Source organism: Arvicola amphibius, chromosome 12, assembly GCF_903992535.2.
Source record: "Arvicola amphibius chromosome 12, mArvAmp1.2, whole genome shotgun sequence".
NCBI classification, from domain to species: domain Eukaryota; kingdom Metazoa; phylum Chordata; class Mammalia; order Rodentia; family Cricetidae; genus Arvicola; species Arvicola amphibius.
In genome coordinates this window covers 20,803,915-21,092,272 of record NC_052058.2, presented here as the reverse complement: position 1 = coordinate 21,092,272, position 288,358 = coordinate 20,803,915, and the positions used below count along the sequence as shown (strand labels likewise).

Genomic DNA, 288,358 nt, shown 5'->3' with positions numbered 1-288,358 from the left:
TGAACCTCCAAATTGTCAGCAAGCCATCTCAATTGAATGTTTCCTTTATAAGAATTGCTGTGGTCGTGGTATCGCTTCATAGTAACAGAAACCCTAACTAAGAGAAGTAGGTAGCTTTAATACTTATTAACTATATGGTAGTTGAGTTAATCTTTCTAAAATGCAGTTATAACAGTGGAGGAAAATGATAGCTCCCTCCCTAGATAACTACCACTATCCCATTTTACCATTTTGGGAAGAGATTCCTGGAGAGGTTAGAACACCCAGAGAGTGGAGTAGGCACAAGGCATGATAATAACTGGCAGACTTAAAACCTTGTTCTCGGTCTCTAAGTAGTGCTGTCTCTCAAGGATTCACTGTCACAGGTGACATCACGATTATTCATCTGCTTTTTCTATTCTACTGCTACCTGAAAGGAGGGACGGTGCTGCTGTCCAGAACACTGAGAGCCTTGTCATATGGCAGCTCATACCTGGGAAAAAAGAAAGGAAAGAGAAAGATCATGCAGGAAAATACAAAATTCATGAAGCAGGAGAGTGGGAGCTCCTCAAATAAAAGCAAAACATGCCACAAAAGAACCTGGAAACTTCACAGGACTGGAGAGCAGCAGACACTCACTGCCAACTCTCCAAGCCATGGAGAAGCAGTTCAAATGTGCTCATTAAGTGTTTCAGTTTCAAAAGTAGCTCATTGAGATATGGTTGATACTAAGAACTGAGCTAGGCCCTGGAACAGAAGAGGTCCTCTTGCAGAAGGGTTGATTATGTCAAGGAGACCGACTAGGAAATGGGAGATCTGATATATTGCCAAGATAGAGATGAGCTTAGAATATGGGACCTCATGGGAGGCATACCAATGTTATTTCAGAAAAACCCTTTTACAGAAAGGATATCCAGGGAGAGACTAGAGCAACTCCAAGTTATGAGCTCTCAAAGCAGAGTATTAGGGTTAACGAGAAGATTAAGGATGGAGAGATGGCTGTGAGACAGTGAAAAGCACACACAGTTTGAAGTTAGCTGGTGGATCTTAGTGTCAGCTCTAGTCTTTACAATACCCAATTGTGTCTTGAAGCAAGTGAGTTAATTTTTCTATCAGTAACCACAAAAATGAGATAAAAACACATGTATTAGGTGCTGGGGTAAAGACTCCGTTGGTAAAGTGCTTGCTATTCAAGCATGAGGACTTCAATTCAGATGCCTCTCAGCACTCATTAAAAAGCCAGGTGTGGCAGTGTGTGCCTGTCCTCCTAGGACTGGGCAAGTAGAGACAGAAGGATGCTTAGCTGAAATAATGAGCTCCAGATTCACTGAGAGACAATGTCTCAAATAATAAGGTGGAGAGAGACTGATGAAGATAACTGATGGCCATATTATACCTACACAGAAGCTCACTCACATTTACCTGTATGCGCACACGCGTGTGTGTGCGCGCGCGTGCACACACACACACACACACACACACACACACACACTTGCAGTTGCCCCCTTACAGAAGCACACATCATAACGTGGCTTTAAGGTACAAATCTGAAGACTGTTGTGAAGTACCACATCTCTTGTAGGGTTTCCAGTGCTGTGATAAAACACAATAAGCGAAAGCAACTTGTAGAAGAAAGAGCTGATTTCAGTTTACCATTCCCAGGTCATACTATGTCACAGAGGGAAGTCAGGACAGGAACTCAAGCAGAGGCCATGGAGAAATGCTGATTACTGCCTTGCTCCTCACTGCCTGCTCAGCCTTCTTTCTTCTGTAACTCAGGACCACTTGCCCAGAGGTGGTTCTGCCTCCTGTGGGATGGACATTTCCATGCCAATCATCCATCAAAGAGATGCACCGCACACTTGGCTACCGGTCAATCTCATGGAAGCATTTTGTCATTTAAGATCCCTTCTTCCTAAATATGCCTAGATTGGTGTCAAACTGACAAAAACCAACCAGTGCACCCTCTAAAGTGTAAGCATTACATGAAGTAATGCCGACAGCTATCAAATAGTGCAGCACCATCCTCTTCAGTAAGTCCTTGAGGAACGATACCTGCCTTCTGCAGGCCACATTTCTATATTGTTTGGGATTCCTGTTCCCTTCAAAGATGGATTTCGAAAGGGCAAGATTCATCTGATATCTACCCCTTACTCATCTCTTCAAGTCATTCCTGCTTCCTGCTTTCAGCTTCAGAGATAGTTGCTTCACTCAACTCAGCTTTTATTTTACTGGTGTTTGTTATTTTTATATACATCCACTGTCTCCGTTGCAGGAGAAATGGGGGTTGAGGAATATCTGAGGCCCAGCTTTTACCCAAGTACAAATGAAAATCTAAAACTGCAAGCTTTTTCTAGCCTTTGAGTGGATTTACTTGTAATTTAGCCAAAAGGATAATTAAGAAATGCCCTGATTGTTAATTGAATGTGACACATCACTCAATTTTTTTTTAAAAAAAATATGTTTCTCGTTAAGTTTCAAAGACTATATTCAAGTAAAGGGAGGGGTTCCTTTCTGTATAACTCCATGCCCTTTTGTGGAATTCTCTACTGCTTGTAGTTCTGTGTTGCTAAGGGATTAATCAGTGCAAATGACTAAATCAACACTAGGGCCAAGAGAGGTCTTACAGTCTCTGAAAAGTTGGCTTGCAGGAAACCTGGGCAAAGCAGAAACAGAGACCCATGTGGGCTTGCCACTATGGATTTGCTTAATACTCTACGCTTGTCTTTCAGTGAGGGCCAGGCGCAAAGGGCATAGAACAAAACGCAGCAGGTACTGTGGTTTAGATGTTTGCCCCTCCAAAATTCATGCTGTAGCTTAAGCCCTCATGGGAATGTATTAAATGATGAATCCTTAAGGAGGTGATTAAGTCCTGCAGATTGAACCCTCATAAATGGGATTAGTAACCTCATAAAAGGCTGGAGACAACCAACTAGGACCCTGGTAACCTTTCCATCTCTTATACCACATGAGGACAACTTTTTGTCCTCTCGGGAATGTGGAGAGCAAAGCACTCTCCTGGATGTAAAAACTGAGTCCTTACCGAACACAGAAACTGCTTTGATTTTGGGGCTTCTCAGTGTCCAGCACTATGAGAAATACATATATGGTTTCCAATTACTCAGTCTCAGGTATTTTGTTTCAACAGCACCAATGGTTTAAGACAGTAAGTATGTCTAGCTTTAGAAAACATGCCAAGGAGTGCCCAAATGGAGTTTTGACCTGGGAAGTATACAACCACAAAGTGAGGGATTATCTAGCACCGTTTCTACACAGCACTGGTCCAGGCACAGAGCACAGTAATGGGGAAATCAGTTCCCGACTCCAGAGTTGACCCAATGATAGAATGAGTAACCAAAGCCCCAGGAGATGATAATGTTCTAAACTGGCATGCCTGTTAGTTTTAAATGTCTACTTAGCATAACCTAGAATCATCTGGGAAGGGAATTTTACTGAGGAATTACATAGGTTAGCTTGTGGGGGATTGTCTAGATTGTTAATTGGATCACTCAGAGTTTAAGCTGGATCCTTTCACAGTCTGGGCCCTTGAGAAATCTAGATGAAAGCAAGCAGGCAGGCTGCGGGGGTTACATCGATTTTTCTCTGCCCTTGAAAATGGATGCAGTGTGGGCCAGATGTCTCAATCTGCTGCCACGGTGACTTCTCTGCAACAGTGGACTGTAACCTGGAATTGCAAGCTCAGTAAACCCTTTCCTCCCTAAAGTGATTTTGGTCAGGGTGTTTTATCACAGCAACAGAAATGAAACGAGAGGTACGTTTTCTCACAAAAAAGGGACACAGAAAGATCAACTGCCTACGTGACTGGAGTAGGGTGAACAGTGGAAAATAGTATTTTCACTAGGAATACACAAAATAAATATGGAAGGGGACCAAGGAAATACCTTGTGGCCAATGAGGCCGAATCCACAACAGTCTATTCAGTAGCTGGTGGCGGTGAGTACAGATTAAGGACCTTACGCTGGGTCTTTCAACTCCAGGCACACTTTACCTTTGAACTTATAACACAGAAACTTAATTTGTAAAAGGCCAAAGCTATTGATGTTTGTTTTAAAAACCTGACCCACAGTGGACGAGCAACAGAGCTGGGTGTGGTTCTTTCCTTCAGCAATGAATTGACTCTCTTCTCCACCATCTCTTCTCCTCATGTCTGACATTGACTTCTGACACGGCTTGTACTTGGTGTACTTATTCTTGTGAGAATTTATGTAAAAAAAATGTGGGCAAGCTCCTTCTCTGTGATGCCTGGAATGATGGAAGAGTGGGTGGAGGAGGGTAGAAAGGGTTTCCATGGACAGTGGGAAATAGTTACTGCTACGAGAATTGGTCAGAAGATGTGTAATCACCACCTGCCTGCCCATCACTGCTCAGAAACAACCCTCTTTGCCCCATTTCTCCTTCTGCATACCTCTGTGGCCGGCCAGAGGCCATATAAATGGTTAGTAGCTGTGATAGTTAATTCACAGGGTCAGTTTGACTGCACAGAGGGATGCCTAAGAAATTGATACAGCATGCTTTTGAGTGTGACTGCAAGATTGTCATGCCAATGAGCTTTCAGTGGTGTGTGTGTATGGGGAGGCACATACAGATGTGAGCAGCACCACACAATAGGCTCAGAGCTGAGCTGTAAAGGAAAAGCAGAAGACAGAGGAAACATGCTTTATCTTTCTTTTTCTTTTGCTTTACCTTCCTTTGTATGTATTTTTCATTGCTGCCCAAGAGGTTCTTTGGCCGTTGGGCCCTGACCTGTCCTGTATCATTGTCCTTATTTCTCATCCGGAGGTTTTCAGTTTTCTTGATCAAACAGCTACAGATTTTCCTTTCCCTAGCCTACAGATGGCCATTATGGGACTGTTCAGCCTCAGGCTATGTGAACCAACCTAATAAATCTCTTGTTATAATTATATATACTCCATTTGTTCTATTTCTCTGAAAAATCCAACTAAAGCACTGGTCTATAAGGAACCCAGAAGGGTTATGAGCTCATAATACAAGAAGGCTTGATGGCAAGGGGAGGGGTCCTTTCATAGAAGAGACTCCCGTCCTGGGGGAAAGGAATGCCTTACCTTTTACCCTTAGATTGGGAGGTATGGATCTTGGTGGCATGACCCTGAATGGGCTTTCAAAGGCCTCACAATATGCCCAAGACTTTCAGGCCCAGCTCTGCCCTGCCCAAAGCTTTAGAGAGCTTTGATACAGAAAGCACGATGATACATGACAGAAATTAAGAGATGTCAGACCTTGAAGAAGCTTCCCAACCTAGACTCTCAGAAGTTCCTAATGATGTTCCTTGCTCTGGATTGAAGGGCGTGGTCGGCCAGTAGTCAGAATTAACCAGACCAGTTCAAAACAGGGAATATAATTTTAATAATTGAGAGCAAGAGTAATTCACATGACCGGAATCCAGCGAGAGTCACACATGCCGAATGAATACAAAAACAAAGGGGCGGACCCCTGGATGCCCAGGTCCTTCTTCCATCGCCCCAAGCGGCCACACCCTAGCCAAATGTGATTGGCTGAGCTTCCCCATCACTGGACTAAGTTCTTAGAACATTACCCCACACTCAGTCAAGAGAAAAGAAAGTACTCCCTTCAGTCAAATGGCATTAAGGAATGATCAGGGAAAATACACCTGACAACCAGTGTTTTGCCTTTTATTGTATACATTTACTCTACATTGTCATGGATTCCATAAAGACATTTTCATACAAGTGTACAAAGTACTTTTGGTGTACCTCTCTATTCCTTCTTTCCCTATTTCTCCTTTACCCTTTCTTCTCTTTTCCCCCTCCTTCCCTTTCCCCATATTGTTCCTGTTCTTTTCACTAGACAGTGTTCTATCTGCTTTCATGCAACACAGTCATATTGGGCTTCGTGTTACTGTACAAAATCTAGGATCCATGAATAAGGGAACAAATGTCTTTCTGAGGCTAACTTAATTTGTTTAATAAAATATTCTCCATTTGCACCCATTTTCTTACAAATGACAGTACAACGATAACTCCTTTATGGTCGAATAACATTCCATCCTGTCTATCTACCAATGGACTGTGTCTTCTCTATGCATTCTTCTGCTGACACACACCTAGGTTGGTTCCATGATGTATATACTGTGATAGTGCATCAGTATGCTCTGGATTTGTGGACATGGGTCTTTCCTGTAAATACCCAGGGAGTTATGGCGGGGTCTCATGGCAGATCTTCGTTCAGTTTTCTGAGAAACCTCCACACTGGCGTTCGTATTTGTTGGACTACTTCATGTTCTCACCAGAAGGGCTCCCTTTCTCCACATCCTCACTAGCACTAGCTTTTGGTTTTCCTAAAGACTGCTGTTCTGACTGGAATGAGGTAGAATCTCATTTTATAATTACAGTCAATGTAATTTCTATTTTCTCTGATAGTTTGTGAGTGGAACTTTTTGTCATATGGACATTAGAATTTCATTCATTGAGAACAGTGTGCTCATTCATTGGCCCATTTCTTTGATTTCTCATTATATAATTTTTGAGCTAATCCTAGAGCTGGAGAAAAATCCCGGTTCCTGAAATCAAGACTAAAAGAATGCACTAAGCTGCTAGACCCAGAGCATTCCAAAAAATGTGCCCTGTTTCCCAAATCAGAGTCAAAAAGGTAAAAAGAACTAAAGAAAGAAACACAGTCTGGCCCCAGAAATCAGAGCCATCTCGGCACCTGACACAAAACCAGCCAATCCCTGGGCAGGGAAAATGGACCAATCACTGAGCCAGCCCCTAGAGGCTTGGAATTCCCCTCTGGCGCTTTCTGACTGTTGGGAATTACTCTCCAGCCTGGAAATCATCATTTATCATAGAGGGCACCCGGCAGTCTGGAATACCCCTCACTCCACTAGGGGGCAGCCAATCACAAGCCCAGAGGCTTGGAATGCCTTAAGACTTTCCTTATATAAACCCCTTTTTTCATTGCTGGGGGGGCTCTCTCCTGCACTGTTGCTGCTATTGATGGTGCTGTTAGCCTTGCTGCCACTTCAAATGGACGGAGGGGCCCGAGTTAACTCACAATAAAGTCTCTTTGATTTTGCATTGGGTACAGTCTTGTGGTAATGTTTTGGGGATCCAGATGTCGGGCATAACACTGACAATCTTTTTTCTTGCTCTTCCACAATGATTGCTGGGTCCTGGGTGTAGGAGTTGTGTTGTAGATGTATCAGTTGGGACTGGACTCCATAACTCAGCATTTTGATCAGTTGTGGTTCCTAATGATGATCTCTGATGCAAAGAGAAGCTTCCTTGATGTGAGGCAAGAATTACACTCATTTGTTGGTTTAAGGACCAATATTTAGATTGTAGTTAGGGACTATGCTGGATTAGTAAACTGGTAATTGTAGGCTCTGCAAGATCCATGACTTTATTAGCCCTAGATTGGCTGGGTTTCCCATGTCAGACACGGTTTCTTTCTTGTTAAGAGTAGTTCTTAAGTCTGGAGAGCTGTTGGTTACTCCTAAGGTATGTGGGTCATTATTGCATTCTTAGGGTTATTGTGCCATGTTGGTCACTGTATTTCACAGGCATCATAACTGGGTAAGATTGTTGGTTGCTTCCATCATTTGGAGGCTTGCATGGCCCACTCTGGTACCATGAAAGCTAGTTCTTAGGGAGGAGACTTTGAGGTCAGATCCAGCTTTGGAATCTGGGTTTGCAAGTTCGAAACTTAATGCCTAATGCAATATTAGAAGATGAGACCAGATAATAAATAAAAGTTGTTGTGAGTAGGCTAATGCTCTTGGTAGGAATGATTGAGTTATCTAAAGTGGTTTATTATAAAATGGACTTTAGTTCCCTCTTGCTCTATTGTTCCCATACTCTCTCTCCCTCATTCTAATGTATGATGATGCAACGTGAAGGCCCTCAACATGGATAGCAAGCTTTTGGAATTATTCTACAGGACAGAACTATGAGTTCCTTTCTCTATAAACTACCCAGTCAGTGGTATTCTGTCATAGCAACACAAAACAGACCCATACAGATGATTTCTTCAAATGTGGACTCATATGGAAAGACATTTTTTTTCTTTTCAGTTATTTTGTGAACTAAATGATTTTCAAAAATCAGTGTTTATGAATGACTTTTGTTTTCTGTCCTATTTTTTTCTTGTTCTATTTTTTCCATTATGGCATTATCTATTAGGTGTCATGGTATGTGAAAATGAAGAATACTTTTATGATTCTCCTTCCAAACAGTACATAAATCTTTTTAACCAACTCATTTTCTCATCTTAGCAATTAGAGATGAGCTGGTTTCATGGATAGAGCTAGCTACCATAGAGAATTGGATCAGCACACTTAGATTAGAGGGGTAAGAATTATGCATGATCTATGACCATACTTAGCACAGTGAAGACCATATATAATAGAAGCAAAGACTTTAGTATAAATTGAATAATGAAGACTAATTTTTCAATTACTAAGCTAATATATTCTGACTTCTTAATGTACTTTAGTTTTTGAAAATGCATACCTATCACCTTTCCTTCAAGATTTTGGGACACTTTTCTTTTGGGGGAATTGTCCTCACTATGCTGCCTGTTTTAATTTCTATAAATTTTATTGTGAAAGTCATAATCACCATTTTTGTTGACAAAACATAAAATAATCACCTTTTAATCTCTTTGTCTGAATGTGTATGTACACATGTGCATATGTGTGTATGTGTGTCTTTGCTTGTTTGTATCATAGGGTGACTTTGCATGTTGGTGTTTACCTTTCATCTGTTTCAAAGAGTGGTCACTATTGTTCATTGGTATGGAAGCCAGGCTAGCTATTTGGTCATCTTCCAGAGATTCTCCTGTCTCCACCTCCCTTATGGCTGTATGAACACTGGGATTGTATATGCATGCTTGGCTACCATGTCTGACTTTAATTAGGTTCTGAGGATTCCGAACTCAGGTCTTCACTCTTCCTTGGTAAGTGCTTTACCAATGGGGCCATCTCCTGAGTTCCCAAACAAACAACCTTAAATGACTTTAAAAAGTTCCTTCCTTCTCCCAGTATTCCTCATCTATACTTTCATCTCACCTAGAATCTACTATCCCTTCTTCCTCAATGCCTTCTCCCCATCATTGACCAGTCACTCTTTTCCTTACTTCCATGTGTACTCTAGGCCAAATACACAAGATACAAAATTAGAAGCTAGAGCCCACATATGAGAGAGAACATGTGACATTTGTCTTTTGGGCTTCTGTGTCTTAAGTATATTTTCCAGTTCCATCCATTTACTTGCAAATTTTATGATTTCACATTTCTTTATAGTTGAGTAGTATTCCACCACTTATATGTATCACATTTTTTTTATTGTCAGTTCATCTGTTGGAAAACATCTAGTTGATTCTATTTCCTAGCTATTGTGAATAGATCAGAAATGAAAATGAATGTGCAAATATCTATGTAGAAAGATACAAAAGTCTTTGGGTATATGCTCAGGATTGGTATAGCTAGGTCATGTGGTAATTCTGTTTCCAGATTTTTGAGAAACCTCCAGACCTATTTCCAGTGTTGGTGCACTAGATTACACTCCCACCAACAGTGTATAAGACTTTCCCATTTACCACATCCAAGTCAATATTTGTCGTCATTTGTGCCCCTGATGATGGCCACTCTGACTGGGATGAGATGGAATTTTATAGTGGTTTTATTTCATGTTTCCATGATATCTAAGGATAATGGATTCTTTTTAAAGAGTCTACAGGTCATTTGTATTTCTTACTTTGAGAACTTTATATTCAGATCCATAGCTCATTTTTTATTTTTAAAACAATTTTATTTTACATATCAATCCCAGTTCCCTCTCCCTCCCCTATTCCCACTCCCTCCACCTTCCCCCTACCCCACCCATCCACCCCTCATAGAGGGTGAGGCCTCCCATGGGGAGCCAACAAGGTCTGTTATATCCCTTGAGGTAGGACAAAGGCCCTTCCCCATGTATACAGGCTGAGCAAGGAATCCCTTCATAGGGAATGGGCTACAAAAAGTCAGATCACGCAGTAGGGGTAATTACTGGTTTCTCTGCTAGTGACCCCACAAACTGCTCAAGCCACACAATTGTCACCCACATTCAGAGGGCCTAGTTTGTTCCTATGCATGTTCCCCCACTGTCAGTTCAGAGTTAGTGAGATCTCACTAGCAAAGGCCAGCTGTTTCTGTGGGTATCCCCATCATGATATTGGCCTCTTTTCTCATATTATTGCTCCTCCCTCTCTTCAATAGGACTCTGGGAGCTCAGCCCAGTGCTTGGCTGTAAATCTCTGTATCTTCTACCATCAGTTCCTAGATGAAAGTTCTATGATGACAATTAAGGTAGTCATCAATCTTATTAGAGGGGAAGGCCAGTTCAGGCACCCTCTCTACCACTGCTTAGGGTCTTAATAAGGTCATCCTTATGGATTCCTGGGATTTTTCCTAGTGCCAGGCTTCTTATTAGCTCCGTAATGGCTCCCTCAATCAAGATATCTCTTTCCTTGCTCTCGCTCTGTTTTTATTCATCTTGACCATCCTGTTTCTACATGTTCTCCTCTTTCTCCCCTCTGAACTCATACTCCCCTTCCACCCTCCTCTTCCCCCATGCTCCCAATTTACTCAGGAGATCTTGTCTATTTCCTACAGGGAACCATGTATGTTCCTCTTAAGGTTCTCGTTTTTTGGCTTCTCTGGGGTTGTCGACTCTAGGTTGCTTGTCCTTTGCTTTATGTCTAATAACCACTTAGGAGTGAGTACATGCTGTGTTTGTATTTCTGTGTCTGGGTTACCTCAGTCAGGATGATGTTTTTTGCATATAAATTTCAAAATGTCATTTTTTAAACCACTGAATAGTACTCCATTGTGTAAATGTACCACATTTTCTTTATCTATTCTTCAGTTGAGGGGCATCTAGGTTGTTTCCAGGTTATGGCTATTACAAATAATGTTGCTATGAACACAGTTGAGCAAATGTCCTTGTGGTATGAAGGTATATCTTTTGGGCATATGCCCAAGAGTGGTATTGCTGGGTCTTGAGATAAATTGATTCCCAATTCTCTGAGAAACTTCATTCTGATTTTCAAAGTGACTGTACAAATTTGCCCTCCTACCAGCAATGGAGAAGTGTTCCCCTTACTCAACATCCTCTTCAGCATAAGCTTTCATTAGTGTTTTTGATTTTAGCCATTCTGACAGCTCATTTTTAATTGAGTTGTTTTATTGATGTTTAGTTTTTATTTATTTATTTTTATTTTTTTGAGACAATGTTTCTCTGCCGCTTTAGAGCCTGTCCTGGAGCTAGCTCTTGTAGACCAGGCTGGTCTCGAACTCACAGAGATCCGCCTGCCACTGCCTCCTGAGTGCTGGGATTAAAGGCATGTGCCACCACCGCCCGGCTGATGTTTAGTTTTTAAATTTTATTTGTATATTCCAAACACTATCTTCTATCAGATGTACAGGTGATTAAACTTTTCTCCTGTTCTCTTGACTGCTTCTTTACTTGTTTGTCAATCTCCTTAGCTGAATAGCAGATTTTTAGCTTCACGAGTTCTCATTTGTTGATGGTCGGTTTTATCCTCTCTGCTGTCAGAGTCCTACTAAGGTCCTTATCTGTCTTACATGTGCTTGTAAGTTGAAGTGTTCTCTGGATGTTTTCCTCTAACAGTTTTAGGGTGTCATATTTTATGTTCAGGCTCATGATCCATTTGCAGTTGAGTTTTCTTTTTTTTTCAGGGTCAGAGGTCTAGTTTCAACCTTTGTGTATCAGAAAGCATGTTTCCCAGCACTAGTTTTTGAAGATGCTGTCTTGTCATTGTACATTTTTTGAGATCTTTGTTAAAGATTGTGTAGTTATAGTTGCATGATTTATATCTGGATCTTCTACTCTATTTGTGACGATAAAATGCCATTTTTCTATTACTATAGCTCTGATATGAAAGAGCTGGAGGGGAAATACTGGGAGCTAAAGGTTTAAGTGGGGATAGGGTAGGCAGTGGGAAAATGAAGAATAGGAATGAGTTAAAATAAGCTAAGAATGTGTGAAGACGCCTTATGAAAAATTGGTAAGCTATTTAAAGAATAGCCAAAAAACACATGACAAGGGAAGCCATAGGCCCCAGGGGGAAAACCTATTGATGTTATTTTTATAAATGGTCACGTTGTCAAATTCTCTTCTAAATATCTATTATTATATCCATAGATTTGTGCTGCTCTTAGCCTTGGTCAGAAAAGCTTCTTATTACAGTGGGTACTGCTTAATGCAGAGTCCCAATTTCAAAATGCTGAGGAAAAGCAAGCCTAAGTGCTCAGTCACAGAGGGAACTTTTACATCACCCACCTCCCAGGGCACAGGGTACTTTGTGGGAAGGAGGATGAAGAGAATGAAAGAACTGGGGAAGAGTGGAAAAAGGCTGCCTTTTGACATGACATGGCTGTTATATACACACACTCACAGCAGCTGTATTGCCCACACAAGACCTTCACAAGACCAAGAGAGTTAAAGAAGTCCAGCATGGAAGGCTCCCAATGCCTCACCTCTAGATGATGAGTTAATGACAGTTTTTATCTCCTTGTAACGGAAGAATTACTTTTCATTGATGGGGGTGTATGTGGTCATATGTGGTTGCCAATGTCCCTGTGGGTGACCCCATTTTCCACCCTTATGGGTAGCTCTCATGGACTTAGAAGGTTTTTTAAAAAGAATATTAAGATAGGAGGGAGATGTAAATATGTTGAGGAAAGGAGATTGGGGAAGCCTGGGTGGAGGGAGTGGGAGATAGTTATGCCCAAGGAACACTGTATATAAGTATGAAAATTTCAACAAATACATCCCTTACTCCATCTTCAAACTTTGAAAGTGCTTTTTTTTTCTCTAAAAATCATGCCCATTATCTCCAGTATATTACACATTCATTTGAAAATGGCTGGGAACAACTTTGAATTCTGTAGAAACAAAAGTAAGATTTTTTTTAAAACAGAAGATATTGAGGTAAGATGTGAACATCCCACTGCAGAAGGATTTCCCCACATCGGAATTATAAGGTTCTTTAATGCAATGAAGACACAAGAATCCTGTCTTTTCAGAATAGGTCCCCTGAGAAACCTGTCCACACTTCTAAATATGGCAGTTTGACTACTTTGTTCTTCGACATGTAAATAACACAGTTCAGGAGAGGAATGTTGAATGTGTGGTGACTTGGAGAGGGAGGTCTTGTTCTACAGAATTTTATGACTTGGGGTTGAGGTAGGCATTAGAGGCATAGCCATAACTGCCAATACTCAGAATAAATGGAGGGGTACCAGTGACAAAGGCCTTCATTCCGATATCAGCTGGACAGTCTTGGAGATAGTGGAAAGGAAGAGGACATAGGAGATGATGTTCTGATTCATAGGGATTACAGCATAAAAAAAACTAACAGCAAAATCATTTTCCTACCCACAGTAGTATCAACTCAGGAGAGTTTGATGACAGGGAAGATGTCACAGAAGAAATGATTAAGCACCTTATGATGAAATTTAAAGTAAATGTGGGTATCACCTGGACAGTTACCATGATCAGAATAATTGCAAACTCCATTTTTTAGTGGGACACACTCTTCTTCATGATGACTGTTTCTCATGGGCTTGTGGGTCACTGCATAGCAGTCGTTAACATCCCTGTGAACAAGAAGTAGTTGGTGGAGGCGAAAGTAACAAAGAAAAGTTCTTGTATAGTTGAACCTCTAAGGCTTTGGGTGACAAGGCTGGAGAGCAGCCATGGAAGAACCATCATTATGTACCCTGTATCTGACCTAGCTCGCATGCTCACAAGTACATGGAGATACGGGAGTGATCGTCAGGATCAAAGTTGTCACAATGATAGCAGAGTACTATTATTGGGGATCAATCGTACGAATGAGAAAACACACCAAGAGGACAAACTGGTATTCACGGAGTCAGAAAGTTCCAGCAAAACAACATAAAAACCTCTGTCACCTCCACCAGGTTGTGAGGTCTGTCCTTCGTCATTCTTTAACCACTGTGTCTGAAAGCAGTGCATGTAATCAAGACAAAGAAATTTTTATCCTGACATGGATTCTAGGATAGAGTTGGAAAAATGGGAAGAGAGGGAGGTGAGTGGGAAGAAGAGGAGGAAGTTCAAGACAAGGAGGACACAAGAGAACGGGAAGGAAAAGAGAAAAAGAGGAAGAAAGGGGATGGGTGCCTGTGGTTTTAATCAGGAGCCTCTTGGTTCAAATAATCATATATGCCATGCCCTCCCTACCATTGATCTTGTTTTCTCCTTAATCTTCCATTTAATCCCAGGTCCCCAAAGCACCACAGTGTGAGACTGTTGCATATTTATTCTGAGGGACATACTGTTATATACTGTTGTGCCATGCATGGGTGGATGGCCTTTTATTTTCCTGCATGAGAGTCTTGTTTCATATCACAACAGATTTGCCCTAATTCTGTCCTAGGGAAAAAATGAGCAGCCAAGACAACACCACCAGGCTGAGTTAGACTCATGGGTAGATAGCTTTGCTTAAGAGAAACTTGTAGTAATGCTGTACTGAGGAAAGAATTAATCTGAAGGAGAACTGACCTTCAGGAACACAGTAGGAGTGAAGATGTGGTATTTATTCTTCCAGCCAGAATGGTTAAGGTGAGACGAATCACAGCAAATATCACTCTATTGTAAAAGTGTCTGCAGGGACATGAGGGTTTGGGGCAGGTACCTAGAGGGAGGAGGAACGCTGCTGGGAAGAAATGGGTGGCCCCGCAACAGCAGCCGGCTAGGGGTGGTAGGCGCACTAATGTTTCTTTTGGGAGAAGGAAGTTGAAGAATAAAGAGATATAGTATGATTTTAGGTTACTAAATAATCTCCCCCCAGGGCCTGAAGCCTTCATTTAATGCTGGTGTGAGAATGGCCTTCGGTTTGAGCCATTTGGAAAGTGGAGAGAATTGGATGATGGTTTGGTATGAAAAAAAAAAAGCCTCACATGGTGGGGAGTGAAATCTAGGATAAGGTAGGAAAGAAGCCCAAAGCCTTCCGTTGTCCTGCCCTCTCTCTTGCGTCACACACAGTATTTTGTTGAAATTAGGTGAGGGACTCTGAGATCGCCATCATATATCAAGCAGTGGCTTCAGATCATTTTACTTACAAAAGCAAGAAAATATTAACTGTCACCGTATTTAGGCAACTGCCACTAGGAACTGAGGAAATGATCTAGATTTCTGGGAGTCTGTGAAATACGATCTGGAAATCCCTGTGCTTTAAAAAATACTCCATCTTTGAAAATAAGGAGACAGAAGTGAGTGTGACACAGATGAATTGGTTTACACTGAAAGATCACTGTGATGATAGCCTCCTCCTAAGCAGTTTACAGCCACGATACTCTCCCCAAGAAGGGATCCAGCACATGTTTTTCTTTATTTTGTTCTATATTCTGGATATTTTAGAGTCCTCCATACAGTAAGTGTCTCACTTTTAACCTGTTTCTTGTGAAGTGCTCAACTAAAAACAAACACGAAGGGACTCATAGCTCAGATGGGAAACACAGAGGACTTCCTACTGTCCTGGAAGCGAGTTGGGTGATGGTGAAGAGATGGGGAGCGCAGGGTGTGGGGCTAAACCACCCAGCTCTCTCTGGTCCTCTTAGAGGCCTATAAAGAAGAAACAAGGAAGCAAGGAGCGCCAGAGTTTGCCTTGGGAAAGGAGGTCAGGAAGGGCTCAGAGCTAATGACAGGTTAGCTCCATCCTGAAGGTAGGCTGAACTCAATCTCAGTGGTTGGAATGCCTGTCATTGAACATAATGACTATGTTCACAGGGGCCTTCCCACCCCCACTGACTGCTATTGGAGTCCACCCAGCCAGAAGTGAGTGCAGCTGAACACAGTAGCTACAGCCCTTCTACCACCCAAGACTGGGCCCTGTCTGTGGCTGAGCCTGGGGGTATTTCTGAGTAAGAAGCACACCAGCAGATAATCTCAAAAGCACAGTGTAGCACAGAAAGGAGCTTTCAAAATGATTTATACATTCCAGAAGGATAAAAACCCTGTGGGAGAGTAAGAACACTGAAATGTGCTCATGCATCAAAATCTTAGCCATGAAGCCAATGTTCCTTCCAGAGATGGAATGGAGCAAGAGAAAGCAGAGGGGGAAGCGTAAGGGAAGGCCAAAAGGAAATACCACTGGAAAAGGGAAGAAATTCTTACAGATGCTATAGACCTTCCAAAACATTGCAATCATTATAAACCAAATAGGTGCCTAGAAACAGAATCTGGTCTTTTAAAATTAAAATATTCAAGGTAGATTCTTTGTAATTGAGTTTTGTGTGTGAAAGAATAATAAAATTAAAATAAAGAGTAGCAATGTTCACCTGTTTTCCTCCTTTCTGTTTTCTTGCCCTCTTCTTTTTAAGTAAAATGGGTCTAAGGAGCCAAGATTGACTTCACAAGAAGGGGATGATGACATGAAGTATTGGGATGCATGAGGGAGGGGTGGCCTTGGCTTGGTATAGAAGCCTCCCTAGATCTGGAAGCCTCGGCTCAACTTGAGTATATGGAATATGTCTGTGCTCTTTTCTGGTTCTGGAGAATACCAAACAATTATGATTTATTTCTGAGATTGCTGCAATGCCAGGAAATCTGATTGTCATTTTTTTTTAAAGAAAATTAAAACAAGCCACAGCATTCTGGTACATTCTTGCCCAGCCTTATTAGACACCAGGCCAGCCTGATGAATTAGTAGACTACTTACATCACCATGCATTGTTGGTAAAGGCATATGTGAGCAGTTATAAACAGCCACAGTACCCAAAAGGTGACAATCACTAAGTCACCTGATTTTGCCTTTAGGAGAGTCCCCCTGTAACCTCTGTGATTAGGAAAAGCCTCCCATGAGGACCACCTCTTATATCTAGATCCTCTCTTCTGGGTTCATTTTCCAAGGTATTTAGCACACTTTGATCTGCAGAGTCAGAATGCAGGAAAGAGCCTGGGAGAGCCTCACAAGTCTATCACACAAGGAAACTGGGCTGACTCTGTTCTTACGGGGCCTGCTGCTTAAATGTTCTTCCTGTGAAAAGTAGCTCGGCTCATTTGAAGAAGTGAAATTCCTTGGGTGCAGTTCTTTCCGCTCTTGAGTGTTTGCTAGCATTCTGTCTTCTGGTGATTTTCAGTGGAAATACACTTTGGTAAAGTCCAATGTGGTGCTCCACTGTCTATGTCACAAGAGCTGACCTTATTTCTCATACTAGCAGGGGCAAGCATCAGTTTGCTTGGGAAAAGGTTAGGTTCGATGACTGAGACTAACAATGGGGTGCGAATAATTTCCCCTTCCCCCTTTTCTGTTCTATAGAACTACATACAAAGAAGTTAAAACAAGGGACTCTATGTTCCTGGGAGATATTCTCCTCCTCATCATCACAGAAACACTGGGCACACATGCCGTGCCACAGAATGTACCCAGGGAGGTCCTTCGTGCTTCTTCACACCTAGTCTCTGCTCGGTTTCTATGAGATATCTTTAGACAAGCCCTGCAGCTTCCAGAGAACTGATCATCTGACTTGGCTCACATTCTGATGAAGGTGTGACTGTGGCCTCGGTTTTGTTAATGTGAGGTTTATTTTTCTTTTGGATCCTGTGGCTGTGTACAACTGCCCACATAAACCTTGACCACTTCTGCGTGGAGCTGTGGCTCATGCTGGTCTTAGGAAAGAATGGCCATAGACAAAAACTAAAAAGAAACCCTGGGTCTGTCATTTTCTTCATCTATCGTCAGGTGGAGGTTCTATGGTGATATGCAAGAAATTCATCAGTATGGCTATAGGAACTGGCCTTTTCAGGCTCCCTCGACCTGGGGGGAGTTGGGAGGACATTGGTCTTAGCATAGAGTGGGGAACCCTGATGGCTCCTTGGCCTTGAGAAGGAGGGAGGGGAGGTATGTGTGGAGGGGAGGGGAGGGAAGGGGGAGAAGGAGGGGAGGGAAAGGGGAGGAGTAGGGGAGGGAGGGGGGAGGAGGAGGGAAGGAGATGGAAATTTTTGAATATAAAAAAAAAATAAACCATGGAAAAAACAAAACAAACAAAAAAAAAACCCTGGGATGCAAGCCCATTTGTTTTCTTATTCATTTATTTTTACTTTTAAATATTTCTATGGATAAGTGTGTGAGTATACATGTGTTTGTATGTATATGTGAGTGCATGCATGTGTGTGTATGCGCACGCATATGCATGGATATGGAGGCCAGAGACTGATTGATAGTGGATTTCGTCTTCAATTGCCCTCTATCCTACATTTTGAGATATGGAATCCGGAGCTCGGCGGTTAGCCCCAACTGTCTGGCAATAGAGCTCCGGGGATCTGTTTCTATCTCCCCAATGTTCGTTGGCATTACAATCACACACTTTCCTGCTTAGCTTATATGTGGGTGCTGGGATCCAAACTCAACTCCCAAAGTTTGAGCAGCAAGTACTTTACTGACTGAGTCATCTTCTTGGCCCCTGACACACAAATTTAGGTTACTGTATAAGTTTGTCATGCATTTAGTCATGTCCTGGTAAAGACTTAAGGTGGTTATCTATTAATTTTCCTGTATTCTTCTTTGAATGGTTTTATACGTGTATTCTTTCCAGACAACACAAAGTTTAACAAATACTTTTAAAACTCTTCTGCGTTCTCCAAATTTGACTACACTTGATTTTCTCTAACACTCACAAAATACCCCTTTCATCTCAGTTCCAACTAAGTCTGAGCTAAGGCATATTTCAAGTCAAAGAGATCTTATAGCTTTCACCTCAGACATTCCCATATCGTTTCCCTTTGACACCTCAGAGCACTAAATGCAATCTCTCTTCTCTGGAAATTCATTATGGACTACTCTGGTAAAAAGTCAGTTACAAGAGACTTAAAGGTTTTGCAGTTAAGACTCCTTTTCAGGGTTCAGTTAAAGATGCCACTGATAGCTAAGCGGGCAGGCGGGGGGGGGGGGCTGGAAATCTGAGGGTAAAGATTTGAGGGCTAAGAAATCTACTCACAACAGCAATTGTCTGTCCATGTTTCTTTATTCTTCTCTCTTCAATTCATCATTTCTCATTGTTCTATATTGTTCCTTAATTCTACATTGTTTCTCCTTGTTCTTAGTTCTACCCGTTATCAATGTTCCCAGTCATATATGCCCTTAAGTCATATATAAGCCAGTAATTCCCCAGACCAAGCAGGTTCCAGGGCTGGAATTCTTTTGCCCCATAGAAAATCAGATGAGAGTTTTCTCTCTCTCTCTCTCTCTCTCTCTCTCTCTCTCTCTCTCTCTCTCTCTCTCTCTCTCTCTCTCACACACACACACACACACACACACAGAGAGAGAGAGAGAGAGACAGAGACAGAGACAGAGAGACAGAGAGAGAGATCCAAGGGAGTGAATAGTACACATCCAGTGTACTCCTTAATGGAGAAAGTTAAGAAGAGGAATTAAATCATCAGGGAATTTTAGAGGGGACGGTTAGTGTGCTACACTTCATTTTTAAGTGGTTAGTAAAGAGTTAAGGAGTTAATTTCCAGTAAAGTTATGTTTAAATCAGCACACTACTTCTTTTCTCCCAGTATGCATAGAGGCTGCGAGGTAACTAGGCAACCTAGGGGAACCTGGCTCTTAATCAGATAGTACATACACTGGACACTGTAGTTAGACTTACTGCTCAAAACAAAGAAGAGATCCAGGCCTCTAAATTATCAGTTACAGACTATACTGTTATCAGTCATTCTTTTCGTGGGTCTTGTCGGGTAAAACCAGAGCAGCAGCTCGGGCAGGGAGTAATTCTATGTCCTTGGAGATCTGTGAATATCTTAAATGGGATGCTCTTTGCCTGGACCCTAAACTCTGACCAAATGTCTGCTGATAAAGATAATTGCAGGAAGGCAGGTCTCTGCGCTTACCTAGGAGAGAGGAACAAGTCCTGGCCAGTGGGAAACCGTTTTCAGTAACAGTTCTAAATTGTGGGAATTAGTCCCCAAATATGTAACAGAAGGGAGTTAGTTACAGTGAAAAATCTACAGCAAAGGACAGGCATTTTATTTACAAAACAATAACGTCAAAAAGTCTTGCCTTTTGCTTTAGCCTTTACAAGATCCCTTGGTTCTGGTAAGTTGCTCGTGAAAAGATGGCTGAGCAATTACTATATAAAGTTGTGGCTTGAAGCAAGTCAGTCCTGGACTAATCCTGGGTACGTGAGCTGGCTTTTTGGAGTTCATTCCCTATGGAGGGATACCTTGCTCAGCTTCGTTATGGGGGGAGGGGCTCAGTCCTGCATCCACCTGCACGCCAGACTTTGTTGACTCTCCATGGGAGGGCATATCCTCTCTGAGGAGTGGGATGGGGAAAGGTTGGGGGGAGCAAAAGCAGGGGAGGGAAAGGGAATTGAAGTTGATATGCAAAATGAATTAAAAAATAAAAAAGAAGGGGGGAAAAAGTCAGCCCTGAAACCTGGAAAGCACTTCTTTCTATGCTTCTGTAGCCACATAAATAAGAATCAGGTCTTTACTTGTACCACGAAGAGACTCAAAAGTTTTATCAAGATGATTACTAGGTCCCTCATTGCAAAACTATTATTTTGATTGAGGGAACCATTATGGGGCTATCAAGAAACCTGGCAGTAGAGAAATTCCCAGGAATCTACAAGGATGACACCATCTAGGACCCTAAGCAATAGAGGAGAGGGTGCCTGAACTGGCTTTGCCCTGTAGTCGGATTAATGAATATCTTATATGTCACCATAGAACCTTCTTCCAGCAACTGATGGAAACAGAGGCAGAGACCCACAGTGGAGCACTGGGATGAGCTCACAAAATCCAACTGAAGAGTGGGAGTAATGAGAACATGAGCAAAGAGGTCAAGACCATGATGGGGATACCCACACAAACAGCTAATCGGAGCTCACCAACTCAAGCAGGACAGGGAAGGAACCAGCAAAGGATCAAACTAGTCCCTCTGAATGTGGGTGACAGTTGCATGGCAGAGTCAGAAAACTGTGGAGCCACTGGCACTGGCACCAGAATTTATTCCTTCTGCTTGTATTGGACTTTTGGGAACCCATCCTCTTTGGATGGATATCTTGCTCAGCCTAGATATAGTAGGGAGTGCTTTGGACCTTCCCCAAAGCAATGTGCCTTATCCTCTCTGAGGAGTGGATGGGAGTGTGATGTGTGTGTGTGTGTGTGGGGGGGGGGAGATGGCGGGAATGGAAGGAAGAGAGAGAGTAGGAACTGGGATTGGTATGTAAAATGAAAAAAGGTTTTTTTTTTCTTTAAAAAAAGGCAAAAGCCACTACACTAAAAAACAAACTATGTATCTCTTGTGTCCTAAGTTGCACAGCTTTAATGACAAGCATGGATATGGGTAAATTATCATGGCAATTTTGGAATGAGTAGGCCATCACTTGCCTGGATTATTGTTATCCTCAAATATTTCTATATTCTTTATAGGTTCCAAATCACTCAAGCCATCTCCTCTGTGACTTTCTGCTGTTTCTACTATACTTGAGAAAAGTGCTCAAAATCAATTGTCAGGAATTCTATTCCTATATTAGATATAATTCTTAAATGCAACTGTCCTTTCTTTTGTTTTGAAAACACTTTTTGAGATTAATATCATGATAACATTTTGCTCTTCTCTTTCTTACCCCCAAAACCTTCCATATATTTCTTCTTGCTTTTTATTCAAATTTATGGTCTCTTTTTTATTAGTTGTTCTTACATACAACATACAAACATACTCCTAAATACATAACTTCAATATGCTCAATCTGTATGTTTGTTTTTAGTATTATTTGGTAATTGGATGACTTCCCTGCGGAAGACTTTATTCCACTCTCAGTATTAGTAGCCTATAGTTATTTTTTCTTTTATTATTGATTTTATTGAGTTATACATTTTTCTCTGCTCCCTTTCCTTCCCCTCCGCTCCCTGTCAACCCTCTCCCATGGTCCCCATGGGTTGAGACCACATGAACTGTTCTGCTTCTACACTGACATGCCTATTGAAGCCATTTTTGTTCAGGTCCTGTTTAGGCAGCCAGGTTGAGCCTTCCTGGTTGTTCTACTGACACTCCTAGGCAATACAATATCACAGCATATTTCCTGTTTCTCTGGTTCTTAGAATTGTTCTGTCTCCTTTTCTACCATGATTCCTGACCTTAGGTGTGGGTCTTGTAGATGTATCTCTTGGCACTGGGTCCACAACTCAGCATTTTGCCTGAATGTGGTTTTCTGTAATGGCCTCCATCTGTTGCAAAACAACAGAAGTTTTCTTATTTATTTATTTATTTATTCTCATTTTTTTATTAAATATTTCCATCTTCTCCCCTCCTCCTCCCCCTTCCCTCCGTCTTTTCTTGATGTGGTAGGAGAGCTGCAGTTATCTGTGGAGTATAAAGACAAACATTTAGACTGTAGTTAGGGATTGTGCTAGTTTGATAAAGTCCTTCTCCTTCATTAGCCCTAAGTAGTTTGTTAGATATCCTAGTGACAGGCCTTAGTTTCTTCTTGTTGAAAGTGGGTCTTAAGTTCAATCAGTGAGCTGTTAGTTACCTCCAAGTTATGCATGACATAATTGCACTCTTAGGTTTATTTTGCCATTCTGGTCAATATGATTCATATTTGGGTAGGACTGTTGGTAGCTTCCCACTCTTAGAAGCTTGCATGAAGTGTTCTGATACCATAAAAGCCAGTTCTCATAAAAGAGACAGTCAGGAGATCTCAGGAGCCTCTGGGTCCTCTTTCTGAAGTGTGTGGTGTCTTCAACATTAGAGACTCTAAGGGGATAACCAAAGGCAATAGCAGCAGCCTTGAAATGTTTTAATAGTTTCTTAGACAACCCTGACACACAATTAGAAAGAAGACTTCTTGTGCTTAGTGTTTGGGTTTTTGTTAGATCTTTTTGGCTCTTGGAGGTAGAAATTTTCTTTAGATTTAATTAATAATTAATATTATAGATCAAATAATAAAAGTATAATAATAACACATGCAATTTCACATATAAGCATTGACAAAGGAGATGACTGAGAATCTGTGATCTCTGTGTTCCTCAGCCAGAACAAGGCATGACAGAATATAGGGAGTGGAAAGAACTTGTTTGGAGAAAGGTGCTGTTTTGAGTTGTTGCTTGATGGAGTCATGGGTCATATACCTGTTTTCTTGAGAATATGGTTTCTGGCATTTCCAGCTTAGTGAGAGGGTTCCCATGGAAACACAAAACTGCAGCATGCTCCTTGCTATTCGAAGACTCACAGAACTTGAAAAAGCCAGGACCATTGTAGAAACAGGGAAACTATTGTGTGCATTAAGATCATTGTGGACTCCTAGAATTTATAGGACTAAAGGATCTTTTGGATGAAATATGGTCAACATAACAGAAAAAACTGATATATAGTCATCTTGGAGTCTACAACAAAAAGAGCCATTCTAAGAGGCAAGGGGTTTTTACGTTCAAGAAACTGTGTCCAAACTGGTTTCTAACAGACATAAACACAGATACAAAATGATGGATGAGAATAAATGATACCTCTAACTCAGATGGAGCTGAGAGGGGAATAGGACCACATCCATCTGAAGAGGAGCCTGAAGATATAAAGGATGGATTGTAGACAGGTTGATTATTGTTAGAAAGGACTCATACTTAGAAAACACAGGCATATTAGATTATAAACTCCCCCCAAAAGCTAATGCCATGATTACTTCTCCAGTATAACATTTTCAGTAGATGGCACCATGCCGGGGATGGAATAGTGACTCAATAAATATTGAAAAAAAATGGAGGCTACTATATGAGTGCACTGGATTCATTTCTGAAAGTTTGTTTTATGTTGCTTGCAGAGGGGATGCTAAGCAAAAATGGCCTATTATGGATATGCAATGTTAAGGCAAACAATGTGTTTGCATGCTCTTGGTAGAAATACCAATTGCTCAAGAATAGGGAGTTATTTTTAGTACATGTTTATGGGAAGACTTCTCTTTGTGTATCTATGTGTGTATAGAGTATACACTATAGAATGTGTACACTTGGGTGTGTGGGTGCATGCATCTGTGTACGCACATGAGGAGAAAAAAAGTGTCCTGCTCCATCATTCTCTTTGAGACAAGATTTCTAACTGAACCCAGAACTCAACATTTTTTTTAAAATATGAACTCTCTGACCAGTGGGTTCCAGTGATCATCTGTCTCCACCTCCCAGGTCCAGTACAGGGTTGGCAGGTCTATTTGGCAACATCTGGCTTTTGATGTGGGTGCTGTGGATCTAAACTCATGTCCTCACATTTGATCACGTAGTACTCTTATCTGTGGAACCACCGCTGAATACCTTGAAAGGTTTCTTAACATTAAGAAACCATAAAGTAAACCTGAACTTATAATATGAATGGTGAATGCAACCATCAGAGAAACTTCCTCTTGTGGTAGATAGGAAGTAAGACAGACACCCACACCTGGACAATGTACAGAGAGTGAGAGACCTTGGAATACTCAGTCATTAATGGGATGGTTTCTTCAAATCCCTCACCTCAGGGCTCAGGAACTTTTAGAGAAGAGGAGAGGGCTATAGAGATGGCTCAAAAATTGGAAAAGATGTTTAAAATGTCTAAAAATATAAATTAAAGAAAGAAGAGGAGGAGGAAACATAGAAGAACCAGTGGGGATGGAGGACACTGAGAAAACAAGGCCTTCTGGGTCAACCAGAACGGATGAACATATGAACTCACAGAGAATGTGATAGCATGCACAGGGGCCAGCACCGTGTCAAGCCAGATGTGGTCCAAGAATGAAAAGGGGGAAGCAGACATGAGTTTCCATCCCTAAGTAAGACACTATCGCTAACTAACAACGTCTCACAAAGGAAAAATCAATTTTCTCTACTAGGTGTATACACAAAACTTACAAAACCCCATGGCCAGCAGTAGAGACCAGTATAAAATGAACTCAATGGTGTAAGCAGAGACTGTTCGTTCATTTCCTAGCCACCAAAACCAAATAATAACACAGAAACTATATTAATTACAACACTGTTTGGCCAATAGTTTAGGCATATTTTTTAGCTAACTCTTACAACTTAAATTAACCCACAGTTTTTGTCTGTGTTAGCCACATGACTTGGTACCTTTTATCAGTGAGGCATTCTAATCTTGCTTCCTCTGGGTCTAGGTGATGACTGCAGACTGAACCATTACTCTTCCCAGAATTCTCCTGTTCTGGATGTCCTGCCTATACTTCCTGTCTAGCTATTGGCCAATCAGCATTTTATTAAGCCAATACAAGTGACAATTCTTTACATGGTACAAGACCATTGTCCCACAGTACTCCCCCACTTTTTTCTTTTCAAAAAAAAGAACACTGAATCTAATCTCCTTTTTTAGCTTTTTTTGACTACTATCCATAACAACTTGTAACCAACACTCTAAACAAAGACAAACATCCATAATCCATTTTTTGGGGGAATATGGGCATGTTTTTCTAGGCTACCTTCTGCTGATTGGGGGCTCCGATAATCTTATGGGGACCTAAAGAAAATTTAGGATTGTGGACAAGTCCTGACTAGAGTATTCTGCAAAGCTTGATCATCTCAGCCAGCAATCTTTGAACGTTCTAGATGTAGAACTCAGAGGAAACTCTAACAGAGGTCCTCTGAAATGTTGGATCATCTGGGCCATCTGCTCCTATTTGTTCAAGGGGTCTTCCTTGGTCAAACCTCATTTTTCTTAACCCAGAATGAATCCACAGCCTCTCATTTTCTTTGGAAGCAAAAGCAGCAAAACCTCCTCTCCAAAGTAACATATCTTTTGACTTTAATTTTAAAATCAAGGTATTTTCAAAATATATATGTTGGATTAATCCAGCAGCATTTATAATCAAATGTCTTTTAGCAGCTGCTGCTCCTTCCTCAGCCATCAAGCAATTCAAAGGCAATACAATAACACACAGTATCCAGATTCTATGTGTATTTTCCATCTTTATATGGTTTTATTTTAAACTCTATTTCTTTTACTTTTATTTTTAATTTTTGTTTTTTCCTATGTATCTGGCTGTCTTGGAACTCACTCCATAAACCAGGCTGTCTTTGAACTTACAGAAATCCACTTTCCTTTGCCTCCCAAGTGCTGGGATTAAAGGTGTATGCCATCATAATCAACTACTTTCTTTCTTTCTTTTTTTAAAAAGGACTTTATTCTTTTTTATTTTCTCTCTCAAGACTACACATATTTTTTTTTTTTTTTTTGGTTTTTCGAGACAGGGTTTCCCTGTAGTTTCTAGAGCCTGTCCTGGAACTAGCTCTTGTAGACCAGGCTGGCCTCGAACTCAGAGATCCGCCTGCCTCTGCCTCCCGAGTGCTGGGATTAAAGGCGTGCGCCACCACCGCCCGGCGACTTCACATATTTTTAAACATATTGTAAACCATTTAGAGGTGTTATTTTTGTCTGAATCTATCATCACTGTATATCTCTTTTTCTGATCACATGAGTCTTTAATTTGCTAAGTGATATGACTAGGATTAATGCCATGGCGTTGACTGCTGGATAATTCTCATTTCTTAGCTTTCTGAGAGTCTAGCTTCATGGCAGAGGTACTGGTGGGAGCCATATTTATTGTCACCACTCTATGAATTTCAAGGCCACTGCCACCACCAAGAAGCAGGCTGTCCGCTATTCATAAACACCATTTAAGTGTTTGGTGGTAGGGCCTCTTAAAAGAGCTGCAAGGTTTTTGCAAATAAAGCTGAGTCAGGAAGCCTCTCTTAAATGAGATGTGCTTGCCACCTGAGAAAATGCTGCTACCAAGCAACCGTGCTTAACTGTTATTTTGTGTCAAGAATTACTTCCCAAGCTCTTTCAGGTTTTATGTGGGTGTAGTTACCCACATTGGTGCCATTTGTTGACAGAAGTTTCTGTCCTGCCTGTTCCCACAGCCATTCAATCCAAAAGAAACACAGAGACCTACATTAATTATAAAGTGGTTGGCCTAGTAGCTAAGGCTTCTTATTAAGTAACTCTTACATTTTACATTAACCCATAATTCTTGTCTGTGTTAGTCATGTGGCTTGGTACCTTTTATCAGTGAGGCATTTTTATCTTGCTTCCTCTGGGTCTGGGTGACACCTGCAGACTGAGCCTTTCCTCTTCCCAGAATTCTCCTATTCTAGTCACCTTGCCTATATACTTCCTGCCTGCTTACTGGCCAATCAGCATTTTACTAAACCAATACAAATGACAAATCTTTACATGGTACAAGACCATTGTCTCACAGTACTCCCCCCTTTTTATTCTTTTGGTTTCATATTGCTTTGGTTGAGCACTTTTATCTTATTTATTTTGTTGTACAGTATGGTTTCCAGTTTTGTGGTTTTATAGATTTTGTGTGTGTGCTTCTGCTTTTTTTCCTTTTTACCTGTTTGTTTTTTAGAGAGAACAAAAGCAGGTATGGAGTTGATTGTGTGAGGAGGTAGGGAGGATCTGGGAAGAGGATCTGGGGGAGGGTAAGTTGTGATCAGAATATGAAAAAATTATTTAAAAAAAGATAGAAGTTAAAAGTGAATAATTTCCACATTGCTAAAATCTCTATCCTAAATAACTTAATATTCTGAATAGCAAATTTCCCTGGGTTCTACTTGTTCTTCTCATGTGAAGTCACTGCCTCATTATGAAATTCCCAGACTCTTTCCTACCTGTTTTGGCACCTGCTTCTTTGTCCATTCTGAGAAGTTGACCTCAGAAGCAATTGCTTTGATTATTGTTCTGGCTGCTATCTTTGTGACTTTTCTAGACTTCATGTTCCATTATCTTTGAGCTAGACCTACTTGTCTGTTCACATAAAGCCCAAGCTCTGTCTTCTTCGGGAAGGTTTTCATTCTCTTTAGAGAATGTGTGAGGTCTTATGTTTCATGCTCTTTGTAATCATCCCAATAAAGTATTATAGCTGGTGGCCTCTTGCTGTGCTGTGTTGTAACTGAAGTGTACATTGCGCAATGTGGAGACCGGGTTACAGAGGGCAAAGTCACTTGTTGAGATTTGGGATATATTTTGTGAGTCACAGGGATCATAGAAGGAATTTTAGCAATATTTATTACATGTTCAGAAAATATACAGTATGTCCTTGATGGCATCTGGTTGGTATTACAAAAGTCAGGTGCTCTACATTACTACTGGGATTTTTGAGATATCAATCATGCTTTTCTTTGTACAAAATGATCAGTTTCTTTACATTTTTAGTTTTCCTTCCTATTCTAGCTTTCCTGACTCATTATTTGTTGTCAAGTCCTCAACTGTTGCTTTCCTATCTCATTATAGTTGTGTCCCTTGAGCAATATCAGACTTTTTAATTGACTTGTACTTGGAAAAACAAATGGAAGGAGTTCTACTGCAATTTTACACATATTTTGAGTTATTATTAAGTTGATTATCAGTAGCTTGTAAGTGTTGCCATTTTCCTTGTTGTTAATTTTCCATCCCCCTTCTTTACAGTTTGATTTTTCTAGATATTGAAACACCAATTATCAAGGAGAGTAGATCGGAATGAAAGCATTTGAGATTATGTCAAACAGTCAACAAAGGCAGGCAAAATTGGATAATATTTTTATTAAACTGCTAAATAGGAGGTTCACAAAGAAGAAAAAGATATAGATACAGAATTGAGTGTCAAGTTGTGATGACTTGACTTCTTGGACACTGATCATTTCATTTTTCTGGGGTTTTATTGTAAGAACTTAATCATAGTCAAGCCACACACAGGGCTTGATGACTACATTGCCATTCATTTCATAGTTCAGATTTTTCCAATCCAGAATATTAGGAGCAAGGGTGGAACCATGGTACATAAGTTTAATGTTTTGTGGTGTTAGCACAGAGTCCCACATGTTCAAATCTCCAATTTCTCCTACAAAGGACTGGGATTTATCAAACCCTCCTCCATAGGTATCCTGCTCCTGTCCTAAGACAATAATGGGTTGGGCTTTTATAACATACCCCTTCTGCAGACCCTTTTTCACCCAAGGTTTCCCATTGACCCAAAATTCAGCAATGCCAGAAGAGGACTCCCAACTGGTACAGAAATGCACTGGGGAAGCGTGTTCTTCCAGACCACGGACTGTGACTTTTGAATGTCCAATAAACAGTTGGTATTCTCCAACTTCTGTCTTATAAACTAGCAGCTCATTGTCTCTGCCCTTGGTACTGTAGGAGAAAAGACTGTAATGGCGGGAAAGGTCACTATAGGCTCGAAAGCACAGTGTAAAATTCTCCAGAGGTTTCTCCAGACGTGGGAACAACTTTACATAATCGCTGTCAGACTCTCTGGGGAACACAAATACTTTTCCTGTGAGGTCTGTGAGATAAAATAAGACATATAATGGTTTTCAACAAATTCAGAGAAACAATAGCTCAGAATCAACTTCTCTCCCTGACTGTAGTGAACTTCTTACCTGTCTGAGCAAAGGCTTCTGTCAGAAGACTGGCGAGGACGGACACCCCAAGCAGCAGAATCAGTTTATCCATGTTCTCAGCCCAGAACTACGACAACAGCAGCAGTTACTTTAGTAGGAGATAGAAAAGTGGCTGCCCACTGCACTCTAAAGGCTCCAAACTTTCAGGTTTTGTGTGTACCTTTGATGACATTGAGGGGTGGAGAGCAGCAACACCGTGTGACAGGCTTCCCAGATTCCCCCTTCTTTCTGTCAGTAATCAGAGCTATTGTTTGAAAAGGAATTGCTGATTCCCCAGGGCTAGGAAATCAATGAATGTTATTCATTAGACACAGGTCTGTGCTAAAGTTCTAACCCCCGGGATCTAAATTTCATTTCTGGGAAGAGGGGAGTTGCAGAGCTACAAGGTCCTACTGATGGAATAAGGGGCCAGGTTGGCCACATGAGGAAGGCCTTGCTCCATTTTGCAGCTGGGTCTCTGTCTCATGACAATGTGCTTTGCTGGAAGGGGATATGGGAATAGGGCAATTGCATACCTATTCAAGTTATGGAAAATAGCCTTCTGTATAGGACATTATAGGGTTCTGTGTTCTGTTAACCTTCTGTGTAGTATGTTCTATTTTCTGGTAAACTCTAAAAAGTCTATTTGTCTCTTTGCATTTGATTAACTAAATATTGAGGAACGTACCCAGGCATTACTAAGAGGATAGAGATGGTTGTGAAACACAAACTCTCTGTTTGCCCTGAAGCTTAATAGTTTTCTACCTACTGCCACTCAACCTTTCCTTATTTTGTGACCCATGCTGCTTTTTTTTACCCTAGGTTTCCCGTTTCTCATCACAACTAAGTGTTCTTGGTCACACCCCGCCCCCCGCTGAAATGCCAGTGTCTTCCTGTTTTGCACCCTTTCCTTGGAGCCCCTAGACATTAAAGGTGTATTTTTGGTGACGACCTCATCAATACATCACACTTACATTTGTGCACTTATTCCCAGGCACAGCATTAGGTCTGTGGATTAAGTGGGGGCAGGTAACTCCTTTATGGTACCAATGACCTTCATCCCTATTTTCTCTGCTACTGTTTTAAAAGTGAGTCATTATTAGTCACCACTCAAACCTGCTCAGCTTCTAAGATATCAAGCTTAATTTTTTTCCTTTCTGCTCGCTTGATTTTCTTTCTCATCTCTAAAGACTACAGAATCTTTATTCTCAGTCTTTTTGTCTAGCTTCTGATTATTTACCCTTTTTCCTCTCAGCTCACCTCAGGTTAATTAGCCTTTTCAACGACACAATAACTACTGGGGATAATTCACTTTCCCCAATTCTTTTCTCATTATTCTTTAAATCCTCATCTGGGCAATAGCTATTATCCACTATTTTTTTTCCAATCTAAGTTTAATATCAAGTTGTGGAGTTTTATCCTACTTGTGCAGTATGGGTGAATACTAGAGTTAGTTGGAGTTACACATCCCATTATCTCCTGGGTTAAATTCTGATCTTTCCACTTGGAAGCCAACACTATCTCCAGCAAAGCCCTAACCTGCCTATGATCTCCTAATCAAACCCTATTCTCCAATCAAACACCTCTAATTGATGCTCTTAACTTATGACTAGCTTTTCTGATTTTGTTACTTCTATTCATTTTCTTAAAATTCTCCTTTGTCTTTTTTTATTTAAATCCTATATGTTATTTAAAATTCATCTCAAAAGTGATCTTCTGTATAAGTCTTCTCTTATTTTCACTTTTTTGATTCATCAAAAGTATCTTAGTTATTTTTCTATTACTGTGATAAGACATGACCATGACCAAGGCAATTAAGCTGTGGGACAATGGTCTTTTATCCTGTCACTTGTCTTATTTTTAATAAAACATTGATTGGCCAGTATCCAGGCAGGAAGTATAGGTGGAGAGACCAGGCAGGAAGTAGAGGCAGGGCAATGAGAATTCTGGAAAGAGGGAAGTTTTAGTCTGCAATTGTGGCCCAGACACAGAGCAAGCAAGATGTGACTGCCTTGTGGAAAAAGGTACCAAGCCACATGGCTAACACAGACAAAAATTATGGGCTAATATAAGTTATAAGAGTTAATAATAAGTTTAAGATACTAGGCTGATCAGTTTATAATTAATGTAGACCTCTGTGTGATTTCTTTGGGACTAAATGACTGTGGGAACTGGGCAGGACAGAAACCTCAGTCAACAGCAACTAATAAAAGACTTTAAGTAGGGTGTATAGTTACAGAGGGATAGAGTCCATGACCATCATGGTGGGGGACGGCATCATGTAGGCAGGCATGACTTGCCCTGCAACAGTAGCTGGCAACCGACATACTGAGGCAGAGCCGTAAGACAGACAGATAATGGGAGGCTGGGAACTGTATGAGTCTTTTGAGACCTCAAAGCCCACCACAAGGGACAAACCTCCTCTAGCAAGGCCATGCTTCCTAATCATTCTCAAACAGTTCTACCAACTGGGGACCAAGTATTCAGATACAAACCTATTGGAGCCATTCTTATTTGAGCCACCACAATAAGGTTAAGATCAAAGACTGTGTGTGCAGATATGTGGGTGTCAGAAATCATGATTGCATGGCTTTCTCTTTGGCCTCTACCTTATTTTTTGATACAAACTCACTCCATGGATTTAGAGCTTCTTAATTTGGCTTAGTTGGCTGAGCAGAAAACCTTTTTCATATCATACATCCATTCTATTATAAAAAAAGGGTTCAGATATCAGTGTAGCATGGAATCTTTTTTAACTTTGATGAATCTATGGAACCAGCCTGGGGAATATATAAGACATCCCAAAAGAGCTTGGTGTAATAGAGATTTATATTGCTGCTGGGGACTAGTGAAAAGGATATTGCTAATATGGAAATACTATAAGGAGGAAATCTTGGTTGAGAAGTAGGTTTGGTTCCTATTAGAATGAGCTGAAGGTTGAAAAAGTGGGTACTGGGTTTTTTTTTAAGTGCCCCTACAATGAATGTTTCTCAGGCTTTCTGATAGCCCATGGTTTAGCAAGCATGAAGATGGAAACCAAGAATTGTTTCTAACAGAGAAATGGAGACTTTTGATATCAAGGTGTAGGAAAATGAATCCTGAGTCTTCAGAACTGAGTGGAGTTCTCACAGAGAACCAACCTTTGGATGCCTTCTTGCCAGTGAACAGTCAGGTATAGGCTGTGGTTTCCATCTGGGTGCCTCCCATGAAGAAGTAAAGACAACAGTGTGTTTAGAAGAAACAGGATGAGGTGTGTGGCCACAGTAGAGGTGTCCTGCTTTAGTCAGCATAAAATAGAGGTTACCTTCACAAAAGACAAAGAAGACATTGCCAGAACCAAAAGAATGGACGCAACAAGGCAGATATGCAAGAAGTAATTAAAGGGTTACATGACTGAAACATTTCTAAGATTCTAAGGTCTTGGGTATTTGTGGTATATTACAGTCATGATAACTCTTAGGAAGAACCAGAGAGGGAGAGATTGAAGTGGACGAGGGGCAGTACTAAAATTTTTTAGTACTAAGAATTCTTTCCCACGGGTTCTGTTAATTTCAAGAATATTTAAAGAACATTTAGATAGAAAAAGGCAATGGATAATTAAAAATAAGTAATTACAACCCTGTCATGTTATTGTATAAAATCAAATATATATATATATATAATCATACTTACTGAAAAGGAATAATGGGGAAATATGAGACTAAAAGTCATGATATTAACTCAAACTATACTTTATTCTAACCTCTTTATTGCTTGCTATCATTTTCTGTAGCTATAGGGAATGCCATAGATTAGCTCATTTATAATGAGTAGAGGTTTATAACATAGTTATAGACTCTGGGCAGTCTCAGAACATGGTGCCAGCCTCTAAAGAGAGCCTTCTTGCTGCATTATGATATGGGAAGAGGTACCAGTGGTGGAACAGAGTGAGCATGCTAGAGAAGGCTTGCTTTAAATAATAAAGACACCAAAGATAAGCCAGGAATCTGTAGCTTACAAATTACTACTCATTACAAAAGGCCCCGTTGACATATGTTTTGGGAGAAATAAGTGGGAACTTTGGGGGATATATCCAAAGCGTAGCGCAAGTCATTTGGAACGATAAGATGCAACTGCTGTGGATCAGACTGTAGAGAGTCCACTGGGAGGAGATAGAGGCAATACATTGGGTCCAAAATGCTGGCCTTGAAATGATAGTGCGATCTAACAGACAAGGCAGTGGAGAATTTGAGATTTATGACTGGCTCTTAGGTTTGGGAATATACTTCAGAGGAATTGTTCTATGAGTGGCAATGAAGCAAGGGATTGTCTCCTTCAGTGGAAGAGAGAAGAGAGAAAAGGTCAGGGGACCAAGCAATGACTTGAGGGAACATTTACATTAGCGCATTTGAAGACAAGACAAGAGTTGCGGCCTGGGAGAGCAGGTGTGGGTGTGGTGTCGTGGAAACTAAGCTGGTGCTACTTTCCGGAATGCAGTGTCCAGTAGTATTAGCTGCAGCAGAGAGTTAAGTGGAAAGGATGCTGGATTTAGCAATAAAAATTTCGTCAGTGACCTTTGCAAGAGCAATTTTCATAAAGTGAGCATGGCAGAATTCGGCTTCAGTGGGATGATAGTTGAAAGAGAGGGAGAAATGTTTCCTACATTTCAGTAATTCTGACAAGGGACAAATGAAAAAAAGCCAGATTCTCCCTGGGGAGCCCTAGATACAGTGTGTATATTTCCTTCTTAGATTCGCGTTGTCTCCTCCTAACATAGTGATTTGCTTTATTTCTCATGATCTACTATTTCATACAGAGATTATGACTGACATTTCTAGCAAGCTGGTTCTTTGAGACTCTAAACACCAGGCTCCAGGCAGTTGGCTAACTTCTGCTTCTCCCCTGTTTCATCTTCCTTACAAACTAGCTTTTTACTTTCTAGGTCCTATTGGTACTCTAGCAGTGATAATTAGGTCATCAGACTTTATCCTTATTCAGAACACTATTGCAAGAGTGAGTTAGTCATAAAAGTGAGTTTGGTCTCTTCTTGTCCCCTCTTGTACACTTTTTTTCCCATGTGATGCCTTGCTTATGATGTAACAAGAAGACCATCATCACATATGACTCCTTGACTTGGGACTTTCCAGCCTCCATAACTGTGAGTCAAACTTCTGTTATTTATAGACTGGATTTTATAAATGCAGAGCTTAAGAGCAATGAGTTGGGGTACCTGAAAGAGTAAATATTTATATAGTTAAGCAACCAAGTTGCTGCCATGGCTTCTTTTGACTGTCTATAGCAAAATAATAGAAAGTGGTGATATTTAAGGATGGAATCTATGATTAAGAGGGAAGCACATAACTCTTTGATATTAATGTGGGAAAAGTCTAGGGATTACATAGCATGTGATTAGAATCCTGGTAGAGATACAGAAAGTGAATGATGTTTCGAAGAAGTTACAGATGGAACTGAATATCAAAGAATCTACTGACAATTGAAGGATGGTAGAGGAAGGAGAGTCTATTTCCTTTAGGGATATGGTCTTTATAGGCTAACCATACTTTAGTAGATGGTCCTACAACCATACATCTATGGGTAGCCCTAATTGGACTCAGTGTGCTATGGTAAACAGAGGACAAGAGGTTAGGAAGTGGTGGCTCGTGCCTCTAATCCCTGCTCTTAAGAGGCAGGGTCAGGTGGATGTCTGTGAGTTAGAGGACAGCCTGGTCTACAAAGAGAGTTCCATGGCAGCTAGGGCTGTTACACAGAGGAACCCTGTCTTGCAAAACAAACAAACAAAGAAGAATTAGGTGTATATACTGGAGATATTTAGTTGTTGATAAATGAAATATAAACTAAGCCTATGAACTTATGTAGTTATGGATAGATATTATTACTTCAAGGGTAATATAATACAGGAGAGCTTTATGATAAGAATTGGGGAGTGGGGGATGGTGAATGAGACTGGAAAATATGGTGTGAATGTATGAATTTCTCAAAGAATTGACAAAAGTATGTTTTTTTTTAAATGAGGAAAAACTATCCTTATTAGATAGTACTGAATAACCAATTGGGTTTTCTTCCCTAGGGATGATGATGTTCTTTCTCTCTGCACTCCTTAGTTGCCTAGAGTACTTGTGTATGGTTGAGGCTTCCTGGGCTTTCCCCTATCCAATTTAGCATACCTATTGTTGACCATGCTAACTCTTGTTTATGCCTGTTAAATGAGCATGATCCCTAGTTATGTTCTAAATATTCATCCTTAGGTCCACAAACAAGTATAGTCCTCACCTTTCATTACAAAAACTTACTTTCTGAGTGCTGATGGGAAAAGGACTGTGGATTTTTGAGTTGATGTTGCAACATGTTGAGGCTTTGGAGGCTAAATGGAATGAGGCAAACATATTTTGCATGTGAGAATGAGAGGGACTTTGGGAGGCAGGTGTAATACTATGATTTGAATGTGTCCCCCAGAGTTTATGTATTGAAAGTTGGGTTCTTAGTGTTGCAGTGTTAAGAGGTGATAATTTTAAGAGATGAGAAGGCAAGGAGGACTTTTCCCTGGTGGATTGGTATGATCGTTGGGTAAGTGGCCATATTGTAAAATCACATTTGGCCCTCTCTTACTCCTTTTAAAATTCTCTTTTATTATATGTTGTCTTCTGTCATATTATGACACAGAAAGCTGGCCATCACAGGTACTGTCCTTTATTCTTTGACTTTCAAACAATGAGTCAATGACTCTTCTCTTTATAAATTACCCAGTCTGTGGCTTTCTGTTAGACAGCACAGACTATAAAATAACACCGATTACGATCAACTCTTTACCAGAGTGGCTCCTTCAAACTAAATCTGGGCTGCAGGTACCGTGGTCATGCTGCAAACCCCCTTACCCAAACCTGGGGTCTTCACAAATTGGCCTGTCATTTTTTGGGTCCTATTGATACATGGCTGTCCCTTTCCATTAGCTTAGCTCTCTGATCCTAATATAGGGCTTCATTTATGAAAGAAAACCCCTGCTAAGTCAGTTATCTTCTACTCTAGGCTTCAGTGAGGCATTCAGATAATATTGTCTTACTAGGTTCCCACTTTTACATTCAGAATTCAACTGAAACTACTGTTTAGGATGTCACAGTGTCTGCTTTCTATTTCTTTTTGTACATACTTACATTTCTTTCTGAGAAGATCATTTTCCTAGTTTCTTAAGTTTAAAATTTAGTTGTTGAAAAGAAATTTTTGTCCATCATTTTTAATATAATTTTTTTATAAAATTGTCTTTTGATTGGAACTCGCTTGTCACAACAATCTCATTGCTACTCATGATCTCTCATGACACAACATCTGGGAGAAAGAAATTGCACAAAATAAAAATGTGATGACAAGGACTCTGTGTCACCCTACATATTGAATGTTGAAAAGAAAAAAATTCCCTTAACTATGCAGAGGAGTTATTTTTCAGCCTATAGTGACAGAGAATACAGGTGTTAAAGAAACAGGGCTAGGTTTCTCCTGTAAACAGTTGGAAGAAGATTTGGCTGGAGCTATCATGTGTCATGTTTGTTATTCTGTTTTCCCTCATGCCATCTTTGTTCCCATGGCTAAAAATTCACATCTGAAGACATTACCTACCCTACAGATCCATTTAACTGCCATTTTCAACTCATAAGATTACAGAGCAAGAGCCACACAGAAGTTTCACAATTCCCCTTACCTGCTATCCTTAGCACTTATATGTGTCATCTTCTATATCTTCACTAGAAAGTGACATCTATAGATTAACCCAATCACTGGGAATCAAGCATGGTGGTTAGTTCAGAGCCCATACACGGGTCAACATTCCTCATTGCTCTTGAGTTTCACAGATGAGAGACCTTCACAACTTTCTTGGTCTTTGTCCTCTTGAAACACATCAACTGATATGTGACTGCATAGTCATTCGTGAGATATAGACCTTGGAAACAAGACTAGTGAGTGATACCTTTCTTGATTGTTGATCGTAACAGCAGCCCACATGATATCTATGCTTTATTAATACTTCTGTGCTGTAGCAATCCATCTCTGTGTCATCCTATCATGAAGCTCTCCTGTATTATATTACCCTTGATGTAAATAATATCTGTCCATTCTATATAAGTTCATAGGCTTAGTGTATATTTCATATATCAATAACTATAACCATCATAATGTTGAGGATTGCATCATTTGTGTTTATCCCTCCATCTTTCCATAGTTCTTGTCTTGTACAGTTATAACATTATTGGCTAGTGTAAGCCCAAAGAGATGAATTAAATATAAAAGAAGCCTCCTATTTGAGGCCTACATGATCATCACTCAGCTGTAGATCCCTATTGTTTACTGACTCAGGTACACAGAGGCCAATGATACCACATACGGAGCTGTGGACAGAAGGATTTCTTAATAAATTGACTCATTTCATCAGGAGACCTTTAGTCTAGGGCAATGTTTTTCCTGCTCACAAACATGTTTTATCTCACAAGAGGACAAAATAGAGAGCTTTGTTGTAAATTGGCCGAAGCACTTAGGCTGTTATACTTGAGCTCCCCAAAGAGGGCAGAAGCTAAGATTTCTACTCTGCTGCTCATTACCACCATGCAGCAGCTCTTGAGAAGTGCTTTGATGACTTATCCTTAGGGGTGAGCATTGCGATTGAAAGTTCTCCTGACTCATTTCACCTGGCCTTTCAGCACTTGACTTTGGTCTTTGAGTGGTGCTGGCCTTGTGGTGATGATGGCAGGAATAACTTCAGTTAAGGAATCCCAGGAACAATCTGAGCCTCTCCGTTCCATTATTTGACCCTTAATGGGCATTTCAAAAAGTGTTCCTTACCATTTGATGGTTGAAAAATAAAGACTTTCAGCAAAGAAAGGCTCTTGTTTCCAGGAACTCATTCTAGCTGACTACTCAGATAGTGTGTACTTAGGTGGAGGACACTTTACTAATGTCAGAGGAAACCGATCTTTTAAAAACCACGTTTTTCTTGTAGTCTTGATGCTGTTACAACGAAGAGTGCTTCTATCAGGAAATGGCACCTGCGTCCGAGGTGTTCTTGTCTTTGCTATTGAAAGCTTTTGAGAGTGATTGCATTCCTTAGAGGAATCATGGTAAATGTTTGGGTCAGTAGTGACTAATTGTGTGCAAATAGCTTTGAGTGCTTTACTGTAAATGTCAACCATAATTTTCAGTGACTCAAATATCCTAAATGTCCTTTTGTTTTCTCTGGGTGGATAGCTTGGAATGGGGTGGGAAAGGGAGATTGAAAGTTTGTTTTCATCATGTATTCTTTTTCTGGACATTTTCTAAAGTGTCCCTATATGTCTTTATCTTATTTTTTCTCAAGTAGGTCATTGTGTATGTGATTAAGACAGCTTTTGGTTATGTCCAGTGTGAGACAGAAGATACATTGTGATAGTCACTTACATGGTTTGGGGATATATCAGTTCATGTCAACTGTTTTTTACTTTTTCCTTTCATGTTTTTACATTCACTAAAGAATACTGAGACACACTTTTTGGCCACATATGTTTTTATTTCCTGCCAATCAGCTATCAGAGGTTAAAGGTCATAGGAACAAGGCATCTCCTTCTGGATTCTCTTACTTGGCAGAATGGGCCATAGATTTTAGATGTCAATGTCTTGGTGAGGATCCATATCTAATGTACCTTTTTATAGATAACTCTGAACATTAGGCTCCTAGTGGATTTTGCAACCAATTTTTACCATTTGAGAATTTTCTGAAACCAAACACTAAATACTGCAATTTCAGGTACCATGTGAATATTTTCCAATTTCAGAATCAGGTTTTCAAAGAAATCTCAGATTTACCAAAGTCAAATATTTATTGCTCTCTAATAGGGTTTTGTAACATCATTTTGTCAAAAATCCACATTAAGAAATAAATTTCATATTTCAATGGTGTATGTACTCATACCCCTATAATCTTTCCAAATTTAAATGAAAATGATAATAAAACAATGCAAAAAATGTTTCTAGAATGGCTGAGAAATGATGATTAGTCCACGAGACTGAATAGGAGTGACTAGAGTAGAAAGTGATGGGAAACATGTTTGAAGTGGTTCAGCTCCAGAGGTGATGATAACGGTAGGACTCTCTTCCTTTCCTCCTCTTCCTTTTCCTTTTTTCTTCTCTTTTGTTTCCCATTACTCTTCTTTCTTTTCTTTCTTCTTCTTGTCTTTTTTATTTATCATTGCCATCACCGTAATTATCATTTTTATTATCAGCACCATTATCAACATTATCATCATCATCATCATTATCATCATCATCATCATCGTCATCACTAGTAGATTATCATCATCATCATCATCATCACTAGTAGATTCTGCAACAGCAGCAGCAGCGGCAGCGGCAGCAGCGGCAGCAGCAGCAGCGGCAGCAACAACATCAGTTACTTTCTCCCTGTCTATTCTCTACCTCACCCAGGCAACACTGGTCACTCCATCTTTTCTTCTATAGTACTTTGAGAGTATCTTTGATATTTCCTCCTTGTGGAATTAATTCCATTTCAAAGATAGGTGTCTTTCTTTAGTAGAAATATTTATTGTGTATTTACCCAAAATACAAGTTGCTGGCTATTTATGTCACTCATTATTAAATTATGATTTGGATTAAAAGGTATCATCCCAAATGCTTCATGTATTAAAGGTTTGGGGTTCTACTGATGACGCTATTGAAAGGGCATTGGATCATGAGAGGACTAATTTTTATCAATGGAACCCCTTGATGCAATCTTAGTGAAATAGACTATTAGGAGTTAGGGGTTATTAGGAGGCCAGACTGGCCATTGTTGTACCTTATATTTGTTCACGATGTGTAGGACTGATGATTACATTTCTTTTCATGTATCCTATAAAACAACTTTTAACACTCTGAAAACTAGCCAGTAGGGATGAAGCTTTGGTTTTTATCAGCCTGATTTCTCTATGTTCTGGCTCAAGTATGCGGTGTCTTTAGCCATGACGTCTTACCATCACGTTCTGCAGGGTAACCAAGAGCGACAACAATAGCTTAGTGTTTGGGAGTATATAGGATTCTGCTGACAAATAACTCAAAAAAGAGGCAACCTATTCCTGGTACTATACTCTCTATTTGATAACCTATGGTATACAGGTAAAACCTTCTTCCTCCCATCTCCCCCTTTTATGTGGTAATTCTAATGTGTATTTATTTTAGGAGTCTCCTACACTAGGAGGTTTTCACACAGTGCTTCCAGAGGTCTTTGGTGTTAGTTACTGCCATTTCATACTTCTCCTTCTACCTGCATCCCCATCCTTTATCTCACAGAATCTTTACCTGCATCCCCATCCTTTATCTCACAGAATCTTTCTCCTTCTGTTATTCTTCAGTCTCCCTTCAGACGACCTGCACTGTATCTTTCCACCCTCAAATCATGCCCCCATGATCTTTATTAATTTCCTGTATTCTATGGGCACTTCAACTAAATGAGCATCTTAAGGAGTCAAACCTAGCGTCTACACATGAGAAAAGAAAAACATGTGTTTGTCTTTCTGGGTCTGAGTTACCACAATCAAAATGATTTTTTCTAGCACCATCCATTTACATGAAAAGTTCCTTTTCTTAATGGCTGAATAATATTCCATACTGTACATGTACATTTCCATTATCCATTCATCAGTTGATGGGCATCTAAGTGGTTTCTATTTCTTGGTTATAATGTGTAGAGCAAGAATGAACGTGGATCAGCAAGTATCTCACTAATAGGACACCTAAATCAATTGAATCAAAGTCCAAAAATAGTATAGCTAGATTGTACAATAGATCTAGTTTTAACCTTTGAGGACCCTCCATAGTAATTTCCATAGAGGCTGTACCAGTTTGCACTTCCACTAGCTGTGACTAAGTGTTCCCTTTACCCCACATCCACCCCAGCATTTGCTGTCATTTTGTTTAATTTCAACCATTCAGACTAGGGTAATATGAAATCGCAAAGTAGTTTCAATTTGCATTTCTCTGATGGCTAATAATGTTGAACATTAAAAAAAAACCTCTCTGTCATTTGTGTTTCATCTGCTGAGAGCTCTGTTTATTTCCATGCCCCAATTTTAAATTGAGTTGTTTGTTTTCTTGATGTTTAGTTTTATTCCAATTCCTTATGTATCCTAGATACTAACCTTCTGTCAGATGTATAGCTGGTAAAATTTTTCCCATTATTAAGGCTGCCTCTCCACTCTAATGATGGCATTCTTTTCTGTACAAAAGCTTTCTAGTCAGAAGGACCCCATTTTTCATTTCTTGATCTTAATGCCTATGCTGATGGAGTCCTGTTTAGAAAGTCCCTTCATGTATTTATGAGTTGAAGTGTATTCCCTACTTTTCCTCTAACAGATTCAGGGAGTTGAGTCTTATGTTTAAATACTTGATCTATTTAAAGTTGAGTTTTATGTAGAATGATAAATAAGGATCTAGTTCTATTCCATGAATAGCTACCAAGTTTGATCAGTTGTTGAAGATTCTCTCTTTAATTGTTGACCTCTTTGTAAAAAAAATCAGATGGCTTCCAAAGCCACAGAGAAGCCCTGTCTCAAAAAAGAAAAAAATTCAAATGGCTGTATGAATGTGCTTGTACATGTGCATCCTCTATTCTTGACCAATAGATCTGTTTTTATGCCAATATCATGCTGTTTTTATTAGTTATCTCTGCAAATACTTGGAATTAGGGATGGTGTGATCTCTAGTAGTGTTCTTATTGTTCAGGATTATCTTAGCTATTCTGGGTCTTCTGGGTTTCCATATGAAATTGAAGATTTATTTTTCAATTTCTGTTAATAATTACCTCAGGAGTTTATGAAAGATTGCATTGAATTTGTGGATTGCTTTTGGAAGACTGACCATATTCATTATCTGAATCTTACCAATCCAGAACATGGGAGCTGTTTTCATCTCCTAGTATCTTACTAAACTTCTCCATTTAGTATCCTAACGTTGTTGTCGTACAGTTCTCTTCCTTGGTTAGACTTATTCCTATGCATTTCCATTTTTTGAGCTATTGCAAATGGGATTGTTTTTCTGATTTTTCCATTTTATGTATGTATATATAGGAAGACTATTAATTTTTTTGGCAATTCACCAATAGTCTTTATCGGTGAATTGTCAAAAATTCACCCTCACTTGCCTTGCTGCCCTAGCTAAGACTTCAAACACTAAACAGGAATGGAGACAGATAACAAGTTTGGCTTGTTCCTTATTTTGGTGGAAATGCCTTCTTTTTCTCCATTTAGCATCATACTTGCTATTATATATTTCCTTTATTATGTTGAGGTGAATATATCTGCTGTATCATTAGATTCTGTATGACTTTTATCATAAAGGGATGTTGGATTTTTTTGATGGCCTTTTCTACTTTTAATAAGATGATGGTGTGGCTGTTTTCTTCAACGTGTTTATGTGGTGGATCACATTTTTGATTTACATATATTAAACTATCCTTGTATTTCTGGTATGAAGCCAATTTGAACATGGCAAATGATACTTTGATGAGATCTTGAACTTGGTTTGCAGGTTTTCTGTTGAGAATTTTTCTATCTATGTTCATTAGTGAGACTTTAACTTTTTGGTGAGTTTTTATCTGACTATAGTATCAAAGTAATACTGCTTTTACAAAAAAAATTGTATGTTTTCCTTTCTTTTCTATTTTATTCACTGATTTGAAGGGTTAGTTTCTTTTTGAAGATCTGACATAATTCTGTGGTGAATCCACCTGTTCATGAGTTTTTTATGTTGGGAAATTTCTATTTCACTGGTTGCTATGGTTCTATTTAAATATTTTCTTTCTTTCTTTCTTTCTTTCTTTCTTTCTTTCTTTCTGTATTATTTTATTGAGCTCTACATTTTTTCTCTTAAATTATTTATTTCATCTGATTTAGCTTTGTTATATCAAATGGATTAGGATATTTGTCCATTTCCTTTAGACTTTTCCAGTAGTGGGCTATAGGTTTTTATAGTGTGTCCGGATTTTCTCAATTTCCTCTGTTACAATGTCTTGTTATTATCCTCTAATCTTATTAATTCAGGCTTACTTTTCTCTTTTTGTTAATGGAGGTAAATTTGTCAATTTTGTTAATCTTTTCAAAGAAACAACTGCACTTTTCAGTGATTTTTGTATGTTTGTTTTGCTGTCATTGTTAATTTTATCCCTGATTTTTCTTATGTATTTCTGTCTCCTTTTTTGTGTACTGTTTGTTCTTATTTTTCCAAGTCCTTCAGGTATATCATTAAGCTATTAATTTGCAATTTCTATTTTTCTTAAATCTAGGCACCTAGGGCTATAAACTTTCCTTGTAGAACTGCTTTCATTGTGTTCCACCAATTTCAGTTCCCCACCCCTCTTCATTTTCTTTACATTAGAGGAATTTTAGAATTTCCTTTTTGATTTCTTCCTTGAATTAATTATTATTCGACAGTATGTTATTTAGGTTCCATGAGTCTGTGGCTTTCTTTAGTTTTTTTTTTATTGACATCTACTTTTATTTTGCTGTACTCAGATAAAATGCAGGATATGATGTCAGTGTTTCTATATTTGTTGAGACTTGCTTTGTGTCCTAATACGTGGTCAGTTTTGAAGAAATTTCCATGGGATGCTGAAAAGAAAGTGTATTTTTCAATGTTTGGGTGGAGTGCTCTGTAGATAACTGTTAGGTCCATCTGGTTTATGATATTATTTAATTTCAATGATTTTCTGCTTAGTTTTTTTTGCCTTATTGGCCTGTCTGTTGGTGAGAGCAGCATATTAAGACACTCACCGTCACTGTGTTGGGATTAATTGGTGGTTTTAGATTTTAATGGTATTTGTTTTATGAAATTGAGTGCATCTATGTTTAATGATTATGTGTTTAAAATTCTAATATCCTCTTGGTAGGTTTTTCCTTTCATAATTATGAAGTGTCCCTTTTTAATTTTTCTTACTATGTTGGTTTGAATTTTATTTTGGCAAATTTTAGTATAGATATGACTTCTTAGTTCCATTTGCTTGGAATACCTTTTTCCATCTTTTTACTCTAAGGTGGTATCTATTGTTAATGGAGATGTAATTCTTGGAGGAAGCAAAAAAATAATATGGTTTTTGTCTTCTTATCCATCTAATCCACTTAGTCTCTGTCTCTTTAATAGGACATTGAGTCCATTAATATTGAGTTATCGGCAAAAGATGATAGTTTTGGCTTGGTTTAGCATGGTCTGGTATCTGTGGTCTTTCAGGACTTGTATAACATAGATCCAACTCCTTTTGGCTTTTACAGTCTTAACTGAAAGCCAGGTATTAATCTGATGGGGCTTGGGTCCCATCATATGACTTGGGTCAGTCTCTCTCATGCAGCTTTTAATATCCTTTCCTTGTTCTGTAATTTAGCATTTTGATTATTACATGATGCGAGGAGTTTATTTTCTGTTCCTGTCTATTTGGTGCTCTGTATGCTTCTTTCCCCTTGCTAAACACCTCTTTCCTTTGCTTCTGGAAATTTTTTTCTCCCTTTTTTAAAAATTGGAAATAGATTGCTCTCCCATGCAATACATCCTGACAACATTTTCCCTTCCCTCCACTTCTCCTAGCTGCCCCCACCTCCTCTCTCCCCTAGATCCATGCCTCTGTCTCCCTTCAGAAAAAAGCAGCCAAACCTGACAAAACAAGATATAGTAAGACAAGGCAAAAGCCCTCACACTGAGGCTGGGCATGGCAACCTGAAGGAGGAAAAGAGCTCCAAGAACAGACCAAAGAGTCAAAGACAAACCCACTCCCACAGTTAGGAGTCCCTCAAAGGCACAAAGCGAACAGCCACAATTACATGCAGAGGACCTTGTACAGACTCCTGCCAGCCCTGAGCATGCACTTCCATCTCTGTGAACCCAAATGCACCCTGCCTAGCTGATTCAGTGGACTGTGTTCTGGTGTTCTCCATCCCCTCTGACTCCTACAATCTTTCTGCCCCCTCTTCTGTAGGATTTCCTGAACTCCAAGGGGAGGAGCCCAGTAGAAACCTCCAATTTAGACTCTCTTTATGCATAATGTCTGGCTGTGGCTCTTTGCATCTATTCCCATTGCTGCCAAAGCTTCTCTGATGGCTATTGGATAAGGCACTGATCTATGAGTATAATATAATATCATTAATAATAATTTTACTAATTTTTTAAAAACCAGTCATGTTTGGTTCTATAGGTCACTGGCCTATCCACTCTCTAGTTTATGGCTATCCAAGCAATGTCAGCCATAGGCTCCCTCCAAGGAAGTGGGCCTCAAGTTAAATCAGATATTGGTTGGGCCACTCTCACAAGTTCTGTGCTATCATTGCCTTAGCACATTTTGAAGGCAGGCTAGATTGTAGGTCAAAGGTTTTGTGGGAGTGTCCACATTTCTGTTTCAGAAGCCAGCAGAGTACCCTCCCATACCAGAGTCTGGAACACAGGGCTCCAGGCAAGCACAAACTTGACCTTTCCATGGTCAATGAACTGTGTGGATGTTGTCCTTGGCAATAGGGCCCTTTTGTTAGTTTGTGGAGAACAACCCTCTGTCCTAGGATCAACTTATTTTGTTTGAGGATCTCCACGGGACCCTCTCAGCCAACAGCTCAACCAAATGCAACCCATTCTTACCACTGTGAGCCTTGCCTGGCTATAAAAGATAGCCAGTCCAGACTATGTATCCCCTATTACTAGGAGTAGCCACTAGGATCACACTACCTGATCCCAGGAAGTTTCTACAGTACTAGGTTTCCACATTACCCTCCCAAATGACTGTCCCCAAGTTCCAGGCAGCTCTCCCTGTGCTCTCTCCCTTCATCCCATCTTGTTCCTCATCTGATCCTTCCTGCTTCTGTCCTCACCTACCCCCGGGACTCCTGTAAACTCTATTCTATTTCCCCTTCCCAAGGAGATCCACAGATTCTCCTCTAGAGCCTTCCTTTTTACCTAACCTCTCTGAGTTTGTGAGCGGTAACTTGGTTATCATTCTTAACAGCTAATATCCACTTATGAGTGAATATAAACCATATTTGTCTTTCTGGGTCTGGATTACCTAGCTCAGGATGATTTTTTTCTAGTTCCATACATTTGGCTGAAAATTTTATTATGTATTTTTTTTTTCCACAGCTGAGTAATACTCCATTGTGCAAATGTACCACATTTTTAAAAATCTATACTTCTGTCGAGGGACATCTATGTCATTTTCAGTTTCTGGCTAATACGAATAAAGCCACTATGAACATTGTTGAGCAAGTATCTTTGTTGTAGGATGGAGTGTCCTTTGGGTGCATGCTGAAAATGGTATAGCTGGATCTTGAGGTAGATCGATTCCATATTGATTTCCATAGTGATTGTACAAGTTTTCACTCCCAACAGCAATGAATGAGCATTCCCCTTGCTCTACATCCTTGCTAACATGAGATGTCACTGTGTTATTGATCTTAGTTATTCTGATTGTAAGGTGTAAGATGAAATCTCAATGTAGTTTTGATTTTCATTTTCTTGTTGGCTTAGGATGTTGAGCATTTTTTAAGTGTGTTTCTTTAAAGATTCTCCTGATAATTCTCTGTTTAGATCTGTACCCCATTTTTAAATTGGATTATTTGCTTTTTGATACCTGATTTCTTGAGTTCTTACACATTTTGGATATTAGTCTTCTATTGGATGTAGAGTGTATATAAATATTCCCATTATATAGGCTGCTGTTTTGTCCTATGGAGGGTGTCCTTTGCCTCATAGAAGCTTTTCGGTTTCATGAGATCCCATTTATTAATCATTGATCTTAGTGCCTGAACTATTGGCCTTCTGTTCAGGAAGCTGTCTCCTGTGTCAATTCATCCAAGGCTATTCCCCACTCTGTCGTGCATCAGGTTCAGTGTATCTGATTTTATGTTGAGGTCTTTGATCTAGTCGGATTTGAGTTTTGTAAAGGGTGGTAAATACAGATCTATTTACATTCTTCTACATGCAGATCGCCAGTTTGAGCAGCACAATTTGTTTAAGATAATTTCTTTCTTCTAGTTTGTATTTCTAGCTTATTTATAAAAAAACTCAGGTGTCAATATGTACGTGGATTTATGTCTTGGTCTTTAATTTGATTCCATTGGCCAACATATATGTTTTTATGGCAGTACCCTGCTGTTTTTAATTACTATAGCTTTGTAGTATTACCTGAAATCAAGATGTTGATACCTCCAGCAGTTCTTTTATTTTTCACTATTGTTTTACTATCCTGGGATTTTTATTTTTTCATATAAAGTTGAGAATTATCCTTTCATGTTCTGTGAAAAATTGCTTTGTAATTTTGATGGAAATGGCATTAAATCTCAGATTGCTTTTTGTAGGATGGCCATTTTTACTATAATCCTTTCAGCCCATGATCATGGGAGATCTTTACATCTTCTGATAGCTTCTTTAATTTCTTTCTTCAAGGATTTGAAGTTTTTGTTACGCTTGCCTTTCACTTGCTTTGTCAGAGTTACCACAAGATATTTAATATTACTTGAGGTTATTATAAAAAGTGTTGTTTCCCTGAATTCTTTCTCAGTCCATTTGCCATTTGTATATATGAGAGTTACTGATTTTTTTGAGTTACTCTTGTATCCAGACACTTTATTGAAAGTGTTTATCAGCTGTAGCAGTTCCCTGGTGGAATTTCATGGTCACATATGTATATAATCATATCATCTGCAAATAACAATACTTTTATTTCTTCCTTTTAAATTTATATCTCCTTGATATCCTTCAGTTGTCTTATTTCTCTAGCTAAAATTTCACATACTATATTGAATGGATATGAAGAGAGAAGACAGCCTTGTCTTATTTTTTATTTTAGCGGAATTGCTTTGATTTTTTTATCCCTATTTAATTTCATGTTGGCTATAGGCTCTCTGAAAATTGCCTTTATTATGTTTAGACATGTCTCTTGTATCCCTCTCCAGAACTTATGACAAAGGCCTTTTCTGCATCTATTAAGATGATCATGTGTTTCTTTTTTCTTTCAGTTTGTTTATATGGTGAATTACATTTATTGATTTTATTATATTGAACCATCCCTACATCTCTGGGGTGAAAATTACTTGATCATGATGGATGATTTTTTTTATGTATTCTTGGATTTTGTTTGCAAGTATTTTGTTGAGTATTTTTGCATCAATGTTCATAAGGGAATTTGGTCTGTAATTCTCTTTCTTTGTTGAGTCTTTATGTGTTTTGGGTATCAGGGTAACTGTGGACTTATAAAATGAATTGGACAATGGTCCTTCTGTTCCTATTATATTGAATAATAATAATTGGCATTAACTCTTCTTTGAAAGTCTGGTATAATTCTTCAGTAATCCATTTGGCTATGAGATTTTTTTTTTTTGGTTGGGAAATTTTTTAATAACTATTTCTCTTTCCTTAGGAGTTATAGGCGTATCTAAACTGCTTATCTCCTCCTCATTTAATTTTGTTAATAATGCCTATTGAAAAAATTATCCACTTTTTCTTTTAGATTTTCCAGTTTGGAGTATTACAGGTTTTTAACACATGTCTTTCTGATTCTCTGGATTTCTCGTCTGTTGTTATGCCTCTCCTTTTGATTCTGATTTTGTTTATTTAGATAGTTTCTCTCAGTCTTAGTTAGTTTGTATTGGGGTTTGTCTATCTTGTTGATTGTTTAAAAAAAAAACCCAACTTTTTGTTTCATTGATTCTGTATATTATTCTTTTTGTTTCTATTTTATTGATTTCAGCTCTCAATTTAATTATTTTTTGTTATCTTGGATCTCTTGGATGCTCTTGCTTCTTTTTTATTCTAGAGATTTTATGTATGTTGTTAAGTCCATAGTATGATATCTCTCCAGATTTAATTCGTGCTGGTCTGATAAGATGCAGGGGTTATTTCAGTTTTCTTGTCTCTGTGGAGAATTGCTTTGTGACCAAGTATATATTCAGTTTTAGAGGAGGTTCCATGAGGTGCTGAGTAGAAGGTATTTTACTTTGTGTTTGGATGAAATGTTCTGTAAATATCTATTAGATTCACTTGATTTATAATTTCTGTTAACTCTAGTGTTTCTCTATTTAGGTTTTGTCTGGATGTACTGTCCTTTGGTGAGAGTGGGGTAGTGAAGTCTCCCACTGTCAGTGTGAGGGTCAATGTGTAATTTAAGTTATAATAGAGTTTCTTTTACAAAGTTGAGTTCACTTGTGTTTGGGGCATAGATAATCAGAATTGAAATTTCATCTTGAACTTTTTAATGATGAGTATGAAGTGTTCTTCCCTCTTTCTTGTTTATTTTTTTTTGAAGTCTGTTTTGTTAGATATTAAAATGGTCTTGCTTCTTAGATTCATTTGCTCAGAATATCTTTTATCTAACTTTTTATCCCAAGGTAATGTCTATCCTTGATGAGCAAGTGTGTTTCTTGGATGCAGCAGAAGGATGGATCCTGTATTTGTATCAATCGTGTTAGTCTATGTCTTTTTTTTCAGAGCTTTTATATTTGTGTTTATTCTTCATTTAACTTTTAAAACACTACTATAGTTGAATATTAAAACAAGAACAACAGTCAAGTAGTGAACATATTATGATTACAGTCCTTCCCACATTCACTACTGCATATAGAGTGACAAACAGTAACTGGCCCATTAAGAGGTCTGACACTGAACGCCACCTCTGGGGTGATGTTCATCGTCCTCATACGCTTCTCCATTATAATGACGCCGTCTTTCCTGATTTGGATCAAACTCCACCAGTTCTACCTGATCCATTTCATCAGTCTCTTCTACTTCCTTCCTTTCAGGAAGGAGTTTTTCCAGCAAAGAGAGTTTATCAGGAGAGAAAAAGCCATTCTCAGGAAAGTTTACCTTAAACTCAATGATTAGACGTCCTTTTTCATATGGCCGACGATATATTGGCATACCTTCGTTCAGCACACATTTTATATCTCCATGCTTGACAATCTGACCTGGATGAGAGGTGATGACTATGGTTCGGTTGTCAAGAGTGGATATTGGCTTTTGGAAGCCGCACAATGCTTCAACCAGCTGTATGTCCATACACATGAAAAGGTCTTCTCCTCGTCGTGTAAAAACAGCATGGTCCTTCTGGTCTAACACAATGATAATGTCTCCTGGCTCCAGTCCTGGCTCTTGGTCTCCTTCACCATGGAATGTTATCTTCTGACCATATTTCATACCTTTATCAATATGAACTTCTAAAATCTTCTTCTCTCGAACTATCTTTCTTCCATTGCAGCTTTTACATCTGTCTTTAGGACTGATGCGTTCTCCGTGACCCTGGCATTCCATGCACACTGACTGAATTTGCTGAACCATTCCTGGCCCAATCTGATGAATCCTTATTTGCATGCCAGTTCCACGACAGTTGGGACAGCACTCTACTGCTCCTTTCTTACCACCTTGGCCTTCACATTTGTCACAGATCACGTTCTTCTGTAGAGCCAGTTTTCTCGTTGCACCATTATACAAGTCTTCTAAGGTCACTGAGAGCTGGTGCACAACATTTTTACCTCTTCTTTCTCTCTGCATCCTTCCTCCTCCTCCAAAGAACATATCAAAGATATCCATGGGTGAGCCAAAACCACCACCTGCTCCACCCTCTTTAATCGCCTGCTCTCCTCCTTTATCATATAACTCCCTTTTTTTGGAATCAGCAAGAACTTCATAAGCTTGAGAAATCTGTTTAAACTTTTTGCCTTCATTTGGATTCTTATCAGGGTGGTACTTCAAGGCCAATTTTCTATAAGCCTTTTTCAATTCTTCCTGGGTGGTATTGGGTTTGACCCCCAAAACATCATAGTAAGTGGTTTCTTTCACCATTTTTTACAGCCGGTGAGCGGGCCGGTGCCGGAGAGCGGAAAGAGGAGCGTAGCACAGCGCTGTTCCGGGGGATGCCGCTCCTCCACCTACCACCGAGCGTTCTGGAAAGTTCCCAGTCTATGTCTTTTTATTGGGGGATTTAGAACATTGATATTGAGCAATATCAAGGACCAGTAATTGTTGATTCCTGTTATTTTGTTGTTGTTGTTGTGTGTGCACACACACATGCTATTCTTTCTTTCAGTTTTGCTGGTGTGAGATTATTTTCTGTATTTTCATGGGTGTTGTTACTTCCTCATGTTGGAGTTTTCAATCTAGTACTTTCTATAGGACTAGATTAGTAAATAAATATTGTTTGAATTTAACTTTATCATGGAATGTATTTTCTCCACCTATGGTGATTGAAAGTTTTGCTGGCATAGTAGTGTAGGCTTGTATCTGTGGTCTCTCATGTAGCATAACTGTCCTGGCCATTCTGGATTTTACAGTCTGCATTGAGAAGTCAGTTGTAATTCAAATAAATTCTAACTTAATAAGATGTAATTATTACATCTAATAAGATGTAATTCTAATAAGTTTTAATAAGTCACTTGGTTTTTTTTCCTTGTAGCTTTTAATATTATTTCTTTGTTCTTTATGTTTAGTGTTTTGTGATGAGAGAAATTTCTTTTATGATCTAATCTGTTTGCTGTCCTATATGCTTCTGGTACCTTTATCTTATCCTGTACCATTTTATTTAGACTAGAAAATTTTTCTTTAGGATCTTCTTGAAAATATTTATTTCCTGAGTCATCATATCTTCAATGTCTGATCTATCTCTTCCATCTCTTGTATTCTGTTGGTGAAGCTTACCTCTATAGTTCCTGTTCAAATTCCTAAGTGGTTTATTTCCAGGATTCACTCAGTTTGTGTTTTCTTTATTGTGTATATTTCCATTTGTCAGGTCTCGAATACTTTCATTTGCTTCCTTACACTTTATTTTGTTTTGTCTTGATTTTCTTTAAGGGATTTATTCATTTCCTCTTTAAGGACCTCTATCATCTTCATGTAGGTGGTTTTAACGTCTTTTTCTTGTGTTTCAGCTATGTTGGTATATTAAGGGCCTGTTGTGCTGGGATAGCTGGGCTCTAGTGGAGACATACTGTCCTGGCTGTTATTGACTATGCTCTTATGCTGGCATCTGGGCTGGGTTTGTGGTCATTATAGGTCTAGCTGCTGGCTTCTGGGTTTGTCTTTGTTAGGTGGGTGTTTTGTTCCTCGATTTCTGCTTCCTCTCTGGATTTTCAGAAAGGGTATTGATGGTGTTGCCTGTTTTATTGGCCGGCTCAGTTGTGTGTTCACAGGGCAGCCTACCTGGTCTTTAGACAGGTGTGGTTTGTGGTTGGGCAGGGTGGAAATTTTCTTCTGTGACTCTTCTTTTGGAAAGTATTTTCTGTTCTTCTAGAACAATGGTTCTTAGGAGTGATCTTTTTTATAGTGTCACAGAGTTTTTGCATGTTCCACTCATGCCTTTATTTCTTTTTTTAGACTGATCTTGATATTCTTCTTTTTTCTACTTGATATGCTATTTTGATGAGGCTTTCCATTGAGTGCTTTTTAATTTTATGTACTAAAATTTTCAAGTTTTTTAAATTTGACTCTTCAGAAATTCTACATCTTTATTGAATTCTACTTTTATATATTGATTTGTTTTATTTCATTCAATTGTGTGTTTTATTCCAGCATTTATTCATATCTACATTGAGTTACTTGAACATATTTATAATTATTGTTTTGAAGTCATTTCTTTTATGTCATTTAACCTTATTTTATTAGGGAACATTAGTATGGGAGTACTAATTTTTGGAGGAGACACATGGTCTTATTTATATTGTTTATGGTTTTGCATGCGCTTTTTCCAGACATCTGGAGTTGGGACACTGGTAGTTTTCTTTATATGGATAGCTATCCTACCTTTGTTGAGTAGATATAGGTGAGTAGATATGTTTTCAGTTACCACAACTTTTCAGGTTATAAACCAGCTGAATAGTGCTTGTGGTCTAGTCTCAGTACATTTGATAGATGATGTGTGAATAGCTATCAGAGGTAACTCTAGCTCATCCAGGATTAGGTAAACCTAGAAGAGTCTTGATATAGATCCTTAGAAGTTTTGGGGAAGCTCATAGGAATATATAGGTGGCTCCAAGGTTGAAGAAACTTGGGTCACAGTGAGAATGGGCAGTGTTACCTGGGGAAGGTGTGCAGGACTATGGTACTCTAGAAATTATTATGACATCAAAGCAGGTGTAGGGCCCTAACCTGGAGGGGAAGCTCCAGAAATATCATTCCCATCACCAAAGATAGAGGTCCCTATTTTTTAATCAGCTCAGAATATGTGGACCTCATGTGATGGGAGAGAAGACCATGCCTCGTAATTTTTTACTGAAATGTTTTAGATTTATATTGTAGAAACTCTAGATACTGATTCTGCTTGACAAGAGTTCATGTTTTTGCTTAGTGACTTATTTGGACTAATCTGAGAACGGCTACTAATCCAATGATATGAGTCCTTTACTAACCCCTGATCAGATTTTTTTTTTTTTTTTTGGTTTTTCGAGACAGGGTTTCTCTGTAGCTTTTTTAGAGCCTGTCCTGGAACTAGCTCTTGTAGACCAGGCTGGCCTCGAACTCACAGAGATCCGCCTGCCTCTGCCTCCCGAGTGCTGGGATTAAAGGCGTGCGCCACCACCGCCCGGCCCTGATCAGATTTTTAAAATAGCTTTTCCTTAGGCCCCTCTTCTTAGGGAATGTGCTGTGATCAGCATAACGTGCGTTTTATTAACCAGTTGTTAATTATTGACTTGCAAAATTTGTGCTTATATCCAGGCAGAACTGTAGTGGCATTTCAACTGTATTTTAATAAATAAGCTTGCCTGAAGATCTGAAAGTAAAACAGCTCCACTGGTCAGTCTTACAGACCAGGTTATGGTAACAACATGCACCTTTAATCCCAGTAGCCACACTAGTTTTTATAGAAACTGGGCAGTGCATGCTTTTGATGACAGTGGTGCACGCCTTTAATCCCAGCCCTAGAGAGGAATATAAAATGGGAGGAAACAGCTGTCAACACACAGTCTCCTTCTGAGATTCCTAGAGGCAGGATTGCCATTTCAGACTGAGATTGAGGTAAGAGCCAGTGGCTGGCTGTTTTGCTTTTCAGATCTTTAGGTTGAATCCCAATTATTTTATTAATCATGCATCACAGAACTGATTGTATGGAGTAGGAAGTGGTGGTAAGATGGATTCAGCTTGCTCTCTATTAACTTGCCTATGAGAAATTTCCTGCAGTGTAGGAGTTGAGTGGGGGACATGCATGACTTCTGCTCTACTTGAATAGGTCTTTTGCAGAACTGAACTGATGGAGAAGAAATCTCCTGTTTCCCCAGTTGTCATTCCCACCTGCAATTGCTCTTCTACAATATTGAGTAGGGTAGGAGAGAGGTGGTACAGGGGTTGGTCTGTACCTATGTAAAATCTCTCAGTTTTCCATTTCCCCCCAAATTTGTCCTTATTAAAGCTTTTAGAGAGCTTGATGAAAAAAATGATTGCAAATACTCTGGGAAATCTCCAGAAGCTTAAAATAATTGTCATTAATAATTTTCCCCTTGAAGAAATGTTTGTTGAAGAGATTTTTGCTGAGCTGCTTGCCTTACCATTTCCTGAGCTTTTGTGTTTCATCTTGTGATTTTGCTAAAGCCTTTGAAACATACTGACTTGTCTCAATAAAAATATCACATTTATTATTCCAGTGTCAGGTGCTGGGGCTAGCACTAGAAATGCAGAGATGAAGTCTCCAAGTACTTCTAGAGAGACAGTAATCCAATTATTTTCCCAAACAGGCCAGTATTATGCAGACAGTAATCACAGACTGTTGCAAATGCAGATAACAAAGGGTACTAACCATCACTATAGAGATGAGGAGTAGCTGGAGGTTGGTTTTGGACAAGAGGTAACATTTGACCTGGATTAGAAAATATGAATAAAACTTGTCTTTTGACAGAGGAAGAATAGGCACTTCAGATAACAGTAGAGAATCAGAAACTGATATGTATACCAAGAATATTTAATCAAGTGCAATATAACAGAGTACTTTAGCCCACATAAGGCATGTTGGACTCATACTTGTTGGTATGGGAGAATGTTTTTGAAGCAGTAAAAATACAAGAAAAGTGAGAAACCAGACATAAAACGACTAACGAGAGTCAGTATAAGAAAAGTCAAAGTCACTAAATAAGAGACTGTGTTATAACTTTGAAGTTTTTTTCCTTTTTCAGTTATTTAATGTACTCCTGGTTCAAGAACTCATTCCTAGCATGTGCTGTGGTATTTCTACCTTTGTGTTCTTCAGGATCATTTTATTTATCAAAATCTGTAGGTGAAGAGAAAAGAGGATGATTTCAAATTTTGCTGGGGAAACCAAATGGCAATGGTAAAGGCATTTCTGAGACAGAATAAATCAAGTTGATTTGTTTGTTAATAGAACTAATTGGGCTATTACAGACATTTTAATAAGCAAAATTTTCTTTAGGGAACAACCACCATGATTTTCCAAAGGCAACATCTTGTAGAAGCAGCAGTAAGAGATCAGATGTTGTGGTAGGAGGATAGGAAAAAAAGATCAGAGATTTTCAAAGTAGATACTATTATTTCGATTCTCTCATCTTTGTAAGTTTACCTCACACATTCCAGGTGGCCTTCTAGTTGAATGGACATTTAAAATAAAAAGTTTCTGAAGGTGGAGTATATTTTAGAACACTGAGAACTTTATATTTGCTCAGCACTCTATTCTAATTTGCTTTGTGTTGCTGTTATAAATGCCAAGGCCAAAACATAGGTGGATAAGAAAGGCTCTACTTAGCGTATATTTCCATGCCATCATTCAATATCCAGGGAAGTCAGGGCAGGAACACAAGCAGGAACCTGGAGGCAGGAACTGAGGCAGAAGCCATGGAAGAATGTGGTTTACTGACTTGCTCTAGCTTATTTCAGTTACCATTTTCTGTATATCTATCATCTATCTATCTATCTATCTATCTATCTATCTATCTATCTATCTATCATCCATCCATCTATCATCCATCCATCCACCCACCCATCCATCCATCCACCCACCCATCTATCTATCTATCTATCTATCTATCTATCTATCTATCTATCTATCTATCTATCTATCTATCTATCTATCACCAAGGGTCACCTGCCTACAGATGGAAACATTCACAGTGGCTGTGCACTAGCACATCGACTAACAATAAAGAAAATACAGACATGAACATTGGACAATCTGATGGAAGAGATTCTGTCTTTCCAGGCAATTAACTTGTTAAATTGACAAAAACTAACCAGTATACACACTTATATCAACCCTCTATCTTGTGTGGTAGATCTGTTTTAGGCACCTTTACTTTGCCAAGAGGCTATGAACAAACTCAAGACAAGTAGCACAAGTATTAACAGTTGTTAAAGTAATAATCTATAAAAAATCTCATAACTTAACATCATGAGAAATTATTTTTGGCTCCTTTAAAATACAATTGTATGTTTCTGGTTGTCAAGAGGCTCTCCTCCAAGTCACAGTTTGAGGATCTTACATCAGATGGCTCTGCTATTTCCAGAGCCTCACAATCTTGTAAGGAATGCTCTGCCTGCAGGTGAAGACAAGAAAAAGGCAATAATGAAAACCTCCCCCATGGTGGTCTGGAAGTGGCACCATGACATTTCTGCACACATCCTCTTGGCAGGAACAATTTCTGGGCTTACACTTAGAGGAAAAAGGTCTAGAAAATATAGTTCTGGGCTGGGACGTTACTGCTTAACAAATTTTGGCAGGACTAGCCACCTGTTTCTGACATAAAAATCTGAGTTCTCTATCCTACTAAATGGTGAGGTGTGTAATAATGATTTTATTCATGAAACAAATGGCAGAAAATTTTTATTTACTACATCTTGTATCCTGTGAAGTGAACATTACCCCTCACTTTTATCTATTGAAACTTTTACTTTTTCCTCTATAAGATGTTAAAAATAAGGATCTTGTTCTGGGATGTTCTGGGGCTGCAAGGAAAGTTATCTAGGTCAGGATGGGGTGATCTCTGTCTTAGAGAGGAGAGAAGAGAAGACACAGACAGACAGACAGACACACACACACACACACACACACACACACAGAGAGAGAGAGAGAGAGAGAGAGAGTGAGAGAGAGAGAGAAAGCTTTCTAAGTTGGAGAGGAATATCAAACCCACATGAAGTAGACAAATTTCTAGAAACTGAAAAGTCAAATCAAGGTGAGATAGGTGTTTTAAAAAGGGGGAAAAAAGGCTGAAGCAGATCTGTGGACAGCTGAGGATGGGAATATGAATGGAACATTGTACATGAACCAAAGGACTTGTGAGCACTCACAGTTAGGAATTCAACTGGCTCAGTGTGCTGTTTGAGTATACCCAGAGAACCATTTTCTCATTGTGGACATCCCTATGTGTAGGAGGACACAGTAGCAGGGATAAACAATCAAAAAATGTTGCTTCATATTTATGACTGCTATATTTAGTATCATATTTATGACTGCTGTATTTAGTGTCATATTTATGACTGCTATATTTAGTGTCTTGAGGACAATGGCTTTCATGAGTTTCAGTGAATGCAAACGACAGATGTATAAAAAGGAAATTCCAACTGGAAGACTTATCGTTCTTGGACGATTCCTGGAGTTCATGATGATAAAGGTAGAGAGTGCAAGGAAGTGGAAAAGTCACCATTCAGATTACAAGAGGAGTGTTGTCAGAGGTTCCTGCCTAGTCCTGCAGCTGTTCAGTCCCCAAGAAACACACAGAGGTCTACATTAATTATAATCTAGTTGGCCTATTAGCTCAGGCTTCTTATTAGCTAACTTTTTTCTTTGGTTTTTTGAGACAGGGTTTCTCTGTGGCTTTGGAGCCTGTCCTGGAACTAGCTCTTGTTGACCAGGCTGGCCTTGAACTCACAGAGATCCTCCTGCCTCTGCCTCCCAAGTGCTGGGATTAAAGGCATGTGCTGCCACCACCACCCAGCTTATTAACTCTTACATCTTACATTAACCCATAATTCTTGTCTGTGTTAACCACATGGTTTGGTACCTTTTATTAGTGAGGGATTCTCATCTCGTGTCCTCTGTGTCAGGATGACAACTGCAGACTGAGCCTTTCCTCTTCCCAGAATTCTCCTATTCTGATCACCCTGTCTATATTCCCTGCCTGGCTACTGGCCAACCAGCATTTTATTAAACCAATACAAGTGACAAATCTTTACAAGACTTGTAAAGACTTGTGGTACAAGACTATTGTCCCACAGTCCTTCCCCATCCTTTTTTCTTTTCAAAACAAGAACTCTGAATCTAATCTCCTTTGTTTAGCTTTTTCTCCTGACCATTATCCATAACAACTTGTAACCAACACTCTAAACAAAGACAAACATCCATAATCCATTTTGGGAAAGTGGGCTTAGTTTTCTACGCTACTTCATGCTGATTGGGGGTACTGATAATCATATGGGGACCTAAAGAAAATTTAGGATTATGGTCAAATAATCCTGACTCAAATATTCTGAACTGGCTGAAGCTTACTCACACTGATAATAATAGTGAGTAATAGAGTGAATACTTGTGGACTATTATTTATAGGCAATTGATATTAGTATAAATTCTTATATATTGATACACATTCAAATTATATTGAATATGCTCTTATTTTTGTTTATATTATTTGTATACCTAGGCAAGGTTATTTTGTCATATTGTGTGCATGCATGCTTCTACCTCTGCTTAAGACATTTTGTATATTGATACAATTTTAGGATATATTTATAATATTGTACTATACATTTCTACTTTTGATCAAGATACTTGTACATTGCTTACATTTTGAGGTCATTGTCCTCATTCACTGCACAGTTGTTTAAAGATTATTTAATATTCTAATAAGAAGTCTTAGTCTTTAAGCTATATATGTATTAAGTAAAATAGGTCTATAGTCATCCATGTTTGTATTACTTATAGTGAGACTAATCAGGTTCTTTAGATACATGGAGATTGTATTCCGCATACATAGGTAATCTTCAACCACTTCAAAGAACTGTAGAATATGTCATTTAAATAACTTAGAACTTTTCATGACAATGAGATACATCTGCTCTTGGTAGTACCAATCTACTTCAAGAGGAAGATGGGTATCAAAGAGGCTTCTTCCTTATGGAGTTGGTTAGCCATTTGCACAAGAAACTTCTCTTGTTATGGACTGCTTGATGTTATGCTGTATGAACTGGACATGCAGGACACACAGAAAAATGACTGCTGAACTTGCCTAAAGGTGAGACTCCTTTGGGGTTCCTGCTTCATGAAAGAGTCTGTCAGACATTCTGCAGGATTCAGAAGAAAGCAACTGATGAACTTTGCCATTATAAGGCAGAACAGATCTTCAAATTTTCTGCCTCTGAAAATGGTCTGTCAGTTACTCTAGGCTTTAGCCAAAGTTGTTTGCTTCAACATTGCAAATGAGATTTTGGGTGATTACCCAGGTAGCCAGTTGTTTCTGTCATCTACTGCACATTTTGGAAGCTGCTTGATTGCACTTCCTACCTACTCAAGTAATATAATCTCCATTCTCAGGCCTTTGATGGGGTTGAAGATTAGATAGTTGTAGTTTCTTTCCTCTTATGATTTATCCAAGATATTTCTAATACAAGACTTAGACTCCTTAGGATAGAATGATTATTGAAACATTTAGTATGTGTTTCTTGCTTGATATTGTTTATGCTGGTTGTTATTCTAATTTTTATACTTGATATTTGTTCTTATTGTATATAGTGTTGTGTTGGGCTTAGAACTCTTTTATTTAAATAAAAGGGGGAGGCTGCTGTGGGAACTCCTTCAGCCAGTAGCCTTTAAGATACCAGCTCACTTGGACCTGTGCTTGCTCTCTCTCCAGGCTTCTGGATTCCGTTCCTATTCCACATTTGTGCAGAGGACTGTGATCTGTGACTCTACCCCTAAATAAATAACCCTTTATTATACTTAATTCTGAGCTAGTGTGGGATTATTTTATAGCATCTATCATCGAAGGGGGCTTATCAAATAGTGGGTGCAATACTTCATTGCTTCTTCATATAAGGTATTTTATTACAAATTTCCAGTCTTGGCAGTGTATGGTAGAGATGAAGTCCATTGAATCCTATCCTAGATTGCAGACTTCCAGTCCTGTGCCTACCATTTTCCAGGTGATTCCCCTCAATAGATATATACATTCTCAGTATCTAAGTGTTTAATCTATTGTCTTGTGATAACTGTAGTATATATCTCATTGGATGCCTGTGACACTGAGAAGACAGTTTTTGTTTGTATATCTGTTGGTGGAAAACAAGACCTTGCTCAAGCTAGAAGGGTACTTTACCCCTGACCTACACACTCAGCTCTGCTTGTGAGTTTGTGTGAGTCAATTTTATAAATAGAATCCAGAATAATATTTGGAACATAGCAACATACAAAATGTTAGCCATCATCATCATTATTATATTGTTCTTTTTGCTTTTATATTTTCCTTTGTATCTGCCAATTCTAGTTAAAATGAAGCAACAACAAAAATAGCAACTTAAGAATACCATGAAAAAAGTACAAATGAATCAAAGAACTCTTCTTATAACCTAAGAGTTTTAAACTGTGAATAAATGTTAGATTTTAGTAAATGCCCTTAGAAATCTATTGGATGATCATATACTTTTGAGAGTTAGTAAAAGCTGTATTTGTGGAAAGGCTTTCATTTCACACATTGAGCAGATGGCAGAGATTCCCCTAACATTAACTCCTGCATTACTGTAGTGCATTATTACTAAGTGAAAGGCATTGCTGTATCAGGCTGCATTGTGCCATAACTTCTAAGGTTTTTAAACAAATATATGGTATCATTTTTTCTTCTATTACAGTATCAAACAATTCTTTGTAAGTACTTCTTTATCATGAATATACCCATTTGTGTATATATTTGATGAATTGTTCTTTCATTTTTCTTGCTTATAATATTTCTATATGAATTTGGTATTAAGGTAAGATTCAAAGAATGAAAGGGGAGTGTATCTACTATCTAGAACAGATTATAGACAATTGGTATGCTGATTTATGAAATATTTCTTTTTGTAAAATCATTGTAAAACAGTCAGGGCTTGGTACATTCTTTGGAAGACATTAATTATTTATTGAACTTTGTATGCTTTCTTTCAAAGTAAGGGGACTTTTTACAATACATAGAACTTTGTATCTCTTTCTGGCCTGGAACTCACTGTGCAGTGTAGGTTAGCTTTAAACTTAGCAGCAATCATCCTGCCTCTGCCTCTAGAGTGCTGGGATTACAGGTATAGGCTAACATATCTGGCTCAGTATTTTAAAAATAGTTATTAGATAGTTATATAGAGGGAAACATATTTGCTGTTGGGGAGGGAAGGGTAAATTACAAGTGTGGCTCAATGATGATCAGAAGTGTCCCCTTATGATCATAAGTCCTGTTTCCTTCCTGGAGTGCGGCTTGGACTTGATGAATCACTTTTAATGAGTAGGAGAAAATGAAAGTCTTATAGTGGATGCCAGAAACAAGTAATAGGAAGTACTGTAAGATTCCTGCTCACTTTCTCCCAGGCCCTGGAATTCCTCTTGCTGTGAGGCTACCAGGAACTGGTAAGGAGCTAACATTTTATGCCAAGATTTTGCAAACAACTAAGGTATCTGGTAATTTTGTGACTGACATCTTGGAAGATGATCTACCAATGCCAACCAAACTTTGGGGTGACTATACCATATTTGTATGGAAATGATAGGCCACAATCATGTAGCTAAGCTGCATATGGGTTCTTCATCCTCATAAATGTGTAAAATTAGAACTGTTTGTGTGTTAGACCATGTACTGGCTAATTTTGAACACCAACTTGCTTGGAGTATTAATGAAATACACCTTTGAGTATGTCTGTGAGGGTACTTCGAGAATGGATTAACTGAGGGGGAAGACCTACCCTAATGTGAATAACAGCACCCCATGATTTGGAAGCCAAGGCTGAAAAGGAAGAGAAGGGAAATAGCTCTCAAGGGCTGACATGTCTCATATTCCCTCCATGTTCCACTAATATGCGAGAAAACAGCTGTCAGACGCTCTCACTATCATGGAGTTCTTTCTCAACTTGTGTTCTCTCTGTCATGGTAGACTGTATTGTACCAAAGCCTGAGCTAGAGCAGAACCCATCCCCTTAAGTTGCTTCTGTTGGGTATTTTATCACAGGAAAATAACTAAGAAGGACTACTACATAATAAAGGTATTTAGAGAATATCTATAATGATTTAAGCATATTCCTTGGCAATCCATTTCTCCTAAAGTATCACACATGTATGCATGAGCACAAATATACACATACACCCACCCATTGACTTCTAAAGCACATCTAATTCAAGTCTACATTTTTAAATACTGTGATTTTGTCCATTTCATAATTTTAGACTATTTTAAGGATTGGCTATGGTTGTCAACTTCGATAATTGCCTTGGTGACTCACCTCTTAATCTGCTGAAGCTTCATGTAACATAATACAATGCTGTGTTAGAACTGGGGTTTAAGACTTTACCATTGAGGCAAGGCACAAATGTCGCACAGAAATGAATCCTAGCTAAGTCATAATGTTGCCTCCTTCAGTGCAGTTACACTTTTATCCAGAGGCAATTTAGAGAAAACCATGTGCATTTCTTCTTTTATTTTCTACATTATTTGTTTATCTATTCGGTGTGTGTGGCTGTACACCTGCCCTGGCCTGCATGTGAAGGGCAGAGGACACTGCAAGAATCAGTTCTCTCCTTCCACTCTGTTGTTTGTGCGAATCCAAATCAAGTCATTGGGCTTAGAGACAAGTGCCTTTCTCAAGCCCTTTCATCACTGAGCATGTATGTTCCTTCTTGCCCCCTTCTCTTCTTCCTTTTCCCTCCTTCCCCCTCTTTTTCTCTAGTAAACTCTAAAAGATGGTACCCAGGAGGCCACAGTGAAAAAGAACTTGGTGCAGTACCATCTGTATCCTTGGGAAGCAAAGCTACAGGGATCTGACTTGAACCTAAAAAAAAAAAAAAGTATTAGCCCACTTTCATAGCTGGTATCTTTACTTCCTTTCCTGTAAGAAACTGAAAGATTTCTGTAAGTTGGTGAATTGGTGAATGCAGAGTTTAACTCAGCAGTTCCACTAGTCAAACTGTCTAGAAAGAAGGGTAACATCCAGGTAGAGAGGAACGAAGAGAGCATCAGCTTCCGACTTGCCTTGATGGCTAAAGGACAGTGGCAGCTATGTGTGAGCGCTTGTTGATGTACAGTAATGAATTCAGAGATGTTTTGACAGCCATCTATCATGTCTCAGTTATGCGAGATTCTGGGCACACAGTGGCGGGTGCACACATCTCCTCACCTCAAAGATGAGATTCTGTTCTCTTTATTTGGGGCTCAAGTCCATGTGTCATGGCCCAAACATGGCTAACCCAAATCAAAACGCAGTCGCAGGAAAGCATCTGTATGTCTTTCTGCCTCTACCGATCAAAGGTAACTATGAGAGGGAAAACTTATAAATTCCAAGCACACTGTGTTTCTGTAGACAAAGAGCCCCCCAAAATGATTATAAATCCTGAAAACTGAATATCCTGAGATGTCTTCATGCATCCAAGTATGATTCCTGAAACCATTTTATTCAATGGAAAAAAAACCTAAAGGACACTGAAACCTTAAGATGTACAATAAGTGTTGTTTCTTCAGGAGAGCAATAATGTCAGAAGCGTGGCCACTGACAAAGGTTCAGGTCTGTGTGACTAAAGCTGTACATGGGAGGTAAATATGTGTTCGCTTATGCAGGCTCAGAGAAGCTGAAGAAATTAGTTCTTGTTAGTTTTTTTCTTGACAAGTCTGGGCAGAGGCTGAGGCCCCACAGAGCTTGCTTTCCACTTGACTACCTATGGCAAACCAGTAGCACCAACTAGAGCCCTGTTTCAGGAAGCAAAAACTGTGCTAGCTGTTGTAAACAAAAAGACATTTAAAAGATGTAATTAAGTGTTTGCAAAACCACTGAGGCCTGCAGGAGCAGGCTATAGACTGTGTCTTTAAGAATAACTCACAGAACAAGATTGTTGAATTGGCCCACCAGGGTGCTCTGTCTCTGTAAATGTTAAAGAAGAGAGGGATCTGGACCCCATTGGGGACCTGCAGCCTTCCCTGTAAAGAGATGCAGGGAAGCAGGAAGCAGAAGGCAGATGCCTTTCAGCAGTAACTCAGACAGTAGTCAAACCCAGGGCACAGCTCCCTCACTCTAACAGCTCCTGAAAGTCACGGAACTAGTCACCAAACACTGGGACGTGCTTCCGAGAAGCTCACCATTGCTAAATTTCACCATTGTGAAATTCGCAACACCTCAGTATCCTTATCATTTAAATGCCCACATGGCACAGCTTTGGCTAGCAAGGCACAATAGATTTCTTAGTAGAGGAAGGCGGGGTTTAGGCTTTGCTTTCCTGGAAGAAAAAAGCGATAGAAAATCTGGTGCTGCCTTCCCCTTTTTCCTTCACTGAGTGATGCTGAAACCATTTTGTACCCTAAGTATTTTAAACCAGCATGCTTTAGATGGAGACTTTTAAAGTGTACTAGCAATTTTCTACTTGGAACTTCATGTTATTGAACACAGAAAATAAAATCTTTTTATTCTATGCTAAAGGAATTAAATATTAGATGTTAAAAATCTACATTAAACTCACAGCAGCTCTGATTATCTACATAAAAAATTTGTGTAGGCTTGATGTTTTGTCATAGAGCCCCACCCTTCCATTAAATTCATATAGTTAATGGTTGGGATGTGTGAGAAAGAGACATTCTTTCTTTTTAAAAAGTTATGTTTATTATTATTTTGGGTGTGTAGGTGTTCTGCCTATATGTATATCTGTAGACCACTAGTGTGCTCGATGCCCCTAGAAGCCAGAAGAAAGTATCCGGTTCCCTGGAACTAAAGTTAAAGATGGTTGTGAGTTGCTTCATGGATGCTGGGAACCTAACCTCATCTTCTGGAAGAGCAGCCAGAGCTCTTAACCATGGGGCTTTGTCTCCAGCCTCATGAGAGACATTTCCTTTAGTGATGGTGATGTAGCCACAGGGAAAATGCTCATGTGCTTGTAAACAACCCTTCACCCACACGTTCATAAGCAACTCAAACGAAACTCATTAAGTTATTTTAAAAGGCAAAGGACTTCAAAAGAGGAAGAGAAACAAGAGAGAGTCATGGGGAAATGATAGAATTATATTATAGATGTGTGTGGAAGTGTCATGATGAAATCCATCACATGCAGCTCATGTAAATAATAAAAACATGGACAACACTATAAATTGTTACATCACTCTTCCTTTCCTTCTCCTTCTCCTCTTTCCTTCCTCTTATGCCTTTTCCTTTTCTTTTTTCTTCCGTGTCCCCCTTCCTTTGTCTTTTCTCTTTCCTCCAATCTATCTGTGGAGGGTGATATATCCAAAAGACCACACTGGAGGAAGACATCAGTGTAACATAGTCTTTTTCCATTGGAAAGGTTTATCTTCTTTTGCAATATATCCTCTGCACCATATCTGTCTACTCTGACTCCAACAGCTATAATTTTCTCTAGATATATTGCCATGCTCTGACTGTGAAATGGTTTCTCAGGATACCTACTAGATTGAACTATGTAGAATTGCTGATATTTGACCATTTTAACTACAGAAAAAAATGTACTAACTTTATGTGGTGCCACCTAGTTATGTAACTTTGGAAGTTCATAGAAAATTCTGAAACAGAAACAAGCCAATTTGTAATCCAACGAGACCCATCAAGTTAGTGAATTAAGTCATCCAGGTCTGTTTTTCCCTTAATAGTCCAATACTGTGACATCTCTTTGGACAATTCAAAACGTTCAATGTCATACTCCAAAATTAGCAGTTTCCTTTCCAACTCAATGTAGACTCTAGATTTAAGGAGGTATGTGGAATTTCTCTAAACTTGTGAGACTTAGTGGAATGTGGTAGAATATCACCACATGTCATTTTGTATTGGAAAAATTTTTAATTGGTTGCACAGAAGGATCTTCTTTCAGTAATCCCAAGTCAATTCCTTTATGAGTATTGTAAAGGGTAGGATGAAAGGCTTGGTGTTATGACCACTAGCAACAGTGAAGGAAATTCTAAATGCAGCACATCCTGCTTCCAACATAAGGTACTTATTTACAATTGTTCTGCTCAATGGACATTTGCCCTAGGTCTTGGATTATGTCTATCAAGACCCAGTTCTTCCTAGGCATCAGGATAATGAGATGATCTAGAAATTATCATGATCTCTGACTCTGATGTCTGTAGTCATGTTTCTGAAACCCTATGTTGTCAAGATCTTTAATTTTTTTCCACTAATAAATTTTCAATGAAATGATTGCTCTCTCTAGTTAAGAATTCTCTCCCTTTTGACACCACTGTTGATGCATCTGATAATTATAGGAAGTACCTGGGAAGGTTACCAGCACTCCTTTTCAATTAACACCACGGGTTTGCTGAGGAAACACTTGGTACGACATTGACTGACAGACAATTTCAATACTGGCTAACACTTCTGAAACAGAAGGTTTTCCTCTAGTCTATAAAGAGAGCTTGGGAGGGTGTAGGATTAACTAGAAGTTGGTGAGAAATAATAACCACCAAGACATTCTTTTAAATATTACTTAATGCTGATAGTTTTATTCATTTCAGTTGCAAACTCTTTTGGCCAGAACTCATCAGTTTTGCTCAGCCTTATGATTTCTGTGCCTAGTATGGAGCCAGGTAAACAGTCAAGTGAAATCCTAGTTGATTAGATAAATGAGTGAATAAAATGGTCATATAGTTTCAGCATTTTATGACACATTCCTAAGGAGCTATCTATATTTCATAAAACATAGAAATATAAAAAAACATTTAGTCCCAGCACTTTAAAGCCATCATTTCCTACATGTATTTTTATTGCTTAAAGCGGGGAGAATCTGTTACGGGACTGAGTATTATTCTAACTCTTTGGTCTTCTCCATGTACTGCTTCTCAATTGATAAAACTATCCAGATGTTTCTCCCCCATGATGAACTAATTTTTAAAGTCATCCTTTCTGAAGATCATCTTTGGAATAATTGACCATTGTCTCCTGTTTCCCCATATTCATGAATGTATTGATCCATCATTAATTCATAGCTTGTTTAAAGTGGAATGTACTTGGAGGAAGCAAGTCAACAGGGGTGTGCTTTTGAAGAATATTCATCTCTTCACAAGTAAAAAAGTTAAGAAAGAAAAGAAAGGAAGAGACAAAAATACATTGCACTGAGACAATAAGAAAGATGTCTTGAAGGTATTGTAGGAATTGCCAAGACCTTATCCACTACAGGCTTCTGTGTGAAAGTGTAAAGACTTTTTTCTTTTAGAAGAAAGGGCTGCCAAAACATCCTCCTTCTTGGGGTTTACTGGAATGTTGTTTCATCAGAATTCAGTTCACTGTACTCAGCCACTCAGTCACATGGAGGTCACCCCAACTGTGTTTCAAGTTCAAGCTGGAGGCAGAACTTACCATTGTCCATGCAGTGCTGATTCTGCAGGCATGTGGAGTGCTGTAGTTACAGGGTCATGGAGGTTTCCTCAGTGATTTAAAAGGAAATCCTGAAATTCAGCCAATATTTAGTAGTTTGGATTCTCTGTGGGTAGCTTCTAGTGAAGGTGATGTATGAAGCTGAGAGGGCAAAACGGACACAGGGACAAGACATTTCTGAGACTATGGAACATTTACAAAGAAAAACCATAGGCAGTGAGAGGAGCCAGTCTAAGGGAGAGCCCATAGAGTTTGTAGGTAGCAAGGATCTAGGAGATCACATTATATTACCAGGTTCTCCTGATTCCAGACATAGAGTAGTAACATTTAAAGTTTGTTTTCATGGGCTTTGGTCTTGTGCTTGTCTCATGTCTTTTCTTTGACTTATTCCTCATTTTTGGAATGATGATACTGTATGTAATTGTGTATGTTTATATTTGTTTTTACTTTATTTTATAGGAACTCACAGTTAATGCTGTGTTTACCTTGGGTCTCAGAGGAGGCTTTGAATTTGGAATTTTGAGAAATGCCAGAAGTGTTGAGATTAAATGTATTATCCATCCTGATACATTATGATTTTTGGAGATAAGGGGTGGACTGTTATGTGGTTTAGATTTGAAGTATCCTATAAAGGCTCAAATTAAAGACTTGAACCCCAGATGGTGGCTTGATGTGGGATTCCCCTCTGTATGCTGTGAATATGTTTTATTACCATTGGTCAATAAAGAAGCTGGTTTGGCCTATGGCAGGGCAGAATAGAGGTAGGCAGGAAAACTAAACTGAAAGCAGGGAGACAGACACCATGTAGCTGATGAAGGAGAAAGACACTGGAACTTTACCAGTAGGTCACAGCCTCATGGTGATACATAGATTAATAGAAATGGGTTAATTTAAGATGTAAGAGCTAGCTAGGAATATGCCTAAGCCATTAGACAAATAGTGTTGTAATTAATATAGTTTTTGTGTGATTATTTGGGTTTGGGTAGCCAGAAAATGCAAGTGTAGTCTCCATTTACAGTGGTTCTATTAAGAAGTGACTGAATCATAAAGGTACTTGAATCATTAGCAGGTTAGTACCTGGATGAAGTCCTCACTGAATGGGCCTTTTGGGAATTAGACCTCCTTGGAGGAAGTAGGTTCTTGGCAATACGGCTTTGAAGGATGTGCCTTATCTTGAAACCCTTTCTGTCTTTCTCTGCTTTTCAGGCAACTTGAGGCAATCACCTATCTTTTTCAGTATGTGCTTATTACCACTGTGTTCTATCTCATCTTAAACCTCAAAGTAATGGAGCCAGCCAACCATGTACTAATCTCTAAGGCTGGCTAAATAAAGCTTTTCTACCTTATGTTATATCACTAACCCTGCTTTGGGTGTTTTGTCATAGTGTCAAAAGTGACTATCATAAAAGTTTTTCTGCTGCTGTTGATGTCCTCCTAATTTTCTTACCTAGGGGCTCCTATAACAAACAGGCTTATTGACTTTCATTCTGCCTGCTATGTGAACTCTTAGGGTCTGTAAAACTTCTTGAAAGCAAACAATACATTATACTGAATTCTTAGGTCTCTGATACAGATCAAGTTCAAATTCACTTTGTTTAGACAGTTCTCAGGTTGATGGAGGTAAGGAATAGGACACACACTTCTGACTATACTCTTTCTTCACAAAGCACCTGCCTGATTATTGACTAACTTACCTGCTCTCTTGTCACTTGGTGGTAAAGCTGATAGGACCTGAAAGAAACACAGACTACATTTCTCCTTCAGCATTTAAGAAATCTTTGCAGGCTCAAAAGTCAAGGGGCTCAACCATCCATTTCTGGAATGCCTAGTTTCTCTGCATTGTATCATGACTGAAGGCCATGCCCTTTATATGCTCTTACTAGTGGTTTCTTTGGCTTCAACAATTTTGGTTAAAATATTCTATCTTAAAGGCAGGACTGCTGAAGAGATGCTCTGGACAATGAAAAGGAATGAGCAAACACTAGGAGACATTGTATTTTTACTATAAATCCAATAGTTCAATACATGGGAAATTAAAAGAAAACAGCAGGCCTGATCTACAGGGCTCAGAGTATCATTATCTTCAAAGTAAGTGTTACCTGTTAGTGATTTTTCTTCCCAGAAATTTTGTCATATTATAATACAACTTCAGCCCAACTTAAGGGTCATGATGACTAGATAATCCTGTCTCTCGTAGTTCAATATCAAATTCAGGTTATTTATTGGGTTTGAAGCAGACCCTGATAAACAGATATCTTTCTAGGGAAAACACTAAGTCCCACATGCACACATTCCCAATCTTTCTCATAAAGGACTGGCTATTATCAAACCTGTCTAAAGAACCTGTTCCCATACTAAAGTAATCTTTGGATAAGCTTCTATATAATATACCTGCTTCAGAACCTTTCCCTTAACCCAGGGTTTGGAAATCAATGTCCAAGGAGTTCTCCCAGTTGCACAGATGTGAGCTGGGTCAGGGAACTGCTAGTAGACTTTAAGAGAATCTTGTCATTCTCAGTGATGAGACTGTAATCTGTGATTTTCATCAGGGAGCTATGGGAGAATTCTGTGTAGAGATCAGTAAAAGCAGGAGGAACATGATAATGTCCTGCAAAAGTTTCTCCAACTATTTGATTAAGTTCATGTGGGCATTACAAGATTTGAGGGGGAAATGAAAACCTTATTATTCATGAAAGTATCTTCACTTAAACTGTGAGCAAGAAAAATCATATACAAAAGTCTCATAACGAATCAAATTACAGGAAAAAATGATGGCAGAGTGATGCAGGAGTCCCCTCGGTGTACTGTGATTACCATTAATAAATAAAGAAACTGCTTTGGACCTAAGCAAGGCAGAACTTAAGTAGTCAGGGAAAGCTAGGCTGAATGCTGGGAGAAAGAAGGGCAGAGTTAAAGAGAAGCCATGGAGCCACCAGAGATAGATGCTGGGAACTTTACCTGGTAAGCCACAGCCACATGGCAATATACAGATGAATAGAAATGGATTAAATTAATATAAGAGTTAACCAATAAGAAGCTAGAGCTAATGGGCCAAGCAGTGATTTAATTAATGCAGTTTCTGTGTGATTATTTAAGGTCTAAGCTAGCCAGGCAGCTGGGAACCAACAAGTAGCCTTCTTCAACAGCGGCCTCCTACTACAGCAGAGTGCTCAGCCTGAAGTGTAACATTTATATCATACCCCTTTCCTCTGAAAGCTTGGGAGACATCACAGAAAAGAAAGTAGAAAAGTTGTGAGAAGCATAGTTCGGGGAGGACTGTAGTAAGACAGTGTCTTCTAGACGTGATAGGGCTGATGCACTCATAAACTAGCAGCAACTATGGTTGCCTACATGAGACCTACACAAGATTCAGCCAGTCAAAATTCCAAATGTAGATGGCATAGAGGTTCACAAGGCCCTGCTCCTAGATAAGGAGTTATTTTATGGCTTGGAGCAGGGAAGAGAGAACTTCAGTTCTTTTGCATGAGTGTATTCTCAGGTAGGTTTTGTTAATACTGCAGTGAATGGCTTGTAAATCCATGTGCATATAGGTAGCACTATTTGGACTCATTAGGATATTAAAAATATAAAAAGAAGACATGAAATTGGGAGGGGTGTGGTGAGGGGTTTCTGAGATGAGTTGGAGGGAGTTAGTAGGAGGTAGACATGATCAAATATATATATATATGATTTCATGTATAAAATATATATTTATATAAGGAATAATCATAAATTAAGCTTATTTTCAGCAACCTCTTTCATTTTCATGTTATATCCCTTTCAATCCTACCTATACTACCACATATGGTCTTGTGCTCCACACTTCTATATTCATCTGAAGAAAGAATGGCAACACTGAAAACCTAAAGCACCTGTTTGACCATGTTCTTTGTCTGGAACTGTGAAAGCAACAATGATGTCCAAAGGGCAGCAGGCAGACATGGCTGTGTCTACTACACCTTGAACTTAGTTATGTAGTGATTCACATTCTTTTCTTTTCATGGTTTACTTTTTTATATTTAAAAATTTCCATCTCCTCCCCTCCTCCTTCCCCTTCCCTCCCCTCCTTCTCCCCCTTCCTTCCCCTCCCCTCCACCCATACCTCCTCTCCCTCCCTCTCAAGGCCAAGGAGCCATCAGGGTTCCCTTCTCTATGCTAAGACCAAGGTCCTCCCAATTCCCCCCAGGTCCAGGAAGGTGATCGACCAAGCTGAGACGGCTCCCACAGAGCCCGTCCATGCAGAAGAATCAGAGTCCAGCACCATTGTCCTTTGCTTCTCAGTCAGCCCCCACTGTTGGCCACATTCAGAGAGACGGGTTTGGTCGCATGATCCATCAGTCCCATTCCAACTGGAGTTGGTGATCTCCCATTAGTTCTGTCCCACCGTCTCCATGAGTGAATGCACCCCTCACGTTCCTGACTTTCTTTCTCATGTTCTCTCTCCTTCTGCTCCTCATCAGGACCTTGGGAGCTCAGTCCAGTGCTCCAATGTGGGGCTCAGTCATTTTCTTCATCTATCGCCAGGTGGAGGTTCCCTCACGGTCCTGACTTTTTTCCTATGTAGCATGCGCTATTTAAGTTTTACATTCTTACTCGGTAGGTTCCATGCATCGATTTCTATCTTCCTTATAAGTAAATTGTTGTAATTACAGTTAGAGCAAATCACTTGCCTTTCCCCCCAGATTTCCAAAAGAAATCCCCCAACTACAGATATTTAGTATTATATTATTACAATTAGTTTGTCTTGTTCATTTCTACATGATTACTCTCTCTTTGGCCATTCCTATTTTCTTTCTTTTTTGGGTCAGAACTTCATCCCTGTTCTTCATTCCACTTCCCAATCTGCTTGAATGGATTCCCTCACCCCACCCCAGATTTAGTAACTTCCATTCCTTTTTTAAATCATTAGAGCTGATCAGGCCCTAACTGATGTCATTCGGCTGAGCGTCTGAGGGAGGTGTGGACAGAGGTGGAGGTTATGGAGGAGTGTCTATGTGTTACTTTCATTGGTTAATAAAGAAACTGCCCTGGCTCCTTTAATAGAACAGAAAATTAGGTAGGCAGAGTAGACAGAACAGAATTCTGGGAGAAAGAAGGCAGCGGCGTCAGGCAGTTGCCATAGTCAGTCACAATGCTTCTCCTCTCCAAGACAGACGCAGGTTAAGATCTTTCCTGGTAAGCCACCCCTCTTGGTGCTATATAGAATACTAAATATGGGTTAAAGCAAGATGAGAGAATTAACCAATAAGAAGCTGAAACTAATGGGCCAGGCAGTGTTTAAAAGAATACAGTTTCCATGTAATTATTATTTTTTTTTTTTGGTTTTTCGAGACAGGGTTTCTCTGTAGCTTTGGAGCCTGTCCTGGAACTAGCTCTTGTTGACCAGACTGGTCTCGAACTCACAGAGATCTGCCTGCCTCTGCCTCCCAAGTGCTGGGATTAAAGGCGTGTGCCACTGCCGCCCGGCTCGTGTAATTATTTTGTAATTATTAATTTTTTGGGTAAAGCTAGCCGGGTGGTGGGACACAGCCCACCCTTCCATCTACGTGGAGGTCTGCTTAAAATAGACTTTGTCCCTTAAGTCAAATATAGACTCAGTAGCCTGAGATCTAGAACCATTCATATTTTCTACTCTCTTGCTATTTTTCCTCAATCTTTTGGTCTTTTTCCCTCTTGTGCATCCTCTTAACACACCTCAGGGCTTTCCTTTTACGTACTTTGACTCATTTTATTGCTAAAATAGTTTTCGGACGTATCTCGGATTTCAAAGCTTGAGTGGTTCCTAAAAGTCAATCTCACATGCCATCTGCTTCATGGAGTGTCTCCTGATCTAAGACAGGGTGTTTCCATCTTTTGAATGCCATGGTGATAAAGTGGAAATGTTCCAGAATCAGATAAGTCTGCATCCCAGTTTTGACCCTCTCATTTTCCCAATATGTAAGCTTCATAAAACATTCAACCTTCTGAACCTATTGTTCCTCACATGTGAAGCAGGGTTTGGGTGAACAGTTAAATGCATGCTAACTATTTTTACTCCAGTCTTCTGTGAATAGCAAATGCTTAAAATTGTTATTATGCTATTTTTTAGTAATTCCATTATTCAGTCTTATATGGAAAGTATTTGTATATAGACATCCTTTATTAGTGTATATTAAATGATATAATCTAAATACCCTTCCAAGTAAAAAGAGTCTTAAAGTAGTTTCTCTTTTATTTTATTTCATATGCTGCCTATCAATTTGATTCATAAATACTAGGGGTAAGTAAATAGTTTGGGTAATTAATTAATAAAATATATATTGACATTTTCTTTCAAAGAGAGAGATTGAAAGAGAGAGAGAGGGAAAAAAGAAAGAGAGAGAAAGAGAGAGAGAGAGAGAGAGAGAGAGAGAGTTGGAAAGTAAGGAGAGAGAGGAAACTATTCCCTCCTAGTTAATCAGCAGTTTGGTATGCTCATTCTCACAGATTAAGGATTCTCTGGTGTTTATTGTGGTTTACACACTTCACACACTTTTTAGGACCCAATAGGGCATTGTATTGTTTTTTAAGGCAGAATGCTGTTCATAGGTATTTAGAATACACTCATCATGTATAATCAGAAGTATATGCCAGTGGAGGGAGCATCAGTTTTTCTCCACTTCTTCCCATCTGCTCTATTGTACATACAGATAACGTTTTCTTTATTCATTTACCTGTTTAGAAACTTCTAGAACATTTTCATATCTTGGCTATTGTGAATAATGTCGTTATCGTCTTTCCAAGATCCTGACTTCAACTCCTCTGGAAGGCCCTTAAGAATAATTGTTGGATCACATAGCAGTTCTATTATAAACTGAAACACATGTTTTTTTTTTTTTTTAAATTAATACCCATTGTATCCAATTTGTGCTGTCCATAAACTTCTGGGTATGGGGTATATTTACCTCTTAACCCCCCCACTTAGTTGCCCCCCAGATCTTTCCCACCTCCTTATTCCCCCTACTTGTGTTTTCTTTTAGCATCCTATTGGATCTAATTTTGCCATGTGAATTCACTTCTGTGTGTAGGGCTAACCAGCAGGGTATGGTCGGTATGCCAGGCATCACATCCTAAAAGAAAACTGACTCTTCCTCCACTAGAAACCACCAACTGTTCATAACTCCTCAGAGGCAGGGCCTTATGACCCCCTTCCAACCCGTGATAAAATGCCACCTGACCTGATCTTGTGCAGTCCCTACACAGACAACCACAGCTGCTGGGAGTGCATGAGCGTGGCAGTCCTACCATGTGCAGAAGATGCTGTTCTAGTCCAGTCCTCCCAGCTTTCGCCAAGGCTATTAGCATTTTAAATTCCTTTGGAGCAATGTCTTGCTGCTTTGTTTTTCCTAAATGGTTCACTATTTTACCTTTTTATTAATAATGTACAAGGATTTCAATTTCTATACATTTATTTTAAAATTATTTTTGAAAGTAGCCGAACAGGTGATACTCTTACTGTGATTTTGATTTTACTTCTCATTTGATTATGGTGATGAAGACCCGTCAAAACTGAACTAAAGATAACTTAAAGGGCAGCACCTGGAGCAAATTTGGAATAATTTGAATGCTAGCATAGATAATAAAATAGTTATATATCACTGAATAAAATAACAAATTACAAATCTATAATAATGTGGCACATGAGTAATAAAAATAGTGATGAAGTACAAAATGGTTATCAAACTAAAATGACAAATGAGTGGCTAAAAAAACATAGAGTCTTGGGTTATACTCTTTCAATAAATTGATCGAATATCATCGGAAGTAGGTTAATTCAGAGGCTGGCAAATCGGCATGTGCATATCATTCCAACTAAGGGAAGGCCGAAGCAAGAGCATGGCACATTGGAAGCCAGACTGCCTCATATGTTAAGACTTTGTCTCAGAAAAGTGAGGCTGACTTTTTTAGATGCCTATTTTTATCCTAATGAAAGAAAGACAAAAAAAAAGAGTGTGGATTTGGATTGGTAAGGAAGTGGGGAGAATGTTTGAGGAGCTGGAGGAGAGAAAATGGGAAACCACAATCAGAATATATTATATTAAAAAATACTTTTTCAATTGTTTTTAAAAAAGAAAGAAAAAGCAAGACTGAGAGTATAGTTCAATGGTAGAACACTGGCCTAGCATGCTCAAGGACCTGAATTTCATTCCAAGTACAGAAAATAATAAACAAACAAAGAGAAAAATAATAATTGAACAATGAAATATCATTTCTGCCTTATCCGCAACCATAAACACAAACATAACCATGAGAAAACTCTAGAAAATCTAAAATTTAAGGTTATTAAGGCAATCACTGAATGCAATCTTTGGAAGTTTTCATGTGATGAAAAAAAAAGAAACAAACAAAACACACACAAAAGGAAGTTTTTTCCAGACAGAGAGATTGACAAGAGAAGAAAATTGTAAATGCAAAGCTTGATTCTGAATAATTCTGAATTTGAATCCTTTGTGATTAAGATTCAGATGATCACTCTCTGCAAAAGCTTGGTTGGGAAATGATGTTTGTATGTGTTCATTACAGGAATTACAGTGTGCATTCCTTGGTTTGGGAGAATACTTTGTGTTCACACAGAAGAATGTATTTGCTTGTATGGGAAAACTGAGATATTTGATAGTCCTGTATTGCAACTTACTCCTGCGTGGTTAGAAAAGGCCACTGTACTTTAGCTTTCCCGTAAGTCCAAGAAAACGGTACAAATATTGCCAGGGAAGATAGATGAGCTATGATCAAGAGAAAAGTAAGAGTGATTATTTGGGTCATGGAGAAAATTAGAGATAAACCTTGCAGGGTTTCTAAAGGGATGGATGTTCGTATTGGGCAATCGGTCACTCCCTGGAAGTTGGCTGCTTTAGAACAATGATCTTGATCAGGTGGGAGAATGGGAGATAATGAGTTAAGGAAAGGAAAGTCTCTTCTGACTCTGGTGTTCTTTCTTCTCTGAATAGACACAGTAACAAGGTCACCAGAAAAAGAAAAGAAGCAAGGTTCTCTTCAGAGTGGAAAGGGAAGCATTGGAGCTGTGACATGTGTGATAGGAAGGAGACCAGGAACAGAACAGGTTCTCAATACAAGCCTGTTACAAAAGGCTAAATTGTGGGACATCAGAATGGTAAGGTCAAGATAATTAGCTGCAACCTGTTGTCACAGACCCACCCTCATTTTCATGGTACTGACATATCTATCCATGAATACAGAATGCATACAGAATGGCTCATCCCAATGAGTGAAGACTTCTTCAGCATGAAGACTCCTGTAGCCTACGGTCATATGTCCCATTTGGTTTTCCTTATCGCTGTGCCTGCTTCACTCCTTATAGTGTACTAAATAAACTTGTCTTCCTTTTGGAATAAAGAGGTCTAAAGGGTCAGTTCTTCCACTGATTTATCAAAATCCTCTGCTATAAACATGGAACACTGAGCACAACATCCTATTCTGTTCTCTGGCAGTGTTTAAGATGAGACAATGGCCTTAACATATTTAAATTTTGATTATATTATGTAAGATAATTTCTTTTCCCTTAGGAAGCAGACACTGATATATTTAGGAATGAGGAACACAATGTCTTTTACTCTAATATGATTTAGATGTCAGCTGCTGAGGCAAATGGAGCAAAATGTAAACAACTTGAGGACCTGGGAAAAGGCTGTGCAGGGGTCTCTTGTGTTACACCTGCAACATTTCCATATGGTTGAAATTTTGTTTAAAGATGCAAGCAAATATTGAATAAAACCTCACAAAAATGTGGAGAAAGGAGATCCTTACACATTGTTGGGGGGGAGTAAACTGATGTATGTAATCATAAATCAGTGTGCAGTTTCTTCAAACAATAAAAATAAACCCATATGACTCAGTTTCATCATCTGGGTATATCCCGGAAAAAATATGTCAACATACTCCCGAAATAGTTGCAAATCTCCTGCTGCAGTTCTCACAATAACCAAAATACAGAACCAGTCTAGAACTACATCTACAGTAGAATAAAAAAGATACTTAATGCCATGGAATTTCACATAGGTATTAACAATGAGGTTATGACATTTGTATGAAAAATGGGTGGAGCTGGAGATTATTATGCTAACTGAAATAAAGCATATCCAGGAAGAGAAATAGAATGTTGTCTCTCATACATGAAATTAGTTTTAGTTTTAAAGTTGTGTGTGTGTCTCATACACGAAATCAGTTTTAAAGTTGTGTGTGTGTGTGTGTGTGTGTGTGTAGGCCATGAAAGTAGAAATAACACAATAAGAGGGGATGAGGTATCTAATATACACAGAGAGGATGAAGACAAAGAAGAAAGGGAGGCATATAGAAAAGGGAAGTGGAAGGGATCTGTAATACCCCCAAAGACAAATAGTGGATCTTTTTCTTTCTTACATGTGGTTGTTAGCTTTTAAGCTTTTGGTATGAGTGATACAATCTAAACAATTGCAAAACTTAGGTACCTAGTAAGAGACAGTTGGGAGGAAAGAATCTACTAAGGGATGGAGAATAGAATATAGTGTTACTAAGAGATAAGCGGGGAGGAACTAGAAAAGGAAGATTAAATTGGGAAGGGGACAGGAGAACAGGGTAAAGGAACGACTATTGGAAGGGACAACTAGCATTAAAGATGTTTGGAAAAAGCATATTGAAATCTACAACTATGGAAGTTCCCTAAAATATATACATATATTTAAGGAATTTAAATGGGGTCAGAAAACAACTGGGGAGACAGTGTCCCAACTAGACAGCTTATGCCACTAAGTAAAGCCTCCAATGCCAGTAATGGGCTATGTCTTACTGTGTCATTGAATCCCATGGACCCTCTAAACATCACAGACTTTTGCCAGGGCTAGTGGTTGCTGTCCATAGCCTGATGCCACCACCCTGTTGTGAAGACAACACTTATGTCATCAAACACAGAGAAGTCAAGCTGGTGCCCAACTAGAAGCTTCACCTCTATTGACTAGGGTTGTGGAAGAGGCTCTGCATATTGCCAGAGGAAAGAGTTAGGCATCAATATCATTTGCAACCTGCAACCCAAAGTAACACATACCTGCAAGATCTACTGTTGTAATGTGGCATAGATGTTATGGGAATAACCAAGCATGTTTTAAATTGAACTTAAGGCCCACTTCATTAGATGGAACCCATACCTGAAACTGCTAAAGGGACTAAGAAGCTGAGGCTAGATAGGTCATGGGTCCTAAGTCCTAGGATAAAACCTTCTAGTATTACCGTGCTAAAGTAACACAACAATAAAATGACTTTTAATAATATGCTGGTATACTCATAGATTGGTGCCTTGCTCAACCCTCATCAAAGAATCTTCTTTTTGCAGTAGATGGTATTAACACAGAAGCCTACAATTGGACAATATGCAGAGAATGAGAGATTTTGAAGCACTCAACTGAAACTTCATTCACCTCTACTGAATAAGGTTATGGAACATACTCTGCACGTTGTCAGGGAGATAGGTAATCATCAATATTTAACTCAGCTACAAAGCCTGCAACCTATAAAAGCACATACCTGCAAGACTTACTGGTGCAATGTAGCACAGATGAAATAGCCTAAATGGAATGTTTTTATCAAACCCCTTCTCTCATAGTTTAGGGATCCATGCAGAAGAGGAGGTGGAAAGATTGTAAGAGTCAGAGGTGATGGGTGACTCCAAGGAAACAATGTCTTCCAGACACAACAGGACTGATGCACACATGATCTCACAAATACTGTGGCAGCAGGCACAAGATATGCATAGATTAAAAAAATAGGGTCCTAGAATAGAGAGGGGGAAGTGGACACTGGTTCTTACCACTAAGAAGCTCTCTGCAACTGATATCGACTGACAAAAGGAAAATTATTTTTTCCAATGGAATATCACTTGTCACTGGGTATATCAACAACACTTTAAGGTAGGGCCCATGACCAGAGGTAGTTAGCCAACACAAAGCAAACTCCATGTTTTTGTGAGTTTTTGTTTCATTTTGATTTTTTTGTTGTTATCTTAAAATTTTTTGAGCAAGATATATAGAGATATAGATAGATAGATAGATAGATAGATAGATAGATAGACAGATGATAGATAGGCAGGTAGAGAAAGAATATGAAGTTGTTTGGGTGGAGGGATGGGAGGATTTAGGAAGAGTTGGCAAATGAGAAACGTTATCAAAATATAATGAACAATAAATTTCAATTGAAAAAGAACAATGCTAATGCTTTATGTATAAAAATGTCACCCATTCCCTATGGTAGGATGCCTTGCTCAGCCTTGATGCAGGGGGGAGGGGCTTGGTCCTGCCTCAACTTAATGTTCCAGGCTTTATTGACTCTCAATGGAAGGCCTTACCCTCTCAGGGGAGTGGATTGTTGCGGTTAGGTCTGGGAGATGTGGGAAGGGAAGAATGGGATGACGAGGAAGATGGAAAACTGGTTGGTATATTAAATGAAAAAGAAAATTTATAAAGTCACAATAAACCTTTGTATGCTGCCTAAGAATTAATTAAAAAAGAAAAATATGTTGGAGGAGCTCTATCTAATGCTGACATTGTCTCTCTCACATGCAAAAGCTGATAGAAACATGTAAAAGGAGAAAGACATAGATCTTGGACATAAATGAAAATCAACTTAAGAATTTATGTATTTGCTTCACATAACTTTTAAAGTATTAAGGGCTAAACAAAATGTCAAGGGCACTATGAACAGAAGATAAAATTGAATTGAGAGGTTATCGGATTGAAAACAAAATGTAAAACAGGATTTAGATAAAACTCAGAAATTCCTTATTTTGACTTCCATTGGGATGTTGTGGAGATTTAAGAACATTTAATTGTACTGATAGAAACAGATGCCATAGTTGAGGTGACTGTTTATTATGATCATTTCTCTCTCTGTGTGTATTAAATATGAGCCATTTTAGCATTATGAAAGTTATAAAGAATTAAATTTATATCAAGATAACTCTGAGATGGCTTAGTGGTTAAAAGTTTGCACTGCAGATCCAGAGGACCTGAGCATTTGGATGGAACTTTGCATACTAGGTCCTTCCCATGGGAGTTGCCTCAGCCCAGACTCCACCCCCAAGAAAGCCCACCAAACAATGACCCCCTCCTCAGAGATGCTCAAGATCTCTCCCACAGGTTGTTTAAACTGCCCCCCAGGGAACAAACACATGGTCTTTCTGGTCTTCCTTTTCTCTCTCCATGGTTTTCCAGTCTTCCTTTTCCTTCTCTGTGGTTTCCAGTCTTCCTTCCTGTCTCCATCTCTGGGGAACCTGGAAGGCCACCCGGGAGCACTGGCATCCATTAAACCTGGGCTTTTTCTAATTTGATTTGATTTGGTCTGATTCGGATTATTGCATTGGTGAAGAGGTTTGTTGGGCTGTAAAAACTTTTCATCTGGAGGTTCCACTGAGATGGGGCTGTTTTTTTCCAACTGGCTCAGAGCTATGTGTTGGAAAATGTCCTTCCCACCTGTGCCTGCTCTCTGCTAGGCTAAGACTGGCTTCATCTGGGTAAATTCCTCTTTTCTAAGTCATTGCTCCTAAGGCCCACGGGCTCATACATTTGTCAGGAAGTTACTAGGTGCCCTACCCTACTTGCCTACTTGCCCCTGTGGGGCTCCTTCAGGTAGGAGAAGTCCTTCCAAGAAATTCCCCATATCTCTCTGTTTTCAACTCAAAAGTCTATCGCAGTGGATGCATTGTGCTAGGCTTTGAGTCCTGAGTCTCGGCATAGACTTGTAAGATGGGCACCTGCAATTTGAAGCTGGATCCTCAAATACCTTTGGGCTGCTTTTTACAAAAAATCCTTTTAAATTGGGGTTAACCCTGTACATCCTTTAACGCCTAATATAAAACAAATAAGCCCCCATATGCCCATGGTTTCTGGATGCTATGCTCCCTTTCCCCCTCCCCAATACCCCTTCCCACTTCTTTCACTGTTTGTGCTATACAGTGGATCCATTTCCCCTGTCCTTCCACTCTAAAACTGTATGGGTGTTCTGTCCTTATGTTTCTGATCTCCCTTACAGTGTCTGCTAATCTGGTCCTTAATGGAACCACCTGTGTGCTTCCCTGGCTTCTGCCGCCTACACCAAGATTTTAAGTTGCTCAGCTGACACAGGTTCCTAAAAAGGTTTTGTCTGTCTGTTAAAATAATGTGGCAACACTGTGCTTGTTTTATGTGGGTATGTGTATATGTGTGTTTGTTTCCGTAGTATGTTTGGTTTTTTATGTTTGACATGTATGTGCACATGTTTTAAGATCTTTAAAACTTGTCACTCCAAATTACAACAGCTCTAAAACAAATACAAATACGTGAGTAGTCATCATTTTGACCTCAGCACCGTCTTTGGTAAGAGTACCCGTGAGTGGTGGACCCACCAAGGATACGTTCCACCCTACAATATTCTTTGACTTATTAAAATATTCCTTTTAATCTTCTTGCCTCTACTAGCATTGGTAAGCTGTACTGATTGGGTAAGGTATATCTCTAAATTTAACTTACGTATAATTTAAATATACCTAACAGGTAATTGTACCCTGATTCTCAAGTGCTTTTACAGATCTGAGAGTATGACATTTAACAAAAGAGTTTCTAACACAGAGACATTTCAGCTCCTGCAGCATCCTATAACTCCTCCAAAAGATACATGGTTACAGAAGACCTTCTACCTGGAGGCTTGCCTTTGGGTATGACAAAGCCACCCACTCAACAAAAAGTGACCTTCCACCTCATCAGCTTCCTGGACTTTACACTGGGGAATGGTTTTGTCCTGTCAAGACAGACTAAATCCTTCCCCCACAGGAACAAAAGCCTCCTGGACTCAGCAGCTAAGGGCAAGTACTGCTTCTTAGACTGGTGATTGCCAAAGACTACTATGGAGAGACTTGGGATTGCCTGTGTAGCAAAAAAGCTGTCTCATTTCTACTCATTTATCCCTCTAAGATCTGTCTAATGGCATTTATTGAATTAAGGTACTAGTAGCTCATTACTTCATTTGTTAGGTTTCCTGCTAAAAATACAGACAGGTGTGCCTCTTTCACAGGCTCCATAGTCCAGGATTAACACTTTTCAGGTCTTCAGAGATCCAGAGTTCCCAATTCCCTTTGATTGTCTTCTAAAATGTTCCTGTTCCAGGTGTCTTACAGATGCCTGCAGATTCCTGAAAAAGTTGTGCTGCTTTATCAAGAATCTTGTCTGGTAAAAACTAAGTCTCCAGAGCATATTTTAACCCCACCCATTTTCAAGCATATTTTACAGGTCACTCCTGCTATCTGGGCCAAGACCAACTTACAAAGGGCCCTCCAGTTAATGCCAGCACCTACACCAACTCCTGGGGCTTCACCATTGAGTACCATCTCTCCTCTACAATCAGGGAAGTTCTCTGTTCCATTCTTTCTGGCAGTTAAATGATTCTTCCCGTGGCTAGGGCCAGTAATAACAATATATTTTTCCTCCTAGCCACCTTCCTTCTCATCTCCCTCAAGGAACAGATGCCTGAGAACTCCTGGATGGCAGTAAACCAGATGCCTCTCCAGTCACACCTCCTGCTGAGCGTGAACCCACCAACTCTCCCATCTCCCACATTGCCCCATTCATGCAGGAAGTATAACCAGATTTAAGCCGGTGCCCCCTATATCCAAAGAGTCTGGGATGTTTGGTTGGACGTGTCACCCCAGCACCCTGGCACCCTTATAGCCAAAGAGTCTGGAATGTTTGGATGGAACGTTCCATCCCAGGTCCCTTCCCTGGAAGTTGCCTCAGTCCAGACTCCACCTCCGAGAAAGCCTGCCAAATGATGACCCCACCCCAGAGATGCTCAAGACCACTCCCACAGGCTGTTTAAACTGCCCCCAAAGAACAAACAGGTAGTCTTTCTTGTCTTTCTTTCCCCTCTCCGTGGTTTCCCGGTCTTCCTTCCTGTTTCCATCCCTGGGGGGGGGGGGAGGCCTGGAAGGTCACCTAGGAGTATTGGCATTTTCTAATTCAGTTTGATTTGGTCTGATATGGATTATTGCATCAGCAGAGAGGTTTGTTGGGCCATAAAAACTTTTCACTGAGTTCAGTTTCCAATACCCACAATGGGCAGCACACACTATCTGAAGGTCCAGTTCCAGAAGATCCTGTGCCTTTGACCTCTGCAGGCACACACACTCATAGCTAGACACAGACATTTATGCGATTAAAGAAAATATAAACCAAATTTTAAAAAACAATTATATATCAAATCTTTCTATCGCTTCTTGCGTGAAAGAACAATGAACATGGGTTGAAAGGAAACATTGAAACATCACTCTTGGAAAGATCTCATGGGATCTATTTTTGTACTAATTAGGGTTCTCTAGAATAACAGAAATTATAGAATGAATCTCTATCTATATACAGAAAGAGGATTTATTAGAATAACTTACAGGCTGCAGTCCAGCTAGTCCCAACAATGGCTGGCTGTGAACAGGAAGTCCAGGAATCCAGTAGTTACTCAGTACAGAAGGCAGGATTTCTCAGCTGACTTCAGTGTACACTGGAATCCAGAAGAAGTAGGCTCTAATTCCAATGAAGGAATGGACTTGCTAGCAAGGTGAGGGCAAGCAGACAAATCAAAAGCTTCCTTCTTCCATTTCCTTATATAGGTTTTCAGCAGAATGTGTGGTCCAAATTAGAGGCATATATCATCCCACCTCAAGATTGAGATGAAAGGCCTGTCTTCCTACCTCAAACATGTATGTTAGAACTGTATCTTCCTACTTCACATCAAACAAAGACCCCTCACAGGTCCGCCCTCCATTTATATATTTTATTTAATTCCAGATGAAGTTAAGTAGATAACCAAGAACAGCCATTACCATTACAATTGTGCAGAGGAACTTGCATCACCTAAAGAGAGTTGGCATTGTGAGAGCATGGAGAACTTTAGGTGCCAGGAATTTGTTTAACACATTGAAAGTCTCTTGGGAGACTAACAATTAGGACGTGGAATATTATTTTCTAAGAAAAATCAACCCAGCTGAGATTGAACTAATTCCATAAAGGTCTTCTTTGTTGGAAATGGTATGTCAATGCGTGCACTGTCGAGAAAATCCATGGACCATATACTTGAAATCTTCAGCCAAGTTCTGAATGAAGGAAAGAGAATGCACCTGGGAAGCAATGCACCTGGGATCCCAAAGCATCAACACCCAAGGCAACTAAAAATCCCCATTTTTAATAAAATCCCCTGGCATCTATTTGGAATCTCACTCTTCTGGTTCCCTGGAGATGTTCAGGGAAATGTGAAGAAAGGAGACCCAGGAGGGCAGGGCAGACAACAGGCTTCCTTCTGAGATTTCCCCCCGATCTCTGAACTCATAGACTCCCTTTCACTAGCATCACTTTCAGAGCCTGGGAACTATCCTCTCTTTCTTGAACCACTCTTCTCCCTTCCCAAAGATGTTCTCCATTTGCAGTGTCATTTGGTTCCATGCAGGAAGATGTGAAGGAGGATGGAGAAGGTAAAGTCTTTTCACTCCAGGATGCTGCATAAAGGCTTCTTTCATTTTAGGTCCCACTATTTTTATGGGTAGCCCCTCTGTCCCTTTGCCAAACAGTTAAATTACCTTGTACTGAGAATTCTTGATTGATTATTCATCCAGGGAGTACTTATTGAGTGCTTCCTTGAGTCTGATGTAGAAATCTTAGTATATATTTAGAGAGTTTACACTCTGACTTGGAGTAGGACTACCACAAAGGACACAACAGACAACATTGTCCAAAACAGCGGGAATTAAACTACAATAAGTGGTGAAGAGTAAATATTAACAACCAACTCTAAAGAAATAAACAAGTCTTGATTTTAATATTTGTTAGTTTCTGAGATAAAAATATTTCTCCATAGATTTAAATCTAGCAAACATGAATTTTTTTTTTAATATGGATCTGGGAAATGATGTGTGCACCTGCTTTGGTGAGGTGATACAAACAGGCTCCAGCACTCCAGTGGGTGCAGTCTTTATGAAAGGGATGGGGATGGGGCAATGAGTTGTTATGACAGGACTTCATGGATGTGGTGGGCAATGAGCCGAGTCCTAAAATGCTTTTATGAAACAGTTCTAAAAATTAAAAGTAGATGTATTCTAGCTTGATAGGTCTGGAATTCTCTAGTTTTAAATCCAAGAATGAAAATATAATTTTACTTATGATCTAGATGTGTACTGGGAAGCGTTGGAGTATTCTTCCAAGTACTAAGGACCTAGTAACTAAAAGGCCTCAAGAAATAAAGGACATCCCAGGTAAGATTTAAAGATATGGATATAGGCACAGATTTGGTAATGGATGTTGGACTGTTCCTATGCACTGGGGAAGATTATCTTTCTATAGCAGAGGAGATGGTATAAAGGCACACTGACTTTCAGAGAATGATGTGGTAACCCTTATCAATCCAGCAGAGAGGTCTTTCTCAGATCACAAGACAGCATATTACTGGTATATTAGAACTTAGACACTTTGTCTCCAACGCCAGCTCTTTGTCTGAAGTCACTGTAAACAAAACCAGAAGAGTTGCCCTAACCTTATGTTTTGATATCCACAAGTTTCCAAATCCAGATCCAGGATTTCCAAGTGCTATCTAATTCCAATGTTTCTTATACTTCAGTGTTCCTCTCCAGTCTTACTCACTGAGAATTAATCTTGCTAAGTCAAATGAGAATATTTTTAAGTACCAACTTTTGGGAAACATTACACTATTATATGATGCAAGGGGATGGGGGGTAGTTCAGTGGTAGAGTATTTGCTTAGCATCACAGAATCCTAAAGACAAACAACATGCCGTTTTACAATGTTGAATGACCCAACATGATGCTATCTATACAATGTAATGCAACAAAGTCTAACACAGAAGACAGTACATAGTTCATCGGTTTTTATATTTTGATAAGTTTTCGGATGTAGAGGTCCTAGGACTGAACTCAGGTCCTCTGCACAAGAAACAAGTGCTTTCATCTGCCAAGGCAATTCTCCAGACCCTATTTTCACTTTTAATTATATTGCTGAGAATATTTCTTTATATAGCTATATTATAATTTACACATTTGCATTGTTTGCAGCTTTAGACTTTTAGGAAAATGACTCTTAAAACATCTAAATATAAATAACTCTTTGTGGACACATTTTTTTTGTTTCTCTTGTGTAAATGCTCAGAAAAAATTACTGAGTCATGGATGTTGTATAGGTTTAACTTAAGAAAAGTAGCCACATTGTTCTCCAAATAGGTTATAGCACTTCACATTCCAACCATCAACATTTAAGATTTCCAGTTCTTTTACTTGGTTACCACATTGGGTGTTGTTAGGCATTTTAATTTAGCCACTTGAGTAGGTGTGTATCTCACTGTGGTTTTATTTTGCATCTCTCCAAAGGCTAATGTTGCTCAGAATCCTTTCATATAATTATTAGGACTCTTATGTAATCTTTTGTAAAATGTTTAAATATTTTGCCTATTTAAAATGTGTCTTATTATTGACTTGCAAAGTTCTTTATATATCTTGGATATAATTTCAGAGTTTTATATTGTAACTGCTTTCTACTAGGTTAGGGTTTATCTCTTTGTGTTTCTAACAATGGTGAAGCTTAAGCTGTAATTTGTTCTGTTTTAATTTAAGCCTTTTGTTACTTCACTAAGAACCTTTTCCTTATTTGAGGGTCACAAATTTTCATTTCTTATTTTTGCCTAGAATTTCTTAAAACTTTATCTTTTATACAGGCCTATGATTCATTTAGAATAACTTCTGCATATGTCATGGGATAAAATTTCAGGTTTGTTTCCCCCTCATGAGCATTTTCTTGTTCCAGGAGCAATGGAACAAGCAACTTGTTGAAAATGTATCATTGGGACACCTTAACCCTTTAGAAAAAAATAGTTAACTATATAAATGGTCCGTTTTTGAATTCTGCATTACACTGTTCTATGTTTTCATGGGGCAGTGGAGAAGCGTTAAATGAAGCAGGGAAGAATGAAAACGATGGAAAAAAGGAAAGGGCAGCAGCACCAGCGATGGAGATGTTTTCAGAGGCGTTTGAATGCACAGATTTATGAGGATAAACTTAGTCAATCCAACTTGCTAGGAATTCCAGAGTATGATAGAAGTCTGTGTCTTAGCAGTTTTGAAAATGAAAAGGGACCAACGAAGCAGTAGCCACAGAGAACCACAGATTTGGTAATTTATTGAGTCCTACTTGTCTGTATTTCTGTTTATCTCATACCATGTAGATCCATTTAGTAACTGATGTAGGTGGTTCCTGAAGTTTATAGCTCATTTTCAAAATTATTTGTCACTCCATAGACATATTATTTTCAGACTGAGAGTATGTTTTGTTTTCTTTGCTACAAGATCAGGTACCTTAACCATTGCCGTTTGCTGTCGCTTTGCAGCAGGATCTTTCAGAGCAGCTGAGGTTAGTTGCGAACGAGTAATCCTTCAGCCTCTGTTATAAAGTGCAGAGATTATAGACATGATGCATGATAGGTAGTTGAATGTCTTAACGTTAGGCAGATCGCTATGGATCTAGAAACTTGGGCAGAATGAGGTGTAGTGTAAGGAAAGTCCACTGAATTTTATGTATCGTAGGAGCAGCTTCACGATGCCAGCATTTGCATAGAATGTTGTCATGAGATCATTGAAGAAGATACAGAAGTGGAGAATGGATGATATAAAATTTGTTCAAAATTATATAAAGTTTGTTATGGTTTCATGACATACAAAAGTCAGGAAAGAAGTAAGAAAACTATTGTTGATAGAAATGCATATTTGAAAGAAATCAACATAGGAATATCAGAGAAAATTGAAACTGAAAGAACAGATAGAAAAAGCAAGGGCAAAGGTTGGGCCAGAAATATAGTCATGGTGTAGGCAGAATGAACAGATTCACGGACAGTAACTAAATAAGCCCTGAGATGACAGAAACATGGTATGGTGTCATGGAAACCAAGGCTACAGAGTGTTTTCATGAGGCAGGATCAGATGTGTCAAACCAAAGGACAAGGAAAGGAAGAAAAATAAAATCTGACTTCTTTAGCAATGGAACCTTCTCCAGTGACACCTGAAAGAATGGTTTCATAAGCATTGAACACGCGACACCAACAGGCAAAGAATTAGGGAATGTGAGGAAGGAAGTTTATTCAGCAACTCTGGAAATGGAAGAGGAATAATGAAATAGCCACTGTGTATGCTCTCCCTACAGGTTATATCTTCTCTCTCTTCTTCTGTCTGTCTATCTCTTTCTCTGTCTCTGTCTATCTGTTCCTGCCCCTCTCATTCCAGGGTGTTGGCCTTGAGCTCTCAGTATAGCTGAGGACGATCTTAAACATCCTACCCTTGGGCCTCTACCTCCATGTACGCCATCATGACTGCTCCACACAGTTTTGGAGAATGAACCTAAGTCCTCCTGCATGACAAGCAACCAAATCTCCATCCCACATATTCTCTCTTTTAAATGAGAGGTTAGTATTCTCTGAATCTCATAATTATATCAAATTGTCTGTTTGGTGATTTTCAAAATAGGCATCAGCTCAGCTCCAAATATTTAACCCACTCTTTCCCTCTCAACTATGGAGTTTATGTTCTTTTCTCTATACCTCACTTTGTCTTAAATATTCTTTTTGATTACAGTGGAAAGTAATTTCTTTTATCAACCACAGGTATTTTCTTGACTTTGTCCCAAAGACTACTACAATAAGCAAATAAAAATTTCTTTGGCTGAGCTTTGGGAGGTCAATTTTAATGGACTGAATGTGATAGAAGCCACTTTTTATTTGTTCCTCTTTGAGAGTATGATATAGCTGGCATATATTTTCTTGATGAAATCAAGCCTTTACACTCAGAATTCAACTGTAACATTGTGTGAAAAGGGGCTTGGTGGCTTTGCCACTAAACCTAGCAATCGTTTTCTTCAAAGTCTATCTTCCTCAAATGCCTCATACTACTGACTGATTTATGTCTATAAACATCCATCTGTATCATTTTCTTGGTATGTCCTTTATTGGTGTTAATTTTTTTTTTTTTTTGGTTTTTCGAGACAGGGTTTCTCTACAGCTTTTTTTTTTTTTTTTTTTTTTTTAGAGCCTGTCCTGGAACTAGCTCTTGTAGACCAGGCTGGCCTCGAACTCACAGAGATCCGCCTGCCTCTGCCTCCCGAGTGTTGGGATTAAAGGCGTGCGCCACCACCGCCCGGCAGTGTGTTAATTCTTTTTAAGAGTAAAGTGGGAAACAGAACATGACTGTCTCTGTCCTGCCCCCTTTCACTTCCTAACATCACTCTATTTTGTGAGGTGAGCGTGTACTCGCAAGTCTTCTTGATAATGTTTATACACATAAAAGCCAAAGAGGAACGCAAATGTTTCTTACTTCACGGACACATACTCTAGACGTGAACTTGATGGTCACAGAAGGGGCAAGTAGGTTGACTCTCTCAGGTCAGCTATCATTATTCCTTACTTCAAGTTCAATTGCTCATGAGAGTTTCTCTTTTATGACCCTTCGTATTGCTTTTAGACACCAATAGAGCAGAATGCAGAGAAAGAACTTCACTGAAGTGACAGAATTCATCTTCTTGGGATTCTCTAGCTTTGGAAGGCATCAAATAACCCTCTTTGTGGTTTTCCTAACCATCTATATTTTAACTCTGACTGGCAATGTCATCATCGTGACGATCACGCTCAAGGACCATCACCTCCACACTCCCATGTACTTTTTTCTCAGCATGTTGGCGAGTTCAGAGATGTGTACACACTAGTCATTGTCCCAAGAATGCTCTCCAGCCTGATTTTTCACGATCTTCCCATATCCTTGACAGGTTGTGCAACCCAAATGTTCTTTTTTGTTACCTTGGCCACGAACAACTGCTTTCTGCTCACAGCCATGGGTTATGATCGTTATGTGGCCATTTGTGATCCCCTGAGATACATGGTCGTCATGAGCAAAGGAATGTGTGCCTGGTTGGTTTGTGCATCTTTGGGCACAGGTCTGGTTATGGCAGTTCTCCATGTGCCAGCCATGTTCAGTTTGCCCTTCTGTGGCACAGTGGTGGAACACTTTTTCTGCGACATATATCCAGTAATGAAACTTTCTTGTGTTGATACCACTCTCAATGAGATCATCAATTACCGTGTTAAGTTCATTTGTGATTCTTGTGCCTATAGGCCTGATATTTATCTCCTATGTCCTCATCATCTCTTCCATCCTTAAAATTGCCTCAGCTGAAGGCCAGAAGAAAGCCTTTGCCACCTGTGCCTCTCATCTCACTGTGGTCATAGTTCATTATGGCTGTGCCTCTATTGCCTATCTCAAACCCAAGTCAGAAAGTTCAGTAGAAAAAGATCTTCTTCTCTCTGTGACATACACGATCATCACTCCCCTGCTGAACCCTGTTGTCTACAGCCTCAGGAACAAAGAGGTCAAGGACGCTCTATGCAGAGCTGTGGGCAGAAACACTTCTTAACAGAATTGAAATTTTTGTCAGGAAATCTTCAGCCCAATATGTCTATTCACCATGATCCATATGCTCATCAAATACAGTGTCTATAGATAACAATGTCAGAGAGTAGAAATGTCTTTATTTTATTGTCTCGGTGGCAGAAAACAAAATTTTGACTCCAATGTTTGAATCTCAGGTCCAAGAATCATCTTCTGTTGGATTAAGTTTACTTGTTTAAGTTCTGGATAGCTTTGGTTTGGAAACCTCTTTTGGCTTCCACTTTTCATGGACTCCCAAGTAGTCAAGACCTCTGTCTGGTGTGGATGTAGAGAAGAGACAAGTGTAGCATGGTAGAAAGGGGTCTAAGGATAGTAAATTGCAGGGCCAACAGCTTTCATTTCCTCTTTAATGCTCAAGAGAAAAGGCTTTCATTCAGATGAGTTACAATGTAGCCATTTTAGAAAGGGTTTGCTTGATTCTTATTGACTGAGAGAGAGGTAAAGGTCTTTTGCAAACGAGGGTCCATATTTCATTATTTAGCTATACTAACACCTTAAATATTACCAATTTCTATATCTATTTCTATTTTCCTATACGATAAAAGAAAAAAATGCCTTATTTTCATAGGCTATGCAGTAAAGAAAACATCTTAAAGAAGCTTCTCTGTAGCTATCTTTTTATTCTTATACTTTTCATCATGACTCTTTTCAACCTATTGAAATGTTTGTTTTTAGTTTTTACATACAGATGAAATGAAACAGATATTGCTTTCTTAGATATGGGTTGTTCTGATTCCAGAGTTCATGTTAAATGCTATTAAGTTTCATTCTTGAAGCACACTGTGCAAACTTCATATTTCTCCAAGTATTTACATTAAAATCACCAGGATCATAGTATATTATTTTTAATTCTCAATAGGGAGGATTTGGGGAATATTTTGTGTTGTAGATATTCCCACTTGAATTTGTTTATATCCACTCAGAAAAGACCTAGAAAAATTTCCAAGAGACAAAGATGTGAAAACAACTACATTTTTACCAACTTTGTGACACCCATGGTTACTATATACCCAAATCAATTCCTAGTCCTTATTTTCTATTCTGACCCACAGAAATTGAGCTGAGTATCTCATAGGTAGTCTGTGGCTTTCTTTGTTCTCTAGATTTGTTCTCTAGGTCCAGGTTGGATGTGGAGGGTTCTCTATATCATCTGTGTCAAGCTATGCCAATGGCATAATATCTGATGTCAGAGTTATTGATTAAAAACTCCTACCGGCCTCTTAAGAGTCTCAACCTGAGTTTCATAATTACTTTGGCATGCTTGGAGTATCAGAATGTTTTTGAGCTCTCGTAAACAATTCACTAAATTTTCTGTATAAATATGGATGTCTTTATCTGCTATATTAATCTAAAATGTTTTTTACTAATTCCCTGAGAATTTCATACAGTATAATTTGATCCCATTTACTCCAAATTTCTCCTAGTTACACCCCAACTCCCTATACCCCTCACTTTTCATTTATCTTTTGCTTTTATTTAATGACCCATCAATTATAATTTGTGCTGTCCATATACTTTTACACGGGGGCGGGCAATAGACAGAGTGTAGCTAATCTGCCAGGAGTCACATGGGGGCGGGCAATGGACAGAGTGTAGCTAATCTGCCAGGAGTCACGTCCTTTAAGAAAATTGATTATCTACCCAAAGCCACCAATGGTCCATAGATCCTCAGTTAGGAACGTCATCTCATGGACCCTTTCCCACTTCATGCAAGAATGTTGACTTGCTATATTTTCTTGCAGGACTCCATCGCTACTGTGAGTTCATGAGGACATTGTTTTGCTCCAATCCTCCCTAACCTCTGGTTCTTACAGTCTTCCCACCTGCTCTTCTGCGATGGTTCCTGAGCCTTGTACAGGATGTGTGATTAGATATCCTATTTGTTGCATGAACAATCCCCAGACACTCATTCTCTACACTTAGATCTGTTGGAAGTTTCTGCATTAATCATTATACACTGCACAAAGAAACTTCTCTGATGAGGTCCAAGGGCTACCAAAACAAGCTGTTGCCATTACTTTTGGCTGCCCATTAGACCTTGGTGGTAAGACCCTATTATGAAAGACTGCATACACATCGGTCACAGGACATGAAGCAATCAAATAGGTATTGACCAAGAAGCTTTCTGTCTGTTGGTTAGCTATCATACTAATGGAAGGTCCTGTACAATCTGCTGGAGGAAAAGTTATTGGCAGTCTTACCCAGTTGGGAGCTCCATTACATTTTGAAAGACATTGTAGAGATTTCCTTGGGCAAATAGGAAACACATTTGAATTTCCTCTTTTAGAGACCATTTGTTTCCACATCTCCTTTTGTTATTCTCTGGATGTATCCTTTGACTCATTTACTTTGCTCACATGGTTATCACATTGTTTTTTGGCTAAGATGGGAGACGTCTTAAGATCAGGGGTAAACACAATCTATATTGAGGGTTGACCAATTCTTATTCCCATTCCTTAAGTGTTTGGTACCACTCCTATCCTGTTCAACACTTACCAATAAGTGAACAACCCACCAGGGTAGTTGTTCTACATGCTTTACAGACTTTAGACTCAGTACAGGAGACAGCTGGAGTGCAGCAAATGAGTGGGCAAGCCCAAGCAGCCCCAGCACCTCCCAGTTGGATGAGTCATGAACAATGAGTCATTTGGTTCTGGCTCTATAATTTATCCACAATACCTGTATTGCTTGCTAATGTGGGGCTATTTTCACGTCTTCATTGCTTTTTTTTTCTAATAATCATCCCCCAATATCTTGGCATACTCATGTTCCTTTATCATATTTTTCTACCCTTGTGCATTACAAATATCTCTATTCACTTAGTACCATTTTTGTTCAATTCTTTTGTTCATCAGAAAATGCCTATAATGTTATTTATATACTCTATGTACATTTCTCAAGCACTATGTGCCAAGTAATTATCTGGTTCTGGGGCTACAATAATGAGTAATGCAGGAGCCATTTTTCATGTTATTCTTAGTTCAATGGGGGAAGTCAGGCAAAATGACAAGAAGTACAAAAACAACAACAAAACCCTGCAAAAGGCTCGTGTAAGGCATTATTGTTTGGGTCAAGGGTATTCTTAAAAATAGAAGAGCAAAGTGGACAAATTTATTTAGGAAGCCAGAAAAGAATTCACAAAGTAGAACTATTTCACTAACTTTGTGTGGCGTTGAGTCAACTGATGTGTAGAGGGATGATGAAGGCTGACCAAGAGATATGATGTATTTAAACAGTGGCACACCAACCTGAAAAATCTGAAGTATTAGGAAGTCAGGGGCTTTATTCTTGTCTGTTGATCCACCGTCATACTGAATATTAGCAGAGTAAAAGCAGGTGCTTAATACATCTTCAGGAAGTTAATGATGTGAACACATTTTAGTGTGAGGTTGTGTTCAAGGATTGCCATGCGGGTAGTTACGACCTGTCATCTTCCTGTCCATTGGTTAGATTTCTCTCCTATGAAGTTAGCTAGAAAAAAAAGAGCAGAGTAGAGGTAACAGCCAAGGAAACATACTTAGAATTGCTTTTCCCCGTTGTAGAATTGTTTATTGTATTTATCACGTGCTCACATATTTACAACATTGAATTCCTTAAAACCAGAAAAAGAATCATTATTTTGAGGGACCTGGGACTAACATTTGATCAATATGTTTGAACCCTAATCAGGAAAATAGCTTTGACAAACTTACAAGCAAGTACTCTTTAGCCTGTGATATAAAATCAAGGGTTGAGATATTACAAAAATGTATCTTTTAGGAAAAAGGTTATAAAAAGATTATCACGGATCTCAAATTTTCTTTGCTAAGATCTTCGCAGCATTGATTTCATAGCTTCTCCAGAGAAAAGTTTTGCCTGGTGTTTTTTTACATTCTCTGAAACATTAGAAGAGAAAATGACTTCAGCACACCTGACAATAAGAGGAACAAAACATTATATCGATGAGTACAGATTTCTTGATACAAGAGAGAGGAAAGAAGGGGGCAGGAAAGATAAAATTAGCAAAAGACATATAGTCAGTGGGCACGCACAGAGCTTTGCTTCGCAAAAGACATTTAAAATGTGTAAAAGTCATGTCAGCTTTGTTGCTGCTTCTGTATGAGAGAATGTGTGTGTTAGGTCATTTGCGTGAGAGTTTAGATATGAAGGGCATTGTTGGAAGGTGTGATTTATTTGCATTATCTCATTTAACACTGTTAGGATATGAAGTGTCCCTTCAAAAGTCTCATGTCCTGAAGCCTTGCTTTGCAGCTAATGCTGCCATTTGGGAAGATTACAGAAACTTTATGATGTTGGACCCAGCAGGAAGAACTGTGTCACTGAGGCACCCCCTTGGGGGCTGCATCTTGTCATGCATGCCCAGCCCCTTCTCACCGGCCACCATGAGATGACCAGCTTTGCTCTTCTGTGTCATCCCTGCCACCATGTGGTGCCTCTCCACATCCCACAAACGGGATAGCTAACTGATGACACACCAGAAAGTGGTGCCAAAGTATATTCTTCCTCCTTTAAACTGTCACTGTCAGGTGTTGGTCACAGCTATGAAGGTCTACCATGAATATCACCTCTACTATTTCTACAGCTCTCTGCAGTTCAAAAGGTCCCTTTATATCCATGAATTAATTTGATCCCCGTAGCACTCCTGTAAGGTAATATAAACATTCCTGCTATGCTTCAATTTTTGGTCTGCTAAATCCACACCTGTGGATAGTTGTTTAAAGTTTCCCAAGATAACGCATGCCATTAGAGGTAAGAGTAAGACTGAAACAGAAATGAGTCTTCATTACAGATCGGCCTATCACATACCCCATTCTGCATATTATTTTATTTATCTCTATATATGAGTGTACATATTCAATAATTCTAATCAGCAGTTAAACTATGATTGATATATAAACTTTAATTTTCACACGTCAAAGCTTCACTTCAATCAATATTGATTCTTTCTCTCTGAAATGTTTCTTTCTTGTCTTTGTAATAAAGTCTATTATGATCATGGTAGAATATTTATCAATAATGATAAATTAAATATTAATATTAATAATTAATATATTAATATATTAATATAATATAATTGATATATTATTTAATATAATTAATATTAAATAAAAATAAAATTATTTATTAATAATAATATTAATAAATATTGATATATTTAGTTGGAATTGAACTGAGTTTATATCAGAGTCCTTGCTTAAATAAGTGGCCCACATATTTTGCAGTATTTTATGAACTATGACTTACAATCAAATGGATTCTGACTTTTAATTATTTCAGTTGTTATTTTCATAAATATAACAATTATCCTTAGGTTGAGTGTCAGGCACTAGGGTAGGTACTAAGGATGCATAGATAAATAACATTAGTGCGCTGCTTTGAGTGGCTTGACATCTGCTTGCAACCCATTTTAATACAGGGTCATTAGCGCTGCACACAGAAAGTCTAGAACTAGAAGAGAGAATTATGTCATTGTTAGCAAATTTTGTTTCTGCATAGATTGGTGGGAGAAAGTTAAAGTGAATGATTTGCCTGATAGAAGCATTTGTTAAACCCAGAAGTCCTCAAATCGAACCTACTTATAACACAAATGCATTAGGGTAATAAATCTAGAAACACTACCATTTATAGGCAAATTTTAGTATTTAATTAGAAAATGCTCATTATGAGAACAAACAAAAAATTGTGGCCTACAGGAAAGAGGAAGCCATCTGTATGGAAGAACCTTTATATGATGTATGTTAGCATTCAACATTAAAACATCAAGCATATATAGATTTAAGAACTTATAGGAATATCTGCCTACAGTGAGTTATAGAATTTCAGTCACGAAATCTAGACTTGAAAATTAAATTATGTGAAATGAAAAATTTGCTAATCTACTTAATCACTTGAACATTGTAGACTACAGTCAAGAAACTTGAATATAAATAAATATATTGAATCTGAAGAACAGAAAAAAAGGAGCAGTTTTAGTGGTTTGGCCAACAAGAAAAAAATCTAACACCCATACACTCAGACTCTCAAGGAGAAAGGGTAGAATGTGCCATAAAAACATTCAAAGATATGTTGGTTTAAAACTTACTCAAGCTAGTTAAAAACATAAATTTTAAACTTCAGAATCTCAGTGAATCCTAAGCAAGAAAAATAAAAACAATATCAAATTAATGTTACACACACACATACACCCCAGCACTCACAATTAATAAATGAGAAAAATAATTTAAAACCAAAGATGAAGAACCTTAAGACTTGCAAAGACTTAAATGGTGCATTATATATCATGCAATGAGAGTAATTTAACTAATGATATATAATGAAACACAGAAAACAAATGAATGATAATTTGAGCTAGACTATATATACATTTGTATTTAGCAAATAATATCACCAACAAAGAAATCAAGGTAAATACACTTTCAGAGGAGGAAAAAGAGAGAAAGCATATGTTTTAGTAGAAACAGTAAAGAAAGATTCTCAGGCTAAAAAAAATGATTCCAGATTCAACCTTTAGATTTGCAGAGAGAAATGAAGATGGCTAAAAGTGATAACTACATGAGTAAATATGGAAAGATACATTTTAATTATACCAACTGTTTGAAAACACAACACTATAACACATTATAGCATGCTACCGCAAGCTTTATAATACAAGTAGATACGTTGTGAGAGGCTTTGTCTAGCAAGAAGCAATGAAATCTTAACACCAAACAGGACTGTTAGGAGCTGTGAAGACATATGTTAATCCATGAATAAGCAGCAAGAAGCAAGAAGCTGGCTTCTCTAGGGCAGAGATTCAGTAATCTTGGTAGATAGCTTTAGATCCTTTGTGGGAACTTAGGTGAAGATTTACAGTGTGTGCTTGAATCAGTGAGGTTGAATACTCCCTCAAGGACACTTGGCCTTCCTTTTGCTACAGAGGCTTAGAGTCTGTGAATTACTTTAAGTCTTGAAATCAACTGGGGAGCTGCAATACCCTGCTGAGTTGACTTACGTCAGATAATAAATAGGCATCACTTAAGGTATGATATATTCTTTGCTAACTGATTCAAGGACCCACTCTGTGGTTATTTTTCTAGTTCCTCCTCATACAATGAGGACATATATACCCAGTAGCTAGAAGGATAGTCAAGGTGAGTCCTGATCCCTAGGAGGTAGACCAACGACCAGAAGCATTGATGGAAAGTCTCAGTACATTATATGGTAGAAAAATGAAAATTTGTTACTCTAAAAGAACTTGGTGGAAACCTGTCCTTGACACTTTGCCAGAAAGCTATTTGGGATAAGGTATGCTCCAGAGGCAGTCTGCTACAGGAAGAGATGCTGAGAAAGGTGCTTATTTACTGCTATATTCTCTGGAGTGCTACTGAAGCTGCTAACACTGTAGGAACCTGCTGCCAAAGATGGCAGTCCACGCTAGAAAACCTGCAGATCACTCTGCAACTAAGATAGGAAGCCCCTTTCTCATGCAGTGTCTCTGAAATGTTCAGTGATGACACGCAGCACTGATGGAAAGCACAGCTCCATGTTTTCCCCCAGAAAAAGTGATGAAAAGAAATTTGAATCTGAAGCATAATCAAATGATAATTTCCAAAGAAAGGTGTAACGTCAAGAAAGTCAATTATGCATTATTGCTCTTGGTCAAGGAAGCAGTGCTATGACTTCCTCCTTTCAAAACGGATTTTTTAATGGGAAAATATATGAATCAACTCTTATCAGATTTTGGACAATAGGCAGTAAAAATTGTGCAAGCTATAAAGCAAAGTACGTGGCAGGGGTAAAGGAAGCTGCACAAAATAAGAGCTGAAAAAAAAAAAAACCAGAAGCATTTTCCTCCCTGGTTTTTCAGAGAATGCCGAAGCATGTATACAGCAGGGAAGATGATCCAAAGCTGTCAGAGAATAATTACAAGGAACTGTAAAGTCAGATAGAAATTTTCCAATGTGAATTTGGCTGAAGAATAGAGAAGGTGAACTGAACACCACAAACATCTAACTGAGATATCAGGAAGATCATACTTTGTGGGTGTGGTGACTTCAATCCTAAAATTAAGTCTTATGATACACCATATACAATTTAAGAAGAAAGTACAAGAGCCAGTGGGACCCACAATTACCCCACATTTATACTAGAACAAAGCTCAATTCTTTCCTTTTTAAGATGTATAAAAACCTAAGCCATTCACACGTGAAATAAAGCATCTCCAGTAGTCACTAAAATGAAAAGCAAAAAAAAAAAAATGTTAAGATTGAGCATGAGCGTCAAGAGAAACGAGAAACGTTATTCAAAATAGAAGAGCTAAGAGATGACAGAGTTAGCAGGCAAGAATGTTAAAATAATTACACTATTTTAAATATGTATACAGATTAGATGAAGACAGGGTTGGGATGAGAAGATAAAGGCAATATATGAAGGAACCAAATATAAAACAATTTAGACATTTTCTCTGGAAAATTTACTGGATAAGATTAACAGCAGGCTAGAAGATGCAGATGGAAAGGTCACCGAGCTTCAAGACATAATAGAAATTACCTCAAAAGGAGAAAATGGAAATAAACTATTGAAAATAATACATAGGAGCTGAGGATATAGCTCCGTTGGTAGAGTGATTGCTTAGCATACATGAAGGCCTGGGTTCAACTCCCAGTGCTGCATACATTGAGTATGGTGTGCACATGTGTAATCCAAGGAGTAGGGAGGAGGAAGCAAGACAATTAGGAGTTCAAAGTCATCCTTGGCTACATGTAAATTTCTGCCTGGAAAAATAAAACAAAAGAAAAAAACAAGCACCCAAATACCTAAGACAATAAACTGGACTACTAATGGAAAAAAAATCAAGCAACATGATCTCAACAATCTCAGTGAAAGAGAACAAGAGGGGTCAATTACAATCATAATATTTCAGTATTAGAAGTCATAATTTAAAATATAATATAAATTATATGCTTATTATATCAGTCTGTTTATTGTTATTGAAGCAAAAAGTACCTGAAACTAGGTAGGTTTTAAACAAAAGAGTTTCATTTAACTCAAAGTTCTAGAAGTCAAAGTGTATGGGGGCAATAGCTGTTTGGCTTTGGTGAAGACTTCATGGAAGATGACATCACAGCATGGTGCTTGGAATCATGGGAGAAAACGTGAGGAAGAGTGAAATTACATGTGAAACAAGTTTGTGGGAGACTGAGGAACTGTCTTCTTTATTTTTAATAAAACCTCATTCTTGTGGGAACTAATTCAGATGCATGAGAATTCCTCCTGAGGTTGGTACTCTGTCATCTAATTACCTTCTGCTAGGTCTCACTTCTTAAAAGCTGTCCCTTTAGCTGTCCTCCTCCACCATGGAGAACCAAATTTCCTGCATATGAACCCTCAAGGAGACCCTCCAGTGTTATCCCAACTGTAGCACCCTAAGATGAAGTTCAGTGAAACATAAGCAAGAGAACACAGTTTCACTCTTATATTTCTACACCCCAAACCGTACAAGCAAATATCAAAATGATATTGAAAAAGCCAACAACAAAAAGAAAAAAAAACGTCTTAAACGCTTCCAGAGGAAAAACATAAGTTGCTCATGTTCTGGTTAATTTTAACTGTCAATTGACAAACGTTATGCTTATCTAGGAACATCATCTCAACTGAGGAACTGCCTAGAGCAATTTTTTTGTGAGCACATCTGGAGGGTTTGTCATGGTTATTAACTGATATAGGAAGGACCAGTCCTCTATGGGCAGCACCAATCCCTAGGCAGGTGGTCCTATGAGCCAGCCAGCCAGCTCAATAGTTTCTCCTATACTTTTTTTTTTTTTTTTTTTTTTTTTTGCTCTGAGTTCTCTGTTTTGAGTTAACGTGCAGTGTAACAAGCAGGCCTGTTGTTACATGACAAACTTTTCTGGATGACACAACACATATCCCTACTCACTCCAGACAGGGATACCATGGCAGACCAAACTATGGATACCGCCAAAGTCCAACTTGACGAACCAATATGTTTTGTTGGGGTTACTTACAGAAATATGGACAATGGGTTACTTTTAGGAGCAGAAAAGACTCCAAGAGAGCTGTATTACCAAAGCCCACCAGAGCATGGGTGATAGATCCCAAAGATGCTAATCTATGGAACACTGCATAGCTGGCAGACATCTCAACAGATTGAGGAATGTCCTTAACAACGGACTCACCTACTCTAAACCTCTTCCACGTGCTTGGCTGGTTTCTCTTTTTTCCAGGCAGCTGATCTGGTTTCGAGTCTTCTTTGCAGCTTCATTCAGTTAGCCAGAGAGGGGCTCTGAGTTTTCATTGCTTACTCTCAGGGGAGGGCCCAGTAGATTTGGTCAGTTTCAGGGACTTCCTGAAGTAATTTTGAGTTGTTTACCTTCCTGCTTAATGAGCTTCCCTGCGAGATGGAATGCTGCAACTGTAGAGGAAAGTGTTACACAATACCTGCCTTCACATTCCTGCCTTAAGTTGCTGCCTTCACTTCTCTCACTGATGGGCTGTGACCTGGAATTGTAAGCCAAACAAACCCATTTTCTCCCAACGTTGCTTCTGGTCAAGGTATCTGTCACAGCAACAGAAACTAAACCCTAACAGTTTTCATAGATTTATAAAAACCAGCTAGACCTCCTGCTGAAGACAGTGACAAACAGAAGCAGTGACAGAGTAATTTTAAAGCACTAAGTGATAACGTCTGCACGCTTAGATTCTATATGCAAAAGACTATGACTTATTTATGATTTTTAAGCCCAGACTGAAAATTTATTACCTACATACCTCTACTGAAATAAATATTAAGAGCCCTTCAAATGAGAGAAAAGTAATACCACATTGAAATGAGGATATATACATTGGAGTGAAGAAAGTCAGAAATTATGAATATCTAAGTTAATCTCAAATACACTTTAAAATAATTTTAAGGGGCCACCAGGATGGCTCAGCAAGCAAAGGCACTTGCAATCCCAACAGTGCAAGCCCGAGGACATGGTTCCAATCTGGAGAGCTCATGCAAAGATGGAAGAAGTGGGGGCTGGAGAGATGGATCATTGGTTAAGAACACTGCTGCCCTTCTAGAGGACTTGGGTTTGCACCCATATGGCAGCTCACAGTGATTTGTAACTCCAGTCTCAAAGGATCTTATGGCTTCTTCTGACCTCTGTGGACACCTCACATACATAGTATATAGATACTAATGCATACAAAACACCCATACATATAAAACACAAACACATTAATCTTTAAAAACTGTGAAAAAAGTGAGCTGACTCCACAATGTTGTTATTTTATGTTCACACATGTGCTATAGAATATTTAGTCAACCACACAGATCTCTTTTTCTCTCTTGAACACAAAATATTAATAAATGAAAAATCATTTTAAATCATCTTTAGAAAATGTGTATTGGAGTTTAAGCCAGGCAGAATGAAGTGTAGGAGAAGAATGACGACATGAATAGGAATGGGGATTGGACCGCCATTGTTATAATCGGATGCTGCATATGAGGTGCTATAATGCCTTCTAAAGGTATGCTATGACACATTAAGAAAGAGTATTACAAATCCCCGAGCAACCACTTAAAAGTAGAACAAAGAAGTACAGCTAATAAGCCAATGTTGGCTGTGAGATAGAATCTTAAAACATAATTAATCCAAGTAAGACAGGAAAGGGGAAAAATGGAACAAAGAAAAGGTGGGTAATACAACTCAATAGCAAAGTGATAGATTAGGCACAACTGTACTAATAATTATGTTACATCTAGTTAAAGCAGTGATATTGTCAGAATGAAACAAGACTATTATACACCTTCTTATATGAAGCATACTTTAAATGTATGGAAAACATAGCTTAAATGTAAGACAGAATATTATATATTAAGCTAATACTACTTTCAAGAATACTATAGAGAATATACCAATACCGGATTTGTTATATTTAACTAAAGGAATATTTTCCTTTAGTTAAGTCAGACATGGGGGATATTTCACAGTGATGAAGGAGACACTCCATATCAGGAAGATAGCATTTTAAGAGAAATATATTAATGTTGACAATTGCAGTAGTTTTCTCCAATATATGTAAGAAGTAGAGAGAAAAAGTAAAGATAGGAAAGGCTTGAAGCACACTTTCTACAAACTTGCACAACTCCCACAGACAGAACACTTTTTCAAAAGAACATAAATTAATTTCAAGAACCTGTAACATTTGCCGAGACATGGTGTTACCTTACCACTGTGTAGATTATGTGTGTGTGGATTGGAATACCCACAGAAGGCAGGAAGCTGGTAAGGAGACCATGCAAGATTTTAAGAGAAAGGGGATAGGAAGTAGATGTTAGAAAGAAGGAAAGGGAGTAATGGAATAGGGAATGTTAAATGGGATGGAGGATGGAGTGCAGGGTAGAAAAAGAAGTAGGTGGAGCACTGACTAACACTAAAGAGCTTTGAAACAGTCACGTGGAAACTACTGTAGAAGCTTCCTAAAAGATATACATACACAAATGAATTGAAATGGAGTTTCCCTAAAACAGGAGGATTGTGCCTTTCCAAGACATCATAGGATACCAATAAAAAGCCCACTGGAGGAGTGGTCCCTTACTCCACATCCTCTCCAGCATAAGCTGTCATCAGTGTTTTTGATCTTAGCCAGACTGATAGGTGTAAGATGGTATCTCAGTTATTTTGATATGTATTTCCCTGACAGCTAAGGATGTTGAGCAATTCCTTAAATGTCCTTCGACCATTTAAGCTTCTTCTGTTGAGAATTCTCTGTTTAGATCTACAGATTTTTAAAGTTGGATTATTTGGTGTTTTGGTGTCTAGTTTTTTGGGATTTTGGGATATATATATATATATATATATATATATATATATATATATATATGCCCTCTGTCAGATGTGGGGTTGGTTTAGATATTTTCCTATTCTATAGGCTGCCATTTTGTCTCATTGACCATTGCTTTGCCTTACAGAAGCTTCTCAGTTTGAGGAAGCCCCATTTATTTATTGTTGCTATCAGGGTCTGTGCTACTGGAGTTATATTTAAAAAGTGGTTTTCTTTGCCAATGTGTTCAAGGCAGCTTCCCACTTTCTCTTCTTTTAGGTTCAATGAAACTGAATTTATGTTGAGGTCTTTGATCCAATTAGAATTGTGCTTTTTGCTTGGGGATAGATATGGATCTATTTGCATTCTCCTACATGTTGACATCCAGTTATGCCAGCACCATTAGTTAAGGATGCTTTCTTTTTACCATTGTACAATTTTGGTCTCTGTGTCAAAAATCAGGTGTTCATAGGTGTGTGTATGAGTATCAGGGTGTTCAATTTGATTCCATTAATCCATGTATCTGTTTTTATGTCAATACTAAGCTGTTTTAATTACTGTAGCTTTATAGTAGAGCTTGAAGTCAGTGATGGTGATACCTCTGGAAGTTACTTTATTGTACAGGATTATTTTGACTATCTTGGGCTTTTTTGTTTTTGTTTTCACATGAAGTTGAATATTGTCTTTTCGAGGTCTGTAAAGAATTGTGTTGGGATTTTGATGGGGATTGCATTGAATCTGCAGATTGCTTTTGGTAAGATTATGATTTTTACTGTTATTTTTGCCTATCCAAGAGTAAGAAGAACAGTCCTCCATTTGCCAGTGACAAACTTGTCCAGACAATTTGGAAATCAGTATGGCAGATTCTCAGAAAATTGGATATCAACCTACCTCAATACCCAGCACTACCACTCTTGGGCATATATTCAAAGGATGCACAATTATACCACAAAGATATTTGCTGAACTGTGTTCATAGCAACATTATTTGTAATCACCCAAACCTGGAAACAACCTAGATGCCATCAACCAAAGAATGGATAAAGAAAATGTGGTACATTTACACAATGAAGTATTACTCACTGGTAAAAACAGTGACACCATAAAATTTGCAGGCAAATGGAAGGAACTAGAAAAAAAATTATCCTGAATGATATAATCCAGACCCCGAAAGACAAATATGGTATGCATTTACTCATAAGTGGATAATAGTTATAAAGCAAAAGATAATTAAGCTATAATCCACAATCCCAGAGAAGCTAGGTAAAAAGGGGGCCCCTAAGAGGGACACACATGAAGGGCCCCAGGAAGGAAAACAGTTAAGATCTTCTGGATAATCTGGGAGGGAAATAGAAGAGAGGAGATGGAGGATGAGAACCTGAAAGATCAAGAAGACTGAGTTGGGGGAGGGATGGAGGTGGAGAGCAAGGGAAGAGATATCTTGATAGAGGGAGACATTATGGGGTTAAAGAGAAACCTGTTATTAGAGAAATTTTCAGAGATACACAAGAATGACCCCAGCTAAGACTCCTAGCAATAGTAATGAAGGTGTCTGAAAGGGCCTTCCATTTTAATCAGATTAGTGACTGCCCTAATTGTCATCAAAGAACCTACATCCAGTAACTGATGGAAGCAGATGCAGTGACCCGCAGCCAAGCACTGGGTTGAGCTCCTGGAATTCAGTTTAAGAGAGGGAGGAAGGATTATATGAACAAGAGGGGTCAAGAACATGATGGGGAAAACTGCAAAGACAGCTTACCTGAGCTAGTGGGAGTTCACAGACTATGGACTGACAGCTGGAGAACCTGTGTGGGACTGAACTAGACCCTCTGAATGTGGGTGACGGTTATGTGGTTTGATATGTTGGGAGCTTACTGGCAGTAACACAAGGACCTATCCCATGTCCATGAACTGGTTTTTTGGAGCCCATTCTGTATGGCGGGATACCTTGCTCAGCCTTAATTACAGGAGCAGGCTCTTGGTCCTGCCCCAAGTTGGTTTGGCAGACCTTGTTGACTTCCCACAGAAGGCCTTACCTACTCTGAGGAGTGAATGAGGGATGGGAAGGAGGGGAGGAAGGAGAAATTGGTATTTATATGTAAAATGAAAAGTATTTTTTAGTACAACAAATAAAAGGTCATTGGAAGGTAGAGGGATATTTAATTTCAAGTTTTTGGCCAATTGGGGTTCCATAGACAACACTCTAAATATTATAAGCTACTGCCATTGCTCTGGTTACAATCTAGACTTTGACAGTAAGAACCTATTGCTGAAGATGCCACACACTTGAGTCACAGAATATGGAGGAATCAAACTGATAACAACCTGGAAGCTTCATTCCTACTAGCTAGCTTTCAAACTGCTGGAAGGTTCTGTGTATGCTACCAGGGAGCAATCTCTTACCCAGCAGTAAACCCTGAGATAGCATCAATACTCTACTCAGCAGTAAATCCTGAGAGCTATTATGATTGACCTGCACTTTCTAATTGATTTTGAGCCTATTCTACAAGATAGAGCTCATATCTGTATATTTAACTGAAGAATCTGTTAAATGGACATAGTATTAAACTGACTCCTAATGACTTATCAGTATTCCCACAGGTTGGTGCATCTCTCAATCCTCATCACAGATGCTTCTTTTTGCAGTAGATGATTAATACAGAGACCTGGAATTGGTCAACATGCAGAAAGTAAGAGACTATGGAGTTCCAGCACTAAATACAACATCATATTCCTTTCCCCAAGACTCAGTGGTCATTTCAAAAAGAAGCAGAAAAATTGAATATAAGAAGCAAGAGAGCAGATTTCTATACAAAACATTATTTGCTGAGCACAACACCATGTTTTGAACTCATATAGGTTTTTACTGCATCCATAAGAACATCACCAGATTAAGCCACACAAAATTCCAGCATGGATAGGGGAAAAAACTCATGAAATTCCGCCCGTAGCTGAGGAGCTACTGGTAGCTGATGGCTGCTGTGGAAGGAAAAGTCAGCTCTTCAAGGGTGTGAGCCCTGAGAGGCTATGATCCATGCTTCAGAAGATGGTCCTATACCCATGCATGTATAGTGAGAATTAAGTGGATTAGAAAAGAGCAGATGAAGTTGGGAAGGAAGAGTAGTGAGGAAGATTGGGCTGTGTAGAAGGAGGATTTGTTTAAAACACCTTAATAAGCATGTTTGAAATTCTTGCCCAGGGAAGAATGCACCAATGGATTATTCAATACTAACTGTTCAATCCCAAAAGGATACATATAAGTGACACTATACACTGAACAGGTTGGACTTATAGAATGATGAATTCATGTACATATATGTATATAACAAGTAGTTAATGAAAAAAAGAGACCTTAAATTTGAAATAGAGCATGGAGATGTATGAGAGAGTTTGAAGGGAAAATTAATGAGAAAATGATGTAATTATAATCTCAAAAAGTAAAAGAAATAAATAGCTAATAGAAAATAACTTTAAAACAAATACACTTGAAAGTAGTTGTAGGCACAGTGTTTTCTAACATTGTATAGGATTAAATTAAAAATCAATAACAAATATACACAGAAATCCCACAATGTTTGCAAATTTAACAATACTCTTAAACAATTTATGGGTCAGTGACAAGACAAAAGAATGATTGGAATGCAGCCTGGCAAGGAGGTTAATCAGACAAAGTTACCTACTACAACATCTCAGTATCTGAGTTTGGCCCTTGGGACCCACATGGTGTAAGGAGAGAAGAGACTCCTATAAGTTTTCTTTGGACTCTACAGCTATGTGAGGGCATGTGCATGCCTACATACAACACATACATGCACACAAAATAAATATAAGGCAATAAAATGTTTGAAAAATAATATTTGGCCCCTATATTGAGGCAAATGGAAATGAAAACATAAAATATAAAAATTTCTGTGGTAGTTAATGTATTTTAGATATAATTTTAGTGCTTTAAATATTTACATTCTTAAAGAATGGCCAGTATTCAGTCTTTTGGGATTTCATTTCAATTAAATTAAAGCCAAATTAAATAGAAGAAAATAAACATTATATGTTTGAACTGAAGTCAGTGGATAGAAATCAAATAATGTCACTCTTCTGCTCCTGCTAGGATGTCATGTCCAACTTTGATATGCTAGTTTTTGTTTTATCTTATTGTATTTTCTATTGTCATGTTTGATTGTTATCACTTAGAAGAAGCATGTTCTATTCAAATGAGAGACAGAAAGGGAATGAATCTGGAGGCAAAAGAAGGTGAGAAGAATATAGGAGGAATAGAGAGAGGGGAAACTATAGTGGGGATATACTGTATGTTTCATGTATAAATTGAGAGTGACAGAGAAAGACACCTGTCATCCTTCTCTAGCCTCTGCATGCGTGTACATGTGCATGTACATACCCTCCTCCAACATACCACCACTGCTGCCACATACAAAACCAAACCATAGCAACAAAAGCACACAACACCGTATAAAACTGGTCATGTGCCGCAAACTAGAAAGGTTTCCCACATAAATGAATAGATAGATGGATATATAAATCAGTTAACAAATTCATCATGTAATAAATAATGAAGGAAAAAAAAAGTCAGATTATTATCTTGAAATTGATATAGAAAAACAAACAAAATTGAACCCTTCTCCATGAAAATCCCTTGGTCCCTAACTACAGCAGCCACCTTTTCTCAACTACCATTATAACTAAAGAGGAAGGCAATGGTTTCTTTCTCAGAACAAGAGTCAGACAAATGTGTCCTTTTTACCACTTATATTTAACAGCATTCTACTTTTAACCAGTGCCATAAGGCAAGAGATATAAATTCAAGGCATCAAAATTAAAACAGAATAAACAAATAGCATTCATATAAAATCAGTTGTGTACATCACAAAGCCAAAAATGTACTAGAATTAGTACACAAATTCAGGAAGTTTATAGAATACAAGACTAATAAATACAATCAACTGTATTTCTAAATATGAACAATGAATAGCCTGAAATTAAGACAACTTAACATATTATTAAATTTCATTGTAATTATAATGATAATTTTACAGATATTTGAAAATGTCTGAATATATTATAAAATGTTGCCAAGAAAAATGAATGGGAATATGAAGAAATGAATATATATGCTATGTGTATGGTTAGAAAACTTATTAAAATATTAGGCCTTAGGAGATAATGAAAGGGCTCTATTGGTAAAGACATGTGCTAATCCTGCTGCCCCAGTTCAACTCCTGGAGTCCATGTTGTGGGAGGGGAGAACCCACTTCTATAACTTTTTCTCCAACCTCAACATGTGCACTCACAGAAAACAAATAAATGTTGAAAATACTGTTATGAAAAAAATAAGTCTTTTCTCTAGGTTAGTATACAAAGTCAGTCTCAATTTAAATAGCCCAAACTTTTAAAAACAAAAATTGAAAATCCTATTTAAAATGTACATGGAAATACACGGTACAACTAAGACTTTGGAATAGAAAAATGTAGGATATCCAGACTTATTATAAATCTACACTGATCTGGACTATACGGCTGTGAAATATTAGCATATATATAAATCACTGCGATAGAATGGGGAACACAGAAGTAAATCCACGGAAACACAGTAAAGCATTTCCAAACAACAAGGGCAGGCATTTTAATGTGAAAACTGCACTTTCAAAATTTTGTATTGGGTATTTGCTTTTTTTTTTACCATAAAGTTGTCATAGTTCTTTCTGGATTTCAGGTACATTTGTGACACATAAATATTATTTTCCTGACAGATGAGTCTTTTCCCTTTTTCCGTAGTGACTTTTAAGGCATAAAAGTTCTATTTATTTCTTCATTAGTCTTAAGTGTCGTATCTAAGTAATGATTGGCCTCGCTGACGTCATGTGGACATTAAATCATTCCTATACTAAATGATAAACAGAATAATCTCCCCTCACTGAATCGTGCCAGCCCTTCTGACAACAGTTCAGAAAAGAAGGATTTTGTTTCCACTTTGCCAGTTCTGCCCCATTGGTCTACGCTTTACTCCTATAGTACAGCCTTTTAGTTTCTTTTACTTCCAACCTTGCTATTTATGTGTATATTGTATTGGTGTACATGAATTCCACATGATTGCAGGTGCGTGAAGAGGCTGGAATTGGGATTCTTTGGAGCATGTGTTGTAGAGGCCGTGGTGCCATCAGATATGGGTGCTGGGAACTGAACCCGGGTCTTCTGGAAGAGCATGGAATGTCGCTGGGATATCTCTTCAGCCCAATGTAGTTCAGCCCCGATGGCTGTAGTCTTTCTTTGACTTGAAGAAAACCTTTTAAACTGGGAGAAGTTAGTCCTCCGACTTTGTTCCTTTTCCCGTCTTAATTGCGTTAGTTTTCTTTAAACAAAATATCACTGTCTGTGAACTTAACAAAGAAAGAGGATAAGCCTCAATTCATTCAGAAAGCCCACACACAATGCTGGGCTTTCCAAACCAAAGCAGTAAACTAAAACAACTGAGAAGAGCGACAAACCTGCAAAGTGTGCTCTACTGGATGTTTCAGTGATTCTGCCTCAATAATCGAAAGAACAATAGGCATACATTGTTATAAATGTAGCAGAAAATGAAAATGAAATACTAAAAGAAGCTACAGGGATTTTTTTGCAAGCCATCTCATTTTAAATTGGCAGAATAAACGTTAAACATGCCTTCAAATGTTCACGGAGATAAGCTGAGATAGGATGTTTTCTAATATTTAAGAAAAACTTAAACTATTTTTATTATGATTAAAATGTCACAAAGTAAATTCTCTTATCACGGCAGAATTCAGTTACAAGTCAGTAAGAGAAAGATATGCAGGAAGCATCCTAGTGATTCAAAACCAAATACCATACGTCTAAGTAACTTTAGGGTCAAAAGAAAAAAAACCTCAAGGAAAATTTAGTTTGAACTGAATAAAAATGAAATAATCAAATCTTTTGTGTTACTGTAGCAGGGCTTAAACAAACAGAGTACACAGAGTTTTTATATGAGACGAGAGGGATGAGGCAAAACTAGGGCTCCCTATTTTTAATATTTAAAAGCTAGATAATGATAATAAAGCCAATGTAGGTAGACCTACTCAAATTGTTGTATGCATCAAAAGTTCATTCCTTTTTCTTGCCAAGTAATACTAGATGGAACAGGGCTATTTCATATTTTCTAATTGGATTGTTTTTCTTATGGTTATATTTTGAGATTATTAAAGATTTTCCCAAGAATCTAATACAGTAACTCTCTAAATTTTCACCCAAATTACAGATCCATGTGACAGTGGAAGGAGAAGGAAGAGGAAGAAGAGAAGAAGGAGGAGGAGTAGGAGGAGGAGGAGGAGGAGGAAGAGGAGGAGGAGAAGGAATAGGAGGAGAGGAGGAGGAGGAAGAGGAAGAAGAGGAGGAGGAGAAGGAATAGGAGGAGAGGAGGAGGAGGAGGAGGAGGAGGAGGAGGAGGAGGAAGAGGAGGAGGAGAAGGAATAGGAGAGGAGGAGGAGAGGAGGAGGAAGAGGAGGAGGAGGAGGAAGAGGAGGAGGAGGAAGAAGAGGAGGAGGAGGAAGAGGAGGAAGAGGAAGAGGAGGGGCAGGAAGTGGAGGAGGAGAGGAGGAGGAGGAGGAGGAGGAGGAAGAGGAGGAGGAGGAGGAGGAGGAGGAGGAGGAGGAGGAGGAAGAAGAGGAGAAGGAATAGGAGAGGAGGAGGAGAGGAGGAGGAGAAGGAATAGGAGGAGAGGAGGAGGAGGAGGAGGAGGAGAGGAGGAGAGGAGGAGGAAGAGGAATAGGAGGAGAGGAGGAGGAGGAGGAGGAGGAGGAGAAGGAATAGGAGGAGAGGAGGAGGAGGAGGAGGAGGAGAGGAGGAGAGGAGGAGGAAGAGGAATAGGAGGAGAGGAGGAGGAGGAGGAGGAGGAGGTAATTTCTCTGTAGCATCGCTGTAACTTCAGTCACACAGTTTTAAGAATGATGATATACTTTATTTTTAGATGTTGAAATCTTTATTCGAAAAGAAGCAGGGTGTGGCAGCATGTGGGAAATATCTATTTATTGAAGTTTTTGAGCATTTTCCACGTGCTCTGGTGCTGGTACTGATAGGACTTTATTGGTTTATTAATACTGAGATTTTTAACTTGTTGATTAAATTTGAACTATTAAAGTAAAGATTGTCGGGACCATTTCCAGAGGCAACAGTGAACGGAGTGCGTTTTCCTGGACATGATTCCAACCTCACGGCTTATTTTATGAAACAGCAGTTCCAGCTGCTTCACATTGCACCCTGTGAAGCAGAAATCATTTGCCCTGTTGTTTTTCCTCAGCTCCTGGTTTGGGGGCAGCAGTAGATGACACTTTCCCAGAGAAGACTGGACTGGGAAAGGAGGGGTGAGCTACGGTGCTTTGGGTCCGAGCTCTGAGGTCTCACAGATCTCTATGAAACTGGAAGGTCCTGAATAATTTTGGATTTGAACAAAGAGTCTCGGAAGCCCTGTGATGATACAGCGGCATGTATGTGCGAACAAGGAGCTGAAGTGTCAGGTCCATGTAGTGAAGAGAAGGCTGTTCAGGTCTCTTTTGGGATGAATGATGTTGGATAGAAAGATCAATTTCCATGTCTGCAGTCTGCATCCAATAAATATTTAACACGCAGAGAAGCAATAATGTGGAAGTGGATGGCACTATAGTGAGTACGAGGAAAGGGGGTTTTGGACAACGTGTTATGGCTCTTTGGAAAAGAAAGAGAGGTTCTTATATGGCTATAATGACTCTGATGAAAGTCATTGAAGGCCATGGAAGAACTGGTCGTTGACAGACAGTGCAGAGAAATAATAAGCTCCTGAAGTAGAGGTCAGGCTGTGCATTTCTTCATATCCACCTTCATGCCCAGCAGTCCTGAAACACCTACTGAGTAGTCAACAGGCACCGGGAAGAAAGAATGAGAGAGTGGGGGCCAGAGAGGAGGGGGAGAGGGTGAAGTACCTGTTGGGGAAACACTGCTCTAAGCGAGATGAAAGAGGTATGCACGCAGGCCCTCAGTATCCCTTCTTTTATCTGCCCAAGGCAAGAGCTCAGGGGTTCCCTCCTATGATTGAAGAGAACATGGCAGTGACAAGGGAGAAGTCAAGGCCTCCCTCAGGTAAGAAACAAAGACCTCCAAATCTGGGATGAAGTAAGTTTGTAGCTATATCCCTCTATATTCTGGCTGTTTTCTGATATGAATGCTTTCACATGATTCTGGATCTTCTCATTACTGGAATGTAGGCCCCTGAAGGTTGGCATGCAGGCAGTAATGGTTCCTTTTAATAATTAACTACCATTGATTTGTCAGCCAAAGGTCATCCCTTCCTACATTTGAGAACCTCAAACTCTTGGCACCTGAGAATAGAAGTGAAAAATCGTTCACAAATTATTGATACACTACAGGCCCCTGCATATCTCATCTTGTGTATGTAGACGCTGCAGTATCTGAGCTTAGTGCTAGATGTTCCCATTCACTGCTAAGACCCTTAGCAGCTCCTTTCCATGTTGCTATACCGTCTATGACTGTAGGGTGTCTTGGAGTTTGCAGAGGTAGTGGGCTACCCTGGAGAGTGTGCGATAAAAAGGGAAAAGAGACTGTTACAAAATGATTCTGTGTTTTTCTTCCTTGACATTTTGCTGGGTAAATATTTTTTTCTGCCTTTCTCTCTCTCTTTTTTTTTTTTTTTTTTTTTTTTTTTTTTTTTTTTGGTATTTCGAGACAGCTGCCTTTCTCTTTCTTAAACACAGTTAAGAAGAGGTTCTGTTCCCTAAGGGAATACACTGATGGCTAGATGAAGTTGGTTCTGCAGCTGGAGAAACCTCTGCAGAAATTTAAGTTGTCATTGAACTGTACCTGACTTCTTGCTCATCTGAGAGCTCCTTTTCTGGTCCTACTGCGAGGACATGGAATTAACCTCTTTAGGTCCAGAACTGCGGAAGCCTTTGAATAATGGGGTTGAAACACTGGTTCCCAAACCACTGAACTTTTACCTACCTAGGTGCTTGTTGGTGTTTCCTTTAGAAGCTTTCCATAGGACTTGCTTGACTCTAAGTTCATGGAGAAGCCTGGTAAGGAACCTGTACAGCAGGCATGGCTTGTGGTGGCCCATCTCAGCCTGTCCTGGGGAAGGAGTGGGGGCACCCATGGAAAAGAGTTCCATAATAATGCTTTTTTCCATTTTTAATTGAAAAAATTTCAGTTAGAGCACACAATAACAGGCTTTATTATAACAATGTCACACATGAGCCGGGCGGTGGTGGCGCACGCCTTTAATCCCAGCACTCGGGAGGCAGAGGCAGGCGGATCTCTGTGAGTTCGAGGCCAGCCTGGTCTACAAGAGCTAGTTCCAGGACAGGCTCTAAAAAAGCTGCAGAAAAACCCTGTCTCGAAAAACCAAAAAAAAAAAAAAAAACAATGTCACACATGTATTTTGTTGTCTTTGCTCATACCCACCCCTAAAATCTTTCTTTAACCCTCTCATGCTTCCCACCGGTCCTTTTCCTCCTCAAAATTTGTTTTTATTTTTATAAAGCCATCTATTTGTGGAAGTAATTAACTATCTGCTATTCTGGGTCTTGCATGTACCTAAGAAAAATCTCCAGCCTTGGTATTTTTAAATCAGTACAATAGAGTTTACCTCTGAACTCTAGAGTGAAGTATTTTAATGTCACCAAGCCTTGTCCAAGTACCGAGAAACAAATGTGACTGGCATTTGAATTGCATCATTATCAGGATCTTGTCCTTTTATTTCTGGAGCTTCTTTTGTGTTGCTTGGGTTTCAAGTTGCCTGTTACATTCAGTTAATTTTTAAATGCCTTGTTGAGCCTGTGAAATGACTGCCTCCCCACCCCACAGAGGGCTTTTGTGTACAGTTATTAAGCTCTCCATTAATCAGTTCTTTATTACCCTAAGGAGCAGAGAATTAGGGAATAAACTAAAATAAATTTTGTGCATGGAAAATGATACCACAAAAATAAATCTATGCTCTACAATGCATTGCGGTGTTCTCTTCTGGGGTTGGGATGATATGTGTTTCATCATTATGAATGGAGGCTGGATTTCTGTATCTGTTGAGATGATGAGACAGTTTTCCTTTCATTTCTGTAATTGTGGTGAATTAAGTTGATTGATTTTAAAGTGTTAACCCTGATTTTTTTTATTCTTGGAATAAATGCAACATAATTGTGATGCATCACCCAGTTTCCATATTGCTGCGGTCCTTGTCGGTAGCTGCTGGTGGGTGATGCTCTGAGCAAATAAACCCGGAGAATTTCCTTCGTCTTTATTCTCTGAAGAAGTTTTAAAGAGTGGTGTTTTAATGTTGATTATCTGGTCAGATGTTTCCTTTGTAGAAAGATTTTAACAGGTAATACTTTCCCTGTTACCTATATGATGTATGTTAAAGACTGGAGTGGGGGGGCATACTGAGACCATAGTAGTTCCCAAGTCTTTTCTTTATGTACTGCGCTGTTTAACTTATAAATTAGGTGCAGCAAGAGACTAACAAGAATAACTGCTTGTAATATAGTACAATTATCATATGCTATAATAATAGTCATGTGAATGTGGTCTTCCTATCAAAATGCTATATTGTATTACCATCTCAGTTACAAGAAAGTACCATCTGGATTCTTTGGGGGTACATCTGCATTCTCGGTGTCGTTAATCCTCTTGTTTGGGAACAATTATCAAGTATGATAAGAGGAACATGGACATAAGCACGGGAATACCCCAGCAGTTCATGGCTACTATGTGACTGCTAAGGGGATAACATACAAGTGTAGATATGCCTTAGAAAGGATGAGTAGGATTGGGTAGCGGAGTGTGGGATTCCAGCACTCTACTCAACAGAAAGGGGCTCATTCTGAAACACGTGAATTGTTTCTTACTGGCAATTCTCGGCCAATGGTTTTGATCACAGAAAGTGAAAGTCCGAGGTGTGGCGAGATCACTGAAAGCATTTTCTCTTGTTAGTATAAGATTATTCAGATTTTGGAGGTTTTGCTAGGTTTTGTGAGTTCTGTGTTTTAGATTTAAATTTTAAAGTATTGCTGCAAAGTTACCCGAGTACCTTATGATTTTTCATCTTTATAAGGTTCCAGTGCTGACAAGATAATACAGCAGGTCAAGGTGTTTGCTGTGCAAGTACGGAGTCCTGAGTTTGATCACTGAAGCTTATATAAGTTGGAAGGGAAGAACCAGCTTCACATAGTACTTCCTTTGACCTCCACATGTGTTTCCTGGCCCATGAACCTTCCCCCATACATGCATGCACAATCCTCCGTATTATGCATGCATAACCATCCCTATCTAATTCACGCACATACAAGCACTCCCTGTCATGCATGCGCATGTGAACACGTATACATTAAAAAATAAAGATTCAGAAGCAGGGCAGTGGTGGCACACGCCTTTAACCCCAGCATTTGGGAGGCAGAGGCAGGCGGATCTCTGTGAATTCGAGACCAACCTAGTCTATAAGAGTTTGTTCGAGGACAGGTTCCAAAGTTAAAAAAAAAATAAAGATTCAGATGTGTTTCTTGTGTTGCATATTTATTTTATTATTTCTTTAGGTTTCTATTGCTATTTTCTCTTTGTCGATTTATAGATAACTTATTGGATCCAATTTATTTTTTATTTTATTTTTTAAAAGAAAAAAAAACTATGTTTTTTTTTTATTTTACATACCAATCCCAGTCCCATTCCCTCTCGTCCTCCCACTCCCTCCATCAACCCCCCCCACTCCACCCCGCATCCACTCCTCAGAGAGGGTGAGGCACATTGCTTTGGGGAAGGTCCAACGCCCTTCCTACTATGTCTAGATTGAGCAAGGTATCCATACAAAGAGATTAGGTTCCAAAAACGCAAGTACAAGCAGTATGGCTAAATCCTAGTGCCACTGCCAGTGCTCCCCACCCCCGCAAGTGTACCCCAGCCATATAACTGTCACCCACATTCAGAGGGACTAGTTTGGACCTATGCTGGTTCCTTCCCTGTCCAACTGGAGTTGGCTAGCTCCCATAAGTTCAGGTAAACTGTTTCCGTGTGTGTACACATCATGGTATTGACGTCTTTGCTTATATTTTCACTCCTCCCACTCTTTATAAATCCACAGTAACTGATTTTAGTTTGCTTTCATAACATGTATCTAAGGCTTTAAATTTTCTTATAATGCCAGCTGAACTACATACGATGACTTTTATATGCCCTGTGTTTATAGTCATTCAAATAAGTAACTTTCCAGTTTCCATTGAGATAAATACATTTTTAGAGGCTTGAGAGGAGGCTCAGCAGTTATGAGTACTTACTCTCTTGCAGAAGACCTGACTTTGGTTCACAGAACTCACACTGGGTGGTTCCCAAACAACTGTATCTCCAACAGCAAGGCATCCGACACCTCTTCTTGTCTCCATAGGCATGGTACTCATAAGTGCATACCTATACACAGTCGCACACACACACACACACACACACACACACACACACACACAATTAACAATAAAGTAAAAAAAATCTAAAAATAAAGTTTGAGTTATTTAGACCAATAGCCAATGAAAATGTCTCCTTCAAGTCCAGAATGACCACATCAGCCTCTTTTCCCTCCTTATTTTCATTGGTAATCAAATGAACTCCTCTTGCTGCCCCCACGCCAGTAGTTGGAATAAAGAAAGGCACTCAGTTTCTATTAGTAGGAGAAAAAGACTATTACAAGGTCAATATGGTAAATTTAAAACATAATGCCAAATTCCTTTGAATGAAACATTAAAGGAGTATCTTCAAATTATCCCTTAGCAGCTTTATAGTATAATATGCATTTTAATGTACTAAATCAGTAATGAGAATAGTTTTCATTAAAATACATTTATTAGTTGTTACTGTTACAAGGAATAGTATGGAAGGTTTTGGAGAGAGGAAAGGGAAATGAGAAGTAATGTAATTACATAATAATTTCAAAAAATAAAAGAAATATTTTTAATGATAAATACATTTAATTGACAAAATAAAAAAATGTTGCATTGCCTAACTTTGTCATTTTTATTACAAAAGGCATGACCAGAAGCAACTAAAGAAGGGCCTGTTTATTTTGACTCACATTTCAAGGGTGTGGTCTATCATGGTAGTGGAGGACAGATGGCAGGAACGTGGGGCATGTGGTCACATGTTCTCAGTCAGGAAGCAGAGAAAGATGAACACTGGTGTCTGCTTGCTTTTTCCTTTGTGTTCAGCCTGGGACCCCATCCCATGGGATGGTGTTACCCACATTTAAGATAGGTCTTCCCATCTCAGTTAAGCCAGTCTAAAAACTCCTTCACACATATGCTCAGAAGTTTGTCTCCTATGTGATTCTAGATCCTTCCAAGCATACAACAAAGATCATGGCAAATGGGATTTTTTTCTACTAATTAAAAAAGAAGCTATATTTCACCACTCTAGGGATCCTCTTCCAGGGATGAGGAAGGCCTCCCTTCAAGAGTCTTGTAGGTAGTGGTTGATTTGGTCTTCTCTCTCTTCCTTCCTTCCTTCCTTCCTTCCTTCCTTCCTTCCTTCCTTCCTTCCTTCCTTCCTCCCTCCCTCCCTCTTTTCCTCCCTCCCTCCCTCTTTTCTTCCCTCCCTCTTTTCCTCCCTCCCTCCCTCTTTTCTTCCCTCCCCCTTTCCTTCCCTCCCTCTTTACTTCCCTCCCCCTTTCCTCCCTCCCTCCATCCCCTAAATTATCTTTCTTTCTTCTATCCCTCCCTTTATTTCTATTTTATCTTTTTTTCTGCTTTTTGGAGACAAAGTTTCATTCTGTAACGTAGAGCGTTCTGGAGTTCACTATGTATCCTCCTAGATCCAACTTGCTGCAAATCTCCTACCTCAGCTTTCCCAACTCTGGGACTGATGTATCATAACACCCAGCCATCTTCTAATCCTTATCCCAGTGGTTCTCAGAAGGAAGCATTGAGTACACTGTCCATGGAGAAAAGTCTTCCCTGGGAATAAGAAATATAAATAAGGAAAGACTGTATATCAGAACCCCAATCATTAAAAGGACTTGGAATGTCAGGGCAACACCATTCTGTCCGAGGAACCACTGATGTAAACAATGATTTCTTCTTCAATTCAGCCAATTCTAACTAGTTGGGAGGAAAAGTGTGTCTCATATTTGATTTTATTCTTATCCTTTTTTTAAATAGAACCAACTGTCAGTAAATTTTATTACTTTCAAGATAACTTGACAACAGAAAGAAGCTGGACCTCAGCTGTTCTCAGAGGATACTGAAACAGAATCAGGAACACACGTTCACATTTGTTTTTTTGTTTTTACCACTACAAGCTCCTCCGTTTAAGAACCAAAGTGACTGGACAGAGAGGCCAAGAAGCCAAGTGACCTAAATTTCTAAGCAATAAGGAGAACCAAAGCTGTGGCAGTGATGATGTCTTTGAGACACTGGATGAAATCATAGTTGAGAGGTGGTTGCGTGTGGAGGAGGACAAGAGGCTAGGGAACAGTGCAATAGTTTGGGTTTGCCTGGTCTACAAGAGCTAGTTCCAGGCCAGGCTCTAAAAAAGCTGCAGAGAAACCCTGTCTCGAAAAACCAAAAAAAGAAAAAAAAGAAAAAAAAAAAAAGAAAAAAAAAGAAAAAAACAAAACCAAACTCATTCAAGTATGTGCTGTACATGGATTTTCATTCCTACCCATTACCTTCACGTTCTTGCCCCCCACTTCTTATCAGTCTCCTTTGTTCCTGTAGACAGTTTGTTCTGCTTTCATGTCATATATACCTCATAATTTTATGTATCTATATAAAATAGGAATCACAAATGAGCAAAAACATGTTATCTATCTGTTTGAAACTCTTAATTCACTTAATGTGGTCATCTTCAATTGCATTAAAATTCTGCAAATGACAGCTTAATTGTTCTTTATGACTAAAAAACTTTCTCTCTCTCTTTCTCTCTTTCTCTCCATCTCTCCCCCCCTCTCTCACACACACACAAACACACACACACACACATACACACACACACACACACACACACAGAGAGAGAGAGAGAGAGAGAGAGAGAGAGAGAAACAGAATATTCTACTTATGCATTTTTTGTTTGTTGGATTCCTAGGTTGATTCCATAGCTTAGCTATTATAAATATGACTACAGTAAACATTGATGAGAAATTAGCTCTCTGATTTTGTAACAAGGAGACCCTCAAGCCAATATCCTTGAATGATATAGTAAGATCATATGATACATTTATGTTTAATTTTCTTCTTTACTTCTTTTGAGAGACCTTCATTCTGATTTCTATGGTATCTGGAATAGTTTACATTTTCAACTGCCATGTATAAAGATTCCACCTTGTTCACATCCCTGCCAATATTTTTAATGTTTATATTTTTCATCTTTTTAATGTTAATCATTTGTTAACTTTATTTATTCATATTATTATATTCCATCAGTCGTAAGTCCTTTCTGAGATTTGTCTGATCTGGAGGCAAAGACTATCATGCCTCATATTGCAGTTTACAGTATTTGCTTTGGTGAACGTTGATGGTAGACTGAACTGACAAGAGACAGATGAAGGTTTTATTTTTATTATGAAAAAGAACATTGAAGAAAGAGCGTCAGGGGTTTCAGCTTCTTACATAGACTGTAAATGACAGGTAGCCCTAGTTTTCTTCAGCACAGGGAGCTCTGGACAAAGCAGGTGCAGAGAAGTTTCCAGGACTGAAAGTTTGATGTTTTGCATGGCTAGAAAATCTCACCGCCCTGGATAAGGAAGATGAAGGACTTTATTTGTTTAATCTTTAGAACCCTGGGCAGTTGAAGCAAGCAGAAAACTCATGGTTCTCATGGAAAAGGATAGTGAAAAAATGTCTGCAAAGTTTCTGAGACGGGTGTGGCAGAATGAATGTAACTGACCCCCATAATCTCATAGAGAGTGGCACTATTAGGAAATATGGCCTTGTTGAAGAAGGTGTGGCCTCACTGTGGGGGCAGACTTTGAAGTTTCCTGTGCTCAGGATGCTGCCTCGTGTCTCAGTGGTCTTCCTGTTGCCTGCAAGATTCAGCCACTCCTCCAGCAGCAAGTCTTCCTGCATGCCACCATGCTCAGTGCCATGGTGATAATGGACTGAATTGCTGAAACTGTAAGTGAGCCTACTCAGTTGAATGTTTTTCTTATAAAAGTTGCTGTGCTGGAAGTGTGCCTGAGTGTGTGAGAGTCTGAATACACTTCCAAGATATGCCTGTGATGGAAAGGCACACGGACACCATGTGGATGAGCCAACTGGATTATATCCCCACCTCAAGTCTCAACACAGTTTATTCCTGTAAACTCCCACATGTGCACCTATGATAAATTCCTTTCTAAAACTTACATACTCCGTGATCCATGAAAATCATTTGTTAGATCTTTAAGATAGAAATCCATTGGGGATTGAGGTTTACATGAACTTTCTGTACCACAATTCCTGAGTTGAGGTTAGGTAGCCTCCAAAACACTAAAATAGTCTGTTCTTCCTGTTTCAGTAGAAACAAAAATAAGTTAATTAATTAAGGTAATTTGAAATGCATTGCAATATTATTGTAACAAAATAAGTATATTGGGAACACAAGGTAAGAAGCTTATAGCAGCTCTTTCCAAGCCGGCACTCCGTAAGGGTGAGCCATGTTCAGCTTGAGCGCCAAGATTGTCAAGCCCAATGGCGAGAAGCCAGACGAGTTCAAGTCCGGCATCTCTCAGGCGCTGCTCGAACTGGAGTGTAAAAAGGAAACAGCTAGGGAAGAACTACATTAAGAATAAGAGCCTCCAGTACTTCTAGGATTTCTTGTCTTTGACCATGACAAAACCAAGGGCATTTCTAATTTCTGGTCAAAATCAATAAGGAAAGTCTGTGTCTTTAAACGGCTTGTTCAGTTTCTCTCTTCTGTTTTTATCATTGTTAATGCAAAAACTTCATAAAAACATTGCCACATGGGAGCATGGTCCTTTGGTAACCTAAATGCATGACCTCTGGTCATTGTCAATGATACTTGGTTCCAGAACAAACTTTTACTCAGTTTGCAGTGAGAGACATATTTTTGACATTATCCATGTTATTTACTCTGCGACTCATTCTCCTCCTTGCTCTTTCTCTGTGTAATCCATATTCATCAGCTATTATAAGTTTGCTCTGATCTTTATTCAGATCCTCTATTCTTCACTATCCATCTATACAAGGTGTTTATTACAAGGTGATCTGGAGTGAAAATAGACACTGTCCACAGTGATTGCTGTATGGCATACATTGTAAGGTGATTGACAGGCCCATTTGGATTGATGCTTACCAGAGGGGACAATGGTATGCAAAACCTTCTGCTAGATGTAATCTTATGATATTCTGTGCTGTTCATAAAGCAATATCTTTATCCAGGGCCAATGTTATGATGTTGAGTCTATTCTTTAACCAACAATAATGTAATAAAATAAAAATAAGCCTAAACAAATTATAAAAAAAAAAAAAAAAAAAAAAGTTGCTGTGGTCATTGTAGTGTGAAGGCGGCGGGGCTGCGTCCGGCCACCCGGCCGCCGGCTAGCTTTACACCCGAAATAATTACACGGAAACTGTATTCTTTTAAATACTGCCTGGCCCATAGTTTCAGCCTCTTATTGGTTAATTCTCTCATCTTCCTTTAACCCATATTTAATAATCTGCGTAGCACCACGAAGTGTGGCTTACCAGGAGAGATCTTAACCTGCGTCCATCTTGGAGAGGAGAAGCATGGAGACTCACCATGCGACTCCCTGAAGCGTCTCCCCCACTCTACTTCCTTGTTCCCACAATTCTGTTCTGTCTACTCCACCTACCTAATTTTCTCTTAAAGGGCCAAGGCAGTTTTCTTTATTAATAATGAAAGTAACACATAAACACTCCTCCATCAGGTCATGGTGTCTTTTCACATAAACAGAGACCTTAACCTAGACAGAAGCTGGTACCAGAGACTGGGGTATTGCTGTGATAGGCCTGACCATGTTTTTGTTTGGAGGAATTTGGAATTTGATACTTTGGGTTAGGAAAGCAGTGGAATGCTTTAAGCACTGCTTAATGGGCCATACTAGTAGAAGCTTGGAAGGCAGTGGTGCTAAGAGTTATTTGAACTGCGGGGGACTCACTCAAGAGGCTTCAGAGGAGAAGAATTTTAGTATTTTGCCTGGAGATTGTTCTTGTGATATTTTGGTGAAGTAAGTGGCTGCCTTTTGCCCTTGCTCAAAGAGTTTGCCTGAGGCTAAACTGAAAAGTTTTGGGTTAATTCTTTTGGCAGAGGAAATTCTCAAAAACAGCCTGGTATAGACTCTGTTTTGTGCTTACTAGTGTTAACTCTAATGAAAATTTATAACGAAAAGGAGCAAGCTGAGCAGGATAAATTACAAAATGTAAATTTTGAGGAGCAAAAGGGCAACAGGAAGTAGTGGTAAGCGTTGCCATGGTTGTGATGATGTCTCTTCACAGCAATGGAAGCCCTAACTGAGATAGAGGGGAAGCTCTGAAAGTATCAAATTACACATAAACGTCTTTTGCTCCTGGAAAGGCTCTGGAGGATGCAGGGAGCAGCATTCCTGGTGACCCCTGGGAGAAAGATGCTGTATTCTGACTCTCTTCACAGAAAAGTGAGAATGTTCCAGAAGGGTTGCTGCAGATGTAGCTGACAGTGCAGCCAAGATCGGATCCTCAAAAAGTCTTCATGGGAAAGTGGGTTATGAATATTTACTTTAGAACCTAACCTTTTTATGTTTTAAAATTCTTTGAAAATTTCATATACATATATAATAAACTTTGACTTTTTTATCACTCATTACTCTTTCTTATCGCCATTCCCTGTCCTCCTTAAACCCATCTTCTTCCCAGCAAGGTTCCCCCTTGCTTTGATGTCCTTTTGTGTTTATGTGATGCACTGCGTTTAATTGTGGCTGCATGTATGAGCATGGGTGGGGGGATTGTTTACTAAAGCATAGGCAAGTTGGCATGTGACTACAGCACTAAAGAAAATGACTCTTCTTCCCCAGTAGCCATTAACTGCCCACAGTTTCCTGGAAGGTGGACCTTCATGACGTGGTCATTTATCTATGATGAAGTGTTGCAAGGTCCAATCTTGTGAATTTCTTCTGTAGCTACAACGAATGCATGAGTGTGGCAGGCCTGTCACATCCAGAAGGCACTCTTGAAGGATTTGCCTCCCATCTTCTGGATCTCACAAACTTTCTACACTCTCTTTTGTGATGTTTCCTGAGTCTTGGTGGATGACATGGGGTCAAGGAAGTGATGGAGAATGCTCTGTTTAGGATTGAGAACTTACCAGCAACTTATTCTCAGCTTTTTGATCATCTGTAAGTGCCACCATCTGTAACTGCCACTTATGGCAGAAAATCTTTTCTCATGAAGTTTGAGAGCTGAAACAGTAGGTCCAAGTATAAGACAGGTTCACAACATGTTACTTTGGCAAACTACAGTAGTAGGTTCCCATCTAAACGTATGACCTCCCTAGCTGTCTTAATTGGTGTTCTGTTGTGAGACGATACCATGACCATGGCAACTCTTATACAGGAAAACATTTAATTGGAGATTGCTTACAGTTTCTGAGGTTTAGTACGTTGTCATCATGGTGGGGGACTATGGTATCATGTAAGGATTCATGATGCTAGAGAATTAGCTGAAAGCTCTAAATCTGAATCCACAGTCAGCAGGAAGAAAGAGAGTCACTGGGTCTATCTTGAGCTTCTAAAACCTCAAAGCTCACCCCTAGTGACACACTTCCTCCAACTAAGCCACACCTATTTCAGCAAAACCACACCCCCTAATCCTTTTCAAATAGTGCCACTCCCTAGATACTAAGCATTCAAATATATGAACCTAAGGGGGCATTCCTATTTAAATCACCATTCTAGCCATGGACTTTTGACCATATTTATGGTACAAGCCATAAATTCCCCTTTGTGGAGTAGGCTTCAAATCCAATCAAAATGGTTGGTGTTGGTTGGTTATCCCCATAATAATTGTGTCATTGTTATACCAGTGGGCAAGTTTAGGACCACTGATAAGTTTTCCCTCCCAACAGCAAGTAATGAACTTTCTAGCACTATGAAAAGGTAGACATCAGGGAGAAAGTTTCAGCTCAGCTATAGTTTGATTTCTTGGTATTCTGCAACCACGCATATAATGTATTTAGCAATAGAGTCTTACCATCTAGCCCTGATAGGCAGCAAAGAGAAATGGCAATAACCTATATTATTTTGGGACCCTGAGGCCTCTCTGATCAAGCAAGTCATAGGAACGTATTTCATACTCATCACTGGGATTTTCATTTAATAGCCTATGGCTTCTAGGGGAATCATTTTGTTTTTTTTTTTTACCCATGCAGGGTGTCCCTCGATCCACAGTTTAAAAATTAAATTTTAATAGACTTATAAAGTAGTAGGTTTCACAGATCTTTTTCATACATTCTTAGTTTTGCTTAAACTTTCCTTCTCCTCCCTCCTGTTCTCTATTCCCTGACTCTCAGTCCCACTTAAACCTTTCCACCCACGTGTTCCCTCCTTGTACCTGTGCAATGTTTATGCCCTACCACACCCTCCCTTTTAGTAAGGCCTCTTCCCTCCCTTCTGATAGCGCTTTACTACATTCCTGGCTTCTTCAGATCCTACAAGTTAAACTCATCAGTTTTAGAATTCAAAATTGGGATCTGTATATTCTGAATTAGTGATGAATGTATGGGGTGGGGCTCAGCAATTGTGGCCAGCACCATCCATGTACAGGTAGTCCTGAGGTATATAAAAAAGGAGGCTGAGCAAGCCAGTAGACAGCATTCTTCCATGACTTCTGCTTCAGTTCCTGCCTTCAAGTTCCTGCACTGACTCCCTGGAGTAAGATTTGGGTCTGAAATAAACCCCCTTTCTCCTTGCTGCTCTTGTTCATGGTGTTTTAGAAGCAATAAAAATGTAAACAAGACTGCTACTATTTTATTGCCTTTTTAGTGTCACATAAACCAGTCACTCTCTACATAGACTATGTTGCTCATTATTACCTCATTAAAAATGCTTAGAACCTCATGACTTGAACATGTTCTGGACACTTCTGCCCTTTCATTACACAGTACTCTTGGAATAGCCCTTAACGCACTGACATTTCATCGAGCTCACATGAGACATGAACACTAGACTTTTAAAAAATATTCTCCTTTAATTGTAGTGAAGTGTCTTCTTTACATTTTTTTCTTTTCTTGTTTTTTTTTTTATGTGATGGGAAGCTACCAAATACAAAGGGGCCTCATGTAGTCTCTGAATACCAAACTCACTTTCTTCTTTCCTCCTTTTCTTTCTTCTCTGAACTTGTCAGATGGTGTGATAAGAACTGACTCTCTGGACGAGCTGTCATTTAACGGGCAGCAGCTTGGCATTTAAGTATGGGAGGAAGGTGATCAATGCTGTTTCCTGCCTCTCTGGTGAAAGGAAACTGGAGTTGGTGACACTTGGCATATCAGAACTTGGAGCTAGGGCAGTTCACAGCAGTAAGAAGCCTCACCTCTCTGAGCTGAGCATATTCTGCAGAAAATCCTGGTTAGGTATCCTATTCCAGGCTGAAGGAGGTCCCTGCCATTAGGTCATAGAAAGCTAATCTGTTAGGTCATTTTATGGAAGGGCTCTGTATGTCATTCATAGCACCCTTGAAACATAAAAGTTCTTTGTGTTTTTCTACCAATGACTTGGCATGGACTTTTTTTTTCTCATTTTTTTTATTAAAGATTTCCATCTCCTCCCCCTTCCCTCCTCTCCCTTCCACCCATACCCCCACTCCACCCCTCTCCAAGACAAAGAGCCATCAGGGTTCCCTTCACTATGTTAAGTCCAAGGTCCTCCCAGCTCCCCCTAAGTTCAGGAAGGTGAGCAACCAAACTGACAAGGCTCACAGTGAGCCCGTCCATACTGTAGAGTTCATGTTCATTGCCGTTGTCCTTGGTTTCTCAGTCCTCCTCCACCGTCAGCCACATCCAGAGAGTCCGGTTTGGTCCCTTGTTCCATCAGTCCCATTCCAACTGGACTTGGTGGTCTCCCGTTAGATCTGTCCCACCGTCTCAATGGGTAAACGCACTCCTCACGGTCCTGACTTCCTTGCTCATGATCTCCCTCCTTTTGCTCTTCATCGGGACCTTGGGATCTCAGTTGGGTGTTCCTATGTGGGGCTCTGTCATTTTCTCCATCCAATGCCAGGTGAAGGTTCTATGGTGATATGCAAGATATTCATGAGTATGGCAATAGGATCTGTACATTTCTGGCACCCTCTCCTCAGCTGCCCAAGGACCTAGCTGGGGGTGTCTTCCTGGACACCTGGGAACCCCTCTAGAGTCAAGTCTCTGCCAACCCTAGAATGGCTCCCTTAATTAAGATATATAATTCCTTGTTCCCATATCCACTTTTCCTATATCCCAACCATCCTATTCCCCCAAGCTCTTCCCATCCTCCACTTCACACTTTTCTCTCCCCCTCCCCCCTCCCCTCATACCACCCCCCCCATGTTCCCATTTTTTGTCCGGCAATCTTGTCTACTTCTAGTATCCAGGAGGATAACTATATGTTTTTCTTTGGGTTCACCTTCTTATATAGCTTCTCTAGGATTTTTTACGAATTATAGGCTCGATGTCCTTTTTTTTATGGCTAGAAACCAATTATGAGTGAGTACATCCCATGTTCTTCTTTTTGGGCCTGGGTTACCTCACTCAGGATGATGTTTTCTATTTGCATCCATTTGCATGCAAAATTCAAGATGTCATTGTTTTTTACCGCCGAGTAGTACTCTAATATGTATATATTCCACACTTTCTTCATCCATTCTTCCTCTGAAGGGCATCTAGGTTGTTTCCAGGTTCTGGCTATTACAAATAATGCTGCTATAAACATAGTTGAACAAATGCTTTTGTAATATGATTGGGCATCTCTTGGGTAAATTCCCAAGAGTGGGATTGCTGGGTCCTGGGGTAGGTTGATCCCAAATTTCCTGAGAAACCTCCACACTGCTTTCCAAATCGGTTGCACAAGTTTGCATTCCCACCAGCAATGGATGAGTGTACCCCTTACTCCACATCCTCTCCAGCAAAGGCTATCATTGGTGTTTTTTTTTTAGCCATTCTGATAGGTGTAAGATGGTATCTCAACATTGTTTTGATTTGCATTTCCCTGATTGCTAAGGAGGTTGAGCATGACCTTAAGTGTCTTTTGGCCATTCCTTTGACTTATCCACTAGAGTGGCATTGCTGAAACCATGCTAGGTGTGGTCAGCTCCATAGTGGTCACTCAGAGATGTTTGTCTTAGAATGCACAGGTGATTCTGAATTGAGACCATTTCAACTTGTTTGTATAGCAGAGAAGTGTCAGGAAGACAGTCCATAGTAAATGCATAGACAGTCAACAGCACTGACTCACGACAAAGATGCTACAGTCATGCCTAGGAGATAACACAGTAAAGCACTTGCCATGCCAGCATGGGGACCTGAGTTAGACTCCCCAAACCTATGGAAAAATATCCATGAGTAGTAGTGTATGCCTATAACCACAGTTCTAAGGAGGCAGAGACAGGCAGATACCTGAGGCTTTCTGGCCAGACAGCTTAGTTTACTTACTTAGCTTAGCCAGTGAGTATGCATGGAGCCAGGATTTTTTTTTAAATATCATCCCTGATATATCCCTGCCATTAAATGAGAACAGAGATGGGTGAGAATTACATGAGAAACTCAGCATTTTTCTATGAATTAGAGCCTGCTACCCAAATTAACTGTTCAAATTATTGGTGCATAGGCTGAACCCTAAGCCATGTAGTGCATTCATTCACCCTAAGCACTGAATAGGAAGTTTCTTTAATGTAGGCAGAACAATTGTGGGCAGAATAAAAGATTTGCATTTTTGTGCATATCAGAATTTATAGTGTGAGCATCCCTCTGTACAAGATAAATGAAGAGCTCTAACTTCTCTCTTTCTTTTTCCCTGAAAAAAAAAAAAGAAAGATCAGATTTTGACATTTGACAGCATGCAACATGGACGGGTCACTCATCTTGTTTCTGTCAAAGATTATCAGTCCAGGGTTCCACTGTGGCCATTGGGAGACATCTCCATCACATCCGTCTTTCCATTTCAGAAAGGCTCTCACTTACTCCCCGAAGCTGTGTGGAAGGTTTAGATATATTTCAAAAATACCCCAATGATCACAGAGGAGAGAAGGATAAATAGGTGGGACAGCAATGATGTTTGAGAGCAGTGAAATAATTCTGCATGATGCTGTGATAGATGCGGGTTATAGAATGGTCAAAACTTATAAACAACACAAAGCAGAATACTAGCGGACAGACTGGTAGATGCTGATATTCATGTGCCAGTGTTGGCTCACAGATTGTAAAAAGTGTGCCATATTGATGATGGTTGGTTACAAAGAGGGGGCTACGTGGTGGGGAGGAATGGACTAAGTGGCAACTTCAGACTTTCTCCTCAGCTTTGCTGTTAAACTAAAACTACTCTAAATAACAAGGTTAATTAATTCAACTAAAAATAGACAATTCAAAGCAAATCAAAAATTTGACACTGTTTTGTTGTCTCCTTCAGCAAATTTTGTGAAGAACAAAGAATAATCAATTTTCTAAAATATATGAAAAATGCTCAACATGGCTAATAGGGACATAAACACCAAAGCCGTATTGGAATGCTGTCTTCACAGACTCGGAAAGGTTAGAATTCTCCAACCACACTGAGAACACTGAGAACGTGGAGAAATGGGAACCCTTACTAGTATTCCTTTTTGTGTTGCATACCCTATAAGTTTTTGTAAATTTATATATCGTATTGTTCCCTGGTGGTAAAACTATGAAAAGTTATAGATATTTTCAATTTATACAAAATATAATTGTAAATTTAAAAAGTTACCCATTGCCTCATCTGTTGGTCTGTCTAATTATGTATCTGTCTATTTCTCTGTCTATCTCTCTATCTCTATCATCTATCTATCTATCTATCTATCTATCTATCTATCTATCTATCATCTATCTATCTATCTATCTATCTATCTATCTATCTATCTATCTATCATCTATCTATCACTTATCCATCCATCATCTGTTTTTCTATCATCTGTCACTTTCTAGCTTGTGTGGGAGATCAGAACCCCATGCATGATAAGCAAGTGATTTATTGTTAAGGAAATATTCCTCCTGACCGTGAGCTATGTGTGTGATCATAAATTCTGGAAATTGCAAGAGAATGGTTATTGTCTACCCACACTACAGAATATCACACAACTATATAAAGCAATGAATTTTATCTATTTTTATTAATCTAAAGTGACAATTGTAATATGTTTTAAGTGGAAAAGATACATATTGCAAAGTAATTCACATTAGATAGTCTGGGTTAAAAAACAAATGTGGCCAATTCATAGAGAAAAGGTAGCAGGGTGCAGAATAAACCGTTATCATTGATTACCTGGAGAATGAAGGAAAAGGGGACATTGCTGGCGGTTTTTTTTTTTTTTTTTTTTTTTGCTGGCAATGGTTTGTTTTTTATTGTTACAATAAGTAGGCTCTGATTTCGTAGCTTGAAAGGAAAATTCAATAAATTTTAGTAGAGATGAAACAAAACAACAGAAGGGAAGCTGGATGACATGGCCTCCGGGTCAAGCATCTACAGACAATCAGACCTTTTATGCTGCCAAGAGTGACTGCCTCTTAGCAAAGCTTTTGTGCATTACTACACCAAGAAATCTGTTTGTTTTTCCACGCTTTGGGGATTGTTATAAAAAATCAGCTTTCTGCTTCCTGAGCTTGGTACAAGGCTTGCTGCAGGATAAGATGTCTGTTAGTCAAGGCATAAGAAATGGGGGAAAGGGAAGATCTCTGATACTATTTCATCTCCATCGTGTTCCTACGTGGGTTTGTGCTCAACTGTAGAACAGTGTACAGGGTAATGGATCAAGCCCCATAAAAGGAGTTAAGGAGCTCATTATTTTTTTTCTGTTAAAAATGTGAATATGGACAAATAGCAAAACTTGAACATAATGTATTTATCATCTAGCTCTTACACTTCAAATTTAGAGGAACTTGTTCTCCTGGTGTGCTTTGTCCCTTCCGGAACGTACACTCTTTCTGCCTCCTATTCTATGGGGTTCCCTGACTTTGTGGGGAAGGATTTGATGGAGGCATCTCACTTAGAGCTGTGCTTTCCAAGAACTAACTCACTCTCTCTCTCTCTCTCTCTCTCTGGCTCTTCTGGCTCTAGGTTTCTGAATCTGTTCTCATCTGTTGTGGTAGAAAGCTTCTTCGCGATGGCTGATTAAAGTACTGATCTATTCATAGTATCATTAGTAGTCATTTTAGTGTGACTTCTTTGTGATTAATATTACTTTGTTTTACCTTAGGTCTCGGGAACATCTGGTCTCTGGTTCTTGGTAACCTAAGCAGTGATGGGTATGGGTTCCATTTCATGAAGTGGACCTTCAGTCAAATCAGATGTGAGTAAATTTGGGGGGTGATTCTGGCATATAATTTTTTCTTGAACAATTTAAAATTTTTAGTTAAAGGACAACAACATCACTTCCCCTTTCTATTTTCATTGTCTAACTTTCCCCATGTTTTCTCCCTCTAACCTCTACCATGTAACCCATCACTTCTTAAATGATAGCCTCTTTTTCTTTCATTCTTATTGTAACATATATAAATGCATAAATATATAAACACAGCCTGCTGAGTATGTCTGATTTCAAAGTTGACCATTTTTTAATGGGATAAGCAATTGAGGGTAGGGGTGTCTCCTTTTGGGGGATGACTGAAATTTCCCTTTTTAGCAGTGATCCCTAGAAAGATTGGCTGTAACTGGGGGGATATTCCTATGAAGTGGTCCATGTGCTTGGTAGTGAGTTTGAGCTGGCCATTGGAAAGAAACCTCTTACTGGGGCTGCTTAGTGTGCTCCTGACACGAAAGTGGGCTCTCTAAGAGGTAGAGGCATAAGAAAGAGCAAGCAGAATGACAAACACTTTTTATGAATAAAGTTTACTTATTACATGCTCTCACTTTTTATTTATTGATTTTTATTGGTTTCTTTTAAACTTTATTATAAATAACTTACAAATTAAAAAGTCACAGACCAAAATTAAATAGACTCACAGGCTACACAACACAATGAACTTCTATAAAATTAGAGTAGTCACATTCTAAAATATTTTTACTTTATTGTGTGTGTGCCCTCATGCCATAACATATTTGTGCCATGACATACATATGGAGGTCAGAGGACAACTTGCAAGAGTTCATTCTCCTTCTACCATGTGATTAAACTAATGACAATATTCTTGGCTAGAAGTGTCTTTACACACTGAACCATATCGTTGATCCATATGCCATCACTTTTATAGATGATATTCCATTAAAAACAAGTCACTAAATGCAGGTTACACTCAAGAGAAGGCAGTTAAATCTCAACTTTTGAAGTAGCATACAACAGAGAGCTTTGGTATAAAGTTACAATGGCCACATAGTATTTGCTGCAGCTCTGCTGCCTTCTGGCTGTCATGAACTTCTGGAAATTTCAAGTCTACTAATTTTTCCCCTGCTGATTTGCAGTCTTTTTTTTTTTTGCAGATTTTCTTTAACTTCTCAGGATTTTGGTGATCCAAGTTCTTCATTCTGTTTTCTAGGCTTTGTACTACTCTTTTGCCAGAATTTTACATGCACTTTTAAGGATTTAAGTTTTTTTTACCCTCTAAATTAAGCATGAGTATAGTTACCCCCAAGTCTGTTGAATCTAATTCCACCTGTACCGAAATCCCTAGATCAGTTACTATGAAATAGTTGTTACCTGGTATCAATGGCAGATTGATTCTACAACCCCCTATAAAAAGTAATATCTTTGGATTCTTACTTCGCTTCTATTTTTCATATAAACCATGGCATATTCCTATATATTTATTTCATCTCATGAGGATAATACTGAATAAAATGTAAATGATATATAAGTAATTCTTATTGTGTATTGATTTGGGAGCAATGACAAAAATATTTTTTCACATACACTACATACGCACAATCTAATGCTTTATAATACTGAACTTGCACAAGACTCAAGCAAACAGTGCTCAAAGAGTGTTAGAGAGAGGTTAAGTATCTGTAAAATAGCAAGAGTACACCAAGGCCTACTTATATACTGCATGCTTTAGTGCACAACAAGTTCAAAATTTGCGATTCTAAATTTTCTGGAACTGTGTTATCTTCTCTATGGGGCTGGTTGAATCTGTAAATGCAGAATTCCTGCATACAAAAGACTATTTTATTAACTGTACATGTCATCTGCAGCACTTACTTTTGTGTGTATGGCTTCAAAAGTTTCATATATCCTAACCTTAAGTTCTTATTACCAGATCAACCCTTTGGCTCAGACCTTCATTCACTTTGGAACTTGAAATCCAACCTCCCAACTACTATTAGGTTCTCTGTCTCTGATATTTTCATTCTCTTCATGGCAATTTATATTTTAACCTGTTATTAGTTTTCTATGAATGTTATAATCCATCACTACAAATGGATAATTTTGAGCAACAGAAGTGGATTTTTCCATTCCACTCCATCCTGGAGACCAGAATCCCAACATATAGTCAGCTTTCTGCTGCCGCCAAATCATTGTTGCAGGTTGGCATGTAGATCCATTGATCTTGTTTTCATGTGGACTCCCAGCATGTCTTTATCGTGTCCTCTTCTCATTAAAATTCTTGCCACTGTGTGTAAGACTCTTCCTAATCTAAGTTGATAAATTGAGGTCCCAATTGCATTTCAAAAACTCCTTTACAAAATAATAGGTCTGTGAGAATATACTGCTGAGTGTTTATCACTAAACCTGCTGGAATCATCTTGTCTATTTAACTTGAGAGCTGGGTTCTTTTTTCTGATTTCGATGCATACACCTTTGGGTCCTCACTGCCTGTATCTGATCAGACATTTCTGGGATTGCAATAATCCATCATAATATAAGTTAGGGGACTCGAGCTATGGTTTTAATTTTTCAGTTTTTACTATCAGAAAATGTGATCTTTGATAAATTTAATCACTTTGAGTCTTACTTTTCATGTTGGCTGCAAATATAGAAACCAATTAGGCTTAGCTCAAGGAAAAGGGGAAAAATCATTGTAACGTACAGTATCTTTCCATGAAGCTCAAGGACAAGAATATAGACCATTCCAGGAAGCAATTACATCTTAGAGTTGAGAAGTTTAAGACTCAAAATTTGTGTGTGTTTTTCTTCCAGGAAATCTATGTAATTTTTCCATGCCCCATCCAGATAGGTATTTTTTTTTCTGACAAAAGCTCTAAAATTAATTGTTTTGTCTGTGTGGATAGCATCTTTACATTTTCCTCTACCATTTCTGGCCACTTCTATCTCACCTCTTGCTCTCTATCCACCTACCTACATCTATCTATCTATCTATCTGTCTGTCTGTCTGTCTATCTATCATCTATCCACCTACATCTATATCTATCTATCTATCTATCTATCTATCTATCTATCTATCTATCTATCTATCTATCTATCTATCTGCTATCTATATCTGTCTTCCAAGAGCTTTATTTCTGTATTAGTCTCTGTATTTTTCAATGAGGGAACCAGAGTGATCCCACTGAGATCACATTTGTTTTCTGTAGTCAACCTGCTCTGAACAGAGATGCCATATTACACAAAGGGGCTTTGAGACACAAAGAAGGTAGATTGGAGTAAAGGGAATTGCAGTGAATACAAAGTTTGGAGTTTGTCAGAGTTGCAAAATATGTATCATAATTCTCTTATGGATAATGGAATGGTAGCTCCTCATTTACTTACTTCACAATGTATTTTTCTATTTTTTGATGATCATAGCAGACATCGTGCCTAAGAATATATATCGAATTGTGTCTTATTATGCACTTGAAAGCACTATTTTAAAGTTTACATTACAAAGTTTAAGTTTTGAACAAGTAGCAGACTTGATCTTGATGGGAGAAAGAGGATAATTCATCCAATTGTGAAGTGGATAATGATTTTTTACGGGAGCTCCTAAAGTTTTTTTTTTTTTTTTTAAATCATATCTGCAGTGACAGGAGATTTCTGAAATAGGCATGAAGTAGTGCATATAAGGAAGAAATCAGAGAAACAAGCCATGAGTCGGTCTTGTGTGGGGAGACAGCCCTTCGGTGTTTACACTGATAATATAAGAGCATTGGCAGATTTTTTTGGACATAGAAAACGCTAGATTTAAATGTGATTTCTCAATTATTTACCATATGTTGTTATTTATGAATTGGTCATAAAAACCAGGATAAATGTTTAGTAGTAGAAACTATCTGTTTAAAGACAGCTTACATCAGCTAATGGGAACTCACCGACTCTGACCTGGCAGTGGGGGAACCAGCATAGGACCAAACTAGGCCCTCTGAATGTGGTCACTGTGATATGGCTTGGACAGACTGTGGAACCACTGGCTGTGAGACCAGAATTTATCCCTATTGCTTGTACTGGCTTTTTGGAACCCATTCTCTTTGGAGAGATACCTTGCTCAGCCTAGATATAGTGGGGAGGGCCTCAAAGCAATGTGCTAGACTTTGGCGACTTCCCATGGGAAACCTTACCTTCTCTGAGGAGAGAATGGGGATGCAGCAGTGGGTGGGAAGGTGATTGGAAGTGCGAGGAGGGGAGAGAGTAAGAATTCAGATTGGTATGTAAAAAGAAAAAAATGTTTTTTGTTAAAAAATAAATTTAAAAGATAATAAAAGGATTTAGTCAATGAAGTTCTGATTTTCAGTCAGGAGAATAGAAGAAAAGAGAGAAGTGGGTACATCCTACATATTTTTTTTTGAGGGAAGCCATTAGAATTGTTGCTATTTTCTCTCATATTTCCAAGGTTATGGCAACACTAACAACACTCTCCCATTTTCAGAGCTCTCTCTACCAGAGAAGATTATCAAGATCAGGAAGGCTACCAATTAGAGGGAAAACTTCCATAGTGATCTCCTTGGATCTACACATTCTAGGCCTGAGGGAAATATAAATTCTGTGTTTATGATCATTTTTTGCTTTCTTCTTACTATTTCAAAAACCAAATACTCCATCTTGTCATACTCTCAGAGTAAACATGGTAAAATGCCAAAAGGGTTGACCTAAGTCTTTAATCTATTGGAATATGTGGAAGACATCTTAGGGAACACACGTGAGTCAGCCCTGGTCATTGAAGTAAAACGCTACTATATTTGGGAACAGATGTATACAGTTTCTCAGAGTGTCTTCTGTGTAGAAAATTCCTCATTAACAGCTGCCTGAATATTTGGGGCCCTAGCTGTCTTTCTGTTATTACTGCTAACATCAGACAAATAAGCAGGTGCTCACTAAATGATGGATTAAGGAACACTCTACTGATCATAGCCTTTGGCAATATGGCACCGAGATTCATCTGTCCTATTTTTATGAAGCATCAGCAATTTCTGATTCATACATTGAAAATGGCAGTGTTCCTTGGAGGCAGAAATGCATAATTTTCTCATGGCAGTTGAGAATACCACTACTCTTCTTGTCTTCAGTTACAAACGGACAGATTAGTGTTGGCCATGAGAACAGACTCCCCTTCCAAAGAGAGGGTGTCAGGCAATAAAACAAGGAAAGGGATTTGGGAAAAAATCTCTTCTGCCACATAATCTGATGTCTTGCTATTCCTCTTACGTAGGATACCAGGTCATTAGTCTTTTTAATTATTTCTTTTAATTTTGAGATTATAATACAATTACATCTTTCATCCTTTCCTCTTTATAAATCCTCCCACATACCCTTTCTTGCTCTCTTTAAAATCCATGGTATCTTTTTTCATTAATTGTCGTCATGTGCACATACATATGTTTACACATATGTTTTCTTAAATATAGCCTGCTCTGTGTGCACAATGTTACTCTTATGTATGTTTTCAGTACTGACTATTTGACATTGGATAACCACTTGATGTGCTCTTGATGTGGGATTCCCCTCTGTATGCTGTAAATATGTCTTATTACCATTGGTTAATAAAGAAGATGCTTTGGCCTATAGCAGGGCAGAATAAAGCCAGAATAAAATATTATATATATATATATATATATATATATATATATATATATATATATATATAGAGAGAGAGAGAGAGAGAGAGAGAGAGTAGGTGGAGTCAGATTGATGCCATGTAGCAGCCAAAGGTGAAGGGGAGAAGGATACCAAACCCTTACTGGTAGGTCACAGCCTTGTTGAGATACACAGATTAATAGGAATGGGTTATTTATTTATTTATTTTTGCTTTTTTGAGACAGGGTTTCACTGTAACTTTGGAGCCTGCCCTGGAACCAGATCTTGTAGACCAGGCTGGCCTTGAACTCACAGAGATCCGCCTGCCTCTGACTCCCAAGTGCTGGGATTAAGGGTGCGCGCCACCACTGCCCGGCAGAAATGTGTTAATTTAAGATGTAAGAGTTAGTTAATAAGAAGCCTGTGCTAATAGGACAAACAGTGTTGTAATTAATATAGTTTCTGTGTGATTATTTGGGTCTGGGTGGCCAGAAAATGAACAAGCAGTCTCTGGCTACACTCTTTCCTAGAGATGACTATTTCTCCCACTCCCAACATTCCTTGGTCACCTGTAGTTATCTGTGTGGTGTTAAATCTCATGGTTTTTCTCCTATCAACTTTGACATGTCTGTTTTTGCTGTCCCATTGTTAATAAACAGAATAAATGAAGCCAATGTTGGTGGTGTGGAACAGCTTCTGTCGTAATTGTGAGAGGAGATAAGAGTTATCTTCCTAAATTTCTTCAAATATTTGTTTGTGCATTTCATATATTGTTCTTTTGTCTGAGTATACTCATATTGCTACCCTCCTTAAGAAGGCTTATAAATCCAGTCCACCAAGAAAGACACATCTATCACTTATTATTCCCCTGTCCTGTGTTATTTCATTAAAAATAATGTTTTAATGTGTCTTTTTATGGTCTTTCACCATAAAATTCATGAAAAATAAATTACTTTTCACTTGTTTTACTTGTGTCCTTCAAGGAACAAAATCTAAGTTGGATCTAAGAGTCAAAGGAGTGCAAATATTATTTATTTCAACTATTAGTGGAAATGGGGAAAACGAAACTAAATGGATCACTGGGTCTCACACAGATTCCTCTATAATGTTATTGTCTTAGAAACCATCCTATGACTTCCTGCTAAGCAGTGTTAATCAGTCTGATCAACAGAATGGATCTTGTTCTCGCTTGCGAGCCCATGAGCATAAGTAGTCCAAAACATCCAAGTGACAGTCTAGGTTGTACTCAATCCCACCCTCAATGTGCCCTCTGCCTGGTGTACACCTTTTGGGGACCAGGATGTTCAATGATATCCAGAATAAGCAGAAAGTAACCACAAATCCCTCACAAAATTGCCTAGGGGCAATGAAAAAGATGGTGAGTGGGGTTACTACTGTATTTACACCCCAATTTTTCTTCCTTCTGTGAACAAAACACTGTACAGAAGTCCCCCATCCAGCCCCAACACTGCATTATGGTAGGGAAATATCTTGTTCTGAGAAAGGATTGATTTTGACCTTAGCCTCAGTATATTTATTTTAGAAGGCTATTTCAATACTCTATCTAGAAGGCTGCTTCTGAATTTTATAGTATTTGATCCCACCAGTGGAGCCCATTGTGATGGGCCCATTTCTGCACAACATTTTGCTGCAAAGAGGACATGGCTTCCTTTCCCAGAAATGCTAAAGATAGAGATGGTCAGCACTGAATACAAAGTCTTAAATAATTTTCTGTTCTTATGGGCAAGAATTGTTGGCCATTTCCATTTTATGGGAAAATGTCAGGATGTTACTTAGTTTCTTTGATGAAGAGTGCCATACTTTCTTGAGACCCATTGTTGAATAATCAAAGCTTGGTAAGTGGCAATAATTATCTTGGGGATCATGCATGGAATGTCAAGTCACTTTCTGTAACAAGCTGTTTGAGACAAAAATAACTTGAAAAAAGCAAAAAGAAATATTTTGGCTCCTGGTTTTGGTCTGAAGCTGGTAGACTCTATTGCGTTGGTCCTAGATAAGGTGGAATAGCATGGTGATAAGGCATTCATTTAGGACAGAAAGAAATGAGAGGGGACTCTGCACCAAAATAAGAATTGGAGGTATTAAAATTTTTTAAGAAGGAAGATGGAACATTTTTTTTCTGCTTACTTGATATATCAGTCAAAGGGGTACATCTGGACACTGAACCTCTGAAGCGTAAATGAGAAATTTCTGAGTGCTTAGATTTATGTCTGTTTTCTCTAATATGCGTATCTTACCATATTCTGTAGTATCCCGATGGTCTTATACTCACCTTGTCTTAACAGCATGAGATGATCCACAGGATGGATCAGAATGGTGTTTCATGGAATGGCTTATAGAATGGCAGAGGGAAAGAAATGGAATGTAGCAAGAACATTGAGGAACATGTCCTCCTGCAGAGGCAGAGCATCAAAGGAGCTCCTGCGCCTTTTGTAATGAAGATGCAGACTGATCTATGATGTATATCACTGCAATTGTCACCAAGAATCCAGAGTTCAAAAGCCTGTATATAGAAAGACACTCTCACTACTATCTTTGTCCCCATGTTCAAATCGCCTTTTTCTCTGGTCTGCAACACAGACACTAATTTAGTCAACGTTCTATTGCTGTGAAGAGACACTATGACCATGGCACCTTTTATAAGGGAAGGTTTAATAGGGGCTTGCTTACAGTTCAGAGGTTTAGTCCATTCTCATCACAGCAGCGGTCATGGTGGCCTGCAGGCAGACTAGTGCTTGAGAGTAGCTGACATTTCTATGCCTGGATACACAAGCAGTAAGGGAGAGACAGAGAGAGAGGAAAAGGGAAAGGGAGAGAGAGAGAGAGAGAGAGAGAGAGAGAGAGAGAGAGAGAGAGAGAGAGAGAGAGAGAGAGGAGGGAGGGACTAAGGAAGGGAGGGAGCAAGGGCGGGGTGCTCTGGTTTGAGTTTTTGAAACCACCAAGCCCACCCCCAGTGACACACTTCCTCCAACAAGGCCATCCTTCCTAATCCTTGTCAACTAGCTCTACTCCCTAATGCAAACATTCAAATATAGGGGCCTATGGGGGCCATTCCTATTTAAAGCACCACAGATGCCCATCCCCCTGCTTGTAACATGTTCAGGTGGAGATCAGGTGGTGGCAACTGTGTTTACTGCTGTTATTTACAGTCTGCCCCTGTGCTTGCCAAGTAGATATGACAAAATGGCAGAGACACAGCCTCGGTTTCACTTCCACTCTCAAGAGTCTCACGTGCATGTGTCTGATTGGCTGATCCTCGCTCACAAAGAGCTTTATTTTGAAGGGAATCCGGGAAATACAGATTTTCAGCTTTCCAGACTCTACCCTTCAGAAAGACAAACTGGACAGATGAAGTAGATATTGGGCACAGATCCATGTGTTCCATTTCAACAGTGATTCTTCATCCAATTAAAGACAGGTGTTTTAAAAATGAGTAAGTGCCTGATGATTATGGACATAAATTTCCGTAGCCATGTGTAGTTAATGCTCAACACCTCTTTGGTCTTCCTTCTTAAACTCTTCATAATCTAAGAGAACTACGTTTGCAAATGTAAACGTACAATTAAAATTTTAAGCAAGCGTTTGTAATCACCTTTCCAAGAGTCCAGTTGAAAACAACCTTTGCTTTTCTGTGAAATAACCGCGTAAAGGGTGGATCCCTTAAATACATACTTCCAAGTGTGATTGAGAACTTAAAATGTGGTCACTGTGAATTGAGTTGTGCTGGAAACATAACATAGATGTGGGGTTTTAAAGGGTGTTTTAAAAAATGTAAAATTCCACATGGGTAGTAATATTCCAATGCACAATGAAATGACGATACCTTAAAAATATTGGCCTAAATAAAGAACATTGTTAAAGTCAAATTTTACTTTCTTATATTCATGTATTGAAAATTCCATTGCCATGTGAATAGTTACATATGCGATTTTTATTATATTTCTTTTGAATAACAATATCTTTAATTTTAAAAGGCATAACATTCACCAATGACTAAGCGGTCTAGATTTTGGAGGGGGAATATTGTTGGGAAGGCTGCAGAACAATTCCCCAAATGCTGTCTTCTAAGTTTCTGTCTCCCCCTTGTGAGCACTTCTATTGCGTTGTGAATTTTCTTATCTCCCTGGTCTTAATTTTCCATATTATAGTACAGAGGAGACACTTTTAAAGCTTCATTAAAAACATTATGAGAAGTTCTAAAGAAATATGGCTCTCTGACTTGGATAGCTTTTCTGCTCTGCTCTCTGAGTTATGAGTCTGTGCAATATTCTCTTTTATCCTTGTCTTCACCTCAACACAGAACTCAGCCTCTCACCTCGTCTTCACAATAATCCATACAAGCACAAGTGAGCAACACAGATTCATCTTCAAATCTCTCAGGGAAGAAAGGCGACAAAGGGCTTCCCTCTGCACAGTCAAAGCAAGCACATGAACTCCAATTAGGTATTTCAATCTTCTCCTCCACCATTCTGTTACTAAGTCAATAGGCATTCCACGTCCTTCCTACTCCCCCTCCCCCAATATCTTCCTGCCTCCACTCCCCCAATATCTTCCTGCCTCACCGCCCCCCTTTTTCCCTCTCTAAGATTCTCTCTTGTTAAAATTCCTTATCCCTTCATTAGGCAGAACAATTTAATTGCTGTATTGTGTTACTTGAGCATTTCCTTAGGGTCTCATACTCCAAAGAAAGTAATTCCTTTTGAATAAATATAAAGTCTCCCTGAGAGGAATTTGGGGGAATATGATTTTATTCATTTCATTACACAGAATAAATTGGATAAGTTTGGAAAGTAAAGGTTTTCAGTACTAAGAAATTTGGTAAATATATATAAAAAAAAGAAGACATTTACCACACCCCAAGTCTTTTTAGCATGAGACAGACACCTCATTGTCACGTTGGCTGATGTAGCCTGCCTGGAACTTGTATCTTCCATTCAAAATCTTGTTTATATGAAGGCAGATCTCATTGTGATTTACATCGCTAAGTGCCCTTTATCAGCTTGAAGGGATAGGGCTACTCATATTTTTCTTCTCTACCCTGTTGCATAAAGATCATTAATGATGAGATCCTTAATAATAGTCCCCCTTGAGAACAAGCTTTTTGATAGGTCATAGTTCATGTTGGGAATCTGTGCTAATTTTGGGTACATGAGCTCATTTGTTGGCTCACACTATCAACTCTCCTCTGTCCTCCCAGTTCTCTGAAATTTATCTCTTGTATGTCCCATTTCCTAGCATAATAGCTTCATAAAAATATAACCAATGTAACAGTGTCTTACTTCCATAAATATATCGAAACTACAGCACATTATAAGTATTTTCCATCTATTAGCAAGGTACAGCTCTAAGTGCTTTACATGCAGTTAGTGCATTGTAATTCTTAGTTACAGGAAAGATGGGCATTATTATTTTTAAACCGTAAACTAAGGCTCAAAATATTGAGGAATTGTCCACAAAGGACATGAGACACAAATTCCATCTGTGTGATCTCAGCTTCCTATCTTCCATATGTTTGCTACCTGAAAGTCATAATAAAACATGGGGGTCCTTATTATTAGTGATGATCTAATATTACATCCCAGTTTATAGCTCTACAAATTGATTGCAGATGTCTGAACTAATTAGAGCTAGTCTGACCCCAAGCAAGAATTGCTTAATAGTACATTACATATTCAGGGAGAACCAAGACCCATTGTTAATAATTAGGCTTACCAAGGACTTTAAGTACCTTATTCTTTAATGGCGATCTAAAGGGAACCAATAGACTTTGGGGGCACACTTTCTCAGGGATGGGCAGCACATGAACCAACTTACTAGTAGTTCTTTACTTAAATGATCAGCATTTGACATAAACTTTTAGTGGCAGAAGAAAGTATGTATGAAATAAAACTTAAGATGAATAAGATATAAAAGGATAAGTTTTGGAGAGTGTCAGCCTTGTCAGGGACAGAGGCAGGCAGCACAGGTCCACACACCAACATCAGCAACCTGAAGAGTTCCACTAGACTTTTAGGGACCTTGACAGAGGCCAAATTAAGACTTGTGGCTTCAACACAGAAAAGATTTTAGAAAATGTAGTGATTTGGATGAGAATTTTCCTGATACAGTCAGATGTTTGAATACTTGGTCCCTAGTTGGTAGCACTGCTTGTGTAGGTTTAGGTTGTGGCCTTACTGGTGGAGTATGCTACCAGTGATAGGCTTAGAAGTTTCAAAGACGTGGGTCATTCCCAGCTTATTCTCCCTGCTTGTGCTTTCTGTTCAAGCTGTGCACTTTCAGGTTCCTCCTCAGCCACCATGAACTTATCCTTCTGGGGCTGTTTAAGACCAAACCACTTTTTTCTTCTTTAAGTTTCTTTGGCCACAGTGTTTTATCACAGCAGTAGAAAAGTGCCTAACAGAGTAGCAGTCAGTAGCAGAGCTGGGATTTAAGGAATGTATTGTATGGGTCATGGAAACAGCTCGCTGGACAGAAGAATTTGCTCCGCAAGCATGAGAACCTGAGGTCAGACCTCTTGTCACTCATGTACAAAGCTGGCATGGCAGCACTTGTGTCTAAAGTCTAGAGATGGGAGGAAAGTCTGTAGAGGCAGGAGGAGCATTGGGGCTTCCTGGCTGCCAGCCTAGGCTCCAGGCTCACTATGAAACCCAGGCTCAAAGGAGTGAGGTGTAGAGTATAGAGCACGGCACCCTCTGTCCTCTGGTTTCAGAATTCATAGACATGCACAACTGCACACATGCATATGTAAACACACACACACACACACACACACACACACACACACACTTGTACTTGAATATAGGCTTAATCACTAGGTTTAGAACAGTGAAAAACATTCATGGAGAAAGATAAGACACCTGCAAGCATAGATTTGGGCTTCCCTAAACGATAGTCACACTTTATGGATTTTCCCCCCCATACCAGCCATATACAGGATTTTTGTGGGATTTAAAGAAGCTATTATTTAAAGGGCTATTAAGAAACCTAGATGGGATCAAGTGGTTCCTGTGGGGCACCAGACAGGATTAAAATTGATAAGATAAAATCTGGGACACAAGAAGGTAAGATATTCTTATTATAAATAAATAAAATTTAATGGATTTTGCTTCTTTATTATTTTTGAGGTTATAATAATCATTTTGTTTCCACTTTCTTCTCTCCTAACACTCCCATATGCCCCCTGTTCTCTTTAAAATTCATAGTCTTTCTTTTAATTGTTGCTGCATGCATATATGCATATGTATATACACATATATTCCTAAACATAACTCACTCATTCTAAATAATGTCATTTACATGCACATTCTCCAGGTGGTATTGGACAGCTATTTGGTCATCTCTGAAGACTATTTCTCACACTCTCAGCATTTCTTAGGGTTTTTTTTTAATTCTTTCTGTATGGTTGAGAATTTGTGGGCTTTTCCCTGTCAACTTTGGCATGTCTATTGTTAGATTTGTTCAGCTCATCTTTAGGAAGTTTGAGATGCTTCGGTAAATTTTGGGGGAAGGAATGAGTTCCTGCCCAGTACATATGCATTCAGGTCTTAAGCACAGTTCATTGCAAATTTAATATTTCTTGTAATTGGATTTTCATTTGGGTCACTGGCTCACAAATAATGGCACAGAGATTTATTATTAAATATAAAAACTTGGCCTTAGCTTAAATTTTTCCCAACTAGCACTTAAAACTTAATTAATCTGTTTCTATTAATCTGTGTGTTCTGTCATGTGGCTCGGTTACCTCTTTTTTGTATGATATGGTTTGTTCTGCATTTTGCTGGTATTCCTGCCTCTTTTCCTTCTAGAGTTCTCTCTGTCCTTAGAAGTCCCTCCTATTCTCTCCTGCCTAGCTATTGGGTCATTTAGCTGTCTATTAAACCAATCAGAAGACACCTTATGCAGAGATACACCTTTACAGTGCAAACAAATACTTCAAAGCAATCTCTCTCTCATCTATCTATTATTCTATCATCTATCTATCTATCTATCTATCTATCTATCTATCTATCTATCATCTATCTATCTATCTATCTATCTATCTATCATCTATCTATCTATCATCTATCTATCTATCTATCTATCTATCTATCTATCTATCTATCTATCTATCATCTATCTATCTATCATCTATCTATCTATCATTTATCTATCTATCATCTAATCTATCTATCTATCATCTATCTATCTATCTATCTATCTATCTATCTATCTATCTATCTATCATATTTCTTTCTTTCTACCTATCATTTCTGTATAATATATATATATTATATATTATATAATATATATATATTATACAAATATATATAATATATTATATAAAATAGTGATTACAACAACCTAAAGAGGGATCACTATCAAGAGAAAAAACACAATTGACAATCAAAAAAACCCTACATCCTTTGAGGCATGTTCTAAGGCTAACCCAGACAAACTTCTCTTCCCCTAAGAATTTCCAGATACTCCTGCCTGGGTGTCGCGGACGTATCTGTGGTACGGTACTGATAGTTAAGTTGCAGTGCCTTCTACAAATGTGTCTTGTGCATTTCATGAGGTTGCTTGGCTTTTCTATGTTTTCAGTTGTGGTTTGTGACCTGTCTCCACTGTGTATAAAACAGACATCTACAGAACGGAGCAAGACATGTTTTTGTTGTTGTTCTGTTTTGATGTTGGTTGTTCTTTGCAGTGGTTACTAGAAAAAATCATAATGTAAAGGGAAAAGCTTGAGTTTTAGAGCAGCAAAATCCATATATTCAAACACTGGAATCATTTACAAAAAGTATGTCTTTCTCAATGAATTATATTTATCACTAATTCTAAAGCATTGCATGAAATGCTACAAACCCCAAAGCACATAAGAGTCAGACAAACACACCAAATAGTAAATAAAGGACAAGAATGTAGCACGACACGGTGTTCATTGTAATTGGAACTTTTTATTGTGTGATGAGAGAAAGCTTCTCCTTTCACTGCCCAGCTACACAACTGTAATAGAATTGTCTTGTGAGTAACAAGGTAGAAGCAGCCAGGCTCTCATCTGGGCGAACTTTGTTGGGTATAACAACTTTTTCTCCCTGTAGAAGTCCAGTTAGTAAGTATGTAAACCTTATCATTCTGTGTGTTCTCAGTCTGCACCATTAAGCTCTGAAACTGTTGAGAAAAAGCTAGAGACAGTAAGCTAGAGACAGTATGCAATGGAATTTGGGCGGCCATGTGCTATAAAGCCCAGTGTACACAGCCAGGCAGGGGTGATGGATCAGACTTGATTTATAGGTTGCCATTGCCTGTTCTGGGTTTGGAGGAAGCTTGACAGGCAGACAGTGTGGTAAGTTGAAAAGTCAAAACTGGATTTAGATTTTGAATTATTGCAACAGAGAAAGAGAGTGTGGCTTGAGGGTCTGAATCATGATCGTGACAGGAGAAGAGGCTGGAGTCAGAGGGAAGAAGCATGTCAGGCATCCTATTGCTTGTGAAATTGACTGAAGGTTTTAACCTGAGGTATGTGTGCAACATTCAGAGCTTTACAAAAATATGCCAAACATAGTCCATGTAAATACACGGGGCAAAGAGATGTATGAGGACAAGGTCATGCAAATATTCAGAATGGAGCCTGGTAAAGTAGCTCACACAGATCAGGGGACTGAGGCAGGATGATTATCATGAGCCCAGTGTACATAATGAGTTCCAAACCAACCTAGGATAAGAGTGAGATCATGTTTAAAAAGTGTTCAAAATAACGGAAATGGTGTTAGCAAAGTGTATCGGGTAAAACAGGTCTTGATACCCTGTTTCCACCCCTCGCTGGTGACATCACTCTGGCTGAATTACAGTGGATGGATTAGGAGTGTGGCTTCTGCCCTTGCTTTTGCTCTCTCTTCATTATGTCTTTGTTTTGTGATTTCAAAACAACTTTAAAATTAAACTCTAAAATTATACCAGTTTTTTCCCACTGAATGATTTATTCTCATTTCTTCCACAATTTTAGCTAATGTAATTACCAGTGGGAGCTGTATTTTTGAAAACATACTTGCATCAGATTGATCACCGACAGGCTAGCTACAGAGTGTCAATCAAGTACCTTTCAAACCGGTAAGTCCGAGTGACTCATATGTACCGTAAGGTCTTTTCAGTAGCTCATCCCCATGTCTCACGTCCACTGATTCACAGCAGGGCCCGACTGAAGAGCAGTACCAGTATTGAGAGGCTGAAAGACAAGGGAGACAGAAGCTGAACTCTGGTAACGCAGTGGACAAGAAGCAAAGAGTGATGTTTCCTTTGCAAACCACATTTACTGCAGGAAAAACAATACCTTTATTTTCTTTACATGCCTTAGTTTAAAGAAATGTTCTAATTATTAGAAAATAAATTTTTATCATATAATCATGACTGTCTGCTTTGGTTCTGCATATCCCTGTTCCTGAGTGCACATTTTATTAGAAGTTCATCCTAAGGGGAAGCATCAGAAAAGCCTTGATCTAACACCTTATAGCAAGCAGCTCAAATACCTGAATCTCATAATGTCACTTGCTCTTCTCTCCTGGCTACATGAGCTACCAGTAAATAACCAAAGCCAGTGAACTTCATAGCAAAAAAAAAGTGACTGAAAGTAATTGGAATGATCCAAAAGGGGAAAAAAGAACACAGTTATTTAAAGAGGATTTGGGACAAAAGGAGAAGGATTAACACAGAATTATGTTCATCACCCAGATGCAGACTTATTGAACCAATGTTGTACAGGGTGGGAACTTTGCAGGCAGAGCATGTGTGTGCAAATGAAGAGGTTAATAGTAAATCAGTTTCATATTCAGATAATCCATATATTAAAAATCTGTGAGTGACTAAGTAAATATAGATACACTCATGGAGGAATATTTGCATATGCTAACTATGTTATGAATCTGTAGTACTGTTAAAAATCTTTGGGCATGTTAACAAATTGTAACCTTTCTATGCCATCTCAATTCTAGTAGAAGAAAAAAACGGATCATATAAACATACTTAGGAAGTTCATATAGATTTTAATAATTTATGAATCCTTTCCAGCATGGTTTATTTTATGCTAAATTTTCTAATGTAAAATTTTATTGTTTTATTTTTCTCAAACCCTGGAAAATAGAAAAGATTTTTCTCCTTTATTCCAAAGATAAAGTAACATGAGGTCAATAGGTGCTGTGAGCAGAGAATACAAGAACAACTGCTAACCAAGTGTAACCATTAACAAAACCTTCACTACATTCAATCAATTTAATACATGGAGTGAAAGAAAGCTCTTGGCTTCTTTCAGTTAGCTCTTGTTTGCCCGACATACTTCCCTCCTGCTCTTTACTCGATGGCGGCTCATGAATTTCCTGATCCAGTCCTCAGTCGTTTTTCTTTTGACTTGCAGAACTATCACTCAGGATCCATGTTTCCTCTATGTTGTCTTGCCCAAGTTTCTAATTTTCTATGGAGCATTTCCACTTAAAGTTTTAATCATCCCAAACTCAAGTTCACAACACAGCCTACTCTTGTTTCATAGCTATATGAATCATTTGTGCTTTTTGCCCTCAAGATGGTGAGTGATCAGTCATTTCTCCTGCTTCCTCCTATGCCATTTTTAATGCCAACAGAGCTCTGAGTTAACTTTTATTATAGCCTTTACTCAAGCCCCTGTAGATGGAGTGGAGGGCTGCGTCCCACCACCCGGCTAGCTTTATGCCCGAAATAATAACACACAAATTGTATTCTTTTAAACACAGCGTGGCCCATTAGTTTCAGCTTCTTATTAGCTAATCAACGCATATTTAGTAATCCGTGTAGCACCACAAGGTGGTCGCTTACCAGGAGAGATCTTAACCTGCATCCATCTCAGAGAGGAGAGGCATGGCGACTGCCTGAAGTGTCTGCCTCATTGCCTTCTACCCAGCATTTTGTTCTGTTTATTCTGCCTACCTAATTTTTTGTTCTATTAAAGGGCCGAGGCAGTTTTTTTATTAACCAATGAAATTAACACATAGACACTCCTCCATCATTTCCCCCTTTTCTGTTTAAACAAAAAAGAAAGACTTTAACTTTAACATAGTAAAATTACATATAACAAAAACAGTTATCAAGCAAGAATTACAGTTTCAATATTTAGATCTATTTTATCTTTCATCTTAATTAAGGAAAGCTATAACTATTTATTTTTTTAACTCCATCAAAGATTCCAGAAGGATATAATACTACCTAAGTAAACAAGAAATATGCAACTTTCAAACTCTAGAAATTACAGAGACAACTCGCTGCCTGGACAGTCACCCAAAGTTCCTCTGTACTGTTGGGGAATCCATCTTCGGCCTTCAGGCCCATAGTGTCCAGTAGACATTTCCATGAAGCAGGAAATTCCAAAGACAGTTCAGTCACTATCTGCTGTGTCCTGCAGAATGTCTCACAGACTCTTAGGAATCAGGAACCCCGAAAGACCATCTCACCTTTAGGCAAGTTCAGCAGTCCTCTCTTTGCGGGTTCTTTGTGTCCAGTTTCTGCAACAGTCCAGGCAAGAGCAGTTTCTTGCCCAAATGGCTATCAAACTCCATAAGGAGGCTCTTCGATGCCTATCCTCCTCTTGAAGTAGATTGGTGCTGCCAGGAGCAGACATGTCTCATTGTCATGAAAAACCCTAAGTTATTAAAACATTAAATGCCATATTCTGCAGTCTTTGAAAGATATGAAGAATGCCTATCTGAAATATATCTATGCACATCTAGAAAATCTAACTAACATGACTACAAGCTTGACTATTATCGATGATTATCCATTAACAACCTATATTTCCTAATTATGCATTACAGTTTTTAAAATGAACTATACAATCAAAATACCTTAATCAATATCAGAAATACATATACATATAAAAAATTGACCTTAAAATCCACGCCAATGTAAATTATTCATATCTATATCAAGCCCCCTCTTATTCCAAGGGGTAGCTCTGCATCCCAAACCTCATTCCATCCCATGAAGCTCTGTTCAAACTATTATTTTTTTCTACATTTCGCACTCACTAACTTGCACGCTTGCTCATGCCTGTGTGTATATGTGTGCATGTGGACCACGTGTGCACATGCATGAACACACACCACACACACACACACACACACACAAACACAAACGGACATACCACATGAGCTGATGTCTTTTCTATATTAACTATGCATTTGTTATTTTTCTGTGACTGCACATTTTCACTCCAAGGTGCAATAGTAACACCAGCATGAATTTCTTTCCTTATTCACAATTTCAGTTAGAAGATTCATTCTTACTGCAGATCTTAGCAACTTCAGATTTCACGTTTTTCCTTCCTCATTTAGAAACTTCCATCTCTTTACTTAATTGAAACTCTTTATGGTGTCTCTGTGTCATATCTGCATTGATAGCATAGAATATTTGTGTGTGTGTGTGTGTGTGTGTGTGTGTGTGTTTGAGACCTATATGAAGAATATGGTTATTTAAGCATGAAAACTGAATATATCCACAGTGGATCCAAGAATGGAGATAACAACAAAGTGAATATTAAAGGACTAGGCATAAAGCATGGATACACTGGACAAAGGGGTAACTCAAGTCCCAGACAGGATAAGTGAGAATGGGCACACAGTATCATCAAGTCACCCAAAATAGATGAGGCTGCTGTACTTCCATATCCACAGATTTGTTAGGTTCAGAGGACCCCAGGAGCCATTTATGTGAGAACACTTCAGGGAAGAATTTCTGTAGGAGAGAAAGGCTAAAGAATGGAGGTGGAGAAGCAAAACTTGTTTTTTTTTTCTTTCCAATTGTAATGTCTAGAAGATAGCCGCAGGATAACTAGGCATCCTGAGGGCTCTGTCACAATAAGCACATACATCTCTGCTCCTGTGGAGTGGAGAGTAACTAGCCTCGGGGATGGTGCATCTTTTTTTTTTTTTTTTTGAGAAGACTGTAAAGACAAGAGAAGCCAGGAATGAAATGGCTTGTTGCTAAAATTCCTAGAAATAAGTGAATAAGGGAAAGATAAATGTGAGGGGACCAACACCATTCAATACAGAGGCACAAAGGAAAGGGAATCTTAGGAGAAACACCATATTCCTGAATAGGACAAGTTCATTGTACAAAAATATGCATTGCTGATTTTTTTTCTTTTTGGTTTTTTGAGACAGGGTTTCCCTGTGTAACAGTCCTAGACTTGTAGATCAGGCTGGCCTTGAACTCACAGAGATCTATCTGCCTTTCCCCACCAACTGCTGTGACTAAAGGTGTACCACCTGTCTGCATTGATGATTTTGATGAAACTGCACAGACAATTAAGTTGAGAAGATTATAAAGTTGTAAACAGAGGCTAATTGTTTGTTTCCTGGCCACCCAGACGCAAACAATCACACAGAAGCTATATTAATTATGACACTGTTTGGCTTATTAGCTGAGGCTTCTTATTAACCTATTCATATCTTAAAATAACTCATTTCTATTAATCTGTGTATCACCACAAGGTTGTGGATTACCGGAAAGGTCCCTGGAAGCAGTGTCTTTCTCCTTCAGCAGCTAAATGGTATCTCTCGTTGACTCCACCTACTCTGTGTCTCTGTCTTGTGCAGCCTGGCTATATTATAGCGTGTCATAGGCAGAAGCAGCTTCTTTACTAACCAATAATAAAAAAACATATTCATAACTTACAGAGGGGACTCCCACAGAAGTAAGTCATTAAAAAATAAACAAAGACTGTAAAGAAACAGAGTAAGACAGTCATAGATTAAAAGGAGTGAAGAAAAATAAGCCATATAAAGATGGAAAATTCACAAAGAGTCTGGATTATGCATACTATTGTGTTTTCTTTGAATTTTTTGACTGTGAATGAGCTAAGTACAGAGAGACATTTCATTGTACAGACTGTTAAATTAAACCAGAATATATACTCTAAAGGTACCTTGACTTCAAAATTTGGGTGTAAGGATTTGTTGCTTTGGAAAAGAGGTTCTTCTTTTGTTTCCACAGACAATGAGGACTTGTGGAATCCTTCCAGACTAATGTGGCTTGATGTACCAAGATCCCCAAAAGGTTCCCGTGAACACCCCCCAAAAATCACTTTGCTCAATAAACAGCAGGAAACAGTTTAGAGAGAACTACACACAAAATCCCTAAATGATTGTTTACAAATGTTTGTTTACATTTAAAGGGGATATGCTATAGATATTTCTATTGGTATGTATCTTGCTATATTGATACAAATTTAAGGCCAATTTTGTTATATGTATACATCTGCTCTTGATTATGATATTGTGTTTGTGCAGTTCATTTAGAAATGTAATATATAATGAAGAAATATAAGTTAATAGATAATCATCTATAATAGTCAAGCTTGTAGTCATGTTAGTTAGGTTTTCTAAATATATAGAGATATATTTCAGTAAGGTGGGTGTTCTTCAAATCTTTCAAAAACTTTCAGAATATGGCACTTGAGATGTCTAAGAAGTTAGAATTTTCCATTACAGTGAGACACATCTGCTCCTGGTAGCTCCAATCTGCTTCGAGAGGAAGATGGGCATCGAAGAGGTTCATTATAGAGTTTGCTAGTCATTTGGGCAAGAAACTGCTCTTGCCTGAACTGCTTGGTGTTATGCTGTATGAACTGGACATGCATGAGATGACTACTGAACTTGCCGAAAGGTGAGACAGTCCTTCAGGGTTCCTGCTTCATGAAAGAATCTGCCAGACATTTTGCAGGGCACAGAAGAAACTGACTGACAAACTGTCAATGTAGGCAGAACTGTCTCTGAAATTTTCTGCTTCATGGAAAAGTCTGCCAAATACTATGGGCCTATAGGCTGAAGATGGATGCCCCAATGTTACAGAAGAACTTTGAGTGACTGTCCAGGTAAGAAGATGTCTCTATCAATCCTAGAGTTTTGGAAATTGCTTACAATACACTTCTTGTTTACTTAGACAATATGATATCCTTCTGGAGACTTTGATGGAGTTGAATCTGTAATTATAGTTACAGTTTTCCTTAGTTATGACAAAAGACAAAGTAGATATAAATATTATAACTGTAATTTTTGCTTGATAGCTTTTTGTGTTATATGTTATTTTACTATGTTAAACTTAAAACCTTTCATTTTCCTTTTTATTTAAACAGAAAAGGGGAGATGATATGGGATTCTTCTCTGTATGCTATGATTACCATTAATGAATAATCACAGTGCTAGACCTATATCAGGGCAAAGTAGAACTAGGTGGGGGAAACTGAGCTGAACGCTGGGAGAAAGGAGGCAGAGTCAAAGAGAAGCCATATAGCCCTGCCAGATACAGACAAGCCACAGCCTTGTGGTGATATACAGATTAATGGAGATGGGTTAAATTGATATGTAAGAGCTAGCCAATAAGATGCTAGAGCTAATAGGCCAAGCAGTGATATAATTAAATCAGTTTTTTCTGTGGTTATTTTGGGTCTGAGTGGCCAGAATGAGCAAGCAGCTTTCTACTACATCGCATCATAAAGTTTCAATAAGAATTCTTTGATGAGCAGATACCTGTATGTTGACAATAAACTGTAATTAAAATTAATATTAAATTATCATCTATGTATTGTTTACTATAAAATTTTCCAAAACTAGAATTTAGAATTTTTTTGGAATTAAAAACAAAAGCATAACCAGAAAGGGAAAATTGACCCTCCCTCCATCAAAATTGAAATTTTTATTTTGTGAAAACAATTATAAGGAGAATACAAATCTATAATTAGACTAGAATAAAAATATTTTCAAATTACATATTTGAAAATGGGCTTGTATAGAAAATAGGTAAAGGATTCTCAAAATTTGAAACTAGAAAGACAATCCAGTTAAAGATTATAAATATTTGAATAGATAATCCACCTCAGAGACACAAGAATAAACACATGAAAATCCTTTCACTTATTACCCTTTAGAGAAGGATTAAGCTAAATTTCTGTAGATAACTATATACACACGTGAAAAGCTAAATTAAAAATATATGAGGGAAGCTGGATGGTGGTGGCACATGCCTTTAATTCTAGCACTCTGTGAGTTCATGGCCAGCCTAGTCTATAGAACTTCCGGAACAGCCAAGGATATACAAAGAAACCCTGTCTCAAAGAAACTTAAAAAGAAATAGTTACAAGAAATGGTGCAGATAAACTAGAATTCTCATTTTTTCCCCCATGGAAAATGGTGTATTCAATCCAGAAAACAGTTGATAGCTTCCTGTGAAGTTAAATCTATGGTCAATATTTGACTTAGCCACATTGTTTCTTGTTATTTATTTAACCAAACGAATTAAAACTGATGTCTACAGAATCTCTGGTAGATTGCTTATAGCAGCTCTATTCCTAGCTGCCCCCCAAATAAAGACAATGCATAGCTCTTTCAGTGGGTTAGAAGACAAAAGAGTTTCATTCATATAAAGAGTGCCAAGGGATATTTAAAATGGACAAATGATTGATGTTCTCAGCAGGTGGCATGCGTATCTCTATTCTTAAACTGAGTGTAAGAAGTGAGCTTCCAAGAAAACATGCTCTGTGATTTCACTTTTGATATTTCTGAGAAGACTATGAATAGGGTAGCTTCAGCAGGCCACAGTCTTTTAGTGTCCTTAGAAGTCTACCATGATTAGCAACAAGGCACGTTTCCCACCCTCCAGGCAGTCCAACCCTCACTTAGCAGTACTGAAGACACCTGAATAGAAACTAAATAGGATACCTGGATCTCTGCCTACCGGAACCAAGGAGGCATATCCTGTGCCTTATATCATAAGAAAGAAAAGCTGCCTAAACCAGAACACGTAAACATGACTCCGATTCTCACAGCCTGACACAAAATATCCTTGTTTTAACGAGACTTAAATGTGTTTGATTTAGAACCAGGATGCTTTCAAAGTGCATGATGAGAGCTCGAAAGGGCGCCAATTCCAAGAAGGCACCTATGTGAGAACAGGCCCTCAGAGGGTTTAAAGCAGCCACAAGCTGGAAGGTCATGAGCAGCACTGAGCAAGCACGCTTTACATGTCCTAAGGAAGCAGAGGGTCGAGAGAAAAGGGGATGGTAGATGGCAGATCCAGATGCGCAGTCTAGAGCTGGGTAATCTTCACTGTATGGATGCAACATAGACGGGGGGGGGGGCAGCTAAAAATAAGTGAATGGAAGAAAGAGCTTGGAAAATAAATAGAAGAAGCAGAACGGAGAGCTGAAAAAAATATATATAAGTGTGTCCCATTTCTTTTTGGCAAAATCTAAGAAGCTAAAAAAAAAAAAAATCCATTTTAACAAATAGTCCTGGGATACTAGAGATTTGCTGGCAACAGAAACTAAGTCTCACTTCTTAAATAAAAGAGTCATAATGAGACACGGATGCAAATACAAGACACACAGCTACAAACTTTTAGAAAAAATATGAGAGAAAAATTTTAGGCTCTTATTTTAGAAACAGTTCTTTGGATGACAGTAAAAATATGGTTCATACAGGGGAGACAATAAATTTGACTCTAGCAAAATTAAGACTTGACTTTATGGAAAACCCTGTAAAGTGGATGAAAAGGGAATATTTAGACTGAGAAAATGCATACCAGCATTTTAGAAAAGGGAATATTTAGACTGGGAAAATGAGGACCAGCATCTAAACAGTATAAATTATTCTTAGGAACTGGCCTTATGGAGCACACTTGTAACCGCAGATAGTAAGACACAGAAGCAGGAGGATCAGGAATTCAAGGCCAGTGGTGGCTACATTAGAAGATGTATCAAAAATGATGTATGTGTGTGGGTTCTAAAACTTAAAAATAAATTTGAATTCGCATTAGGTTTGGTGACCTAATTAAATACTTGGATAAAGAGTATATTCATATGGCAAATAGGTACAAGAAAGGATACTGGACTTTGATTGTAATAGAAAAAAGAATGAAATTATGATATCATTATGTATCCATCACGATAGGAACCTGTGCAACACCAAGTGTGAAGGAGGAGTTGGTCAAGTTGGGCTTATAAACACTGGTGAAGGCAATGTAAAATTTCTAAGCTGCCTTAAGAGAATAACTTTTTATGTTTTACTAAAAACCAAAAACACAACTATGCTATGACCTAGCACTTTAACTTTTGTTGCATTTATAGCAGAGAATTGAAAACATTTCATTTTAAAATCTGTCTATTAATATATGCAATAGCTTTGCCCATAATGACTCAAAACTAGGATCAATTTATACATTCTTTAATGAGTGAAAGGTTAAACTAACTGTTGCATAAGAATAACATAGAATACTATTTAGCAATTAAAAGGAACACACTATTGATTTATATAACAAACTACATTAATCTTTACAGAATTATACTAAAAATGGCTAAAGGGTTTTATATTTTGTTTACACAACATTCTAGAAATGATATAATTATAGAAAGTGGGAAGAGACTAATATTTTTCATGGGCTAAAAGGGTATGGATGAGGATGAAAGTGAGTGTGGCTTAAAATGTTGAACATAAAGGATCCTTCTGGTGCTAGGTATGTGTTTCAGTTGACTACCGAAATAAATGTCAATGTTCTGGTTGAGATACCACACAATAATTTTCTAGATGCTTCTACGTGTGTGTGGTAAGGCAAAGCTTTCACAGGATCCCTCCGTATTTTCTTCATTACTTTTTACAAGGGCTTATGAAGCTGTTGTTATCTCAACAAAAAGATTAACTCTAAGAAAGGTGTGAGCTATACTGTTTTCTAACCTCCAATTTCAACATAAAGTTTCCTTAGGAAAAAAAAAGTGAGGTCAATAAAGTATAATTTTATAAAAAGTGAAACTTTCAATTAAGCTAATAATTAGTCATAAGGTTAAGACTATTCTGACAACACCAAAGACTGCTTTTTTTCAACTGTTGCGAAAAAAGGAATTCCTTTGTTTTATTTTACCTTGTTTGATATGAAACATAATAATTTAGGGAAAGCCCAAAGAGACATTTAACTTTATACAGAAATACTACCAATTAAAATGTAACATATAAAATCATGAGGCATATTTTTTAGTCTATTACATTTGTCAAATTAGTAGACAGCTTAAATATTAAGAAGATAGTTTCTAAAATAACATAGACTACTTTGGCTATGTTCATTCAAAAACTAAGATCTACTGCTTTTAAAGTAAAAGGTTGATGTCTTTATTTATTTCTTTGTCCCACTGTTTTATACATACAGAAAATATTTATGCCTAGCACTGTGAAGCAGAATTTATGAAAAATGTCATGCATAGTTTGTTAAAATATTTATTAATTCTATGAATCATCACCAGTTTACAAAACCATTTTAAAAATTAAAAGGCAATGAATGGTCTGATCTCATGTTCTTTGCCAATGCTCCTGGTTAATCAATGGAAGGAGTTTTTAATCACTATATTTAGCTCAATATTGTTAGATTTTTAATTTTTATTGCTTTTGTGAGAATGACTAGATTTCATTGTATTTTTAATTAGCTATTTTCCCAAGTGTTTATTTCTAAACTGTCTCTTACCCATAAATATTTCTACTATAATACAGTTTCTTTCATGATACATTTCTTCCTAAGTCTAATTTTTATAAATTCCTTATGCAATCTTGGTGTCAATAATTTACTGTTTGTGTTACAGCACTCTTAGCCCCATTTGTGGCTTGCCAAGGTTTTAAGAAGTGTCTTTGAATTTTATAGACATTTAGAATTCAAACTAAACAAAAGTCATGAGTCTTCTCATAAAAATATTTTTCCTGCCAAGTAGTCAGTATTGAATACTCAGACACCTAATTACTGTGCAATTTGCTTTGATTTCTTAATAATGAGTCTTTAAAGCAAAAGACGGAGAGCGCCTGTCATTCTGTTGAGTCAACTTGGATTTCTTCTCAGCTACATGTACTGATTTTTATAGCAACATGCATTCATTTATTTATTATTCAAAACATGTTCTCACTAGGTAGTCTAGGCTGGTATAAATGTCAATGTTAATGTAACCTATGTATCAGTTTTCTATAAAAGAATTCATCATAAACATTTTGAATTGCTATTTTATTATTTTTGTGTATTTGCAATTTTTAAAATTCAACTTCTACCTTCTTATTGTTAGTATTTCAGAAGCATCTGGCTTTTTATGTTTTGGTCTTATATTTTGTACTTTCCCCATATTTGCTTGCTGATTTTAGAAATTCCTTGTGGATGTGCTAAGTAAACAGTCATGTCAATCAGGAACAAAACTATGGCCTGCCCCTATTCCTGCTTTTTTCCTTGTCTTACTTCACCATCCAGGCCTTTCAGGAACATGCTACTTCCTTGCTCATGATCGTAGATGGGACATGACCTTTTTCTCAGCATTAAATATGATGCCAGGCGAAGGCTTTACATTTTTTAAAAATAAAGTTGAGAAAGTTCTTTCTATTCTAATGTGGTGAAAAATTGAATAATGATGTTGGTTTAGTTAAGGGATTCTCCTGCATTAGTTGATAAGATCATGACTTTTCTTCATGTTTCTCTTTGTTTACTGCAAAAGGATCTCATGCAGCCAAGGCTGCCCTTCAACTAGTACAGCAGAGGCTGATCTTGAACACCTAATCCTTATACCTCCTCCTTCCAAGTGTTGATAATGCAGGGCCATGCTCCTGCCCTCAGGTTTTTAAAGGGGCTTGTAACTGCATGGTTCTGGTTGGCCTGGGACTTCAGGTTCTCCTCTTGTTGCTTGCTGAGTGCTGAGATAAGAGATTATGAGCTGCTAGGCTTGGCTGAAGTTTCTTCTTTAGGTGTAGAAGGAGCTGCAGGTAGCCTGCTTTCGTCCCGCCCAGCTCCCGGTCGCCTGGCTAGCTTATACCCCGAAATAACAACACACAAACTTTATTCATTTAAACACTACCTGGCCCATTAGATCTAGCTCTTACTGACTAATTCTCACATCTTGTTTAACCCATTTCTAATAATCTGTGTAGCACCACAAGGTGGTGGTTTATCAGGAAAGATTCTGCATGTCTGACCTGGTGGCTGGCTTCATGGTGACTCTCCCAGAGAGGAGAGGCATGGCGATTGACTAACTTCCCTTCTTCCCAGCATTCTGTTCTGTCTACTTTACTGATCTAAATCCTGCCCTATCAAAAAGCCAAAGCAGTTTTTTTTTATTAACCAATGAGAGTCCTCCATCATTTAGGTAATGATTTCATGGATTATATTGGTTAATTTTCAAATCATGAATTTACCTTGAATGCCCAGAATAAATGCTTGTGGCCTATGTTTATATATATATATATATATATATATATATATATATATATATATATATATATATGTAAATATAACTATATAACTGCAGGTGTGTGTGTGTGTGTTATGGTTAAATTATATTGAATGCTTTGGTTACTATCCCTGACAGGTCTTGGTCTTTCATTTAACAATGTCTGTTTTGGCTTAGAGAATAGCGCAGTAATGATATCAGAGTTCCTTAGAAAGCCATTTTCGCTGCTCTTACCTTCTCTGAGAGACCGTAAAGTGTTGCTGCTGTTTTCCTTGACAGTTCAGTAGACTTTATCTGTGGAAGTATCTGTGGACTGGTAACAAGATTTCTTCTTTCTTCCTTTAGATTTATGTTTAGTGAAGTCGTGAGTGTTTTGCCTGCATGTGCATGTGAATACCGTGTACATGCCTAGTGCTCATGGGTGTCAGAAGGAGTTGAATCCTTTAGAATTTGAGTCACAGGTGTTTGTGAGCTTCCATGTGGGTGCTGGGGGTTAGAATGTGTTCTTTGTAAGAACAAAAATTGCTCTGAATCACTGAGTCATCCAGGCCTTCTAATACTATAATTTCTTCAAGGTCAAATATTATTTTCTCACTTTTTTATGCATAAGGCTCTGTGAATTATGTATTTCTTCTAAAATGAGTTATGGTATTTTGAATCTTCTAAAGAATTACCCTGTTTCACCAAATTTCTAGGCACAGAATTCTTCCTATCCCATCTGCATCTACCGGGGGTCATGGAAGGGTCAGTAGTTTGACCCTTCTTTCTTTCATGGAATTGCTAATCTCCTCTTCTTTATTTCCTTCTTCTTGTTTAGGCTGCCCAGATGTTTATCGATTTTATTGATATTCTCAGAGAATCAGCCTTAGGATTTGTTGATTTTCATTATTGTTTTTCTTACTTTAATTTTGTTGATTTATACTCTAATATTTCTTTTTCTTTTGTTTAATTAAAGCTTAATTTGCTTGTATTTCCTAAGACAAGGATTAGGTTATTGATGCCAGATATTTCTTCTTTCCATATTATGAATTTAAGGCTCTCAGTTTCACCTCAAGAACGACTTTTTTATGTCCCCCTGCTTTAGATAAATTGTATTTTCATTGTCATTCAGTTCTGAATACATTTTTTAAAAATTGTACTTGGCTGGATGTGGTGATGTACTCCTGTATCCCCAGCATGTGATACTCTCAACAGAAAGACTGAGAATTTGAAGATGACTTGGGATAAATCATAAGACGTTGTCTCAAAACAACATTTTCCCCTAGACATCTTCTTTGACCTAAGATACCTTAGAAACTTTCAGTCATCCTCCTTTACTTATTTCTGATTTAATTTCATAATTTCACTGCAATCTAGAAATTTACAGGTAGTTTTTAGTCTTTTAGTTTTCTACTGTGTGGCTTCTGGCTCAGAATGCTCATCCTGATGAATTTCGGTTGGACTTGAGGAGGATGCTTACTTTACCCTTGATGGGTGGATTAGTCTGTAAATGTCAATTAGGTAAAGTGATGGATAGCTCTGTTCACTTCTTCTCCATTTCCACTGACATTTGTCTATTAAATCTCTGAATTACTGACAGAGGGTATCGCAGGGCTCCACTCTGATCGATGTGTCTCTGTCTGTTCAGTTCAGTTTTGCCTCGTCTGTTTTGATGCTTTTTTTTGTTAAAAATACAGACATTTACATTTTCTTACAGAAATAACATGTTTTTCTCAACATAGATTGTATATTCACAGCTCATCATTATATAATAGTCTTGTTTATCTTCTGTATCTTTGTGGTTATGAACATGGCTATCTGAAATTTATGTGGTTGGAGCTGTTTCTTCTGAACTCAAATTATCATGGAACATCTTTTTCCGTTTCTGTGTCTAAGCTGTCTGAGTAGAGTCCTTTTCAGATGGAACCTGTAAAGGACCTGTAAGTCCCATTTTTCTTTTAGAACAAGGTCTCGCGATCTTGTCTGCTTCCAATTTCCAGGAGGATCTAGGCAAAAGTTGGGAACATGGGGGTGGGGGTGGGGTGGGGGAAAGAGGAGAGGGAAAAAGAGAAGAGAGAAGGGGAGGGTTGGGGAGAGCTTGGGGGAGTAGGATGGTTAAGATGGAGGAAGGACAAATATGGGAGAAGGGAAGAAGATATCTTAATTAAGGGAGGCATTGTGGAGTTGGCAAGAGGCTTGACTCTAAAGGGGTTACCAGATGTCCACAGGGATGTCCCCAGCTACAACCCTGGGCAGTGGAGGAGGAGGTGCCTGAACTAACCTTGTCCCAAATCAGACTGATGACTATCTTGAATAACATCATAGAACCTTTGTCTGGTGACAGATGGCGATAGAAACAGAGACCCACATGGGAGTACTGGACTGAGCTCCCAAGGTCCAGTTGAAGAGCAGAAGGAGGGAGAATTTGACCAAGGATGTCAGGACCACCCACTGAGGCAGTGTGCCTGAACTAAGGGGAGCTCACCAAAGCCAGCTGGACTGGGACTGAATGAGCATTGGACTCTCTGAATGTGGCTGACAATTGGGGCAGACTGTGAAGCTAATGATAATGGCACTGGGATTTATCTCTACTGCATGTCCTGGCTTTTTGGGATCCTAGTCTATTTGGATGCATACCTTCCTAAGCCTGGATGTAGGGGGAAGGGCCTTGGACTTCCCACAGGTCAGGGTACCCTGCCCTCTCTTAAGACTAGAGGGGGAGGAGGGAGGATAAGTGGAGGAGGAGGAGGAGGGAAGTGGAAGAAGAGGAAGAAGTGGAAATCTTGATTCCTATTATTTATAAAGTAATAAAAATTATCAAAGAAAAAAATAAAACTACTCCTAAGTTTAAAAAATAAATAAATAAAACAGGGTCTCACTATGTAGCCCTGGCTAGCCTGAAGTTTGTTATGTAGACTAGGTTGGCCTGTGCCTTACAGAGGTCTCCCTGCCTCAGCCTCCTGAATGCTAGGATTAAAGAAGTGTGTCACCATGCCCATGTTCAGTCCTATTTTTTCCAACCCATACTGCCAATATGTCTTTTAATTGGTGGTATGTTTGGGTTAGATATAATATTTATAATTGCTTTCTGTTCATTATATTTGTTTTTACTCATTTTGGGGTTTTGTGGTTGTGAAAATCTTATATTCTGAAAATGTTTCAATTTCCTTGTGATACCAATTTTCTTTAAAAATCTTGTTACCATGGAATTTACCATGTGTGTTTTAAATTAATTTCAGCTCATTTTCAAGACACACCATGCTTCTAGATCTTAGAATAGTTCTTCTTTCTATTCCTTTTGATATCGCTGTCATTCATTTCACTAACCTAGCACACTGATACTATTATTGTTTTGGAGAAACACATATTTTTGGTTGATTATAAATAAGAAAATAAAAAAGAGATTTGATTTGTATCCATTTCTTCCTTCCCTATTTTATATTTTTCTTTTTGTTTACACAGATTTCTGACCTACGTTATTTCCCTCTTCATGAATAATAAGCTACGTTAACATTTCTTGAATGGCAGGTCTATTGGCAGTGAATTCCTTTAGGGGTTTTGTTTATTCGTTTGGCTTTGTTTTTGTCTGAGAAAATATTTCCTTTTCACATTTGAAGAATAACTTTGCTCTTTACAGAATTCTATGTGGGTAGATTTTTCTTTAAGAACTTCAAATATCTCCACATATGTTATTCTATCTTTCCCCTTCCTGCTTATGTGGTGTCTGACAAGAAGTCAAAGTTAATGTTTCTTTTGTTCTCCATCAGGAAGGCAATTTGCTCCCTATGGCTACATTAAAGATTTCCCCTTGGTTGTTTATTCTGGGTATTCTGGTCATAGTGTATGTAGGAGGATTTCCAACTGTTTGTTTTTGCTTTTGTGATGGTGACAGTTACACTACCTGATTTTCTCTGAGAGCCCAATATTGGTAGCTTGACGCCCATTGTTTCCATTCTCTTGCTTGTCTGTTCCTTTTTCTCTGCCTTTGCCTTCTACTATTGTCTCTAGATCTTTGATATATATTCTTTTTTATATATTTCATCTTTGGAAGTCCCTATAGACAAATGTGACACTCACTGCCTCCTTCCTTGTCTCTGCTGGGTCTGACAATGAGCCTAAGGAAGGCATTTTTCATTTTCTTCATCTTTCCTTTCTTAAGCTTTTTGTCTGTCTGATTACCCACCAGTTTTTGTATGTCATAATTTATTCCTTTAGATCCTTTGAAACACAATTTTAATTTCTATGGTGACTAGAATGACTAGGTTGGTAATTCTAATATCTGAGTTAACTGGATCCAGTCTGGTGATTTTTTAAAAAATCTTTTTCTTATTTTCACCATGCCTTGTGAATTCTGGTCAACAGCCATACATTCTGTTTTAGATGACATGGAGTAGTGGAAATAGGCCTTTGACATGAGGATTTAGGTTATTCTGGCTGGGATCTGACAGAGGCTCATGCTACTCTGGTGTTCCTATTACTCCTACCCTCTTGACTTGGGTTCCGTAAGGCTCTTCCTCAGAGTGTCTGTATCCTGTGGCTCTCTCTGCTGAGATCTGCAGTGATGATCCATGAAGCTGCTTGCATGTAAAGAATGGAGGGAGATCTTTATACACCCAATTTACTAATCCCCTGTTGACTGTGTACTCAGCAAAAAGATCACCTCTGTTCTGTGGGCTGTCCCTTCACTCTGTTGAGCTTGTTAATTTAACTTGTCAATTCTTGCTGTTATTTGTATGGGAAAATGGACATCCTTTTCTTAAGTCCTTGCCTATGCTTTTATCTTTATAGTGGTTTCTCAGTTTTCTTCTAGTCTTACATTAAGGTGCCTGTGGCCCATGTTAACACTGAAGGCCGTGTGGATGTCCACAGTCTATGATGCTGCTGGGGGGCATGTTGATTGATGTGTGTGACTTCTGCTGCTGCCTGAGGCCATGTTGCTATTCATGGTTGTACTACAGCCAGGCCCCATGTGGATATCTGTGATCTGTGTTGCCACTTGAAGCCATGTTGATGTCCCTGGTCTATAGTTACCACCAAAGGCTATGTTGACACCCATGGTCTGTGCTGCTACCAGAGACCATATTGAGGTTCATGGTCCCTGTTGGTGCTGGAGACAATATGGATGTCCACAGTCTGTGCTCGTGCTGGAGGCCACATTGATGTTTGTGGTCCCTGTTACCACTGAAGGCCATGTAGATCTCCGTAGTCTGTGTTACTGCCTGAAGTTATGTTGGTGTCAGTGGCCTGTGCTGCAAATGAGAGCCATGATGGTGGCTGTGGTCCATGTTGAAAGCAAGGGCTGGACTAATTTCTGTGGTGTGTACTGTCACTAAAAATCATGTGGAAGTCCATGATCTGTGTTGCTATTGCCTATAAAGGGAAAATACATTTCTTTGCAGTGGTATTGATGGGTACAGACTCACTGTTGAGAATGAGAGGCATGGAAGGCTTGCGGACAATCCATCCCACCCTGCTTCCGCCAATAGAGAAACAGTTTAGACAGGAAATCATTGAGGAGAACTTTTAAAAATTGTAGTAGGGATCCTGAAGTGTAGCTCTTCGCAGTTGATGGCTTCTGGCAGGGGTGGGGTTAGGGAGGGACTCAATTTGCTTTAAGGGGCTTCCCACTGGGTGTTTGGCCTTGCTCCAGTGAGTATATGGGCAGCACAAATTGGTATTTTTTTCCTCCTTCTTCTTTTTTGGGGGGGAGGTCACAAGGGAAGATAGGGGTGAAACTGGGAAGACTGGGAGGTAAATGTAATGAGTGTACATTATGTGAAACTCCTAAATCAATAAAAAAGTATTATGTTGGAAAAACAAATAAAATAGACCTTCAATCCATTTTGAATTATATATATATATATGTGTGTGTATATATATATACACATATATATATATTCTGTATATATTATACAAACACATATGTAGAATGTGGGGTGTAAGAGTCTACTTTCATTCTGCTTGTAGATGTCCAGTTTCTTAGCTTCATTTGTTGAGGAAGCTGTCCGTTTTCTATTGTATGTCTCTGGCATATTTGTGAAAACTCAGGTGACTGTAGCAGTGTGCGTTTATCTTCTCAGTCTCCTATTTGATTTCTTTTCTCTACATATCTGTTAGTGTCAGCGTGAGGCTGTTTTGAAATTATGCCATTTTCAGGAAACTGGATGGAGCTTGAAATCATCATGGTGAGTGAAATAAGCCATACACAGAAGGGAAAGTATCATACTGTTCCCATTATAGATGGAATGATAGAAGAGGGTCTATCTGGGGAAAGGAAGGAAACCAGGAAAGGGTGACAGGAGAGGTAAAGAGGAATGACTATGGTCAATGTATAAGATATAATTGAAAAAGTATCTTTATGAACTCTACTACTTTGTACAGTGGCTAAATCCTAATAAGGTCTTAAAAAGTGAATTGGCAGTGTCAGTGAGGAGATTTTAGTAAAGTACTTGTTGAGTGATCACAAAGATGAGTTTGAATCGCCAGAAATCACATAAAGCGTTAGATGTTGCAGTGCACACCTGTAATTCCAGTATTGACAAGGTAGAGACAGGCAAATCCCTGGTACTCACTGAATAGCTAATCTGCTCAAACTGTTCAAGGCCAGATTCAGTGGGAGACCCCCCCTGTCTCAAAACAATAAAATGGGGGGAGTAACTGAGAAAGAAACTTGGCATCACCACCTGGCCTCCAAATGCTTGTGTGCAAGAGAGCATGTACATCCACAGGCACAAATGCGAAGACATGAATACATACATGCATACATATTGCGCACGTACAAACACACAGAAGGGGGAGAGAAGAAGAGGGAAGGCAGGAAAGAGAGAGAAAGAGATTAACTGAGTGAAGTATGTTCTATTATCTTTTGTTAGATTTTTAGATTGTGGTCTTTAGTTGGCCCATGTCTTGGGTCTGTGACTGTTATATGTGTTTCTCCAGAAATAGGATGGTTTTCTTCTTTTTTATCATGTCTGCAAAATCCCTTATTAGTTCATTTGAAGTACTGATCCTTGCTGACTATCCCTCCTGCTTTGTGAAGACGGGGAGGATTCAAGTGACTGGGTAGAGGAGAATTTCTTTTCTCTGAGCTGGGTTGGATAAGGCTCTGGCAATGCTGCTTTCTGTGAAGTAAAATGCAGGCCTTTGCTATGAAGAACAAGCTGCTATATTTCAAAATGATTAATCCTTCCTCCTGCCAGAATAAAGATGGTTCCTGAATCTTTATCATGGAAATCTTGTGGGGTTTCTGTATGCAAACCTCAAAAAAAGCGTGTCAGCTCTTGCTGCATCATAACCCCCAGGGTTTTCTCACTTTCAAGTTGGTCTGTGCTCTGCCTGCAGCAATTCATCAACATTACACTTAACTATTCCCACTTATGGCTCCAATGTCTTTTACTCTAGGTAAGATTAGCTGTATCTCTCTGGATAAAACCATCTCGCCAAATGTTTAGGTCAGAATTTGGCCTGCAACCTCACTTCTATGATGAGACCAAGAAAATTTGTTTACTGACAATCTGACTTTTTTTCTTGTTATATGATGGAATGACAACTTCTTTTTTGTGTCAAATTCTTTTTTATTGATTTTTATTGAGCTCTACATTTTTCTCTGCTCCCTTTTCTGCCTCTCCCTTCCCCTTCAACCCTCTCCCAAGGTCCCTATGCTCCCAATTTACTCAGGAGATCTTGTCTTTTTCTACTTCCCATGTAGATTAGATATATGTATGGGAATGAATGACAACTTCTTAAGCTTAAGACCCCTGATTTTTATGATCAAATCATGAAAAGATTTCTATAGAATGAACACTGTCTGTGGCTTCATTTATTTCTGTCTGATTATAAATAAGTAATTTAGCAATAATTACTCAATACAAAGCAGTCTTACAGCTCAGTTGTTGTGTGATGTAGACACATAAATCAGGAAATTATAAAACAAGAGGAAAGGTAGAGAAATAAATCAGAAAAAAATCAATATCCTTTCTCCCCCGCCCCAACTACATTGTGTATTTCACTTTCATCCTAAAAGCTTTCCTTCCCCACCTTTCACCTCTGGACCATTGAGTCAAGCTTCACTCACTCAACTCCTCCAATGCTTTTGAATACGTTGGAATTATTAGAAAACAGAGAGACAAAAGTGGAAAATTTTGACTTTTAAGTTGCCAAAGGTCGAAGAAAGACCTGCATGCATGTTTCCTAATGCCTCAAACTAGATAAATCTCTTTAGGCTCATTAATGTCCTAGAGAGGAACTTTCTGGAATGAGTTAGTAGTGCAGAACTTAGCAGCCTCACCCAAGCAGTATAGCAAGCCTCCTGTGAGTCTGCAGCCATGAAGACAGGGATCCTTTCCAAAGCATTTAGGGAGATTTTAAACACAAGCCCTGAGGCTTGCTAAGGTGGCTGATCAATTTTCCTGCAAAATCACCTGAGTGGAGAATTCCTCCAAAGATCAAAGGCAACCATATTGCTTCCAGAATAGAAGGGGCCACAGAAGAAGAAAAACAATTGCAGGTAACTTAGAGGTAAATGGAAAGATAATGTTGTATTTGGCATGCCACAACACCCACACACATTCATCTTGAGAACTCTTTGCTTAATGCATGCCAGTCGTGGAGCCACAGAGCCTGGCTCAGGTAGACCTCTCTGTCATCTCCAAGGAAAGCAACAAACAAACCCACAAGTGTGAGATTATGAGAAAAGAGATAGTCTGGGGATCAAACTAGTTTGGACATTGGAAATGAAGTACATGAAAGTGGATCTGGGACAAGTAAGTGGGTTTAAATTGAAGCTGTGACAGCCACCAGCATTTGACTTGGATTTCTTATAGGAAGCCACCAGCTACCCTTTACATTATTTAGACTCCTTGAAGTAGAATGCCTAGTAAAACTTCTGTTATATGTTCCTTGCTTAATATTGTTTGCTTCTTGTAATTTTATATGATCTGTTCCCATTGTATAGAGTTGTATTTGGTTTTGAATCTGTCTTATTTAGACCAAAGGGGAAGATGTGGGAGAGGCTGACCAATCCCTTGTCTGAAGGGTGTGGCCGCTCCAGGGGCAAAACATACCTTTAAAAAGAACCGGGTTTTGGTAAGCTCCTCCCTTCTGCTTGGTTCCCTGCTCTTCGCTGGAACCTTGGCTATGTAAGTGTGCCCCACTTGCTTCCTTTATTAAAGCTCATTAATTCGGATAAGGCTGGTTTTGATTATTTCCCATTGCCGCCCAGCCGCCACGCTCCAACTGCCTCCAAGCCTCTCTGAGGTGCAGTGCGGTGATGTTGTAGGCCTGTGGTAAGGATCAAATGAAAATGTACCGTAACTGTTTTGAAGCTGCTTATATGCTACGTTAAGGCCCTGGGCACTCCCAGGGGTAGAGAAAGATAATTTACAGAAAGAGGAGATGGTGATGCTAGGGTCCTGGAACTGAAAAGAAAAACAGGGGGAACTGAATATGGCGAATGACTGGGGAAGAAAGCTTCGGCTTTCCTGAGAGCCTGATCTATCAGGGACCTTGATGACCCACGGAATCTTTACTGATTTACTGAGATCTCTAGAAATTGCATTTTCTACCTTCTAGTTGGATAAGAAATGCAGTCTTATAACCAAAGAAAGGGAAATGATCTTTTTTCTATTTTCCCATCCTTACTCTGCCTGTCTTTATGTTGTCAAATCACAGGAGACTTTGGTTAGGAGCCTATTTTATCACTGATGCGTTGCCACCACCATATGAAGAATGGATACGTCATGGGTCAGTAGGTCAGTAGGTCAGACTCAAGCCCTGGCCTTTTCACTTATGACACATCAGTTGATGGTTTTCTTAACTGTCTGTTTTCAAGGTCTTGAAGATGTTCATCACCCATCACTCTAATTCAGAGATTTTTGGATTATTGTTAATATCTTACATCAAAAGTAGAGGCTTCCTTTAGGTATACATGTGTCTCAGAGATATGTGTCTCTGAATTACAGAACAAGGAGGTGGAGTTCAACAAGGGTGTATAAAGGTACTTCATATTTTCAGGACTTAGCTGACTGGGCAGAGAGTGATTGAGGAACTCATGCTGTCTACAAGTTCATGTGAATCTTGCAGAAAGAGACCCCCATTACTTGAGTTGTAAGGGGTTGTTTTCTACAGAGGAATAACAGGCTGTCCTAAAGACACACATCTCCACTCATGATCTCTGTGCTGCTAATGAACATTGATAGGGGAACAGGGGCACCTGACTGAGAGCATTGATTTGTTTTCCATTATTCATGATCTAAAAATCATGAAATAAAATCTTCCTTCTACATTCCTGTCACTGGCTCAGAAACTTTAGTTCAACAATTACTAGTCTGCCAAAATTAGCAAAACACAAATCTAACTCTTTCCCTGTCCCCAAGACTGGCAATGAACATAATTTACCACTATATTCTCAGTACCCAGTACTAGACCTAACACAACCCATTGTCTGTTAAATTCTCAAATCAATATAAGGACCAGGGTTGTTTAAAGAGCTTTAAAATCTTCTGTATAAGTAGTTGTTGTATGGGAGAGGGTGAATACACTCATGGTCCTGAAGCTGCAGCTGGCTCTTCACAAATAGGCATTTAAAGCCTGCCCAGTGATGAAGATAGTGTTTTTGTGACCCCATGGACAAAAGTCAGAAGTCCAGGGCTCCTCTTAAATATGATCTATTGTTTTGAAAATGACTCCAGATGAGTTTGCTTTGTCTAGAAAGTTTGAGACCTTGAGATTTTTAATATTTTTTCTTCAGAGTATTACTATAGTCGGTGTAAATCACCACTGGGAGCTGGTGTATCTCGAGCAAACAGAAAAATGCTAGGCAACTGGTGTGGGCTCAGGTTCTGCCCTCACTCTTTTCCTATCTTTTTTCCCTATCATAGAAACCCTTGTCTCTCTTTTCATCTATGTTGTTTTGAGAAACCACTGAGATGATGGTTGGGAAGGTATCTTGGGCAAGGAACCACAGTATAGAAAGATCTTTACATTCACAAAGTAAACCGAAACACGAGTAGAGATCAAAGTAAACCCATGTAAGGAAAAAGAGTTCCTCTTGTGGTGTTTGAGCCAGACACAGCTTACGTGAGAGGCCAGAACTGTTTGGAAAGTGAGAAAAAAAATTGATAGATCCTTGCTTGGGCAAGAAGGGATGTTAAAGACATTTGATTCCATAATGTGCAACTGCAAAGTTATTCTGTTCAAACAAGGTTTCTGGAAAACCTGAGTGATAAATGCCCTTAGAGTCTGTAGTGATAAATGTTCTGTGTGACTTCTATCAGGAGCTGTATAGCCCTCAGCCCTGGGAGACAGCCCTTCACACAGAGCAAGAATGCCTAGAGAAGTCCAGGGAGCAGGCATTTATTTCACTGAACACTAGCATGAAGGTCCATTCTCAGCTTGATGAGATTTTGCTCTACATAGATCAGGAAAAAATATCCCAAGGCTTGCATCATTGTCATTAAATATTAAGCATGCTTTGTTGATTTCTCTATCACACTGCCATATGGTGAGATCTGCATAGGCCTGCCTCCCTTGTAAGATGGGGAACAACTATTTTGAGGGTACAGGACACAGGCCATTTCAGAATTTTCATGTCTAAGATAGCATATTTTATGAGGTACAAATTCCATGAAGATTTAATGTGTGACTGTCAAAATCTTTGCCTGAAATGCTTTGCTTTTAATTATGCACTTTTCTTTCCTAGTTAACAAACTCTCTTGGATAGTTTTAGCAACCTCTCTTCTTCTCAGATAACTTTAAGTATAGCTTGATTTTTTTTTTTTTTTGTCATTGTTTCTGTTAGTCCCAAAGAGGACTGAAGTGTGCTGTCATCTGATATGCAGATATATGTGCCCTTTGGGTCTTTGTATATTCTTTGATAACTTTTCTGGCTTATGGGCCCATCCTTCATTCTAGTGGACAGTATATCCTATAAATTTACAAGGTCTGACCAGAAAGTAGAAAGATCTCCCAAGCTCTTGGGTAGGTAGAATTAACATAGTAAAACTAGCAGTCTTACCAAAAACAATCTACAGAATCAATGCAATGCAGCAAAATTCTTTACAGACCTTGAAAGAACAGTACTCAATTTCATATGGAAAAGCAAAAAAACCTAGGATAGCCAAAACAATCCCGTACAATAAAAGAACTACTGGAGGCATCATAATCCCTGACTTTAAACTACTACAGAGCTACAGTACTGAAAACAGCCTGGTATGGGTATAAAAACAGACAGGAGGACCAATGGAACCAAATCGAAGCCCCAGGTATTAATCCATACACCTTCAAACACCTGATTTTTGACAAAGAAGCAAAAAATATCAAGTGGAAAAAAGAAAGCATATTAAACAAATGGTGCTGGCATAACTGTATATCAAATGTGGAAGAATGAAAATAGACCCTTATCTATAACCATGCAAAAAACTCAAGTCCAAATGGATCAAAGACCTTATCATAAAGCCAGCCACATTGAATCTTATAGAAGAGAAAGTGGAAAGTACACTTGAATGCATTGGCACAGGAGACCACTTCCTAAATATAACCCCAGTAACACAGACAAAGAAACAGTTAACAAACGGGACCTCCTGAAGCTGAAAAGCTTCTGTAAAACAAAGGACATGGTCAACAAGACAAAACAACAGCCTACAGAATAGGAAAAATATTCACTAAATCCACATCAGACAGTGGTCTGATCTCCAAAATATACAAAGAACTCAAGAACAAAGAAGACAAAGTCATCAAAAGAACAAATAATCCAATAAAAAATGGAGTACAGACCTAAGCAGAGAACTCCCAACAGAGGAATCTAAAATGGCTGAAAGACACTTAAGGAAATGCTCAACATCCTTAGTTATCAAAGAAACGCAAATCGAAACAACTCTGAGGTTCCATCTTATACTTGTAAGAATGGCCAAGATCCCAAACACTAATGACAATTTATTCTGTAGAGGTTGTGGGGTAAAGGGGACACTCCTGCATTGCTGGTGGAAGTGCAAGCTGGTACAACCCCTTTATATGTCACTGTGGTGATTTCTCAGAAAATTAGGAAACAGCTGTAGTGTTGAGGTGGTGGGCTGCATTCCCACCTGGCTCCCGGCCTCCTGGCTAGCTTATGCCCAGAAATAACAACACACAAACTGTATTCATTTAAACACTGCCTGGCCCATTAGTTCTAGCCTCTTATTGTCTAATTCTCACAGCTTGATTAACCCATTTCTAATAATCTGTGTAGCACCACGAAGTGGTGTCTTACCAGGAAAGATTCAGCATGTCTGACCTGGTAGCTGGCTTCATGGCGACTGTCCCACTGAGGAGAGGCATGACGATTGCCCGAGGCATCTACCTCACTTCCCTCTTTCCAGCATTCTGTTCTGTCTACCCCACCCACCTATGTTCTAACCTATTAGGCCAAGCAGTTTCTTTATTAATTAACCAATGAAATCATCAGAAAAATAGAAGACACACCTACATCAAACAACCTTCCACAAGACCCAGTAATACCACTTTTGGGTATATATTCAAAGGATTCTGAACTGTGCCACAAGGACATGTGTTCAACTATGTTCATATCAGCATTGTTTGTCATAGCCAGAACTTGGAAACAACTTAAATGCCCCTCCACTGAAGGATGGATAAGGAAAATGTGGTACATTTACACAATGGAGTACTATATAGCAGAAAAAAATGATGACATCTAGAATTTTGCAGGCAAATGGATGGAACTAAAAACCATCATTTTGAGTGAGGTAACCCAGACCCAGAAAAACAGTTATCACATGTAATCACTCATAAGTGGTTTTAGAACATAAAGCAAAGAAAACCAGCCCACAAATCACAATCCCAGAGAACCTAGACAACAATGAGGAGCCTAAAAGAGACATACATAGATCTACATGGTAAATAGAAAAAGAAAGATTTGGAGTGGGGAGGACCTTGGACTTCCCACTGGGTAGGAAACCCTGACTGCTCTTTGGACTGGAGAGGGAGGGGGAAGAGGAGTGGGGGGAAAGAAGGGAAATGGGAGGAGGTGGAAATTTTTAATAAAAAGAAAAAAAATTAACAAAAAAAAGAAAAAGAAAGATTTTCTTAGTAAATTCGGGCATGGGGAACTTGAGAAAGGTTTGAAGGGGAGGGGAGAAGCAGAGAAAAATCTAGAGGTCAATAAAACTCAATAAAAAAATTTACAAGGTCTAAGGTCTATACTACCCACTATCGTGTCATCAAAACCTTCTCTTCTGAGCACTCACCTGAATTTCATTCCAAATCCTGACAATATTCCCTGTCATTATCCCCCATCCCACCAACTGTAGATTCCTCTTTGCTTTGAGTATATACATTTCTGAATATTCTCCCCCAACCTGAGTCACCTTCTCCTATTTCTCATGATACTCTTAACTCTCTAACTCTATAACATAGTTCTGTATGAGCTTCATACAGTGACATGAGTCCACAGAAATGCTTCATAATCCAGATTCTAGGCAATTCCCACTGTCTAGAATTTGAAGACTCTCTATTTTATCATGGTACACTTACCCTGCACAATCTGATGCTACTTAACATCTGGTCTTCTTTTGCTTAGACTTGAAGTAGTAGAGTCAACACAGTGGATAATTTTTTTTTATTATATGTGCCATGTTCTTGCTTTAATGCCAAAGCTGTGTTGTTTCTTCCCTTCAAATCATTTTTTCTCAACTCATCCATCCAACAATTTCTTATCTGTGTTTGAAAAGATCACAGACCTTTTTGTAGACTTTTTTGGTATTTCTAATGTGAGATTCTCTGTCTGTCTGTCTGTCTGTCTGTCTGTCTGTCTGTGAAAGACCTGGATAAATCCGGGTCTCCCCAAAGAAAGCCCTGGATAAATCCAGGTTTCCCCCCCAAATCCAGCAGGAAGAAAATAGCCAAAAATCTAAGCAGGAAGAGAAGAATCAGAAATCTAGGATTAGCCAGTTCAGAGACTTGTGTTTCAGAAACTAGCTAAAGATAAAGTTAGATTGTAATCTTGAGAATAATCTTGAGAAACAGGAAGTTTCCCCCTTGTCATTATCTTTGGTATTTTGGAATACTGTATTTTAGGAACTAGCTGATTATGACCCTGAGAGTGATCTTGAGAGGCAGGGAGTTGCCCCCTTGTGATCATCACTGGTATTTTCAGAATTTTCTACACCCTCCCTGCCCCTTTCATATCACTGGGCTGTGGTTTCTTCCCTTAAAAACTCCTTCTCCCGGTCACTCGGGTCGAACTCTTCCCCTGCATGGGTTATGAGTCTCGGCCCCAGTGCACTGGTTCCCATCTCATCTCATTATTAAAACCTTGCATGATTGCAGCAAGGATGGTCTCTCGTGAGTTACTGGGGGGGGGGGCGTTGTGTTATCCCGAGACTTGAGTGGGAGTCTCCCCACACTGGGGGTATTTCATCTGTATCTTTCTCTCCCTTTCTGCCCTCTCTCTCTGCCTGTCTTCCACCCTTTCCCCTCACTTAGTTTATTTATTCTTTCATATGTACCATTTATTAACAAGGTATTGAAAGCATACTATAAATTTACATTTTCTCTGATAGACTTATGGCTTTTTGGATACAGAGAGTAAGTCTGTCTTTATTGCACAGGATTCTGAATGCAGCCCAGCTCCTCACTCCAACTAAATAATATATTGTCTGAATTAATGTATTTTAACTGACCCAGGACTATCCTGAGATGTGACTCAAGAATTTTAGGCTGGGTATGGTGGCATATTCTTGTAATTCTAGCACTCTGGAGGATAAGATAGGAGTATCATGAGTTGTCGGTCATCTTTGACTACATAATGATATCCTATCTAAAATGATATTCTATCCAAAAAAAACCAAAGGGAAAGAGTCTGCTATTATAAATGACAAGAAATGCATCAACTATAATTGCTTGTTAAATTGTTCTTGGTCAACGTTTCTAATAATTTTACTAGAAGCTGTGAGAAATTGAGGTAACCAATATAATGAATCCATTCCCCCCCCCCCCCCGCCCTGCACCATCTGTTCTGCATTAATGCCACTTTGTCTTTTCATCTTGGGATGGGACTTTTATAAGATGTCATATATAAACAAATGCAAAGTGGATTCCAGTTTAAGAAACTCTTGCGATTTTTAAAATAATAAGAAATGAGGTTCAGGAGAAATTTTAACTTGTGCACTGAATTGTTTTTATTGTCATCATTAGATGGAGATTCATAAGGAAACTAAAGACTAAATTAAAAATTCTTGCCAGGTGGTGGTGGCACAAGCCTTTAATCCCAGCACTCGGGAGGCAGAGGCAGAAGGATCTCTGAGTTCGAGGCCAGACTGGTCTACAAGAGCTAGTTCCAGGACAGGCTCTAGAAACTACAGGGAAACCCTGTCTCGAAAAAAAAAAAAAAATTCTTGAATTGCTGTTTCCTAACATCTTCTGTAGGTAGATTTTTATCTGTAGATGGAATTTTCTTTGGGTCTCCAACCAGCTCCCAAACAAAGACATGGAGACTTCTTATTAATTACAAATTATCAGCCTTAGCTTAGGCTTGTCCTGCTAGTTCTTTTTAACATGTTTCTGTTTTGCCTTGGGGATTTTTACCTTTCTTTTATTCTGCATGTTCTACTGTCCTGCTTCCTCTATGTCTGTCTGACTGGCCCTGATATCTCCCTGGTGTCTCTTTATCCAGACCTGCAGGATACAAATGGGGGTCCCCGATAAACCTAGTGGAGAGGAATGAAAGGGGACAAGAGACACAAGAAATGACAGGATCAAGCCGTCCAGTTTATTCTTTCTCAGAAGCTGTTATATAGCAAAGGGGCAAAGGGGGGAAAGGGAAAGGTGTCAGAGGGGAAGGGAAGAATGTCAGGAAGCTCAGGCCTGCTGGAATTCAGGTCTGGAGACATCCCCAGCTCATAAGTAAATACTGAGGGTCTGTGATTATTGACTAACAAAGGAAAATGCTAATGAGTTCCAGAACCTGGTTCCTGCAGGTCTCTGCTAGGAGATAAGACACCAGGTTGATTTCCTAGACCCTGCAGAGGGGATAGAGGTAAATATTTTTCTTAACTTGTGAGCTTAAGATGGCTGTAAACAAAATGCAGATCTCAAAATACAGGTCTTTGCTTCTGGCATCTCTTATTCTTTCTTTCCCCAGCTTAAATTCCTTCTCTTACTTTGTCCCTACTTTACTCCTCCATCACTAATGGGCCATTCAGCTTTTTATTAGACCAATCAGGTGCCTTAGGCAGGAAAGGAAAAATATCAACACATCTTTACATAGTTAAACAAATGCAACACATCTTTGCATCATTAAACAAATATTCCATAATATTTCTCTTTCTTTGTCTGTTTAATCACAAAAACAAACCATTGTCTCACTCAACATCTTTATTTAAAGCTTTTAAACTTTCTTTCATCTCATATGACTGTTGCTCTTTGTTGCCTCATACTTAAGGGTCAAGCGTCTAAGACTGAAGAGTATGAGACGTGTATCATCATGTTTCTGCCTAGCATTGATGTTAAGAAGAACAAAAGAATTCTGTAAATTGTCAGAAAAGTTTCAGGCCCACATTTCTTTATAAAGCATGCTTGACTTCTTTGTTCATTAGGATGTTCACCACAAGGTTCAGGTTGAGTGGTGATGACAGTGTGGACCACAGATATCAGCTGATCCTTATCCTTGGTGGTTTTTTTTGGCTAGGATTTGAAGTAGACAATGGAAGAACAGCTATAGCAGAAAATGACAACTATGAGGTGTGAGGCACAGAAGGTAAACTGTAGGAACAATGGAGATGATGTGAACATAAAGGGTGCAAACTAGACCCATAGACAAATGAACGCTTGCATGTTGATGACCAATATTAACGTCTCATTGGCAGTAATTTTGACTGATGATAGCTTCATCAAAGTTTGAACACATTGTAGAAGTGACATGTTGGAGACACAGAAAGGTAACCTGAATATAAGTGCCACTTGTATCATTGCCACAACTAAGCCAATGCTGCAAGCCTCTCACACTAACTGAGTACATAGCCTCTTTTTCATAATAACTGTCATCTTAGGGAGTTACAGGTACCCACATAGTGGTCTTATCCCATTGCTGTGAGCAGGAAGCAAGGATTGCCACCTTAAATAAAAGGATACCTGTGTTGGTGCAAGCTACCAATGATGTGAACAATCTCATACCAAACTGCAGAACAATGGGTAAAGAACACATGGTACTTAGGAAGAAGTACAGGGGTGTAGAAAGACGGTCGTCTTCTCAAATGATGGCTACAGTGATGACAACGCCTGCTGGATTTATTGATGCAGAGTTTAGTGAATGAAAGTAAAAGGGTGAACGGTACTCAGAGTGCTGAAAACCCTTGGGAACAACTCCAGTGACCAGGATAATTCTGACTCTCCATTGAGTGGTTACCCAATAAGAAATACAAACAAATACTAGTAATATGGTTTCAGTTTAGTCTGAAACTGCTAAATTTCATGATCAGCTATGAGTTTGGGGACATAGTTTGTAGTTAATCACTTGATTTACTTAACTTTAGGACCAACAGTTGTGACAGTCTGTGTGTCCCAGGCTCATCCAGTCTGGTTCATCTGACTGCACAGCTGCTAAGAGTTTCTAATGCCCTGCTACTCTTCTTCCTACACAGACATCAATACATGCGTTCAGTTCTTTGCAACAGTCACGCTACCCTCGTGTTCTCTTGTTTAGCTGGATTATTTTATACACCCATTATTTTTGTTTCTTCCTACAAAAAAAAAAAAACACCCTCAGATACATTTTATATTTTACTACTTTGGAGTTATATACAAATTAGATGCTTGGGAACTATTTATTTAGGAATGGACTGGAGAGACCTTGACTTTTAGGACCATGAATCATCATTCTTTGATGCCTTTAAACAGTAGAGCTAGAGAAAGGTTCATCTTGTTTTTCTGAAGGTAAAAGGCGAAACTTAAGCACCCACCAATCGTTTCCCTCAGCTGTCAGAATGATGGAAGTCTGCTGACAGTTCCCAGGACTGATTCACATATGTTGTAAACCATTCTACATTTTTTTCCCTTTCCTAAACTAGAAGAGAAATTTACAGCCAATAGGACTCTAAGGATAGGTCTCCACCTACCCTGCAGAGGTAAACAATTGTATCAGGAAAGATGCAGCAAATTCAAGGGTCCCTCACCCAAGGAAAGGCAGACTCTGAATATAACAAGCAGAGTTACTGAGAGGATATATCATTTTGCTGAAGGATGAGGATCAGTCCGATTTGTGTAATATTTCACATTTTTTGTCTCTTCAAACAGTAAGCTCCTGTAGGGTATTTAAATTATATTCTGATTTGCTTATGCATATTCAGAAAGTGACTTTTTACATAAAGTAAATCACATCCGTGATGAAAGCATGGAGACTTTCTTCCAGTTTATAAAAATCCATTTAACAGAAGTTGATGACCAGCTGTTAATCATTTGCACTAAGAATTGCTAAAAGAGACTAAAGCTGCAGTAGAGAATATCTCCCAATAGAGAAAATAATCTAGTTATTAAAATATATGGCATTTATCTCTGTGAGCCTCTGAACAAAAAAAAAAAATACACAGGCAGTACCAGCCAAGTGGACTTCTTCAGAGGCAAGAAATTCTTATTAGAGACTAATGATGGGGGATCTGATCTGGCTGAAGTCCATTTGTCTTGAGGAGGAAGAATGGTTCTGAAATTTTAGTGAGCATCCCTACCCCTAAAACTGCATAATTCTTCAAAGGAAGCTAGGGGAAGGAATATACTCTTATGAAGAATCTCAGCCCAGGGTAAGAAGCCCCCTTACCTAAAGAGCTCTTACATGGCTTTGTCCAGTCACTAGGAATAGCAGGATGTTTCTGGAAGAGGCTAGGAGGAGAGATTGAAATGGTGGGCTCTGTAGGTCCCATTGTGCAGGGGCAGGAAAGAACAAGCGACTAAGAGGGATATGATAGGGTTGAGACCCAGGAGGCAAAGGAGAAACATTCTTGCAGGAATGTAGCTGGATTTATAAGCTCTGTACACCTGACAGCCCTCTCTGTGGAAAGATACTGAAAGCCAAAGAATATGTCCTCCAGTGACTGGCCTGAGGTACTTCTTGGGGCTATGCCCCAAAGACATCCTGTGTACCTTTGGAGCTAAGAGGAGATAGCTGAGGTACCTGAAGATTGCACTATGTTTGGGTCTTATTTGCCCAAACCCCAGATGAGTGTTAAGGAAGTCTTGGAAAAGCTTTGTTTCAAGCAGAAGGTTGGGTGAGACAGCTCAAGCTTAGATCTTAGAAAGTTCAGGCTCTACTACTTTCAGGCATAGATTCTATGCAGAACAAAAATCTGGAATTTATTTCGGAATAAAAGAAGTCAGATATGAGCTGCCTAGGTTGCACTGGATTCAATTCCTGGTAGCACCCCACCCCCACACTGACATACTCACACACATGCATACACATCAAGATATCCCTGGTTGTATAGGCATCCCATTACCCCTATGTTTGTCATGGCACTGAGGGTTGGAAATGAATAATCTTTAGATTCTTGGTGTCTAGGAGACAGTGGCAAGCTTTTCAGTGCTCTCCTTTCTATACAGGGTTTTCTTCCCTTCTCTATCCGGCAAGCTTCTACTACCCAGTTGCAAGTTTGATCTTCTATGGATTCTTTAACAATTTATTATTATAACATGCAGAGTTGAACTGTTTTAGTTTATTTTTCAGGTACTTATTGTATGCCAGTCCTTGGTAAGTCTCTGGACCTACACTCATGATGAAGATGGTGCTCAGATGTTTAAAGAGTTTAGTTGTAGGCGAGAGATGACAATTAAGTAAAGTGAGTATATCATCTTGACTGAGGCAAGAAGGAGATGGGGCTTGATTAAAGTGAGGTTGAATATAGAAAAGCTGCCTTGTGTGGGTGAGCTGAGGCCAGGTGAGGCAAGTTTGACATCATTTAGATTTTTATCACTTATTAGGACCTCTTATGTGGCTTTAATTTACTGTCCAAGTTCACAGACTTAGCAACTGGTCTCTTAAGAAAATGACTTAAAAGAACCCAGCTATCCACCTTACCCTTTCTCATGTCCATCTGGCTTCCTTGCTGCAAAAAGACATTCCAGACACTGACCGACCTGCCAGTAGTGTGATTTGATGGATTTGAGGCAAGAGAGAAGAGGCAGAGAAACCAGTTAAGCTTCTAATATAACAGAGATAATTGGGATTTATCTATAGGTTGGGGATAGTCACAGTGAAGGGATCGATGTGAGTGAGGGAAATCAATAGGGCTGTGCCTGAATCAATGTGTAGTAGATCACAGAAGGGGAAATCCAATCATTTAGTAAACCTTTCCATCAAGTTCATTCATTCAGATCGAAACTATTTCCATATTAATTGCCTATCATTAGATATGATTAGTAGCCCTGGGGTCACAACAGGCAGGGGATCAGGTTGGAGGCTGTCCTGGGATAATTATGAGGATTTTGAAAATGAGGAACAAGAGTGATGCTATAAAAATATGGTACATGGTGAAAAGGGAGATGTTTAGTTTCAGTCCAACTAATATTTGACAGACATGTTTACCAATTTCTGTCTCATTTAACCCTCCAACAGACCTAGTGAAGTCAGCAGCATTAATTCAAATTATAGGTGAAAGCTGTATGAGAAGCCCAGGCTGCTACCTTAGAGTAAACAAGCTGGGATTTGGGGCAGGCAAGGATAGAATGTATACAGCATGGCTCTACAAACAAAGCTTGCGAAACAGAGGAATGAACTTGCTGTGGACAACTCTACTCCTGTATGTCACTTTATTTTGGAACTAGGTTCTGATAGTTCTTGGAGGTGAACCATGATAATCAATTTAGTTTAGGATTTCAGGTCTAGACCTCCTCAGTATGCTTGGCACTGGTCACTGGGTCAGTAGGATGCTTTCAGGGTCTGGAGGAGGACACAAAACAGATTTCCCTGAGGTTCTTTCTGGATGTCTACTCCTGCATCTTCTACCAAATTCCAATTACTTTGAATGGGGTTATCGAAGCCCTCCTGATGCCATGTTCATACAGGTATGTGCATCTGTGTGTATGTGGACACCTGTACACATGTATGTGGGTGGCTGTGGAAGCCAGGGGTTGATACATCAGTTGTCTTTCTTAATCATGCTTGTTGTTTGGGGCAAGGTCTGACACTGAATCTGGAGCTTCCTGATTATGCTGGACTGCCAAGCCATTGAGCTCCAGGGATCCAGCTGTGCCTGCTTTCCAGGACTGAGATTAAAACACCTGGCTTTCAGGCGGTGGAGTGCGTTGTCAACTGAGTCTAGCTCTCAAGGTTTTTTTTTTTAATGATTTAAGTTGAAAATAATTTTTCGTACAGTATATTCTGAAAACAATTTATCTTTCTCCAACTTCTCCCAGACCTTCCCTACTTCCCTACCCACCCAAACCCATACCCCTTCTTTCACTTTCATGGCATTAAAAACAAAATAAGATAGACAAAAACAAACAAATGAGAATAAGACCCAACAAGCAAACAGATTTTTTAAAAGGAGCCAAAGAAAAAGGACAAGAAACACATATAGATTCAGAGACACACACACTTGTGCGCACAGAAAATCCATAAAAAACAATATTCAAAACTATAATAAATAAACAAAAATTTTGTAAGGAAAAATGCACAGACAAAACATTGTGAGACAAAAAACCCCTCCAAGAATATCACTGAGTTTCTGTTAGCCATCGATTTGCTGGGCAGCAAGGCAGCCTTTAAGTATTGTTTGTATTCTCAGTGAGGATCTATTGGAAAAAAATAATTTTTCCTTTACAAAGGTTTATGTATTGGAGATAGCTCCTGAGTTAGCGGTGGGGGCTTGTGCTCACTAACTCCTTCTAACCTGGGACCCCATCTACCTTAGAGCTGTGCAGGCCCTTTGCATGTTGCCACAGCCTCTGCGAGTTCATATGTATGTCAGTCCTGTTGTGTGTAGAAGGCCTGGTTTCCTTGGTGTCTTCCTTCCCCACTGGCTCCTATAACCTTTCTGCCTCTTCTTCTTCAGAGTTCCTTGGGGTCTGAAAGGAGGAATTTGATGAATGCATCTCATTTTGTAGTGAGTGTTCCAAGGTCTCTCACTTTCTGAACACTGTGCAACTGTGGGTCTTTGTATTTGTTCCTATTTACTGCCAGAGGAAGCTTCTCTGTTGATAGGTGAGCAAGACACTGGTCTGTGGAGTATAGCTGAATGTCATTCGGAGAAAGATAAAAGCTACATTCCTTTAGCAAAACAGTAGCATTTGCTTTCTGCTTCCTCCTTAGGTTCATGGTCTATTTTATCTCAGATTGTTTGCCACCCAAGCAATGCTGGGTATGGGTTCCATTTCATGGAGTGGGCCTTAATTCCAATCAGATAGTGGTTGGATACACCTACAACATTTCTGCATCTGTTGTACCAGAGTATTGTTCAAGCAGGTTACCATTGTAAATGGAAGGGTTTGTAGATGGGTTGGTGCTAACCTTTCTCCTCTGGTAGAATGCAGAGTACCTTCTAGTAACATGGTCCTAGCTGGTGTGGGGAAGGCTCTAGGTAAGCACCAGTTTGACTTCTCTATGTTCAGTGATATGTAGGTGTTGTTTCCTGTCATAGGGACTTACCATCAGTTTTTGGAGAAAAACTAGTAGCCTGGGATGTCAGAGGTTTCTATGGGGCTCCTTGGCCAACAGCTCTATTAGATGTTATCTATTTCAAAATGTTTGTAAATTCTTAAAAATTACAAGTATGTATTTTTTGTGTGTTTGTGTATATGTGTGTAATAGATGTATGTGTATATATACCACATTTTGAAAGTGGAAGTCAGAGGAAAACTTGGGAGTTTGTTCTTTTCTTCCACTGTATCAGTCCTAGGAATTGAACTAAGGTAGTCAGGCTTGGTAGCAAAGTACCTTTACTCATTAAGATACCTTGCTGGCCCAATTTCAAAACATGAAAATTTGACTTGATTACTATTGGATAATAATAATTGCACTATTTATATCTAATCATATAAACTTAAGTCTGAAAGAAGAACTATGAATTTAATAAATGGTATACATTCAAATGAATATTATAATAAAATAGATGTGCATGATTTTCTAAGGGTTTCTTCATGCTGAATGTGAGAATTCGTGCACACAAGAATTCTGGGCTTCCTCATACTGATGGTGCAAGGCCAGAGAATTATAGAAGGAATGGTGGGCTGTGTCCCGCCACTGGGCTAGCTTTACCCAAAATAATTACATGGAAACTGTATTCTTTTAAATACTGCCTGACCCCTGGCCCATTATCTGTAGCTTCTTGTTGGTTGATTCTCATATCTTGCTTTAACCCATATTTAGTAATTTATATAGCACCACGAGGTGGATCACTTACCAGGAGAGATCCTAACCTGCGTCCATCTCGGAGAGGAGAGGCATGGTGACTCACTATCGAGACTGCCTGAAGCATCTCCCCACTGCCTGCTACCCAGCATTCTGTTCTGTCTACTCTGCCTACCTAATTTTCTGTCTCTTAAAGGGCCAAGACAGTTTCTTTATCAATAAATGAAAGTAACACATAGACACTCCTCCATCAGAGAATGAATGCTATGAGATATATTTGACATGCCAGTAAATTAACACGGTGTAAGAAAGGGTGATCTTGAGGAAAAAAATCCAGAAAGGTGCCTGAGTGATTTCTTAACATGAGTTAGTTGTGTTCAGTAATTCTTGGAAGAACCCAGGAAAATAACTACTTTTTACTGGAACACAGATCAAGGATTATAGGAGATTCTCATTTGTAGTATCAAGACCTTTTGGGAGAGAGAACTCAATCACTTTATTGTTAAAACCGAGGATCTTCATTAAGACCATACAAGGTGATTAATGTTGACCTCAAAGTGACTCAGAACAATGTGGTCAGGACATCCCTGTGAGGAGGTGCTAATAGCTACCACTGTTTCCTATGTGCCAGGAAATGTTATTCCATTGAGCTAATGAGCCCAGTCAGTAACTCTGAGAGGTAGAGGTTAAGGTACTATCAGCTCCACTACAGGCACAGAAAACAAAGATCAGGGGGATTAAATGACTTCCTATGATTCATGTGCATAATGGTGAACTAATATTTGAGGTATGTATTGCTCTGGACCCAGAGTCTGTACTCTGCATACAATATTATCTTGTTGAGGTAGCTTTCATTAAACATCATTGGTCTTCAGAAAGAAGTCATGGTGGACAGGAGCTGTGGGAATGAGGATATGTCCGTGGGTTTGGCAGTCTAGCAGAAACTGAAGTCTCTATGTTTTAGTATATACCAGCTTAGTTTCCTTTCAACCTATGGCAAGCCCTCATCTACCTTCCTCAGACTTCCTCTGTGAATTGATTGAGTCAAGAAAAGATGCATTAAAATATTTGAGAAATTAAAGTGAACTGCAACCTAGTTTCTAAACATCTAAACCTGTTTCTAGGCATCTCTAATATCATTCAAGATATACATAAATCCATACTTGGGAGAATTTTCTTTTCTAGACAAGTGGAGTGGTACAGTTGAATTATTATAAAGGAAGAAGTTTGTTAAAATAATCACTGGAGCTTAAAATGCAGCTACAGGCCGTGGGTCTGAATTGTTTGTGTTTAAATGCAGACTATGCCACAAATGAGCCATACTTTTGGGAAATTTACTTAATCATTTCAGGTCTCAATGTTTTTTCACCTCCAAAGTAAGAATTATAAAACATCTACTTGTTAAGGTTTACAGTGAGGATTGAAGGAATAAAGTATTTAAACATGCTTAGTACCTAGAATAGCTTCAATAATGAATCAAAAATGGTGTTTCATGAATAACAGCAAGTATTAAAATAATAAAAAAAGGAAGAGAGAGAGAATCGGGGACTTCTTGCTGATGCCGGTTGTATTTTTTGATATCCATAGCTGTCTATCATTCTTGTTTTCTATAAATAACCATGAAGGTTCTACTATGTCCCAGTTATTGTTGTATGTGCAACAGATGCAAAAGGAACACTCAGAATGAAGACTAGTTATTTCCCAGTAATACAGATACCTCCTGTCTTAGTTAGAGTTTCATTGCTGTGAAGAGACACCATGACCATGACAACTCTTATAAAAGAAGGTATTTAATTGATGGACTCAGAGTTCAGAGGTTCAGTCCATTATCACCATGGTGGGACATGGCAGTGTACAGGCAGACACAGTGCTAGAGAAGTAGCTGAGAGTCCTACATCTTGCAGGCAACAGGAATTGGTCTCTGACACTGCAAGTAGCTTGAGAATAGGAAAATTCAAAACCAACCTCCAGAGTGACACACTTCCTCCAACAAGGCCACCCACCCCAACAAAGCCACATCTCTTAATAACGCCACTCCTCGCATCCTTTTAGAGCCCAAAAATATTCAACTTACCATATCGCCTTTCTTAGATCAGTTTCTCTATAAGGAGATCTCAAAACAAGGACCCAAATCCAAGTGATTGTTTCAGGGAATAGAATCATAGAAAGGAAGGACAGAGTAGAATGTGACAGGGAGGGTTCAGCAAGAATGTAGTCTCAGCGAGAGTTTAACTGGATCCTAGTCCAACAGAGGATTACATCTTAGAATTACATTCCACAGTTGATTCTATCTTAAGGCAAAGAAAGTGAAACTTTTTAGATGAGGAATGAGCTACACTTACCTGTGGGTATAAGGATAAATATTTAATATGTAGTTAGGAATTATGCCAGTCTAGTACAGTGACAGTTGTAGGATCTCCTCTAAGATCTATGACCTCACCAGTACAGGGTTGTTGTTTAGGCTTCCAATGCCAGACTTGATTTTCCTCATATTGAGCATGCCTTAAGCCTATTATGGAGCTGCTGGTGACTGCCCCAATATGAGAGTCACTATTACACCTTAAGGAACACCTTACCATGCTGATTGTTGTATGGTTCATAGATATCATATTGAACAGTTCCTTCTTTTGGCAACTCTCATGGTATATTCTTATTATATTATATTATATTATATTATATTATATTATATTCTTATGGTATATTATTCTCATGGTATATTAATGGAGGAGGCTTTCAGATCATGTCCCATCCAAATCCTGTGTCCAAAAAATATGTGATATCTTTAGTAATAGTACAGAGCCATACATAAAAAATGGAGACTGCCGTTTTAGTGCTTTGATTTTCATGCTGAGGCCAGGTTCTAACTCACCAATGTGGTCATGTCATTTCCACTCAATACTTCAGGATCCATCACCAGCTGCATTCATGCATTTTTGTCCATGAGTGGTTATGAAAGCAGGTTTCAAATGGCCACATGATAGTCGTACCCCATGGCTATGAGCAGGAAACAGCTATTGACACCAAAAGTGAGCTAGAAGACCTGAGTGCCACAGCCTGGGATTAAGATTTCTCGTTGGTAGTGAAGATGGAAAAGCATTTGGTTCATGACGGGCGCAGTGTCACAGTTCCCCAAAGTGGAACATACAATCAGGAAGAAGCGTATATGTGGATGAAGTTGATGGTTGAGTTTGAAAACTGATAGCTGCCAAACAATATCATTGCTGGAAAGGCCAGTAGGGTAGAAGACTAGAAAGCCCATAAAATAGATGAATCTGTGGTTCTACCAAAACCTTCAAAGGAAAACTCTGGCCTAGCTCTGAAATTGAGACTTGGCTATGGGAAAAATTGAAGTAGACAGATTGGATGCAACAGGATTGTCCAAGATTATCATCGGGCCGTCAGGAATGATACATCACTGGTTGCAGATCCTGGCCAAGCACTCTAAGACATCCTGGGGCTCACAGGGTACAGGAGTTGGAGAGAAACATGATGTAGATGTGAGGAAAGAATAAGACAAAAAAGGAAGGAGTACTGGAAGCCGCATGTAGCTTGGCTAGTAGTGTGTGTGTGTGTATGTGTGTGTGTGTGTGTGTGTGTGTGTGTGAGAAAAGGCACTGAGGGTGTATGTCCATGGATCTCTACCAAATTTATAGTTTAAACTGGCCTTGGCTGGTCATGTGACAGGGTCACACCATGAAGAAGCCTAGCTAGAGAGAATTGGTTCAGGCCAGCGATAGAAGATACATGAAGTACACGTCTGGGAGTCAAGAAGCCAGCTCTGTCTGTGTCCCAGAGGAATTTCTGCTTGGTAAATCTAGGCACAAAACATTGACCCTCACTGGTCAAATCAAAATATCTAAGGTCTGTTCCACGACAGTGAAGAGGGACTTCGCATTTTCATGTCGAGGTGGATGCAGCATAAACATCCCATGGTTCTTGTTCACTTTGCTTTCTTTCTTGTCTTCCAGAAATCACTCAATTTAATATCTCAGTTCCCTTCCTATGAGGACTGTATTTTAGCTTCTACTTTCTCATCCCTAATTAAGCACAGTAAAGGCTGTAGCATTTTGAAATATTAGTAGCTATAAGACAACAGTGATAAAAGCAACAAAATATTTAAGTTTATAGAAATCCCTGGCTTTAACCCGAGTGTAAATGGAGAGGCATCTGATTTTCACTGCTCGTTTCATTTGTCTCCATTTGCTTACCTATAAAATAGAAGAATAATATCTACTCCTAGTGTTGCTATGGAGATTATATGAATTACTATATGTGAATTGCCAAGCTCACGTCTTAGTACGTAACAGGAAAACAACACATTGAATTTCTGCTGCCTCCATTCCTTTCCTTCCCATTTCCATTCCCTACAATTCTGGGATCCAGTTCTGCGTGTTCAGATCACCTACAGCCCACACCCCACACTTTCTGTTTTTTATGAGGTCATGGATAATTGTTACCAATCACGTCAATTTATAAATTGGAAAGTCTCACCTTTCATACCCATTCTAGATGCTGAAGTGTGTGGTGAGAGGAGTGGGGTGGTCTGGAATTAAATCAACTCCAGGCACCCTATTTCCCATGTGACCATGAAATGTTTCTCATCTATTTAGGCCTCAGTTTCTTTACTTTAAAATTTTTTTCTTTTAAAATATAAAACAGATTCTTCTCTCATACAATACATCCCAAACACAGTTTCCCCTCCCTCCCTTCCTCCCAGTCCTCTTCCACATTCTCACTCCCCAGATCTATCCCCCACTTGTTTCCTCTTCAGAAAAGAGCAGGCCTCCAAGAGACAACAGCCAAACAGGACAAAACAAAGTACAATAAGACAAGGCAAAAGCCCTAATATTGGGGCTCGATAAAGCAATCCAATTGGAGGAAAAGTTCCAAGAGCTGGTGAAAGAGTCAGAGAAACACCTGCTCCCACTGTTGAGTTCCACAAAACACCAATCTAACAACCATAACGTATATGCAGAGAACCTGGTGCAGACACATGTAGGAATTGTTCTTGCTCCTTTAACATCTGTGAGTCTATATGAAATTGCTTATTTGATTTGGTGGGCCATGTACTCCTGGTGTCTTTTATCCCCTCTGACTCCTACAATCTTTCACCCCCTTCTTCCACAGGGTTGCCTGATCTCTGAGGGGCGGGACCCAATGGATACCTCCAATGTAGACTCTTCTCCCACATAGTGTCTGGCTGGGGGTGGGTCTTTGTAACCACCCACATTTGCTGCTGAAGAAAGCCTCTCTGATAATGACTGGACAAGGCACCAATCTATGAGTATAGCACAATATCATTAGCAATCATTTTGTTGAGTTTATTTGACACTCATGTTTGATTCTACCCTAGGTCTCTGGGATAACTATTCTCCTCTTCCTGGCCATCCAGGCAGTGTAGAACATGGGTTCCTATCTGGGGCCTTGAGTACCAGCCTCAGTACCCCCTCAGGGCTCAGAATTGGGTGTGTATGGCAGGTGAGGATCTGAGGGTAAAAAATTAACTCAAGTACATTACATCTGCTTCTTTTTTATTTTTTATGCAAGGGGAAAAGTTAAGTGAAGGGGGTGTGGAGGAGAGGAAGAATAAGGAGAGTAAGGGGAAGAAATAGAAGTAGTAGGGAGAAGAAGAAGAGGAGTAAGAGTAAGGGCTGATCTCCACGAGGTTTCTAGTTTTTACAGACGTAGTTGGAAAATTCCATAGGCAAGGACAATGATAATATGCATATCAAAATTACAAAAAGGAAGCTGGGCGGTGGTGGTGCATGCCTTTAATCCCAGCACTCGGGAGGCAGAGGCAGGTGGATCTCTGTGAGTTCGAGGCCAGCCTGGTCTACAAGAGCTAGTTCCAGGACAGGCTCCAAAGCCACAGAGAAACCCTGTCTCGAAAAATCAAAAAAAAAAAAAAAATCACAAGAAGGGGCAGGTAGAACCTGACAAAGCAGTACTTTGCAACAGGTGACCCGACCCAGGGAAGAGCCAGCATTCAAGGGGAAGTACCTGAAATTCCTGATGTGGGATTTCCCTCTGTATGCTTGAATACCATTAATGAATAAAGAAACTGCTTTGGCCTGTTAATAGGGAGAACTTAGGTAGGTGGGGAAAACTGGACTGAATGCTGGGAGAAAGAATGGTGGAGTCAGAGAGACACCATGGAGCAGCCAGAGTCAGACATGCCGAATCTTTGCTGGTAGGCCACTACTACATGGTAATATACAGATTAATATAAATGGGTTAAATTAATATTAAAGGTAGCCAATAAGAAGTTAGAGCTAATGGACCAAGCAGTTTTTTAAATAATATGGTTTCTGTGTGATTATTTTGGGGCTAGTTGTTCAGGAACAAACAAGCAACCTCCTTCCAACATATTCCAAAACATTAGATAAAGTTACTAAACATCCCTGAATCCTGGATTCACCCATTCTCCTCATCCAATCTCTTTGGTGATAACCAGCCTTGAGTACTCCCAGATTTGTTTGTTATCAAAGGTGGGGCATGCTGCCTTCCTGCTCAGTTCCTGTCTTCTATAAAAATTTCTATGTGGTCTGTTAGTAGGTGGCTTTGTGGGATTGAATGTATGTAAATTTGACTGTTAGAACAAGAAATGAATGTTATTACTTTAAGGCCTCATGGTGTGGGGGAATGGAGCCTGTGTAGAATTCACACTGTTGAGGTGTTTTGGGAACAAATCCCATTTCAAATGGAAGAATCATGACTTCACAAGGTTTCTACAGGTTTGACAGAGACATTTTCAAAATACAAGTGTTCCTGCAGCTCTTCAAAATGGGTTGCTCCATGTGGCCACGGACATATACACTTCCTGTGCATCTGCCTATTGGTCTGTCAGCTATACATTTACTGTATAGTCTTGTGGGCTCCAACGAGCTCCCTCTCTTGGCATGGGCCTCAAGTTAAACCAAATGCTGGTTGCCAATTCCCACAAGTTCTATGCTGCCCTTGTCCCAGCACATCTTTAAGGCAGGACTGATTATAGGTTGGGGGTTTTGTGGCTGGCTTGGTGTCTAGGTTTCTCTTTCAGTAATCAGAAGAATAACTTCTTCTGCCAAAGTGAACAGAATATAGGGGTGAAAGCTTCATGAGGCATTAGCTCTACCTCTCTACATTCAATGAGAGGTGTGGCTGTCATCTTCGGCAATGGGGTCCCACTGTTTTCAGAGAGTGATCTTCCATCCTAACATAGGCTGGGTTGTTTAGGGAATCTCCACTGTAGGAGCCCCTCAGCCAACAGGTAAACTGAATGCAACCCAGTCCCACCACTGAAAGCCTTGCCTGGCTACAAAAGATGGCCAGTTCTGACTCCAAATCCTTGAGTCACCCTCATAGATTCTAGGAAGATTCAACTGCATTAAATTTCCACACATCCCCAATGTCCCTCGATTCTACCTGTCTCTTCCCACACTCTCTTTCTATTCCACCTCACTCCCATCCCCACCCATCTCCAGTCCACCTGTAAACTCTATTTTACTTCCCCTCCCCAGGGAAATCCATGTGTCCCCCTCTAGGGCTATCCTCTTTCTTTACCTAACAACTCTGGGTCTCTGGACTGTAGCTTGATTATCATCTACTTAACAGTTACTATCTATTCATAAGTGAATACATACCATATTTGTCATTCTGGGTCTGGGTTACTTTACTCATGATGATTTTTTTCTAGTTGCGTTCATTTGCCTACAAAGTTCATGGCGTCATTTTTCTTAACAGTTAAGTAATAATTCATTATGTAAATGAGCCACATTTTCTTTGTCTATTCCTTGGTTGAAGGACATCTAAGTTGTTTTCAGTTTCTGGCTTTTATGAATACAAGGAAGACACCGCACACCTAATCCACATAAGATGGATGTGAAGAGGTCCTGAGAATATGCTGAGAAGACATTTTGTAGAATCTGGTAGGGTACATGTCAGTAAGTGGTACCCAGTGATCAATGTGGTCACGTATTTTAAATCACAAACACTTTATGTCAATGAACAATTCAGGTTGTTTTCCAACACTTTCCCTATCTCAGGCTTGGTTTCAACTTGTGTGGCAGCTTCCTTTTTAAATTGTGCTGTTCACCCTGAGACATGGCAGGCAGACAACATCCAGAGCAAGACACTATTCAAGCAGGGAAGAAGAATGATCTCAAGGATGTGTGGAATATCTGGATGTTGATTGGCACGAGTGAGCAATACCAGGGCTCTGGAAGTCCTAGAAATTCATCTGGAATCCCTGCGTAAAGGTGTGCAGCATCTCTCACTGTGCAAACCCCCACTTATGACCTGCACTAATGCAGCATTGATCCATGAGCTAGTTAATCATAAACCTGTGCCCTTATGACACATAGTTGAACTCTGTGATGCAAAAGGGGGAAATAATGCATTCTTGGAAATACCCCTTTCAAGACAGGGAGGGAAAATTCGGTTCATTTAACCAGAGTAAGATTTCCCCTACTTGCCTGCAGGTACCAAGTACTAACAGTGTGATAGAATACAGAGGAAACAGAGCAGATTTTCCCTAGATTCCTGATCTAACTCAGCGGACACCAAGAAGATAATAGTTTAGGGTAAATTGACCAATAAACCCTTTGCAATCTTTGTCTGATATTCTCTAAGAATAGTGACAATTTTTCTCATTATTTATGCTTTTTGATTTCTAAGTTTTGTGGCAAAACTGGACATGTATTTTCTTTTCTACTTGACAATATTTCAAAGAAAAGCTAGAATCTCATGAGTCAAGAACTGCAAGGCCACATTAAGTCACAGAAAACAAACCTTCGCTTCATCATGTTATAGAACAGGACTTGTACCAGCCCCTTTGGATATCAGTATGGCAATTTCTCAGAAAATTAGGAAACAACCTTCCTCGAGACCCAGCAATACCAGTTTTGGGTATATATCGAAAGGTTGCACAATTGTGCCACAAGTACAGGTGCTCAACTGTGTTCATAGCAGCTTTGTTTGTCATAGCCAGAACCTGGAAACAACCTAAATGCCCCTTGACCAAAGAATGGATAAGAAAAATGTGGTACATTTACACAATGGAGCACTACACAGCAGAAAAAAATAACGACATCTTGAAATTTGTAGGCAAATGGATAGAGCTAGAAAAGATCATTTTGAGTGAGGTAACCCAGACCCAGAAAGACAATTAACATATGTACTCACTCATAGTGGTTTTAAAACATGAAACAAAGAAAACCAGCCTACAAATCACAATCCCAGAGAACCTAGACAACAATGAGGACTCTAAGAGATATATACGTGGATCTAATCTTCATGGGAAGTAAAAAAGACAAGATCTCCTGAGTAAATTGGGAGCATGGGGACATTGGGAGCATGGGGACATTGGAAGAGGATTAAAGGGAGGGAGGTGGCAGGGAGTGGAAAAGAGAAAAATGTAGATTCCAATAAAAATCAATAAAAAATTTTTCTTTTCAAACTTGAAAATAAAAAGAACAGGACTTGTACCTTATAGGCCAGAGCTGGGCTCCTTCCTGGCCCAGAAGACAAAGGCTTGAACCACTGTTTCTAGTCCTCCCATTATGCTGCAGCGGGCATACTGCACAAATACTGTATCACAGGGAAGGACTAACCTGGTTAGTAGATCTAGAAAACACAAATATAAAGCAAATATCATTCGGCACTCATGTGCCTTCCCACAGCACCACGTTTTCATTCTCTAAGATTTATTTTTATTGTATGTGTATGAGTGTTTTGCCTGCACATATGTCATGTGCTCCGTATTCATGTCCAGTATGTGCAGAGGACAGAAGAGACCTCTGAATACCCAGGAACTGAAGTTATGGATGGTTGTGGGTTGCCTTGTCCTAGATCATCTTGATGAGCAATAAATTCTCTTGAGCCACACACATGATGATCCAACACCATAATGACTGGAGATTCTGTAACAAAAAGATTTTCAAGCCCATCACATACATACACAATCAGGGCTTTTCCACGGGGACTTGGAATGAGGACATAATTTTGCCTTGCCAATGGGATGATAAGAAACAATTGTCTCTGAATCACTGCTATAAACAGAGTCTCAGGTCCCAAAGATCTTGAAAGGCTGTAGTTTTGTAGTCAGGTCACTTATATCCTGGGGTCTGTCAGTCCTAAACACTGAAACAACTATCTTTGAGAGCCCTTCAATCTGAATGTTGGAGTAACTGTGATTCAATCATTTATTGACCTCTTTCAAAACTACTAGTTGATCATCTCTCATATGCCAGGGACATGGAGCGGTACATCTGCTGAGGATATTGAACCTTTGCAAATGCCTGTTTCTGCTGGCTTTGCTATGCGTTAGCATCACTGTGTTTCACCTGGGACAAGCCGAGGACCTTCTTGATATGGAAGATTAGAAGGATTTCATCTGAATCATTCCTAAATTCTTCTTCTCTAGAATTGCTAGTTTCTCTTAGATGTTCAAAGAGTAAAGAAGGCTTTCTGTTCTATATTCCATTATACCAAGAAATGAATATTTGAACGCCAGATAGTTTATTGTGGTATCTTTGACAAGCCCATTAAACCGAGAGAGAATGACAAGCACGGAGCTGTAACCAGGCATTCAGTTCATTCTGCATAATCTCTTTCAGGGTCTTCAAACATTTACCCAGGAGAAATTGGAAGTACTCAGGCTCATAAGACATTATGAGCCAGCACACTGCAGCTGAGAGATAAATACATAGTGCATTTACCACTGACCGAAAACAGCCCATGAGTAGCCTCAGCAAGACCGTTTGAAATTCTGCAGGGAGCAACCATAGACAAGTGTGAAGTGGACAGTGGATCTTAGCTAGATTTTGAAGCAGTCAGCTAATTTGGGGGTCTTACTTGTCAAAACCCCCTTTCAAATTTAAAGTTATCCTGGGTACTCTTATTCGATGTGTATCTTTTTGATATTTGAGAGAGAACTGAGCAGAAACCCAGGAGAAATGAAACTGTGATATTAAAATAATGAGCTGGAAAAATGACTGAATATTTAAAATTGTGATTCTAACTATACATTCATTTGAAATAAGATGAAAAAATCTGGAATAAAGGAAACTTTTCTGAAAAGGAAGAAGAAGCATTTATAATTAAATTATATTCACATCTTAGTAGTTGGGTTCTCCATTCTGACTTTTATATCTTTTTTTATGATAAAGGTCTTGGAGAGATTAGGGATACAGGGGTCATTCCTAAATATAATAAAGGCTATTTACAGCAAGCCGACAGCTAACATCAAATTAAATGGAGAGAAACTCAAGGCCATCCCACTAAATTCAGGAACGCGACAAGGCTGTCCACTCTCTCCTTATCTCTTCAATATAGTGCTTGAAGTTCTAGCAATAGCAATAAGACAAAACAAGGGGATCAAGGGGATTCGAATTGGAAAGGAAGAAGTTAAACTTTCGTTATTTGCAGATGATATGACAGTGTACATAAGCGACCCGAAAAACTCCACCAAAGAACTCCTACAGCTGATAAACTCCTTTAGTATCGTGGCAGGATACAAGATCAACTCCAAAAAATCAGTCGCCCTCCTATATACAAAGGATAAGGAAGCAGAGAAAGAAATCAGAGAAGCGTCACCTTTCACGATAGCCACAAATAGCATAAAATATCTTGGGGTAACTCTAACCAAGGAAGTGAAAGACCTATTTGACAAGAACTTTAAGTCTTTGAAGAAAGAAATTGAAGAGGATACCAGAAAATGGAAGGATCTCCCTTGCTCTTGGATTGGGAGGATCAACATAGTAAAAATGGCAATACTACCAAAGGCAATCTATAGATTTAATGCAATCCCCTTAAAGATCCCATCAAAATTCTTTACAGATCTTGAGAGGACAATAATCAACTTTATATGGAAGAACAAGAAACCCAGGATAGCCAAAACAATCTTATACAATAAAGGAACTTCTGGAGGCATTACCATCCCTGACTTCAAACTCTATTACAGAGCTACAGTATTGAAAACAGCTTGGTATTGGCATAAAAATAGAGAAGTCGACCAATGGAATCGAATAGAAGACCCAGATCTTAACCCACAAACCTATGAACACCTGATTTTTGATAAAGGAGCTAAAAGCACACAATGGAAGAAAGAAAGCATCTTCAACAAATGGTGCTGGTATAACTGGATGTCAACCTGTAGAAGAATGAAAGTAGATCCGGCTCTATCACCATGCACAAAACTCAAGTCCAAATGGATTAAAGACTTCAATATCAATCTGAACACACTGAACCTGTTAGAGGAGAAAGTGGGAAGTACTCTACTGACTTTTATATCTTTTTTTTTTTTTTTTTTTTTTTTTTTTTTTTTTTTTTTTTTTCCTCATGGTTTATTTTTTTTTATATTTAAAAGTTTCCATTTCCTTCCCTCCTCCTCCCCCCTCCCTCCCCTCCTTCTCCCCTTTCTCTCCCCTCCTTCTCCCCCTTCCCTCCCCTCCCCTCCACCCATACCTCCCCTCCCTCCCTCTCAAGGCCAAGGAGCCATCAGGGTTCCCCACTCTATGCTAAGACCAAGGTCCTCCCAACTCCCCCCAGGTCCAGGAAGGTGATCGACCAAGCTGAGAAGGCTCCCACAGAGCCCGTCCATGAAGAAGAATCAGAGCCCAGAGCCATTGTCCTTTGCTTCTCAAGATAATAAGAAGGTGAACTCCCAAAAAAGATATAGTAATCCTCCTGGATATTGGAAGTAGACACGATCGCCAGGCAAAATTGGGAACTTGAGGGTTGGGCAAGACTGGGCCAAGGGAAGATGGGGAGAGAAAAGTGTGAAGGGGAGAGCGGGGGGAGCTCGGAGGAATGACTTTTATATCTTGTACTTATTTTGATACATTGCTTTGGGTTTAATATGAAACTAACTTCTAGGAGTAATAGGGACATTTTGGTCTTTTCTAGATTTTTATTTCAATGTGCTTCATGATTTAATCACTCTTTTTGTTTGTTTTGTTTTGCTTTTCGAGACCAGGTTTCTCTGTAGCTTTGGAGCCTGTCCTGGAACTAGCTCTTGTAGACCAGGCTGATTTAGTCACTCTTAACCACAATAATTATTATAGAACCCAGGCAGATGCCCAGTGGAAGAGAAAGGAAGTTCTTGTTTACAAGTTTATCATGAAGGAATTTTAAAGATTTCAGCACATTCTTTTTTATTATCCATTGATATAACTACATGCCTTTTTTCTTTAACTGATAAAGGGTGAATTACATTATTTTTTCGAATGTGGGTACATTCTTGTGTTTTAAGACAGACCCTAGTTGCTCATTTATACATAGTTGAACTCAATTTGTTACTTTTCTCTATATTCATTATTGGCTGATAATTATGTCTTCCTGTTTTATCTATTTTTGGTAGCTAATGTTTGCAATTAGCAGCTTTTTTTAAGTATTGGGGAAATTTCACAACCTTCTAAATTTTAAACTTGATATCTTTTTCACTATTATCACTCCCATTGGAAGGATAATTGCAGTACATTTTCTGTGTATTATTGGTTTTATTATGATTTTACACATAGATATGTATTTTCATATATGTGAATAAATTAGTATATATGTATAGACACACTAAAAAGTATATAAATGTATTTCCTAACATGTAATTATATGTACATAAGCCATAAATAAAAATATTGTTATACACACACACACATTTTGACTATGCCATTCCATCTTTTTTTCCAATTTGATTCAATATCAAGTTGCTCAAGAGGTAATTTTATAACTACATGGCTTATCTGTATTAGTCTCTGTACCCATTTCTCTTACCTTTCTTATTTTGTTATTCTGATTTTTCTAGTTAATATTGTTTAAGCTTTCATATTGAAACTCATTTTTTTTCAAGATTCAAACTTCAAAAACAAAAACCTAAAACCAAGAAAACCACCTTTGTTGTTTTAGACTTATTTTATTTTTAAAGCTAATTTTCATTTCACCCTTTGGCTTCTACTTTCTCTTGGTTTATTATTCTCTTGAATTTTTCTTTTGATTCTGACAGTTATTCCACATATTTTTGCAAACATTTGGTGTGTCACATTAGTTTTAATATAGAGGACTTTAAGGTCTAGGCTTATCTGTTTTTAGTTCTCAGTCCTTGTTTTATTAACAATTTATTTATGTTGAGAGAAAAAGCCTACCAAGAAATCAAGAGCTCAGAGTCAGAGAGGCATGACTCAGCAGGTAAAGTTTTAGCTAACAAGCTGATCACCTGAGTCTTATCTCTGGGACCCACGTTGTAGAAGGAGACAATTGGTTCTCACAGGTTATCCTCTTTACTTCCATCCTACCCTCCACCCTAAGTAGATGGAAGGAAAGATATCAAAAGTTCAGAGCCTGGATTTATGATTCCCAGGCTTGTGTTCTGCTCTGTCTCTAGCAGTATAACTTTGGAGAAGTTATTCAATTTCCCTGTGCCTTAATTTCTTTATTTATAAAAATGTGAGGGAAAACAGTACATACTTCAAGCAATTACAATAAAGACTGTAAATGTGTATATTGAGAGTTCTGAGAGCAACCTATACTATCCAGTAAGTGTGACAGAAGTGTCTGTCAGACTAAGTCGACCCAAGTGGAAAGGTTACAGGGGTGGGCTTGGCTGTGTTTTCCCTTTGTCTAATTTCCCATTTTATTGCATTGTGGTTTGGGAATATACAGTATCAGTGTTGGAGCAATATTGGGGCATTCAAGAATTTTAAATAAGTCTTATTAATTGTCACTGAAATCCTTTAAAGTTCCGAGAACCCACTGACAATTTGGACATTCAATTTCTGAAGAAATGTAGTGTTGTCTTCTGCTGTGATTGGCTGGTTGCCAGTTTCTTCTTATAGTTTTCTCATTTTCTATCATATTATATTTTAAAGCTATGCTATTAGGACATTATAAAGTCATGAATGGAATATGTTCCAGTGAGTTACTTAGTTTATCAATATTATAAGTCCCTTAGTGATTTTCCCTTTGAATAATATCTTGCTTGCTACTGATAATATGGCATTATCTTTCATTTTTTCTGCATTTGCCTGAATACCATTTCAATTTTTTTTATTTTGAAACTTTCTGTGGCACATTATTTTAACATATATTAAAATAATGGAGCGTCAGGTTATCAAAATTCACTTTGTGATATTCTTTGCTTCAGTGGGCTAGCTTAATCCGCTAATGCTTATTAGAATTAGATAAATGGTTGAAATATCCTGCTTTTCTATTTCCATTTACTAAGGTTTTCTAGCTTCTATTTGTTTCTAAGAAAGCCTTTTCTGATTGATTAATTTCGTATTAGTGTCCAGTTTCTGTCTAGAAAACCATGAACCTACTTTTTCTATTTTTCCTCCAGTAATACTTAGTTGTTAACAATTTAATTATCCAAATAAAAATTGAAAATGTAAAATAGTGCTACATTATTTCAAAATTAGTCTTCTCTCCACTTTTTTTTTCTCATTTTTTTATTCAAGATTTCCATCTCCTCCCCTTCTCCTCCCCCTTCCCTCCACTCCCTTCCACCCATACCCCCACTCCACCCCTCTCCAAAGACAAAGAGCCATCAGGGTTCCCTTCACTATGTTTAGTCCAAGGTCCTCCCAGCTCCCCCTAAGACCAGGAAGGTGAGCAACCAAACTGACAAGGCTCACAGTGAGCCTGTCCATGCTGTAGAGTTCATGTTCATTGCCATTGTCCTTGGTTTCTCAGTCCTCCTCCACCGTCAGCCACATTCAGAGAATCCGGTTTGGTTCCCTGTTCCATCAGTCCCATTCCGACTGGACTTGGTGGTCTCCTGTTAGATCTGTTCCACCGTCTCAATGGGTAAAAGCACTCCTCGCGGTCCTGGCTTCCTTGCTCATGATCTCCCTCCTTTTGCTCCTCATCAGGACCTTGAGAGCTCAGTCTGGTGCTCCTATGTGGGGCTCTGTCATTTTCTCCATCCAATGCCAGGTGAAGGTTCTATGGTGATATGCAAGATATTCATGAGTATGACAATAGGATCTGGACCTTTCTGGCACCCTCTCCTCAGCTGCCCAAGAAACTAGCTGGGGGCGTCTTCCTGGGCACCTGGGAACCCCTCTAGAGTCAAGTTTCTGCCAACCCTAGAATGGCTCCCTTAACTAAGATATATAATTCCTTGTTCCCATATCCACCCTTCCTATATCCCAACCATCCTATTCCCCCAAGCTCTTCCCATCCTCCACTTCACACTTTTCTCTCCCAATCCCCCCATCCCCCCATCCCACCCCACCCCCATATTCCCATTTTTTGTCCGGCAATCTTGTCTACTTCCAATATCCAGGGGGATAACTATATGTTTTTCTTTGGGTTCACCTTCTTATATAGCTTCTCTAGGATTTTTTATGAATTATAGGCTCGATGCCCTTTATTTATGGCTAGAAACCAATTATGAGTGAGTACATCCCATGTTCATCTTTTGGGGCTTGGGTTACCTCGCTCAGGATGGTGTTTTCTATTTCCATCCATTTGCATGCAAAATTCAAGATGTCATTGTTTTTTACCGCCGAGTAGTACTCTAATATGTATATATTCCACACTTTCTTCATCCATTCTTCCTCTGAAGGGCATCTAGGTTGTTTCCAGGTTCTGGCTATTACAAATAATGCTGCTATAAACATAGTTGAACAAATGCTTTTGTAATATGATTGGGCATCTCTTGGGTAAATTCCCAAGAGTGGGATTGCTGGGTCCTGGGGTAGGTTGATCCCAAATTTCCTGAGAAACCTCCACACTGCTTTCCAAAGTGGTTGCACAAGTTTGCATTCCCACCAGCAATGGATGAGTGTACCCCTTACTCCACATCCTCTCCAGCAAAGGCTATCATTGGTGTTTTTGATTTTAGCCATTCTGACAGGTGTAAGATGGTATCTCAGCGTTGTTTTGATTTGCATTTCCCTGATTGCTAAGGAGGTTGAGCATGCCCTTAAGTGTCTTTTGGCCATTCGAACTTCTTCTGTTGAGAATTCTCTGTTCAGTTCAGTGCCCCATTTTTTAATTGGGTTAATTAACATTTTAAAGTCTAGTCTCTTGAGTTCCTTATATATTTTGGAGATCAGGCCTTTGTCTGAAGCTGAGCAGCTTCTGTAAAGCAAAGGACACTGTCACTAAGACAAAAAGGCAGCCTACTGACTGGGAAAAGATCCACTTTTGAGTCTTGTTTCCTATAGGCAACTGCTTTGACTCTTTCACCTGCTTTTCAATGTGTGTTCCTCTGCAAGACGGCCAGAATGCAGAAAAGATACACATATTCATGCCTCTTGATTTCTAAACGTTAGACTTTGTCTCCTGATTTCCTAGCTCATTTGTAATCTCATCTGCCTGAACATGAACCTAAACACACCCACATGCTTCCCCTCCTGCCATCCTTTCTGTAAAAATGAAGTCTATTTTCAGATCATGCATTATTATGATATGCAAATATGATTCACAGCTAAGCCGTGCAGCTTACTATAAGTGCACATCTCCTGCATTTTTTCCTTATGGAACCTTGAGTTTATTTGTTTAACTTATAATTATCTATAATTAATTAGCATTCAAACTTTGTATCAGAGCCATGAATCTTTCCATGTAGCAAAATAGTCAAGCATGTCAGGTAATTTTCTACATAATTTATTTATTTATAGTCTTTTTTTTTTAATTTCCTTTTGTCTTAAGGAGTTTTTCCATCCTCCTGTTTTTTTTTTTCTTCTGAATTGGGTTCCTGTCTGTTACTGGTGCAACACTATAATCCTAGTTTTTCTTCATTAATATTCTGTAATTCCATTTTCTCTCTATTAGTTTCTCTATTTCCTGGGTCCCTTGTTTTGATAGGACAGTCCTTTATTCCCAAGAAAATATAATGTGGGGTGTTACGTCACTGCAAATGTGTTTTTGCCATAGCCGCTGAGGTTACGGATGTATATATTTAACTTAGACATGATTTCTTCTCCTGATTAAGATGGACTCTTCTCCTACCTTCTAGTGTAATTGCTTAAAAGTCTAATTTCATTTGCAATCTCAGTCTTTTACCTATGGCGAATTTCTCGTTTTCATCCTCATCTCTGGAGCTGTTGTTTTTTTAGTGTCATATGGTAATGCCTTTGGATGTGCGTTCTTTTCTTATTTTCACTAAGAATGCTAATTACTTAGTTCTGGTTCCTCTAGTTGCTTGTCCTGAAGCATGCAGTTGTTGGACACAAACCTCTTCTGTCAATTTAATGCATTATCTTCCACTTCTCAGTTTTCTTATGGGTGTCAGTGCTTCAGTATAGCCTCCCTTCATAAAGATGCCCTTGACTGTCCACTAATTTCTAAGGAAGAAGCCTGTCGAAAGTTGAGGGACTATGCTTGTCTATACAGGACAGCCAGTTAAAAAGCAGGCTTGCCCTGAGAGAGTCTCCATTTCCCCTGAGAAAATCTCTCTAAGGACTTTCTGGTGGCTGCAAACTTTTTGTTAGGATTCTGGTAATTGACGGAAAAGAGGACTGGCGGCCTCAGATGGGCTTGGGGAGTCCTTTGGCCTTGTACGTGCACTTTACTTTTTTATTGAAAATAATTTTTTAATACGTTATAATATGCTTACACTTTCCCCTCCTCCTGTCCCCCTCACGCCCACATCTATACCATTTCTCTCTCTCTCTTATTGAAAAATGAACAGACGTCTTTAAAAAAGGATAAAATACAAACAAACCAAAATAGTAAAAAAAAACAAAACAAAACAAATATAAAAATAGCCAAAGAAAAAACACAAGAAATATATATATATAAATATATATATATATATATATATATATATATATATATATGCAGAGACACATACATTTGCATATACAGAAAACCTATAGAAACAAATTTGGCAATTATAATATATAAGTAAAAGACCTTTGACATAAGGAAAATTCCAAGACAAAGCATTATGAGACAAAAAGTCTCTAAAACCACCATTAAATTTGTTTCGAGTTGGCCATCTACTGCTGGGCATAAGGCCTGCCCTTAAGTATGATTTATATCACCAGTGATACTCTATTTGAAACAACCAATTTTTCCTTTGCAAGTGGTTTCCATCAATCGAAGATAGTTTCTGGGTTAGGGTTGGGGTCCTGTTGCCACGAGGGTTTGTTCCTCTTCCACCGCCACTGGCTCTTACAGTCTTTCCCGTCTTTTCTTCATCAGAGTTCTCTGAGACCCAAGGGAAGGTATTTGATGGGGACATCATGTTTACGACTCAGTGTTTCAAAGTGTCTCCCTCTCTGCACACTTGCACACTGTCCAGCCGTGGTTCTCTCTATTTGTTTCTATCTACTGCAGGAGGAAGCGTTTCTATTGATGGCCGAGCAATACTCCGATCCGAATATAGCAGAATGTCATTAGGAGTTGTTTTAAAGCTACATCCCTTGAACACAACAGTGGCATTTTATTTTCACCTAGGTCCACGACCTATCTAGTCTTCTGCCACTATTGTCCCAGTACAACTTGCAGGTAAGTCATCATTGTTGACCAAAGGGTATTGTAACCGGGTTGATGTTTACTTTTCTTTTCTTCTTCTTCTTCTTTTTTTTTTTTTTTGGTAGCATGCAGAGTACCTTCCAGTACAATGAACAGTAGTCAGTAAGGATGAAGCTCGACTTCTCTGTGTTTAGTGAGTTATGTAGGTATTTTATTATATAGGTGTTATCTTAAGCAATAGGTCTGAAGGCAATTTATGAGAACATCTAAGAGTCTTGGAAACCACCTGGGTTGTTTGGAGCTTTCCATGGGCTTGTTTGGTCTAAAACTTGATTAGATGTAACTGTTTTTTCACTACCGGAGGTTTCACTTGTGGCTAGAAATGTTTAGTTGGAGCTTTGCCTTTCCCGTTATTTGGTGGATCCCTTAAGATTTCTTTCATACATGCATGCATTTTTTAAAAGTTTCTATTGTATGAAGTTTCCATGTGACCTGCAAATAACCCTTAATTTTTATCTGTCCCTCCCCATATTTTCTTTCTTCCCCTCCCACTTACCTCCCTCTCCCCATTTGATCCTTCCATTCCAGTTTCTTCCCCCATCTGTAACTTATCTACTAGGAAGGGGAAAAGGAATTTTCTACATAGCATTTCTTCTGCTCGTGAATCTCTGTGGAAAATGTAAAGCTCCACTATTGTATTTAAATGCAGGCAATGTATTTGTGTCATGGCAAATTGTATTAGAAAAGTGGAAGTTAGGGCTTTTGGAACTGAAGTCAGCTATAATGTGCTGTGAACCTGCTGGCCATGTACTCTGGAGGGAGATGCTTCTTTATCTTCCAAGGCTGTTTATGATACAAACATTTTTGAAATAATCGTTTGGAACAAAGGCAGTCAATGCTTTGTTTGTAAGATGTGCAGAAATAGAGAAAACCCAGGTAGAATTATCACAGTAAATTCTAATGTGTGTAACAAAAACAAAATGGGGAGGAGGGCTCATTGTATGTGGAACCTGGTGGGGGTAAATGCTGGATTCTATAATACAAAATACAAAAAAGCATTGGGCATCACCTATGGGAGAAAATATGTGCAGTATTTTTAAAGATGTGTACTCAATGAAAGGCCATTTAACCTCTTGCTGTGTAAAAGGAAATGTAGTGTGTTGGTGCTTTCTAAACCTTGGAAAAAGCTGTCTCCAACATTCGAGCCATCAAACAAGAACTTTTGTTCTTGGGTAGACTATACATGCTAAATGTAAAGATAAATGGATGTTTATCTTCATAGAACTGCATAGTCTCCTTGAAGCTTGTAAAGTACAGTTAATGGAAATAAGTGCTAGGAGTCCCTTTGCACCTGGCAGGAAGAAGCAGGTAACTTTCCTGAGGCATTCTGATGCAAAACAACGCATCAGAAACAGAGAGCACAGACATGACCTAAGCACTAAATTCTCTGAGTTATGAAAGAAAAAGAAGATGAGATTTGAAGCCACGAGAAGTTTCTAAGTATGTACCAACCAAGGGATGTTTAAGGTGATGGGGTTCACAAGAAAGTAGCAAAAACAGAAGCACAAACCTTCATGGAATTCCCGTGTTGCCTTCATGCAGTGTGGATGAGGCCCTCACTGCTGCTGGAGGATGTTTAGAGGCAGCTGAGGAAATGCCCATGTGTGCTGGGAAAGGCTGCTGTGTGCAAAGTTCCTGATAAGCAAAGACTGTGATGTCTTGTGCTGGCAGAAGAGAAGGAATGTGATTCATTTCAGTATAATTATGTATGGTTTTTAACAAAGCTAATACAGGCTCATTTAATTCACAACTCACAAAGATGGGAAGTACACCATAGTGTACTCAACTCAGTTAAGTCCCGTGTTTGATTTTGGAGAGCCCTACACATCGAGGCACTACTACAACCATGTTTCTCTTCTTTAAAACAGATTCCATGGATTTTGCCTCTTAAGACTACTATGGGTCATGCAGCTCTAGTCTAATTTTGACCCTCACTTTATCCCCCAAAGAGGACATTATTCTCATTAAGAAAGATAATAGTGATCATATCCAACATTTTTCAGATGTTACTATGCCAGTTATTTAGAGACTTAAATATCCTCATAAGGAAAATACTAATATCCATTTTATATATGGTTAAAGTTTATTCTAGAGAGATCAGACTTTGTCTGAGGTGAAATAAAAATGAATCGTGCACCCTCTTGGTTTAGGGTTTCCATATTAAATCCGTGAGCTGTAATCTCTCTGCTTTGGTACCTTGTAAGTTCTGCTCCCTCTACCTTTATGTGCCCAAGGTGCACACATCATTCCCTTTGCTCTCACTGTCTTAGATGGTGCCTCCTGTAGAGTGTTCTCCAGCCCTTGGCTTGAGCTAGACACTCCTCCTTATACTTCACAGTGTTCTGTACCAGCCCCATCAGAACACTCCTTCTCTCAACTGCCATGTCTACATACTCCTTCCCTCTTAGCCACACAGTAAAGAACTCAACACCAAGAATTGTGTAATTAAATATTCACCCAATAAATATTTATTGAGCAACTGTTGTGTACTAGTGTACCAGGGGCTGAATGCACAGACCTAACACATAGCAAGAGAACAGGAAATATTTGGTGGATGAAAAAAATGAGATAAAACTCTCCTTTGGGGTTGCTCTCCCCTTTAGATGGGTTGTGTTTGCTGATCTCACAGAGTCATGCAGTGATTTACTGTCCTATCGCTTTGAATAAATTATACATATATATTTATGCAGACTTTATGCCACTATTTCCCCAGTTGACCCTTATTGTTATCTTCTAGCTCTCTTTCTAAATGATCATTGGAGATTTGGGGGTGATTATGCACTCTACAATAACCACCTCTGCAGATGGATGTCTCAAATTTTAAACACTTAGGATTTACTGTGTAGCATTTACTACATGCCAGGCAATTTTCTAAGAATGTTGATACTTTTATTAATGAAATTCTCATGGATCTGTGAAGAAGACTATAATTAAGCCCATTTGAAAGGTGCAGAAATGGAGACACAGAGAAGCTAAGTACCATGTCTGTGGCTACAGAGATAGGATCTGGAGGAAGTAGCATTCGATCCTGAGTACATGACTGCAGAGTCCATCCTTTGGACCACTGTGTCCTCTGCTTCTCTTTAAATTCTATTTCTTCTTTGAGTCACAACAATAGTGAACTAGGTTAGTGAGTTTTTCATCATTATAGCAAAGTACATGAGGTGGCTGGGAAATAATTCAACTCATACCACGGGGTTTTGAAACAACAGTATCTGAATTGGCTCAGTTCTACTGACAGCCCCACCCTACTCCTGCATTGTGTCTCAAGCATGATGACGGGGTAGTGGAGGTTGCTGCTGGTGATATCATTGTTTGTTCCTTACTTTCTCCCCCTTTTTGTATCAGGGATTCATGGGTTTTCTGTGGTAAGCATGATGGATTCCTTTCTAGTGCTCCTTCGTTAAGCTATTCTCTGCATTTTTCCTGCTCTTTTACACTGAACTTTCCTTTTCTTCTATATATAATATTCCTTTCAGAACCTTCTGTGGTGCTGACTAATGTTGCTCATGAACTGACTTAGTTCATTCTTGTCACCAAATGCTCTTATTTCTCTGTCAGCTCTGAAAGATAGCTTTGCTTTATAAGTCAATCTTGTGTGACAGTTATTTACTTTCAGGGCTTGAAATAGCACTCCATACTTTCCTGGTATTGAGAATGGCTGATGGGAAATCTGGTGTTATTATGATATTTCTGCCTTTGTAGGTGAGTTGGCATTTTTCTTACGGTGTTTTTTTTCTGTCTCTTTGCTTTGTACTTTGGACATCTTGAATATAATTTGTCACAGAGAAATTCTTCTCTGGTTATGTCTATTTGGGGTTCTGAAAGCCTCTTTTGCTCGAATCTTTTTCTTTCTCTAGATTGGATACATTCGTTATTGAATGGAATCACTAACTTTAGCATTTATCTCAGCTCCTCTGTCTCGTAGCTTCTCAGGGTTCATCTCTTGATTGTATCCCTGAGTTTTTGGCTACTGTCCATGCTCACTTAATTTTATTTTCCTCATTTACATTTGAATGTAGTGATTCTTCAATATTGTTCTCTTTCTTTTCCTTACTCAAGTCTATAGGCTGTGCTTCCCACAGTATTTGCCTTTGATTCACTGGGTTTTTCATTTTCAGTTTTACTGTTATTCATTCAAAAATCTCAGTTTCTGTGATTTTTTTTACTTGCTGACTTTTCCCTCTCTTTCTGACATTCCTTTCCACGTCTGTATTGAATTCACCTGTCTGTTTTTGTTTTCTTTCAGAACAATCACTTTTATCAGAAAACTTTTGAGATCTTTATCTGCCGTTGCTGCCCATCTTCAATATGTTTTAGTCCAGTTATTTAGGACTCATGTTTCTGGCATTTCTGGGTTTATTTTCACATATGTTTGTTGGCTCTCTCTCTATCTGTGTGTATATGTGCATACACATGTGTTTATGCACATGAATGAAAGAGATATTCTTATTGATAACCCTACTCTTGAATGTGTAATCCCCAGTACCACTAAGTGAATAGAAAACGAACTGCTTTGGGAAGCAGCATCTATCCCCCTTTGGTCCCTGACAGGGAACTGCACACCTGATGTGTATCTGGCTTACTTCTCTGTATCTGTCACCTTTTTCATATTCATCCTCCTGACTCTTCCCAGATTCTCCCCCTTTCCTTCCCATACAACTTTACGCCTTTTATTTTAATGTTCAAGGCCAATTTGTGCTATCCAAAGTACTTCAGTAAGTAGTCAACTTACTAGTAACTACACCCTTAGAGAAAACAGACTTTCCCAGTAGCTACCAGTTGTCAATAACTTCATAGATAGGGGTAGGATTTTGTTCTCAGCTCACCTCTCCATACCAAGATTTGATCTTACTTGTGCTGGCCAAGGTTTTGTGCATATTGTCAGACCACTGCCAGTTCAGATGTGCAGATGCTCCATCTGCTGTGTCCAGAAGAGTTTTCCTTGTCATCCAGAACCTCCTATACTCTTTCTGCTCCCTTGTCCACAATGAGCATTGGGAAGGGATTGTATAGTAGATGTGTTCTCTTTAGAGTTGAGCATTCTGCAGTCTCTTATTCTATATACTTTGGTAAATTGTTGGTCTGTGTTAATCAACATGTACTGCAAGCAGAAACCTACCAGATGAGAGCTTAAAGACATTTATCTATGGGTATAACTATTTCCTCGCTTCACCTACTAATGTAATAGAGCTAGTCTATGAGTGCAAACCTCATTTTTCCAAAATAGGGCATTCAACTGCCTAGATGTGTGTCTTTCCCTTGAAGTGCAGAGGTGCGCAGTGGAAAATTCTTCAGTGTCCTGACTCTGATATGGAAGACGTTGAAAGGATGACTGATTTCCTCCTACCTCTTCTTCCTCATCTTGCATCATCATGGAGTTTCAGCTCCACTTCAGCTTTGCAGATCTTTGTAGACAACCACCTTCCAGCAATCTCTCAGGTGATACATGGTAAGTATTTCCAAGAAACGCTAGTTTGTTAGACTAACAACACACTCTGATGTTCAGAGATACCATTTATCCCATATAGGGTTTTAAATTGGCATTTTGTTGTGCCCTTTGTTCCAAGCTTAGATCAACATTCTCTTTGTGTGTACATATAGAGATCAAAGGTTGATGCTGGGTGTCTTCTTCAATTGTTCTCCACTTTATTTCTTGATACAAGGTCTGTGAGATTATAAAACAAAGATGGTATCTAAATATCAACACCCAAGGTTGTTATTTGGCTTACCTGCATATACATATACCTCCATGTACATGAACACACACACACACACACACACACATCTACACACAATTTTTGGTAATTTTAAAACAAGTTTTAAAATTCTGGCTTAGTTAATTTTTAGTTTCTTAATTCCAATTAAGTTATGAGTCTTCACAATATTGGTGACAGGGTTTACAGCATGATTTTAATTAAACTTCTAAATAATAGAGGACAGTGTCCATGGTAAATTATTTCAATAAACAACTATTGTGTAATATATAAACAGAATGCTAAGAATGTGGAATTTCTCTGAAGACATTTTGCTGTTTCACCTATCTCAGATCACCAGTAAAAACGTTTGCCTCCCCCTCATGCCGTGAACATATGCTTTAATGTCTTATAGAAAAACTTAGAAGCTGGCAGTGGCGACTAAGTCTTCCTTATGCAAAATAAAATGTGTCTAGGTATGATTGCTAAATGTTTAAAAATAAAATTCAGATTCTTTAAAAATAAGATTTTAATTTTATTTCAGTATTCTGGAGATATAATCTTCTGACATTCAACTTTGGCACTGACATAAGCTGAAAATCAACCTGCTATACATTCTGAGTATTTAATCAAAACATACAGTAGATATGGCTATACTCATGAATTTTACTGAAATAAGATACAATAGAGGAGAATAGATACACTTAGAGGGGAAACACAAGGCCTGACCTGCACAACAGAAGGCTAAGTACACTCTATGAATATGTCTGTATTTGTAAATGTGTCTAGGTACACACTCACAGAGGCTGTGCACTTATGAGAAGGCCAGGATGTAATAGGTAGTTCTTATTAGGGTTATTAGAAACAGTTTGGGAATTTACTGAACTAGGTTGAGGAAAACTGATATGTAGCGAGAAGACAGACACAAACTGCTGAAATTGCTATCAAACAATAGAAATAAAAGGTGTGGGAAATATTTTTCATAAGGGGCCAAGATATGTGACGTATAGACTTAGTGAAAGTTTTAATAATATTAATAATTAGGACTTAAGAGTGTGAGGAAGGAATTTGGGAATACACAATTAAGCAGAAACATTTGAAGAGGTAGGAACATGGGGATGATGTTCCCTAATAACAGTTACAATCATGTTTATGGTACATGATATTTCTTACTATTTCCTGTGGTCTTCACAGCAATTCCTACTGTGTTTATTTTGCTGCAATTGATTCAAACCATACTTCATGGTAAAACAGAGCATAGATTAGCAACCTATTCTGCAAATAAAGAGCGATGCAGTTTATGGGGAGTACAGCTGTGTTTCCTACTCACAGTAATAGAGAATATCTACCCGTTTGGTCACTTCCAAATAATCTTTATCATTATCCTTTCATGTGCTTGACAAGAACGTTTGGATATAATTTTTATAGATGAGGACTAGAGAAACTGAATAATTCATTCACATGTTATATATGACTAAATATACACATATACACATAATATGCATATATAATCATATAAATATAGGTTCATGTTCTTGTGACTTAATTCTGCTGATTTTAAAGATGGCTGCCTTGTATTTTAAGTGATTGATAAAATTTACAGATACAGATTATATATGACTGATAATGTTGAAGGGACAAATCAGGATGTAAATTTAATTAGTTTTTACTTGTTATGTAAATGAAAAGTCTTCAGTTAGTAGATACAGAATAAACTCATTTTGGGTTCTCTTGGATTTCACTCCAAATTCCCCCAAAAGTACAGCTCTAAGGCTGAGCTTTTGTGAGTTATTTGAGGAACTAAAATATTTGAATAAAGCTCTAGCTTTTTAAATTAAAGAACATATATTGTCTTTGAGAAACAAACCACCTGGTAGAAATGAAATGTTAACCACTGTGTTGAGCATCCCTCCAGCTATAACTGTATGTAGATAAAAAAATTACTTGCCACACATTTTACATTAAAGTCCATACAGGCAGCATAAGAAATGTTCAAGCTGGTCATATGGTCATGTAGGAATGTCTGGGTTTAGAATGGAGGGCACACAGGAGTGGTATCTTTAGGGTATTATTAAATAGTTCTTAAAAGGAGAGCTGCTTTTGTTTGCTTTTTAAAAATGAGTAGAGGAATGTCTTGGCTGAGTAGGTGCTGATAATAACAAGAAGGATTTCCATTAATTGATAAAAAGCCAAAGAAGGCCATAAAGATGTAGTCTGAAAACCAAGTCACTAGGCATTGGTTATCTGTAGTCTGTTGTGGAGGTGACAGTAAAATACATCTTATCAATTAAGATCTCAGGGAACCTTAATATATAGGGTTGATAGTTCGGGCAGCATTTTTCTTTTACTGAGTCACTATGTTACCAATAGCTACATCCTCTTTACCCATCCAAATCTCCCCAGTTGTTGCACTTCCCTAATTTCTTCCCTAGATCCCTTCCTTTATTCATGTTAGTTAGCAGTTCTCATGCATCCTGTGAAGAGTTCCAAAAACAATTCTAATCTGTGTATTCCAGGCTCATGTGCTCATATATAATCTCACCAACATATGTGAAAGTAAATATATTTTCACAAGGCAAGGGCTTATGTGAGTACTGTAATCACTTCTTAAACTATGTCACCAATGGTTTTTAATGACTTTCCAAAGATATTTCTCTCCTATGACCCCCAAAACATAAACTTCCAAATTTTATAACCTGGAGCTTCCATTGAAAAGATCCACAAGTTCATGGGCTGCTAACTTTTCAATATTCTAAACTCTGGTATCCATTTTATATGGGGTGTCTAAGAAGCAAAAGGCTGTAAATTGTTCATAAAGGACAGTTATGTGCTACAATTATTTGTTCTACATGGATAAAGGGAAACCTATGTCTCTCCCCATGAGTATCACAGAATATTCTAAAAGCCCTTTATCCCTGTCTTATAGCAGCCTCCCCTCATTAATTCTGTCTGCTCTCCTAATTTCATTCTGTATCTGGCTTTCCAGATGGCTGATGTACTTCTCAATAATTGAGTTTTATTGCTGTTTGTCTGTGAGACACGTGCCTGCTTGTGTCTCCCTTCCTTAAGTGGTTGAATTTGTGGATCCTTTGTTCTCACCTCCTTTTACCCAACCACTGCTTAATGGGATCATGACTGCTAACTTCATGAAAATGTCTCCACGTCTTCCTTAAGAATCCCTGGAGAATCTTCAGTGATCCTGTTTGAAATGGGTACAAACTGTCATGGAAGTTTCTTGCCCATGGCCCTGTACAAAGCCTCCTTAACTTCCTTGTTCCTTAAGGTGTATACCACAGGGTTCAGGAGGGGTGTGATGACAGTGTAGGTCACAGAGATCAGTTGGTCCTCATCCCTGGTGTTCTCTGATTTGGGTTTGAGGTAGGCAATGGAGGCACAGCCATAATGGATAACAACCACTGTGATATGAGAGGCGCAGGTAGCAAAGGCTTTCTTCCTGCCATCAGCAGAGGCAATCTTGAGGATGGTGGAGATGATGAGGATGTAGGAGATAAAAACCAAGCTCATAGGTATCAAGATCACCAACACACTTATGACCAAAGTCAGGATCTCATTGGCAGTGGTGTCGATGCAGGAGAGTTTCATCACAGGTCGGATGTCACAGAAGAAGTGAGCCACCTTGGCGGTACAGAAGGGCAGCCTGAACACAGCTGACACTTGTGTCATGGCTACAATTAAACCAATGCTACAGGCTCCCCACACCAGCTGGAGGCACACCCTCTTGTTCATGATGATTGAATACCTCAAAGGGTTGCAAATAGCCACATAACGGTCATATCCCATGGCTGTGAGCAAGAAACAGTTGTTGATAGCCAAAGTGATGAAGAAAAACATCTGAGTGGCACAACCTGCCAAGGAAATGGGCTGACTCAGGCCAATAAGGTTGAAGAGCATTTTTGGTATAATGACAAGTGTGTACACCGTCTCTGAAGCTGACAGCATGCTGAGGAAGAAGTACATGGGAGTGTGAAGGTGACGATCGAGACTGATGATGGTCACAATGATGACGTTACCTGCCAGGGTTAATATGTACAGTGCCAGGAACACAACGAAGAGTGTGAGCTGGTGCTCATGGAAGTTAGAGAAACCCTGGAAAGTGAACTCACTCACCAAAGTGTGGTTCTGTTTCTTCATTATGTCAGATATGATATCTAAGAAGGAAAACATATTAATGATACCAAAGGGGTGATATTGGTAGGCTGGGAAATTTTTTTGTGGTTGATCTACTGCAGGTTTCTTTTTATTTATATTCCCATCCCCATCAATTTCTTTGAGGAGTAGAACCTGGGGGAATGCTCCAGTGTTTTCAGTGTGAAGAAATTGCTTGGGTTTTGGAGTTGAATGCTGTAAATCATTTACTTCTTCTGTTATGTGTTGTTCTATCTTTAAGGAGGGCTTAACATCCTTAAGACAAGTTTCCACATCGCTTATAGGGATGTAGTGATAATAACATCATAGCACTGTTAGCATACAAAAAATTATGCTGCTAAATATAGCATAAGTTAGAACTTTTGAAACATTGAATATGCTGTCAGCTAGAGTCCTGGTGCTGTAGCTACCTACTCAGTCCTCAGCATCTAAGGTTATGTGGAGTGCTGGCTACTGCACTTACAGACTGCTTTTCATTCCACTCCTTTGACTCTGATGTGCCTGTTGAAGCTACTCTATATTTCTCTTCCCTAGATGACACTCATTTACCAAAACTAAGCAAGCCATATTCTCTATAAAATTGCTTTCCTCCCTAGTCCCATCTATATGTACTTGCATATGTGGGTAGCAAAGAGTGTTTTTCTATTTCTATTTATGTATTTCTAACATCTTATTGTGCCTTTGAAATCACAAAAGTTTCCACATATATTCTCTAGTTTCATCTCCATCTTGTGAAGTATGAGGAGCTTGAGACCACCATCTCTGTTTTATTTAGGGAATTGTCCAAGTATACATAGACATCAAAGGATTAACCTAAGACTCAAACTCATATCTTCTGACTACTTTTGGTTGTTCCTCCAACCTCACAAAACTGCAGCATGCAACTGCCCCCTTCCCAGCTAGACAGAGACCATTCTTTGTCACTCTGTAACCACCGTACAGCCAGAGCAATGCAGGACATGCATGTCTCCTTGAAGAATCTTAACAAATCATTGTTCCAACACAGAAATTGCCCACTAGAAAGCAGAGAGTCAGAATGCTACAGTGACCTTTTATTTAGGGAACGGAAGGCATAGTGTTTTAACCTCTGGCTCATTTTCCCTCATGTCTATGCCCTGGCAGCAACAAGCAAATAAATAATTGGGCTGTGTTTTAATTTTGAAGTTATGTCATTAGAACACTGGCCAGAAGCACCTCATTATCAACATATAATTAGTAGTATACTGGTAGTGCACCGTTTCTAGCTGCCTTTACCATTTCTATCGCTAACCAACATATAATTATGAAAGGTTAATTCTAAAATAATTAATTCAGCAATAGAAGGATAGATTTTTTTCAAAAGTATGTTTTGCTGGAATCAAATCATATGGGCCACACAACAAAATGATTTACTATTGGGTACATTTCAAAGTTAATATTCTTTAGTACTTATAAAATGTTCAATTTATTCATTTTTCACGAATAAGCCACTTTCCATAAAGGAAAACTGCAAACAGATTAAAAATAAGAAATCAATGTATAGTTGGATTCAGCTTCTGCAAGCACAGAAGAAAATCAGATAAGGTTGCAAACAAAATAAATTTTATGTTAGATGCCACAGACCATTTCTTGATAGGAAAGTTCTTTAACCCTGATGTGTGTAGCGTGACAAGTCCCCGTAAACATGCTTTATATAGCTTTATAAACCATATCTTTCTAGAATATGAATTGTTGAAATACAAGGAGCATAGCAGAGTCACATTGTTTTTTAACTAAGATTAATTCTTAATCCTGGAAAGCCCTGATTTATTGCAATTAACAGAATGGGAGATCTTTTAAAGTAACATGCAAAAAAGTAAAGAAGAAAAGACAAATATTCTCAGGTACCACTACCCACCTCTGCCAAGTACGTGAACCTTTTACCAGGAGACCCATGTGTGTATTTCACTACTCATATGGCATCGTCTTAACCACTGATGTCATTCCTCAGATTTCACTTACTTCTCTCCCCATGAGTCTGTGTCACAATAGAATAATAGAGGTAGAGGCTGCAGATGTGGCCATGAATCACAAACATTCACAGATCCGAGTCATGAAAGAGCTGTCTTGGATGCGGTTGGTCTCCACAGAGTCAGTCCCAGGATGGAGGCCAAATGAAAGGCACGGGGGTGGGGCTCCTTGGGTCTGAGATGCTTCTCCCATCTGGAGGAGGAGATTTTGATGCCCAAGAAAGGTTCTCCAAGGAGCAACTCCCAGGGATTTGGGGTGCTCTTCTCTGAACACCCCAAGAGTCACCTTGAGACAGGGGAGCATCAGATACCAGGGGACCTCGTTATGTGGAGGGCTTTTTCGTCAAACGCTGTAGCACTGTTTTTTGTGAACATTGAGGCAGCTTTCATTGCAAGTAAACATAAATGTGGCTTATTTGTCAGGTTTAATTTATTTAAATAATATTCTATTTTTACACAGTTGAGCCTTGGAAAACCGTGGCTACAAAACCCTGGCGAGCTCTGAGTTTAGATTCCAGGAAACTGCGGTTCTCACATAGACAAGAACCCTGCTCCGTGCTGAACATGTTTTCTTTGTGTTTTTGCCTGTTTAAAAGAAAATAGTCAATTTGACTGTTCCCTCCCTCCTTCTTTCTTCCCTTCCTTCCTTCCTTCCTTCCTTCCTTCCTTCCTTCCTTCCTTCCTTTCCTACAGAAATCAAAATTATATATAAAAATGATAACACAATATTCTGTGGAAGTCCATAAGAACATAGCATTAAAACAATTTCAACTGGACAACACTCCAAGACCAAGAGATACCTGGATCTCATGAGCACAGTATGGGGTCACCATCAACATGACTTTCCTGCCCCAAGTCCAAGTCCTGTATGTCCCTAAAGAGATTTTTTTCTTTAAATTTTCTCTAGCATATGTCTCTTTATTGAACCATATTGTTTTCTTCTTAGTTATCCCTTTTACATTTCACATAAACAAACAAACAAACAAACAAATAAATAAATAAGTGTCTTATTTCATAGTAAACCTGAAAAATTCTCCTGTGTGCAATATTTTTTTCTTTTTGTCTTTCATAGTCTTCTTTATCCATAGAATTTGTAGTAATCTTTAAAAGTAGGGGATTATAAAATTAAAATATATAACAAATACAAAAAAGTTTTAATTGCAATATACTTAGAGGTAAATGAAAATGAAATATTGGTGGCTGGACAGACTGCTGAGTAGTTAAGATATTGTAGTTTTCTTCCAGAGAACCTGAGTTCAGTTCCCAGCACCCATGTCTGTAACTCTGACTGCAGAAGGATCCAGTATCTCTGGTCTCTGTGGACACACACACACAGGAGATAGATAGATAGATAGATAGATAGATAGATAGATAGATAGATGATAGACAGATAGATAGATGATAGATAGATAGATAGATGATAGATAGATAGATGATAGATAGATGAGAGAGAGAGAGAGATTAGTAGAGAGAGATGGAGAGACAGAAAGACAGAGGGGAGAGACAGAGGCAGAAACACACAGACAAACACACACACATAGACACAGAGAACAAAATGAACTTATTGTACAGTTAATGGTACAATAAAGGGCAAATAAAAGTTCATAAATAATTTTCAAAATGAACAAAACTTTGGTTCAGTGGGCAAGAAGACACCAGCAGTGATTTGTATGTAGGTGCACATGTACACTAGTAGGCTTGGCTTCTGTGCTTGATATTTCTTTTTGTTTGCTTTTTAGTTTAGAAACACCATTTATGATATTAAGATAACCATGGTACTTACAGTGCACTGCATTGAGAATATGTAAGAAGAAAAGTGTGGCAAGAAAATAAGTATCTGGGAACCTGTCACTCAGTTTAACTAGAAAGGCGCATGTAGATATTTTTCCTGTCTTTCCATCTCCTTGTTCCAGAGCCCCTCACTGCTCCAGGGATTCCTACTGTGTGCATCATGTTAATTTGATTGTATGCATTTAATGCCATTGTTACATATGTATGAATCATTTTTTGGAGTTTTTATTCTTTTTTTATTACTTTATAAATAATACCAATCAAAATTTCCACTTTCTCCCCTCCTCCCACTTCCCTCCCACTTTCCCCCCACTCCCGTCCAGTCCTAAGAAAGGCCAAGGCACCCTGCCCTGTGGAAAGTCCAAGGCCCGCCCCCCTCCATCCAGGCTTAGGAAGGTGTACACCCAAAGAGAATAGGATCCCCAAAAGCCAGTACATGCAGTAGAGACAAATCCCAGTGCCATTTTCATTGGCCCCTCAGTCTGTTCCAATTGTCAGCCACATTCAGAGGGTCCAGTTTGGTCCCATGCTTGTTCAGTCCCAGTCCAGCTGGAGTTGGTGAGCTCCCATTAGCTCAGGCACACTGTCTCAGTGGGTGAACCAACCAACCCCTCATGGTCCTGACTTCCTTGGTCATATTCTCCCTCCTTCCAGTCTTCAACTTGACCTTGGGAGCTCAGTCCAGTGCTCACACGTGGGTTTCAGTCTCTATCTCCATCTGTTGCTGGACAAAGGTTCTATGGTGATATTCAAGATAGTCATCAGTCTGACTACGGGACAAAGCCAGTTCAGGCACCCTCTCCTCCACTGCCCAGGGTCTTAGCTGTGGTCATTGCCGTGGACTCCTGGAAACCCCTTCAGAGCCAAGCCTCTTGCCAACCCCAAAATGGCTCTCTCAATGAAGATATCTCCTTCCCTGCTCCATCCATTGCTGGTGGGAATGCAAACTTGTGTAACCACATTGGAAATCAGTGCAGCCATTTCTCAGAAAATTGAGAGTCAACCTACTTCAGGATCCAACAATACCACTCTTGGGAATATACCCAAGAGATGCTCAATCATACCACAAAAGCATTTGTTCAACTGTGTTCATAGCAGCATTATTTGTAATAGCCAGAACCTGGAAACAACCTAGATGTCCCTCAATGGAAGAAAGGATAAAGAAAGTGTGGCACATCTACACATTAGAGTACTACTCAGTGGTAAAAAACAATGACATCTTGAATTTTGCATGCAAATGGATGGAAATAGAAAACAGTATCCTGAGTGAGATAACCCAGACCCAAAATGATGAATATGGTATGTACTCACTCATTAGTGGATTCTAGCCATAAACAAAGGACACTGAGCTTATAGTTCATGATCCTAGAGAAGCTAAGTAATAAGGTGAACCCAAAGAAAAACATATACAGATCCTCCTGGAAATTGGAAACAGATAAGATCACCAGGCAAAAGCTGGGAGCATGGGGGTGGGGGTGAGATGGGGGGATGGGGAGATGGGGGAGAGAGAGAAGAGAAGGGGATGGTTGGGGAGAGCTTGAGGGAGTGGGATGGTTGAGATGGAGGAAGGACAGATATGGGAGCAGGGAAGGAGATATATGTATGAATCCTTAAATAATAGGTTATTGTTCACCACATGCATTTTTATAAAATAGTCAAAATATATTATACATTGTTCACTAAGACTTGAGTCTTTTAAAAATTCAATGTTATATTTTAATTTCTGGGATTGGACTGTAGCTTATAAGTTTAAATGCCTTTTAAAAATGCCAGTACTAGCATTACTTGTAGAAATTTTAATGTTTTAATATTTTAATTACTATCCTCATTATTTATCCCAAGTATTTGTTTCACCTTTGTATCTTCTTTTCTTTAAATTTTTTAAAATAAAATTTATTAATTTATTTTAAATCTTCATCACGGTTCCTCCCTTCTCTCCTTCCATCCTCTCTACCCCTGCTTTTTCACTTTTCTTTATTGTGCACTTTATTGAACAGTTACTAATTTAGTATAGCCAAACATATTGTTGTATGTTACATTTTATTGTCTATGAAAAAATAGTCTTCTTCAATACCAGAATATTCCATTTTAGTTTATTATAAAGCATCATAATATTATATATTTTCATAAATAAGCATATCCAGAGTTAATTATTATAGATGATTCAAGATGGAGATTCAAATTTATTTTAAATGGGTAGTTAATTAACCTGGTCCCTTTTCCTGAAGCACACCCCCTTTCCCAGTGCTCTACATTTCCACTTCTCTAATAGAACTAAAAAAAAAAAAATCTATGGAAGCCAGGGTCAGTTCAAGCATTTTTTATTGTTAAATTAGTTAATTTCACCCTTTTCCCAAAATTTCATAGTCTTAACAGCTATAATTTTATAATAACCTTTATCAAGGAGATTGTCTTATTTTATTCTTCCTGACTGAACTGTGGCTTTTAATAGAAATTTTAGAGTTAGACTTTTGAAATTGCACTAAATAAAGAAACACTTTTTGATTTGTTGGTACATGTTCTCTACTTGTTTAAGTGTTTTGTCTGGGTTCTGCTTTATTAGTTTTACTATCTATCATCTATCTATCTATCATCTATCTATCATCTATCTATCTATCTATCTATCTATCTATCTATCTATCTATCATCTATCTATCTATCATCTGTCTGTCTGTCTGTCTGTCTGTCTGTCTGTTTATCTATCTACCTACCTATCTAACCTGTCTGGGAGGGTGCGGGGATGTGCCATAGCATGTGTATTCTTTAGCCTTGGCAGCAGACTTTATTTTTATCCACTAGACTATCTAGCCAATCCATTGACTGGGGATTTAGGAACACACTCAAGCTATATGACAGAAAATCTGTACATTCCTGTTTATGGCTGATAGTGAATCAAGGATACAGTGCATGAGCTGGCTTTTTAGACCCCATTCCCTATGGTGGGATGCCTGCTTCAACCTTGATGCAGGGGAAAGGAGCTTGGTCCTGCCTCAACTTAATGTGCTGAGCTTTGTTGCCTTCCCATGGGAGGCCTTACCTTTTCAGAGGAGTGGATGGGGAATGGGTTAGGGGGGTAGGGGGAGGAGGAAGCGGGGAGGAAGGGGGAGCTGAGGTTGGTATGTAAAATAAATAATTTTTTACAAAAGGACACAGAATTAAATCAGTTAAAAGTGGTTCACAGGCAATCTAGGAGAAGCTTGACATGAGCTTCCAGGTGACCTTTTCCAGTGGCTTCACACAGCATGCTTGCTCTTACAAACCATGCACACAACACCTGCAAAATGTGCTAACATGGGAACCCTGAACTTTGGTGTCAGGGGTCCTGTCATTGGTTGGCAACATTTAGATGCCACACCAGAGGGAAAACAGTTTTGTGATAAAGCACAAAGTTAGCAGGAACCAGCTGATCAGACAGATATCATGTGCTTCCAGGATTCTAGCATCCAATAACATACATAAAATAAAACAAACAAACAAAAAATTCCAGTGGCTTATCCCTAACTTCTTAGGAACAATCCCAAGTCTGAGGATAAACCTCTACTGGGAATGCTCGCGGTTTGAGCAACACAGCCTTTCTGATCTAACCCTTTCCTGTGCAAATATATTTTTATATATTTTTTGAAATTTTGGGTACAGAAAATATCTTACTTACAATTTGAAATTTTGTAAAGGAGTCTAGATAGACTAGAACAAAACCACTTAAATAATATACCTTTCTTAATTATTTGAAGTGTTTTGTATTTGTTGTATTGTCATCCTTATTCTATCTTCATCATCGTCATCATAATCATCATCTAGAATATATATGTATTTTTCAATTCATTTAAGAGTATATTGAAACCACTGAGTCACGTACTCCTAAATTCCTTACTGGGTATTTCTTAATAAGGTGAACATTCTTTTGTCCAACCATTACATAAGTTCATAGTATTTAGTTCATGTATAATCATAGTATATAATATTTTTAAAATTCAATTCATAATTTTCCTGTGTCTAATTTATACTGTGGTGTGTTGGAATTATATTCTATTTCCTTTTCATTTTTCACCCTAGTGCTTTGTTTCCTTGATGACTTCAAGTCCACAAATTCTTTTCTGGGTTTGCATGTGAGACGCTGCGATGCTAGCTGTTTTAAGCAAGATTAGATGCTACTAATATTTATTCACATTGGTGTTCAAATCACTACAGAATTATCCAGTGAGAATGGACTCAGCTTGTCTTAGACTTGCTTCAGATCTGTCCTCATTTTGTTTGAGTGCTTGTTTACATTTCATACCAAGACAAGGCTTAACTCCTTTATATAAATTCCCTGCTCTGGCCCCTTATTAGGTCATTGCTACAAGGAAACCTAGCATCGTTTTGCATCATATTCAGAAACCAAGATCTAGATACGTGGTGCCCTCATTACTACTATTATATAAAACACTTTTAGATGCTTTCTATAAAAAATAAAATGAAACAAAGTAACAACAAAAGAACAATCTAAATTTTGGACTATGTCTTAATACATTTATCTTAAGATATGTTTATTTAAATTGATTGGAACATCAGGATCCAGAGGCTAGATAGCCCAGAGACCTGGGATAGAACCAAACATGACTAGGAAAATTTAAAAAGTCAATGAATGATGCCTAGTGATATTCTTCTATACTCATAGATTGGAGCCTTGCCCAAATGTCATTAGAGAAGCTTTATCAACCAAGTGATGGAAACAGATGTAGAGACCCACAAACAAGCATTAGGCAGAGCTCATGGAATCCTACAGAAGAGGGAGAGGAATGACTGTAGAAGCCAGAGGGTTCAAGGATACCACAAGAAAATCCACAGAAAAAACTAACCTGGGCTCATAGAGGCTCACAGAAACTGAACTGCCAACCAGGGAGCCTTCATGAGACTGACTTAGGCCCTCTGTAATATATGTTACAGTTACATAGCTTGGTCTTCTTGTGGGAGTCCTAACAGTGGAAGCAGTGACTGTCTCTGACTCTTTTGCCAACTTTTGGGACCTTATTCCTCATACAGGGTTGCCTTGTCCAACCATAATAAAAGGGGAGGTACCTAGTCTTACTGCAACTTGGTATTCCATGTTTGTTTGATATACATTGGATGCCTGCCATTTTCTGAATAGCAAAGAGGAGAAGGAGTTGATGAAGAAGCAGGGGGAGGTGGACGGGAAGGGCTAGGAGGAGAGGAGAGATGGGAAACTGTGGTCAGGATGATGATGATGATGATGATGATGATGATGATGATGATGATGATGATAAAGAGTTCACATGCACCAAAAGGTATGTGTGTTTAAATTAGGGCACCTATAGAAGTCAAGCAATTGGAAAATGGCTATATGGTGGTAAGTTTCCAAGGGAGGTAGAATAGTGGAATGTAGGTGCTACCAAGCGGGGAACTAAAATAATGGGCCAGGAAGAGTTAAGTAGTGAAGAGGCTGAGAGGGCAGGGTAAAGTAGGGTGTGGGGGAACATGGCCCATGAATGAAGCAGTGTGAGACTTCTGAGGCCTTGTGAGAGAACCCCAAGTACACAAGACAAGAGTCTTGTAACCTCTGTTCCTCCATGATGTGGGTTGTCCTCGGAATTCGCTTTTGTGCTCCTCCCAGGAGTAGTGGATAGGAGTGCATTTACTTCAGCTATTGTTTTTCATGTGTCTCCATGGAAAACCATGCTTTTGCCAAGTGTGGTTTATCCTTGTGATTGAACACCATCTTGTGTGATTATTCTTGTTTATTATTATTCTTGATTATTATTGTCAGATGCTTTGAATGAAGTTGCTTACTGCATGAGATTTTAGTTCACCTCATTTTTAGACCCTGCTCTCCCATGTTCATGCCACCAACTAGAGTGGTAAACAAGGGTACAATGATTGGTAACTAATATTAAAGATTTTGGAAAGTGCATATGACAGTTCAGTATTCTAGAAGCTTCCTAAAATACATACACATTTACATGGAGTTACCTATTCGTGGGAATTATGTTTCTCCCAGATGCCATAGGTTATCAAACCAAGAGCTTATGACAGAGTGTAGGTTGTCACTTTTCAATTGGTTAGTCAGTGGGGTCTCATAGAATAAATTTATACAGGACATTTAAATTGTTCTTGGTTACTTTTCAGGAGTTGATAGTAAGTCCCCTTTGCTAAGGATAACATAGACTTGAGACATAGGAAGTGGAGAATTCAAGCTGGTAGTGACCTGGAAGCGTCATTCCTGTTGACCAGGTTTTCACAGTGCCTTGCTATACACAACACTGTTGGGAAGAAAAGTAATGAATGCTCTTACTCAGATATAATCCTTCAAGGTATAGTAAGGACCAGTTGGGCAGGAGATGTAATTGCTGCAATAGCAATGTGAATATTATGAGAATAACTCACTGTTTTTTATTTCTGAATTCCACAACTTGGAACTCATTCTTGACACTGTTCACTGGGCAAAGTGCTGGTAGCTGAATAGATCCTAGACCAAAAGGAAGAGCTATTACTATTATTCTGCAAAACAGATGTGGTATTGAGCTGTGCCTCTGTGCCTTAAATACTTGTCTTTTTAAAAGATTTATTTATTTTACACACACATACATATATACATGAATACACACATGTATATATATACGTATATACATATATATATATAGTCCCATATTATATTTTCTGAACCATGAGCATACAGAAGCCCATGGAGATCAGAAGGCATGCCCAAGGAGGCCAGAAGAAAGCTTTGATCATCTGGAAACTAGAACAACAGGCCATTATGAGATGTCAAGTAAATTTTGGGAGTTGAACCTAAGTCCATGAAAGGAGTATCAAGGGTTTTTAACCTCTGAGATATCTCTCCAGCCCTTTAAGTAGCTATCTTCATATAGAGAGATTAGTGAAGCTCTCTACCTTCACCAGAAAAGCTTCTTAGTGATTAATACTGAGATCCATAATAGGTCAATTTGCAGAGAATAAGAGATTAAAGTGATCTGTCCTAAATGGGATAAATATGGACATACACATACATACAAGTGTTGTATGTATATGCAGAAGGTTGGGCAGATAGATTGGAGCATCTGGAGCTAGTAGTGGACTAATGTGAAATGGTGTGTTCTGAACATTGCAGGACAGAAGTATACGTAACAGGTCTTAATTGCATGTGTAAGGCCTGTACAGAATCAAGCCATGCAAAATTTCAGCATGGGTCGGGGAGGCGATCATGAAGTCCCATCCTTAACCAAGGAGCTATTGGCAGGGTATAGCTACTTGGGGGACAGAAAGTCAGTTTTCTTCAGGAAAAGGCTGCTTATGCTGGAGTGAGCATCACTACACCCATGCACATATTGGTCACCTTAACTGGACTCAGTGTTGCTTTTTTTAAAAAAAATATTACATGTAGATGGGGGATATAGAAGGAGTGAGAGAAGAAGGAATAAATGGTGGGGTTTGCTAAAGAAATCATGTAAGGTTTAAATTCCAAAAAAAAAATGTTTTAAACATCCTGATTTCATGTACTAGAAGTGCTAACTTCAAAATAATTTCTCGGAGTGTATCATAAGGCCCCCCCTTTCCATATTGTCAGTTCATTTCTGTTCCTAGTCCCTGTCACATGGAAAGCAAATGTTACCGAGCATAATTGGAAATGTGCTGTGTTTACAGTGTATGTGTGAACATGTGTCTCTGTGTGACCTTTCTTTGTCGTTCAGATACACTGTATTTTTATCTATTTTACCCACTGTTGTGTTACTTGGATTTTTCATAAAGCAATGCACTCTTGATGTCTTTACAAATCAGTACAAAATGGTTTGTTGTGCTAATTGGAACAATTTCATATCATAGCTTCTAACAATATCACACTTGACCTGGCTTACCCTAACAATGAAGATCATAAGAAAGAATCATTGCTTGTATGGAACTGCCCATTTCTTGGAGTGGCTATAAGATACATTGCTGAAATTAAAAGTACACGGTCAGTGATTCATCCATTAAAACAATACATAGCAAACAGAAGCCAGAACAGGATGTACCTACTCACACATTTGGCATCATTGAGGAAGTAACTTTCTTATGTACTTTTCCATCAATCTTGTACACCTCTTTGTCTTTAAAATTTTGGCAAACTGATAAGCAAAGTTGGTATGTTTCTTATTTGAATTTTGATTTCTTTGTGAATGTACTCAGTATCATTTTATGTGCTTATTCGCTTCTGTGCTGCATTTGTTGCAAATGTCCATTTACATATCTTTCTCATTTTTCATACTATGTGCATTTGTCCTTTTCTTAGAAGAGTTCTATGATAAGAAAATATGCCCTTTATTATACATGTTGCAAATATTTTTCTTCCATTTGTTGTCTTTACTGGGTTTATGGATTTGAAATGTGTCAGTATTGTATTTATGTATTTATCTCTTGACATCATACTTTATTGCTTTTGCATTTTGATTAGTGCTTAGCAGGGCCCTCCTCACTTCAGGATTAGTTTTTAGAGCCACATGTGCTGCCTTCTCCACTTCTTATTTTTTAATATTTGATTCATCTAAAATTTAATTGGTTGCGAGCAACAATGTTTAGTGAACTTAAAACTAATTTGGATATAATTTTGTTTTTGGTTTTCAGCATCGTATATGGAAAAGTAAATATTTCTCAGACTTTTACTACCTGATGTTTCAGTAGATTAGATGTTCCTCCCATCATTCTTCTTTCAAACTTCTTTTCATTAGTTTCCTATTGTATTTACAGGAATTTAAAGAGACTCATCATCTCAAATGGTTAAAAAATGAAGCTTACTTGCAAAGCAAGATTTAAAAGTGCTTATCTACTATTATAAGTCTGAGTAGAGTTTGAAGAATTTTTATTCAGAAAATAAATATTTTTAGTATTAAGGGGTTTGGGTTTTAGTTGGTTCAGTTTTTATGAGACAAGTTCTCATTCACTCTGTATTCAAGGCTGGCCTTGAACTTTCAGCAATCCTTCTGCGTTTGCCTTTTGAATACCGAGACTACAGATCTGAGCTGCCATGCCTGGCTAGTCCCATATATTGACCTATTTTGACCTCTATCTTCTCTTTCCTGCTCATTCCCCATGGCATCCTAACCTAAATGATAGCTCACCTACCAATGTCCTTCATTCCATATCTGTGTCTGTTTTTTTTTGTCACTTCTTTTAGGGTCTCTTCTGCCCTAACATTTCCTCCTTCCCTGTTTAAATCCAATAGACCACCATTTTAATTGCTGCCTTGCATTTACCTTTGATTTCTGTGCCTGTTTACCAACCACAATGCCAACCTTGGTTAAATCAAATTTTATCCTTGCATAGATCACCCATGTAGCTGAACTTAACTGGCAAGAAAATAAACTTAGATAATAACTGGTCTTAATTAAAATTCATGGCATTTAACTCAAATGATTTGTCGATGTTGCTGGGCAACCCTGCTGTATTTCTCGCCTTTCATCCTTTTGCCTTCTTCAGTAGACAACTTTTTTTTTCATTTTGTTAAGAATGCAAAGCAATTAAAAGATATCTGTGTATTTTCATCATCATACCTATCTCATGTACATGTGAATCTCTGCTCCAAATTTAAACCTTCTGTACTTAACCCTCTGAGTGAGCCCTCTGCATTTTGCTAGTTAAGCCATCTAGTGCATTGTCACCCCTCACAATCCTTCAGTCATCCTCCCGTGTGTCTTTTGAGTCATCAAATTTGTGTTAGATCATGTTCATTTACATCTCATTAGTTTTTGTTGTCAACTGGACACACCCGAGAAGACGGAATCTCAACTGAGGAATCGCCTCCATCAGATTGGCATGTGGGCAGAAGGGTAGAGGGTTCTGTTTTAGATTGCTTCTCTGTCACTAGGATAAAACACTGACCAAAAGAAACCTGGGAAGGGAAAGGATTTATTTAATCTTTCCGCTGTAATCTGACATCAAGTAAAACCAAGAAGGAAGAAATTTGAAACAGAAACCGTGGAAGGATGCTTCTTACTGTCTTGCTTCCTCTGTGCAATAGGGCAAGAGCTTCTCTGAAGGGAACCCAGAAGACACTATTAGTGAAGGTGCAACCTCAGTTGTAGTGGAAACCCCCAGGATTGTAGGGGTCCAGAAGAGATGCAAATTGGGGTCTTTTAAGAGGACAGAAGATTGAGAAAGGGGTATCCTCAAACTGTCGTGATTTTAACTAGCAATCAAGAAAACTCCCCACTGTTGGTGGTACCATCCTTGCTAGGTAATCCTGGGCAGCATAGGAAAGATGCTGAACAAGCCAAGGAAAGCAAGTCTGTAACATTGTTCCTTCACAGTTTCTGCTTTAAGTTCCTGCCTTGGCTTTGCTTAATAGTATGGATGGCAGCCTGCAAACGGAAATGGACCCCATCCACTTCCTTTGGACCAGGGTTATGTGACAGCAAACAGAAGCCAAACTAGACCAGTTTAAAAAGACATGCATACATTTACTTTAATTTTGCTAGTAAAACTTAGGAAATCAATCATCCTTGACCCATATTACTCTTCAGTTATAAGAAATTGATTTGTTCCCTTTTACAGAAAAACAATATAAAGGAGTTTGGTATCTTCAATTTATCCCTCCATTATTTTTTTCAGAAGTATTGTGTGTGTGTGTGTGTGTGTGTGTAATGTGTGCTGTGTGTGTTTGTCTGCATAATGTTTGTGTTATGTGGTATGTATGTGTGTGTGTGTGAGAGAGAGATGTGATGTTATGTGTGTGATGTGTGATATGTGAATGTGTGTGGTGTGTGTGATGTGTAATGTATATGTGATGTGATATGTCTGTGTGAGATGTGTGATGTTATGTGTGTGTGGTGTATGTGTGATGTGTGTGTGATGTAATGTGTATGTGTGTGTTGTGTAATGTAAGTGTGATGTGGTGTGTGTGTATGATGTGTAATATGTGGTGTGTGTGTGTGTGTGTGTGTGATGTGCGATGTATGAACACATGTGTTTGGGGAGTTGTGCTTTTCTGTCACTCCATTTTACTACTTTTGAACCAGGGTCTCTTACTGAACTTCCGTTTGGACTGGAAGCCAGCAAGCCCCACGGATCCTTCTATCTCTGGACCTCCCTACAAACTCCAAGGTATCAGGAGCATGCCCTCATGACTGACCTTTTAAGTAAGTGCTGAGATCCAACTTATGTCCCCAAGCTGACAAAGAATGGCCCTTATTCACGGAGCCATCTTGAGTAAACATCTCAATGCCCTATTAACTCTTGAATAGTTTTAACTGTGTCGATGATTATCTTTTCCCAAGTGATTACACTTACCCTTATACTTCCAAATTTAATGGTCAATTCTAATTCATCATTCTTGCTATTTGACACAGATGATCAAATTTTCCCTCTTGAAAACTTTGCTCATGCTAAGTCAGGACAGATGCTTTTTTGTTTCTCTTGATTCCTCCCAGGTGTTCTTTCTTCTTTTCCTCAGTCTCTTGTCATTGAAGTTCCCCAACAGTCAAACACAAACTGCTTCTGTTTTTCTTCTGAAATGACCTCCTATATCCCAGACTGCCTTTGAACTCACTTCTTAGTTTAAAGTATCTTAAACTTCTGGTCCTCTTGCCTCCATCTCCTGACCACTGACATTTCAGGCATGTGCCGCCACTCTTTCAATGTATACAGTTCTGGGAACCAAACCCAGGCCCAAAAGTTTCCTAGGGAAATAGATAACTGCCTCCCTTAGCCTTGTCTAGAAAAGCTTTTTTTTTTTTTTTGCAGTGGATAATGCAGAAACTCATAACTTATCAATATGTTGGGAATTAATGATGCTTGTCCCCAAAATGGGGACTACTGCAAGATCCAGGAAACTCTGTGGAAGAGGAGTGTGGAAATAGTGTAGAAACTGGAGGCTGGAGAGAAGTTATGTTTTAAACGACAAGGCTGGTGCATTGATGAACTGCCAGCAGCTATAGTTACAATATGCAATGCTTACACAAGGCTGAGCCAGCTAATGCTCCGGCAGGGATGGAGGAGGTGCCGATGAGGCACTGCCCTCCCTGAAGAGCTATTGGCAGTTATGGTTGGTTGGAAAAGAGAAGTTAGTTTCTACAGTGGTGTAGCTACTAAGAAGTGGTCCATGTTGTAGTTAGTATACCCGTATGCTCATAATTCTAATTTAGCTCAGCATGTGACTTGGATAGGAACACATGAAAGAAGGAAGAGTATTTGTTGGGAAGAAGGGGTTCCCCAGGAGTGGGATGGGGGAAACACAGATAACAGACGTCATATGATGTAGATATAGTATATGCATTATGAAGTTCCAAAACAATAAATGAAAAATATCAATTGAAAAGACCAAACATTTCATGGGCCGTCATGAGGAAACATTTATTGTATGTAATGGGACTATTTTAGACGAGTTTAACTGGGGAGAGGTATAATATTTATAAGATAACTGGCTGTTATGCAAACCGTTGATTGGAAGAGTAAGAGTAAATAAGGAGGGTACATGGGGAGTCCCTCCAACAAAAACCAGAGGAGACAAGCAGACCAAAACATCAGAAAATGCCTTGAAAGTTAAAATATCACTAGAACCATAACTCACAAAATTAGGAGAAAAAAACCTGGTGAGTGTCTGCTAAAATAAAACATTGGCATAGTAATCAGCATTTCCTAACATTACAGAAAAATATCCAGGATATAAACTGTCTATCAATAACAGAAACTCAACCGGGGTAGCTAAAAAACATGGAAGTCAAACAACATACTTTTAAAAGTCCCATGGAAAAAAAATTAAATAGAAAATGGAAATAAAAAATTCAGCATGCTATATCATGTGAACACACCTAAAGCAGTGATTCAGAAAGGAATTATGATGTTGAAATGAACATTTTAGCAGGAAAGAAATCAATGAGATGAATGGCTACACGAAAAAGCTAGAAATGCAGAAGGCAGGCAGGTTCCAACATTAAAAGGGAGGAAAAAACAAAATAATGAACAGAAGCAAAAAATAAATAAACTTTTAAAAACCTGGAGAAAAGAGAAAAAAAACTAATAGAAAAAACTTTAAGAAGTTCTTGATAAATAATCAATTAAACTGGTAAATATCTATGTTTTAATTGTTTTAATGTCAGTTTTGTGACAAAAATAAATGGGAAAAGATACAAGTCAAAAATACCATGAATAAGGAAGAAATAACTCCATCAGCTATGATAAGATAATGCAAAAATAGTATGAGTAACTTTATGTTAGCAATTTCAGAAGCTTGAAAGACAAACTAATTCATCTGAAGATTTTGTCTTGTGCCTTACAGAAAAAGTATCTTCAGCAGAATATTAGCAAAACAATAGAAAAATTATTACAAATCCAATGGTGCATAAAATGAATTATAGACCATCCTGGACTTATTCCAGGAATGTAAAGCTAGATCAATTTTAAAACACCAAGCATTGGTGTTCATCACATTAGCATTTTAAACAGGAAATTTTGTGATTATAGAACTGGGTATAGTGAAAGCTTTTAACAAAACCCACCACTCATTTATAAGAAAAACTGCATATAAGCTAAGAATACATGGTAATTACCTCAGCTTGATAAAGATCATATTTTTAAAAACTATAGCTACCATCATACATATTTAACATAATTGCAGAAATTCTAGTCATTCAAATAGGCAATGAAATTAAATAAAAGGAATATAAATGAGAAAGGGAGAAAAACACCTTCTCTCTTTTCACATATGTTTATTTGTATTTCTAAAAATCTCAGAATATCTATAGAAGTAAGATATAACAAACTCTTCGTGTAACTAAATTAAGAAAAACCAAAGCATATATTATCAAAATATAAAAATTCAATTCTGTTTTGGCAGATTAGTAATAAGCATATGAAATAAAAATTTTAAACATAATAGCAGCCAAACGTAGAGGCATTGCCTATAATTTCTGCATTTGGGATACTGAGGCAGAAAGACCATGCGTACAAGGCTAGCCTGAGATATATACTGAATTCAAGGCTAGCCAGAGCTACCCAGAGGGGTTCTCATGCATCCACAGCCACAATAGACGTACAAAAGAAAATCACTTATACTTTCTCCAAGGAAAATTAATTACCTAAGTATAAATTACAGTTAACAAAACATGTATAAAATTATGTGTGAAAAATTAGATAAAAACTACATAATGGAAGATAATTGTCTTACAATCCGAAAACTCAAAACATTACTGAGATTACCGAGGCAGAAAGACCATACATGAGATTGATTTGTGCATTTGATGGAATTCCCATCTCAGTGAGACTTTTGTAGACATGGAAGAACTTGTTACAAAATGTGGATTAAAAAAACCATAACCCTTGGGCTAAGCAGAGTGTTTGGAGAAGGAACAGAAAAGTGAGAAGAATTCCTGTTTAGTTCACAGAGAGAGGAACTGCTAGAAACCGGACCCGAGTCACAGCAGTAATACAGACAACCCAGAAGTTGATCCACACATAACTGCTTGATTGACATCCCACAAAGGTGCAAGCTCAGTCCCACAAAAAATCTTTAGCAACAACTGGCCCAAAGCAACTGAACATTTGTGAAGAAAAAATATTCCTCATCTGCACTGTATGCCTTACATAATAAAATCAACACAGAAAGCAGCACAGATTACAGTGCAAAATGAACACAGTTAAAACAATGTAAAGACATGTGAAAATTGCTGGCTCAATAAAGACCCTATTTTTAATAGGAAAAATAATTTTTTAATGATAAGTGAGAATCAAAATTATTAAATAAACTTTTATAACCTTATTTGTCAATGCAATGGACTTTCAATGAATTGCCATCAGAATTTAGTTTGCTTGTGTGCTTTGTGTTCTGAGAAGAATAAGTCGAACATGTTGCTTTTAAAATTTGTATGAAATGATATAAATAACAACCAAAAAAACCCAAAGAAGAATGAGAATGTATGACTAAAATTTTAAAATTTATGGGTGTAAATGCTGTTGACTAATTAAATGACTACAAAAATGTGCTAGAATTGAAATTTTGTGGCTATATCAAGATTCCTAGAATATAAGTTGTTTCAGTTTGAAGTGAGATAAAAAATAGTTTATCACTAAAAATGTTATCATGAAAAAATTTTGACTCTTAAGAAATGTCAATATTTAAAGGCAAATAGGAGTTATCAGTGAGGAAATCAACTGTGATAAGACTGAGTTTACTATGGCCATTATGCAAAAAGCATGAACCTGACATGCACAGCGCTAAATGGGAAGTCCCCATCAGTTCTTTCCTCTCAGAACTCAGACAACCCAGAGAAGAGGAGGCAGAAAGAGTGTAAAGCTGGAGATGCAGCAGTAAAATAAGGTCCTCTAAGCCAACTGAGCAAACCTCCGATGAACTCACAGAGACAGAAGCACAAGCACAGGGCATGAATGGGTCTATCCCGGGTTCTCTGCATATATATCATAGCTTTCAGTTTAGTATTTTTGTGAGACCCCGGAATGATGGAGGAGAGTTATCTGTCTATGTTTCTTTCATTGGTTAATTAATAAAGAAAACTGCCTTGGCCCTTTAAGAGACAGAAAATTAGGTAGGTGGAGTAGACAGAACAGAATTGTGGGAACAAGGAAGTAGAGTTGGGGAGACGCTTCAGGCAGTCACCATAGTGAGTCTCCATGCTTCTCCTCTCCGAGATGGACGCAGGTTAAGATCTCTCCTGGTAAGCCACACCTCGTGGTGCTACCCAGATTACGAAATATGGGTTAAAGCAAGATATGAGAAATAGCCAATAAGAGGCTACAGATAATGGGCCAGGCAGTGTTTAAAAGAATACAGTTTCCGTGTAATTATTTCGGATAAAGCTAGCCGGTTGCTGGGAACTGGGCAGCGGGAACGCAGCCCGCCGCTTCCCACTACACCGGAAGGTGTTAATGAGTAGATATCTGATTCATGTGACCACTTTGGGCATGTTTTCTTCTGTTGGTTTGCCTTGTTCAACTTGATGTCAAAGATTTTTTTAAATCTTATATTTTTTATGGTTCTGTTGGATTGTCTCTTAGTAGCTTGTTCTTTCCTAATAAGAGACAGAAAGGGAAGAGAACCAGATGTGAGGGAGACTGGGGAGGAACTGGGAGGAGTAGAGGAAGGGGTAACTGTAATCAAGATATATTTGTTAAATAAAGAGAAAATGAAAAAGTGCTTAGACAATTATATACATTTTCTGGATTAAAAGAGAATATTCTTGAAATAGTAGGAGGCAAGGAATAAAATTGCCCACTGTCAGGTTAACTTGACACTTCAGACAAGAGCAGGGAAGCAGGGGAAGGTGACCATTATGCAATTTTATACTAGGTATTTCTAGACTAATGCCCTTCTTCAGGAAAATGAGGCCTGTGCTAATGGGTAGATCTAACCAACAATTCTGAAAAGACAGTCATCTTTTCAAATGTCACAAAAACATATCAGTTACTACATGTACTTAGATAATACTTGGGAAACAGTTCGAAGATACTCTTTCTGGAATGTGACCATGGATAGACAGACTGCTTTTCTTCACTAAGACAACCTCAAATAATCCCCACCTTCTCCATCCCATCCCCATCATGCACTTGGTCCTTATAGCTCCCCTCCTCACACCTATGGCTTTTATTGTTTGTTGTGGAGGACCCACTGAATAGAGACCCTGTATTTTAAGTTTTTTTTTTTTTTTTTTTTTTTTTTTTTTTTTTTTTTTTTTCTGATTCTCCTTTTTTTTTTTAAGCAGGAAAATAAATCTCTGTCAACCCAATGATTGTATTGACTATTCTGTCGAGCTAGAAATGTGCAGACACAGGAAAAGGCCATCTTTCCCACAAGGAAGATGGAAAAACCTCATTTTACAGATTGGATGGAGATGTAGCTGGCAGACAGAATTAACCTCCAGGAAGGGAGCCTCAAACTCCATTCTGAAGGAGAACTATACTACTGAAAAGTTATACTTTTACAATGGGATTTTCTGTTTGAGGGCAGTGAGCTTATGACAGGGAGCTTTTTTTTCTTGAAGGTTCTGAGTAAATCTAAAGTAAATGATTTCTGAATTTCAAAATGAAAACAAATACAAAAACAAAAAACAAACAAATCAAAAAAATCTCTGGATAGAAATTTTGTGAGTGGCAACCTAATGCTTCTCTTTTCAAACTGTTATCATTATTCCACATTGTTCTAGGTGACGTTACTTGCCCTGGGGAAAGATCAGAAGAATCCAGAGGGGAAGTCAACTGCCTTTTAAAAGACTTGTAAGAACTCATAACTGAAAAATTTGTATTGAAACTGAAAGAGGTTTTAAGTTTAGCAAACTCTTCTAGAATAGAAAGCCTCTTTTACTTTGGAGAGAATGATTTTGAATACCAAAATCTGAGCACTAATATATTCTATGTGTGAAACATAATGTTAACTGTGGGGCTGAGACAAATTCAGGGTTTGAATAACATAAAGATATACAACCTTTAAAGAAGACAGCCTTGCAGTTAGTGGGATACTGGGGGAGCAGACTCTCATCCCCACCCCCAGCTAAACTGTGATGCCTTCATCAAGGACAGACAGGAGTCATTGAAAGAGGAAAGTGTTCCTCACTTTCCAGAGCAGTCTCTCTGAACGACTTGAACCCTGGCAGGGAGGGTTAGGTAGTGAGGTGTTAGGTGGATGCTTTGGGGATGCCAATTTGACTCTAGTTCACTACATCACAGGACCACAAACGCAGCTGAACAGTTGAAGACTATACAAAGGTGATGGAGGGATGGTGGACATAGAGCAACCTCTGACTGGCCACAAGAAAGACATGAAGTGCAGGAAGCACACAGAGAATGCACATGGGAACACCAAAGTCCTCTCAATGCATGACACCAAGGTTCACTGTTGGTCATGTATCTTCCTGAAATCCTCCAAACAGGAGTAGAAATGAGCAAGGATAAGGTTCCTTTTCCTTCAGGATAGGAAACGTTTCTGAGACTAGATTTACTCCAAGACCTTGTGAGGATAAGCAGAAAGAAAGCAAAGAGCAGAACTCAAATATCTTTCATTACCCAAACTGGATTACTCATCATTGACTGACTAGATTTGCATAAAAACTTTAGGTAATTTTTTCCTCCATCAGGAATATTAGGAGTTCTGAATGACCATACAGATGGAAGGTTGGAACTTTTTAAGATTTATTTACGTACATACATAGCATATCACATGCACAACAGCTTTGCCTATTTTATTTGATATTTCTGTACTTTGACAACATTTAACAAAGAAAATAATGTGTACTCAAGTATTCTTGGTGGTTATTGAAGTTAATTTCTCAGTGTAATAAAATACTTTGAGTTGCTCAATAATTATGCCTTCCAATTACTAAATTTTATTCATCACTTATTTTTCTTGCAAATTAAATTTAAAACTTACCTTCACTGTTCTTTTCTTTTACATTTTTTGAAGTAAGAATGAGTAAATTGTTATCATTTCATTTCTAACTCAGTTAATTGAGTTTTTATAGAAGTCTTCCTGTCAGAATTCCTAACTATTTACATAGCTCAATTATTCCGTGGTAATGGTATCTTCTGATTTATTACACAAAGGAGTTTTCCTGGCTGGAATTCTCACCTAATACCTTTCCTTGGCTTGGTAACTTGGCTTACAAGGAATTCAATTAGAAGGACATTTTCTAAATTCCTTGTGCTCCTCTTAGCCCTTCTCACCATGTTATATTACACATTGATTCAACTCTCAGGGAGTCCTCAGAAGATTTCTTCCTAACCTTTCCTGATTCACCAATTTTACAGAATTCTCAGCAATCTTCTTCCTCTAGAACCTACTCTTCCTTTCTGTGACTTAAAACAATCTTTTTCCTATGAAGGATGCTTTTATTATTAGCCCCAGAAACCTCTCTCTTCCATCTGGCTTCTCTTCGTAAGAAACAAAGAATAGCCCAAGTCACTTGCATTCAGATGATATGACCAGACTCTCATGGCTATGTTTTGCCAATTAGAAAGTTCTTACATTGAATGTTCCTTTCCTTGTCCAGGACATTTACTTAGTTCCCCTTCATTAGGAGTTCCACCTGTGGCAGATAGGAGACCTAGAGTTCCTTTGGAGTTCTATGAAGATAGTTTGTCTGGGAAGTTTTAGTTGATTCCAAATCCATTGCTTAAAAGATCTCTTTAGTTTTGCCTTGCTTATATTATTAGAACACAAGGCAGTTAGATGTCGGTGCATTTTTTTCCTACTCACCACTTGCTGAAGCATCTAATTTATATTAAGAGAATATTCCATTGAGTAATGTTTAATGTGTAGTTTATAATTCAATGAGAAATAGATTGGTTCCTTTAAATTTAAGCTTGAAATGAACATAAGATCATACTTTGACCTTGTAATTATCTTCTGGAGTAGGGCCAATGGCTGTCTGTGCACAGGTCTTGCAAGTGACCTGTGTTTTTTATTATGTTAACAAAGAGGTTGAGGAAATGAAACAAAATTATTAAAGGCTGGCTCCCAGCTCTTCTTTGGTCTTGGCCCTGGCCTTGGCTATGACGTATGAGACTTCAAATCACATGAGACCACAGCTTTATAATTTTACCTATTGTGTTCAATTTGAAAAAGACGAAACTATTTGGACGTAAATTAACAACTATGATAATGATTTTCTCCCCATCACTCTCCGTAGAGCATCCTGGACTTCTTTGTTTCTCAGACTATACACAACAGGATTTAGTAGAGGCGTTATAACAGTGTAAGTCACTGAGATCAGCTGGTCCTGGTCCCTGGTGTTCTCTGACTTGGGTTTGAAGTAGACAATGGAAGCACAACCGTAATGGATCACTACCACAGTGAGGTGGGAGCTGCAGGTGGCAAAAGGTTTTTTCCACCCGCCAGCTGAAGAGATCTTGAGAATGGTGGAAATAATAAGGACATAGGAGATGGATATGAAGGTGGCAGGTACTGTGATTACCAGGAGGGTGAGAACTAATGTCAAGATGTCATTGATGACTGGTACTGTGCATGCCAGATTCAGAATAGGTCGGATATCACAGAAGAAATGTTCAATCAGTGAGTTGCAGAAGGGCAGCCTAAAAATGGACACAGCCTGAACTAGTGAGAGAAGGAACCCCGTGGCACAGACTGAAGATGCCAGAGTGGCACACACCCTCCAATTCATGATGACGCTATAACGGAGCGGGTTGCAGATGGCCACATAACGATCATAACCCATGACTGCTAGCAGGAGACAGTTGGTGATTCCAAATCCAAGGAAAAAATAGAGCTGCATCCCACAGCACTCCAGGGAGATTGTTTGGCTTAGACCCACAAGGCTACCAAGCATTCGTGGTATGATCACCAGAGAATAGAAGGTCTCTGAAGTGGAAAGGACACTTAAGAAGAAATACATGGGGGTGTGAAGGTGGTGGTCAATACGGATAATGGTCACAATGATGACATTGCCAGTCAGAGTCAGGATGTACAGAACAAAGAAGACAACAAAGAGTGTGGGTTGGTATTCTTGGAAATTGGAGAAACCTTGGAAAACAAACTCCCTTACCCCTGTGAAGTTGGCTCTCTTCATTGAGGAACTCAGATCTGAAATATAAAGAGAAGGTCATCACTATGTCTTCGTGCCAGGGATGACCCTGAATACCCTGCAGAGGAAAGATTTTGTACACTAGAGTGAGTTCAATACTGAATGGATGGTGCTGTAAGGAAGTTCAGTCCATAAATTCCTCATCTATCAAGAAAGACACCCAAGTCCAATCCCTAGAACTTATATTTTAAAAACATAAATATAAGCCAGGCATGGTGACATGTGTTTTTAAAAATATATTTTGCTTTTTTTGAAAATATATTCTTCTTTCATACAATCTCTCTCGACCACAATTTCCCTTCCCTCTACTTCTACCAGCTCCCCATAACCCCTTGTCTCCCTATATCTGCTCTCCTCTGTTTCTTGTTCAGAAAAGTACAGGCCTCTAAGAGATGTAGCTAAACAGGACAGAACAAGATACAACACAGTAACCCAAAAGCCATCATATCAAGGCTAAACAAGACAACTATCAGGAGGAAAAGTATCCCAGGAACAGGCAAAAGAGTCAGAGACAGATGTGCTCCATTGTTAGAAGTACCACAAAACACCAAAGTAACAGTCATGACATTTATGCAGAGGACTTGGTGCAGACCCATGCAGGTCTCCTGCTTGCCTCTTCAGTTTGTGTGCACCATATAAGCTCTGCTTAGTTGATTTGTTGGGCCATGTTCTCCTGGTGGCCTAAACACACTCTGAACTCTGTAATCTTTTACTCCCTCTGTCGTGGAGTATCCTGGCCTCCAAAGGCTATGACCTGAAGGAAACATCCAATTTAGGCTCTCTGTTTCTGCATAATGTTGGCCTGTGGGTCTCACACTCATTCCCATCTTTAGTCCAAGGAAGCCTCTCTGATGGGGACATATGCTTGTAATCCACTCACTGGAGAGATGGATCCTTGGGGATCACTTGCCAGTCAGATTAGTTAGTTCCAGGTCAATGGAAGACTCTCTGTTAGAAAATTAAAAAAAAAATAATGAAATCAAAGTGGATCACATCTAGGGATCATTAGCTGAGGAGCATCTGGCCTCTACTCAGGCACACATGTGCACACATGCCTGCACATACATGTGCACACATGTGTACTTGCACATAGAACATCACACACACAAATGAAATAAAAACCAAACAAACAAAGCAAGGCTGGGCAGTGTTGGTGCATACCTTTAATTCCAGCACTTGGGAGTCAAGGCAGGAATATCTCTGAGTTGGAGACCAGCCTTGAAAACAAAAACAAAATAAACAAACAAACAAAAAAAACCAACCAACTTATTCCTTCAGAAATGATAGACTGGATCATTGAACTAGAACTAAAGATAAATTTTAATTCATTTTATTTATGAACCCAATTTAAAGAATTTTGTCCAAGTACATCTCATCAGGGATGTGTCTATTGGAAGTAGATGGTGATTCACACAGATGTTTACATCTGGCTGCGGTTTAGAATAAGCTCACAAAATGTTCATTATATCAATCACCTCTCCTCCAGAGGCCCAGGGATCATTGCAGCAGGAAGCACAGAAAGTCTGTAAGAGCTAGAAGTGGTTAATAAACACAAGTAACAGATACAATAGGTGCACATAAGAAGTCAGAGCAATTGTCACATGCACAATCCTTGTGCAAGCTCAGAGAAAAATCTCAACAACAGAGAAGGGAAAATATGTTGAAATCCCACCCCAAACAAAGGAGCTGTTGGAAATTGGTAGTTTCTTGAAGAGGAAGAGTCAGTTTTCTTTAAGACTTAAAATTGTCCCTGGTAAGTTGACCATACATAAGTAGAAGGTCAAAAAATCTAAGAATATATGAGAAAAACAAATTGGATTTGTTGGGCTTAAAAAGGATAGAGATTTGGGTGGATAGGAAAGGGATATATTTGGGAACAGTTGGGGAGGGTTGAAAATGATTAAAATATACTGTGTGAACGTCTCAAAAAACCAATAAAAAACAAATAAACCAAACCTCTAAAAAGTCATGTGTCTTGGTCAAACTTAATTCTCAAATTGACAGAGCCATCTGAAGGAGAAACTCAACTGAAGAATTGTCTAGATCAGGTTGTTCTGTGATTACATCTTTGAGGAGCTGTCTGAATAATTAATTGATATAGAAAGGTTCATTCCACAAAGGGTAGCATCAATTCTCAGGTAGGAAAACCATATCCAAAAAAAAAAAAAAAAATCCAGGATTCTGGAGCCTAGCACCTATGGATATATCTACAATGCACTCTTGTACCCAAAGCTCATTGAACATTGCCAAAGCAGGGGGCGGGGGAGGACAAAGCAAGAATAGAGACTTTGGGATGAGATTTGGGCCCTTAGTAATGTCAGAAGCTATACCCATAAAGTCTCATCAACTTGACCGTCCAAATATGATATAAATAAAGATGAAACCAAAGGATATATCAAAATGGATGGCATTGGGGCACAGGCTTCAACCATACACAAAGAAACATAGACATGGGAGAAATGCTGAGAGTCATCTCCAGAGAAGAGCTTGTAAATTGGTGTCAAATGGCTAGCCCTGAAAACACATATAAAACTAACATTATGTAGACTGAGAAGGTTATATTTAGGAATATGTATGCAAGCAAAATCAGTTAATGAGATTTAAAGGCCATGGATTTTAAACAAAAGGGAAGGGCATATGACAATACTTGGAAGCAGGAACGAGAAGAGAGAAATGGCATACTTATATTTTAATCTCAAAAATAAATGGAAGCCAGGTGGTGGTGGTGCACGCCTTTAATCCCAGCACTCGGGAGGCAGAGTCAGGCGGATCTCTGAGTTCGAGGCCAGCCTGCCTCGAATTACAAGAGCTAGTTCCAGGACAGGCTCTAGAAACTACAGGGAAACCCTGTCTCGACAAACCAATAAATAAATAAATAAATAAATAAATAAATAAATAAATAAATGGAAAATATATTTTCCAATCAGTGGAAATATAAGAAACTTAATTCAAAATATCAATATTAATAAAGTTACAATGTTACATTATCATAGACAACACTTTTAAATCAATCTGCCTCAGAAATAAAGGCAAATTCTTGTGTGAGGCATTAACAAATTAAATCTACCAGTATATAAAATGGTTAAATGACGAAGATTTGCTTTAGAAAGGAGAATTGTTTAAAATTAAGAGTCCAAGTATATGTTTTATTGCAGAAGAGTTTAAAGATGGAAAAGTCATATGATATTTTGAATTGCTACTAATACAGGTTTTATTTTTTTTCAATATTTGCACTTGAGAAGGACCTGTAGAAAGCTGAGAATAAAATATTTTCTCTCAACTGATAAAAGCAGGCAGCAATCCCACAGTCAACATCATACTTTGTGGCAAGGTATTGAAGGGCTTCCCTCATGATTAAGAACAAGATAAACGTGATGGCTTTATCTACTTCTCTTCAACATTATATTGAATATTCTAGCTATCCCAGTAAGGTAAGAAAAAGAAATTAAAGATTCTAAGATTGAGAAAGAAGAAATAAAACTGGCCTTTTCCTCCCAGATTGCATTTACAGAAAATTCAAAAGATGGTGCTGACAAGTTATCAGAATTATTAAGAGACCTTAGCAAGGTTTTTGGCACAAAACTTATTATGTTCAACTTCCTGCATTTCTGTATTCAGCAAACTGATACCAAATTAAATCTAGGAAATTTATCATTTATCATCATTTCAAAAAATATCAAGTACTCATGAATAAAGACCTTTATGGAGAAAATTCCAAAACTTTAATGAAGCATTTAAAGAAGTTTGAAAAAATGGCTTTTTTTATGAATTCAAGTACGATACTCTCATTGTTTCACCTAGTCCCAAATTGATCTGTGGAGTCAATATAAGTCACTCAAATCTCAGGTGATTATTTTTAATTTGTTATTTCTAATTTGTCGGATTAACAACTAATACTAATATGTCTACACAAGATCGAAGTCCCAGGAGCATCCAATGAAAATGAGAGGATTTACATTTCAAACATCTGGACTTACGGTAATGTTAGAGTAATTAATACGTGATGCTGACACAGGGCAAAGCAATCACAGAGGGAAGAAAAATGAAGGCTGGATGATAATGAATACATGTAACATCGTAGGTGGGGATTAAAATGTCCTTAATGTTGGTCTTCCTTCTATTTTCTATTTGTATATCCCTCTCATCGTTTATTCTTGACATTTTATTTATTCTTTAATTTTGTCACATATGGTTGCAATTATTTGTTGACTTTTTTACTTTTCTTATTTAAAATTGTGAATAGAATCTTCTCTCACACAATATATTCTGACCACAGTTTACCATCCCTGCAGTCCTAGGTTCTCTCTCCCACCTTCCCTCTTCCCCAGATCCACTTCCTGTCTCTTTCCTCTTCAGAAAGATCAGTCCTCTAAAAGAAAATAGCCAAACATGACAAAAGCAAGGTAAAGCAAGGCAAAAGCTCTCCTATCAAGTCTGGACATAGTAACCCAATAGGCAGAAGAGAGTTCCAAGACCATGCAAAAGAGTCAGAGATACACTCACTTCCAGTTTTAGGAGTCTGATTTTCAAATGAGCTCTTTGATTACTCATACAAGTTTAGTGTAAGAAGTACAGAACCAATCCAATATTTGACTTTTTTAGGCTCTTGACAAATATTTGTTAAATGAACCAGTGCATGAGAGAATGTGTTTGAGCACTTCCTTTCTGAAGGAAGAAACTCATCATTTTGTTGGATGTCCATAAAAGTTCTGCCTTCGGTACCCAGAGTTAGGACACAGTAGTTAGGTAAAAATCTAGACTTCAGATCTTCGGGGCTGTGAGAGATAGAGCACATGTTTCTTACCTTTAGGGGCATTGGAGGTGTAAGGAATGTCTGAAGCAGCCAAGCAAAAGAAAAAGCTGATATATAGATAGTCAGGAAGCAGTAATGTCTACAGCACTCATTAAATGGAGAAATTGGAAGGCTGCCGAGAGAACAGCCACAAAGGGATAATATAGAGAAAGAAAGACATATGATGTAAATGCTGGCTTACCACTTAAAATTCAGAAGGGACACACAGATGGATCTAGAGTTGGTTTTCGGTCTTCAGTAAGCAGCTCCATTTAAAAAAAAAATGAAAGGAGAAATGTTTAAAGGCTTTTGCCTACAAGATCTCCCTTTCCTCTTCACAAGTAGCTACATGGTAGACATGTGAAGAAATAATTCCAAAAAGGACAAAATAATTGCCAATATCACAAATTCTGTCTCAGCTGAGGGACTGACAGATGGAATGTTGATGCCAGAAAGTGAGTGCACTCTCTTTAGGAGAGAGGTATTAGACATAGGGATTGGTTTATTTTCTTAGGAATTGGTTTGGATGTTCTCTGTGAAGAGGACTCGATGTTACACACTTGTAACACAGATATTAATACCTGGTGAGAAGAAGGATATTGGGGAAGAAAATTGTTTCCTTTTTGTCTTCTGCTCCAAGTGTGTATAGAATCCCTGAGGCAATATATATTCACTTATACACACACATACACACACACACACACACACACACACACACAGTGAGGAAATATATAATTTTTCTGGACATAGCAACTAGATGCCCAGATTATCTTTCTGAAAAGATACTGAACAAACCCCCTGACCCAGGACTGATCATAATAAATGTATCAGAGTAGCTTATAGATGCTAAAAATTGTTAGAACTACAAATTTTATACATTAACTAGATATGACTGAAATAGTTAGAAACATATATAGTAAGTAACATTCAGTTAAAATGTATTATCCAATGAAGACAGGCTACATGATTTAAATCTTTAAAATTACTCTGTAAGTGTCCAAACCATTCTTAATTTTTTGATAGAAAAATTGAGGCCTGGTGGGATAAACTGTTTGCCAGACACACATATCTACTAATTGGCGAGACAAGTGAGGCCCTGGCATATATGACCATACATGTGAAGTATTTCCATTGGGAAAAAAAATCCTGCAGAATGAATATTCAAGCAAGATGTTTACGCTAGAAGAGAAGGAGACACTGGCTGTGAGAGCAATGTCTAACTCTCAGCATTACTGCCTCCAAAGACACCCAGGCCCTGAGTAGCAGATGACAACTCTGGGAGTACAATTGCAGTCTTATTTACTGTCTTTGCCTGACGGTCAAATAATTCTTCCATTATTTAAAAGGAAACCTGCAAGGATGCTATATATCACTTTAGGTCTCCACCAGCCATTGGGAAAGTTATCAGGAAAGTCCGAAACTTCAATATCATTAAAATCATTAGGAAGAAAAAGAGGGAGATGGAAGAAAACCAGAAAATTTAAAAATCAATTCTCCTATGTTTTTTTATTTTATTTTGTGGTGTTCCAATAAGCACTTACTTCTTGAAAACATGGAACAGGGAATCATAGATATTTACTTAGGAGCTGGGGTGCCTGTAATTGAAAACAGAAAGACCTGGGATGGTTGTTTCATGAAGCCAGAGTGGGAAAAGTTAAAAACCCCAAGGCCAGCAGGTCAGCATTTCCGGAGGATCAGAAGGGCTTTCACAGTGCAGTGACAAATGCCAGGCTAAAGCTTTGGTTCTGTTGGCCCCAGAAGGTCTCTCAGCAGAGCAGACAGCTCTGGAAACCCTAAATCTGAGTGTGCTGTCTGGGGTTTACCTAGAGAAACAGGCCTATCAAATCCAATATTGTAAAGACGTCCCGTGAGAATTGTTCCTGGGCACAGGAGAACTAGTGTGAGGCCCTACCCCAGGAGCCTCGTTAGGAATTTCATAATTAGTAGAGTAAAACTTTTTGTCTTTGATTACTGACTCACAGGAACAGCCTGTATTTTAGAATCTGAAACATGTTTTGTTAACAAACCAGTGAACCCAGAATAAACATACCAAAAAAGGTAATTATCTGCTATTCTATGTCTGGGGATGTTTCCCCCATTTATTGAATAAACAAATATTATTGAGAATCCACTTTCTGGCCAGGAAGTATGTTGTCTTGGGATACTAGCACAATAAAACTCTTAATGGTGCTTGCTCCCATAGAGTTATCAAGCAGGGGAGCATAGCAAGATGTAGTGAAGCCATCACTATGTTTGCTTAAGTTTGAAGAAGGTGCATTGTTTAGACAGATGCAGTCCCTGTACAAACTTTTTTGTCACCAGACAATGCATTTATGCCATTAGTATAGGGGGTTCCCCTCCTTTATCCAAAGTGAGTTGTCTAAGATTCATGGTGTTGTAGGGAGCTGCTAGTTCATTTCCTGACCATTCGGCAGCTCAGACCCAAAATAATCACACAGAAACCATATTATTTGCAATACTGTTTAGTCAATAGCTTAAGCATATTTCTAGATAAACTCATACCTTAACCCATATCCGTTAGTTTGTGTATCACCACAAGGTTGTGGCTAACCAGGTAAAGTCCCAGTGTCTGTCTCTGGTGGGACTACATGGCTTCTTCTGACTCCACCTTCTTTCTCCCAGCATTCAGTTTAGTTTTCCCTGATTACCTCTATTCTGCTCTGCACAAGCCCAAGACAGTTTTTTTATTAACCAATGGTATTCATAGCATACAGAGGGCAATCACACATTACCTCCCCTTTTCTACTTAAATAAAAAGGAAGATTTTAACTTTAACACAGAAAAATTACATATAATAAGACAGGTATCAAGCAAAAATCACAGTTACAATATCTATATCTACTTTATCTTTTATCATAACTAAGGAAAACTATAATTATAACTATCTATTCTTCAACTCCATGAAAGACGTTAGAAGAATATATTACCTAAGTTAACAGCAAGTGCATTGTAAGCAACTTCCAAAAACTCTAGAATTGACAGAGAGAACTTGCTGCCTGGACAGTCACCCAAAGTTCTTCTGTACCCTTGGGGCATCCATCTTTAGCCTATAGTGTCTGGCACACTTTTCCATGAAGCAGAAAATTTCAAAGACCATTCTATCTATATTGGCAGTTTGTTAGTCACTTTCTTCTGTGTCCTGCAGAACGTCTGGCAGACTCTTTCATGAAGCAGGAACCCTGAAGGACTGTCTCACCTTTAGGCAAGTTCAGCAGTCATTTCTCTATGGGTCTTTATTGTCCAATTCATACAGCATACCATCAAGCAGTTCAGGAAAGAGCAGTTTCTTACCCAAATGGCTAACCAATGTTATAAGGAGCCTCTTTGGTGCCCATCATCCTCTTGAAGTAAATTGGTGCTGCTAGGAGCAGATGTGTTTCGTGGTCATAAAAAGTCCTAAGATCTTAAAACATTTTAATGCCATATTCTGAAGGTCTCTGAAAGATTTGAAGAATACCTATCTATCCTAAATATATCTCTATCTAGAAAATATAACTAACAAGACTACAAGCTTGACTATTATAGATGATTAACTATTAACTTATATTTCTTAATTATACATTATATTTTTAAACGGGCTGCACAAACACAATAATTTAATCAAGAGCATGAGGCTGTGGTTTACTGTATAAAGTTCCAGCGTCTGTCTCTGTTGGGGCTACATGGCTTCTCCTGACTCTGCCTTCTTTCTCCCAGCATTCAGTTTAGTTTTCCCCAACTACCTCTGTTCTGCTCTGGTTAAAGACACTTTTTTTATTAACCAATGGTATTCATAGCATACAGAGGGCAATCCCATATCATCATGACTTATAAACTGTACTGTGGGCTGAATTTAGAAGATGGTGTTGTTTAAAGTATGCACTGCCTACCCAGTCAGGCAAATTTAAAACCAAGAATATCACGAGGGTATTACTAGAAGAAAAAAGTAATACTGGAGGGGAAAAATATAAAGAGTTGTGCTAGTGAAGCTCTCTTTCAATGTGTTTTCTGAGTCATGTAGTTTAATTTGGACTGTTGAAGGCAAGCTAGTCAAATAGATGAAGTTATAGAAAAAAATTTAAGTCAGAGGAAGAAAAGATGTGAGAAAGAATTGATGAATTAATAAAAACTCATTCCAACATGTGAAACACTCCAAAATGTGCAAGAAAAAGGTGACAGAGAGATGATGTTGGAGCTAATGGCACTGAGGGTGCACAAGGCTTTGCACAGCCTCAGGCTTATTTTGGGCTAACAAAGCTTCTAAGGAAGTGATGACTCAGTCATATATAAACTTCTAATTGAAATCCAGGAAATGAAACCAAGAGTGGCAGATTAGGACTCACAAAGACAATTAAGCTACTACTGTGGCTGTTCAGTATCAATGCTTTGAGTTGGAGCCCCGGTAAATGACACAGTGATGACACTGGATTGTTGAGACCCCTAAAGCTAACCCATCATAGGAATCTTAATACATGGTCCGGAGTCCTGCCTTTACCACCTGTGGCTTAGGAGCGAATTCTGAGAAAGTGATTATCTATGGAAGGTATGGCTTTTCATAGAAATCTGAAGGGGTTACAGTCTGAGCCTTTTGTGGCAGCTTGATAGAAAATCATAATAGTATCTCACAATTCCTGGAGTAGAGATCTTGAAAAAAAAGGTGGCCCTCTCTCCTTGGAATATAATCTTGACACACATGTAAGTATGGAATATAGTATTCCTATTGGGTCATAAGATATTAGTGGTAGAGCTACTTACATAGGATTCATTACAGAGCCTTTTCTTGTTCTTTACCTTGCTCATCACTAATAGTGTCATGCCTCACTCGCTCACTCATTTACTCATTCGCTCACTCACTCACTCAGGAAATGGGTTAAAGTGGGATATATTCAATACATTGCCACAGTTATATCTCATTTGATGCATTTAGAAGTGATTAATAAATCACAATATGCTTGGCAATCACTGAACTCTCTCAAAAGTGGTTATTGTAAAAACGCTAATGACAAGATTCCATTTCTTAATGTGACACTCAAGAGCCTTTAAGCAGAATTTTGCTTGTTACTTAGGGGCAAGGATCAGTTCAAAATATTGACCATTCATATCCTGAATATAAGTGTGTCTTTTAATATCTGCCACTTTGAAGATTGGATAGATGCAGTTCTCTTTGGTAAGGCTACAAAAATCATTTATGACCTGGGTTTGCATCAATGTCATAAGAGAAATACTCAAGAGGGTATGGCCATTCACAAGTTCTGGGACTATGAACTGACCCTGGGAGGAGGTTAATGTGATTTTTCATGATTCTCCTTTATGGTAACAAAAGTCAGGATTTATTTCACCAACACTAGAGGTTAAAAATTATTATTATCATTGCAAAGATCTACTTTTCATTCTCTTTTTACTTTCAGCATATCATGATCAATTAAATAGCATCAAAGAATTCTATAAGCAATTAAGGCTAATTATTATTTTTACCATTTTCATTAACTATATATACCTTGTACTTCTGCTAGGTGTATTGAGCCACTTGATTCTTCACTTATTGAGATTTTACTATACCTAGAGAGTTCAGGTAAATTTGTTATGGCTAACTAACACATATTGAACCATAGTTTTTAGGTAAAAGCCTTAAGTAGGATTCCCAGAGCTTAGTCATTTAAGCTAATCAAATGTACAAGTTGCAAGAGCTATTCCAATCTCCTTGAGTAGCAACATAGAGCTCAGAATCACTGTCTAAGTGTACACATAATACATATTGCTTATGTTAATTTCTGTCCCACAGTTTAGAATCAATTTTTTGCATTTACCATGTTTATGATACAATGGCTTAGGACCAGTTATGGATTAAGAGACAGTGACAAAAAGTATAGTAGATAAAACATCTATAAAAGGTGACAAGAAGAGTGGAAACAAATGTATAAATTTTAATTACATTGTAATAGCCATTTTAGCAAACAGAAATTGACTAAAGGCACATAAATAATTGAAATTATCTTGAGTTTCTAATTGGAATATCAAGAGTCTGTAAACATTTATCTGGGGGAGTTCTCAGCATCCATTTTTAAAATTTTTATAAAGAAAAATACAATTTTGTAATTTTTTACTTTCCTCATTAAATTGCCTCTGGGTTCCTCTTGTAACACTTTCTCAAATTCACAGCCTTTACCATTTTTAATTGTTGTTTTATAGACATAGAAATTATATATAAATATTTGTGTGTTTTGTGTTCATATATTCCTAAATATATAGATATAATCTGATCGGTGCATATGTTGCTTACATGCATATGACTTCTAAATATTTCTCCTAACAGTCACAGAAAATAGTATGTCTCATTACTCAACAATGAAACATCTCATCACAACATATGAAGATCATTATAGATAACAAAACTAATCAAATGAAAAAAAACAAGTGATCCTCCAGTGTCTAGCACCACCTAATCCATTTGATCAGCCCCATCTGATCCTCACAACTAATGAATCTAAGGCTCAGGAACATCATGGAAGTGGGGGAGGAAAGAGTATAAGAGCCAGAGGAACAGGAAGTTTGCTGTGATATTATTTCTCCTAGAAATGTTAGAGAAACTACACCTAAGAATTCTCAGCAATGTGACTGCCTAAATAAGACATGACAAGTATAACAACAGTCATGCTAATGCAGAAGGGGTAAACCTCACGATGCCCAAATCCAGACCAAAAAAAAAGATAGATAACTAATGAATACTTAGGGTGGGTAAAAATAATGTTCTCCAGGGAAGAACCCTCCAATTTCTTATCCTGAACCAAATGGTCAGCCACCAAATTTTTACCCATATAGTACAGTGATTGAGACCTTTTATTATTGTTGCTGAAAGCTTTCTCTATACAACAGTGCCTTGGTGTCTGAGGAATTAGCCTTTATTTGCAGTGGAAGCTGGGCAAAATCTGCAGATACACTGGCTCAGTGTGGTGAATTCATTTGGGAGAGAATGGAGACAGCCATCAGCACTCAGATGTATATCTTGATTCTAAAAAAGCAGCTCATCAGCCATAAGTTTAGCTGGCAGATACTGAAATAAGACAGGCACAGCTGAGTACCCCATGCATTCCTAGCCGTAAAGAAACAATGACTGTATGATGGAAAGCTTCAAAAGCTGTGTAAATGTGAAAGCCTCCACCTGCCTCCATGCCAAAGAACTCCACTTTTATGACTGTGTTCCTCTTTGATGGTTTCTCCAGTTTTGGGTGGGTAGAACAGGCTTGTGTTCTTTATTGTTTTCCTGACATTGTACCTTCTGACTCTGTCAGGCAACGTGATCATTGTGACTATTGTTTGCCTGGACCATCCTCTCCATACATCCATGTACTTTTTCCTGAGCATCCTCTCCATCTCTGAGACTTTCTATATTATGCCATCATCCCTCATATATTTTCTAACCTCCTTTATACCTACCAGTTTATAGATATCCAAGGCTGTGCAACCCAGATCTTTTATCTTTATCTTTTGGCATCAACAATCGCTTTCTCCTCACAGCTAAGGGTTATAACAGCTATGTGGCCACCTGCAACCCTATAAGGTATTCATTATCACCATTATTATAATGATCTACACTGTTATCATTTCTCTGCTGAACTCTTTGGTATAAAGTTTAAGAAACAAGACAGTAAAATATTTTCTACAGAAGTCCATGGGTCTTAGGTCTCTTTCCTCTTAATAGGACCTATTTGAAGACATTTTCTTTGGTAATGTATGTATGAATTAATTTTTCTACTATTTCAATAATGCCTTTACATATAGAGTCAAGAAGGGTAAATTAGATTGAAGTGATTGATAAAACAGGAGCTTTCTTCTGGGGCAGTAATGCTTCTCTGGGTCCTACTCCAAACATACTTGAAAGTATGTAGTATAAAAAAATTCTTCATCTGTGCTACTCACTCCTCTGTGCCTTTATATGTATTTGTGTGGAACTGAACACAACACATTTTGACAATGTTTTTGGTTGTTTGCACAAGTGAAGAAAGACTCAAAGTCTAGTAGTAGCCTAAATGACATTAACAAATGATTTTGAACACATATTGACAAAACTTCTTTGGTGAAGCTAAAAGTGTGAGGTTGCAGCCTTCGTGATAAGTAAGTGAGGACACGGGAACATATACAGCTCTCTGGCAAAAGCACCTTTGTGTTCTGGTTTTGCAATTCACTAATACTACATTATAGTAACGGTAACTTTAAAACTCTGGAGGCACATCTCCTAAGAAGATGGAATGTTCCAGTTGACCTAAGAACAGTGAGCAAACACAAGGAAGGAAAAGGTATCAGCTACAAATGAGAGGTGTGTTGTCCACAGTTCGGAGATTCCTATGTGACTGTGAGAACACAGACTGAAATGAAGGCCACATCAAAAGTTGACAGGTTTGGATCAATTATGGTTCTCTGTAATGTTTTCAGTATGTTGCAAAGATATATTTCTGTTGTAGGAGGCCACTTATTTGTTCCCTGCCACTTAGACATGAAATAATCATATAGAAACCATATTAATTAAAACACTGCTTGGCCCATTAGCTCTAGCTTCTTGTTGGCTAACTCTTGCATATTAATTTAACCCATTTATATTAATCTTTTTATTGCCACATGGCAGTGGCTTACCGGGTAATGTTCCCAGCGTCTGTCTCAGGTGAAGGACCCATGGCATCTCCCTAACTCTACCTTCTTCCTCCCATGTTATAGACCAAGCCATTTTCTTTATTGATTAACCAATAAAAGCAATACATAGACAGAAGAACCTCCCACGTAATTTTTCCTTTTCTGTTTAAACAAAAAGGAAGGCTTTAACTTTAACATAGTAAAATTATATACAACAAAACAATTACCAAGCAAGAATTACAGTTGCAATATTTATATATACTTTATCTTTTATTATAACTAAGGAAAACTATGACTATAAATTCTTCAATTCCATCAAAGACTCCAGAAGGATATAATATTACCTAAGTAAATAGGAAGTGCATTGTAAGCAATTTCCAAAACTCTAGAATTGACAAAGACATCTTGCTACCTGGGCCATCACCCAAATTTCTTCTGTATCATTGGGGCATCCATCTTCAGCCTATAGGTAGGCCCATAGTATTTGGCAGACTTTTCCATGCAGCAGGAAATTTCAAAGAGAGTTCTGCCTATATCGGCAGTTTGTCAGTCACTTTTTTCTGTGTACTGCAGAATATCTAGCAGACTCTTTCATGAAGCAGGAACCCTGAAGGACTGTCTCACCTTTAGGCAAGTTCAGCAGTCATTTCTCTGTGGATCCTGTATGTACAGTCCAGGAAAGAGCAGCTTCTTGCTCAAATGGCTAGCAAACTCTATAAGGAGCCTCTTTGATGCCTAATTTCCTCTTGAAGTAACTTGTGGTGCCTGTAGCAGATGTGTCACATTGTCATGAAAAGTCCTAACTTATTAAAACATTTAAATGCCATATTCTGAAGGTCTCTGAAAGATTTGAAGAATACCTATTTAACTGGAATACATCTCTTTACATCTAGAAAATCTAACTAACATGACCACAAACTTGACTATTACAGATGATTGTCTATTAACCTTTATTTCTTAATTATATGTTACATTTTTAAATGAAGTATACAAACACAATACCTTAATCAAGATCAGAAATACATATACATATAACCAAATTGACCTTAAATTTGTATCAATAAACCAAGATCCATATCAATGCAAAGTATCCATCTTTATAACATAACCCCCTTTAAATGTAAACAAACATTTATAGACAATATTTGGGGGGCTGGAGAGATGGCTCAGTGGTTAAGAGCACTGGCTGCTCTTCCAGAGGTCCTGAGTTCAATTCCCAGCAACCACATGGTGGCTCACAACCATCTGTAATGAGATCTGCTGCCTTCTTCTGGCTTGCCGGCTTACATGGAGGCAGAATATTGTATATATATTAAATAAATATTTAAAAAATATTTGCGAATATGAGTATAGTTTTTTCCATACTGCTTCCTGCTGATTGTTGGGTGTAATAATTTTTAGGGGTGTTTATGGTGACCTTTGAGGGGTCTTGTTCCATTAAACCACACAAGTCTGGAAGCAATCCACAGGTTCTTTTCCTCTGTGGAAACAAGAGAAGAACCTATTTTTCAAAGCAATGTATCCTTAGACCCAAATTTGGAAGTCATGATACCTTTATAATATATATGCTGGTTTAGCTTAGCAGCCCATACAATGAAATGTATCTCTGTATTTAGCTCATTCACAGTCAAAAAAATTCAAAGATAACACAGGAATATACATAGTCCAGACTCTCCGTGAATTTTCCATTTTTATGTGCCTTATTTTTCTTTATTCCTTTTAATCTATGACTATCTGTACTCTGTCTCTTTAAAGACTTTACCCTTTTTTTAAAAAAAGCACTAACTTTATTTTATCACTCTCTATACTCTTTTATTCTCTCTTTCAAGCCTACATACATTTATCCAACACTTTGACTCATCTGTATTTGTCTTTATTGCATATCTGTAATTCTTTACTGTCCAGGAGCAAGCTACTAAGCACTTCTTAAAACTTAAGCTGCACCATTACTATGGTATATATGGTACTGTCTGCTTGCCTGCCCAGTCCAACATGGTGGAGCTACTCACACCTCTGAGAGCCATGCCCACAGCCCCATTATGAACACCAATTTGTTGGAGGAGGCCACTTGTTTGTTCCTGGCCACTTAGACCCAAAATAATCACACAGAAATCATATTAATTAAAACACTGCTTGGCCCATTAGTTCTAGCTTCTTGTTGACTAACTCTTACATATTAATTTAACCAATTTATATTAATCTGTATATCACCATATGTCAGTGGCTTACTGGGCAATGTTCCCAACATCTGTCTCAGGAGAAGGATCCATGGCTTCTCCCTGACTCCACCTTCATCCTCCCATGATATAGGCCAAGCCAGTTTCTTAATTCATTAACCAATAAAAGTAACACATAGACACAAGGACCTGTCACATCATATTTGCTTGATGAGGGGTGAAGTCTACACATAGGTCTGAAGATTTGTCCAGTGAGTGAGAACATGCAGCCAAAAAGAAAAAAGAGAAGACCACTTCACTGATTTTGAGAAAAGCCAGAGAGCAGCACAGGCTTAATGTTGTCACACTCCTGCTTTAAAAACGAAATCCTGAGATCCATAGTGGTCCAAAGAGACAAACCCAGAGACTAGGTCTGAATTTGCATCATTCATGGCTTCTCCTGTGTGGGTTACCCTTTCTAAATAATGGTGAATCAAGAGGCAGAAGCTTTATTGCATTCACTCAGTGATAAAGGCCTGTCATTGCCATGGAATAAAGTAAATTGGAAAATAATCCCCAACTGTCTATTTTCAGATGAGAGTTCTCATTACGATGAGTATGTGGTATTTTTCTATGTTGTATAGAAAGACATGATACAAACTCAGTAACTGAAATTGGTCCCTTTTTAATGGGTATTTCCATGGGTTTGGAACTCATTCAGGACCACTTTGAAGATGTCCTTCCATGCATTTTTATTTCCCATCACCAGTTTAAAACATTCAGTTCACGAGTCCATTATTTTACATCCAATACTGATCACTGTATCTTTTTATTGCTATGTAACAAACCCAGTACCTTAAAATAACACACCATTTTGGCCTATTTCCTTACATAGCTATCTGGGTACCAAATTCTTGAGTCTTCTGCTCAAGGTATCAAGGAATGTAGAGGGATGTGGCCATTACTGCAGAGTGGCATGCACCTCCGAGCTGCTGAGAGAATTAGGTCCTTGTGATTAGAAGACTGAAGTTGTTTTTCTTTCTGGTTGCCAATTGTGAGTGTTATGTTTTAGAACTTTCTCAGGTGTTTTGCACACAGAGCTCTCTCTGGTATTCTTAAAACACAACACCTTGCTTCTTCAAAGTGACTGAAGAAGTATGTCTGCCTCCAGTCTGGTTACAGTCTGGTTATCATTGTATACAATGTATAAGAAGACAGATTTCTAGGAAATGCATTTTAGCATGGGAATGATGACCTATTATCTTTGCTGTATTATATTAGGAATTGGAAAGTCTAATTCTGTCCACAGTATAATGAAGGGCTTTACACACAGGTGAGACTCATTGTGGATCATATTTGGGAGAATTTGTAACATTTGAAATCATCTTAAAGTCCTCTGATCGAGTCCACAAAGAAATTTTTGTTAGTCTGTCCCTTTTGGTGTGCTTAGCCTTCTACATGACTTTTAGTTCTTTTTTTTTTCTTTCTTCTGCTGCATCTGTAAAGTTCTGTTGCATTCAGAACACTTTATCGGGAGTCTAATATTTCCTTGATTGGGGCCAAATGGTGAATAATTTAAGGGTTTGAACCATAATGTTTATTGTGTTAAATTTTTCAAAGGTAACCTCAATATGGCTATAAATAATATGTAAAATATTGCTTGTGGTAGTCACTGAAAACCAACTTGTATGATTAATAAAATTAAAAATATAATATACTTTCTGTTTTTTAAAATCTTTCACTTTATTTACTTTTTAAATGATTAAAATTCTGAACTCTTTTACATCTTGCTGTCTGTACAAAAACATATGGTGGTCACATCAGCTGGCAGGCCATAGTTGCTTATCCCTGCTTTATATGAATAAATTATAAAGACAAATTGAAGCTCTATATTACATTATCTTTCTGTAGTAGGGATTTTATTGTACTCCCTGGCAGGTGGTAGTAGGGACAAGATCCTATTTATCTAACTGGGGACTAAGTTAACTTGAATCTAGTTTCAATCTTTGTGAGGGTTAATTTGTTTCCACTGACTCTTCCATGTATAAGCACATATGGGGGCTGCAGATGCTCTGTCAGTTTCTAGGTTCTTTTGACCAAAGACTACAAACACTAAATGACAGTTCCTCAAAGAAACCACAGAGAGATGAATGTCAGATGAACACATTTATTTACATCCCTTCTTTCTAAATGCTTGATTCTTAAAAAATGTAATTATCTCTATATCACTCAATGATGATAGCATTGTTTTAGGGATGCAGTAAAATTGATTATATAAAAAAATGATGCTCTTTTCTCTATCTGTTCCCCCAGATCCAGTCTGTTAGCCTCATCCCCAGTTCTGCAGCACATCAATCTTGATAGCCTTCCCTGCTCCGTTTCCAATCTTTTTTTTTTTTTTTTGGTTTTTCGAGACAGGGTTTCTTTGCAGCTTTTTTAGAGCCTGTCCTGGAACTAGCTCTTGTAGACCAGGCTGGCCTCGAACTCACAGAGATCCGCCTGCCTCTGCCTCCCGAGTGCTGGGATTAAAGGCGTGCGCCACCACCGCCCGGCCTCCGTTTCCATCTTCTGTGGATTTCACATATCATTTCCCTCCTAATCCCCACCCCCATTCATTTCAATGCCTTGGCTATCAACCCCAGCAGTCACCCCTTGATAACCAAAAAGTCACTCTTGCCAAGAAAGCAGGTAGGGTGACAGAGGATTCACAGCTTTTCTCCTGCTCCAATCACCCCGTCTTACCCTTAGATCTGAAGCAGATAATCTACTGTAGTCTTCCTTTCCTCTCTGACCCCATCCTCAAGAGATCACAAATACTGTCTTCTTCAACCTTCCTTCTCCCAAATCATAACATTATCCCTGTTACCAATACCAGCAACCTGTGAACACACCAGCTGAGTATCCCAGGGAAAGTGGTCCATGGAAAATTTCCCAACAGGCAGCATACAGCTGTAACACTCTCCTAAAGTCCAGGGAGGAAGCAGAAACCAAGAATCAAAACATTTATCCAGTAGAGACAAAACCTGATATCATCAGCTGAGTCCTGATGGCTCCCTTGGGGGAGGGGGTGAGAAGGCATGGAGTCAACATCATAGACTCTGGGAATCAGGCAAGTGGCCAGGCAGATGCCTTTATTGAGCAGTGGGGAGAGCCTTATATACCTTCCACCCAGCACCCAGGCTGCATTCCAATCCATTGCCTTTGCAAGGTTGCCCCTTGTTGACTAAGCATGATCAGAACCTCTGACAGTGACCATTGCTAGGCCCTCAGGCAGACTCCAGGTTGATTAATCTCTCAGTCTTGTAAGCCTTATCTTCCTACATATGGACTCTTTTTTATTTATTGAATGGGTGCTCAACTGGAACCAGAGTTCTTTGCTCAGGCCTTGTTGACCCTGTCTCAGGAGGGCTCAGCAACTGGACTGTGCCTGTCTTAGATTGGCCTGCCAAACAGGCTCTAACCAGTCATTTACTACCAGCCCTGGAAGAGCATTCATTCCTGGAAAATTGCCAGGATGGGCGAACTAGGCAGTAGTCTTTTCAATTTCAGATAAACAGGCATGCATAACCTCTTACGGGGGACTTCTAAAGGGATGCCCAAGAACCACTAACATCTGCAGAGTTGCCTCAGTTGCTGTCCACTGCTGTTGAATATGCTGCAGAAGATATTTAAAGAGAGTAAGGATTAACAATACCACCCTGCCAATAAAGGCATATGTGAGCATCCAGGAGGAATCAAATAGACTTTTTATATTACGCCAAACTTTTTCAAAACATGAAACATCAAAAACAATAACCTCTGCCATTATCTGACCTAGTCAAAAAAATTCATGTGTTAACTCTAATGAATAATATAGAAACTTAGTTGACCATGGGCCCTTAATATATTTAGCCAGCTCCCAGCATGCTGGACTAACATTCGTCATCTTAAAAGGTATCATACAAAATGAGGAAAAGTAAGGGTCACAATTGAGTCTCATCAAGGTATTTAAAGTGCCAATTTGTTCCTCTAATAATAAATCAGTTTGTTTGCCTGGGGCAATGAGAGCAAGAAAGGGGAGTATATACATTATCCATCCTAGGTTATTCCCTCCTTGGTGGAAGCTGCCTGATCCATATCTGGGCATACATCTCTTACCAGGACCCGTATTGATGTTGTGGCAGTCTGAGGAAAAACACAATCATATCCTCTCCAAAAGGTTAGTGGGGGGCTGGCTACTGCCATTGGAGAAAGATAGGATCTCTCCATGTTACCAGGGTCAGGAGTGTATTCCTTGGTAGAGATGTACAATGATTGTAGGCCAGACTGAGCCCCTTGTCATCAAAACTGAGAAAGTCCATATAGAAAAGGTCAGATGGAAAAGTCTTGTTAAGGCCAGATGAGGATTGTCTCCTAGCCTCTGGCGAGATAGTCCCGGTCAACAGCTCCTTAAGAGCTCTGTTGGTCCTCTCCACAATGGCTTGTCCCTGTGGATATCAGGGAATGTCAGTGGTATGGGAAATCTTCCAGGACCCCAGAAAGTCTTTGAATTGTTGAGAGACATAGGCAGGGACATTGTCAGTTATAAGTGTCCAAGGTATAGCAAATATTGGTGACTATTAATCAGTAATTCATAATAATCTATATAGCTTAAAGACTAATGCTTCATACTATAAAAACAAACAATCTTTTAACAAATGTACAGAATGAGAACAATGACCTCAAAATTATAACAATATATAAAGATATCTTGGTCAAAGTTAGAAATGTATAATGCAATATGACAAAACACCCTTAAATTGTATCGTTATACGAAATATCTTAAGAATATGGAAACATGCATGCATACAGTATAACAAAAATAATTTTACATTTGTGTACAAAAACATTGTAAACAGAAATAGAAATATACACAATAGAATTATATAATTTGAATTTGTATCAATATACAAATTATCTTAGATAGGAATAAAAAATAATTTGATATGTATCAATAAAAAAGAATCTGTGCCAATGTAAATTGTCTATAACTAATAACCTGCTAAAAATAGTTCACAAGTAGATGCACTAATCTATCTTATCATCACATCCCATCCATTCCCCCCTTTTCTTTCCTAAAAGAGATCCCCAAGTCTAAATTTCATTGTCCCACCCCAACCCTATTACAACTTATAACCAACTCTTAATAGATGACAATTATCCACAAACCTAAGAAAACAAAATCTACTGGGAGAAGGGGCATTGTTTTCTTAATATTACTTCCAGTTGTCTCAGGAGCAATGATATCTCTACAAGATCCTATTTTTTTTAAAAAAAAAAAAAGCAAAACACTAAAACAACCGTTAGATCTCAAGAGGATGAACTGTAACATTATAGCTCATCTCTGAGTAGCTCGTAAGGCTTTTCTGAAGTTCTAATCAGTAAAAAGTTCTCCTTTCTGTTTAATAAGATTGTGGAAGTAAGCTGAAGGGTCCCATGGGGTGCATGTCTTAAAGGCCTTGAAAGTCAGCTCAGAAACCTGTTGAGAGTAGACTTAATGGCCAAACTGAGCCTGATAGATGGAACGGACAAAGTCAACTCGTCCTGTGAGCGTGTCAAGGGTCACTGGAATATTAACTAAGAGATTTGTTCATGCTTGAGTTTCTGCCTGATCGCTGTAAGCCAGTTTTCCAACTAAGAAAGGTGGCTGGCTCCAGAACATCTTTACTGAAGTGGAGGCCTAGCCTCCTGCTGCAGGTGTGGAGCCGATGGGCAAGTGGCACCTGTGGTCTTTTAACTGTGGCTGTGCTCTCTTTAGCAAGTTTCATGGGGCTTGAACTGTCTATATCCTCCTCATCAGATGTCGTAGAGAGGTCAGACATGGAGGTAAAGGGGAGGTTACCCATTTTGTAGAGGGAGCTAGCAGGCGAGCAACAGTCAGAGAGATGACAGTCAACAGGAGTAGATAATTGTGGTGGACATTCACGTTTTATGGTTAATGGGGTACTTCTGTAGTTTTTTAGGCCATGGCCGTATGCCCACATGGTGTCACCAGATGAGGGACAGTGTTTGGGGGCCTAGGAGCCAAGTCTTGGTTCCACCTCCTGGGGGGGTCAGCCATTATGTGGAGGTACCAGGTGAACCGAAATAGAAAAAAATGTTCCTTCCTAATTGGAAAATCAGGCAAATGTGACAACACAAAAGAAGAAAGAGAGAGAGAGAGAGAGAGAGAGAGAGAGAGAGAGAGAGAGAGAGAGAGAGAGAGAGAGAGAGAGAGAGAGAGAGACAGAGACAGACAGAGAGAGAAAGAGAGAGAAATGTTCCCCAACACTTTTTCACTAGAGGGACCGAGGGGTCTTCTCACCAAAATACACCATCTTGGGGGAGCTGTCCAGTGCTGTGAGTAAGGAGAGGGAGATGACTAGAAATTGTTCGGGCACCAGATGTAGCTGGGTCCTAACAGCTCCCTTTGAGAGGAGTGAGAAGGTACGGAGTCAATGGCATAGACTCTGGGGGTCAGGCAGTGGCAAAGCAGACTCATTTATTAAGCAATAGGGAGAGCCATATATACCTTCCTCCCAGCACCCAGACTGTTATCTGTTGACATTGTGTGGTTGCCCCTCATTGGCGAGGCATGATCAGGACCTCTGACAGTGACTGCTGCTAGGCCCTCAGGGAGACTCCAGGTTGGCTCATCTCTTGGCCTTGTAGACCTTATCTTCCTACAATAACCTAGACCTTATCTTCCTATAATAACCTAGACCTATAACCATCCCAATGCCAAATGTCTAGATGTCAGTGTAAAATGTAATCAGTAACAGCCAGGATGTGATATCTCCACTGGAGACTAGCAGTCCTACCACAGAAGGCACTGGCTATTCCAACACATCTTTAACCCAAGAAAAAGCCTTCAAAATAATCTATATGAAGATGACAGAGGCCGTTAAAGAGGGAATGAAAAAATAATTTATATAAATTCAGGAAAATACATATAAGCAGAGAATGAACTGAATAAAATTGCTCTAGACCTTAAGACAGAAGTAGAATCAATGATGAAGACTCAAACTGAAGGAAGGCTAGAAATGAAAAATATTAGGAAATTGAACAGGAACTACAGAGTCAAACTTCACCAACAACGTTCAGAATATGGAAGAAAAAATCTCACACATTGAAGATTTGATAGAAAAAGATGAATATATTGGTCAAATAAAAATGACATCATGAAATATTCAGGCAAATGGATGAAAATAGAAAAACTTATCCTGAGGGAGGTAACCTAGACTCAGAAAGACAAACACAGTATGAACTCACTCATAAGTGGATACCAGATGTAAAGGAAAGGATGACCAGACAACAATAGACAGCTCCAGAGAAGCTAGGTAATTAGGAGCACCCTAAAAGGGATGTATGGATCTCCCTGGGAGGGGAAATAGATGAGATCTTTCAGGTAAACTGGAGGAAAAGGGGACAGTAGAGGGGAGAAGATGGAGGATGAGAACATGAGGGAACAGGATGGTTAAGTTGGGGAAGGGATGGAGTGGGAGAGCAATGACAAAGAGATCTTGAGAGAGGGAGCCATTATGAGGTTAGGGAGAAATCTGGTACTAGGGAAGTTACCAGTAATCTACAAGGATGACCCAAGCTAAGATTCCTAGCAACAGTAGAAAGGCCTTTCCCTGTAGACAGATTGGTGAATGCCCTAACTGTCATCATAGAACCTTCATCCAGTAACTGATGAGAGCAGATACAGAGATCTACAGCCAAGCACCAGGCTGAGCTCCAGGAGTCCAGTCGGAGGGAGAGAGAGATAGAGAGAGGGATGACTATATGAGCATAATATAACATGGGCATCAAGATAATGACAAAGAAATCCAGAGACAGCTGAACAAAGTTCCTGGGAACCTGAGGGTTCTGAAAGCAGCAAAGCTGATCCCCTCCCCCCACGTCTATCATGTGGTGGAATAAATGAGGCAGCAATTCAGAGAGATGGCCCTGCACCGGGCCTGGGTAAACAGTGGAGCTGGTCCTGGAGGTGTGAGTGAGAAGGACACCAGGGTCTGGGAACAGGAGGACAGGCGGCCATGGAAGGGCTGGCTGAGGCAATGTTGGAGAGCTTATATACAGGGTGGGATGGGATGAATAACAATGGGGAAAGCTGGTATTGTGACCAGGCTAGCCGACACCAAGCCCTAAATTTTTATTTGCCTTGAGGGAAGAGGTTTTAAGGATGATTGTTGTAGCAGGGGACTGGCAGATGGGCGAGACTGGAATGCATAATGTGAAAAACACAAAGAATCAATAAAAGTTAATAAGGAAAAAGAAAAAAAGAAAATAAGGCCTTTCCTAACGTGCAGATCTAACCAACAAATTCTGAAAAGACTGTCATCTTTTCTTTCTTTTAATTTTTAATTTTAATGGGAGCTCACCAAGGCCAGCTGGACTGGGACTGAAAAAGTATGGGATAAAACTGGACTCCTTGAACATGGCAGACAATGAGGGCTGCTGAGAAGACAAGGATAATGGCACTGAGTTTTGATCCTACTGCATGTACTGGCTTTGAAGAGGACTAGCCTGTTTGGAAGCTCACCTTCCTAGCCCTGGATGGAGGGGGGAGGACCATGGACTTCCCACAGGGCAGGAAACCCTTACTGCTCTAGGGACTGGAGAGGGAGGGAGAGGGAGGAGAGTAAGGAGTGAGGGAAGGAAATGGGAGGCAGGGAAGAGGCGAGGAGGAGGTGGGGAGGAGGCAGAAATTTTTAATAAAAACTAATAAAAAAATAAAAAGAAAAAAGAAAAAAGGAATTTTTAAAATACAATATTTTCTCATTTTACATAATTATCCCCCTCTCCTCTTGCTTCTGCTTCCCTCTCCACCTTCCTGACCCTACTTCCCCATCCATTCCTCAGAAAGTGTAAGACTTCTTATGGGGAGTCAACAAAGTCTATCTTTTCCTCCTCCCTCCTCTTCTCCCCTCCCCCTTCCTTTCCACCCTCTTTTCTCCCCCTTCCTAATTTTCTCAGGAGGTCTTGTCTGTTTCTCCTTCCCAGGGGGGGGATCAATGTATGTTCTCCTTGTTACCTAACTTCTTTGAATCATGGACTATAGGCTGATTATCCTTTGTTTTACATCTAATATCCACTTATGAGTGAGTACATACCATGTTTGTCTGTCTGGGTCTGAGTTACCTCACTCAAGATGTTTTTGTTTTCTATTTCCATCTATTTGCATGCAAATTTCAAGATGTCATTATTTTTTATCACTGAGTAGTACCCCATTGTGTAAATGTACTACATTTTCTTTATTTACTCTTCAGTTGAGGGGCATCTAGGCTGTTTCCAGGTTCTGGCTATTATGAATAATGCTGCTGTGAATTCAGTTGAGCAAATGTGCTTGTGGTATGCATGTGCATCCTTTGGGTATAAGCCCAAGAGTGGTATTGCTGGGTCTTGAGGTAGACTGAGTCCCAATTTTCTGAGAAACTGCCATACTTATTTCCAAGTTTGCACTCTCACCAGCAATGTAGGAGTGTTCCTTTTACTCCACATCCTCTGGTATTTTTGATCTTAGCCATTCTGACCTGTGTAAGATGGTATCTCAGAGTTGTTTTGATTTGTATTTCCCTGATGGTTAAGGACATTGAGCAATTCCTTAAGTTTTTTTGGCCATTTGCAATTCTTCTTTTGAGAATTCTCTGTTTAGATCTCTACCCCATTTTTGATTGGATTATTTCATAGTTTGATGCCTAGTTTTTTGAGTTCTTTATATATTTTGGTGCTCAGTCCTGTCTCCGATGTGTGGTTAGTGAAGATCTTTCATCATACAGTAGACTGCCATTTTGTCTTAGTAACTGCGTCCTTTGCCTTACAGAAGCTTCTCAGTTTTAGGAGGTCTCATTTAATAACTGTTGCTTTCAGTATCTGCCCCTACACATATTTGTACAATGCTTGGGAGCCAGACTAAAAACATTGCTTCTGGAATGAGATCATCGATAGACGGACTGCTTTTGTCATAGCTTTTATTGGATGTGTTATTTGACAACCTCAAATATGTAAAAAGTACACTGTCATCATCCTAATACCCACCTCCTCCATTCTTTCTCTCATCCCCATTACACATTTGGTTCTTAATAGTTCCCCTCCTCACACTTGTAGCTTTTGTTGTTCTGGTTTTGGTACCAACTGATTAGAGATTCTGCATTTTAACAGTCTTTTGTTTATTGCTTTTCTCTTTTTAGCAAGAGAAAGAATCTCTGTCTGCCCAATAGATGTATTAGCCATTCTGAGGAGCTAGACCTGTGCAGAAATGGGAAAATCACCTCTCTCGCACTAGGAAGATGGGAAGAAACCTCACTCTACACATTGGATTAATATGTAGGTGGCAGACAGGATTGACCTCAAGTGGAGGAGATTCGAACTCCACTCTGATGGAGACTTGTGTACTATTGGAGAACTATACTTTTAAAATGGAATTTTTTCTATTCAAGAACAATGAGCTTATGACAGGAACTTCTATACTTGAGGGCTCCAAATGAAAAGTAAATGATTTATAAATTTCAAAAAACAAGCAAACAAACTCTGGGTAGAAATCTTGTGGATGGCAATCTAATGCTTCTCCTCTTTTTCCAATTGATATTATTATTCCACATTGTTCTAGGGGATATTATCTGCCCCAGGGAAAGATGATAAGAATCCAGAGGGGACGACAACTGCATTTCAAAAAGACTTTTAAGAAGTCATAACTGAAACATTTTTATTGAAAACTGAAAGGGGGTTTAAGTTAGGCAAACTTTTCTAGAGTGGAAAGCCTCTTTTACTTTGGAGAGAATGATTTTGAATATCAAAATCTGAGCACTAATATATTCTATGTGTGAAACATAATGTTAACTGTGGGGCTGAGACAAATTCAGGGTTTGCCGTTTGAATAACAAAAAGAATACAACCTTTGGAGAAGACAGCCTTGCAGTTAGTGGGATACTGGGGGGAGTAGACTCTCATCCCTGCCCCCCAGCTAAACTGTGATGCCCTCATCAAGGACAGAAAAGAGTCATTGAAACAGGGGAGTGTGAATATTCCTCACTTTCCAGAGCAGTCTCTCAGAAAGACTTGGGTCCTGGCAGGGAGGAGTGGGTAAGGGAGGTGTTAGGTGGATGGTTTGAGGATGCCAAGTTGACTCTAGTTCACTATATCACAAGACCACTAACACAGTTGAACAGGTGAAGACTATACGAGGGTGATGGACGCATGGTGGACATAAAATGGTCACTGACTGGTCACAAGCAAGACACGAAGTCCAGGAATCACTTGGCATGACACTAAATTTGACTGTAGGTCATGTACCTTCCTGGAATTTATCAAGTGGAGGTAGAAATGAGGAAGGATGAGGTTCCTTTTTCTTCATGGTAGGAGATGTTTTCTGGAGCTGGGTTTACTACAGGACCTTGTGAGGAAAAGCAGAGAGAAAGCAAAAAGCAGAACCTCTAAGTATTTTTGTTACTCAACTTGGATTTCTCATCATTGGCAAACTGGGTTTACATGAAAACTCTAGGTAGTTTTTCCTGCATCAGGAGTATTAGGAGTTCTGAATGACAAAGCAGATGGAAGGTTGGAACTTTCTAACATGTATTTACCTGCATACATATTATATTGCATGCACTATGGCTTTGCATGTTTTTTTGATATTTCTGTATTTTGACAACATTTAACAAAGAAAATAATGTGTACTCATGTATCCTTTGTGGATATTGAAGTTAATTTCTCAGCACAATAAAATACTTTCATTTGCTCAATAATTATCCCTGCTAATTACTAATTCATTCATCACTTATTTTTCTCAGAAATTGAAACTAAAATTTACATCCATTGTTCTCCTTTTTTCATTTTTTGAGAAAATGAAGAGTAAATAGTCTATTATTATTTCATTTCTGACTCAGTCAATTGAAGTTTATGGAAGTCTTCATGCCAGAATTCCTTACTATTTACATTGCTCAGTTTTTCGATGGTAATGGAATCATTTAATTTATTTTACAAAGGAGTTATCATGGCTTAAATTTCCACCTAATCCCTTTCTTTGGCTTGGTAACTTGGCTTACAAGGGGGAGAAGGAGACTCAAACAAAGGATTTTTTCTAAATTCCCTCTGCTCCTCTTAGCCCTCCTTACCATGTCATCTAACACTTTGACTCAACTCTCAAGAAGTCTTCAGAATATTATTATTATTATTATTATTATTATTATTATTATTATTATTATTATTAGTTTTTTGAGACAGGGTTTCTCTGTAGCTTTGGAGCCTGTCCTGGAACTAGGTCTTGCAGACCAGGCTGGCCTCAAACTCACAAAGATCCTCCTGCCTCTGCCTCCCAAGTGCTGTGCTTAAAGGTGTGTGCCACCACCACCTGCCCCACCCCCATTTTTTGAGAAGATTTCTTCTTAACCTTTCCTGATTCACCAATTTCACAGAATTCTCATCAATCTTCTTCCTCTAGAACCTCCTCTTCCTTTCTGTGACTTAAAACAATTTTTTTCTATGAAGGATATTTTTATTATTATCCCCAGAAACCCCTCTCCTCCATCTGGCTTCTCGTCAGTAAGGAGCAAAGAATAGCCCAAGTCACTTGCATTCAGATGATATGACCAGACTCTCAAGACTATCCTATGCTGATTAGGAAGCTTTTACATTGAATGTGTCATTCCCTCTTCAGGACCTTGACTTAGCTCCCCTTCATTAGGAGTTCCACCTGTGGCAGAGAGGAGACCTGGAGTCCTTGGAGTTCATGTGTGGCTGCTTGTAGATAGTTTGGGAAGTTTTAGTTCATTCCAGATCCATTTCTTAAAAGATTTCTTTAGTTTTGCCTCGCTTATCTTATTAAAACACAAGGCAGTTAGATGTTTGTATATTTCCCTCCTACTCACCACTTGCTCAAGCGTCTAATTTATATTAAGAGAATATTCCATTGAGTAATGTTTAATGTGTGGTTTATAATTCAATGAGAAATAGATTGGTTCCTTTAAATTTAAGCTTGGAATGAACATAAGATCATACTTTGACCTTGTAATTATCTTCTGGAGTAGGGCCAATGGCTGTCTATGCACAGGTCTTGCAAGTGACCTGTGTTTTTATTATGTTAACAAGGAGGCTGAGGAAATAAAACGAAATTATGAAAGGCTGGCTCCCAGTTCCACTTTTGCCCTCTCACTGGCCTTGGCTATGATGTATGAGACTCCTAATCACATGAAACCCTGGCTATATAACTTTACCTATCAAGTTCCATAAGAAAAATATGGAACTATTTAGACATAAATTAACAACTATGATAGTGATTTCCTACACAACATTTTCTACAGAGCATCCTGGACTTCTTTGTTTCTCAGACTACAGAAAACAGGGTTTAGTAGAAGTGTTATTACAGAGTAAGTCACTGAGATCAGCTGGTCCTGGTCCCTGGTGTTCTCTGACTTTGGCTTGAAGTAGACAATGGAAGCACAACCATACTAAATCACTACCACAGTGATGTGGGACGTACAGATAGCAAAAGTATTCTTCTGGCTGTCAACTGAGGCGACCTTAGGAATGGTGGACATAATGAGGACATAGGAGATGCATAGGAAAATGGCAGGTGCTGTGATTGCCTGGAGACTGAGAACCAATGTCAAGATGTCTTTGATGACTGATACTGCACAGCCACATGCCAAACAAGTCAGACATCACAGAAGAAATATTTAATCAGTGAGTTGCAAAAGGGCAGCCTAAAAATGGAGATAGCCTAAACTAGTAAGAGAGAGAAATAATGTAATTTAAGTTATAATCTTGTAGGAGGAGGCCACTTGTTGGTTGCCAGCAGCTCAGTGATGTAGGAGTGTTTCTATCTCTCTGCTGTTTCATTGGTTAATTAATAAAGAAACTGCTTGGCCTGATAGGTTAGAACATAGGTGGGTGGAGTAGACAGAACAGGATGCTGGGAGTAAGGCAGATGCCTCGGGCAATTGCCCTGCCTCTGCTCTCTGGGACAGTAGCCATGAAGCCAGCCACCAGGTCAGACATGCTGAATCTTTCCCGGTAAGACACCACTTCGTGGTGCTACACAGATTATTAGAAATGGGTTAATCAAGATGTGAGAATTAGACAATAAGAGGCTGTAACTAATGGGCCAGGCAGTGTTTAAATGAATACAGTTTGTGTGTTATTACTTCGGAGCATAAGCTAGCCTGGTGGCTGGGAGCTGGGGTGGCAGGAATGCAGCCCGCTGCTCCCACTATAGCTCAGCCTCGAAATAACCACACAGAAATTATATTATTTAAATCACTGCTTGGCCCATTAGTTTTAGCTTCTTATTGGCTAACTCTTACACCTTAATTTAACCCATTTCTATTAATCTGTGTATCGCCATGTGGCTGTGGCTTTCGGGCCTTAGCAGTCAGGAATAAAACAAGCGGCCTCCACCAACATAATCTCAAAAATAAAAGAAAGAACTCCAATTAGACCTTGAGAGCTTGTTTAAAGGTTCTAGCAGGGGAGCACAGCTACTAATATACCCTTGACTGAAGACCAGTCCTCCTCTATTCAGGGAAGGTCATCCTCTTCTACCCAGCATGCAGCTTCGGGAGCAACACACATGGAGTGGTGAGGGAGGAAGGTGACACCCCCCTAGACAGCCTGATCAGCTGAATCAACCCTGGCGATCAATGGGGTGAAAGATGTCACAGCCAGATTGCCCAACAATGAGGACACTAAGAGAGACTTACATAGCTCTAATCTACATGAGAAGTAGAAAAAGACAAGATCTCCTGAGTAAATTGGAAGCATGGGGACCTTGCGGGAGGGTTGAAGTGGGAAGGGAAGAGGCAGGAAAGGGAACAAAGAAAAATGTAGAGCTCAATAAAAGTCAATTTAAAAAATTAAACACCTTAGATACGAGGAAAAAAAGAACTCTAATTAGAGGAAATATATGAGAATTTCATTCAAAACGTCAATATTAATAAAATTGCAATGTTACATTGTCATAAAAAACACCTTTAAGGCAATTTGCCACTGAACTGAAATATAGACAAATTCTTATATGAGATGTTAACAAATTAAATCTATCAGTATATAAAATGGTCAGACGATGAAGATTTGTTTTAAAGTGGAAAGTTTTTTAAAATTAGAAGGATCCAATTACATTTCATCAAAAAATGTTTAAAGGGGAAAATGCAAATGATTATTTGGATTGCTACTGATACAGGCTACAGATTTTTTTTTCAATATTTGTACTCGAGGAGAACCTATAGGAAACTATTTCTTCTCGGCTGATAAAAGCAGGCAGCAGTCCTACAGTCAGCATCATACTTGGTGCCAAGGTTATGAAGGGTTTTCTTCATGATTACAAACAAGATAAACATGATGCCTTTTTCTACTTCTCCTAAACATTATATTGAGTGTTCTAACCAGTCCTTTAAGGTAATTAAAAGAAAATGAAGTATCAAAGATTGGGAAGGATGAAAGAAATAAAACTAGCTTTTTAAAAAAGCAGATTATAATCATAGGAAATTCAAAAGATGTTACTGACAAGTTGTCAGAATTATTAAGAGACCTTAGCAAAGTTTTTGGCACAAAGCTTTTTATGTTAAACTTTCCTACATTTTGGTATTTAGCAAACTATATCAAGTTAAAACTAGGAAATAAAACATTTACCATCATTTCAAAAAATATCAAGTACTCACGAATAAAAGCATTTATGAAAAAAATTCTGAACCTGAGTGAAGCATCCTAAAGAGGGTTGAGATAAATTGTTATTCTTATGAATTCTAGGATAATCCCTCATTGTTTAACCTAGTCGCAAATTGATCTATGGAGCCAACACAGGTCACTCCAATCTTAGGTTGATTATTTTCAATTTGTTTTTAATTTAACTAATAGTAATATGTATACACAAGATTAAAGTCCCAGGAGCTTCCAAAGGAAGGCGATGATTTGCCTTTCAAACATCAGTACTTACGTTAAGGTTCAAGTAAGAAGTGGTGCTGAAACAGGGCAAAGACATCTCAGAGAAGGAAGAAAAATGAGTGCTGAACAAGAGTGACTCCATATTACATCATAGGTAGAGGCTAACAAATCTCCTTCACTCTAATCTCAAACTGTTTTCCATTTATATATTCCTCTCATCATTTATTCTTGACATTTTATTTATTGTTTGATCCTCTTGTCACATGTGATTGCAATTACTTGTTTGACTATCAAATGAGCTCCTTGATTACAGCGCACATACTGGTTTAGATGCATACTTCTAGATCCAATCCCAATTTTTGACTTCGTTTAGGCAATTGACAAATACTTGTTAAAGGAACCAGTACGTGATAGATTAATGGCTTTGAGCACTTCCTGTCTGCAGAAAGAGACTCATCCTTTTGTTAGATGTCCACAGAAGCTCTGCTTTGGGGACCCAGTTATAGTATTCAGTAATTAAGTAAAAATCCAGGCTTCAGAACTTAGGGGCTGTGAGATGCAGAGCACATGATTCTTATCTTTAGGGTCATTGCAGGCGTAAGAAGTGTCTGAAGCAGCTGAGTGAAAGAAAGGCTGATATATAGATAGACCAGAAACAGTAATATCTACAGCACTCATAAGTGGAGATATTGGAAGGCTGCCAGGGTAGAGAAAGACAAACAGATGAAGATGTTGGCTACAACAACTATTCAGAAGGAACACATAAATGGCTCTTGAGTTGATTTTCAATTCCCAGTTCACATTTAGATAAGCAGCTCCATTTCTAAAAATTATAGGAGAAAAGTATGTAGACTTTTGCCTACAAAATCTTTTCTTCTTCAGAAATAGCTACATGGTAGACATGTGAAGAAATAATTCCAAAAAGGACAAAACAGTTGCCAGATATGGCAGGGTAGCTCTGCAGCCTGGATATCCTGAGTGTAGCCCCAAACCCTCTGCTACTGAAAAATATCGACACTGGAAGAAAAAATTGCCTTAGTGGAAGGACTGGCAGATGAAATGATGACACCTGAAAGAGAATGCATTCTTTTTAGGAGTGTAGTATTAGACATAGGGAGTTGTTTATTTTTTTAGGGGTTGGTTGGGTGTTCTCTGTGAAGAGTCATAGTCGTGAACTTAGTGTTACATACTTCTTTGTTTTGTTTGCTTGCTTGCTTAAAACAGGATTTTTCTGTGTAGTAGCCTGAGTTGTTCTGGAACTAGCTATTCTAGACCAGGCAGGCCTTGAACTCACAGAGTTCCGCCAGTCTCTGCCTCCCAAGTCCTGGGATTAAAGGCATGCACCACCACCACCCAGCCAGTGTTATATGCTTGTAACATAGCTCTTAACACCTGGTGGGAACGGAAGGGTTGGGGAAGAATTGTGTTCCCTTTTAGTTCTCTACCTCAACCATGTGTAGAATCTCAGAGACAATGTGCTATATATTCACTTAACTTACACGTTCATAAGGGTTGGGCAAAGTGTATTTATTTTTCTGAAGTAGGGACTACATGCCCAGATTATATTTATTAAAAGACACAGAACAAGTCTCCTGACTCAGAACTGCTCATACAAAATGAAATCAAAGTAGCTTATAGATGACAAAACTGTTAGAACTACAATTTTGGTCCATGAACTAAATATGGATGAAATAGAAACAACCTACAGTAACTAACATTTGACTAAATTGAGCTCTTTGGTGAAAACATCCTATGTGATTTAAATCATCAAACTTTCTCTGTAGGTACACAAATCATTCTCATTTTGTTGATAGAGAAATTGAGACTCAGTGGAGTAAACTTGCCAGACTCACATATTTTCTAATTGGCAAGATGGGTGTAAGGCCCTGGCATATATGACCACACATGTCAATTATTTTGACTGAAGAAAAATCATGAAGAATGAATATTCAAGCAAGATGATTGGGCTTGAGGAGAAGGAGAACTGGCTACTAGAGCTATGTCCAACTCTCAGAATCGCTGCCTCAAAAGACACCCAGGCCCTGAGTAGCAGATGACAACTCTGGGATTACAAAGGCAGTCTTATTTATTGTCTTTTCCTGACATTTAACAGATTCTTCCATTATTTAATAGGAAACCTGCAAGGATGCTATATATCACTTTAGGTCCCCACCAGCCATTGTGAAAGTTATCAGGAAAGTCTGAAACTTCAATATCATTAAAATCATTAGGAAGAAAAAGAGGGAGAAGGAAGAAAACCAGAAAATTAAAAAATCAATTCTTTTATGTGTTTTTATTTTGTTTTATTTGGTGGTATCCCAACAAGTAGTTACTTCTTGAAAACTTAGAACAGAGTATCATAGAAATTTACTGAGGAGCTGGGGTGCCTGCAATTGAAAACAGAAAGACCTGGGATGGGATGTTCCATGAATCCAGAGTGGAAAAAATTAAAAAATCCAAAGCCAGCAGGTCACCATTTCCAGAGGGTTGGAAGGGCTTTCGTAGTGCAGTCACAAATGCCAGGCTAAAGCTTTGGTTCTGTTGGCCTCAGAAGGTCTCTCAGCAGAGCAGACAGCTCTGGAAACCCTAAGTCTGGGTGTGCTGTCTGGGGTTTACCCAGACAGAGAAACAGGCCTATCAAATCCAAAGACATCCCTTGAGAATTGTTCCTGGGCACAGGGTGCACCAGAGAACTAGTGTGAGGCCCTACCCAAGGGGCCTCATTAGTAATTAGGGCAATTAGTAGAGTAAAACTTTATGCCTATGTTTAGATGGGAGTTTCATTCCACATGATTCTACAGCCATTCAGTTCCAAAGAAACACACAGAGGCTTATATTAATTATAAACTGTTTGCTTTATTAGCTCAGGCTTATTATTAACTAGCTCTTACTACTTAAATTAATCCATAATTCTTATCTATGTTTAGCCACATGGCTTGTTACTGTTTCTCAGCGAGACATTCTCATCTTGCTTCCTCGGCATCTAGCTGGTAACTGAGTTTCCTCTCTGCCCTCCCACTTTCCAGAATTCTCCTAGTCTGGTTGCCCTGCCTATATTTTCTGCCTGGCCGCTGGCCAATCAGGGTTTTATTCAATTAATATCTGTGACAAATCTTTACAGTGTATAAGAGCATTATCCCACAACACCTTTGGTTACTGACTCATAGGAACAGCCTGCATTTGAGAAACCGAAACGTGTTTTGTTAACAAACCAGCAAACCCAGAATAAACATGCCAAAGAAGTAATTGCCTACTATTCTTTGTCTGAGGATGCTTTCTTTATTCGTTGAATAAACAAATATTATTCACTCTCATGCCAGGAAGTATGTTGACTGTGGATACTAGCACAATGAAACCATTAATGGTGCTTGCTCCAATAGACTTATTAAGTAGGGGAACATAGTAAGCTGTAGTTAAGCCATTACTATGTTTGCTTAAGTTTGAACAGGGCATCGTCTAGACAGATGCAGTCCTCTACAAACTCTTTGGTAACTAGATAATGCATTTATGCCATTAGTAGAGGAGGTTACCCTCCTTTAGCCAGAGAGAGCACTCTACGATTCATAGCTTATGAGGTGGACTGTGGGCTGGATTTAGAAGATGGTGTTGTTTAAAGTATACACTGCCTATCCAGGCAGTCAAATTTAAAACTAAAAATATCACAAGGGTATTACTAGAAGGAAAAACTAAACGCTAGAGGGAAAACTATAGAGAATAAGTTGTGCTAATTTGCTGATGCCTTTCAACATTTTTCTTGGCCATAAAGTTTAATATGGACTGTTGAAGACAAATATCAGTCAACTAGTTAAAGTTATAGAAGAAAATTTAAGGTAGAGGAAGAAAAGCGTGGGAAAGAATTGATGAATTAATAGAAACTCATTCCAACATGTGAAACACTCCAAAATGTGCAAGGAAAAGGTGACAGAGAGATCATGTTGGAGCTAATGCTTTTTACAATTTCAGGCTTAGTTTGAGCTAGTAAAGCTTCTAAGGAAGTAATGACTTAATCATATGTAAACTTCTAATTGAAATCTAAGAAATGAACCCAAGAGATGCAGGTTGGCACTCAGAAAGAATTATGGGACTACTCTGGTTTTCCAGTGTGAATGCTTTGAGCTGGAGCCCTGGTAGGAGGCACAGTGATGACACTGGATTGTTGAGACCTCAAAAGCTAACCCACCATAGGAATCTTAACACATGGTCCGGAGCCCCGTCTTTAACCACCTGTGGCTTAGGAGCCAATTCTGAGAAAGTGATCATCTGTGGAAAGTGTGGCTTTTCACAGAAATCTGAAGGGGTTACAGTATGAGCCTCTGTGGCAGCTTGACAGAATAGTGTCTAATTCATCATGTCAAGAATCATAATAGTCTCTTTCAATTCTCAGAGTAGGGAACTTGAACGAAGGGACGTCTCTCTCTCTCCTTGGAATATACTCTTGTCTGTATGGAATAAAGTGCACCTGCTGGGCCACAAGATATTAGTGGTAGAATTGTTTGCATTGGGCTCATTTGAGAACCTTTTCTTTTTCTTCCTCTTGCTCATAACTGATAGTGTCATGGCTTACTCAGGAAATGGGTTAAAGTGGTAGATATGCAATGCCTTTCCAACACATTTATCTCATTTGATACAGTGACAAATTAACCAGAATATGCTTGTGAATCACCAAACTCTCTGTTTAATGGTATTATAAAAACACTAATGCCAAGATTCCATTTTTTTGCTTTCTTTCTCTCTCTCATCTCTCTGTCTCTGCCTCTCTCTCCCTCTCTCCCTCCCTCCCTCCCTCCCTTCCTTCTTCCCTCCCTCTTTTCCTTCTTCCCTCACTCTTCTTCCTCTTTTTTCCTTGCTCTGTGGACCAGACTGGCCTTGAACTCAGAGATCAGCCTGCTTCTGCCTCTGCATCCTGAGTGCTGGGATTAAATGTGTGGGCCACCACTACCTGGCAAGATTCCATTTCTTAATGTGACATTCAAGAGCCTTCAGCAGAACTCTGCTTGATAGCTATGGATAGGCATCAGTTCAGAAACACTGACAAGTCATATCCGGAAGTTAAGTGTATCTTAAAATCTGCCACTTTGATGAGTGGATAGATACAGTTCTTTAGGTAGGGCTACAAAAATCATTTATAACATGTTTGCATCAGTGTCATAAGAGAAATACTCAAGAAGATATGGTCTCCAGGAATTCTGGGAATATGAACTGACTCTAAAAGGAGATGTAGGTGAGAGGTAATGGCAATTCAAGTCAGGATTTAGTTCATCAATACTAGAGGTTAAAAATTGTTATGATTATTCAAAGATCCATTTTCCATTCTCTTTTTTCTCTCAGTTTATCATAATCAAGAAAATAGCATCGAAGGGTTCTGTAAGCAAATAACGATTTCCTATTTCCAATATTTTAACTAACTAAATATACTCTACATCTGCTAGGTGCATGGTGCCACTTGATTTATTGATATCTTGCTCTTCCTATAAAGTTCAGGCAGTTTCTTTATGGCTACCTCACACATATTTAACCATAGTCTTCAGAGAATTTGGAGGCCTAAAAATATGAGCCTATTTCCACCTTGACCAAAGGTCAGAGAATTGGGACTTACATCTAGTTCCTTCAAGGTTATTGTGCTTCTGTCTCAAAGAACCTACCTAGATTTAGAGCAGAGAGTTCAAAACTCTCTCAAGGTTATTGTCAACACTTGCCAGACCTTGTACTTCAGGAATAGAGAAGTAGATGTGTTTATACCTCAAACAAAAGTCTAAGGATCCTACTTAGGCTTCAGTTCACTTAAGGAGGTCACTTTGGATTCTACCCAGGGAGTGGTTTGCCTACAGAATGTTTTGGTCTAGGGTATGAGCATGATTTGTTTTGTTCTAGCAATCAAATGTTTAACTATGGACACAGCCCGCGACCTTCCATTTCTATGTTCATTTCTTTGTATCATGTTAATGTGTCTTTTGTCTTACTCCTACTTTTGGGGGGTCAAGGGTATTTTAAGTGGGCAAAATTTCAGTACTAACTGGAATTTCCTACCGATACTATTCTATATGTTTCTCCATTTTATTTTTCTTTTGTGTCTTCATATTCATTATTAATATTTTCTAAATCCCCAAACCTCTACAAGAGGTATTTTGTTGATGCTAATTCCTGACAAATGGCACCAAAATGTGGGCCTGACTGGTGAACCCCAAAACTCACAGAAGTGTGGACAGGTGTACAAGGGCATATGTATAGGACTCTGCTAGAAATATGCACCACAGGTGGAGAGGTGAGTAATGAGCACTCAAAAATAAATAGTAGATAATAAAAACTGAAAGAGAAAGGCAGGGCAAAAAATCGGGAGTAAACTGTAAATATGAGACAAGGAAATAGTATTCAACTATCTGTACAGTCGCTTAGATGTATTTTGATAACCAGAGGAGCTAAAATGAAGCAGAAACAAAGGCAGAAATTTTTGGAGTTTGCAAATATTATATTCCTACCCCCACCCTGGCAGTGTATCTGCCACCAAAATAAGGCCTTGCCTTCTCCCCTGCAAGTGGCAGTACTTTGGTCACCTAGCCACAACCTTTATTGCTACTGGGCTGGTGAAAAGAATGAGGGGAGTATGACATTTGACCTAGCAATGGCCTAGATTACTGAGGAGATTGTGGCAGTCCTTGCACACTCACTGCAGCCAGCTGAGTCTGACCCATGTTGTGTGGTGGAGCCAGGAAAAGATTCCTGGGAATTTATCTAGTGCCAGGTTCTTTGCTAGCCCCATAATGGCTCCCTCAATCAAGATAACTCTTTCCTTGCTCTCATCTCTGTCCTTCCTCCATCTTGACTATCCCATTCCCTCAAGTTCTCCTCCCCACTCCCCTTTTCCCCTTGTCCTCCCCTTTTGCCCTCCCTACTCCCTCCACCCCCAAACTCCCAATTTTTCTGGTGATCTTGTCTGTTTCCCCTTTCCAGGTGGAGCTATATATGTTTTTCTTAGGGTTCACCTTGTTTCTTAGCAATTCTAGGATCATGAACTATAGGCTCAATATCCCTTGCTTTATAGCTAGTATCCACTTATGAGTAAGTACATACCATGTTCATCTTTCTGGGTCTGGGTTACCTCACTCAGGATGGTGTTTTCTAGTTCTATCCATTTCTATGCAAATTTCAAGATGTCATTGTTTTGGTTTTTTTCCACTGTGTAGTACTCCATTGTATAAATTTGCCATATTTTCTTTATTCATTCTTTGGTTGAGGGTCATCTAGGTTGTTTCTAGGTTCTGGCTATTACAAACTGCTATGAACATAGTTGAACAATTGTCCTTGTAGTATGATTGAGCATCTCTTGGGTATATGCCCAAGAGTAGTATTGCTGGGTCCTGAGATAGGTTGATTCCTAATTTCCTAAAAAACTGTCATGCTGATTTCCAAAGTGGTTGTACAAGTTTGCATTCTCACCAGCAATGGATGAGTGTTCCCCTTACTCCATATCCTCTCCAGCATAAGCTATCATTGCTGTTTTTGATCTTAGTCATTCTGACTGGTATAAGATGATATCTCAGAGTTGTTTTGATTTTTATGTCCCTGATGGCTAAGGATGTTGAATATTTCCTTAAGTATCTTTTGGCCATTTGAGATTCTTCTGTTGAGAATTCTCTGTTTAGTTCTCTACCCCGTTTTTAATTGGGTTATTTGGAATTTTGATGTCTAATTTCTTGAGTTCTCTATGTATTTTGGAGATAAATCCTCTGTCTGAAGTGGGGTTCGTGAAGATCTTTTCCCATTCAGTAGGCTGCCTTTTTGTCTTATAGACTGTCCTTTGCTTTACAGAAGCTTCTCGGTTCCAAGAGGTCTTATTTATATATTGTTGCTCTCAGTGTCTGTGCTACTGGAGTTATTTTTAGGAAGTGGTCTCCTGTGCCCATGCATTGAAGGCAATTTTCCACTTTCTCTTCTTTCAGGTTTAGTGTGGTCAGATTTATATTGAGGTCTTTAATCCATGTGGACTTGAGTTTTGTGCATGGTGATAGATATGGATCTATCTATCAAAAACACCATTTGTTGAAGATGCTTTCTTTTTTTCCATTGTGTATTTTTAGCTTCTTTGTCAAAAATCAGCTATTCATAGGTGTGTGGATTAATAGCTGGGTCTTTGATTCAATTCCATTGGTCATTGTCTCTGTTTTTATGCCAATACCACACTGTTTTGATTACTGTAGCTCTATAATAGAGCTTTGTGTTAGGGATGGTGATACCTCCAGAAGTTTCTTTACTGTACAGGATTTTTTTTTTTTTGCTATCCTGAGTTTTTTTGTTTTTCCATATGAAGCTGAGTATTGTTCTTTCAAGGTCTGTGAAGAATTGTGTTGGGATTTTGATGGGGATTACATTGAATCTATAGATTGCCTTTGGTAGGATTGCCATTTTTATTATGTTTACCCTACCTATCCAAGAACATAGAAGATCTTTCCATTTTCTGGTATCTTCTTCAGTTTCTTTCTTTAAACACTTAAAGTTCTTGGCAAATAGGTCTTTCACTTCTTTGATTAATGTTACCCCAAAATTTCTTATGCTATTTGTGGCTAAGGTGAAAGGTGATGTTTCTCTGAATTCTTTCTCAGCTTCTTTACGATTTGCATATAGGAGGGTTACTGATTTTTTTTTAGTTGATCTTGTATCTTGCCACATTACTGAAGGTATTTATCAGCCGTAGGAGTGCTCTTGTAGAGTTTTTTTTTTTTTTTTTTTTTTTTTGGTTCACATATATACTTTCATATCATCAGCAAATAACAAAAGTTTGATTTCTTCCTTTTCAATTTGGATCCTCTTGATCTTCTTTTGTTGACTTATTGCTATAGCCAGAACTTCAAGAACTATGATAAACAGATATGGAGAGAAAAAAAATAAAATACTATTTAAAGCTCGAGAAGACCTGTTCTAAGTTCTAACTTTGCATGCTTGCAATCTGTGCGCAGGTTGATCAGCAGAAGATGAGAGCTGATGGGTTCTGGGCGTTGGTGTACAATCTGTCCAAACCAATAACTGACTCCTCAACTGAGCATCCACAGGAAAAACCTTGTGAGGGAAGCTGAAAATGGCAACAGCAATGCCAACCAACAATGGTGATGGTGGCAAGCAACTAAGAAGGCCTAAGCATTCATACACCTCAGTGTCTCCTCACAGACCGAAGAGCGGACAAGGGCACACAGCACTGAGATATTATAACATGAAACAAAATCCAGAAGAGCTACAACATGTTCAGTTGACATGAAAAAGCAATCATTTCATATTTTATACCTCATATATAATGTGTCTGCAATGATTGTTAGAATAGCTAGTTCTAGGTGCAATAAGATAACAAAATGTGCAGGAGTGGAAAAGTTTTCATATGACGGTGATGACAATTAAATTAGAAGTATAAGATCCTTGCACAAAATGAGTAAAGAATTAAATATATGCAAAACTGTCTCAAATTCTGAGGGTATAAAACACAGTAAACTTTTTTAGGTTATGGAAAGTTGAACGTAGTATATGAAAAATAATCTGGTTAGACTGAGATACAAGGTCAATTTGAGCAGAAGGCCTCAGAATGAGTGTAGTTTGTGAGGTAATCAGTGCCGAGGTAAGTGAAAAAAAATAAAAGGTTTAATTCAGGGACAGACTAATGAGTTCACCCAGAGATTTTAAAATTGATTTTAGTGTCAAAGCATCAGAGGTCACCCGTGTGTGTGTGTGTGTGTGTGTGTGTGTGTGTGTGTGTGTACACCGCTCAAAGGAATCCTTGCTCAAGCCCTACTAGGTAACTGGTTGGCTTCTTAGAATTCATAAGGCCATCTGTTGGTACTAGAGAATTGGGCTGAAAACAAGGCATAGATCCCAATAAGGACCCCATCGTCTTCCTGAAGGAAAACTTTCACCTTCAGGTGAAAGCCTCTTCACCCCAGAGACTGTTCTTAATACCTCAGTCAGATGGGTTTTCCCCTGTGTTATACTGATTAGAAAATGAGCTGTTTCAGTAACAAGGTCTCAGGGTACTTTGTTGTTTGTATTTTGACTTCTGTCGCTCTCCATTGGGGAGACAAAGTGTCACTTTGGAGACACTTAACAATTGGGACAGTGGTTTAATATCTTATTGAGAGTCCCAGGTCATATTACTTCTAACTATCCCACCACTGATTTACTGCACCAAGTTGGACTGCATGTCTTTTAGAACTTGCTGTCCTTCACTTTGATCTCAGACACAGAAAGAGTGAGCTCAGCGTTTTCTCTGTCTTTAGTGGTTGTTTTTATTTATGACATTCTCAGGGGTGGTCAGAGAGTGGTCAGCAAAGAAGAGGTAGGATTAAACCAGAACTTGCATATAAGACACTAGTGCCTCTGTTAACATGAAATTCATAGACAATTCTGCATCCTGAAGTTTAGGAATGGTTGGATTTATAATGATATTATGAAGGGCATTGACTAAAACCTAGAAATCATTTTATAATCCAGTAAGATCTGCAACCTATTATTTCAGGTGGTCACATTTCCAGGGTGGTGGACGGACCTCACCTGTGAGCAGAGCCTTGCGAAACCTGGAAGGAAGAGGATACCTGGTGAGTCTGATTTCCCTTAGTATTTAGGGTGGGACACCTCACTGGAGGACATGTTCAGATGTCACACAGACAGGTGAATTCTGTAGGAGATGGGTAACACCACCACTTATGCGGGAGAATATGATTCCTTGGAATTTGGGAATCTAGATGAATCATTAAATAATATGGAGGTGTGAAATAAAACCCACTAAGGGCCTTTAATTGGCTCATATTCTAAAGACTCTTCAAGGATGTAATATTCTAGCATATGAAGACCACCATGGCCATTTTTTTCTCCCTATCACTAACATAGTCCTTTTTTGTGACCTTTGAACGTAATGAATTGCAGAAGAAATTATTTTGATAAATAAAATAAAAATATGTTTTGGACATAGCAACCAAAATGCATAGGAGACATTAAAAATTCAGCAGTAAAGAAAACAAGAGGCCATGAATTAGAGGTAGAGTGAGGAGAGGTATGTGAGTAGGTTTGAAGGCACGGAAGTGAAGGGAGAAATATCACAGTTAAATTATAACCTCAAAAATATACGAAAAATTTACAAAGTTCATGAAGAAACAGAATACAATTTTTCTTTACAAAAACTTGAAAATATTTTGTTCACATAATATTGGACCATGGGAAAGCCTTGCTTCTACCCTTTGTTGTTTATTTGATAGAAAGAAAAGGTAACACAAAATTCAGACTCACAGACACTTTCTGAGTTTGGTGGTTTCTTGCCATCTTTACATTACTTCCTATTTTTCCTCTTTTCTTTCCCTCCTCATCTAAATGTCCCAGACACCAGTTATATACTTTTATTCTTGCCAATGCATTTAATGTATCATCCTGTCCTCTGTTCTTTTCTGATTATTGTGTCTCCTGGAGTCTACTACATATTTGTCCTGGAATAGAGTCTTTAAAGACGTTAATAGTTTACAATTAATTAATGGAGTCACAGAAAATGGAAGCAGGGATACTCGAGGTCATAGGCACAAATGAGGTTTTTCACTAAACAAATGGGAGTAATTTTAGAAATAGCATGCATGAATTTCAGTGTATACACATGCAATGAGACTGATTTATTGCTGATAGTTTCCAAACTTTAATCCTTAATTCAACAAGGGATCTGGGAGCCACTGAAACATATTCTTACCTGTTTTAATTAGGTTATTCTGGTCCAAGGGAAAAATAAAATGAAGGGCATCCCCACTGAAAGGATTAAAGCAAAGCTAAAACTTTCTCACTTACTCTATACTGTAGTGAGGAAGCATATGTGCATACATTTGATTGTTGAACCTTTGGAGAGGATTTTTTTCTTTCCTTTTCATTCTTCTCTCATACATTGCATCCCGAATTCAGTTTTCCCTCTCTCCACTCTTCCCAGTCTTCCTCTCCACTTCTCTCCTCCAGATTCACTCCTCCACTATTTCTGTTTCTTTTTTTTTAAAGAACACGTCTCCCAGGAATATAAACCCAACAAGAAATAAAAAGTTACAATAAAACTTGGCACAAACTCTTGTATATAAACTGCATGAGGCAACCCAGTAGGAGGAAAGGAGTCCCAAGAGCAGACAAGAGTCAGAGACACTCCACTCCTACTGTTAGGAGTCCCACAAAAATATCCAGCTACACAACCATACCTATATGCAGAGGTCCTAACTCATACCCATACATAGTACATGATTGTTGTTTTAGTCTCTGTGATTCCCTATGAGCCCTGGTGAGTTGATTCAGTGAGCTATGTTCTTAGGGTGTCCTACAACCCTTACCTTGCCTCTTCTGTGGGGTTTCCCTGGCTCTGCCTAGTGTTTATGGCCCTCTGCATCTGCTTCCATCAGTTGCTGAATGACGCTTCTCTGATGACAAATGGGCTAGGTACTAGTCTATGAGTATAGCAAGATATCATTAATAATAATTTTATTGATTTTTTTCCCTAACTGTGTTTAGTTCTACTCTGGGTCTCTGGGCTCTCCAGCCTCTGGTTGCTGGTCATCCAGTCAGTCAGACATGGGTTCCCTTTTGAGATGTGGGTGATACAGAAAGGGTTGTATTAAAAAATTATATTCTGTATTCTGTGTTTGTATGTAAATGGTGTGAGTGTGTGTGTGTGTGTGTGTTTCTATGTGTGTGTAGGTGCATGTGCTGTGCATGTATGTTCAGGTCAGATGACAATTTTGTGGAGTTAATTCTCTCCTTTTACCATTATATGGGGTCAGGGATTATATTCAGGTGGCCACATTTGCACGGTTAGTGCATTAATCAATGAACCATCTCCTAGCCCCATAAAAGTTTAATTTTTTCACTATGAAAAAGTCCTATGTGTACACGGGAGAGAAATGATAAAACTCATAAGTCAAGTTTAAGATATTAAAATGATTGTTTACAAATCCCTGAATTTTTAATTAAATCTCCTACCTCCAAGTCTACCATAAAGCATTCTGGCTCATTACAAAGAAATCTCCACTAATAAAATTCCCATTTTTAAGGGCTTCCTGTGTGTAAAGCACCAGATCAGATTCTTCACCAACATTAACCTGGTTAATGTCCATGGCAGCTTTCTGCTATATTACTATAATCAGTTCTCAAGTGAATTTGAATATTATGCTTAAAAGCTTAAGAAACAATTTTAGAATTTATGCAGGAGTATTTAATGACCAAATCTTTTGGAAAAACATGATTGAAGCATTCAGGAGCAAGATGTGAGCTTTGATCAACCAAATGAGGAAAATGGGTTTAGGGACAATGGTAACAACACAGGAAATGATAACAGATGTCAGTTGTTGAGTGTTGGTGAGAAGTAGAAAGAAGAAGTGGGTGGAGACAGGAAAGAGACCTTTAGGAGATATTGCCTTGGGGTGAATGAAGAAATGAAAGGGAAACAATTCAACAGACTCTTGACTTTCTAGCTTGGCTAAGGGAACAAGGTTAGATTTCTCCCAGTAGAGTCTTCTATGCTGAGATCATTATGGGAAGACATAAAGTATAGATCGGCTAGCTCCTTTCTCCACCAAATACATCATAGAATGAAGAAATGAAATGAATATAGGACAATGTTTTTTTTTTCTGTGATTAAATAAATTTTCCCTTTCTGGTGCTCATTTCCTCATTGAAAGGAAAATTCCAAGCTCATTTATGCTCATTCCTTCTTGGGACTAGATCTCAAGAATTCCTATACTACCTTACAGAAACCTTGTTTTGTGGTGTGAGAGGATAGTTATGGCAGGATCTCTGGGAAGACAAGCAGTAAGCATGCAACTTTTTCTATTTTTCAGAATGACAGTGGGTGATGGGCACCAGGTTTATCAAGACAACAAAGACTAGGATGGGATTCTGTAGAGAACAAATCCTAAGATCTTTGTAGGGAACTTGCCATTAACTGCAGCCGATACAATGAAAAAAATACCAATCTATGATAGGTTTTATCATTCACTAGATAAGTGTTCACTTGATTTCGGGTGTCATAATTCAGGATGTGTTGGGGAAGAACTAAAGAGCTGGTCATATTTAATATCTCAACTGCTTTTCCCATGACCTAGATCTACTTCTTCAATACCAACAAGCTGTGTCCTGATTTCTTTAAACAGCTTTATCATGAAATGAAAGCAAAACAGTTTTACCAAAAGATAATGGATACCTACTAAAGGGGGTGTATTTGGTATGTACATGTGACCAGCTGGCCATAGGCAATCATTCATATCTTAACCACCACCAAGTAAAGGCATAGTTATCACCTTAAAGGACTTCCCATGCTCCTTGATGTTTGTTCCCCACCTTTTGTAGTAAGACAGTTAACATGAGATCAATACCTTCAAAAAATTTTAAGTTGACACCGAAATATTATCAACTATATGCATTGTTCTGTAGGGATGCTATGACAACCTGTTTTTTGTTGTATTACTGAAATGCTATAGCAGTTGAATTACCACTCCATAATTCCTTGGTCTTATCCTCTGGCAAATACCATTCTTTGTTTTTATCACTTGACCCTTTAAAACCTCATATAAATGAAACCACTCAGTATTTGTTCTTCCGTGAGTCATCCATTTAATTTGCAATATAATGATAATACATATTTATCCATTACCTATTTAACTTGCAATGTGATGATAATACATATTTATCCATTATATCACAAATGCGGTATTTAATTCCTGTCATGCTGAATAACGTTCTGTTCTAAATGTATGTCAGGTTTTCATTTCTCAAGCTTACGTCTAGGGACATCTAAATTGTTTCCATAAGTTGTCACATAGGCACTGAGCCACAGTAACCACAAATGTGCAAGAGTCTGATGCTTAAAAGTTTTGTTTCCAATTAAGGTGTGCAGAAAGTTGCTCAGTATCACTAGTCATAAGGGAAATGCAAACCTACAGCATAAGGAGATACTTGATAACAGCAAGGAGATTTGATGTTAAAAACCTATCGTGAAGATATAGCAAGAGTTGGGAGTGGTTGGGAAAAGCTGGAAATCTTGTATATTGGTGGGAACATAAAATGATGAAGTCAATATGGAAAAAAGATCATTAAAACTTAAAGATAGAACTATCAAATGCTTCAGCAATCCAATTTTCTGGCTACAGTGTTGAAAAATTGAAATCAGGTCACTGTCTCTACAAGTCCCCTTTAACTTGACTTTACATATTATTTCTTTCTCTGCCCTGTATCCAAGGATCCTCCTCTAACTACTCTACAGTCCCAGGGAAGAGGATGGGCACAGGGAAAAACTGCACATGGCACCAGTAGCTGAGTTCTGATGACATAGCCCAGCCTGGGCAGGACCTGCTCCTTACTAAGGATCTTGGCCCTGCCTACTCTATTTTGTGCTTGACTCTCCATACATTTCTTTCCTTTGTCAAGCTCCCTGAAGCCTCCATTTCCCTCCATGCCAAAGAACTCCACCTTTGTGACTGAGTTCTTCTTTGAAGGCTTCTCCAGTTTCGGTTGGCAACACAGGCTTGTCTTCTTTATTGTTTTCCTGACATTGTACCTTCTGACTCTGTCAGGCAACGTGATCATCGTGACTATTATCCGCCTTGACCGTCGTCTCCACACACCCATGTACTTTTTTCTGAGCATGCTCTCCATCTCTGAGACTTTTTACACTGTTGCCATTATTCCTCGTATGCTCTCTGGCCTCCTTTATCCCTACCAGGCCATAGATATCCAAGGCTGTGCAACCCAGCTCTTCTGTTATCTAACTTTTGGCATCAACAACTGTTTTCTCCTCACAGCAATGGGTTATGACCGCTATGTGGCCATCTGCAATCCTCTGAGGTATTCAGTCATCATGGGTAAGAAGGCTTGTATCCACTTGGCATCTGGATCACTGGGAATTGGTCTAGGCATGGCTATTATCCAGGTTACATCAGTGTTTGGCCTGCCCTTCTGTGATGACTTTGTTATTGCTCATTTCTTCTGTGATGTGAGACCTCTGCTGAAGCTGGCCTGCACAGATACCACTATCAATGAGATTATCAACTTTGTTGTCAGTGTCTGTGTCCTTGTCTTACCCATGGGCCTTGTCTTCATCTCTTATGTTGTCATCATCTCCACCATCCTTAAGATTGCCTCAGCTGAAGGTCGGAAAAAGGCCTTTGCCACCTGTGCCTCCCACCTCACAGTGGTCGTCATCCACTATGGATGTGCCTCAATCATCTACCTCAAACCCAAATCCCAGAGTTCCCTTGCGCAGGACAGACTCATCTCAGTGACTTACACTGTCATCACTCCTCTGCTCAACCCAGTGGTATACAGTTTGAGAAACAAGGAGGTCAAAGAGGCTCTACGAAAGGCCATTTGTCTTAGACCCTTTTCCTCTCAATAAGATATTTTTGGAAGATGTTTGTTTTATGCTATAGGTATAAGTTTATTGTTTTGCTCTTCCAATAATGTTTTTATGTATAAAGTCAAAAAATCAAATTCAGTAGGATTGATAAAACAGGAACCACTTTCTTGGGTAGTGACTTTTATGTGGGTCCTACTCAAAGCATATATGGAAGTGTGTGATATAAAACTTGATCACCTGTGCTATTCACTCCTCCATGACTTTATTCTCATTTTTGTGGGACTGGGGGAATTTTAACAAAGATTTTGGTTATTTACACAAACAAATAAGGACTCAAAGTCTAGCTGTATCCTAAATGATTTTGAACATTTAGCGTCTTGACAAAACTTCTCTGGTGAAGTTAAAGGTGTCAGGTTGCAGTCTTTGTGAAAAGTGAGTTGAGAAGACAGGAACATATACAGCTCTCTGTCAAAAATACTTTTGCATTCTGGTTTTGCAATTTACTAATACTGCATTATAATCAGGGTAACTTTAAAACTCTGGAGGCACATCTTCTAAGAAGATGGAATATTCATTGACCCAGGAATAGTGAGTACACATAAGGAAAGAAAGAGTGTCAGCTACGGTGAGAGGTGTGCAGTCCACAGTCCTGAGATCCATAACTGAGAACACAGGCTGAAATGGAGAACATGTTAAAAGTCGAATATGTTTTGATCAGTTGTTGTTTTCTATAGTGGTTTTTGTGTGATGCAGAGAAATGTTTCCTTGATATTATCAGTGAAGTCTACACTTATATCTGAAGAGTTGGAGCTAGGAGACTCCAATGAGACAGAACATGCAACATCTGTCTTCCTAGACCTAGCTTAGCTCACTAAATATGATTCCTTTTAGCTCCATCCATTTACCTGCAAAGTTCATGATTTCATTTTTCTTTACAGATGAATTGTATTCCATAATATATATGTACCACACTTTCATTATCCATTTATTAGTTGAAAGATGTGTGTGGTTTCCATGTCCTAGCTAGTATAAATAGAACAACAAGGTGGAGCCCAACCCCAGAGAATACAACTATGAAACATCTTCCACACCTAAGACTCAGGCAATATTGCAAGAGAGGGGACAGAAAGATTATAAGAGCCGTGGGTTCAGAGAGTTTGCTGTGAGACAGTGTCTCCTAGAATTATGAAAAGCTATACACCTAAAGTCTCACCAAAATGAAACTAAAAATGAGCTTAAAAAGGGACAACAAATATAGACATGCCAAAGTGGATGGGTGAAGCCCACAAGACCTGACTCCTACACAAAGAACTACGGAAAATTAAGGCATGCTGAGAGTTGAAGAAATACTTTTACTCAGGGAAAAGCACACCTATTTGTTATCCAGTACCAAAAATATATATACAAGTAACCCTGCACAGACTGAGCAGGATTTAGTTAGTAATTTATGTATTGTATATACTATATATAACATACATATGTATATATAACACATATAACAAATGCTATGTAATATATATTATATATTCCTAAAGATATATACTGCTAAATATATCATTTTGTGTATATATGTTAATTGCTGTTACATGAATATATGCACCTATAAATATATAAAATCTAGGCCATCAATTTGAATAGAACAAGGAGGAGTATCTGGGAGCCTTTGAAGGGAGGAAGGAAAGAGAAATAATGTAATTAAATAATAATTAAAAAATAAAAGAAAAGAGTTTAACCTATTTTCTTACATTCAAGTAAAGGGGTATATAGGTTGAAAGGAATGCAGTAAATGTATAGTTCATCTTTTATGGTGAATCTAAACTCTAGGAAAACAGTTGCTAAAATTGTAAGTACTTTAACTACAACTCAGATAATATTTATTAATAAATAGAACTCCAAAATTACACTCAATAATATAGGTTGTTCCTAAACATTTTTTGGTTAATTTTCAGAAGACTTTGAAATCTTTGCTTTAAAAGAGAGTTCAATACAGCATTTAATGTCCACTTCGTCTATGATGGAAGGCGAGAAAGGATGCTTTGATATGAGGAAGGAGATTCTCTCTCACTGTTGTTCTCTCTGCTGGTCATCTATACTGGGGAACAAATGCCCAGAGGTTCTAACAATTTGTGTCTGATCCTGTGGTATGATTCTGTAGAGGCAACGCATCTCTTATGAAATGCTGGGGATTGAGCAAGACTGGAAATAAACAAGCTTTTTCATTGAAATAAACATATGCCACTTTACAGAAATAAAGTGATACATTGAGTTTGGTCTGGAATGAATACCTTTGCATTTGTATCTAGATTTGTGGAACTGATGGTGGTTTTACTTCTGTGACATTTGGTCAAAATACAATTAAAAATTGTTGCCTCACAGTTCTGGTGAACTTGGTTCAAAGCTGTTGAGTCTAAGCCTGATGGTACATGTAATACCAACTCTTTTCTGAAGTCATCTGTTGGATATTGTACATCCCCAGCTTGTACCAATCAGGGCTTGCATATGCATTTCTCCAAGTGGTAGGGGAACACTGGTCTGAGGCTCTCAGTGAGTCCCCATCAGGAATAATTCTTGCTAAGGAACCCTAGCCTCTAAGTTTCTACTTAGTTTTAGGTGCATGTTGCCACCAATGGCTTTCTGTTTCAGGGAATTGACCCTCTTTGATGACTATGAAGAGATAATCTAGTTCCAGAATCAGTGCTCATCTATGAGATAGTTTGAGGTTTCTTTTTCTATCACTTCAGTTTCTTTTGCTTTTCATCCCTTCTTCCTTCTCTTTGACAGAATAGCAGGGAGCACCCAACAATGAACTTGATGCATTTAAGTATTTATCTCAGTCCATTATCAACACCTCTAAACTACACTGTAAGATTCCATTTCTAGAACAATGATTGGCATAAGACAATTGCTCATATTTTTAGCTATGATACATTGTAGTGGAAAGTTCTAAAAAATGATTCTATTATGTTTATTGAGCTAAATTCATTGTGACTCAATTTAGTTGTCAACAACACAATATTATTTTCTTGGGAAAAATGGGTTATAAATAAAAACATGATTTTTCCTTTGGATCAAGAAATACAT

At 38.7% G+C, this 288,358-nt stretch overlaps 5 protein-coding genes and 3 long non-coding RNA genes across 9 annotated transcripts; 5 read left to right on the top strand and 3 right to left on the bottom strand.

Moving 5' to 3' along the window:
• Positions 1 to 28,560: 28,560 nt before the first annotated feature.
• Apcs (amyloid P component, serum) lies at positions 28,561 to 29,758 on the bottom strand. The gene is made up of 3 exons (XM_038349220.2): positions 29,602 to 29,758; positions 29,421 to 29,508; positions 28,561 to 29,323 (listed from the first exon to the last, which is right to left on the bottom strand). The coding sequence occupies exons 1-3, from the start codon at positions 29,611 to 29,613 to the stop codon at positions 28,707 to 28,709; spliced, it is 717 nt and encodes a 238-aa protein (XP_038205148.1). The 5' UTR covers positions 29,614 to 29,758; the 3' UTR covers positions 28,561 to 28,706.
• Positions 29,759 to 37,919: 8,161 nt separating this feature from the next.
• On the top strand, positions 37,920 to 39,701 carry LOC119828040. Its single transcript, XR_005287742.1, has 3 exons — positions 37,920 to 38,053; positions 38,404 to 38,521; positions 39,659 to 39,701. It is a non-coding gene; the product is annotated as an uncharacterized LOC119828040 (long non-coding RNA).
• A 10,212-nt stretch (positions 39,702 to 49,913) lies between these two features.
• LOC119827669 (dnaJ homolog subfamily A member 1-like) lies at positions 49,914 to 51,279 on the bottom strand. The gene has a single exon (XM_038349496.1). It carries the CDS (start codon positions 51,228 to 51,230, stop codon positions 50,037 to 50,039), a length of 1,194 nt encoding a protein of 397 aa, XP_038205424.1. The 5' UTR covers positions 51,231 to 51,279; the 3' UTR covers positions 49,914 to 50,036.
• Positions 51,280 to 75,232: 23,953 nt separating this feature from the next.
• Positions 75,233 to 77,279, top strand: LOC119827670. Its single transcript, XR_005287703.1, has 2 exons — positions 75,233 to 77,037; positions 77,123 to 77,279. It is a non-coding gene; the product is annotated as an uncharacterized LOC119827670 (long non-coding RNA).
• Positions 77,280 to 85,856: 8,577 nt separating this feature from the next.
• LOC119827592 lies at positions 85,857 to 228,282 on the top strand. Of its 2 annotated transcripts, XR_005287693.1 has the most exons (7): positions 85,857 to 86,175; positions 129,829 to 129,950; positions 131,633 to 131,725; positions 147,324 to 147,427; positions 203,140 to 203,310; positions 208,568 to 208,789; positions 227,965 to 228,282. It is a non-coding gene; the product is annotated as an uncharacterized LOC119827592 (long non-coding RNA). The 2 variants fall into 2 exon arrangements; XR_005287692.1 differs by lacking the exons at positions 203,140 to 203,310; positions 208,568 to 208,789; positions 227,965 to 228,282 and adding an exon at positions 147,506 to 147,649.
• LOC119827591 (olfactory receptor 10J5-like) lies at positions 90,449 to 91,378 on the top strand. Its single transcript, XM_038349394.1, is given in 3 exon segments — positions 90,449 to 90,656; positions 90,659 to 91,050; positions 91,052 to 91,378. Coding segments are annotated over 3 exon segments (927 nt in total).
• Positions 228,283 to 236,541: 8,259 nt separating the features above from the next.
• LOC119827590 (olfactory receptor 10J1-like) lies at positions 236,542 to 237,474 on the bottom strand. Its single transcript, XM_038349393.1, has one exon. The coding sequence runs from the start codon at positions 237,472 to 237,474 to the stop codon at positions 236,542 to 236,544; it is 933 nt and encodes a 310-aa protein (XP_038205321.1).
• A 46,900-nt stretch (positions 237,475 to 284,374) lies between these two features.
• On the top strand, positions 284,375 to 285,297 carry LOC119827058 (olfactory receptor 10J3-like). The gene is given in 2 exon segments (XM_038348516.2): positions 284,375 to 285,211; positions 285,214 to 285,297. Coding segments are annotated over 2 exon segments (921 nt in total).
• The last annotated feature ends 3,061 nt before the right edge of the window (positions 285,298 to 288,358 follow it).

Coding starts and splice junctions, on each gene's coding strand:
- LOC119827669 (XM_038349496.1), bottom strand. CDS start 51,230: ATGGTGAAAGAAACCACTTACTATGATGTTTTGGGGGTCAAACCCAAT.
- LOC119827590 (XM_038349393.1), bottom strand. CDS start 237,474: ATGAAGAGAGCCAACTTCACAGGGGTAAGGGAGTTTGTTTTCCAAGGT.
- Apcs (XM_038349220.2), bottom strand. Junction 29,324..29,420: donor AGAAGCCTTTGCTCAGACAG/GTAAGAAGTTCA, acceptor TTTATCTCACAG/ACCTCACAGGAAAAGTATTT.